This window comes from Lontra canadensis, unplaced genomic scaffold, assembly GCF_010015895.1.
Source record: "Lontra canadensis isolate GAN:19392208 unplaced genomic scaffold, GSC_riverotter_1.0 scaffold108, whole genome shotgun sequence".
Classification (NCBI taxonomy): domain Eukaryota; kingdom Metazoa; phylum Chordata; class Mammalia; order Carnivora; family Mustelidae; genus Lontra; species Lontra canadensis.
This window is the reverse complement of record NW_022631102.1, coordinates 2720588-3007369: the sequence shown is the minus strand read 5'-3', so window position 1 is coordinate 3007369 and position 286782 is coordinate 2720588. Positions and strand designations below refer to the sequence as shown.

Sequence of the window (286782 nt, the reverse complement as noted above, 5' to 3'; positions counted from 1 at the left end):
AATACGAAAGGATTCTCCCCCTGGAGCTTCCAGAAGAAGCACAGGAACTGGATACGCTTCGCTAGCAATCAGGGGAAGGCGAACTCCAACAGCCGGGCCACTCTGCCTCACACTGGGGGAGGCGCAGACACAGGGGACTGGGGGGACCGGGAGTGGATGCCCTGCCCTGTGGGGAGGGCCGGCTGGATCAGAGAGGAGTTTTGGAGCCCCAGAAGCAGCACGGGAAGCTGCACGGGCTCACGCCTGTGGCTCCGGGAAGCCCCCTTGAGCCCCGTAGCCCGCAGTGGGGCTGGTCCTCAGAGACGGCCCCCGCCCTGAACCGCTCCTGCAGTGGACCCTCCCACTCTGGGTCTGGGCCTGCCTGTCGCTGCCGGCGACCACCAGAAAGGCCAGCGTGGGCATCTGCGTCTGGGCCTGAGGAAGGCCTGACAGCTTCTACTTTCACACTTGGGGGTCTGGAGATACGTCTGAAAGGGCAGGAGACCCCGCCGGAAAGGGACAGAGGCCTGGCGACCCCTGCGCCTTCTGAACGTCCCACACCAGCCACTATGTGACTGCGGGATGGACGCTACGCAGGACCAGCAGGGAGACCGCCAAGCTCAGCCCAGCTGACCCCCAGAAGCAGAGAGACAATAAAATGGTCATTTCACGCCATGTTCCCGGTGACCCGCTGGGCAGCCTTAGGAAAGGAAAGCGTCTGGATTGGGGGCCCCCAGGGGCCCAGGAAGGTCCCCTCCCCAGTGAAGCCCTGTCATGGCACGTGGGAGGGTTGGAGGCTGGTGAATCACAGAGCCGTGGACCCCTCCCCGCCACCGGAATGAATGGACTAGATCTACAAGGCTCACGAGGGTCACACCCCAGAAACATGGGGCAGATCTTCTGGGTGACCCCATTTGTATGAGACTCCAGACGAGGTCAATCCAGAGACAGGAAGCAGATTGGTGGTTGCCGGAGGGGGACCCGGGAAAGACGGCTCATGGGTATGGGGCCTCCTTCCGGGGGCAATGAAAATGTTACGGGACTAGACGGAGGTGGTGTCTGCCTAGCCCGGTCCTGCATGAGGGTGCACTCTAAAAAGGTTGATTTTAGGACGCCTGGGTGGCTCAGTGGGTTAAGCAGCTGCCCTCAGCTCAGGTCATGATCCCAGGGTCCTGGGATCGAGCCCTGTTGCTGTACCTACTTGTGCTCTCTATCTCCCTGTCAAATAAATAAATAAAATCTTTTTTAGAAAGAAAGAAAGAAAGAAAGGGCAAAGAAGGAAGGAAGGAAGACAAGTTATATGTACTCTTATGTACTCTGTACTCTTTTGGTCTGAAAAATTTCACAATTTCATGTGAAAAACAGAGTGCTGTCTTACCCCACTTCACCTCCATGAAAAAGAGAAAGAAGCCATCCATGTCTGGAAGACCCCTCCTGGCTCTGATGCGGCCACATCAGTCACATGGGAGGGCATCTTCGAGGGGCCCCCAGACCCACGTGGTGGTAGGGCTGGGCTTCGAACAGGCAGGCCCCAGGGAGCTCCCCCTGTAAGAGCTTTCTGCTAAGTACTACTTCCCAGGAGCTCCGCTAGTGAAATGTCACAACACACTCTGAGGAAGACCCCATTATAATTCCCATTTTGTAGATGGGGAAGCTGGAGCCCTGGAGGTGACAGTCCCCGCGAGCAGAAGGCAGAGCCAGGATCCCACCCCCGACAGCCCGGCTGCCAAGGGCAGGCTTAGCTGCCTTCATGTAGCGAGTGGGACGTGGGAGGTCTCAACCACGTCCAAGTGACTGCCTGCTGGGCTGCACCCGCACCCTGAGGGCTGGTACTTCCTTTCCAGAATATGTGTCACTTTCCCCAAACCCAGTGTCCACGAGCCTTGTTTCTACAGCCCCGCCCTCCCATGAGCCAAAGGAAGAGGTGATTAGAGTGGGGTCATCATAATCATTGGGCCCCCCAGAGAGAGTCCTGAAATGGGATCCAGGACCGCCCTCCACACTCAGTCTGGGCCAGTCCACACCACGGCCCCTGGTCGCCCTGCATTCAGCGTAGAGCGCACACACATACGAATAAAGAGGAGTTTCAAACCACTTCTCTGAGCCTGGGTGGAGGGCCCTGAGCCAAGAGGTGTCCTGGGAGCTTCCTCTGCCTCAGCCTCTCCCATGTGCAGTTGAAGCCAACCTAGGATCTCCCCAAAGGGAAAGGCTCCTGGGGCTCCAGAGTCCAGCTGGGTGCCGGGCACTGGGTGTGCGATGGAGATGATCAGCGGGCATAGGACAACGTGAAACAATACGGTCCGCTTTGAAAAGCTGACAGGTCTGGTTCATCTGCGCAAACTCGGACTGGAAAGGGCAAAGCACGAGAAGTTACAATTTCCTGGACCTCAGTTTCCCTCCTCTGAGACAGGGGCGCAGTAGTATCTACCCCACTGGGTGTGTGAGGGTAGAACGCCCATAAAAGCCCAAGAACGTGGGCTCCCAGGTGGCTCAGTTGGTTAAGCATCCTCCTTCAATTCGGATCATGATCCCGAGGTCCTGGGATTGATCCCCATGTCCGGCTCCCTGGTTAGTGGGGGGCCTGCTTCTCCCTCTGCTTCTGCCCCTCCTCTTGCTTGTGCTCTTTCTCTCTCTCTCTCAAATACATAAATAAAATCTTAAAAAAAAAAAAAAAGGAGTCCAAGAACTTGGTGATGGGTGGCTGGTAGAAATACTTCTAGATTTCGCCATTACTAAGGAGGGGCCGTGCTGGTTTCTCAAACTTTTATGGCCATTAATGTCCTTGTGGTGAGCTCCTTCCTTCCCTGACTCAGTGTTTCCATCTGTGCTAGGGGTTTGCAGACAGCCTGTGGCTGACATTCCTACCCAGAGCCTGCCCTGAGGCCACCAGCTCCATCCCCCTTTCTGGACAGGCTGGGGTCTCCAGGAGTCACTGCTCCTAGAGCTCCTGGAGCCTCCGTCCATCTGCTCCAACTCCCACGTAGCACGTCAGCTACAAAAACACTGGCTTGACAGCCCGCTGCCCAGGGTGCTTCTGTGGGACAGCTTCTAGAGAGGTGGGCCTTGGCACTGTTGTCCTTGGTTAGGAGGTAATAAAGACACCACAGGCTTGACAAGAGGGCCACAGATCTTGGAGCTAGGCAGATCTTGAAGCTGCTGTTCCTGCGGTGGGGCGGGTGGGGGGGAGCTTCCAGATGCGAAATCCGGGGCTCCCACTGTCCAGAAACTGCAAAGGCCAGATTTGAGCTCAGGGCCGTTGGACATCCAAGTCCAGTGCTCCCTGCAGAGGGAAGGAACAAGTCACCGAGTGTCTGGGCCACATTGCCCTGATGGAATCCTCGTCCTACATCGATGGACAGTGTCACCAAGGATGAATCACGGCCTCCCTGAGCCTCAGTTTCCTCATTCGTACAGTGAACTTTTCTGTTTGTAAAATAGATAAATACGCCTTATTTGGAAAAACTGATTGTATCTGGGAAAGCGGATGGTAAAAGTAGGACCCGCCTCGTGAGTGATTATGAGGATCGATGGGGTGGACAAAGCTAGGTGTGTGTGACAGTGTGTGGACACCGAGCACTGGACAGACGTCAGCCATCATCGCTGTTTCAGCTCCAGGATGGCCACCCACACGGTCCCCGCCCCCAAATAAAACTCAATCTCCACAGAGAGACCCAACATGAACAATACAGGCCAGGTCTGAAAGCTTCTGGATGGCAGAAGTGTTTGCAATTGCCAGGACACATCTAGAAAATAAATCATTTACAGAAGGGATCTTTTTTTTTTTTTACACCATCTTTCATTCTTTCAGAGATTGAACAGGCCACTTGAGAAGGAAAAGCAGCCGGCGGGGTATCAACAAATAATTCCGAGAGTTATAAATAGCCTTTGGATCCCTGAGCTGAAGAACGCTTGAAGGGAAATTCATCTAAGCCCCCCGTCCTACTGGGGATACCCCTCATCTGGGCTGAGAGACAGGACCACCCAGCTGCCAGCGCCTGGTTCTCTCTCCTTGCCCCTGGAGGGGTAAAGGGGGGTTTCTTTACACTCCAACTGTTTCCATGTCCACAACATGTCTGTCTTCAGAGAGAAACGTACCACCCATCAATAAACAGATAAGCCTGGGAGCTCCCGTACACAGTCAAGGGCCCAAAGCCGTGCCTTCCAGGGTCCAGCTTTTGGCTGTGAAACGTTCTCTGTCTGATTGACTTGTTTCATTTGTAACTGCTCAGGGTCAGCCGGTCCTGCCTGCATTTCCTGGGTGCCCGTGTTCGGACTGGGCGTTAACCCTGCAGTGTCGCTCTGGAGAGCCAGTGTGGAAATCTTCCTCAGCCTTGGTGAGCGTGGTTCTCACCCGGAGCCCAGGGAAGCCAGTGCGGGACAGTTACGGTCCAAGAGACAGTCCGGGGCCACTCCTCATAGTCTTGGAAGGAACAGGGAAGGCAAGAAACAGAGCTGCAGTGTGTGGGAAGGGACACCTTTCTGGTGGGGCGGGAGAGGGGAGGCATATCTGGGCTGTCCAGAGACCAGACCCTGGAAAGCAAGTCTATGCTCCCCTACTGGTGGCTGTGCGGCCTTGGGCAAGTGACTTAAACTCTCTGTGCTTTGATTTCTCTGAAAACCTCAGATGGAAAGCGGCACCTACCTGCTAAGGTGGCACACAGCTCCCACAGCAAGTGCTCACTGAAGCTCGCCCACTCCAACCATGGGGGAGGCCCTGCCTTGGCCTCGGAGCAGGGTGCCCCAGCATCCACATGGGATTGTAGTGGCACTAGAAGGTTCATTCTGGCCACGGTGGGGGGAAGGCAGGGGGCGCGGTTAGAGGGAGTGTGTGGCAGGCATCTCCTACCTGCAGGGAGGTCTGTTTGCCTGGCAGTCTTGGGAGACTGAGTCAGGGAGAGCCGTCACTCCAAGAGAACTGTGGAAAATCAGTGGGATCTTTAGAGTCCCTGAGGACAGAGGTTCCCCAGGACCCCATGGGGTATCAGTCAGAGGCCCTGGGCCCCCCACCCCATTGTGGGGGTACCTGGCCCCTCTCAGAGCTGGAACTGTCAGCAAAGGCTTCCAGGATCAGAGGCTGCCACGCCCCTCCCCAAACTGGGGCTAGTCCGCGGACCCACCCCCATCCTATGTCCCCGACCAGCCATCCTCTGTGGCCTGGGTGGCTTTTGACTGTGTACGATGTGGCTTCTTGTTTCCAAGAAGTTCAGAAACGTGTCCTGGCTGTCCACGGCAAGCTGAGAACTCTGCTCAGTTAGATGTAAGTAGACGTGAGGTAGAGTTCAGAGCCCGGAGGCAGGTTCCGAGCCGTGCAGAGCAGACACTGGAAGAAGGCTTCTGAAGGCACCGTGCTCCCCAGGACTCGTGCGGCTCAGCTAGTGCGCGCAGCTCCCACGCTCACAGGTCTGCTCCCAGGCAAACACAGAGACATGCACATGCTACAGGCAGGTCCACGCAATCACAGACAACATATGCACATGTGCACCCACAAGAGCATCTACACAGAGAGTCTCCCTATGTTTTTCAGGCCTGGACTTCACAAACAATTCCCTGATTCCTGTTCCTGATGCTAGAACTCACTCCTGATAGAACTTATTCCTGGAATTGGAACGGGCAGGGAGTAAATCCGTCCGGGCTCTGCCTCCCTGCTCCCGGCCTCTGTCTTCTTCTCCCGTTCCTCCCCGGCCCTCTGGAACAGAGCCTGGAGAGTGTATGCGGGAGGCTGTCGGGCCCTGAGCTAGCAAACTGAACACTTGCCTGTCCCTCTTCCAGAGCTGCCAGAGCTCAGGGTGTGAGCGAGGGGCCTGCCTTCCTCAAGCAGAGGCAAAAAATATTGGGCTTATTTTGAAGAGCCCCAACCAGGTCTGGAAAACTGCTTCCCAAATCAAACAGCTTGACTCAGGCGGCCCCGCCCATCTGTCCGACCATCCAAAATCCACCACCCACCCGCCGACCATCCATCCACTCACCCGCCTGCCCAGTCGGCCGCCCACCCAATTCAGCAGTCCCCCTGGCTGCAGTGGCGAAGGTGATCAACTCGACAGACCCGTCAGGGACCCTGCGCTCCGGGCTGGGCCCTAGGGCTGAAATCATTAAAAGACCCATGTAGTGACTCCCCTTCACCCAAGCGCTCGGGTGTCACCCAGCCTCTCTGCCTCCCCTGAGCTTAAAGGTCGCAGAGCCCTGGAGAAGGGGGCAGCTCCCTTAGGTCTTCTGATCTGGGCGGCGAAACTCTAGGGAAGTCGAAAGGAAGTGGGATTCCTTCCACATAAACACTCTTTGCACATCCTGGAGACCCCATCTGTGCAGCAAAACACCCTCCAGCCCTTCCTCGCCCAGGTTGCCCGGCGGGGTGCACGTGCAGCCCGCGTTCCCGGAGGAGAAACATTTTTATCACTTCCGGAAATGAGACAGAGCTGTCAAAAGCTCATGAACTCAGCTAGTAAATTGTGAAACATAAGTCTCGGGTCTGTTCGGAGCCACGGAAAACACGACAGCTGGTATCAATTAGAGCGGTTTCTGCCTGGAGTCCCGGCTGACTCTGCCGCAAGCGGGTTTCCTGCCGAGAGTGGGGAGGGGGCGGGGCTCCCACAGGAGCTGGGTCTGGCCCCGCCCCTGCCCTGCCAGCCCCGCCCATCAGACAAGGCGGGGCACCTCCTGTGGGGCCCTCTGGGTGGGGGAGGGAATTTCCCAGAAGCCCAAGCGGGGCGGGATCATGCGACTTTCTGGAGCCAGTCACCTGCTGGCCAGTTGGGATATCGGGATGCTGGGATGTTGGGATGTTGGGTGGAGGCACTTCTTGGAGGGGAGGATTGCTTTGGGGGGATCACCATTAAGGACACCTCAGAAATTTGTTTCTCCCCCATCCCAATGATCTGTGTCCTACACTCCACATTGTAACTGAGCCGTTGGAAGTGAACGTGGTTTTCGTTTGGCCCAGCATCCCTCCCCTCCTTCAGTAATGAACCCCTTTGCCTGTAGGAACAGCATGCAGTTGGAGCTCAAGGGGGTTGACTCCAGCCACGGGACAAAGCCCATGACCCAGGCCTGGCCTTGAAAATTTGCTGGTGGTCTGCTCTGTGAACCCTTGGGAAGTCTGTCAACTTTAGCTGGGATCATAAACTGTGACAAAAATACAGTCCGAAGGCCTTTTTGTCCCCTCTGTGTGGAAAGCCAAGAGAGAAGCAAGCAGGAAAACAGAAGAGAGAGAAACTCAGTCCCAGTGACACTGGTTAAGCTCCTGGATTCATCTGTTCCTGAAGCCAGCGCTGCACAGAGACCTGACGTCCCACTTTAGAAAGACTTCTTTTTTTCTTAAACGAGTATGAGTTGTGTTTCTATTGTTTGCAGTAGGGTCTCTCTGATACATTATGGCGATGCTTTCCCAGTCGGTAGACATTTATTAACTACCGGTTGTATGCCAAGGTCTGTCCTAGGCACTAAGACAAACAATAAATGAGACCCACTTTGCCCATGCAAACAATTGCATCCTTTTCCTCCTTCAAGAGGGGATCTAAGAGCTCTGGCATCCACTCCATGCAGAGTTATTCTAAACACCTTTCATACATTTTCTCTCTTATTTGTTACAGAAGTGGAAGTTAATATCGAAGGAAAAATAAAGTTGCATAAAATGCGTACTCTGGCTACATATGGCCCAGCTCCATGTACACATATGCAGAGGGAAGAGATGGAAAGGAAACACAACATTAACTGTGGCTCTCTCTGGTGAGAGCCACTGCAGATAATCCTTAGTTCTTTTTTATACTGTCTGTATTTTCCAGATCTTCTATGATGGAACAAGTTGGCTTTTGTTTTTTAATAAATAAAGCAGCATGGGGCCCGCAGTAGGGGACCCATCTTGGGCAACATCTGAGAGCCTCTTGGGTCCCCTCTTATTCCAGCCACAGCTGTGGTCACCAGCCCCACACAGCCGTAGCTCACCCGCATTGGGGCCACCCGACATTGCCTCATCTGTGGAGGCCCCCAGTCTCTCTACCTGCTCCCACCCTGGGCTTTCTCTCGGGAAACCCAGTTCTCTATTATGGTGTCAACTCAAAGTCCAGGGCACTTAGCTCCCTATGGGCGACCTCTGACCACTGCAGGACAGAGCCAGGAACTCGCTCTCCCTTGCCGGGGGTGAGGGCAGGGGCAGGGGGCAGGCACATGATCCTAAGACATCATCATAGCTTCCTTGTGCACCTTGTGGGCCTGAGCAACCGAGCAGCCAGTACCTGAGGTGGGGACTCACCTCTCTCCCGTAACAGCCCCCAGCTCCACTCCCACCCCTAGGCCACTTCCCAAATGAAACCCTACACTCAAGCTCTGTTTCAGGCTCTGCCTTGGGGAACTCTGCTCAGTGCAAAGACCCTGCCACCCCACCCTATGTTGGTGTCGCCAAAGCTTCTCTGCTCGCTGTGCCCCAGCCATCCCTGGGCCTGGAAGGACCCTTGCAGAATTCTCTTTAGCTGCAGGCATCCCTGAAACAGTTTCAACAGAGGAAGGACCCCCATCCTGTGGGAAGTCACCATGTGTCCAGGTGGTGGCAGGTCTGCATGCTGTGGGGACAGGTAAATGAGCCCCCTGACCGCACCAGCCCATCCCGCTCAAGGGGCAGTGTCTGCAAGAATCCCTAAAGCAACCCCTAATAGCCAAGCAATAGCCTCAAAGGCTGGGGAGGGCCGGGAAGGCCTGCCTGGGCTCCATTCTAGGAACCATGGGCCTGGCACCTGCTAGGAGGTGGGGAGGCTGGGGGAGAGGAGGTGACAGCCTGGAGACCTGGACCAGTGCGGGGACCCAAGTATCCTGATGACGACCTTGGGCACATTCTCACCAGCCACAGGAGCTCAGAAACAGGCCCAGAGGGGTGCAAGGCAGAAGGCGGGGGCGTCCGTGGGGTTCCAAAGCACCTGTAGGAATTTTCCAGACTGGGGTGCTGGGCTCGGCTATGTGGCTGCTTTAGATAATGGGGACTTGCCCTTTTCCACGAACGCTAACACCATAAATGCTCTTGCTGCTGCAACAGCTCTCTGCCCTCAGCGGGTGCCAGAGACCTTGAAGGCTCGCGCAGCCTTTCGGAGCTGCTGTAAATACCCATTGTCCCTGTACAGTGAGCTGCAGAGAAAAACATGCGTGTGCTGTCGGGCCTTTGTTGGGAGAGCTGGTTGCTTAGAGTCCGATGAATGCCCCCAGCTCCGAGGGGGCGCGGACAGGATTTGGAGGCAGGCCCGGGTTCACTCGAGCCTTGCCAGCTCTGAGGCCGGGGGCAAGCCACGTCATGGGTGAGTCAGCCGCTGGGGCAGGGCACATTCACCCTCCCGCCCCGACTGATGTGGAACCTTGGGTCACCCCGCCCACCCCAGGCCTCAGCTTCCTCTTCTGTAAAATGGGGGAAGCAGTCCCAATAAAAGTCCCTGTCCTGAGGGACAGGGACACGGAGGGACATCGTTGTCATAGAAAGCCAGGTCGATGCCTTCTCCTGGCTGGACACCCCCGGGGCTCTCCAGGGCGCCTTGGCTGCTGCCACACCTCCCACCTGGGCCAAAATCCCTCCCCAGCCCTGACCCCACAAGGTTGACTGGGAGCTCATCTTTCTTCCTCCCTCCCTCCCGTCCTCTCATCTGTTCCTTCTCTGTCTCCCTCACCCCCTTCATGCTCCTATCAGACTCAGCTGCTGGAGGCCGGGCTCGTCGGTGGGCCCGGGTCCCATGGCACACGCTACTTACTGGGCCACGCAGGGCCCCTGGCTTCTCCTCCGGGCCTCTCCTCCCCGCCGCGCACAAAGGGCAGCCCTTCCCCGGGCGCTGGATGAGCCCCGTTCCGATCACATGTGCTCGTGCAGACTGGGTCTCTATGTTTTGTCTGCATGTCATTTCAATTTACATAAACAGCTCACATGCTTCTCTTACTTTTTCCATGCAGCTCGGTGTTTTCAAGATCCATCTGTGTTGCTGTGTCTGCCTGGTTCCAGCCACTGCTTGGTCTCCACAGGGGCGCATCCCCCCCTCTTACCTCCCCACTCCTGCCCCCACCAGCCCCTCTGAGACGGACATCCTGGCACCTGCCCTGCGTGGGGTAGCTCAGAACGCTGTCGGGATGGTTCCAGGAGCAGATCACTGCACACATGGCAGTGGGCGGGCAGGGCACAGGGGTCATTCTCTACAGCACGGCTGCTCCAGTGCGGATGCCCACAACACGTCCCCCCTCCCCGCTGATGCCGGCCTAACTGTTGCAGTGGTGACACGTGCAATGATAAAGAAGTCATGACTACAGCTGCAACACTCCCGGGGGCGGCCCGTGCGCCAGGCACGTGCTCCATCTCGGCTAACGGGCACGACTCCGCAGAAGGCAAGTACCTTCATAGCCCTATTTTACAATCAAGGAAAACGACGTTTGGAAAGGTTAGGGACCTGGTCCAGTGCTTCCCACCCTCTCTCTCATGCCCCCAGGTTCCCAAGTCAGAGAAAACGAGGACTGGGATTCGAGGGCAGTTGCCTGAGGATGCTGGGCCTGGCAGCTAGAACGGCATCCAGGGGCCACCTGCCTGCCTGCCTGCCTGCCAGGGCCATTCACCGCTTTTCTGAGCCCATCACCCTGGCCCCAGGAGGGTGGAGGGTGCATTTTAGAGCCTAGAGAGGACAATGCTTAACCCAGAGCAGTGAGACTCTAAAGTGGGACTTCAGCTGTGTGGCCAGCTCCCATCTGGCCCTGTCCACACCCCCAAAGCTGGGACCCTACACTGTGCACCCTCTTCCAGCTTCAAGGTAAAGAGAAATGTCTCTCACTTCCCATGCAAACCGCTCTCCCATGTAAAGAACTGCATCCTTTTTCTCCTTTGGCGGGGAATCTTACAGCTCTGGCTCCAGCTGTAGGCTGGGAATTACATTGTACTCGTGCATTTTCTCAGCAGGAGGGCCATTATTGGCGCTGGTTTGCAGATGAGACCGCAGAGACCCAAAAGAAGAGAGTCCTGGGCTTGCCCAAGGTTGCACAGAAAAGGGGCCAGGAACCTGGGAGGGTCAGGGGTGGGTCACAGAGACCCTGGAACCAAGCCAGTTTGCCTTCCCTTCCGGACCCCCACAGTAACTAGAGGAGGCACGGCTGCCTAGAGAGAAAGCACCTTGTGCCCAACACCACCTGACTATCGGGGTTCAGGCGGGAGGCAGTGCCTGACCATGGAAAGGGGGTCAGCCCCAGATCAGCTCCATCAAGGGGCTGCCTCAGTAGACACAGAGGCCAGAAGCCACAAACAAACTGTCAGGCCCCCTTCCAATTATCTGCCTTGTGGAAAATCCAGCATACCATCCCAAAGGTACCTGTACCCCAGCATCCAGACCTCAATCCCCAGATCCCACTTTCCATACTCTGCAGGAAGACTGGACACTTGCTCAGGTAGCTTTTCTGGAGCTAGAATACTGAAGACAAAACCAGTTTGGGTTGGGGGAGGGGATGCCTAAGACAGTGTAAAAGCTGAGGTTTGCACAATCTCCTGCTGATGGACACCTGGGCCCAGGGATGTGGTAGTTGTGCCAGTGCTGTCTGCAAGGAGAGGGCCCCAGACACCTGTAGGGACTGGGCAGGTAGAGGCTCTGTCCTGCCTCCCAGCCAACTCCCTCCTCTGTCCAAACCCACTTCTTCCCCCTCCTTTTCATGGGGGTCAACCCTGATAACCATCTCACATCCCAAATACACCTTGGCATCTACCTGCAAATAAGACAGTTGAGACCAGGCAGGCCCATGACCAGCACCAAACTCCTCCCCCACCCCTGCCTGGTGGCAGAGGCACAATAGTCTGGGTGTCAAAGCTACTGCTGGGAAAAATCAGGAGGGCAGGGGTGGGAGGGGAGATCTGATGTGTGTCACGGATCACACATTTGAGACGCGTGGAGGACACAGGCGACATGAGGATATTGGGAATGGTAGCTGTTGCTAAGCACCACGGTGCTCTATGGCAAGGTGACAAGGGCTGTGGGTGAGTAAGAGGAGATGCAAAGCCCGTGTGAAACCCAGGGGCCTCTCTGAGGCTCCAGTCTCCTGCAAGGGCAGGACAGAAAAAGCTGGAGACCAAGCCCAGGACCCAGTAGTCTACGTGGCTGAAGTTCAAGGAGGACTCAGCGCTTGGTCAAGGCCAGGAAAACAGGAACCCTGACTTATGGGACAGAGGCAGATGCCCCTGAAGTTTCCCCTCTCCAGCTCCTCTAACCCCTCAGAGCCTGTGGAACGAACTCACTCACAGGTCCCTAGCAAGAGCTAACAGCGAGACCCTGCAGGGTGCTGTTCCCCTCCCAGCAACTCGGACCCCCTTTGGGATCTGCCCCACCCTCCCCTTGGCCGTGAGGATTAAGGCTAAGGGAGGAAAGAGGCTGTACCCCAAAGGGGCTGTAGGACACCTCCCTGACGGGGCCCAAAGGAGCACAGATGAGACTCCTGTTTGATCAGAGGCTGAAAGGTTGGGCTGTGTGGGAGTTCAGTGATTTGGTGGCACTCTCCTGAGATGTAGGCTCAGCTCCGGTAAGGGCCCAGGAGACAGCGCAGACTTACCATCAGGCGGCTTCTGGGAGCCCAAGCCAGTGGTGGCCACTCGGATTGAAGCTGAGATTCGAGGACGCCATGGCAGACAGTGATGAAGGGACTGCAGGGCTTGGGGAAATGGGCACCTGGAGTGGACACACTGCATCAGGCCAGAGGGTGGCCAGGTGACCACGCTCCAGGGAAAGGCCTAGAAGACATGTCTACGGAGATCTGAGGGGTGCTGCCATCCCTAAAGAGTTTGTGGGGGCTGTCCTCTGGCAGGGAGCCAGGGCTCATGGCAGGAAGAGCTGTCCCCAGACCTGGCCTGCTGATAGCAAGGGGGATGTAGGACCCAAGCAGGAAAGGTGAGGTGGAAGCCCTGATGCCCCAGGAGGCATCTTGATGGCAGGCCAGTTCAGAGAGCAACCACAGGGCCTGCAAAGTGTCCTAACCCAGGGTCCAGAGCAGACAGGACAAAGGCGCTTCTCAGTCTGAGCCGACAGAAGAACTCACGTACAGAGGGACCAAAGCCTGGGGAGGTCCTAGCAAGAAAAGCTCACGATCCCTTGCCCAATTTCCATTCCGGGTCAATCTGTTGATGCAGAACCCATTGACTAAAGAGTTGGCTGAGCGCCAAGGAAGGGGCCCCACCACGGCAGTAAGTACACATGGTAATATCCCCCCCAGCTTTTCCACCAAAGGGACCTACGGCCACATTCTCAACTAAAAATGCCATGGGAGGAAAGGATACACCCAAACATTTTGAGGACTGCTGGCTGCAGGGCCAGAATGGATTTGATACCAGAGACACGAAGGGTTGTTATGGCCCCTACTGCAGTGGGGCCTGTGCAGGCCAGGGGCTAATAGAGTCCCATCCAAAGTCTACCTTCCCATGAAATCATGGAGTCCACACACCCACCTACGAGTGAGTTCTTTAATGCTCAAATGAGTGGTTGGGGTTGACCTACTTAGCAATGGGTGCATTTCCCACATTGGGTTCTCAGCCTGCAGGTTAAGAACTGTCAGAGGGAAGTCAAATGGAAGTTTGAAACGAACCACTCCTGGGGCGCCTGGCGGGGGCTCAGTCAGTTAAGGGTCTGACTCTTGGTTTCTGCTCGGTCATGTTCTCAGGGTCATAAGATCGAGCCTCGCATCAGTTCCCGTGCTGGGAGTGGAGCCTGCTTTGAATCTCTCTCTCCTTCTCTGCCCCTCCCACACCTCACTCACACTCATGCACGCGTTCTCTCTCTCCCTCTCTCAAAAAAAGGAAAGAAGGAGGAAGGGGGGAGGAGGGGGAAAGGAAGGAGAAGGAGGAGAAGAAGAAGAAAAAAAGAAAGAAATCCCTCCTTGGTCCAGAAAATAAAGCAGAAACAATACCACATGCCAGGAAAGGGGACGAGAGAGATTAGTGTCAAGTTTAAGGAAATAAAAAATGCATGTGCTGGTCCACATCACATCTCTGGTCAAATCACCAATCTGGGCTCTGCAGAGACCTTGAAGATCCTGGAGGATGATGGAAACCAAAGTAGGTTCCACTAAGGAACAGCCCGATCACATAGCCAGGCCAGAGGCAGTGCCTTTGTTAAAGCAAGTTAACATGGCCTCAGGGATGCAATGTATAAATGCGTTCTTTTCTATCCCAGGCAAAATGAGGATCAAAAGTTACATACATTCCAGGGTGCCTGGGTGGCTCAGTGGCTTAAGCCTCTGCCTTCAGCTCAGGTCATGATCCCAGGATCCTGGGATCAAGCCCCGCATCGGGCTCTGCCCAGCAGGGAGCCTGCTTCCCCCTCTCTCTCTGCCTGCCTCTCTGCCTACTTGTGATCTCCTGTCAAATAAATAAATAAAATCTTAAAAAAAAAAAGTTACATACATTCCCATGGAAGGAACCAAAGTTACAGTTACAGTTTCCCCGGGGTTATGTTGACTGTCCTGCCCTCCGTCATTATACAGACTGAAGAGTCTAGACTGTCTTGTCCCATAAAAAACTCATGGTCATCAGTTTCATCAGTGGGACCTAAACAAGAAGGAGCCAGACCACTAGAGGCCTCGTATGACACATGCGCTCATGATAGAAGGAGGAAGCATGAAGACTCAAGGGGTGCCAGAGCCTCCTCCTTTAAAGAGTGTGGTGAGCAGGGACATTCTGGCCATCCTGCCAAGGTAAAGGACAAATTGTTTCAACTTGCACCCCTACTGTGAAGAGGGAAGCGGAGTGCCGGAGTGCCAAATGAGTTCAGGTTCTACAGGCAGCATGCTTGCCCCACATGGAGGGATACTGGCTCTGCCCACAGCCTGCACTCAGCAAAAGGCCGCATGTCCCAGACACATGCAACCAACCATGCATCTTGGGCTATGGGACCCAGCAGATGCTTCAGGGTGGAGATAGCCATGGTAGGGAAAAAATGGCACTGGTGCTGGTGGCAAGCCACAGGGGGACACTCACAGCATGGGCCCCTGGGCTCCCGAAGCAAGGCCAGGCCTTCTACAACAGAGAATTACACTTTAAAAAAAAAATTGTATTTTATTTAAGTTTAATTAATTAACATAGAATGTATTATTAGTTTCAGAGGTAGAATTTAGTGATTCATCAGTTTTATATAATGCCCAATGTTCATCATAACACGTGCCCTCCTTAATGCCATGACCTAGTTACCCCATCCCCTCCCCCACCCCTCCAGCAACCCTCAGTTTGTTTCCTATGATTAAGAGTCTCTTATGGTTTATCTCCCTGTTTTCATCTTTTATTTTTCCTTCCCTTCCCCTATGATCCTCTGTTTTGTTTCTTAAATTCACCTACAAGTGACAACATATAATTATCCTTCTTCGACTGACTTATTTCAATTAACATAATACCTTCTAGTTCCATCCATACCATTGCAAATGGTAAGATACCATTTTTTTTTTTGATGGTTGAGTAAAATTCCATTGTATATCTATCCCACATCTTCTTTATCCATTCATCTGTTGATGGACATCTGGGCTCTTTCCACAGTTTGGCTATTGTGGACACTGCCGCTATGAACACTGGGGTACAGTTGCCCCTTTGGATCACTACGTTTGTATCTTTGGGGTAAATACCCAGTAGTGCAATTCCTGGGTCATAGGGTAGCTCTATTTTCAACTTTTTGAGGAAGCTCCATACTGTTTTCCAGACTGGCTGCACCAGTTTGCATTCCCACCAATGTAAGAGGGTTCCTCTTTCTCCAATACCTATTGTTTTCCTGAGTTGTTAATTTTAGTCATTCTGACTGGTGTGAGGTGGTCTCTCAGTGTGGTTTTGATTTATATTTCCCTGATTCCAAGTGACGTGGAACATTTTTTCATGTGTCTGTTGGCCATTTGGATGTCTTCTTTGGAGAAGTGTCTGTTCATGTCTTCTGCCCATTTCTTGACTGGATTAGTCGTTTTTTGGGTGTTGAGCTTGGTAAGTTCTTTATAGACTTTGGATGCTAGCAAACATTACACTTTTTGCAGAACAACTCCTAGAGTGCTAGTTGGCCTAATAGAGACAGGATGCCTGACCACGTTACACCAAGTGGCCGGCCGCTCTAACCCCCACCATGTGCTCTATCAGACACAACGACATGTCAGACCACATGGGCCAAGCAGCAATCCACCATCACATGGAAATGGTGCATGGGGGGCCAGACACCAGAAGGACCAGAGGGCACACACTGCAGGAGCAGGTAGCCCACACCACCATGGCACCCACTGGCATTTTCCTAGTACCTCTCCCTCCGCTCAGGTCTGTGCCCATGTGAGGCAGGAAATGCTTAAATGCAGTTTACAAATGGGTTGTCAGTTCAGCGTAAGAAGCCAAAGACAACTGCCAGCTGCCCTACCCCTTCACTCAAGGGTGACCTTGAAATTGGCAGAGAACTTCAGGTAGTCATCTACCTTGTGTGGAAAGAAGAGCAGACAGAAGTTATATATGGACTCAGGAGCAGTGACAGGTGGCCTGGTCACTTGGTTAGGATCTTGAATGGAAAAAAGAAAAGGGTGGGGTGGGGAGAGGTAGATGAGGGGAGAGGAATTCTGAGGCAGAGCCGTGACACCCGTAGGGGAGTAGACGTGAAGGGTAGACTAGCAAACCACCAGCATAAGAGAGGCCCAAGTAATGAAGCAGACAAAATAACCCAGCCAGCCTCTGCAATGGGTCCCCCAACCCCCGGGGCTGGCACAATGGGGCATATGAATAGAGCAATCATGGTGGCAGAAATGCAGAGTACACACTGGTCCAATGGCATGGCCTCCCACTTATCAAGCCTGATAGCCAGATCTACTGGCACCACCAGACGTCCAATGTGACAGCCACAGAACCGTTACTGACCCCCAACATGGTGCCATTCTTGTAGGAGACCACTTTGTGGCACCTTGACTTCCCTGGACCATCTCCCTTCTAGCAGCACCAGTGGTTTGTTCTTCCACGAGGAGACGCCTGTCTCCCCATGGGTTTGCCCCTGCTGCCCGCCAGACCTCAGTCCGCATCACTGTCTGAAGGCTTAAGGTTTAACCCGTCAGCATGGGATCTCGTGTGAGTCACATCAGCCCTGGGGAGCTACTTTCTAGCCAAAAACTTGTGGGACGGAGCCCAGGATCAGGGGACCCAGTGTCCTGACAATGTCAGACTGCCTAAGACGTGCCCCTGCAGCCCCAGCTTAGAGGCAGGACCCTGTAAGGATGGGGCGGTCATTCTCCACCTGCAGACATGCTCTGTCCACCTGTTAAGTGCACCTGTGCCCAACAGGTAAAGAAAACCCATGCGTGCCTCAGTCCAGGGACCGAAGTCATGGCCCAGTGACCCACCGGGAACTTTGTGCTTCCTGTTCCTATGCCTCTGGGCTCTCCGGAGCTAGAGGTTCTCATTCCCTAAAGGGACACAGAAAGGGTCCCAGGAGAGCGGGGCCGCGTCATCAAGGGACATCTGGGCCTAGTCAGGGACGCTCCAGTGGGCAGTAGCTGGTCTGACGGAGACTTTTTGGAGCCGGCCCTGTGCCCGGCCTCTCCCTCCGCCCAGTCCTGTTCCCGCCTCCGAAGCTGCCAAGCCCTGTCCATGGGTTGGCCTGCAGACTACCTGGCCCAAGTCGCCGGCCAGGGCTTCAGGCTCTGTCTGATGATTTTACAAGGGGACAGGAGAGGGTGGGGGTGACATGGTCGGGTCTGCCGTTCCGAATATTCACTCCGCCGCAGGGAGAGGGATGGGCAAGAGGCAGCCCAAGGGGCCGCGGGGAAGCCACAGGCCCAGGAAGAGCGGCCACCCGGCCAGGGGGTGGATGGAGGAAGGAGATAGGCACCTCTGAGGCAGAGTGGGGCACCGGTCTTGTTCGAGGTGGTGGACTGTGTGTGGAGGGACATCCTGGGATGTCAGGCTTGTCACAGGCTGTGTCAGTGCCACCGTGGAGGGAGGAGAAGGCCGGGCAGCCTGGGGCAGGGGCTGAGCGCTGTTTGTGAGGGTTCTGTGAGCCGTCCGGGTGACGAGGCCCCGGGGCAGTGGAACCTGCAAGCCCAGAGCCCAGCACTCAGCTGCTCAGTGGGCTTCAGGGGGTGCAAGTGAGGGATGTGACAGCTGCAGCACAGCCGGGTCTCCCAGGCGAGTGCCCCGGGGCATGAGACAGAGCTCCAAGCTGCTCCAGCGTTTGTGGCCTGGGTCTGACTGGGTCTGTCCCCCCTGACTGGGGAATAGAAGTTGCAGTCCCAGCCACACTCAGACTCGCTTTCCCCTGCACGGCTCGGGCAACATGCAATTATAAAGCTCCTACTGTGTGCCAGCACCCCCAGCCTTTACACACTCGGCGCAAGGCTGCCAAAGAGTCAGAGCCAACCAGGCCGAGGCTCACCGTGACCTCACAGCGGGGGGCCCTCATGGCCTCCGAGAGGAAGCAGCAGCTAGCGCCCTTCTCCTGAGGGCATGCCTTCAACATTCGGCCGTGTTGGGACCCAAGAAAAACAAAGTACGGGGAGCCAAGGAGGGAAGAAGCTGGAGAAGCAGCTCCCCCAACCCCAAGATGTCTCTCAGCTGGGGGGATGGTCTCGATCCCCTTCCTGCTCCCAGGCACCTGCCCAGCCTCCCTCCAGAAGCCCGGCTCTTTCATTAAGAACCGAAAGCAGCTCACAGTGGCCCGCTTCCATGAGCTTCAAATCAGACACTAGTGGAGCCCCCGGTTGGCTCAGTCGGGAGACCATAGGGCTCTTGATCTCAGGGCTGTGAGTTTGAGCCCCACGCTGAGCACTGAGACTGCTTAAGTAAATAAACTTGTTAAAAAAAAAAAAAAAAAAAAAAAAAGTAAAGTCAGAGGCCAGAGCTCAGACATGCAGATTTGCAGGTTCTTGAGCTCCCAGATGCAGCCCTTTTTTCCTCTGTGAAAAGACAGCTTTGCGGTTTCCTATGTCCGTGGACATGTGAGATCTTTCAGAAGCGGAAGAGGAAAAGCGCTCACCCTGAGCCCCATCTCTGGGTGGGGAAATTTACAAATACAAGGACATCACAGCCTTTCCAGAAAGTGTGGTTGCCCCCATTTCTGGAGTTCTAGAGGCCCAGGGAGTGGGGCATCCTGCCCACTAGCTGGTACTCAGCCACAGGGAGAAGGCCAACAGCATCTTCTGGGGGAGGGTTGTCTTGAGGCCTGGATGGGGGAGCCCATCAACCCCTCAGTGCCCCCATTGAGAGGAGGGATATGGAGTGAGGAGCAGGGAACGAGAACACTCATTGCTGGTTCCCACTGCTGTATCTGGACTCAGGGCAGCCCTCACAGAGCCCAATCTCGGATCTATAGAGAGAATCAAGATTCTGGAAGCCCCCGGAACAGGAGCCTCTCTGGGTGGAATCCCCCGTGCCAGCTACAGGTAACCCACTGCAGAGATGGCTCAGCCCGAGGACACAGCCTGAGTCTGGATTCACCGAATCCACACTTGCTTCTCCCAATATCCCAACATCGCGCAACACCCACTGGCCAACCTCTTCTGCATGGCCCCTTGCTTGCAGAAGAACTGAAGAGGAAGATGAACTTTTCCCACCTTAGCAATAAGAAGGTGAGGTTCTCCTACTGCCTTCCCAAGCAGATGTGAGGTCACATGAAATGGCAGAATAAGAAGAGTACAAATGTAGACAAAGGAGTAAGGGCAAAAAAAAAAAAAAAAAAGCCCAACTGGACTCCAGTTTTGGCACCGAGCTCCCTAGCAGCCAAAGCAAAAACAGATCCACAGTCTGTTTTGACATTTACGCTGCCCACAGGATGGAGCCATGTCAGGGTCTCAGGAGAAGCCAGGGATCGTAACTTCCCCTTGGTCCCCCAGCCCAGGAGTTGAAAGGGTGGACATAGATCCCCATCTCAAAAGCCCCAGGCTCTTGCCGGCTGCTTTGTGGAGCCCCTACACCATGTCAGGCTCTGCACCACTACAGGTGAGTCAAGCAAAAACCTCCCTCTCCTGCAGGTCCCCAGGCCACCCTCCATCCCATCCCCTGAAAAACAGCCTTTCGGCTCTTGGCTGCAGACCAGACGTGTGGACATTTCCCTTGGGACAGAAAAAGGAAACACTGTGCTCAGGATTCTGTTTCAAGACCTCTGGAGCTGATGAGGTGAGCAGAGGTCCCTGGACAGCCACTGGGCTTGTGGGGGCAACCAAGATACCAGGCTGGGGATGGAAGCTCAACCCTGTCACTGCCCTGCTTTGGGGACTCTGATCCTGGAAGTTACCCCAAAAAGGAAGAAAAAACTGTTGGCCACAAGATGGGACGGCAGCACAGCCCATCATGGAGAAACTAGGAATTATCATAGCCCGGCCCTGGGGGCACCAAGTGAGCCCTAGATTCCCACCCGGGGAGTGGCTCACACGTGCTGTGTGCTGCAAGGTGCTGTGTGTGCCAGAAGGTCAAGGGGAAAGGGCAACACAGGGGGAGGGGCGCCATGGCACAGCCCCAGAGACTTGGAAGTAAATCATCTCCTCAAACGGATGCCGGCCCCGGATGAATCTATCGCCTCCACCCTCCCCGCCCCAATCTGCTGCTCTTCCCATATTCCCTGTCTCTGGCAGAGACTTTCAGTTCTCTTTTTCCCTAGAGAGTAGAACCCCTAATTCTGGTGGGGCACTCGGCCACCCAAAATAAAGACTACATTTCCCAATCTTCCTTGCAGCCAAGTGTGGCCACGTGACGAGTTCTGGCCAATGGGATGTGAGCAGGAGGGCGCTCCAAGTTCCACTTCTGGGTCATGCTCTTAAAGGGGCAGCATGACTCTGCGCCTTTCCTCTCCTCCTGCCTCCGCCCACCAGAAAGCAGCCCTGGTGGGAGCCATCGCGGACCGAGCCGTTGAGGGTAGGACGCCAGGGTTGGTAGGCGCCATGACAGCTTCACAGAGCACAGCTGGACCCGCAGCCGGGACCTCTTTGGGTGAGAAGGAAGTGCCTGCCTTATTTAGGGCACAGTTACTCTGAGTCCGCCGCAAGCAGTCCAACCTATAAGTCATGTCCACCGACGCTCGCTCTGTCCCCGCGTCTCCCAGGTCGCAAGCCTGTGTGGTCTCCGGAGTGAAGCCACGCCCCTTCAAAGTAATCGCCGCTGCCCACTCCTGCGTGTTTGTTGCCCACCCTGAGGTCCGCATCTGTTTCCGCAGGGACCTCCAACGCCAGCCCAAGAAGAAGGCGTCATGACTCAGATTTACAGCTGAGCAAAGCTGAGGGGCGCTGGGGGCACCGCCGGTTCAGTGTCCGACTCTTGATCTCAGCTCAGGCCTTGAGCTCAGGGTCATGAGTTCAAGCCCCACACTGGGCTCTACACTAGGCGTGGAGCCTACTGAAAAGAAAAAGGAGAAAGAAAAAAAAAAAAGAAAACGCTGAGGCCCAGAGAGGCCAGGCAACTTGCCACGGTCACACAGCGAATGACCAACGAGGCCACTAGACTGGCAAATCCAATCTGCTGGTCTGCGCTTCTACATCTCCCTCAAAGCCACTTGCTCCTCTCCAGTCCCCCAGCTGCTGCCCTGGGCCTGGCCACCACGGTCCCCTCCCACCTCATGGCCTTCTCTCTTATCCCAGCAATGCAGCCTCCACACCTCAGGCGATGGCCTTTCAAAGATAATCGGAGGGCGTCACCACCCTGCTTGAGCCTGCCATGGCTCCCCATTGCCTCAGGGTGAAGGCAGCTGCCTCACCACAAACCTCAAGGTCCTTGGTGGCCTAGTCCAGACCCGCACGCCCCAGGGCCACCCTGAACCACACTGCCTACCCCACCCCCACCCCGCCACTTCCCCCATGGGCTTAGCCCTGTGCTGGGCCCCATGCCAGACATCAGGAGCCATACCCACTTTACAGGTGAGGACACTGAGGCACCAGTGGTTGTTTGGCTCACCAGGGACCCATAGTTGTGGATCCCAGGAACTGGGACTCGAGCCCGGGTGGTCGATCCCGTGAGTCTACTCGCTTTCCGTCTCACCTGATCCAGGCCTGGATGAGGCCCTGAGCCTGCACAGGACGTCTGCCGGCAGGGCTTGGGGCCGCCCCGTGTGGTGGGAGCACTTCGGTCCCATAACAACAGGATAGGAGGCTCAGGGAGGTGAGGGGCCTTAGCAAGGGCACACAGCAGGGAACACGCAAGAGGGCTGATGCCGGGAGCCCAGACACCCCCACCTGGTGAGCCTCGCTTCACCCCATGTTTCTTGATTCACTCAACAGTGGTCTGGCCCCAGGGAATTATGGGTCTATGCAGGGAAAACCTGGGCATTCTCCTTCCTTCCACACAAAACCTGGCTAAGTCCCATGAGTTCTCTGAGCTGCAGGTTCCCCACATGTCACAGGGGTGGCAGCCATGCACACGATCGATCCGAATATAGGTCAGCCTGGATGAAAGGGACCGGGGCAGGAGCCAGCGGCAACAGTGGCTGGGAGCTCCTGGGCTTCCCCAGGCCTCCCAAAGGAGGAAGTGTTCCAGGCAGGGCCTTGTGTGTGCAAAGGCCCTGTAGGGCATGGCCTGGGAGGGTGGTGCACAAGGAACACGGCCTTGGCAGATGCCCCGCTCAGCATTAAGCTCTCCCCACGGGAGCCTCCAACCCCAGAGCACCCACTTGCTGAGCTGAGGGCTCCTGCTCCAACTTGCAGTCTGCCCCGCGAGTCATGCTCAAACAATAGATGTGCACGCCCTCCAAGCCTTCCTGGCCAGGTGTTCTGGGCACCCCCACCCTCATCAGAGAGTACCGGGGACGAGGGGTGCGCAGGAGGTAGCAGGAAGGCCCAGAGACAGGAGGGCCTCTGGGAGTCAGGCCAGGCACAGACCTCCCCCCTCTGTCCCCAGTGTCTGCCTAGGGAGAGGGCTGTCGGAGGAGGCACAGACCCACCTACACCCCCCAGCAGCTTCCCATAGCTCAGAGGCCTCGAGAGCACCTTGCCCCTCTGGGCCTCAGCTTCCCTAACTGTGACACAGGAACAGTACATCCTGCCCTACCCAAGGACAGCCCAGGTTTGGAAGTTCCCAGTGACCCGGGCAGGCCACAACACAGCCCCTCCTTCCAAGGGCGGCACCCACTGCTGCTCTAACCGCCCCCCCACCCCTCCCCACAGCTCACCCTTGCAAAGGCTCTAAGAGGGAGGACTGAGAGCAAGAACAGAACCAAGGGTGGCATCCTGGCTCCCAGGACCTGGGGAGATGGATGGGGAAGAGGTCGGGGTGCAGGAATGGCATCAGGCAGCCTAAGACAGCACAGCTAAGAGGGGACAGCGGTGGGAGGCTCTGGAAAATGCTCCTCAAAGCTGCGCTGCTTCCTTGGGGGCAAGGGTGGTGGTGACCCAGTGAGTCCTGACAGGCAGGCGCCCGTGGAATCCTGGCACGGTGGCTGACATACCTGACTCTCTCTGTACCAGGGGCCGCCACCGTCTGTACAGTCTCTACCGTCTAGGAACAGAGTACACTCTGCAGGCCCCGGTGGGGCTGCCCTGGGAGCTCAATCCCGGGGCCCACTGTGCACTTGGCCCTGAGCCCCACAAGCTGAGCTGGAAACCTAGAACCAGAGCCTGGGAAGGAGGCTGGAAGGGGAAGAGGGAGAGATGGACGGAGCAAGTGACTTTGTGCCCATTTTACAGATGGGGACACCCAGACCCTGAAAGCAGTGACCCGGCAGAGATGCCCAAGGACCAAGGTTACCAGGACCTTTAAGCACTGCATGCATATCAACTTGCAGCTTTCTTGCTAAATTGAATTGACTGTGAGCCCTGGAAGGGAACAGAGGGCATTCGAGGACAGCCCAGGCCTCTGAGGCCCACCCCACGCAGGGCCCTCCCCTACTTATGTCCTGATGGTAAGGCTGATCCTCCCCACAGGAGTTCTTCAGCCTTGTCTGCAGGCAGAGCCTGAACCCTGGGTGTCTGACCTCACGGCTGGGACCACCAGCAAAGAGAAGACGAAGGAGAAAGGAGGAGAAGGGGGAGGGCAGAAGGGGGAGTGAGGGGGAAGAGAGGAGGCTGGAGGAAGGAGAGGAGAGGGAGGAGAGAGGGAGAAGGAAGATAAAGGCGAGGGAGATAGGGCAGGGTCAGTGCTCTGCTTCTCAAGGAGAGTCCCAACCCCTGCCCCTGAGGCTCTGAGATCCAAGTCCCTAGAGAAGCCACAAATCACAAATTCCAGGTGTTGGGGCCCTGCCGGCCACCTCACCAGACCTAAGGCTGTGAGGCCTTCCTGTCTCCTGGACCCTTCCTCTGCAATCTCCTCTCCATTCACTCCTCCCTTGGTAAAAATTTCATACTTTCAGGGGCCTGAAGGCACATGGCCTTTTGACTCATTCTTCACAGAGAGATAGTTTTTCCTTTGGCTAAAATTGATCTTCCCCATAACTCTCCACCCTCACCCCAGCCCTGGTTCTGTCCACGGAGGACACAGAGAACGAGTCAGATCAATTTTTCCCTGAAAGTTTAAACACTTCCAGCTTTTCCAGCCTCCCTAAGGAACTTCTATCAGAAACTCTCCCAATGGCATGTTTGAAGTATCTCTCCAACATCATGTTTAAAATCATTCACAGTGAAGTTCTCTCTGTGGCTCTTAGTTTAATCAGCAAACATGAACCAAGTTTCTCAGTCCTAATATACATTTAGTGGAGAAGGCGTGAGACCACATAGCTTTATGGTTTTAGTGCTTAAACTCACTGCGTGATTTGGGTCACAAAATCCAAGACCACCCCTCCCATGGTCTTTCGAAGTTAAAATTTTAATTTGCTCTATCCCACAAACAGAATGGCAGCAAGAGCTGAAGGTCCAGCCACACACCAACACTCGTCCGACAGGCAAACAAGAGAACAGGTGCAGAGATACAAAGCTAAAAGGGGAAAGAGAGGGTATGGGTAATGGTGACAATCTAAACTAGCCTGGGTAAGCCCTGGGCGGTGGCGAAAGGGCACTCCTGGCAGCGGGAACAGCAAGAGCGAAGGTTCAGAGTCAGAGCGGCCTCAGCACGTTCCAGCAAGGAGGGAAGTGGAAGCAGGAGAGGTGGGAGGGCAGGTTGAGCAGGAGAAAAAGTGGGTCTACATGGGAAGTCAACTGTGCAAATCATAAGAGCAGGCTTTCTTATCCTTGGAGCAGAGGAAATGGACGAGGAGAGGTTTCGGGTGGGAGGGTGGGAGCATTGAAGTTTGCAGAAGGGATGGGCCCGGGTAGGGAGGACAGAGCCGAGGCATAAATCAAGACCTGCACAGAGCTCTGGCTCACACAGATGCGCTTGGGGGCCACCCCCAGACATTACCCTGGGAAGGTGCAGGGGACACACAGGGTACCTAGAGCTGAGCCCAGACCCCTCTGCTCAGCAGAATGAGAAACAGTTATGAAGACCCTGGGGTGGGGCCCTTACTCTTCTCTCTCTCCAGAGGGGGTGGTCCTGGGGCATCTTCTCTATCTAAACCTTATGCTGCTCCATGTGCCAGATTTCTGGCTCAGGCAGGACTTCCCCACTCTGGCTTGGCCTCTCAGGCCCAGAAAATAGAAGACAACTGTTCTGGCCTCAGATCTGGTCACCACAAAGAGACCAGAGCCTGAGTCGTGCAGCTGAGATGGCCAAGGTGCCTGAGGATGCAGCCCTACACCTCCAGCCACACCTGCTTCTTTTCTTCCCACCTCCTTAGGCTCCAACACTGTCTATAGGATCATACCCTAACTCCTAACTCTGCCTTTTTGGCTCTATCTCTTACGGCTGTCTCCCTTGTATTTCTGGAAAACCTGACTTGCACGTCCCTCTCTCCACACATCTCCTTGCCTCTTCCTGCAGTCTAGAATACCTGTACCACAGCTTCTTCCCCAGGAAATTCTCATTTATTCCTCAGAGGCCAACACATACAGATATCCTTTCCCAATCCCTACCATAACCACCCAAAAATAAGTATGGTGCTTCCCTCCCTAAGATCCTCACAGGTCCTACTGGGCTCTGTTCTGACATTTGTGTAAGTGCCTAGAAAACACTGATCACCATATAGATGATTATTGATCACTGATTTTTTCCAGTGGGTTTCCAGGATGTTTCCTGTAATTCTTTGTCTATTCTAGATATTAATCCCCAGTCTGTTTGGGGTGTTGCAAGTACATATTTTCATATGACACAGATTTGGAATTATCAGATCAGGAATTTAAAATAACTATGATCGATATGCTAAGAGCTCTAATGGAAAAAGTAGACAACATGCAATAAGTGATAGGTAATATCAGCAGAGAGATGGGAACTCAAAAAAAGATCCAAAGGAAATGCTAAAAATGAAAAACACTATAACAGAAATGAAGACTACCTTTGATGGGTTCATCAGTAGATTGGACACAGTCAAGGAAATAATTAATGAGCTTGAAAATGTGCCCATAGAAACTACCCAGACTGAAATGTAAAGAGGAAAACAATGTAAAGAATGAACAAGAGAGAGCAGAACACCCAAGAACTGTGGCAGTTTCAAAAGGTGTAAAAGACACGTAATTGCAACACTGCAAGAAGAGAGACACATACCTGCAACACCACAAGGAGCAGAGATAATGAAGCAGAAGAAATACTTGAAGTAATAATGGCTGGGAACTTGCCAAAATTAGTGAAAGACAGCTAACCACAAATCCAGGAAACTTGGAAAACACCAAGCAGGAAAAACACCCAAAAATCTATAACTAAACACATTATTTTTAAGCTGGAGAAAAAGAGAAATTTTTGAAAGAAGCAAGAGGAAAAGTGTGCTTTACGTAGAGAGGAAAAAAGGATTAGAATTACATCAGACTTCTCTTCAGAAAGTGAACAAGAAGAAAATGGAGTGAAATATTTAAAGGTTTTTAAAGAAAAACTCACTGACCTCTAATTCTATATCCAGCAAAACTATCCTTCAAAAATGAAGAAGAAATAAAAACTTTTTCAGACAAATAAAAATTGAAGGAATTCATTACCAGCAGATCTGCTTTGCAAGAAATGTTAAAAGAAGTTCTTCAAGGAGAAAGAAAAAAATATATATGTATAGGTCAGAAACTTGAACCTATGTTTGAAAAGGAGGGGGACATCAGAGAAGGACTTTTAAAAGGTAAAATAAAATATTTTCTTTTTCTTATTCTTAATCTAATAAGTGTTTGTTTAAATTAGTAACAGTAACAATGTATCTTGTGCTTATAGTATATGGATAAGTGAAATTAATGACAGTAACTTTAAAAGATATGGGAAGGAGAAATTGGGAACAATCGGTTATAAAGTCCTTGTACCTCATGTGAAATAGTATAGTGTTACTTGGAGGTGGACTTAAATTAGTTATAAAAGTATATTGCAAACTCTAGGGCAATCACTAAAGTTTTTTAAAGAGAAGAGAGGAATAGAATCATAAAAAATTCTCAATCAAAACAAAAGGCAGAAAAAAGAGAAGAAAAAAGAACGAAAGAATGAGTGCAATGAATACAAACCATTACAAGTATGGTAGATATTCATCCAGCTCTACCAATAACCACTTTAAATGTGAATACCCTAGGGGCACCTGGGTGGCTCAGTGCGTTAAAGCCTCTGCCTTCAGCTCAGGTCATGATCTCAGGGTCCTGGGATTGAGCCCCGCATCGGGCTCTCTGCTCAACGAGGAGCCTGCTTCCCTCCCCCACCACCGCCTGCCTCTCTGCCTACTTGTGATCTCTGTCTGTCAAATCAATAAATAAAATCTTTAAAAATAAATAAATAAATAAACAAAGAAATGTGAATGCCCTAAATACACCAATTAAAAGTTGATTGAGAAAGCAAGACCCAACTCCACAGTATCAACAAGAAACCAACCTTAAAGACAATGACACATATAAATTAAAAGAAAAGAGATGGAGAAAGTTATACAGTGCTAACACAAATCAAGAAAGCTGACATAGCTTTATTAATCTCAGGCAAAGCAGTCTTCAGGGAAAGAAAATTATGAGGGATAAGGAAAGATATTACATAATGATAAATCAAGGTGTCAATTCTTCAAGAAGGTGTAACAATCCTTAATGTGTTTGCAACTCATAGCAAAGTATCAAAATACAAGAAGAAGAAACCCATCCAACTACATGGAGAGATGGACAAATCCATTATTATAGTTGGAGATTTCAACACCCCTCTTTCAGTAATTAATACATGAAGTATGCAAAAAATCAGTTAAGGATATACTTGACCTGAACAGTGCTATCAATCAACTCGGCTGAAACTATTCTGTATGATACTGTGTTGGTGGATACATGACAGGATGCATTTGCCAAAACCCACAAATCTATACAGCATAAAAAATGAAACCAAATACATGCCAATTTTTAAAATCATGTAGAGGTTCAGGGGATCCCAGGAAGGAATGGGACTGCAAGAACAGAATCTAGGTGTGTTTGTCAAATGAATAAAAAAAACCTTGGTGAAAAGGATGGAGGGAAAATAGGCTAACTCAGAATAATTTTGGAGTTGAGTAGAGTCTGTAACTCTAAAAGGAACTGCATGTAACATTGTCCTCTTGTTGACCAGTTTCCCATGGTGAGACAGTATTGATTCTGATTCTGCTGTACATGTACAGTAGAACTGCACAGTTAAGTCAATGATGATGGGTGGTAGAATCCAGGTCTCACTCTTGGAGCTGTAATATTGGGAATTTACAGATAAGCAAGAGGAAGAGGCTAGAATGATCCATGGGGTAATGGATTGGATTTGGAGGCATCAGCATGAATGCATGTTGACTTTAGGATAGGTACAGACACTTACATATGGATATGTGTGTATACATGGGTTCCTATACATGTCTGTATCCCTTACTCCATCAACGGAGATGGCCTTGAAGCAACAACCCTGAGTACATCCAAGATCCAGATCTTGGTTTTTGATACCACTTTCCAGTAAAAGGGAACTTGAAGACATGACCAGTTCTGGAGCTGGAGCAGGAAATATATGAAATGAGCCTGGAGCACCTTATAATGCCAGAAAGTAAGAAGTGCTAAAACAAACAAACAAACAAAAACCTACCTGCATTGATGCAGAGATAGCCAAAGGACACAGGAGACAACTGAAAAAGCTCCCAACAGCCAAAGCTGAAACATTTGAAGCAACAAGATTGATTACTACTGGATTATAATCCAAAGTACAAATAAATCTCCATGAGTCCATACTGATATAAATAAAAGATTGAATAAATAAATGTGGGAGAAGAGACAAATCTCCCTTGCAGAAGAATCCCAAATAATTCATATAGTTTACCCTCAGGGAGGGGAAACATAAGTGTCCACTCTTTAAATGTGGGCTGAATGGTGACATCCTTCTCTACAATCACTATGGAAAGGGGGGGGGTGAATTTACAATGGAGGACTCTGATAAATAACTCAACCAGGTGACTAAGATAGACTAGACATCAAGTGATATGTCACATTGATACTATGTACCCTTGATAGAATGTGATGAGAATGGCGCACTCCCTCTGGTCTTTTCCCCCAAACTCCAGTCTTATCTTCAGAAAAACATCAGACATATCTTAACTGAGAAACAGTCTACAAAATATCTGACCAAGACATCTCAAGAGTACCAAAGTCATCAAAAAGAAGGACAGTCTGAGAAACTCTCACTGCCAAAGAGGAGCCTAAGGAGACATGAAAAGTAAATGGGCTGGGACCCTGGGACAGAAGAGGATATTGGGTAAAAACTAATGAAGTCCAAATGAACCACAGTTGTTAGTTAATACTATGTGCCAGGACTGGTTTATTAATTGTAATAGAATAAAAGAGGAAAGAGTCAGTAACCTCAAAAAGTTCAATAGAAATCAGAGAAAAATAGGGTTGTAACGAAATGAGCAGAGCTTCAGGGACCTGTGGGGCAATGTTGAAAGGCCATCCATAAATATAATTGGAGGCACAAAAAGAGAAGACAGAGAAAATGGGGAAGAATAAATATTTAAAGAAATAATGCCCAAGATCTCCCAAATGTAATGAAAGGCAAAAACTTAAGGATTCAAGAAGCTCAGTGGACTCTAAGTGGGATAATAATTTTTTAAAGCGCCTGAGCACACAATAGTTGAACTGCTAAAAACCAAAAATAAAGAGGAAAGTCATAAAAATAACCAGAAGCCACAATTACATACAGTAGAATAAAAATTTTAAAACCACTGATTTCTCATCAGAAACTATGGAGATGAGAAGAGAGAATAATATCTTTAAAATGCTGAAAGAAAAAACTTTCCACTCAGAACTCTATAACCAAAGAAAGTATCCTTCCAGGATGTAGGTGAAATAAGAACATTTTCAGAGGAAGAGAATTTGTATCTGGCACACCTGTTGCACAAGAAATCCCACAGGAAGTTCTCCAGGCTAAAGGGAAATGATACCAGATGGAAACTCAGATCTTTGGGAAGGAATAGAGAGCTCCGAAAATGATGAGAATCTGGTCATTGTTCAACTTCTTATTTCTTTAAAGTAGATAAGGCTTTTTTTTTTTAAAGATTTTATTTATTTGTCAGAGAGAGAGAGTACACACAAGCAGGCAGAGAGGCAGGCAGAGAGAGAGGAGGAAGCAGGCTCCCTGCCGAGCAAGGAGCCCGATGCGGGACTCGATCCCAGGACCCCAGGATCATGACCTGAGCCGAAGGCAGCAGCTTAACCAACTGAGCCACCCAGGCGTCCCTAGATAAGGCTTTTTAAAACAAACCCCATTTTCCTGTTATTACAAGGAATGTTGATAGATTATATATAACAACTATAATGTAAAGGATGGGGGAGTGACAAATGGAGCCATAAGGTTGCAAGATTTCTACATTGTATATGAAGTGGCAAAATATTCATTCTATGTAGACTGGCAATAGGTAAGAATGCCTATTTTCATCCCTGGAACAACTATTAAAGAAATATTTCAGGGGTGCCTGGGTGGCTCAGTCAATTAAGCATCTACGTCGTGATTAAGCATCGTCAGATAGTGATCTCAGGGTTGTAGGATCAAGCCCTGCATTGGGCTCTGCATTGGGCCTGGAGCCTGCTTAGTATTTTCTCTCCCTCTCTCTCTCTGCCCTTCCCACCCTGCTCACATACACACACACACACACACACACACACACACACACACTCTTTCTCTCTCTCTCTAATTAATTAATTTATTAATTTTAATGCAAGAAGGTATAACTAAAAATTCAGTAGGTAAGTTAAAATAAACCCTAAAAGATATTCAAATTATCCCAAAGAAGACAAAAAAGAGAATCACAGGAACAAAAACAAAAGGAACAATTCGAAGACAATAAAATGAGAGACATACCTCAACCAAATACTACAATTAAATGGCAGAGCCTGCAGAAAGGATATAAAAGCAAGAACCAACTATAGGCTCCAAAAGTGATATTCTTGGGGTGCCTGGGTGGCTCAGTCAGTTAATCATCTGCCTTCAGCTCAGGTCATGATCCCAGCGTCCTAGGATCAAGTTCTCATTGGGCATCCTGCTCAGCAGGGTGTCTTCTTCTTCCTCTGCCTCTCCCCATGGGCTTGTGCTCTCTCTCTCTCTTACTCACACACTTTCTCTACCTCTTTCGAATAAATAAATAAAATCTTCTAAAAATAAATAAAAAATAAAAGTGATATTCTCTAAATATAAAGACAGAATGGTGGGAAGTAAGTGGATGTGAAGACAGAGAGAGAGAAAAAAAGAAGTAAATATAAGAACACTGAAATCAGTGACTTCAAGGCCAAGGGTCTTGCTAGAGATAATTAAGATCAGTTCATAAAGATAATAGGCTCACTTCATCAGAAAGATATAACAAGCATAAGGGTATTCATATAATAGTAAAACTTCAAAATACATGAAGCAAAATTTAACATAAATTAAAGGGAAAATAGACTACTCTTCAATAATTACTAGAGATTTTAACTCCACTCTCTCAGACCTAAATGACATTGATGATCTGAACAATACCATCCACCACCTTGACTTAACAGATATTTATGGGACATCACATTTTACAACTACAGAGTCCACATCCTTTTCAAATGCATTCATCAAAATAGCCATATGCTGAGCTATAAAACAAAGTTCAAAAAAATTAAAAGGACTGAAATCAGACAGAATATATCTGACCACAGTGGAATGAAATCCACTAATATAACATCTAGGAAACCCACAGATATTTTGGAATCAAACAACACACTTCTAAATACTCAGTGAATGAAAGTAATCACAAGAACTGAATAATGATGAAAATATGACAGTTCAAAATTTATGGGATATAACTAAATAGCACTTAGAAGCCAACATAAATGCTTATAAAGAAAAAGGAGAAGTATAAAAATCAGTGACCTAAGGCTACAAGAAGCTAAAACAGAAGGGCAAGGAAAGTGAAGAAAGAAAGTGGAAGGAAAGCAATAACACAGAGTAGAAATCAACAAAGTAGGAAACAGTGGAGACAATTAACAAGGGCAAACATTGGCTCTTTGAAAAGATGAACACAACTGATAAACATGTAGTGAGACTTATCAGGGAAAAACAAAACAAAACAAAACCATAACTTACCCATACCAGAAGTTAAACAGAGATTATCACTACAGATCCTGCCTACAACTTTTTCCCAGCAAACCCAACAACTTCATTGAAATGGGGAGATTCCTTTTTAAAAAAAAAAATTGCAACTTGTCAAAACTGACACAGATGAAAGAGAAAATCTAAATAGCCCTATATTTACTCCAGGTCCAGATGTTTTAATTGGTGAATTGTATCAGACACTGAAGGAAGAAATAATACTAAGTTTATAGAAAATCTTTTGGGAAGTAGAGGATAAAGGGAACACTTTTTATTTTGGGCGCTAGCATGACCTTAATCTCAAGCTCTGATAAAGACATTGCCAAAAAAAAAAAATCACAGACCCATATCTCTCATAAAAATACAGAAACAAAAATTCTTAAGATATTAACAAATAGAATCCAACAATATATTAAAAGGCCCAGGGATTTATCCCAGGAGAATAAAGACGTTTTGACTCTTGAAAACCGACATAATTTATGCCATATCAAAAGAAGAAAGGAGAACATTTAAAACATGATCAATTCAATACACAAATCTGATAACAATCTCAAAAAACTAAGAACAAAGGGAATTTTCCTTGGGACATCTGGGTGGCTCAGTCAGTTAAGCAATCAACTCTTGATCTCAGCTCAGGTCTTGATTTCAGGGCTGTGAGTTCAAGCACTGCACTGGGCTTCACATTGGGTGTGGAGCCTATTTTTAAAAAGGGGAGGGGCGGATTTTCCTAGATCCAATCTAAGAAAAACCTAGGCTAACCTCATAGTTAATGTTGAAATATTGACATTTCCTGCCTAAGATTGGGAACAGGGCAAGGATGTCTACTCTCACTACTTCCACTCAACATTACACTGGAGGTCCTGGCATAATAATTAGGAAAGAAAAAGTAAATAAAAGGCATAATGATTGAAGTCAGAACAGCAAAATTGTCTCTCTGTCAGACGCCATGTGTGTTTACGCAACAGGACATTCTCTGTGGCCATACTGAGTGGGAGAGCCTAGAAGACTGAGACCTGACAGTGGGGTTGCCAAAAGGCTGAAGCTCAGTCTAGGAGGGAAACTTTGGGGCAGAAGTCAGACCCCTCCTCATTGTTGTCAGGGTGTCATGGGGGGTCGCCTGGCACTGTCGGCATTAACTAGGTGGTGTTGGGGACACACAGGGCCAGATAGGCTGTCACTTTTCAATGCAGATGGGCTTGGGGAGCCCTAGCCTTGAGTCCTGACAACGTTGCTACCATTTGCTCTAGGCAGGAGATCAGCAGCCCTTACCTGGAACAGCACTGTTGGCCCAGGCTGTGCAGAGACGGGTCATTTGCAGACCTGAGCAGAAAGACACAGGCATGCAGCCCAGAACGTTCCCATGTGTAAAAGGAAGCATCTCCTCTCTACCCAGCACCTAACTGTGGGTGAACCCCAAAACTTTGCAACACATTTTAATCAAGTGCCTAGTATAGACAAAACTACCACACAACAAATTTTTCCTGGGTCCAGCACACAGGTTGTTCCACAATCCTGTTTTCCCAATCAGAGAAGTAGGAAAGCAGCACGGCCTCGCAATGGTGTGAAAATTGCACGAAGGAGAAACGGCAAGGTCCAGCGAAGAGGGCACCCAACAAACATTAACATCCGTGGTAGCTGCTGTTCCTCCAGCCTCCCTACACCAGGAGGCCCTGGGGAGGAGGCAGAACCTCAAGATCCCTCTAGCCCATCAGGAGAACACCCCACTGCCCAACCCACACCATTGCTCCTGCAGATTCTTTTCCTGAAATGCCCTTCCCCCTCCACTGCTTGGCCAAATTCTATTGCTTCCCTGATGCCTGGCTCAGCCATGCTTCCTCGGAGAGCTTTGTGCCACTCAGGCAGGCAGGAAGGGCACTGGCCATCTTGTGCTCCAGAGACCCACCCCCGCTCCACCCCATCCTCTGTGGTCATCTAAGACACTGTCTTGGCCCAAACTGTGAGACCAAACCTGGATTCACAGACCCTGGGCCAGTATATGTTGAGACCATCCCCTACCCCCTTTGGACCCCAGCATTCTCATGGGTACAGAGGAAGAAGACCCCATTCCTGGGGGCTTTGAGAGGATTTGGAGAGGGGGAACAGCCTGTCCACTTCTGAGGACAGGGTACTCAACCCTTTGTATTATTCTTTCTTTCATCCCTGACGTGTGCCAGACGCAGGGCAGGCCTTGGGATGAAAATCAGTCACAGCTCTCAGGTTGCTCCTGGGGTGAACATCAGCCAGACAGTATCGTGAAGTGTGAAAAATTCTGGGGGGTTCCAAGGGGGGCCTGAGGCAGCCAGGGAGGAATTCTAGAAAGAGATGACACCTGAGCTCTGCCACCTTGTAAATTCATATTATTAGGCATTGTGCCAGGTACTGAGCTACTCATGTCAGATGTGTTTTCTCAGTCATGCCTCCCAGTACCTGCAAGACAGGTACAATGATTACTATCCCTATTTTACAGATGGGGAAGCTGAGGTTTAGTGGGGATGTCCCTTGCTTGGATGACACACATGCAGTGTTGGGAGGGGAAAAGACTGGGTGTTGGGAGTAGAGGGGCCACTCCAGAGCAGTTTGGCATGGTCAGAGCATGGGTGGGAAGCCAGAATTTGTGAGACCAGAATTTGTGAGAAGGGGCGGGTTCGGGGGGTGGGGATCAGTTTTTGCACAGGGGCAGCTGGAAGCCATAGATAATAGTTGGCAGGGAGGCATCTGGTCAGGTAGATGGGCAAGAGGGTAACATCTCAGAAGGGGGAGACGTAGATGTGAGGACAAGGGAGAGGACAGTGCAGTCCTGAGCAGTGGTGGTCTGGAGCCTGGAGGTCACTCCTGGCTCTCAGATCAAGGATGGGAAGGTAAGGAGCATCTATTTCTGGTTCTGAGGAAACATTTTCCAACCCTAGAACAACACCACCTCCAGCTCCAGACTCATGTGACCACCTGCCTGCGAATACCCCATGGGATGGTGAGTGGGCAGCTCAGTCCTAAACCTGCACCACCCAGCTCCTCCCACCCCGCTCCATCCCCACCCTCCCCACCTCAACAAATGGCCCCTCCTCCCTTCTGGGCTCAGACTCAAACTCCAGAGTCACCTTTGACTTCTGTCTTTCACCTTCACCTTCAACTCATCCTGTAGTTCTATTGTCTTCTCCATGTCCGAAGTTTACCCCAAATCTAACCAGTACCCACCTCCACAACCACCACCCTGGCCTGAGCCATCACTGCCCCTCAGCCAACCACCTGCCTCTGCCCCCAGGCACCCGGGAGCAGCCTGGAATCCTAAGTTAAATCTCATCATTGGGCACAGTCCTCACCTTATGGCCACAGCAGGGCTGCCCTCGACACCGCCCTGCCTCCTTGACCTCACCATCTATCACTTTCTCTCCCCTCCATCAACCACCTTGGTTCACCTCAAACTCCCTGGGCAAGGTCTGCCTCAGGGTCTTTGCACTTGCTATTCCTTGCCTAAAATGTTCTTTCCTGAGGCAGATACATGATTTGTCTGCTCTATTTATTCTGTTTAAATGTCACCTCTTCAGCTCTTCTGGGACCTCCCTTCTTATTATTCTCCAACCCCCTAACCTGGATTTTCTTCATGGCACTTAGCCTTCACGTTGTGTTAGGTAATTATTTGTTTATTTTTTCCCTGCCTGCCTCTGTCTCTAGATTGTCAGAGTCCTGACTCTATTAATTACTGGAACCCCAGTGTCTAGAAGGGGTCTGGCACACGGTAGGGCAGAATATATAGTCATTGAATGAATGAACAAACGAACAAATGAATGAATGAACAAATGAACAAATGAATGAACGAACACATGAATAACGATTACAATTGATGTTCCTGGAACTCTCCCAATCCATAGATTCTTTCACATCCATGGTTTTCCTAGATCGTGGTCAGGAATAGAGGCTCAGAGAGGGTGAGAGACTTGTGCAAAGTCACCCAGCTCAAACCCTGCCCTTGAGTCTGTTCAGGCACCCCCATTCCTCTTGTGGGGTTCTGGGTGTGTTTGGTGACCCCAGTGGCCTGTGGAGTACGGAGAAAAATCATCTCCTGCTGGAAGAGGCAAGGTGTTCTTCCAGGAACACTGGCAGGTGGGCAGTGGACAAGAGCCAGGCTGGAGGTTCCACAGGCCTGAATTATTGGTCCCTGGGCAGGTCGGGTTCTTGAGTGCCCATTTCCTCATCTGTAAAATGTAAGTCTTTGCAATAAGAAAAACACGATTAAGAAAAGCAGGCATCACCACAGGTTCAAGAGCATGGTTTCTGGTGTCAGGCTGCCCAGATCCCCCACCTACTGGCTACATGACCTTGGCAATCTACATAACCACTCTGCCTCAGTTATCTCATCTGTAGAGTGGGCCTAGTGATTTCTACCTACCTGACAGCACTGATGAAGGATTAAATAAATTGATACATAAAAGTGCTTAGCATAATGCCTGGCCTATGATAAAAACTCAGAAGATATTAGTAATAGTAGTAGTAGTAGTAGTAGTAGTAGTAGTAGTAGTAATAGAGAGACTGCATGTGGTTTTTTGTGCATTGAGCAAGATGGTGCCTGGTACTGACTCCTGGTTAGTTCTCACTAACTCTTCAAGACCCCAGAGAATAACCACCACACAGATGTCAGTACAGTGGGCTGGAGATCCCACTCATTCCCTGACATGGCCCTCCATCTTTATTGCCCTGATCAGCCACGACTCCCAGCCCACAAGTAACTTATGGCTTGTCTCGTCTGTGGTTCAGAGTAGGAAGTAAGGTGGAAGACACAGGGACTCACCCAAGATCACACAGAGAGTGCCAGTGGGGGCCAGGATTCATCCTCCTTAGAAAGGCTCCCCTGACTCCTGCCACAACCAGCTCTGGCTTCTCTGTTGTATGCTCTTCTAACAGCCTAACAACCCTTACCTACCAAATCAGTCATGACACCTATGGCCATGTCTTCACAGCATGACTTCCCTGCAAGAGCCAGAGCTATTCATGCAAAATCCCCTGCACTTAGGTCTGCCCAGAACTGGTTCTTAGTAAATATTTATTGAGTGGATGGGCAGATGGGAAGATGGATGGGTGAGTGGATGGGTGAGTGGTTGGATGGATGGATGGATGGTTGGATGGTTGGATAGATGAATGGATGGATGCACAGATGGCTGGATGACTGGATGGTGGATGGATGGATGGATGGATGGATGGACGGATGGACAAATGGATGGATGGATGGCTAAGTGGATGGGTGGATGGTTGGATGGATGGATGGATGGATGAATGAATGAGTGGTTGTGTGGATGGATATGGATAGATGGGTAGATGGGTGGGTAGATGAGCTCCTGAATGAATGAGTAGATGGGTGGATGGATGGGTGTGTAGATGGACAGAAGGACTCCAGAATCAGTGCTCTCCCAGTGACAACTCACTGAGCCTTTCCCCAATACCTGAAAGACAAAGAGGTTTGGATGTCCCTCAGATCTGAAAGAGACTCTAAAATCTGATGGGTCAAATGCACCTGACAATGGGCCTCAATCTCTCCATACGTGAAGGGACAACCAGCCCGCTTATACTTCCAGATTCCCGAGATGAGCCGGTGCAAGGACGAGTACAGCAGCACCTGGAAAACAGTAAGCGCAGCAAAGAGCTTGTTAGACAATAATGTCGGCTTTGGCAAGGGTGCCAAGGGCATGTCAGTGAGCCGGGCCCTGCCAGGCCTGCCTGGGGAGTGTGCACGGGTGTGCTGTGCTGACAGGCACTCATGCTCTCTGACCCAGTCATTCCACTTCTAGGAATGGACCCTCAGGAGGTAATCCAGGATTCCCACAGAGACCTAAGCACAGGACGGCCACCGTGGTGTGGTCCCTGAAGGCCACAGGTTCAGGCAGTCCCAGCTCAGCCTCCGTAGCAGCAGGCACGGCTCTGCCAGGGACTAGTGTGCAGCTGGGCAAAGCCAAGTGTTTGAAGAATGGCTCACTGACATGCAGAAATGCTTGAAATGGACACTTGTGCAAAGAATCAAGATAGGAAATTGCGTGTGGAGTAAGGAAGGGCTCATGCCTCCTGGGGGAAAAGAGTCTCATTTTGAGTATTTGTGTGGAAAAAGTCCCAGATGGCCATATACCCAAATGCCTGGTTATCTCTAGATCTTGGAGGTGGCGGAGGGTGGGGGGCGGTCCTCGGGGATGGGTTTTCTTGCTGGGAGTTTATCCATATAGGGTGCAGACAAGAGGAGTGCCCCTTGATCTCTGACTTTTTCCCCCAAGGGGCCAAGCAGGGAAGCCCCTGCCCCACCCTCCCAGAAGAGAGGGTCTAAGATCAGGTAGCAGGGCAGAGGGTGGCAGGTGCTCTCTGCCCTTGAACTAGAGACCTCTCCCTCTCTAAGCTCGGTGTGTAAACCTCCAGGCCCCGCCACAGGCCTCAGGGGATGAGGTGATAACATCTTGCTCCCTTGTCTGCTTTGCTGTCTATTCTGTTTTTAACCTTGCACATTTTCTACAATAAGCAAGAACAACTTTGCTGATCGGGAAAGCAGCAAAGCCATGGTGAAGCCAGCCAGGGGCGTTGGCTGGCTCTGGATTTATCCAGACCCCCGCCTCCCTCAAGCCTGCCTGCCTGGGGCCTGCTCCAACCTGCACTGGGGCAGAAGCAAGAACCAGAGCTGGGAGCCAACAGACAGCCTGGAGCCTGGCTCTACCCCTTGCCAGCTGAGGGTCATGGGGCTCCTTCCGCCAAGACTCAGTTTCCCCATGTGTGCAGTGAAGATACTCACACTCCAACATTCAGTGGATGTTCTTGGAAGGAAAGAATGAAGGAAGGAGGGCGTTCCTGACTCTCCCAGGCCTGGGGGCAGAGGCCCATCTCCAAGAGCACCCACCTAGCTAAAAATAGCTTGCCCAGGGTTGGGGTGGAAGAAAGAGGGAGAAGGGGCAGTGAGAGGAGACCCGGAGGGGTGGGGGGACAGGAGAGGTAAGGGAGGAGAGTAGGGAGAAGAGGAGGAAAGAGGGGAAGGAGGGGGACAGGGAGGAGAAGGGACAGAGCGGAGTCAAGCTGGAGCAGTCACTTGACCCACCCGGCTCTGTACGCGCAGGGTGCGGTGGGCTCTAGAAACCCGGGAGCAGCGGGTTCAGGGACGGAGAGGAAGGCCGATGGGACCGATCGGAACGTGGTGGGTGCGTGACTGTAATGAACGCACCGCTGTCTCCATGTATGAGAAATATAAAAGACATGTCATTGCCTTTGTATTTTGGACATTCATTAGGAGAATAATAAATGTTATTATTTATTAATAGGGCAATGAATCATGCGGGTGTTTAAAATTAAACATGGAAGCGCTCACAAATTAAACGTAAAGCGCCCGGCCTCTGCGCCCGGCCGCGCGCCTGGCCCTTTAAGCAGGCGGGGCTGGCGGCGGGGTGACGCGAGGACACGGCCAGCTCGCGGGGACAGCCTGCCTCCTGCCGGCCGCGCGGGGGGCCTGCGGGACGAGCCGCCGTGGCCTCCGGTCCCCGCGCAGGTGTCCTCGCCCCTGGCCCGGCTGCCCACGCCGGGTCACCCAACAGCTACGCGATGGCGGGGAGTGTGGCCCGCAAGCCCCCACGCTGTCCCGGGGACAAACGCGGCTCCCGCTGGCTCCGCGCTGGGCTCCCAGAGCCAATGCCCCGCGGGCAACCCCGCTTGACCCATGGGGCACAGCGCGGCTCAGAGATGCTCCGTTAGTTACTGGCTGAGGTCACACAGCCAGGATCTGTGGGCCTGGAATCCCATCCTGAGTGCCCTGGGTCCCCAAAGGCTGTTGTTCTCTTGTCCTCCTGCTGTGTGGCCTCGACTCCCCGTTAGAAGCACATGAACATGGTGTAGAGTAGGGTTATTATTTCCTGAGGGCTGACTCCATGCCAGGCACCAAGCCAGGCACCGCACGTGGTTACCTCCAGTGGACCAGGCACAAGTGCCTCTGCCCATCTCACAGATGGAAAGACTGAGGCACAGACAGCCTTCACTGACTTGCCCAGCTCACCAGGGAGGAAGCGTGAGAGGAGTTAGAACCGGGTCTTGCCAAGTCAGGAGTCTGAACCCTTGACCCCTCCAAGACCAGACCAGTTCCTTCTGGTTCTCCAAAGGGGGAGGGAATGCACCACGCCTACCCCAAACACAGGGCACATGCTGACCGCCACACCGTTAGTAGCCACTTGAGTTAAAGCAAGAAAATGAATCGTTACTTAACCAGTGCAGGATTTGGGGCACCCGTGTCATTTCCAGCCCCGCCGTGACCTACACTGCAGGGGGCATCTTGGGGGTTAGGATTATTTCCCTGGGGAAGATCCCCACAAGTCAAGCTACTGAAACCAAAGGTTGGGACAGTTATAGGTTTGGGATGCCAGTTGCTAGATTGCCTTCTAGTAAGAGGATGTCAACTTACACTCATTTGGGAAGGTCCTTTGAAGAAGGGGGCCCCCAAGTCCCCAAGCATGGTGAGCAGCCTCTGGGAGATGGCTCCCTTCCACAAAGGGGCTGGGATGCTGGGGAAACCCTGGGTGTCTACGATTCAAATCCCACGTTATTTGTCCCAGGTCTTTGGAGACTGGCAGGAGCCCCCTTGAACATGCCCTGCTCACCCCCACTCCCTTAGAGGGTTGAAGGTGGACTGGTACAACCACAGATGGTCCGAGACGCCCCCCCTTTGCTCCCACCCTTGCTCCCCAAGTAATCCCAACCATCCGTTGGCCCTTGAACATGGCTTCCCAATGTTGACCTTCCCCGTGTCAACTTTCAGGATCCAGTACATTTAGGGAGGGTGCCCTCCCCCTCTGCCTCACACCCAGCACCCTCTGCCTCCCCTTTGGATTACTGTCATTGCCACTGAGCACTCAGTATTTCCCAGGCCTGGGTCTAAGGCTTCCTGTCATTATCATAACGCATTACAGCTTGCCAAATGGCAGAGCTGAGATCCGACCCCAGAGCCCATGTGCAGTCCACTTGGGTCTCCACTGTCTGCCCAGGCCAGGGCAGAGGCCCTCAGACCTGCTCAGGAAGTATTTGTGGATGAAGAAGGGAATGAATGCGCCCAGAATGCATTCCCCGCCCCCTACCCCCGAGGCTGGCAGTCCCTTGGCACGTGGGGCTGGCCTTGCTGTCGGACCACATCACTCCTGCAGGGAGCTGGGCTGGAACCCAGAGCTGCCGGGGTCCTGGGGGGAGTCATGGCTCCTCTCTGGACTCGGACTCCCAACTCAAGCGATGAGGAAAGCAGCAAGCTGTCCCAGCTGGCCGTGCCAACTCATTGCACGAGCATGGAGAAGCTGAGGCTGGCTGTGCCCAGGCCCTGGGGTCCATCCCAGCCTCTTTCCAGGTGTCCTTCTGTCCCCCTGGCCCTGGGATCTGAGGTCCTCAATCTTGTCTCAGGCCCCTCTTGCCTCAATATCTGGTTTGGAAGAATAGGTTTCTCAGCCCGATACGACCGACCGTTCTCTGTCCCCCTGCCCCATGTATCCCAACCCAGGATGGAGGGGACTTCCCTTCTGCCTCCACCCGTCAAGGTCCCCACCCGGGGAGGGGGACAGACAGAGCGGTCAGGGTTATTGCTGTTATCCCTGGGGGCTGTTCAGACGCCAACTCATTTGTTTCCCTCTTGCCCCCTCCCTTATTGATCAATGCTGTAACCTAGCTTTGTGTTAAATGACTTGTTCCCATGGCAACCATCAGATACACGCACGGATCTGATGCGCCTGTTTCCTGAGCCAGATCGCCTCCTAAGAGCTCAGAGGGAACAAATCTCCTTTCATATCCGTCGCTGTTTTCTGAAAGGCACAGGGTATTGCTCAGAACAAGTCATTTTTAAAAAACAATATTAAAAAAAGAACTTAACCGGGTTTCTCAACAGATACAAAGCTGTTTCATAAGGTGTGTCGGTGTGTCACTCTTAAGAAATATGAAATCAGATTTTATAAAACCTTTGACCACGATCGTCTTTCTTCTGAGCCTGTCTCCTTAGGAAGTCAGCTAAAATCGGGGCACAGCTGTCTGCACACAGATATCAGCCACACCATTTACGAAGAGAAAAATTGGGAACCGCCTAAAAGTTCGACAACAGAAGACTCAAATAAGCTGTGGTTCACACACTCGCAGGATATTATAGAGATGTTTAAAATGCTACATAGAAAAGGAAAGCATATGTGTCAGATGATGTGAAATGAAAGAAACAGGATAGAAAACTGTGTCTGCCAGGAGATCATAATGAATGTAAACAAACCTAAACGAGGCAGGGAAAACTACTCAGAGAAAATACACACACCAAAATGTTGACAGAGCTGTTGCTTGTTGGTGGACCCATGCTCGTTTTTCCCCCTCGTTCCCTTATTCCGGAGATACTCCCAGAGCACCTGCTTAGGGCCGGCCCCCGGTCGGAGCTCTAGGAGCCCCGCACTTCTTTCTGCTTCCTGTAGTTTCCCAGATGTGTTTAAGGAGGATGGGTTGCTTTTCAGTGGGGGCATAATACTTTTTTTAAAAACCAGGGTGTGTTTCATCCATCGGGTTGCCAACAAGGTGAAAACGTGTTGGTTGCTGAGGGGAGGAACCAGGGACGCAAGCACCCTGCTGGTGGCAATCGGAATGACAGCCACCTGTGCTGGGAGGGGTAAATCAGCCCCCCAGAAAGGCATCCCCAGGGGACCAGTCCCATTCTCCAGGTCATCTGGGAGTGAGGCACGCCCAAGTAGACACACAAGGGCTGCACTTCAAACAGCTCCCTCTGCAGCAGAGGGGAAGAAAGTGCTGGAAACCAGGCACCACCCAGAGCAGATGGGGCAGATGGAGTTGCAGGGTGGGGAGGCTCCAGGGGGAAATGGGCTTTGGCAGGCTCGCATTCCAGCCTCAGTTACCTCGGTGGTCCGAGGATGCCCCTTCACCTGGCTGGCCTCCCGTTTCCCCATCTGCACATGGAGGCTGCCGCTGGGGATTACACCTGTGACAGGCCATGCACACGGCACCCCCGCCCCCGGCCTGGGCTCTGTTTTTGTGTTGCTTTTTGCTTTCTGAGATGGGAACAGGAACAAAAGTTGCCTCATAGTCACCAACAAGCTGAGAACTACAAACTGGGACCTCCATCCTCTCTGCAGGCAGACCCCTCAGGGTCTATAGAGAGGGTCTAGCAATAGGAGGTCTCTGGGCCCAGATGAAGGGCTTTCCCTTGCCTAGGACAGGGACACTGTTCAGTCAAAAGATGCCCCAGCCTGGCAGTTTCTAGTTTTGACATACAAAGTCCCTGGGGGAGAGAGTTCCTTTTAATCCTAAGCCTGTCCCCCTTCTCCTCCAGTCCCAGATCCGAGGACCACCAGCTGCACTCCCAGCCCCTGTCCCCTCAAACCTGCCAGTGGGGGGGAATCCCCCCACCCAGGGCTCATTTTCACACAAGGTTTATTCAGCTGCTCTAGGTTATTTGAAATCATATAAAACCTTTTCTTTTAAAAAAGCAAAGTCCCATCTTTATTAGGAATCCAGTGTTTTCTGAAGAGTCCCCACACAACATCTGCAGGAATTTTCCAGACTTGAAAAGAGACAAGGGAAGGGGGGAAAAAAAAAAAGAAAAGAAAAGATCACCTCTGGTTTCTGACCGAACATGCGTAATCCTGTCCAGATTCTAGATTTAGAGCAAGGGGGAAGCAGCACAGGGAGAAAGAAAGCAAGCGCCCGCCTGGATTTCTATTTCCCAGGACCACCCTCCTGGGCCTGGCCATGCTGGAGGGCTGCGGTTCAGTGGGTGTGAGTCCCAGAGGGGACTGGCATGGGAGCCGGGGAAGGACAGCAAGTGGACAGCAGGGACAGCACCTTCCTTGAGGGAAGGTGGGGAAGAAGATGGTTCTTTGAGCATTTGCCAAGTCTGTTCCACATAACTGCATGCCAAGGACACGACCCTGTGGAGGGGGGTGCCCGGTGTGCGCCTGACTTGCTCGAGAAGGCACTACAGGTGGCAGGACGTGTGGGTCCCTCTGGCTTTCCTGGCAGGCTCTGGCACCTCTGATCCCAAGCCTTAAAACCTAGAGTGCCCTTGGACCCAGCAATTCCACGTCAAAAACTGGATCACCAGAAATAAATAAAGCGGGCAGAATGAGTTAGCTACTCCCGAGATAATTGCTACAATGTAACAAACAGGTGAAGCCGTTCTCTATGCCCACAAGAACCTGAGCGAAGCAAATGGTAGTTCAGCCATACCCTGGACAGGAGTAAAAATATCGTCGCAGATGATGCCATGAAAAGGCGATCTCCCAAAACCGCCCGTCCAGTGAGAAAGTGGGTTACAAAGCACTGTGGACAGTCTGTCACCAGTCACGTTCAACAGAATGGAAGGGATGTCTAAGTCCCAATCAAACTGATAGGTAGCGTAGGCAAACGTCCACACCAAAATGTAACGCTGGTCATTTCTGAGCACCTTCTCTTTTCCAATCCTCTGCATGTTTGGATGTTTCCCACAATGAATGAATGCATTTTGTTGTTGTTGTTGTTGTTGCTTATTTTGGAGCATGGCCTGGGAGACGGACTGCCTGGGTCTCGCCCTTCCTGTGTATCCTTGGGCAAACTACTTATCAGCTCTGTGCTTCGATCTCTTATGAGGACAGAAGCTTCCTCATGGGGTTGCCGAGGTTAAAGCTAATATATGCAAAATGCTTAGCTCACTGCCTAGAAGATAATAAGTACCCAAATGTTAGCTGTTTTTATTATTCACTTGTTTTTCTACATATAAACATGTCATTTTGCTCGGTGCTAAGAATCCGGCACTGACAGCTAAACTCCAATAGAGACAGACATTAAACCAACACTCATGCACAATTAATTCACTGCAGTTAGGAGTAATGATTAATTCATCACGGTTAGGAGCAGTGCTGTGCAGACACTTTGAGAGTACTTACCCGGGAAACTTACTGAGGATTTTGACCATTTTCTTAAAAGCAGTGGGGACGTTGACATTGGAGAGTTTCAGGCGGTGGGGGGAGGGTGATATCAGAAATGCATGACTTATAGACCCGCTGTGCCCCTGGGGAAGCAACTTCCGAGAAGGTGCTCTATGGTGTGGACCAGGGAGAGGAAGCTTCTGGGACTCCAGTGGGGACAAAGGCAGATGGAGCCAAAGGGACAGACTCCCGCTCCCTGGAGGAGATGGGGTCAGAAGCCTTGAGTGATGTCTTTGGAGGAGCTAGGGAGTAGGGTGCTGGGTGACCCTAGGATTCCAGTCTGAAGAACTGTGTGGACGGTCCCCAGATATAGGGGAGGAGTAGGTTGGGGGGTTGCAGAGCGCTGGGTTCGGGAAATGTTGAGTTTGAGGTGAGGGGTGTCCAAAAGGAGAGGTCTCAGAGACAGTATCCTCTGTGGTTGTTTTAAAGTCAGGACCCCACAAGGGGCCAGGCAGGATCACCACTGCACAGAGGAGAAATCCTGGGGCCTGGTATGGTGACACCAAAGCCAGGAGGACCAAGATCCAAAGCTGGGACTTCACCAGAGCCCATCAGGGAGAGAGCAGAACCCAGACAGGGCAATGGAGGCCTTCAGACATGGAGAGGCCCCCTGGGGCCTGGCAAGGACAGGCTCCAGGTATGCGGGTGAGCTGGGCTCCAAGGGCCTCTCCCCGGGCCCCTAAGCCGTGCAAATACACAGGGCAGCTCCGTCCAAGGAGGCTCCTTCAGACTGGGACTCTCCTGGCTGCCTCGCTCTAAAGCGAGCTTGGGGCCTTCATCCCACCTGGCTTTTTCTGGCAGCTTTTCTTTCCCCCCACCCCAAGCCTCCCATGGATCCTTGCTGCCCCCTTTTGACATGGCCAGAACCTTCCCCCACTGTCCTTACCTGACTGTCGTAGTGGGAGCAGCCTCCCAGCTACCTGTCCCCTGTGCAATAGCCTCCCGTGGTCCTCCTTCTTCCCACTCCCTCTGGGGCAGGAAGCCCGGGAAGGCAGGGACTCTAACTGTCCCAGGTGGTATTTGGGGGCGGGGGTGACAGTGCCAGGGACATGGTAGGTGCTCAGGAAACATTTGTGGAATAAATGCCTGGAGATACATGAGGAAAACAGACATTTCCAGAGAGAGGGAAGCTAGAAAGAAGCAGCCCACATTGTTTTCAGCACTTCTCTCAGGGGGATTATGAGTAATTTTCTGTTCTAACTTATACACACCAGCACTTTCCAAATTTTCCACAGTGAACTGGCATTTCTGATCGAGTCAGAAAACATCGTTGTTCAATCAGTGTTTCTGAATGTGCAGCAAACACCTGGGTGCTCTGGGGAGGGAACGGGAGCCCAGCTCCCACCGTGGGAGGTGAGAAGAGGATGCTCAGGGGGAGTGGGGGCGGGGGGCGGGCAGCCTGCTTCTCCCTTTCCTACAGGGGGGGTCTGCCTTCTGGAGGGTGGGGGGAGTTGTCTCCAGGCTCCTGGGGGGAATGAGGGGCCCTCCCCGGAGGCTCATTCTGTTGAGGGAGGCACGGACACTTCCTAAGTCCCCCAGAGCTGAACTGCGCCCAGAAATGGGAGCACCTCCTCCCCTTTCCTGGCAACTTGTTGATGTGGTTTTGATGTTGCTGTGTGTCACATACGAAGACCCCCGAGGACAGCTGCAGCACCTTCCCTCCTGGTTGCGCAAGACTCAACATGATGTCCACCAGGGGAAGCCTCAGGGATGGGAGTGGTTAAGGGCAGTTAAGGGCATGGACCCAGGACCATCCTGTCAGTTGTGCCGTCCAGTTCTGCCGCAGGGACATCCAAGGGCATCCCCCAACCCACCTTCCAGACCTCCTTTTCTTTAATGGGACTCCCCACCTGCGCCTCAGAGCGGCTGGAAGGACTGCCACCAGCTCGTGGGGGGCAGTGAACTCTCCCTACAGCAAACGTCGCTGTTCTCCATGAGGTTCAATGAAGTGGGTGGACTGGCCTCAGCTTCCCCCAAACTCCCCCTTCTGGGGACTCGCGTGGCTTCCCAGTCTGGCCGTTGAGAAAACATGTGTCCCGTGGAAGGACATCTGACAGGCTCTGAGACAGCCGTGACAAGTTAATGAGTTCTGCCACGGTCACCCAAGGCACACGTCTGGGCCACGCAGCCCGCCTGTCTGTGTACTGACCTTTAAAGGTGAGCATTTAATACCCACCGATCGCTCATGGTCTGATCGAATGTTCGGAAGATGAAACCTGTCTGAAAGAAGACTGATCACTCATCCCCCTTCCCGCCCCCACACAGAAACACTGTCATTCCTCTCTGAATCATAATAAAACTTTGCAGAACTGTTTGGTTCCCTCCCAACACTTGCCGGGAAAACGGAGGTCATTTCCGACCCATCTGCCCGGCACGACTCCTTCACCCAGCGGGACCCACACCAGCCACCTTATGGGAGATGGGGGGAGGCGGGGGGGTAACCTCCGGCCACTCCACACAGAGCTTTTACTTCAACCCCTCCTCACCTTCTCGCCCAACTTCCCAGCTATCTGTCGAACATTCACTGATCAGTTCAGGAGTCTCTGGCTACGGGAACAGAAAACACCCAACTCCAGCTGAAAGGATGAGAATGAGCATTATTTCATACAACAGAGATACCAAAGTCAAGTGGATTTCAGGGTGGGCAGATTCAGCTACTCTTCATTGTGCCCAGAGAACTGGTTTCTTCCCACCTTTCCACCCTGTGTTCCCATTTCTCTTTCTACTTGGGCTTTAGTGTCGTCTTCCAACTGGAACCAAGATGGCAGCTGCCATGTGGATCTTCACAGCTGGCCTGGCCACCTCTCTCAGCAATTCCTTTTCTTTGGGAGGACCCCAGACTAGACAGCCTTCCATGAGCTCCCTGCGCCAGTCATCACTTGCCCGCCTGAGAAGGTAGGTGCAGCCCCCTCCTCCAGCCCCTAGAGGCTACACCCAATGGCATGACCCTGGCCATCACACCAGTCAGCCAGTCAGATGATGAGTTTATTCCCCCACTGTTCATCAGTGAAGTTCTCTGTTTTCTAAACATATGAAAATATTTACTTTTTCACTCACTTTTATTTTTATATTTTTTCATTCTATCATCAATGGTCAAATGATTTTCTTTCTTTATCCTGATGATGGTGAGGAATGTCGGTACTACATGTTTCTAGACCAAGCATAATTGATTTTGTTGATGTTCCTGACCAAGCCTTCATTTTTAATTTATTTTTGAAAGCTGATATTTACAATTGGCCAAAGTCTGATTCTTAATAAAATTTGGTTTTAGCAAATACTATTTGGTTTTAGCAATTAGGAAACAATGTTTAAAAACAACTTGTTTAAAAACAATAATTTAACAGGCTTTAAGTAAATCAATCCATTAGAGGGGACTAAAGGTGTTTACGGCACCAGGAAAATCTATCTTTTCAAAATGCATTTCATTATACATATGTGTAGGTAATGCTCATATTTTGTGAGTTTTTCAGAAATTTAATTCCAAATTAAATACAAATCAATATTTATACATCCTATTTTGTTGACTCCTCCTTGAGTTTATTTTAATTTCCATTTATATTTTTTTAGATGCAATCCAGACTTTAAAAAAAAAAAAAAACCTTGAAAAATTGATTTTCAGAAGCTGCAAAGGCCTCAGATCTCCTTAAGTATTTCATATCTAAATGGAGGTATTTTATATCTAAATGGATATCTATTTAATATATAAATAGATATTTATACTATATTATCCCTCCATAATGGACAACTTTTTAATTAAAGCTGGAAAGTTAGCATCATCACAAGACAAGCAGCAATTCTGCCCAAAAGTCTAAGTCATTAATTAGGCAACATAATGAGAATCGTCACATGTTGGGATAGTGTGCCCTGACAATTACCACCCCCTCGGCCTAAATGTCTTATTTGGCTAGGAGAATTAACCAGCAAGGAAGGGAGCCAAGCAGACCTCGCCTCACACCGTGCGTGTTGTGCAGAAAAAAAGCCTTGACCTTTTATCAGCACCCACAAGCAGGAATTAAAAAACAAAGTTCTTTGCTGAGATCGATTGCTCCAGTAGCCGATGGAGCCCAAGGAGCTGGTTACGAGGTCGAGCAATTAAGAGCTACAGCCGAAATGACTCACGTAATTGCAGAGTCGCTCATTTTAACAGCCTGATTGGAAATTGTCAACACCGTGTCTGAGTTTAATGAAGCAAAGGGAATGGAAAAGGTGACATTTTCAGATAATATTATTAGTAAACGAATTGACAATATGTCAGATGACAAAGACAACTCAGATTCAGGGGCTTATTAAGTCCAAAAAAGTTTTCGTCGCAGATTGATGAATCTGTATATTAATGCATCACTAATTGGGCTCAGTTAATAGCGCCAATTAGAATCCCTGAAGGAGAGAAACTGGGGAGACGCTGTTTGCTCTTTAAAGTGGTCCCCAAACAAATTACTGGGAACGAAACGCTCAAACTGGTAAATTAATACTTAGAGAGGCAGACCTCATTGCGGAGGCCGCGCCGCGTCGTGTCCAGATGGGCTGTGATGTTGGAAGCTATCACAGCGGCGCATCTGGAGTTTGTTCTAGAAAGCCCTGTGGTTCAAGTAATGCATGGCATTCTTCGCAGCCTCTTGTACAAAAAGTTTGCATGCAGATCTGACTTTCCCATTCAATGACATATCAAACGGGTGATTCTAATACAATCCAAGCTGTCACAGTACCGTGGGTTTCAACATCACCTGGGGGAAAAGAGAGTGGCATCTGAATACAGGGCTCAGTCATTCGGCACCAGCACGGTTGCGCAAAGAATGGGAGAATGTCAAGAATTTAGGGACGACGAGAAGAAATGCATGTGGAAAAGCAACAATGACTCACTTCGCACGTCTCCCTGTTCTGACAGTCCGTGTACTTAACCTGGCCTCGTGGGGCACCTGGATGAACGTGACTGGAATTGCCAGGATTTTCGGGCCGAACTGTCCTTCGACCATCAAGGCTGTGAAAAGCAGTCTCCAATGTGCAGGCAAAAGCGTTGGCACCAGCCCTTCCAGAGGAATCATCTGGAAGGCTGGTTGCGAGCACCGGATGTGTTTAATTGTGGGTCTGGAGGAATAACACCTAACTCTTGTGTGTTCTGACAAAATAGAGCGCAACTTCAAAGGGGCAGAGGAGGGGGGAATGGGACAAATCCAGGGGCTATCACAGAAGTGGTAGGTGGGAGATGCAGGATGACACCAATGCTGACAAACCAAATGTTAGTCTGTATCCTCTGAAATTGCCAGCGTCTGACCATTCTTGACCTACAAAAATGCCCTTTCCATGTGTTTCAAGCTAATAGACCGCTAAAAAAGATAGTAGAATAAAGCCCCCCGACCAAAGAAAAATCACAGACTTCCCTAACTTGCAACAAAGCTGCAAAAACAAAGCCACACTGCGCTATGGCTACAGCTTAAGAACATCATGCTAGGGAAATCAGTCAGAGCCAGAAGGACAAACACTGCAGGGTTCCACTTGGATGTGGTTCCTAGTGTAGTCAGATTGGTGGACAGGAAGCCGTCTAGAGACCACCAGGAGCCAGGGGAGGGGCAGCGGGAGGCGAGGAACGGGACGGGAGGATGGTGTTCTTTACTGAGCACTGGTTTCTGTCTGGAGTGAGGAAAAGGCTCAAGGCTCGGCACTTGGCTGATGATGATGGTTGCAAACTCCAAAAATGTCCTTCATGCCCCTGAATTGTACACTTTAAAATGGTTAAAATGATAAATTTTGTATTTTATATGTTTTACCACAGGTTTAAAAAAAATCAATGCCACATGCCAAAAACCATTGATTTGCACTCCTTACGGAGTGAGTTATATGGTATGTGAAACAGATCTGAATGAAGATGTTTACCATGCCCCTCTCCCACCAAAAAAAAAAAAGAAGAAGAAGAAGAAGAAGAAGAAGAAGAAGAAGAAGAAGAAGAAGAAGAAGAAGAAGAAGAAGGAAACAGTAAGGATAAAAGAAGATGTGCTTTTAAAAAAAAGAAAGGAAACAACACCTGGAGAAAGGAATAGAATAAAGTGCCAGAGACACAGTAAATACAACGGACCACAATGGGGCAGAGTAGACACCAGCCCATCAGGCACAGGGAACATGAACTGGATTCATCGCCTCTTAACAGAAAAAGATTTTCAAGTCAGCTTATAGAGCAAGGCATGCCCCTTGACAGAGTGATTTCGGAAGACTGAAATTCCTGGGCCAGGCCAAAGTATATTGGGCCCATGGAAATCACAAAAAAGCCAGGGTCTGACTCTGACGTCAGACAAGGTAGAACTGGGGCCAAAAAGCAATAAATGCAACAAAGATGTCGTGTCATTAGGGCCAAAGAAGATCTCACAGGAATCCCTGTGCTTACAAAGAGCTCACGACCACCTTGACGAAGCAAACCCCACCAGAGATGTAGGAAGAAACCAGCAGAAAAGCTCTGCTGCTCTTACACTTCTCTTAGACAAGTGAACAATAACAACAACAACAAACAGAAAAGTTATTTAAAAACCTAAATGATATAACCAGTAAGGAAGATTTTACGGTTTTGTATGAAGTTTACATCATAATAAAAAAGAACATCCTGGGGCACCTGGGGGCTCAGTCAGTTAAGCGTCCAGCTCTCGATTTTGGCTCAGGTCATGATCTCAGGGTTGTGAGATCGCACCCCGTGTCAGACTCCACTATCAGTGGGGAGTCTGCTTGAGATTCTCTCTCTCTCCTTCTCCCTCTGCTCTTCCCCCCAACTCACGATCTCTCTGAATAAATAAATAAAATCTTAAAAATAAAAGAATAGCCCTTCTTTTCAAACAGAGGTGGAACCTTCACCAAGATGGAAATTTACACACACACACACACACACAATGTCACAATGCCTTTCGCAAAATGGAGATGATACGAACTTTGTTGATTAAAATGCATTAAAAGTGAGAATTAAAAACAAATTAAAAAAACAACAAAATTTTCTCCCTGGAAATTTAAATTCTCTCTTAAACAACTCTCAGGCGAAAAGCAAAATGCTAACTGAAATTGCAGTTTCTTTCAGAATAATGACAACACTACATATTAGCATCTTTGGGATACTTTTAAGACAGTCATCAGAGAAAAAAATTCATGACTTCAAATACTTTTTTCAGTAAAAACAAAATAATGAAAACAAGCAAACTAAACACCCAACTCTCAAGAACCAGAAGGTGAACAGCATAGGAAACCAAAACAATGTACAATGAGATAATGCAGTACCAGAAATTAACGAGGCAGATTAGAAAAGCAGCAGCCACTTTGGGAAAAGTCAGGCAGTTTGCCAAAAAGATAAATACAGTGTTACCATATGACTGAGCAATTCCAGCCCTAGGTATCTACCCAAGAGAAATGAAAACACGCGTCCACATAGAAACACACAAAAGTCAATAGCAGCATCATTCCTAACGGCCCCCAAACGAAAGCAAACTAAATGTCTGTGCACTGATGACTAGAGAAACAAGTGTGGTCTCCCCACACAACGGAATAGCATTCAGCCGTAAAAAGGAACAGAGTACTCATGCATGCCACAACTTGGATGAATGTCAAAAACATTCTGCAGCAGGAAACAAGGCAGACAGAAAAGATCGCAGATTGTATGACTTCCTTTATGTGATAGATCTGAAACAGGCAAATCCATAGAGACAGAAAGTAGATTGCCAGGGGCTTGTGGGAGAGGAGAATAGGAAGTAATTACTTAATGAGTAAGGGTGTTTTTATGGGATGATGAAAAATGTTGAAACTCAAGAAAGAGGGGTGGTTGCACCACATCAGGATCATGAAATACCACTGAATTGTTCATTTGAAAATGGTTAATTGTCTGTTATGTGAATTCCACCTCAATTTTTAAAAGGGAAAAAAAGAAAGAAATTAGTGAGGTAGAAGAGAAAAGCCATAGACCTAATTAATCAATCAAAATTCTGACCCTTGGACAACAAATTAGGGAAGCCTTCATTAGGCTTCTCTAATGAAGAAGGGACAAAGCATGGGGACACCGAATAAATGATAAGAAGCCAATTCACACTGCAAGAGAAGGGTTTTAAAGATCATGATACAGTTTGACGCTTGAACAACACAGGTTTGAACTGCGTGGGTCCATTTTACACATGGATTTCTTTTTATAGATACTGTACTGTAATGTATTTTTTTCTTACAATTTTCTTATGAACATTTGCTTTTCTCCAGCCTACTTTATTGTAAGAATACAGTACAAAATGCATATAACATACAAAATATGTGTGAATCAATTGTTTGTGTTCTCAGGAAAGCTTCTGGGCAACGGTAGGCGATGGGTAGTTAAGTGGTATGTGGATTTTTGACAGTGCAGGGGGTTGGGACTCCTAACCCCCGTGTTGTTTAAGAGTCAACTGTGGGCTACTTCACAGAGCTTTATGAAACTTAATGTGAAAACCTTAGATGAAACGGACAGTTTGCTAAGAAAGTACAATTTACTGAAATTGATCTCGGCAAAGACAAGAAGTTTAAAGAGCCTAATATCACAGAAGAAATAGAGAAAATCATGAGGGTCTGCAAAAGGAAATAGGAAGAATAAAACAAAAACCAGGTGCCCGGGTGGCTCAGTGTGTTAAGCCTCTGCCTTTGGCTCAGGTCATGATCCCAGTGTGCTGGGATCGAGCCCCGCATCGGGATCTCTGCTCAGCGGGGAGCCTGCTTCCTCCTCTCTCTCTGCCTGCCTCTCTGCCTACTTGTGATCTCTTTCTGTCAAATAAATAAATAAAATCTTAAAAAAAAAAACAATGAAATTGGGTAGCTCTAAGAGTAGAAACCTTAAATATATTTTTAAATGCTAAGATCCACTCATAGTACAGGAAAGTGAGTGAAAATGAGACTTCTCCAAATATACCTTTTTAAATGATTTTGACTTCTGGACTGTGTTACTATATTACATATTCATAAAATTAAATCACCAAGATTTGGGGGTGGAACCCAGAAATTGAATATAAACAGAAACAAATGACTATAAATGCATATCAGTTTGATAACATAACCACAAAGAATAAAAAAGAATTAATCCAAGTACTTTGTTAACACATGACTCTGTTTGTGTGAAGATAGGAAGAACTAAAAAAAATTCTGAACTTTAACGAGAAGCTTGTTCTTGGTAGTGGGTTCAAGGCTACAATTCTTAAATGATTTTCTGTGTATTGTAGGGTTGAGTGAAAAGTAAACTTGGATGTTATTAAAAACCAGGTTCTTTGAGAGGGAAGGGAAATGCAAAAATGCAGTGGGGAGGATTGGAAGAAACCCAAGATGTTGGAATGAAATTAGAACAATCGATGTGAACTAATTTTTAGATATTTGCTGGTTAGCTCTCTCCACTGAGTTGACCTAGAAGTTGGTAATAGGCCTGGGGCAAGAAGAGTCAAAATTATTTGTGCCAGAAAGTAAGGAAGCATTCAGAACTCATGGAGATATGTCAAATTTTTTTTAAGAATTGGCCTGCGAAAGTTCCCATGAAACAAATGGGGGGGGGGATTTTATCATCAATGAGCATAAAGCATTGAATTTAAAAAATAAATTTAAAAAAATAAAAATAAAAAATAAATTCATAAAAGGAGGAGGATTCCAGCTCCAGCCGTAATAGAACACCTTGTAGAACTAATCCTCTTATAGACGACAACTAGGAAACGTGGATAAAAAAGATGAAACGACCATGGGAAGGCATTGGAGAACTGCCAAGGCAGACAGAAGTTGATATGCCCCCATGAGAGGAAGAAATATGTGATAGGACTTCCACAACGATCCCCACCGATTCCATAGGGACATTTTCCACTTCCTAATGAGGCAATACTAAGTCCAGTCCGAAAGCAGGAGACCTAGTGGGATGGGGGGACAGAGGTTGAATTTAGAGCTGCCAAGTCAGCTGAGACTAGAGGGGTAAAATTTTGAGAAGGAGAACCATCCCCAGCATAAAATTCTCTGCATAAATTCCTCTCAAGTCACTGTATCCAGTAGTGATTGCTCAGGGTGAGACCCTAAGACACCATGCAGAAAACATTTGGTAGTCTAAGGAGCTAAAGAGGGATGCACCAGCTGTAAAACACTGTAGAGGCACATGTTGGAGTTCACACCCTGCACAACCGAGGGTCTTTGGAAGACCTTCTGGACTTTCAGATGAGACTATGGAAGATCCACATCTTAGAAGCAAGGGCAGTGCTACATACAGGACTAAGGACCCCATCAAGGAGTACAGATTATCCTAAAAGTGAGGAGGAATTAGAACAGGCCAACCCGAACAGAGCTTAAGACCAATGCTCAACCAAGTCAAGGAGATCTGGTATCTTGCACGTCAGAAGAAAAAGCCTCTTCAGATAAAAATAACATTTTGCAGTCTCTTCACCTTTATATCTATAATGTCAGTCATCCAAACAAAAATTGTGAAGCATGTTTAAAAAAAAAGAAAAGGACCAAATGACTGAAAACCGAAAGCTTCATTTTGGTGAAGAGACAAAATGACAAAAGAGATAAAAACAAACAATAGGTTTTGAACCAGAAATGATTTTTGTGAATTTTTGAATCATAGATGATTCAGACATTTGAGCTAGCAATGAAGGAATTTTAAAATAACTCTGATTCATATGTACAAGAAAAGAGAAGAAAAGATAGGAAAATTCACTGTGGGCCTGAAATTTATACTTTTAAAAGATTCTAATGGAAGTTCTAAAAATGAAAAATATTAAAATTAAAAATTCAATAGGTGCTGTTAAGAGCAAAAGAGAAAGTCAGAGAAAATCCAGAGTGAATCACAGAGATTAAAAAAAAAAAATCTTGGGGCACCTGGGTGGCTCAGTGGGTTAAACCTCTGCCTTCAGCTCAGGTCATGATCTCGGAGTCCTGGGATTGAGCCCCACATCGGGCTCTCTGCTCAGTAGGGAACCTCCTTCCCCCTCTCTCTCTGCCTGCTGCTCTGCCTACTTGTGATCTCTCTCTCTGTCAAATAAATTAAAAAAAAAATCTTGTGATGTTTACATACCAATGTCCTGATGGAGAAAGAAGTCTCTCCTGCAAACAGAATAGATCACACTCTGAAGATATTCAGAACCAGAAGTGAATTCAAAGTAACTAAACTGGCAATCCAGAACTAACCAAGCTCCTAACTCTGCCTGCCTAAAAGGGAAAAGTGTACAATTTTTCTGAGAGAAAATCAGTATTTATTTCAGTGTTTATACTTTGTTTGAAACAAAATGTCCAACATTAAGGTCAGTATTTGCAAGATATGCAAAGAACCAGGAAAATGTGACCCCTGAATCAGGAAAAAGAAAACTGTCAGAGGAAACAGACCAATAGATGACTGCTGGATTTAGCAGTCAAAAACTTTTAAATAACTGTTATAAATATTTAAAAATCAGATTAGAGGATAAGATGGCCAACAAATATTAAGATGGGGAATTTCAAGAGATAATGAAATCTCTAGAAAAGAAAGAGATGGACAATTAAGATTTAAAATTTCATTACCTGACACAGTAAAAAAAAGGGGGGGGGATTAATGAACTTAAAGACAAATCAATAGGAATTAACCAAAATGAAGCCTGAAAAGTTGGGGGGAAATGAGAATATAACAATGGGACATATGAGACAATATCCATTCCCACACATAATACCCAAGATATCCAGGATATAGTGGAAAATCCAGCATTATATGAGAACCAGGAACACCTCAAGTGAAGAAGATAATCAGTCGATGCTAAGAAAGAGATGATATCAACGTGGGCATTATCCAGCAAGGGTTTTAAGACAGTTCATCATAATGAGCAATCACAAACATACTTGAGCAAATAAAAGCATGGAAAATCTCAGCAAAGAGAGAAAATATAAAGAAGATTCAAATGGAAATTTGGGAACTAAAGAAGGCAATAACCAAAATTAAAAACTCATTGTATAGAATCAACAGAAAAATGGAGATGACAGAGGAAAGAATCAGTGAACATGAAGGTAGAATAAGAGAAAAAATGAATCTGAGCAGAGGAAAAATAGAATGCAAAAGAATAAACAGACCCTCAAGGACCTGTGGGAAGATAACAAAAGATCTAACATTCATGTCATTGGAGTCCCATAAGGAACGAATAAAGAGCACAAAGCTGGAAAAGCATTCAAAGAAATACAGCAGAAGTCTTCTCAAATTTGGCAAAAAGACACAAACCTACCCATTCAAGAAGCTGAACAAACTCCCACCATGATAAATCCAAAGAACACAACACATCATGATCAAATTTCAAGAAACTAAAGACCAAGGAAAAATCTTGAAGCAGTAAGAAATGATGTGAAACCTATGGTGGGAAACAACTTGAGTGACAGTGGATTTCTCATCAAAAACCCAGGAGGCTTAGAAGGAAGCAACCCATGTTTCAAGTGCTGAAAGTAAGGAACTGTCAACTCCAAATTCTATATCAAGCAAAATTCCTTCAGCAACAAATGAGAAATAAAACATTCTAAGGTGAAAGAAATTAAGAGAATTTTACACCAGCAAATCTACCTTAAAATATTGGCCAAAGGAAGTTCTTCAAACAGAAGAGAAATGAAAAAAAAGAAGGAATCTTGAAACATCAGGAAGGAAAAAGTAACAACATAAAGAACAAATAATGAACATATATATTAGAGTCTTCTCTCTTGAGTTTTCTAAATTATGTTTGATAGCCAAACCAAAAAGTGTAACACTGCCTGATTTAGATTTTGATGTATGTAGAGGAAAATTTTAAGACAATTTTATTATAAACGGGGGAGACAAGGGAGTGAAAAGAAGGAAGTTTTCTATATTTCCCTCAAGGTGGTAAAATATGGACACCGACAGATCTTTGTGTTGATGGAATGGTTCTGTGCCTGGATTTCAGTAATGATTACATTAATCTACCTATGTGATAAAATGGCACAGAACTATACAGACACATTGTACCAGTATCAATTCCCTGCTTGTGATATTGCTCCATAATTACACAAGATGTAACTAGAGGGACACCTGGGTGGCTCAGTCTGTAATCTTTTTAATTAATGAATTAATTGATTAATTTAAAAAAGAAAAGATGAAGGTGAAAAAAAGAAATTTGCAGACAAACAAAATCTAAGTGGTTTCATTACCAGCATACCAACAATACAAGAAATAATAAGCAGGTTTTTTCAGGCGAAATGGAAATAGCCCCAGAGGGAGGCACAGAATTGTGGGAAAGAATAAAGAATATGGGAAAGAGCAAATAAGTGGTTAAATGCATAATTATATTATTTTTATGAACGCAGGTTAGATTTTTTTTTAAGATTTTATTTATTTATTTGACAGAGAAAGAGAGATAGCGAGAGCAAGAACACAAGCAGGGGGAGTGGGAGAGGGAGAAGCAGGCTTCCTGTGGAGTAGGGAACCTGATGCAGGGCTCCATCCTAGGAGCCTGGGGTAATGACCCAAGCCGAAGGCAGACGCTCAACAACTGAGCCACCCAGGTGCCCCCGGTTAGCTGTTTAAAACAAATAATAACGTACCATGGGGTTATAAAAGAGAAGTAAAAACATGTGAACACATTACTGTACAGGACAGACAGGGGGAAATGTAGCTAAACTTTTCTAACGTTCTTGCACTTTCTGAGCAGGGTGATCAAAGTGCTAACTTAAGGGAGACTATAGTAAATCAGGAATGCATATTGCAATCTCTAGCCCATTAAAATGGATATAAAATTATATAAAACCACTAAAATGATATAAAGATGTCTAACTGAAGATCTAATGGATTAAACTTACTAATACTTGATTATTCTTAAATAAATAGGAAAGGTCAATTAAGGAAGAAGAAACAGATGGAACATATAGAAAACGTGGTACGATGGTAGACGTACAGCTAACAAGTTAATTTTATTAAACGTAATGGAATAAATACTCCAATTAAAAAACAAAAATGTCAGGGCGCCTGGGTGGCTCAGTGGGTTAAAGCCTCTGCCTTCGGCTCAGGTCATGATCCCAGGGTCCTGGGATGGAGCCCCGCGTCGGGCTCTCCGCTCAGCAGGAAGCCTGCTTCCCTTCCTCTCTCTCTGCCTGCTTCTCTGCCTACTTGTGATCTCTCTCTCTCTCTCTCTGTCAAGTACATTTTAAAAATCTTTTTTTAAAAATGGACAGAGACATGAACAGATACTTCTCCAAAGAAGACATACAGACGGCCGACCTGCACAAGGAAAGATGCGCCGCATCACTCAGCATCAGGGAAATGCAAACCAAAACCACAATGAGATCCCACCTCACACCTGTCGGAATGGCTAAAATCAACAACGCAAGAAATGACAGGTGTCGGCGAGGATGTGGAGAAAGGGAAACCCTTGTGCACTGTTGGTGGGAGAGCAAGCTGGTGCAGCCACTGTGGAAAACAGTAGGAAGACTCCCCAAAAAAGTTAAAAATAGAGCTACCTTATGATCCCGTGATCTCATTACTGGGTGTTTACTAAAATAATACAAAAACGCTAAATCAAAAACATATGTGTATCCCTATATTTATGGCAGCATCATTTACAATAGCCAAGATATGGAAGCAGCCCAACTGCCCATCGATGAATGAATGGATAAGGAAGTGTATGTACATACAATGGGATACTACCCAACCAGAAAAGAGAACAGAATCTTGCTATTTGCAACAGCATAGATGGAGTCAAAGAGTTTGATACTGTGGCCTCTGAGGAACGAACTGAGGGTTTTGGAGGGAAGGGGGGTGGGGCTTGGTGAGCCTGGTGGTGGGTATTGTGGAGGACACGTATTGCATGGAGCACTGGGTGTGGTGCATAAACAATGAATCTTGGAACACTGAAAAGAAATTTTTTTTAAAAATAAAATTTTTTAAAATTTTAAATAAATAAATGAATAAAAAGAGTCTAATGCTAAGTGAAATAAGTCAGTTGGAGAAAGAGAAATACCATATGATTTCACTCACATGTGAGTGAGTAAAGGCAAAGGGAAAAAAGGGAGAGAGAAACAAACCAAGATTCTGATTCTTAGCTCTGGAGAACAAATTAACGGTTACCAGAGGGGAAGGGGGATGTAGGTGAGGGAGATGAAGAGAGTACATTCATTGTGACGAGCACTGGGTGACGTACAGAAGTGTTGGCTCACTATATTGTGTACCTGACACTAACATAGCTCTGTATGTTCACTATACCGGAATTAAAATTAAAAACTTGATCAAAACATATCAATAAAGTCCATGTCTGCTTACCCTAGCACCCTGGTCAACTCTGATTCTCTTTCTGCCCAGGTTCTGTCTTGGATACCAGTTTAGAGCTAGTGTAAATGACGTTTTCGTCGATATATGTAAACATGGGTTTAATACGCTCGCATGTTTCTAGTTTGAGGTAGAAGCAGAGGTTGTTGATCTGAGACCTTTCTTCTTTTCTAATTTATATGTTTCCTGCCATCAATCTCCCCCAAAGCAGGGCTTTTATAGAGCCCCACCAATCCAATGTGTTGTGTTTTCATTTGCATCCAGTTCTAATTTCTGTTTTGATTTCTTCTTTGATCCATGGATTATTTTTACAAGTGTGTTATTTAGTTTCCAATTATATGGGGATTTTCTAGAGATTCTTCTGTTGCGGATTTCTAATTTAATTCCATTGTTGTCAAAGAGCATATTTGATACGACTTGAATCCTATTAAATGTATTGAGCGTGGTGGGATGGCTCCCAGCAGAATCAGTCTTGGTAAACACTGCGTGCATGTGAAAAAATATGTGTATTCTGCTGTCCTCGGGTGGAGAGCTCTGTAAATGTCCATTAGGTCAATGTAGTTGATAGTGGTGTTCGAGTTTTCCACGTGCACACTGGTTTTCTGTCTAATCACTCTCATAGGCGGTTGAAAAGAGGTATGAAATCTCTGAGTCTGGTTGCGTCCCTCTCTCTCCTTGAAGTTCTCTCAGATTTTGCTCCATGGGTTTCAGAGCCGCTATTAGCTATATACAGGTCTCAGATGTCACCTCTTCTTGATGAAACATGTCTCATTATAAAATGAGCTTCCTCATCCTCGGTAACATTCTTCACTCTTAAGACCACTTTGTTCTACATTAATGTGCTGACATCAGCTTCTATTTGATTAGTATTATGTCCCTCCTTTCTCTTTTAATCTATTAATCCATCCATATCTGTAAAGTGAATTTCCAGCGGATGGAAGATAGTCGGCTCTTACGTTCTTATCCAGTTGGACGATCTCTGCCTTTCAGTTGGGTGTTTAGATCATTTGCATTTGGTTGCAGTTTTGATCAGGTTTAAGCTTATCTTGCTGTTGGTTTCTGCTTGTTCTCTCTGGTCTCTGAGCTCTTTCTCCCCCTTTCCTGCCTTCTTTTAGATTACTTACTTTACACAATTCCATTTTATCTCTTTTGGCTTATTAGGTTCCTCTGTTATTTGGGGGGATGTCTTATAGATTGTAGTAAACATCTTTACCTTATCACAATCTACATTTAGCAATCTACCGTTTCACGTATAAGAAACTTACACTGATACCCTTCCATTTCTCTGCTCATGACCTTTGCGTTACTATTGCCACACATTTCTCTTTTACAAGGGTATAAAACAAACAATATGCTCTTATTATGTTACTTCCCAGAAGGTTTAAATAATTATTTCAACCTTACATGTGCCCTGCTGTTAGCTACCATCTCTAGCGCTCTTCCTTCCTTTGGTGGATCTGCCATTTTCCCCCTGCATGATGCTCTCCGTAACATTTTGGGCAGTACAGCTGGGCTGCTCATCAACTTTCTCAGCTTCTATATTTCTGAAAAAAGTCTTTCTCTCACCCTCATTGTCAAAAGATATTTTACTAGATATAAGATTGTAGGGCTTTTTCTTTTAGCATTTTGAAGATGTTGCCTCACTGGCTCCTTGCTTTGATGGTTTTTGATGAGAAATCTGCTGTCATCTTTAGCTTTGTTCCTTAGTACATAACAAGTCTTTTTTCCTCTGGCTGCTTTTAAGGTTTTCTCTTTATCACTACTTTAGAGCAATTTGATTTATGTTGTGTTTAAGGTAGTTTTACTCAGGTTTCTTAGGTTTGAAATTCACTGGGCTCTGGAGAGTGTGAGTTTCTAGTTTTCATCAACTTTGGAAATACTTTTAGCTCTTATTTCTTCAAATATCTTTATGCTCCCCTCCTCTTTCTCCTCTCCTTCCAGGACTCCAACTACCTACCTATAGCTCACTGATTCTCTTTTTGTTTTTTAATTGTCTTTTCTCTCTGTGTTTCATTTTCGATTGTTTTTTATTGCCATGTCTCCAGGGCTCCTAATCTTTGCTTCCACAATGTCCAGAAGTCCGCCAACGTGTTCAACTCATAAAGGTTGTTTCATCTACAGAAGCCTGACTTGGGCTGTTCATATTGTCTCTGTCTTTACTTGACTTTTGAGCATATGAAATACAGTGATAAAAAGAACTGCTTTAATATCTTTGCCTGCTAATTCAAACATCCGTGTCAGTTCTGGGTTGATTTCAATTGATTGGCTTCTGTCTTTGTTATGGGCTATATTCTTCAGCTTCTTTGTCTGCCTGGTAACTTTTGCTTGGGTGAAAGGTGTTGTGAATGTTACCAAGTTGAGTGTTTGCTATTTTTGTATTCCTGTAAATATTCCTGAGCTTTGTTCTGGGGTGCTGTTAAAGGTCCTCAGAAATGCTATGACTGTTTGGGGTCTTCCTGTTAAGGTTTGTTAGGCTGACCAGAGCAGTGCTTGCTCTGGGACTGATTCTTTCTCTCTGCTGAGGGAAAAGCCTTCTGTATATTCTACCTAATGCACCATGCACCTCTGAGGTTTTCCAGCATGGGTATGGGGAGTTGGAACAGGCTCCATTCACAGTACTGTGTGACCACTGAGGACTAGTACCTCTAACCTTTAGGTGTTCCTTTCCCCAGATCAGATCATTGCTTCCCAGGTTTGCACGGATCACTACTAGGCTGGATACGGCGGGAGAAGGGGGGAAAGGGGAGTGTCTAGGCAAATCTCTGAGGTTCGGTCCCTGTGCAACTCTCTCCTGTCAGGCCCTCTGTACTACCAACACCCAGTGTCCCATCCCCCTCAGACTCTCAGGTCCATCCCCTTAACCCCAAGAGTCCACCCAGCTCTACCTCAGAAGCTATCAAGGCAGCACGCTGGGGCAATACCCTGTTTATTGCTCATCTCTCAGGGTCACTACTTTCTGTTGCCTAGTGCTCTGTGTTTTGGAGTCATTGCTTCACATATTTTGTCCATTCTTTGTTTGATTCGGGTGGACAAAACTGATCCCTGTTATTCCATGTTGGTTACAAGCAGAACTCTCTAGCCATTCATATACAATCATTAATATATTTGGGCTCAAATATACTAGTAATTACTGGCATATTTGGGTTTAATAAGTGCTTTACACTCTCCCACTTGATTTCTATCCCCTTTGTTCTCTGTGACTATCTACTTTTGAGTGAATTGTTTTTTATTATTCCATTACTCCACTCTATGAGCTTGGAAGTTATGCAGTCTTTTACTTTTCTTTCAGAAGCTACTCTAGAGATTACAGCTTGCTTCCTGAACTTCTCAACGTCTCGCATTAAATGAAACCTTTAGGAAGAATGCAGAAATCTCAGAACGTTGTAACCCTACCTACCCTCTCACAAACTGCAGACCTAGGTCACCATGAATCCCCATCCTGTCCATACGCCACCCACCACCATGTTATTACTGTTACGTACTATCCACATCCACTAAGATTCATTTATACATTCATTGTTTTGTTGTTTTTTATACCTTCCTGCCTCTCTGTTCTTCCTGAGATCATCCTTTTCCTCAAAGAATCTGTCTTAGTATTTTCTTTAGTGTGGTTCTTCTTATGCCAAACTCTGTTTTTCTGTCTGAAAATGTCTTTATTTTACCTTCTGTCTCGAAGGATATTTTCTTTGCATACAAAATCCTAGCTCAACAGCTGCTTGTCTTGTAACACTTTAAAGAGATCATTCTGATGCCCAGTTCCTTTACTTAGGTTGAAAATTAGCTGTCATCCTAAGAGAAAGAGTTGGGGTCCCCTTTGCTTTGGGTGCAGACCACTAGCTTGGTGTACGGGGGAGGCAGAATCATTCCAGGCTTTGGGGGGCAGGGAAGTAAAATTCACCCTTGAATCATCTTTCTGCTCTAAAACTGGATTAAGGCGACCATAGAGTTTTGGCGCCCCCTGGTGCCTGGCAGAAGCAGACCTCAATCCCACGGAGGAAGACTGCATCTTGAAGGGTTTCTATAATGCGGCAAATACAAGGTCCGTCCCACACCAAGCCTACAAGGGGACAGACAGAACGTATAGAAAGACAAGCAAAAATATTAAAAAGCCAGATATTGAAATTATCGCAAACTATCATGCACGTCTCAAAATAAATATGTATTCATTGTTTAGGTAGATAAAAGGCAATATTGAGAATTTTGTCAGAGATCCAAAAACCATAAAAAGAAAGAAATAGAATTGTATCATATGCCTCTTAAGCTGTGCACAGGCTCTCTTGGCTGTGCCTGTCCCAGAGCGTCGGGCCACGCGTCCTGCTTCCGCTGTCCCAGTGGTAACTGCTTCTGGGCGGCCCCACTTGACTCTACGCAGGTGCAACTCAGCAGCATCGCACATCAAGCCCACCCTGGGCGCCACTTAGTTCCAGCCCCAGGTCCTCCCAGTTTCCACTGCAGCATGAAAAGCCCCAGGACTCACTCAGCACTCACGTTCGTGCGATACAAACGTCGGCAAGTTAATACTCCATGGGGTGAGCCATTGGTGAATGGGACTTGGGCACTGGCTTGTAAGTAAACCATCCCTGTTCCTCCTCCTGAACGGAATGTACTGATACTCTGCTTCTTGCAGGATGCTGCTATGAAATGGAATAACCAGCTGGCTAATCTCCAGACCTGTCTCCGCCATGCCCTTTGTCGCTGCTGACTGCCTGATGGCCCTCTCTAATACAATAGGAGCCCTGAGCCTCTGCCTCACATTCTCCTTCCTTGGTGTATGAATGTCCTGTGGCTTCCACAATGGAGGACCACAAACCGGGTGACTTAAAACAAACAGAAACGTCTTGTCTCACAGTTCTGGAGCCAGAAGCCCAAAGTCAAGGAGTCAGTCAGGCTATGCTCTCTCCAAAGGCTCTAGGGGAGAATTTTTCCTTGCTTACTCCAGGTCCTGGTGGCCCCAGGCATTCCAGGCTTGGGACAGCAATGCTCCAACCTCTGCCTCCCTCTCCACATGGCAGCACCCCCTGTGCCTGTCATATCTGGGTCCAAATCTCCCTTTGATAAGGGTACCAGTCATATTGGATTAGGCTTCACCCTGACAACCTCATTTTAACTTGATTACCTCTATAAAGACCTTATTTCCAAATAGGGTCACATTCTGAGGTACTGGGGGGAAGGACTTCAACATCATATTCAGGGGGACACAATTCTGCTCATATCACCAGGGAACCCTGGCTAGGACCCAAATAAATAAATGAATATCTCATTAACTAAAAAAAGAATAAAATAATTCAGATTACAAATTCGTTTTGTGGGCTTACTAGCAAATTTTAGGAGCTGGAAGAGAATATACATAATAAAGCACAAGGAAGGAAAAGAAAGAAGAAAAAAAAAGAGGTGCCAAGATCTTACCACTCCTACTCAACTTGGTTGTGGCAGTCCTAGCCAGTGCAATTGGGCAAGAAAAAGAAATAAAAGGTACCCAAATCAGAAAGGAAAAAGCAAAATGATCTGTTTGCAGTTGACAAGATCTTACATGCAGAAAATACTAAAGACAACACCCCCACACACACACACACACACAACGACTATTGGGAGAATGAATCTATAAATTCAGTAAAGTTGCAGAATACAAAAAATAACATATAGAAATCAGGTGTGTTTCTATAGATTGACAGTGAACCATCCAAAAAGGAAATTAAGGAAACATTCCCATTTAAAACAGCACCAAAAGAAATAAAATATTTGGGGGGGGCAAGGAGGCAAGAGACTTATGTACTGAAAACTTTAAGACACTAGTGAAAGAAATTAAAGAAAACACAAACAATGTTTATTATCTATCCCATTGATAGAATGTTCACATTACACAAAGCAGATCTGATGCAATCTTTATCAAAATCCCAAAGGAAATTTTTCCTAAAGTTGAAAATAACAATCATAAAATTCAGTAATTTAGAAAAAGTAATCTTCAGGAAGAACAAAGCTGAGGGGCACCTGGGTGGCTCAGTGGGTTAAAGCCTCTCCCTTGTGCTCAGGTCATGATCTCAGGGCCCTGGGATCGAGCCCCACGTCTGGGCTCTCTGCTCAGCAGGGAGCCTGCTCCTCCTCTCCCTTCTGCCTGCCTCTCTGCCTACTTGTGATCTGTCAAATAAATAAAATCTTAAAAAAAAATAAAAGAACAAAGCTGAAGGCTTCACACATCCTGATTTCAAAAGATACTACAAATACACAGTCATTAAAACAGCATGGCACTGGCATAAAAACAGACATTATAGGGCACCTGGGTGGCTCAGTCAGTTAATCCTCCAACGGTTGCAGCTCAGGTCATGATCTCAGAGTTGTGAAATCAAATCCTATGTCAGGCTCCCTGTTCACTGGGGAGTCTGCTTGAGATTCTCTCTCCCTGTCACTCTGCCCTTCCCCTTCCCCACATGCATGCATTCTCACTCTTTCTCTAAAATAAATAAATTAATAATAGTAATAAAATAATAATAATAATGGACATGCAGACCAATGGATCAGAACAGAGAGATGAGAAGTAAACCCACATATGTACAGTCAACTGATCTTCAACAAGGGTGTCAACAATACACAATGGGGAAAAGACAGACTCTTTAGAAATAGTGCTGGGAAGATGGATATCCACATGCAAAAGAGTGAAATTGGACCCTTATCTGGCACCATACCCAAAAATCAACTCAAAATAAATTAAAGGTTTACATGTAAGATATGAAACCCTAAAACTCTGAGAAGAAAATACAGGGGAAACCTTCATGACATCATCAGTCTTGGTGATGATTTCTTGGATAGGACACCAAAAACATAGGCAACAAAATCAAAAGTCAACAAGTGGCACTACAGCAAACTAAAAAGCTTCTGGCCATAAAAGGGAACAATCAACAGAGTGAAAAGGCAACCCATGGAATGGGAGAAGATATGGCAAACTATGTCTCTGATAAGGGGCTAACATTAAAAATATATGAGAATCTCTTATAACTCAATAGCAAAAAATTTTTAAAAACCTGATTAAAAGTGGACAAAGAACTTGAATAGACATTTTTCCAAAGAAAATATACAAATGGCCAACAAGTACATGAAAAGATGCTCTACATCCTTAATCATCAAGGGAAATGCAATTCAAAATTATAGGAGACATTACTTCACACCCTTTAGGGTGGATATTATTTCTTTTTTAAAGATAAGTATTGGCAAGGATGTGAAAAAATCAAAACCCCTGTACACTGTTAAGAATGTAAAATGGGGTAGCTGCTATGGAAAATGTATAGGGAGTCCTCAAAAAATTAAAAATTGAACCACCATATGACCCAGCAATCCCATTTCTGGGCATCTAACTAAAAGAATTGAAATCAGGCTCTCAAAGAGATATCTGCATTCCCCTGTTAATTGCAATATTATCCACAATAGCCAAGAAATGGTCAAACTTCAATGTTCATGGACAAATGAATGGACCAAAAAAATGTGTTATATACCTACTTTGGAATATTATTCAGCTTTCAAAAAGAAGAACGTCCTGTCATTTGAGGCAACATGGATGAACCTGGAGGACATTACGCTAAGTGAAATAAGCCAGACACAGAAAAACAAATGCTCCATGATTCCACTACTAAAGTAGTCAAACTCCTAGAAACAGAGCTTAGAGTGGTGACTGCCAGGTACTGGTCAGGGGAGGGGGCACAGAACAAGGGAGTGGCTGCTCAGTAATTATAGTTTCAGTTATACAAGATGGAGATGTCCAAGAGGTCTGCTGGGCAAAATGGTTTCTGTAGCTAACAATACTCTTCTGTGCATTTAAAAATTTGTTGCAAGCCCCAGTGTTTATAGCAGCAAAATCCACAATAGTCAAACTATGGAAAGAACCCAATGTGGAAAGAGCAAGATGGTGGAGGAGTAGGAAACCAAAATATCATCAGGTCCCATGAGTTTGGCTAGATAGTTATCAAACCATTCTGAAGAGCTACAAACTCAACAGGAGAGAGAAGAGAAGAAGAGCAGCAATTCTAGGAACAGAAAATCGACCACTTTCTGCAAGGTAGGACGTGCAGAGAAGTGAATCCAAAGTGATGGGAAGATAGGCCACGGGGGGAGGGGCCAGATCCTGGCAAGTGGTGGAGCAGCGAGCACAAAATCAGAACTTCTAGAAGTCTGCTCCACTAAAGGATGGCACTCCAGAGGCTAAGCAGGGGTGGAGCCTTCATGGGGACAGTGTGGTCTCAGGACCTGCAGGGTCTCAGAAAGACTGGGGATGCCTGAGTGTGACAGATCCCCCAGGTACTGGAGCAGGGATGCCAGCAGCATAGACAGAGTCAAGAAGTGAGCTCTCAGCTCAGGGTTACCTTAAACCATGATCCAAGGCACAGTTGGACCACTGTCCTCTGAGCAGGGACCCCACAAGTGGCAGATCCGGAGACACTCACCTTCCATCTCTGGGAGAAGCACACGGCAAGAATCTGCTGGGTTTGGAGACTCCAAACGGGGCCATGTGCCAGAAATAGAAATGCTCCGTCACAGGCTGGGTGAGCACAGAGCGCAACCAAAGACCAGGGAGACGGGAGTGATTGACCCCTTTCCTCTGAGGGCGCACTGAGGAGTGAGGCCCCAAGCTCTTGGTTCCTCTGGCCAGAGATTGGGAGGCCGCCATCTTCATTCCCGTCCTCCAAACCAGTAGGGAAAGTGATCAGGAAACAAAAGCTCTGAGAGTGAACCTGAGCAGATTACTTAGCCTGGCCCCTGGCAAAGTGGTGCAATTCCACCTCCGTCAAGGACATTTGAGAATCACTGCAACAGGCCCCTCCCACAGAAGATCAGCAAGAACATCCAGCCAAGATCAAGCTCACTAATCAATGAGAACTGCAGAACTCCCCAGCTAGGGGAAAGCAACACATGGAATTCATGGCTTTTTTCCATCATCCTTTAGTCTTTCAAAGTTAATTTTTTTTTCTTATTCTATTTTTTAAATTTTTCCTCTTTCATATTTTAACATTTTTTTAACATATTGCCATATTTTATTTGGTCCTTCGTATGTTCAGAGATAAAATAATATCAAAGCAGTAAATACTACACAGAAGAAATTGATGAAAACAGTAGTATAGAAAAAATATATAGCTTACTTTTTCTATTTATATGGGAATATTGGAAAACAAAGTGAAGGGGGGTTGTGTGAGAAGGGATAACCTTTTTTTTATTTTTTTTAATCTTTTTTTTTTTAATTTATTTTCAGCATAACAGTATTCATTGTTTTTGTACCACACCCAGTGCTCCATGCAATCCGTGCCCTCTCTAATACCCACCACCTTGTTCCCCCAACCTCCCACCCCTCCACCTCTTCAAACCTTTCAGATTGTTTTTTAGAGTCCATAGTCTCTCATGGTTCACCTCCCTTTCCAATTTCCCCCTTCTCCTAACTCCCCTTGTGCTCCATGCTATTTGTTATGCTCCACAAATAAGTGAAACCATATGATAATTTACTCTCTCTGCTTGACTTATTTCACTCAGCATCATCTCTTCCAGTCCCGTCCATGTTGCTACAAAAGTTGGGTATTCATCCTTTCTGATAGAGGCATAATACTCCATAGTGTATATGGACCACATCTTCCTTATCCATTCATCCGTTGAAGGGCATCTTGGTTCTTTCCACAGTTTAGCAACCGTGGCCATTGCTGCTATAAACATTGGGGTACAGATGGCCCTTCTTTTCACTCCATCTGTATCTTTGGGGTAAATACCCAGTAGTGCAATTGCAGGGTCATAGGGAAGTTCTATTTTTAATTTCTTGAGGAATCTCCACACTGTTCTCCAAAGTGGCTGCACCAACTTGCATTCCCACCAACAGTGTAAGAGCGTTCCCCTTTCTCCACATCCCCTCCAACACATGTTGTTTCCTGTCTTGCTAATTTTGGCCATTCTAACTGGTGTAAGGTGATATCTCAATGTGGTTTTAATTTGAATCTCCCTGATGGCTAGTGATGATGAACATTTTTTCATGTGTCTGATAGCCATTTGATGTCTTCATTGGAGAAGTGTCTGTTCATATCTTCTGCCCATTTTTTGATATGATTATCTGTTGTGTGTGTGTTGAGTTTGAGGAGTTCTTTATAGATCCTGGATATCAATCTTTTGTCTGTACTGTCTATTTGCAAATATCTTCTCCCATTCTGTGGGTTGCCTCTGTTTTCTTGACTGTTTCCTTTGCTGTGCAGAAGCCTTTGATTTTGATGAAGTCCCAAAAGTTTATTTTGGCTTTTGTTTCCTTTGCCTTTGGAGACATATCTTGAAAGAAGTTGCTATGGCTGATACCGAAGAGATTACTCCCTATGTTCTCCTCTAGGATTCTGATGGATTCCTGTCTCACATTGAGGTCTTTTATCCATTTTGAGTTTATCTTTGTGTACGGTGTAAGAGAATGGTCGAGTTTCATTCTTCTACATATAGCTGCCCAGTTTTCCCAGCACCATTTATTGAAGAGACTGTCTTTTTTCCACATTATATTTTTTCCTGTTTTGTTGAAGATTAACTGACCATAGAGTTGAGGGTCCATATCTGGGCTCTCTACTCTGTTCCACTGGTCTATGTGTCTGTTTTTATGCCAGTACCATGCTGTCTTGGTGATCACAGCTTTGTAGTAAAGCTTGAAATCAGGTAATGTGATGCCCCCAGTTTTATTTTTGTTTTTCAACATTTCCTTAGCGATTCAGGGTCTCTTCTGGTTCCATACAAATTTTTGGATTATTTGCTCCAGCTCTTTGAAGAATACCAGTGGAATTTTGATTGGAATGGCATTAAAAGTATAGATCGCTCTAGGCAGTATAGACATTTTAACAATGTTTATTCTTCCGATCCAAGAGCATGGAATGGTCTTCCATCTTTTTGTGTCTTCTTCAATTTCTTTCATGTGTGTTCTGTAGTTCCTCGAGTACAGATTCTTTACCTCTTTGGTTAGGTTTATTTCCAGGTATCTTATGGTTCTTAGTGCTATAGTAAATGGAATCGATTCTCTAATTTCCCTTTCTGTATTTTCACTGTTAGTGTATAAGAAAGCCACTGATTTCTGTACATTGACTTTGTATCCTGCCACGTTACTGAATTGCTGTATGAGTCCTAGCGGTTTGCGGGTGGAGCCTTTTGGGTTTTCCATATAAAGAATCATGTCATCAGCGAAGAGAGAGAGTTTGACTTCTTCATTGCCAAGTTAGATACCTTTTATTTCTCTTTGTTGTCTGATTGCTGTTGCTAGGACTTCTAATACTATGTTGAACAAGAGTGGTGAGAGTGGGCATCCTTGTCATGTTCCTGATCTCAACGGGAAGGCTGCAAGCTTTTTCCCATTGAGGATGATATTTGCTGTGGGTTTTTCATAGATAGATTTGATGAAGTTCAGGAATGTTCCCTCTATCCCTATACTTTGAAGCATTTTAATCAGGAACGGATGCTGGATTTTGTCAAATGCTTTTTCTGCATCAATTGAGAGGACCATGTGGTTCTTCTCTCTTCTTTTATTGATTTGTTCTATCACATTGATTGATTTGTGAATGTTGAACCATCCTTGTAGCCCAGGAATGAATCCCACCTGGTCATGGTGGATAATCTTTTTAATGTGCTGCTGGATCCTGTTTGCTAGGATCTTGTTGAAAATCTTAGCATCCATATTCATCAGTGATATTGGTCTGAAATTCTCCTTTTTGGTAGGGTCTTTGCCTGGTTTTGGGATCAGGGTAATGCTGGCTTCATAGAAAGAGTCTGGAAGTTTTCCTTCTGCTTCAATTTTTTGAAACATCTTCAGGAGAATAGGTGTTATTTCTTCTTTGAAAGTTTTGTAGAATTCCCCAGGGAATCCATCAGGTCCTGGGCTCTTGTTTTTTGGGAGTTTTTTGATCTCTGCTTCAATCTCGTTACTAGATATCGGTCTATTTAGGTTGTCGATTTCTTCCTGGTTCAATTTTGGGAGTTTATAGTTTTCCAGGAATGCATCCATTTCATCTAGGTTGCTTAGCTTATTGGCATATAACTGTTGAAAATAACTTCTGATGATTGTTTCTACTTCCTTGGTGTTAGTTGTGATCTCTCCCTTTTCATTCATAATTTTATTAATTTGGGCTTTCTCTCTTTTCTTTTGGGTTAGTGTGGCCAATGGTTTATCGATCTTATTGATTCTTTCAAAAAACCAGCTTCTAGTTTCATTGATACGTTCTACTGTATCTCTGGTTTCTATCTCATTGATCTCAGCTCTAATCTTGATTATTTCCCTTCTTATGTGTGGAGTTGGTTTGATTTGTTGTTGATTCTCCAGTTCTTTAAGGTGTAGAGACAGCTGCTGTGTTCTGGATTTTTCAATTTTTTTGATGGAGGCGTGGATGGCTATGTATTTCCCCCTTAGGACTGCCTTTGCTCTATCCCATAGGTTTTGGACCAAAGTGTCTTCATTCTCATTGGTTTCCATGAATTGTTTCAGTTCTTCTTTGATCTCCTGGTTGATCCAAGCATTCTTAAGCAAGGTGGTCTTTAGCTTCCAGGTGTTTGAGTTCCTTCTGAACTTTTCCTTATGATTGAGCTCCAGTTTCAAAGCATTGTGATCTGAGAATATGCAGGGAATAATCTCAGTCTTTTGGTATCGGTTGAGTCCTGATTTGTGACCCAGTATGTGATCTATTCTTGAGAAGGTTCCATGTGCACTTGAGAAGAATGAGTATTCTGTTGTTTTAGGGTGGAATGTTTTGTATATATCTATGAGGTCCATCTGGTCCAATGTGTCATTCAATGCTCTTGTTTCTTTATTGATTTTCTGCTTCGATGATCTGTCTATTTCTGAGAGAGGCATGTTAAGATCTCCTACTATTAATGTATTCATATCAATATGACTCTTTATCTTGATTAACAGTTGTCTTATGTAATTGGCTGCTCCCATATTGGGGGCATAGATATTTACAATTGTTAGATCATCTTGGTGGATAGTCCCTTTAAGAATTATGTAGTGTCCTTCTGTATCTCTGACTACAGTCTTTAGTTTAAAATCTAATTTATCTGATTTGAGAATCACTACCCCAGCCTTCTTTTGAGGCCCATTGGCATGAAAGATGCTTCTCCATCCCTTCACTTTCAGTCTGGGTGTATCTTTAGGTTCAAAATGGGTCTCTTGTAGACAACATATGGATTGGTCCTGTTGTTTTATCCAATCTGCAACCCTGTGCCATTTTATGGGCGCATTTAGGCCATTCACATTGAGAGTGATTATTGATAGATATGTTTTTATTGACATCGTGTTACCTTTGAAGTCTTTGTTTCTGTAGATTGTCTCTATATTTCTGTTCAATGCTATTCTTAGGAATTTTCCTCTTTTATAGAACCCCCCCTTAATATTTCCTGCAGTGTTGGCTTGGTGGTTGCATAGTCTTTTAAGCCTTGCCGGTCTTGGAAACTCTTTATCTCTCCATCCATTTTGAATGTCAGTCTTGCTGGATAAAGTATTCTTGGCTGCATGTTCTTCTCATTTAGTGCCCTGAATATATCTTGCCAGCCCTTTCTGGCTTGCCAGGTCTCTGTGAACAGGTCTGACGTTATTCTGATGGACTTTCCTCTGTAAGTAAGGAGCCTCTTTGTCCTAGCGGCTTTCAAGAGATTATACCTACAATTATGATTCCTCAATTTGACTATCAGGTGCCTTGATGTTTTTCTGGAATCTATAATCTTGGGTGGAGACCGTTCGGCCTCTAGTACATGAACGCTGGTTCCATTCGCGAGATTGGGAAAATTTTCATGAAGAACTTGTTCCACCTTATCTTCTAGACTTCTTTCTTTCTCCTCCCCTTCAGGGATTCCAATGATTCTGACGTTGGAACGTTTCATGGCGTCATTTATTTCCCTGATTCTGTTTTCATGGTTTCTAAGCTGTTTGTTCCAGGCTTCCTCTTGATCCTTTCTCTCTATCTGTTTGTCCTCCAGATCACTAATTCTATCTTCTGTCTCAGTTACCCTAGCTTTGAGAGAATTTAGATTAGATTGGAACTCATTGAAAGCATTGTGAACCTCAGCCCTGGTAGCTTTTAGCTCTGCCCTAACATTGTGAACATCCTGTCTGGTCGCTTTCAGCTCAGCCCTAATCAATTCTGTTTGGTCATCCATGGCTTTCTCCAACCTAGCTATTGCCTGGATAATTGTTAGCCTGAATTCTCTTTCCGACATATTGGCTATGTTGATAGCCGTTAGCTCTGTTGCAGAAGGTCCATCCTCTGTATTTTTCTTCTGTTGGGCATTCCTCCTCCTAGTCATTTTGGTAAGAGATGGCTGAATGTATGTAGCTGGATGTATCAACAGTGGTGTAGTCAAGGTTCACCCTGGAACGCTTCTGAGCAATCAGGATTCCCCACCCAAATGAGAGAAAAAAGAAAAGAAAAAGAAAAAAGAGAGAGAGAGAGAGAGACAGGAAAGAAAGGGAAGATGAAAGAGAAGGTTCAGCCCAAATGGGCCCCAAGGTAAGATTTATGAGGTATACAAACAAAGACAGACAAACAAAAAGACTGATAAAAGTATATAACAAGAGAAAAAAATATATATATATGCAAATAAAGGAAGAACCTTGTCGAAAAGAACCCCAAGTGTAAGATTTATATACTATCAGGACAAACACAAAAACACAGAAACACTGGTGGAAGAAAAAGATGGGAGAGTGGTTATAAATTCTCAGTGTGGGCGAGGAAGGTTGTTTTCATTCTTCCTGGATGTATCTTGATATCTTTGTCAAAGGACTCAACTTTCCTAGGCTAAAGGGGGATTAAAAATTGGTTTACCTATAGGGGTAGTATTGATTGGGGAAAGGGGATTACTTTGAATTTCTATATGAATATTAGAAAATAAAAATTAAAAAGGAATAAATTAGACTAAACTAAACTAAAATTTTAAAAATTTTTCAAAAAATAGAAATGCAAAAGAAAATCACAGGTGTATGTATCAAAGAGTTCAGGTTAGAAGGTTATTACGGAATTTGATGTACTGGACAGCTCGCTGTGATGGTAAATAGGTTAAAAAATTATCTATATTTAAAAAAAATGAGCCAGAATAGTGGGAACAAATTAAAAATAAAAGTTGTCCTATGAAGTAGTGGTGGTGGTTCTCTTGTAGTCTTTTTTTTTTTTTTTCTTTCCTGGTTGGTTTTCTGGGGGAGGGGCCTGCCACGTGGGTTTTCAGTCCATGATGTTCCCTGAGTTAAGTCCTCCTGTCCCCCTCAAGGGGGTGGGCTCTGAGGAAACCGGTTTTTTCAGGCTTTTGTTCTCTGGAGGTTTTTATGTTTGTTCACCTTTTTTTTTTTTTTCCTCTCGCCTTGACCGCTTTTGATGGTTTTTGAAGGTTTAGAGGAACGCAAACTGCGCCCCGACCTCCCTCTCAGAGAGAAGCCTCAGTCTGCTCCTCTGTGGGTGCCGCAGAGCCCAGATAAATCCCGCCTTGGCCGCAGGCAGAGCAGGTTCCGAGTCGCGGTCCCTGGGGACGCAGGACCTTCTGCTTGTACCCAAAACCACGGCGGCGGCGGCTGTCTGGGCAGCTCCAGACCGCCCGAGAGGTTCCCGGCAGCGATCGCACGCTGACATTTTCCCGCCCGCCCGGGCTGGGGGTGCCTGGCCTTTCCGGGTCCAAGAGCGCCCGGCTCGCGCGCACCTCTCTCAGGGGAGGCTGTGGGTCGCGCGCGTCTCAGGCTCTGAGAACGGGGCGCAGGTCGGAAAGCACCAGCTGGGCCTTCGCGCGCCTCTCTCAGGGGAGAGTCCGGGGCGTGCGTCTCAGGCTCCGAGACGATGGCGCGTGTCAAGAGCGCCGGCGGGGCCTTCGTACCTCTCTCGGGGGAGGGGGAGGGGCGCGCGCACCTCAGGCTCTGTAGCAGGGCTCGCGCCCTCTGCCGGCCGGCGTGGCTCGCATCCGCTCACAGGGGCCAGAACCCACGCGCTCTCGGGCGCGCCGGCGGCTCAGGGACCAAGACCTGGTGTCTCCCCCGCACTCTCTCCGGCTCCGCACCAGGAGAGGCTGTCCTGGGACCGGGGACTTCAGCCCCTGTCCCTAGCCGCCCCGATTCCCACCATGTCCCCCCGCGATCTTGTGCTCTTTCGGGGCGCTTTCAACCAGTCTCCAAGTTCATGCTGGTCCCCAGACGCGGGGCACTGTCGCTCATATTGGGGCTGTTGCTTTCCAACCGGTCCCCTCTGGTGGCTCCTCCCCCTCTTGTTTATCTTCCGAAGTCAGTCCGACGTTCCCGCCCCGCATTACCTGCCCACTGGCGTGGTCTGCGTCTGTGGAGATCCAGACGCGTGTAATTCTGATCTCAGGCGGATTTCCTGGGTGATCGGAGATCTTTGGTAGGTAATCCGCTCACTTTAGGGCACAGGTTGAAAAGGCGCCTCCTCCTACTTCCCCGCCATCTTGTCCCCCCCCCCAGCCCTATTTTAACATTTTTTAACTATTTTATCTTATCAAAACCTTTTTAAAAATCTTTTTTTTAATTTTCATTGTTACAGTCATACTTTATGCCTTCATTGTATTTAACCTTATTCTTTGTATACATATAGGGTTTTTTTCTTTAAAATTATGGGATACAATTTCTTCTAATAGATCAAAGTATACCTTAAATCTAGTGCATGGCTTTGTTCTAGTCTCCAGCCTGATCACTTTCTTTCCTCTTTTTTTTCTTTTTTCAATCAACTTCTTATCTTATCAATTCCTTTTTTAGAATGTTTTTAAATTTTCATCTTTACAGTCATATTCCATCCCTTCATCATGTTTACCCTTACTTTTGTATAGAAATAAATAAAGAAATAAATAAAAACATATATATAAATATATACATATTTATATAGAGAGAAATAAATAAAAAGAAAGAAAGAAAAAATATACATATATGTATATATGTATGTATAAGAAAAACATATACATGTATATGTATGCTTTTCTTTCTTTCTTTATATATATATGTGTGTGTATATATATATACACATATATATGTGTGTGTCTGTATATATATATATATACACACATATATATATATGTGTGTGTGTGTATATATATATATATATATGTTTTTCTTTCGTTGAAATTTTGGGAAGTAGTTTTTCTAACAGATCAAAATACACCCAAAGTCAAGTGTGTGGCTCTATTCTATTCACCAATCTAATATATATTTTTTTTCTTTTTCTTTTTTAAGATTTTATTTATTTATTTGACACAGGGAGACAGCAAGAGAGGGAACACAAGCAGGGGGAATGGGAGAGGAAGAAGCAGGCTCCCTGCAGAGCCGGAACCTGATGTGAGGCTCGATCCCAGGACCCTAGGATCATGACCTGAGCCAAAGGCAGATGCTTAATGACTGAGTCACCCAGGTGCCCCTATTTTTCCTAACCCCCACCTTTCTTCTCCCCCTGGTTTCAGGTCTCTTCTGATTTGGTTAGTGCATATTTTTCTGGGGTCGTTGCTACCCTTTTGGTATTTTGTTCTCACATTCATCTATTCTTATCTGGATAAAATGACAAGGTAGAAAAGCTCACCTCAAAAAAAAAAAAAAAAGGAATAAGAGGCAGTACCAACAGCTAGGGACCTAATCAATACAGACATTAGCAAGATGTCAGAACTAAAGTTCAGAATGACAAATATCAAGGTGCTAGCTGACTTGAATAAAGCACAGAAGATATTAGAGAATCCCTTTCTGTAGAAATAAAATCCCCTTCTGGAGAAATAAAAGAACTAAAATCTAACCAAGCTGAAATTTTAAAAACCCCATTAATGAGGTGCAATAAAAAATGGAGGCTCTTACTGCTAGGATAAATGAGGCAGAAGAGAGAATTAGTGATATAGAAGACCAAATGATGGAAAATAAAGAAGCTGACAAAAGAGAGACAAACAACTACTGGACCACAAGGGGAGAGTTCAAGAGATAAGTGATACTATAAGACAAAACAGTATTAGAATAATTGGGATCCGAGAAGAAGAATAAAGAAAGAGGGGGCAGAAGGTACATTAGACAAATTATAGTAGAGAATTTCCCTAATTCAGTGAAGGGAACAATCATCAAAATCCAGGAGGCACAGAGACCTTCCTCAAAATCAATAAAAATAAGTCCACACCCTATCATCTAATAGTAAAATTTACAAGTCTTAGTGACAAAAAGAAAATCCTGAAAGCAGCTTGGGACAAGAGGTCTGTAACATAAAAGGGATGTTAGAAATATTAGATTAGCAGCAGACCTATCCAAAGAGACCTGGCAAGCCAGAAAGGATTGGCATGATATATTCAAAGCACTAAATGACAAAAATACGCAGCCAAGAATGCTATATCCAGCTAGGCTGTCATTGAAAATACAAGGAGAGATAAAAAGCTCCCAGGACAAACAAAAATAAAAAGAATTTGCAAACACCAAAACAGCTCTACAGGAAATATTGAAAGGAGTCCTCTAAGCAAAGAGAGCCTAAAAGTAACAGACCAGAAAGGAACAGAGACAATATACAGTAACAGTCACCTTACAGGCAATACAATGGCACTAAATTCCTATCTTTCAATAGTTACCCTGAACGTAAATAGGCTAAATGCCCCCAATCAAATGACAGATGGTATAAAAATGGATAAAAAATGAGACCCATCGATATGCTGTCTACCAGAAACTCATTTTAGACCCAAAGACACCTCCAGTTTTAAAGTGAGGGAGTGTAAAACAATTTACCATGCTAATGGACATCAAAAGAAAGTTGGGGTGGCAATCCTTATATCAGATAAATTAGATTTTAAGCCAAAGACTATAATAAGAGATGAGGAAGGACCCTATATCATACTTAAAGGGTCTGTCCAACAAGAAAATCTAACAATTTTAATTATCTATGCCCCTAACATGGGAGCAGCCAATTATGTAAACCAATTAATAACAAAATCAAAGAAACATATCAACAATAATACAATAATAATAGGGGACTTTAACACCCCCATACTGAAATGGACAGATCATCTAAGATCATCTAAGCAAAAGCAACAAGGAAATAAAGGCTTTAAATGACACACTGGACCTGATGGACATCACAGATATATTTAGAACATTCCATCGCAAAACAGCAGAATACACATTCTTCTCTAGTGTACATGGAACATTCTCCAGAACAGGTCATGTCCTGGGTCACAAATCAGGCCTCAACAAGTACCAAAAGATTGGGATCATTCCCTGCATATTTTCAGATCACAATGCTCTGAAACTAGAACTCAATCACAAGAGGAAAGTTGGAAAGAACTCAAATACATGAAGACTAAAGAGCATCCTACTAAACAATGAATGGGTCAACCAGGAAATTAAAGAAGAACTGAAAAAATTCATGGAAACAAATGAAAATGAAAACACAACCATTCAAAATCTTTGGGACACAGCAAAGGCGGTCCTAAGAGGAACGTATATAGCAATACAAGCCTTTCTCAAGAAACAAGAAAGGTCTCAAGTACACAACCTAACCCTCCACCTAAAGGAGCTGAGGAAAGAACAGCAAAGAAAGCCTAAAAAGAGCAGAAGAGAAATAATAAAGATCAGAGGAGAAATCAATGAAATAGAAACCAAAAGAACAGTAGAACAAATCAAGGAAAGTAGAAGCTGATTCTTTGAAAGAATTAATAAGATTGATTAACCTCTGGCCAAACTTATCAAAAAGAAAAGAGAAAGGACCCAAATTAATAAAACCATTAATGAAAGAGAACAGATCACAACCAACACCAAAGAAATACAAACAATTATAGGAATATATTACGAGCAACTATACACCAGCAAATTTGACAATCTGGAAGAACTGGATGCATTCCTAGAGACATATAAACTACCAAAACTGAACCAGGAAGAAATAGAAAACCTGAACAGACCCGTAACCAGTAAGGAGATTGAAGCAGTCATCAAAAATCTCCTAACGAACAAGAGCCCAGGGCCAGACAGCTTCCCAGGGGAATATTACCAAACACTTAAAAAAGAATTAATACCTATTTTCCTGAAACTGTTCCAAAAAATAGAAATGGAAGGAAAACTTCCAAACTCATTTTATGAAGCCAGCATTATCTTGATCCCAAAACCAGACAAAGACTTCATCAAAAAGGAGAATTACTGACCAATGCCCTTGATGAACATGGATCCAAAAAATTTTCACCAAAATATTAGCCAATAGGATCTAACAGTGCATTAAAAGGATTATTCACCACAACCAACTGGGATTTATTTCTGGGATGCAAGGCTGGTTCAACATCTGCAAGTCAATCAATGTGATAAAATACATTAACAAAAGAAAGAACAAGAACCATATGATACTCTCAATAGATGCTGAAAAAGCATTTGACAAAGTACAGCTTCCTTTCTTGATCAAAACTCTTCACAGTGTAGGGATAGAGAGTACATACCTCAATATCATCAAAGCCATCTATGAAAAAACCCCAGTGAATATCATTCTCAATGGGGAAAAACTGAGAGCTTTCCCCCTAAGATCAGGAAGACAGCAGAGCTGTCCACCATCACCACTGCTATTCAACATAGTACTAGACATCCTAGCCTCAGCAATCAGACAACAAAAAGAAATAAAAGACATCCAAATTGGCAAAGAAGAAGCCAAACTCTCACTCTTTGCAGATGACATGATACTTTATGTGGAAAACCCAAAAGACTCCACTCCAAAACTGCTAGAAGTCATACAGGCATTGAGTAGAGTGTCAGGATATAAAATCAATGCACAGAAGTAAGTTGCATTTCTATACACCAACAGCAAGACAGAAGAAAGAGAAAGTAAGGAGTCGATCTTATTTACAGTTGCACCCAAAACCATAAGATACCTAGGAATAAACCTAACCATAGAGGTAAAGAATCCGTACTCAGAAAACTATAAAGTACTCATGAAAGAAACTGAGGAAGACACAAAGGAATGGAAAAACATTCCATGCTCATGGACTGGAAGAACAAATATTGTGAAAATGTCTGTGCTACCTAAAGCAATCTACACATTTAACCCAATACCTATCAAAATACCATCGATTTTTTTAAAGAAATGGAACAAATTATCCTAAAATTTATATGGAAACAGAAAAGATCCCTAGTAGCCAGAGGAATATTGAAAAAAAAAAAAAACCAAAGTTGGTGACATCACAATTCCAGACTTCAAACTCTATCACAAAGCTGTAACCATCAAGACAGTATGGTACTGGCACAAAACCAGACACATAGATCAGTGGAACAGAATAGAGAGCCCAGAAATGGACCCTCAACTCTATGGTCAACCAATCTTCAACAAAGCAGGAAAGAATGTCCAATGGAAAAAAGAGAGTCTCTTCAACAAATGGTGTTGGGAAAACTGGACAGCCACATGCAGAAGAACGAAACTGGTCCATTTCCTTACATCACAAAAATAAGACTCAAAATGGATGAAAGACCTCAGTGTGAGGCAAGAATCCATCAAAATCCTTGAGGAGAACACAGGCAGCAACCTCTTCGAGCTCAGCCGCAGCAACTTCTTCCTAGAAACATTGCCAAAGGCAAGGAAATCAAGGGCAAAAATGAACTATTGGGACTTCATCAAGATCAAAACTTTTGCACAGCAAAGGAAACAGTTAACAAAACCAAAAGAAAACTGACAGAATGGGAGAAGATATTTGCAAACGACATATCAGATAAAGGACTAGTATCCAAAATCTATAAAGAACTTATCAAATTCAATACCCAAAGAACAAACAATCCAATCAAAGAATGGGCAAAGGACATGAACAGGCATTTCTGCAAAGAAGACATCCAGATGGCCAAGACACATGAAAAAGTGCTCAACATCACTCGGCATCGGGGTAATACAAATCAAAACCACAGTGAGATACCACCTCATGCCAGTCAGAATGGTTAAAATTAACAAGTCAGAAAACAACAGATGTTGGCAAGGATGTGGAGAAAGGGGAACCCTCCTACACTGCTTGTTGGTGGGAATGCAAACTGGTGGGAATGCAAGCAGCCGCTCTGGAAAACAGCATGGAGTTTCCTCACAAAGTTGAAAATGGAGCTACCCTACGACCCAGCAATCGCACTACTGAGTATTTACACTAAAGATACAAATGTAGTGCTCCGAAGGGGCATGCACAACGTTTACAGCAGCAACGTCCATAATAGCCAAACTATGGAAAGAGCCTAGATGTCCATCAACAGATGAATGGATAAAGAAGATGTGGTCCATATATACAATGGAATACTATGCAGCCATCAAAAGAAATGAAATCTTGCCATTTGCAATGACATGGATGGAACTAGAGGGTATTATGCTAAGTGAAATAAGTCAATCAGAGAAAGGCAGTTATCATATGATCTCCCTGATATGAGGATGTTGAGAGTCCTGGGGGGGAGGGAGGGAAAAAATGAAACAAGATGGGATCAGGAGAGATACAAACGATAAGAGACTCTTAATCTCACAAAACAAACTGAGGGTTGCTGGGGGATGGAGGGGCATATGGAGAGGGTGTCTGGGTTATGGACACTGGGGAGGATATGTGCTATGGTGAGCGCTGTGAAATGTGTAAGCCTGATGATTCACAGACCTGTACCCCTGGGGCAAATAATACATTATATGTTAATAAAAAATAAAATAAAAAAAGAAAGAACCCAGATGTCCATCTACAGATGAATGGATAAAGAAGATGTACACATGCGCACACACACACACACACACACACACACACACTGGAATATTACTCAGCCATCAAAAAATTGAAATCTTGCCATTTGCAATGATGTGAGTGGAACTAGAGGGTATCACGCTAAGCGAAATAAGTCAATCAGAGAAAGACAATTATCATATGATCTCACTCATATGTGGAATTTAGGAAACAAAACAGAGGATGATAGGGGAATGGAGGGAAAAATAAAACAAGACATAACCAGAGAGGGAGACAAACCATAAGAGACTCTTAATCATAGGAAACGAACTGAGGGTTGCTGGAAAGGAGGGTGGTGGAGGGATGGGGTAACTTGGTGATGGGCATTAAGGAGGGCACGTGATGTATTGAGAACTGGGTGCTCATGTAAGACTGATGAGTCACAGATCTGTACTTCTGAAATCAATAATATATTATGTATTAATTTAATTTAAATTTTTAAAAATTAATTAATTTTTTAAAATAAAATAAAAATGAAAAATAGTTGCAAGGGTAGATAGAGTGAGCTCATGTTAAGTGTTCTCACTGTATTTTTTTTATTAAAAAAAAAAAGAGCTCCTGCCACCCAGCTGTTGGTGAGCCTTGAACCAAGAAGGCGAGAAGGATAGAGCCCACATATAGAGGTGGTAAGGGCTGTGACCAGGGAAATGGGGGGCCAGGAGCCCCATCTAGTGTCACCTCTCCACCTACACCTAACCCCACACAACGCCAGCCTTCTCTCCCAGAAACAGCCTCTCCCCCTCAGCCTTTTGTCCCCCATTCAAACCCACCATCCACAACCACATCAGCCACCAGAGTTGACTCCATGTTTGAAAATGTTGTGGCTCTTGTCCTCTTGCTACCTAGTCTTCCCTGTGGCCTGGAAAAATAAAGTCTCAACTCCTTCCAAGGGTGGAGCCCACTGTGAGTGAGGAGAGAGTTGCAAGCAGTCCTTCTGCTAGAAGCTGCCTGCCAGGAGAGCCAGCAGGAGAGAAAGAAACCAGGATCCAGCAGCACGGATGCTGGATCGAGCCACATCTGAAATCAGCACCTGAGCCAGCGGATGCTGGATCAAACCACACCTGAAATCGGTGCCTGAGCCAGTAGAGCCCTTGCATTGTTTAAGTCAGTTTGATTGGTTTTCTGTCACAACAGAAATGATTGTAGTCCCCATGAAAACACCACCAACTCCAGGGCAGGACTTTGTCAGTCTTGGTTGCCCTGTAATCCCAGCACCAAAAACACTGTAGGTGCTAAATAAAAGTTGGTGACATGGGAGGTGCCTGGAAGGAGGCCAAGGAAAGAAAGCCCCAAAGCCGAGGGACAGGGGATGTGGGAGAGAGCCTGAGGCTTATGCTGTCAGGCATGACCCCACATAGGCCACCAGGGGCCCCTCGCCTGCTTCCTGGCCGCCGTAGCCCAGACAGTTCTGACGCAGCCAGAGGCCCGGCCCCAGCTCCAGCCTCCTGGAAATACGTCCCAGTTCCCAGATGCCTGGCTGGTGTGAGAAGCTCTACCACAGTTGTACAGCGGACAGTGTTCTTCGCCTGAGCAGGCCAGTGGGGGAGCGGCCGAGCCCCACTCCCACCCTGCTCAGCTCCTCAGCCTCTGCTGGGGTGCTGGGAGCCACCCTCGTCTGGCCTGGGGGCTGTGCCCTTGGCCCCAGTGTATCTGGCAGGGGTGGGGAGTTGGACTGGGGTGACCTCAGGAAGCTCGTTTCTCTGAGCTGCTGCCCTCTGAACTGTGGGGGCCCCAGCACATCAGGCTGACATGGCTAGAGGCCCGTCCCTGCTCTGCCTCCCAGGGAGGGGACACAGGGGCTGGGGGCCCACTGTGGTCAAGAGCTGTGCCTGGCCTGGCTCTGCCTGGCCCCTTCTCCAGAAGCACAGCTGCCCCTGTCCAGTTGAGGCCCCAAGAGTCCTCCTGGTGAGTCCCTGGCCTCTACCTTCTGCCTACTCCAGGCTATCCTGCTCTGGGCTGCAAAACGAAATGTCCCCCTGACCCCCTCTCCTCTCCTCTGAAATTGTCAGTGGCTCCCATTGCCCCGGGATAGGGACACCAGCTTCTCAGCCTGCAGTCTGCAGCCCAGAGCCCTGCCCTCGGCCACAGCCCATCCCCACCTCCTGTCTGGTCTCTCTGGGAAGCAGCATTGGCCCCCGTGGGCTGGTGATGAGCTCACACCTTCCCTGCGCCAGGGAAGAACTCGTAGGGCTTTCTGCAGAACCCAGGTGCCCGCCTCCAGGGTTCAGGGGAACCGTGCGGTTGGGGTACAGTCAGCGGCTATAGCTGACTCCTGAGAGCTCAGCCCTGCTAGGACGCCCCCCACAGACACAGACTGAGCATTGCCACGGCAATTTCTCCCCTAGACAGTCGCTCCTTTGTTTTCCACCGTCAGACCCTTTTAAGGGCAGCTCTCCTTGGGAGTGGCCCCACATTCGGGTTACCATTCACAAAGCTGAGTGGGGAGGAGACAGAGCAGAACATGCCCACCAAAGGGACTCAGGGAGGTCGGGCATCTCTGGGGAGGGTCTCCAGGTGGTCACTGGTCCCTGGGGACAAGAAGGCCAGTGGGACTTGGGGCCCATGGTCACTTCCCAGGTACTGGAATTTGGGTCCTTACGACCAGAGGGTGGCTTGGGCAGGGTCGGGGATGACCACAGGAAGATGGTCCCATCCTCACATGAGGGGAGAGATCTGGCCGTTAGGAGCATACCTCGGAGACTCTAGGGGTTCGCTTCTCCACCACATTCGCAATAAAGCGAATATCGCAATGCAGGAAGTCACACGGACTGGGGGTCCCGGCGCCTGCGGAAGTTCGCACTCTGCTGTGGTCTGTTACACGCGCGGTAGCGTCACGTCTGGGAGGTCAGTGTGCGCGCCTCGGTTAAAACTCCTCCTTGCTAACCACGCTCACCGCCCTCTGGGCTCCCAGCCCGGCCCCGTCTTCGCTGGAGCAGGTCCGGCCCCCACGGCGCCGGCTGCTGACCGGTGGCGGGTGCTGGGGGCTGGGGTGCCCACGGCAATTTCTTAAAAGAAGACAGGAAGGACGCTGGTGGCACCGACGGGCTCTTCCTTTCACGAACGATTTCTCAGTAGCAGGCGACGCTGCTGGACAGCATCTGACCCACGGGAGAACTTCTTCCCAAACGGGCGTCGGTCCTCCCCAACCTGCCGCTGCGTTGTGACCCAGTGTGCGGGACAGTCTAGGTCCCTTGTCGTCTCAGCCGCCCGCACGGCCTCTCCCCCGGGAGCAGTCCCCGTGTCAGGACCGCACCTTCCCCGCTCGCCCACAAGACGCCCGCCGCCGCCTTTCAAGATTGATCGGGAGACTGTGGCCGTTCAGTCCCGTCTTCTGGCCCCGCTTCTGGCTCTGGTTCTCTCGCTGTTTCCACCACATCGGCAGGGACTCCCCCCACTCGAGACTCGGACCCTCACCGTCACCCACGACGGCTGGAATCCACTTCCTCCGAACCCCTGTGGATCTCTGACTCTTCCCACACGTCGTGGCTCTTCTCGACGGCATCTGGAACGGAGAATCCTTTTCGGGATGTTTCCATCGACTTTGCCCCGATCCATCAGAGGAATCACTATTAGGGCAGCTACAGCCTTAGGATAGGCATTTCTTGATAATAAGACTTAAAAATCAAAGTGATTCCTTGATCCGTAGGCTGGCTGTCGTGGCAGCAGGCGTGAGCACAACATTAATCTCATCATCCATCTCCGTCCAGGCTCTTGGGCGCCCAGGTGCCCTGCCAGTGAGCAGTAAGGTTTGCTGGACTTTTTTTTTTTAAGATTTTATTTATTTATTTATTTGAGAGAAAAAGCATACGCAGGGGGAGCAGAAGAGGGAGAGGGAGAAGCAGATCCTGCTGAGCAGGCAGTGGGGCTCGATCCCAGGACCCTGGGGTCATGACCTGAGCCAAAGGCAGAGGCTTAACCGACTGAGGCACCCAGGCGCCCCCGAGCAGTAGTTCTGGCAGGAGATCTCTTGTTCTCTGAGCAGCGGGTCTCAGCAGCGGGCTGGAAATACTCAGTAAACCGTGTCATCGGGGCTGTGGTTCCGCTCGTGGAGCGCAGGCAGATAGAGGCAGGAGGACTGCAGGGGCCCCGATGTTCAGGAGGGTGAGTGAGCGCGGCTTCCACTCCGAGTCACCGGCTGCGTCGCCACTCACAGGAGCCTCAGCCCGGCCTCCGGAGCTTAGACGACAGGCACTGGGCTCGCCTCTCCGGCTGCGGAGTCCTAGATGGCCCCTGCACGGCTCGCTCTTCGGGAGAACGTGCTTGGCCTCTCCACGGGCATGGCGGGCTCCCCTCGCACGGGTGGTGACGGAGCCGGCTGCTGCCTTAAGCCCGAGCCCGCCTGTGCCGCCTCCAGTCTTTCCTGGTGCAGGCGCGTCCCCTCGCCGCCTCCAGGGGACGGAAGAGTCGGGGCCTGGCTCCGGACCAGGCTTTCGCGGGAGGGAATGTCGTGGCGGCCGGTTTGATCTCTCCGGACCACTCAGCCTTTCTCCGATCGGCGCGAAGGCCGTCTCGCCTTCTTATCCCTGTGCTCGCTGGAGTGGCACTTTTAATTTCCTTCGAGAACTTTTCCTTTGCATCCACGGCCAGGCTCACTGTCTGATGTCAGAGGCCAAGCTGTCGGCCTCTCTCGCCTTCCACGTGCCTTCCTCTCCGCACTCACTTCCAGCTTTGATGTAAAGCGAGAGACGGCGGCTCTTCCTTACACCGGACACCACTTGGCGACCACTGCAGGCTTGTCTAACCGGCCGAATTCCAACATTGTTGTGTCTCAGGGACCAGGGAGGCCCGAGGAGAGGGGGAGGAAGGGAGAATGCCTGGTGGGGGGAGCCGTCAGGACACACGCCACATTGATGAGGTTCATGGTCTTCCGTGGGTGTGGTTCGCCACGGCCAGAAGCCATTGCAACAGGAACACCGAAGATCACGGCTCACAGACGACCGTAATGGCCCAAACAATGAGTAAAGTTTTGAAATGTTGGGAGAACTACCAAAGTGTGACCCAGAGACACATACTGAGCAAGTATGGTTGGACGGCATCCGCAAACCATGGTAGAGCAAAAAGCAGACAGACAGACAAGGTTCGCTGTGTTACCCATGACCTTGAGGTTGTCCGCCAGCACCAGGCACAGGGCTTCCTCACTGCTGCTGTCGACAGCCCTCTGATGACACTTTGGGGACAGTGTCACTGCCCTGATCTGCCAAGGAGGACAACGTGGAGTGTGGAGAGAGGTGAGCAACGGCGCAAGAGGGAGCCTCTGGCCTGAAACGGTTCTAGAACAATCCACCTGTAGATGAATTTGCAACAGTAACAAAACTGACCGCAAGTCCTTCCACACTGTAAACATCAGTGATAAAATACTCTGGCCGCCAGCCATGGCCACGGGGTACAGAAGCGTCAGATTAGAAAGGAAAGACAAGGTCTGTCTCTGTCCTCAGTTACCTGTGACTTCACGGATTCTCCGTTTGGTCATGATATAAACTGCCCCTCACGCCGGTGCTAAGCCCCCCAGACACGGGAATGGGTGTCACACAAACGTCAGAGCTTCACAGCACGGGAGGCAGCCGTGGCCGAAGACGAGGATCTGCCGGCCCCATGGTCAAAGCCTGACCCCTGGCCCATGCACTTGACCTCTCTGGCAAACCCCTCGTCCATGGAATGGAAGGTGAGCCACGTCGGCCTCCCAGGGCCCCTTCAGGGAACGCCTGTCACACAGAACACCAGGCCGACACGGCACACACAGCCGTGGGGACTGTGGCAAAGATATCACTGGCCTCTTCACAAGCCTGGTGGGCATGGGAACGCTGGCAGGAGGGAGTGAGACCTCTGCACCCCCCCATCTGGGACGCCCAAAAAGGGTTTCACGGAAGGCCCTGTGCCCAGCAGAGATCCGGGGATGTCCCTGGATCAGGGCTCCAGCAGGCCCATGACCAAAGCACTGTCCATCCCCTGCTTCAGGACCTCAGCCCCTGCTGTCTCCCCGGGAGCCAGAACAGAGCCTGGCTCACAGTGGGACCACTGCCCAGGGCAGGGACAGGGCGTAGGGGACCCACAGGAATACAGTAACAGCTGGCTGTTCACCCAGAGATGTGAGGCCTGTGCTTGCCTGCACCGAGCCCCCCCCAAAACACACACGGGGGGACAGGACCCTTACAGCAGGACCCTTAGCTACCTGCCGTCCCAGCCCCGCTGCCCCAAGGACCAGCTTTGTTAACTGGCCCTATGATCCCAGGGAATCAGGGCAGGACTTAGTAATGAGACGTCCGGGACAGGGTGGGAAAGAAGAAACTTCCCAGCCAAACCATCCTTTTCCTGAGGAAGCTGCCCCTTGCCCGGGGCCAAGGTGCTGAAATGGGGGGAGGACGGCACCCAAGGCTTCAGATGGAAAATTAACCAGCTGTGCGCAATCTTGGGTGTAATGCCAGGTCCTCGCCACCAGATGGCGGGCAACGATCATCTCGGCTTTTGGCTCGCGCACCCGTCAGTATTCACGCTGTCCCCAGAGGGGACAGAAGGACTTCTGCTTCCTGATTGTTCCGCACATGCCAGACACTAGTGCGAGCGTGTTTCTTTATTCACTCAGGCCTCACAAACACCCTATGAGCTGTTAGTTGTGGCCATTTGAAAGATAAAGAATCCCAGGCTCAGACACCTGCCTGAGGTCACACAGCAGTGACCCAGGACGCAGGATCCAACTCAGACCTGAGTCTGCAGGCTGCACCCTCTACCCTCCTTCCCATTTACCCTCTGATTTCTCAAGCGTTCAAGTTCATGTTCTAGCATATTCTCTCCCTAAAACGCCAAACTGCCATTGCAAATCCTAGGGGACAATCTCCGTGCACCTGAGGGGGGGGGGCCTGTCTCCTCCTGCCAGTGCTTAGAGGGGCAGGGGGGTGACCTGAGCTGGGAGTTGGGGACAGGCAGCCTCAGACACAGGGCGGCAGCACCAAGGACAGCAAGGTCCATTTGGAGACCTGTGCCTGGTTCCAGGGAGCTGGCATGGGGGCGGCCAGCACCCAGGAGGGTGCGTCTGCGGCAGCAAAGGGGCCCCCAGGAAGCCACAGGGAGGAGTCTGGGGGTGCCCTGAAGCAGTGGTGTGCTGCCCTGGCTCACAGAGCTGACTCTTATTTCCAGGAATTTCACAGACCAGGTTGTCAGCACAGCCATTATTAAAAAATTCAACTATGCAAACTTATAATTCAATTATATTAAAAAGAGAGGCAATACATACTCAAAATGTATCACTGCCTGGTTGTTTTACTACACTTCGCTGTGGTCTCTGCCCTTGAGGTCTTTTCCAGCAGCTCCTCTTAGAGTGGAAATACTAAGAAACAACATCCAGCTCGGTACCCTCCCCACCTCACCCTCGGGGACCTCACATCTGACCTCTACACCACGGAGATTGGCAAATGCGGCAAATCGGAGCCTTTTATCCAGAGTGAATCATTTACCCATAGGAACAGCACTACCTGTGTGCAGAGTACGATATGGTGACGTTTGCCCTTTAAAGAGGTCTTGAGAACAGAAGGGTCAGGAGGAAACCGTCGGGTGAGGGAGGGGGGGCACACAGGATGCATTTAGCTGGAGGGAGAAGGGTGCGCTCTGGCACCCAGAACCGGGAGACAAACCCACCTCCAGTCGGGTCCTCTCTTGGCCACCAAGATGTTCTGACAGCTGGTTCGACTTTCAGACACGTGCCAGCTGGGATCCCAGCCCGCCCTGGGCCACCGCCCCTCACCTCGGGGCATCAGCACCCACGTCTGGGGGAAAAGCCCCTGAGAGGTCAGTGAATACTTCCTTTCGCTGCCCAGATGGAGACGGCTGTGCTGATGGGCAGCTCAAAGTGGGAGGCAAGGCCCTCGCCCCCCCGGGTCACCTCTCAGGTGACCCGCCTGCAGGCAGAGTACCCCCCCAGGCAGAGTACCCACCCCGGCCATGTGTCATGGGGCTCCGCATTCCACATCCCCCACTTGACCACAGTGGGACTCCTCGCTCAGCCTGCTTCCTCGTATAAAATGAGAAGACTGTAGTTTTTAGTTTTTTTTTTAAGATTTTATTTATTTATTTGACAGACAGAGATCACAAGTAGGCAGAGAGGCAGGCAGAGAGAGAGGAGGAAACAGGCTCCCTGCTGAGCAGGGAACCCGATGTGGGGCTCGATCCCAGGACCCTGAGATCATGACCTGAGCCGAAGGCAGAGGCTTTAACCCGCTGAGCCACCCAGGCGCCCCTAGTTTTTAGATTATTATTTACTAATTTTTTTTGGTGCCAGGCAATGTTATCAGTTTTGAGACACGTGTGTCTGGGGGACCCCACAGTGCTTGAGTCCTGCTATCTCAACCACCCTGGGCCTTCCCAGGCAGATGTCCTTGGGAACAGGAGCAAGCAGGACCCAGGAGCTATTGGTCCCTGGTGGCCAGTGTCCGGCAGGGCCTTTTGGGGACACTGAGCAGGAGTGCACTTCTTCGGCCAAGCACGAGCTGGCCTACAATCTGGGGGTGGCCCCCAAGTGGAACTGAGGGGACAGCAAGGACACTCAGAGGCATTCCCTGGGTTCCCTTATCTACCTGCCTTGTGGGGGTGGGTGGCCACAGTGTAAGAACCTAGAGGTGAGAACTCACAAAAGTGGGAGAGCCCTCTGTGCCGCATCCCCCCAGAGCTTTGACTCAGGTCGTCCACACTGAGCCTCAAGCGATTCTAAAGTTCAGGCTTTCCTGCCTCAACACGCTCCCACAGAAGTTTCTGCTCGTGGGCTCCCGTCCAGGAAGTTGTGATTCTCTGCACACACCTGTCAGTCTCCCCAACACTGGGGGCAGCCGCTGGACCTGCGACATCCCTTCTCAGAGATCTAAGTGTTGTTGCTTTTGTGATTGGTTCAACTATTTACTTACCAGGACACAGTGGCATCGTCAATTTCCTTACACCCTGGAAGAGAAACCGGAACCATGTACCCACTTTTAAGGCATTCCGGCTTTCAAAAAAAATATTTTCTGGGTATTTGAACACAAATAAGCAAGGAGTCAACTAGACGTGTCTTCGATCCTCTCCTGAAAGAACCATTCCCGCCTTCTTATCCACATGCCCCAGCCATATGTATCCAGATTCCTTGGTGTTCTTCCAGAACCAAGGAGATGTCCCATCCTGATGTCCCCAAAAAAACTCTGAAATGGATCAAAATAGGACATCCATTGTCTTTTTTTTTTTTTTTTAAGATTTTATCCATTTATTTTACAGACAGAGATCACAAGGAGGCAGAGAGGCAGGTAGAGAGAGAGGAAGGGAAGCAGGCTCCCTGCCAAGCAAAGAGCCCGACCCTGGGATCATGACCTGAGCCGAAGGCAGAGGCTTTAACCCACTGAACCACCCAGGCGCCCCAGGACATCCATTGTCTTAACTCCAAACCACACCAAAGCAAAAACAAAAACAAAAACAAAAAAACAGTCTTCCCTCTGGCTTTTCTATCACCCATTTGAAAGATGCTTAATGTTGGGGCCACACAAGCTCACAGGGTGGGGGCGGGGGTCAGGGGACAGCCCAGCTCAAACTGTCCCAATTCCAAAGCAACACAAGACGAACCCATGTGAAGCCCCTCCACACTAGTCTTTATCATAAAGGAGTTAAAATTCAAAAATTCCCCCACCAAAACCAAAGTTCCGATGGAATGAAGGCCTCCCGCACCATCTGGCACAGAGACTCGTCTGTCAGGACCGGCGCATGGGGTGAAGCCCAGTGGGGCCCGGGGCCACGTCATCTCTCACTCACCAGGAGCTTTCAGGAGCGATTCTGCAGGAGGAATTCACTGACCTCAGCTCCTCAAAGTGGCCAAGACCATAAGGACCGGCCTCCTGGCCCCAGATTCCACCCAAGGGAGGCCAGGGTCTCCCCTCTGCCCTGCACAGAACAGGGGAGGGGCCACAAGCCGCCTGGGTGGAAAGAGGAAGCCAGAAGAAGGGAACCCCGAGCTCGGCCTCCCCAAGTGGCCAGTTGTTCTTCGTTCACACCTCGTGAGCTTAAAACTCAGGGAAAAATCTCCCACCAGGAAGGAAGCTGTGACGCACCTTCATGTGGCTGCTTCTCTCAGAAAACAGGGTCCCAAACACCCCTCCTTCTTTTAAACCTGGGGAATTCTGCCATGGCTGGGGGTACCTCACTCCCGAATTCGCCTCAAGTCCTCTGAGCTGGGGGTGTTGGCTGCTTTTATGCCTCGGTGCCTGTCCTCACAGCAACTGGACCCCACTTTCCCTTAAGGAACCCTGATCTCTCTCTCAGCTATGCCAGTGGTGAAGCCACTGGACTAAAAGGAGTGATGACACAAGGGCAACAATCTAGAACATTCCATCTGGTCAGGAAGGGATAAGGGATCCTGGTTTCAGTTTATAAGAGTCTGATACTACAGGGCCACCCTCACGTGACCTAAGGAAGCCCAGCTGAGATCCCTGCTGACCTCCCTGGAGCCCCAGTCAAGCTGCACCTGAAGCCCCATCTAGAATATTCCAGCTTCTATGAATGAATAGATTCACTTTTCACTTTAGCAAGGCTGAGCCAGATCTTCCATGGCTCATGCAGCGAAAGAAGCCTTTCTCCCCTTAGAGTCCTGAGTGTTAAAATTTTTAAACATTTATCTCACGGGGTGTCTGGGTGGCTCAGTGGGTTAAAGCCTCTGCCTTCGGCTCAGGTCATGATCTCAGGGTCCTGGGATCGAGCCCCGCATCGGGCTCTCTGCTCGGCGGGGAGCCTGCTTCCCCCTCTCTCTCTGCCTGCCTCTCTGCCTAATTGTGATCTCTCTCTCTGTCAAATAAATAAATAAAATCTTTAAAAACAAAATTTTTATCTCCCCTTCGACACTCCCCACCCCCACACAACAAGCCACATACACAGAGACCCACAACAAGGAAAGTTTCAGACCTCATATATCCCGAGTCGATGGCCTGTTACGCCTCTGTTCTTCCCTGGGCCTAGAGTTGCTGCCCCCTTCTCTTCTAGAATATTCCTTCACAGAGGAGGCTGCCCCAGCACAGGGTTCTCTCGCAGCCCAAACTCATCCTTACTGCAAGTGACCCTCACACAGTATTGGCTACTCCCCCAAGCTAGCTGACCCTCAGCTCCTGAACTTTCCTTGAATTCCCCTGGCGCAGCTAAAGTCTCCTCCTGCTCCTCCTTCTTCCCACGGACCTGGGCTTCCCTGCTCCTCTTCCCCTTCTCACACCCCTCAGGACATCTCCTTCTGCTCCTGTGCCTGCCACGTGGACAAACAGGTTAGAGGGAACAGTCGTGCCCGTCCACCTTCCTCATCTCTGTTTTGCCTGTGGGACCCATTCCCACTTTTAACTTAGACCAGGTGCCCCGCCCAGAGGCTGGGACCCTCTCCCTGTGGCCGGAGGTGCTCTGTGCGTGAACCGCATTCTGAGGCCTTCCCAACTGTAGCCTGACCTTCCCCCGGCCTCCCTTGGCACACCCGAGCTGGAGCTGAAGTTTCCACTCTTAGGCCTTCTAAGTTCCCCTCTCACGTTTTGGGTTTGTTAACGTTCCCTGACGTGTTCCCCTGCCTCAACCCCACAAGCCCACGAAGGTTCAGTCGTGTCTTTTCCCCTCACCTGGTCGTGAGTTAAACGCCCAGCAGCCACTGGGGCCCCGCACCCCTGAAATGTACCCAAGACGATTGACAGAGACTTGCAGGGGGTCTCAAGGATTTTGGCTTTTACTTTGAGTGCAAAGGGGAGCCGTTGAACGGTTTTGAGTACAAAGGCATGTGATCTGACCTGCAGTTTAACGGGAACACTCCCACCATTAAGAAATGCAGAGGGAGGGGCCCGTGATGCCAGGATCCAGACCCGAGACCACAGCGTCCAGACCACACGGCAGCCGGCAGCCGCAGTGGAGGGGAGAAGTGGTCAGACACGGTATATTTTGAAAGACGACCCAGCGGGTTCCTGGTGCCTTCCACGAGGGGCGGGAGCGAGGAGAGGATGACCCTGGGGTTTGGGCCTGAGTGCTGGAAGGGTGCAGGTGCTCTCCGTTACCCTTGGTTGTCAGAGAGGCGAGGCTACAGGAGAGAAGGGATCGCAGGGGCAGAAGACAGGGCTGGGTCTGGGCTGTGAAGTTGGGGACGTCATCAGCCGCAAGGAATAAACAGCTGGAAGTGGAGGGCGAGGCGAATGTGGGTGCGCTGCCACGCCCATGAGACCCGCAAGGGGCAAGGGACGGAGGATCGAGGATGGAGAGGCGCTGACAGGTGTGCGGGGCATCGGTGGGAACAGAAGACCCCCTCAAAGCAGCTCCCCCAAAGGCTGGAGACGGGCACCGAACAGAACGGGGGGGTCAAGTGGCAGAGGTCTGTCCTCTACGTTCATGGGTGCCATCGACCGCAGTCCCAGGTGACACTGGGGCGTGGGGATAGAAAGACGAGCCTCTGCGACAGGAGCACACACCTGAGCTCCACCTTAATTGAAATGAGGCCTCCCTGACCCCGCAGTCCAACATAGGCTGACTGGCCAGCACCTGCCACCACGACCCACTGTCCCCACTGTCCCCGCTATCCCCGCTGTCTTGGCTGAGCAGCGAGGCTGCCGCAGCAGGGTAACAGAAGGGAAAGGATGACCCCCTATGCCCAGGCACCCGAGGCCTGCCTGTAGCCCTGGGAGGGACAGCAGCCCGGGCGAGGCGGACAGGTGCGAGCGGCCAGGCCAGTTCCCCACGCTTGTTGCCCTTCCCACCCGCCCACTCCGCCCGCCAGCAGCTCAGGGCTCCCTGGGGTGTCCTAGAGTGGGGGATTTTTCGGCCGAGACCCTCCCCCAACACCTGCCAGAGCCACAGGCCACACCCACCAGAGGGTGCCTCTGCGACCCCTGCCACCAATCCAATCAGCATTGGTCCCCCCAGTGGAGGCGCGGTGAGGGCGGCGGTGTGGGCTCAGGGTGGGCAGGCATCCAGAGGACCTCTGCCTGGACAAACAGCACAGGCGGGACCCCGCACAGAGCAGTGACAGGCCGCTGGGGCTGAAAGGCTGAGAGGTGCTGAGTCTGCTCTCTGGGGACATCAAGGGTGCTCGGCCTGGCAGAACACTGGAGCCCCAGTCCTTAATCACACCAGGAGGCCATACTATCTCCGCACAGAGGAGGAGACCAAGGTTCAGAGAGGACCACGCATGAACCCGGGGGCACAGGGCCCTGGAGAAGCAGACTTCGCATCGCCAATGTCAGGGTCGTCTTTTACATGGTTTCCCTGAATGCTCCTAGCCAGGCACAGGCTCTCAGTCCAGGACTCATGCTTGGTTTCATCTAATTACTTGTTATTTTATTCTATTCTATTCTATTCTATTCTATTCTATTCTATTCTATTCTATGTTTTGTTGTTTCTGTTGTATTATCTTTAGCCCCTAGAACCTGAGCCACTTCCCTGCCTTCCAGCAATTACTGCCCTGCTGGGGGCCAGGGGTGAGCCTGGGACAGGACCCCCAGGGGGTCAACTCTGCCTGCTTCTCAAGAGCTCATCCAGTCGTCAGATTTCTATCATCAGGACCTGTCCTTAAGCTCCCACACTGAGCATAAAATAAAACAAGTAAAACGTGTATGTCCCCAACCACAAAGACGCCAGCAGCTCAAAGGAAACCGGGCTCTCACACCTCCCAGGAAGCCGGGTAGAAGCCAGCCAGCCCGGTGCTGTGGATTCCCACGGACGAGGGGAGGAAGAGCAGACTCCAGGCCCCCAGGAAATGCTCTGCTAGCTCTTGCTGACGTCTCCGTTAGCGGCCTCAAAGGGGGATCCAGAGGCTCTAACCTCCCCAGCATCCCTTCTCCTGACTGATGGGCCTGGAACCCCAAAGACCATGTCCACCTAGGGCTGCAGTCCTTCCCGCCCTGTCCCCTTACTCCAGCCCTGCCTGCCTCAGAGCCCAGTCTGGTCACCTGGGGACAGCTCACCCGGGAGGCAGCCGGAGTGGGGGAAGAGTCTTTGATGGCAAAGTTCCTACCCGTGAGGCTCCCCTGGTCTTGCCCTTGAGAACTCCCCAGTCCCCCCGCCAGGCCTCACCCGGCCGCCCCTTACTGCCCTCAGATACATGAAACCGCCTTTCTCTTCTCGTGGCCTCCCCCCGACTCCAGGCAATTCTGAGCCCTCCTGAGCACCTTCTACACTCCTCCGCCGCCTTGTCACTGGGCCCTCACTTAATATTTCCAGAATAGAGAGAAAGGAAAGGAGGACGGGAGAGGGAGGGGCAGATGGAGGAAGGAACCAAGGAGAAGGAAAGCCAGTCTGAGCATGTTGTTGAGGGGGGGTCAGAGGTGGGAGACATTCCACTGTTCGAGGAGCCGTGGAAGCCAGGGGCTCTCACAGGGGAGCAGAAGCTGGCACTCAGCAGACGTTTGCCAGAAGCTTCCCTTGTGTCTGGGGCGGCCCCTCCTGCCCTGGCCCCCAGAGGTGCAGGGCGGGGGGGGGGGCCAAGGGTGCAAGTCTGCTCAGCCAGGTGGCCCCACGGGAGTCTCACACGCCACCGCATTTCCTTCCCACCTCTTTGAACAAGTCCGTGAGAAGATGCCGGGGCTGCCCGGACGCCACTTCTGGGGCTGAGAAGGTGGGTTGTGGTTTCAGGTTAGCCACCCACTGCCTCCTGGGTGATGTTAGTAACCCCCTTCCTCTCCCAGGGCGCCCCGAGCTGCACTGTCCTCATGCTGCTGCTGAGCTGAGCTAAGCGGCGTCGTAAACGCAAGATATACCCCGGAATGTACAGACTTAGCAGGAAAAAATGAATGCAGAATATCTCAGTACATTTTAATCGACTGCATGTATAGATGACGTTTGGGGGGACCCTGGGGGGCTCAGTCAGTTAAGCGTCTGCCTTCGGCTCAGGTCAGGATCTCAAGGTCCTTGGATCAAGCCCCGCATCAGGCTCTCGGCTCAGGCAGCAGTGAGTCTGCTTCTACCTCTCCCTCTGTGATCTCTCTCACTTTCTCTCCCTCAAAGAAATAAATAAAATCTTTAAAAAAATAAAAATAAAACAAAATGATGTTTGGGATGTATTGGGTTCAATCAAAGATATATTAAAATTAATGTCACCTGTTTCTTCTTACTTGTTCAGTGTGGCTACATTTTAAGTTACAGATGTGTCTCTGATTCTGTTTCTGTTCGATGGTGCCGGTCTAGAGAGTTCTAAGTCCTTTTTTTTTTTTTTTTTAAGATTTTATTTATTTGACAGAGAGCACAAGTAGGCAGAGCAGCAGGCAGAGGGAGAAGCAGACTCTCCACGGAGCAGGGAGCCTGATGCGGGGCTCGATCCCAGAACCCCCGGATCATGACCTGAGCCAAAGGCAGCCGCTTAACTGACTGAGCCACCCAGGCGCCCTCTAAGGCCTTTTGATGTAAGTGCTGTATAAGCCATGACACTGCCCACACACGCACACGCATGCGCACACACACACACATGCACATGCGCGCTCCCACAGACACGCGCACGCACGCACACACATGCACATGCGTGCTCCCGCAGACACGCGTGTGCATGCACACACACTTGCACATGCACGCTCACACACAGGTGTGCGCACACACACACGGCAGCGAGGAGAACCTTGGTGTCGTTTGCTGGTTGTCTGGGAGTTAAGTAAGTGCAGTATCATGAGATGGGCCCGGCAGCCCAGGGGGCAGCAGGACAGTGAACAAAGCTTCAGGGGCATCTTGCCCAGAGGGGTTGCCTTTTTCCTCTTGGGGGGTCTTCCAGAGCTCTCTGGGAAAGCAAAGGAAGGAGCCGGGGATACCCCTAAGGGCTGGAGCAGAGAGAAGCATCCGGTTCTGGGGAGTCTGTGGTCCCCACCACCCCCAACTCTTCTCACAGCTGGGGCGGGGGTTGTCCAATGGTTTAACCTTCCAGAGAGGTTTTCCTAAGGAAGTCACTTCCTTCCCTACATTCTAGACCAGTGTCCTGTTTAGCTTCACGGGGGCTAACGGTCATGGCCTCTCAGCCCCAAGGTTCATTCATCCCAAAGGAGGCTGATGGCTCAGCTTAACGGACACGTGGACTCAGGTCACAGTAACCCGAGAGTGATTTTGAGAAGTGCAGCTGCCCCGCGCAGGGTGCCAGGGGACCAGGGTGCTTGGGGGTACCTCAGCAAAACAAGGCTAGCTGGAGACAGGGTCCAGGGAGACAGTGTGGGCAGAGGGCTTCCCCTGGCAGGAAGTTAATCAAGCTGTCTCCAAGGTCAAATCCATCCCCTCTGGCTAAGTCACCCCTACAACCAAGGGCTCCACACCTTCACACACACGCTGACTATAATTTGTCATTTCCGTGCAAATTTACTGTAAGATTTTGGTCCTCCCTATCTTTCGTCCACTCCTGGGGAGCCTCTCTCAGCTTCCAGAATGCCCGCCGCTGACCCCTCCTTGGCTGGCCTACGAGGAGTCCCTGTGTCAATTAAGAAGAGGCCCCCTGGATGATTGCAGGGCTTGGATGCAGAGGAAGCATGTCTAGGGTCAGCCCCACGCGGCACCCACTGGCACACAACCCACCGCACTGTTTGTGATCTGTTCTTCACGTGCTGCCTCCCCTTTCAGACCGTGGGCTCTGCCATGGCAGAAAGAGCCCGCTGTGCTCACCACTGGCTCCGCAGGGACTCAGCGATGCCCCTTTCACGAGAGGGCCCAGGGGATGACGCAGGAGCCCCTGGATGGGCCAGCCTGGGAGATGCTGCTGTGTGTCGGGGTGCAGAGAGGAGCTGGGACAGAAGGAAGGGAGTCCAGCAGTGGGGGGAGAGGCTCTGAGTAGAAGGCAAGACCTGGGCAACTTTGCCAGAGCAGGGCGGAGCTGAGACAAGAGGCCATTTAGGGAGAAGTGAGAGACTACATTAATTTCCCAGCACTGCTGTGGCAAACATCCCAAATGGACTGCTGTTGTGGACTGAACAGTGCCCCCCAGGGCCTCAGATGGTGACTGTTTTTGGAGATAGAGCCTACAAAGAGGGCAAGGCTGAATGAGGTCATGTGGCTGAGCCCTAATCCCGTGGGAATGGTATCCTTTCAGGAAGAGGAGATCAGACACACAGACACAGCCAGTCTGGAAGCCAAGGAGAGAGGCCTTGGGGGAACCAACCCAGCCAGCACCTCGATCTCGGACCGTGAGCCTCCAGAATTGTAGGAAGATAAATGCTGTTTAAGCCACTGGTATTTTGTGATGGCGGCACCAGCAACGTAGCACAGTGGCTTCGAATAAACATGTTATTGCCTCGCAGATCTGCAGGTGGGAGCTCCTAAATCCAGGGGCTGGTGGGGCCATGTTCTGAACCTTCTCCAAGCTTCTGGTGCTTGGTGTATGGCAGCTCACCTGTAATCCACATATGGCAATGTCCCCGAGTGCATGTCTGTGTTCAGACGCTCCCTTCTTATAAAGACACCAGTCCTACTGGAGTGGGGACCGCCATCACGACCTCATCGCAACTTAATTATATCAGTAAAGACCTTATTTCCAAAGCGATCACATCCTGAGGTGCTGGACTTTAGGATTTTAGCACATGAATCCCAACAACTCAGTCTGTTATGGATTAACTGGTGTCCCCCAAAATTTCTATGTTAGATCCCAAACCCCCAACATGACTATATTTGGAGGTAGGGCCTTTAGGGAAGTAATAAGGGATAAATGAGGTCAGAAGGGTGGGGCCCTAATCCTGTAGGACTGGTGTCCTTTTAAAGAAAAAGGAAGAGACACCAGAGATCTCTTTCTTCCTCTTTCAGAGGAAGGTGAGGACACAGCAAGAGGAGAGTGTCTAGGGCCAGGGAAGAGCCTTCTCTCCGGAAACCCTCCCTGACAGCACCTCAGTCTCACACTTCGGCCTCCAGACGACAAGAAAATCCAACTCTGTCGTTGAAGTTGGCTGGTCTGGAGTATTTCATTATGGCCACCTGAGCAGATCAAAACTTAAACCATAAGGGAGACTAACCAGCAACTCATTTGTTGTGAGTGACAGAAGCTCAAGTTAAGTCACCTCGAACAAAAAGAACACATCTTAGGTCAATGACTGATTTTGATGATTGAATAAATAAATGTGGGGAAAGACACCAATATTCCATGCAGAAAAATTCCAAATAATTTAGGCAGAGACCATCCCCCCCAGGAGATGGAGCACAAGTCCCCAATCAAGTGACTTCCTTCCAGAGATGATAGTGTGGAGGCGGGGAGGTAATGTTGTTCCTGTCAGAGAAACCTGATGCATGTTATCTCAGACAAGTGCTCAAGGTCAGCCTCGACAGGGAGGCATCCTGTTGATAAGACGTGTCCCTCAAAATGATGTGATGGAAATAAAACCTGATTTCTGTGCTCTCCTCCCCAAATCCCATAACCCCAGCGTAATCACGAGAAATACATCAGACAAAACCCCGCTGAGGGACGGCTTACAAAACCTCCAACCAGTCCTTCTCAAAATGTCAAGGTCAGAAAAACAAGGACAGTCGAAGAAACTGTCCCAGCCAAGAAGAGCCTGAGGAGACGTCAGGACTACATGTAATGGGACTCCTGGAGCAGGAAAAGGGTCATAGGGGACAACTAAGGGAATCTGAGTCAAGTACAGAATCTGGTTATGATAATAGAGCAATCGAGGTTCAATGAATGAGACAAATGTACCATGTTAGTAAGAGTCCGGGACACCGCGCGGAGTATGGAGAAGCCCCTGTGCTCTCTTCATGATTCTGTAGCCGTCAACGTGTCCTCAAATAAAAGGTTTATGCAGAACTAAATTAAAATAGGGACCAGGTCCTGGGATGGTTCCTTTCATGTCAGCTTGACTGGCCGTCATTTCTGGGTGGGTCCATGAGGGTGTTTGGTGAGATCAGCACTTGAATCAGCGGACTCAGTACAGCAGGTCGGTCTCCCCAGTGTGGATGGGCATGGGCGGAGCCAGGCACGTTGAGCCCCTGAATTCGGGTGAGTTTTCTTTACCAGGGGAAAGGGTCTCCCCACCCATCAGCGTGTCACCTCTCCATCCGAAGACGTATCAGACTCGACATCTGTCTGAGGGGTTTAACCCTGCACTGTGAGAATACGGAAACCATCGCCCCAAGGCAGGTGTCCGGCAGGACGATGCTGATTCTCCTTGGGAGCCGCCCCCCGCCCCAATGCCAGTCTTGGCTTCTTGACCTTCAACTAAGCTCTGGTCCCAGCAGTTCCCTCAGATGAGATCTCAGGTGTGATTCATAAGGAGGTATGTTACATTCCGAGAGAACCGCCTGAGTTTTCTAATTTGTACAGACGGAAATCCGGGGAACACATGTGGGAATGGACCCTAAGGGGGTGGGAAATGGTGAAAGGAATAAAAAGCTGGTCAAGGTTGCCTGGGTGGCTAAGTGGGTTAGGCCTCTGCCTTCGGCTCAAGTCATGATCTCAGGGTCCTGGGATCGAACCCCACATCCGGCTCTCTGCTCAGCGGGGAGCCGCTTTCTCCTCTCTCTCTCTGCCTGCCTCTCTGCCTACTTGTGATCTCTCTGTCAAATAAATAAATAAAATCTTAAAAAAAAAAAAAAAGCCGGTCAAGCCAAATGTTTTGACATGTGCTCACAAAGCAGAGTTTCTGCATTTCTTGTGACAGCCGGGGACGCAGGAAAGGGCTTCCACGGTTTGGTGGGTTCATTGGCTGATACACATGCTGAAAGGTGACCCAGTGAGGGCAAACTAGACTTTGCTTTGCTGTAATGCGCTGAAAGGGTTCAAAGGCCTGGGGAGGTTGGACAGTTGGAATGGATTCATCACCGAAGACCTACTCGCCCACACCGGGAGGGTCCAGAAGTCATGCCTTTTCCCGAATACTGTGAAGAATCCCCTTGTCCGGGGAGCCCCAGCCTCCTTACAGAGCTCTGTGATTGTCCTTCCCTGTGGGCCAGACCTCCCAGTGGGAACTCAGTCACTGATTGAGGAAACGTAACTACAGGGGGAGTGAGCCATGCGAACCCGGGTTGGAGGGGACCACGTGGCAGAGTCCACAGCCGGAGACAAGGTGAGCGGGCCTACCAGAACGGACATGGCCACAGAGCAGCAGTGAGAAAGTCTGAGTCTCGCAGGCCTGTGGTATTGGCTACAAGATCAGGGCGTTCCTAGGAGTGATATAGGGAGCCCCTAGATTCTCACTGGGTCCACATTAGCAGAAAATCTCTGGGTGAACAAATGTCTGACCTGCGTCACAGAAACAGACAGTCACGGCCCCTCCAACAAGCCCCAGACTTGAGCCAGTTTACAGACACAGGACACCGAAGGAAGCGGGGGGCCAGGTCCCCTTTAGGAAAGCCCAGCACCCTGCTGAAAAGGTGTAGTGTCATTCTTTCTCCAAGCCTTCCCCAAAGGGACCAAAGGAGGGCCCCAAAGGAGCCTTTCTCAGTGTAACTCTACCCTGGGGAAGCAGAGGGTGGGGGTGCTGGGGGAGAATCAGATCTTTGACTGCTGGGCAGAGACTCGGGACTGACACTGATTCTGGGACAACCTAAAACATCACCGTGGCCGCCAATCAGAGTAGGTCGGGCGGTCCACGCACTTTTAGCTCACATGTGTCCCACAATGGGTCCACAGGGGCCCCGGGCCCACCTTGTGTTTCTTTTCCCATTTCCAGGAGGCACCATCGGAACTGATATACTTGGCAGCCGGTGGGACCGCCCCATTGACCCCTCATCTGTCCATGAGGGTGATCTTGGTGGGAAAGGCCACGTAGAAACCACCAGAACTGCACCAAGAGCAGCATCCCATCTACGGAGAGATGTAGAGACTAGTGCCACCAACAAAGACTTCAAAGTTGCAGGGTGGTGACTCCCACCACATCCCCATTCAGCTCACCTATTTGGCCCGTTGTGAAGACTTCCAAGACTCATTTACTTATTTGAGAGAGAGAGGGAGAGGGAGGGAGAGTGGGGGAGAATGGCAGCAGGAGAGGGAGAGAGAGAGACTCTCAGGCAGATGCCCCACTAAGTGCGAGAGCCAACACGGGGCTTGATCCCTGGACACTGAGATCATGACCTGAGCCGCAATCAAGAGTCAGACACTTAGCCGACTGAGCCACCCAGGTGCCCCAAGACAGATGGGTCTTGAGAATGTCCATGAATTATCATTTGCTTAACCAGTTCATGACTCCCGTTGTGGCCGCTGTACCCGGTGCCATTTATCGGCTCAAGCAGATGAACACATCCGCTGGTACCTGGCGTACAGCTAGTGGTCTGGCAAAGGTATTTTCCCCATCCCTGGCCATAAGATCCAGCCGAATACTGTTGCTTTGGGCTAGCAAAGCCAACAATGTCCCTTGACCGCATCCCCCTCACAGATGTGTTGACACCCCTGCTCTATGTCCTAAAATCTGTCACAAGGATCGCAGATACTTTTCCCTTCCGTGGGATATCACACTATTCCATTACACTAATGACATTTACTGATTGGAGCTATTGAGCAAAAAAGCAGCAAGTCCTCTAGAGTTATGGGTAAGATATTTGCATGTCAGGGAGTGGGCAATTCCACTAAGCTGCAGGGGCTTCTACCTGAAATTTGAGGGGCCCAGCACTGTAGAACGTGTTGGGATGTCCCTTCTCAGGTGAAGGGCAAGTTGTCGCATCTTATCCCTCCTAGAACCAAGAAAGAGGCGCAATGCCCAGTGGGTGCTTTGAATTTGGGAGGCAGCAGAGTCCTCACGTGGGTGTGATACTCTGGCCCATTCAGAGTCGCCCAAAAAGCAGCTAGTTTTGAGGGGTGCCAGAGCAAGAGAAGGATCTGCAAGGGGCCCATTTAGACCACGTGATCCAGCAAATCCAACGGCGCCTGATGCATCAGTGACAGAGGGACGGTCTCTGGAGCCCTCGGCGGGCCCCGATAGAAGATTCGAAGCACAGGTCTTTAGGACTTTGGGGCAAGGCTCAGGATCACCCACAGGTAACTACCGTCCTTCTGAGCAACAGTTCTGGGCCAGCCATTGGGTCTTAGTTGAGACCGAACGCTTGGCCATGGGCCTCCAAGTTGCCATGGACCCTGAGTCGTCCCCTGGGAGCGGGCTGGGATCTGACGCATCGAGTCATGAACTGGGCACGCACTGCAGCTCTCCCTCCTCGGATGGGAACAATACGCCTGTGGGCGGGTCAGAGCAGAGCCTGAAGCCACAAGTAAGTTCTGTGAGAGAATGGCCAAATGCCCAAGGTCCCTACCCTGCCACATGGTCATCTCTCTCACAACGTGCACCCCTGACCTCACCCGGAGTCCCAGACAATCAGTTCTCAGGGAAGAGAGGTTCACAGACATGTCTGCAAGGCACGCAGACACCCCTAGGAAGTGATCAGCTACAGAATTACAGCCTCTCTCTGGGACATCCCTGAAGCACTGTGGAGAAGGGAGATTCTCTGGGGGCCAGAACCTAGAACAGTACAGCTGACCGTTCACTTTGCCTGGACGTAGAAACGTCCAGACATACGATTATATACCAGTACATGGGCTGTGGCCAATGGGTTAGCTGAAGGGTTAGGGACTTGGATATTTGGGTCTCCTTTAAAGGTTCATTGAAGGATGGCCTCAGCAAAGGAGAATATTAATAATCAAGAGACAGATTTTATGGGGCACCTGGGTGGCTCAGTCATTGGGCGTCTGCCTTCGGCTCAGGTCCTGATGTCAGGGTCTTGGGATCGAGCCCCGCATAGGGCTCCCTGCTCAGCAGGAAGCCTGCTCTCTCTCTCTGCCTCTCCCTCCTGCTTGTGTTCTCTCTCTTGCTATTTCTTTCTGTCAAATAAATAAATAAAATCTTTTAAAAAAAATAATCAAGAGACAGATTTTAGTCATGAAGTAGGGGCCACGTTCCCCGACCACCCCTGTCATCACCCAACAGACTCATGACCAAAGTGGCCCCAGTGACAGGGACAGAGTTTATGTATGGGGTTAGCAGCACAGACTTCCCTTCACCAAAGCTGATCTGGCTACAGTCTGGCAGAGTGCCCAGTCTGCCAGCAACAGAGACCAACACCGAACCCCTGATATGGCACCATTTTCTGGGATGACCAGCCAGCTGCTTCCTGAGTGCAGGTTGATCCCATTGGACCATTTTCACCATGGAAGAAGCAGAGTTTTATTCCTACTGGAAAAGACATTTACTCTGGGTATGGATTCTCCTTCTTCGCACACACTGCTTCTGCCAAAACTAAAACTACCATCTGCGGACCTACAAAATGCCTTATCCATGATCATGGTAATCCACACATCATTGCTTCTGGTTAAGGAACTCACTTCATAGCAAAAGAAGTGCGGATGTGTTCATGGAATTGCACCATGGAATCCCATGTTCCCCACTGTCCTCAAGCAGCTGGCCTGAGGATGGGGTCAAGGAGCCCTCTGAAGCCTTAGTCACAGCACAGCTGTGGCAGTAACTTGCGGGGCTGGAGCAAGGTTCTCCAGAAAGTTTTATGCTCTGGACAACATCCAGCATATGGTGCTATTTCTCTGATAGCCAGGATTCGAAGGTCCAGGTACAGTAGTATGCAAATGGGAGTGACACCACTCACTATCATCCCCAGTGACCCATGAGCCAAATGTCTGCTTCCAGTTCCCTCAACTTTACTTCCTGCTGGCCCCGAGGTCTTACTTCCAGAGGGAGGAAAGTTTCCACCAGGAGTCACAGCGATGACTCCCTTGAACTGGAACCTTGGAGCTCCTCAGACCCCTGAAACAACAGGCAAAGAAGGGAGTTATGGTGTTGGCTGGGGTGACTGACCCTGACCTCAAGGGGAAATTTGGCTACTCCTCCAGAATGTAGGTAAGGAAGCGTAGTCTTACCATGTCCAGCAACCAGTGTTCAAAGAAAACTGCAACAACCCAATCCAGGTAAGACAAATAGTAGCCCAGACCATTGAGGAATGAAGGTTTAGGTCACCCCACCATATAAAGAAACACGACCAGCCAAGATGCTTACTTAAGGCAAAGGGAATAAGAATGGGTGGTAGAAGCAAGGAGTTATAAATGCCAGCCATGACCACATGACCACTTACAGAGAAAAAGACTGTAATCATCATGAGTATTTCCTCCTTATTCTGCTGTGAGTGTGTGTGTATGTGTTTTCTTTCCTCTCTTATTCCTTTATCATGTAACATAAGAAGTATTGACTCTATATCATATTTTTTCAGTATTGTTAATTTTACATCATGGCATTTATGTTACAGAAAATCAAGGGGAAGCGCAAACATCACTCAAGGACACTACCTCCTCGTCTGGGGAAGGAGTGGGCGTGTTTTCTGTTGTACACAGGCTAGCTGTGTTGTGTCGACAGAAGTATGACCTTGTTTGTGTTTGTTCAGAGATAAGTATGGTTTAGGAGACTCTGATGGGTGCCAAGGGTAGACCGGTGAGGGTTATTCTTATGTGTCACCTTGACTGGCCATGAGGCACCCCAATTAGACATTATCTCTGAGTGTGTCTGACAGAGTGTGTCTGGGTGACATGAGTATTGAATCGGTGGACTCAATAGAGGAAACTGCTCTCTGTTGTGGGTGCCCACCAGCCAGTCTGTTGAGGGCCTGAATAGAATGAAAGGTGGAAGAAAGAGGAATTTCTCCCCTTTCTCCTGCCTCTTTGAGTTGGGACGACTCACCTCATCTTCACCTGCCCTCAGACTGGGATTCACACCACTGGGTTCTCAGACCTTCAGAACTGCTCCATCCCCTCCTGTGGGTCTCCAGCTTGCAGACAGAAGACCATGGGATTCTCAGCCTCCAAAATCGTGTGAACCAATTCTTCATAATAAATCTCCCTTTATGTACATAAGTATCCATTTGGTTCAACTCCATTGGAGAACGCTGACTGATACAGTTCCTTAAAGTGATGCTGGGCAGGGGCGCCTGGCTGGCTCAGTTGTTAAGTTTCTGCCTGCCGCTCAGGTCACATGATTCCAGGGTCCTGGGATTGAGCCCGGTGTCAGACTCCCTGCTCAGCAGGAAGCCTGCTTCTCCATCTCCCACTCTCCCTGTTTGTGTTCCCTCTGTCACGGTGTCTCTCTCTGTCAAATAAATAGATAAAATCTTAAAAAAAAAAAAAAAAGTAATGTTGGGCATTCAAGAAAGGTGTAAATCTCACATCAAAATAAATTCTGGATTCTAGATAGATGTAGGATTCAAATATATATTTTAATGAAACCATGAAAGTACTAAATGAAAATGGTGGTATGTATTTACATAATCTTAAAGAAGTTTTTCCTGAATATCACTCCAAAGGCAAAACCCACGAAAGCTGGCTTTGAGTACCTAAAATGTAATCTCTGCATTGCCAAGGAGAAAAAATAATACAGATACTCATTTTTTAAATGTAGATAATTATCTTATATTCACTGTACTCCAAGCACTGTGGTAAGCACGTTATTAAATCATCCAATCCCCATAAAAAGCCTACAAAGTGTGAACACGACCTTCAATTACAGATGAAAAACAAAGCTCTTGGAGGTGAAGGGATGTGCCCAAAGTCACAGAGTTAGGAAGTGACGGGGCAGTGTGACTGTGTAAGCCCTCAACCACAGAAGAAACACATACCACAGACTGGAAAACCTGAGAACGTTTCTTGAACCCTACACCCAAAGCAAAGATTAATATCTTCATGACGGTAATACATATACGCACTCTTACCAATAAGAAAGAGACAAACACTTCAATAGAAAAACAGGCAAAGGAAGTAATATAAGCAGGCAATCCACACAGGAAGTAATTCAGTCAATATCTGTTTAAAAAAAATAATAAAATAAAATTCAACACCCCAGTTATCAAACAGAGGCAAATTTAAGCAAGGAAACTTCCTACTCTATCAAACTGGATGAGATTCTAAAGAATTTGTCTCTGTGGCAGACATCGTTGCACATTGGATTCTTTCAGAAACAGTCTGGAATGGGGTTAGTGGTAATGGGGTATTGATTAAGGACTGGCCTTTGGATCAATACCTGTGGAAGGGAAGGAAGGGAAGGGCGGGTCAGAGGCAGAAGGAAGACTTTGACACTCCCTGAGCTGGAATGACCCCATGAGAGCTGTCCTCACTTGGGTGGAGCTGGCTGATCTTTATACCCCCATGCTGATGTGTCACCCAGGAGGTTGCCCCAGGAGCAGTCATGACTTTGGGCGAGGTGGCTCTTTGCAGCTGAGCGATCCCTGAAGGGGCTGACCGCGGAAGGCACTCCCAGCAGCTGGGGTGACAGGTCTTTCTTTCCTGGAAGAGGAATCCGGGTGACTCATCACAAAGATACAGAAAAATGCATATTAGAAGTCCTTTAAATATGCAACCCACTTCTCTGTGCTCCATGACAGAGTTAAAAGGGGGCTAGACTCCTCATTCCTATAAGACCTGCATGCCTCTCTCCCTCACCTCCACCCCCTGCTCCCATTTGCCACCTTATCTTCTCTGGGGACCACTGGAGTCTCTCCCATGATGCCCTGTACCCATTGCTCTGCCTTGGGAACAGCATGTGCTGTTGCAACAGCTGATTGTTCCATTTCCAGGCATTCTACAAGCTGCTTGTTAATCCATTGGTAGCTTAAAATGAACCATCATAGGAGTATTTATACCATGGAAATGGGCAAATGCTATGGGTAGGACCAAAACAGAGTCATTAATTCTGTAGCCATGTTCTCATCAATTGAAGATGCCAAGGTTCCTGGGCTATCCCTTGGGACCTGAATCCAGCCCCATCCTCCATCCCTCCTCCACTCCCAAAGGCCTTCACTGTGCACTCTAGAACTTAAGACTTAAGATGCACATGAGCAAGAGCATCTCTCTCCTGCGAGTCCTCTCCACCATCTTGCTCTGGCTGGAACCTAGCCCTCCATGGCAACCCCCACCCACCACCACTTGCTCCTTAGGTTTATTTCCAGACTACCATCCCTCCCCCCTTCCCCAAACCCTCCAGCTCCTGGTTGCCACTGTCTTCTAATCCCTCTTACTTGTTCCTAGAAGATTTCCACTCCTGGCTCATTGCCATTCACCCTAAACCACTCCTGTCCTGAATTTTGGTGATTTGACTATCCACAGAGATGACCTCTTCATTCTTCAACCTCTGCACCTCCAAAGGTCTTGTCCTCCATGCCTTCTCAGCCACACTCCCCATGATCAGTCTCCAGCTGTGTGCTGTCCAGTACAGTGGCCACAGCCGACTGACGTTGGTCCAAAATGAGATGTGCTGTCAGTATAAAATACAGATTTCAAAGACTTGTCATAGAAAAAAATTTTTAAATACCTCATTAATCATTTTTTGAGGTCTCCATTACTCTTAGGATGTTTTAAACTTTTTTCCAACTTTATTGAGGTATAATTGACAAGTAATATTGTATATATTCACAGTGTGTACATTTAATTTACACATATTTAATAATGTGTACATTGCAAAGGAATTACTACAATCAAGCTAATTAACATATCCATCACCTCACAATGTGTGTGCATATGTGTATGTGTATGTGTGTGTGTGTGATGAATGAGAACACTTAAGATCTACTCTTTAAGGGGCCTCTGGGTGGCTCAGTTGGTTAAGTGTCTAACTACTGGTTGCAGCTCAGGTCATGATCTCAGGATCCTGGGATTGAGCCCCAGATCTGTCCACAAACAGAGGGGAGCCTGCTTAAGACTCTCTTTCCCTCTCTCTCTGCCCCTCCCCCACTCAAAAAAAAAAAGAAAGATCAACTCTTTTAGCAAATTTCAAGGAAACAATACAGGAGTCTTAACTATAGTCAAGTCACCCTGTTGTACATCAGGGCTCCGGGACGTAGTCATTCTGCATAACCAAAACTTGTACCCTTTGACAAATATCCTTCTTTTTATGGCTGAATAATATTCCATTGTGTGTATATATCCCCTTTTCTTTATCCATTAATCCTTTTGTCCACATCCTTGCCAACCCTGGTAATCTTTTGTCTTTTTGGTAATTCTAACTAGGTGAGGTGGGATCTCATTATGGTTTTTATTTGTGGTTCCCTGATGATGAGCGATGTTGAGCATTTTCCTGAACACCCGTTGGCCATTCTCATGTCTTCCTTTGAGAACTATCTATTCAGGTCCTTTGCCCATTTTTTCATTGGGTTATTTGTTTTCTTTGGGAGATATATAGATATATAGATATATATATTCCAGTAGGGGTTCATACCCAAACCCATAAGGAGCTTAGATTACAAATATTATAGAGATACAGAGATAGATTATAGAGATAGATTATAGATATTTATAGATATTATAGATATATATAAACAGATTATATATACATATATATAATCTGCTTAAGTTCCTTATACATTTTGGGTATGAACCCTTACTGGATGTATGGCTTGCAAATATTTCTTCCCATACTGTAGGTTATCTCTGCATTCTGTTGATGGCTTCCTTTGCTGGGCAGAAGCTTTTTAGTTTGATGCAATCCCATTTCTCTGTTTTTGCTTTTGTTGTTTGTGCTTTTAAGGCCAGAAGAACCATTGTCCAAACCAATGTCAAGAAGCTTTTCCCCTATGTCTTCTTCACTAATAATTCCTAAAATTTAAATGAATGTTGAAATGATTATCTCTGAGGTGTATGCAGTCAAATAAAATGTGTTTTTAAATTATTTGTGCCCATTTCTTTTTACTTTTCTAGTGTGGCTACTAGAGAACTGGCTCACCTCTGCTCCTCCCACACAGTATCTCTGCCAGACCACACTGCTCTGGACCTTGCCATTTACCCAAACTGTTGCTCCTTCCATAACCTCAGTTTCAAGCATGCCACCTCTGGACCACCACCCTTCATCTGCCCAACTCACGCCACTAGTGCCATCTCTCTCTCACTACACTGCATACACCTGGGAAAACCTCTAACCTGGTTAACTACAACACCATGCCAGCACGTGTTAAGTTGAAGGACACTGCAAGGAAACTTGCAAACATTGTGACTGGTCTCTTTTTAAATCTCCTATGCTGAACTCAAGTACTTCCATAGTGCAGACTGGCCATCCTATTATATTTCCAGATCTTTCTCCTCAAAATCACAGCATTTCCTTCCCTGTTTCAAGACATCATACCAGCGGATAACTTATTTCTGATTTCACTGAGAAAGGGAAGTGAGCTAAGGAGAACAATGACAGGTTCCCCACCACATCTGCCCAGCCACCCTGACCCATCTTACCCTGGTTGTGTGTTAAACACCGACCCCCATTTATGAACTAGCTCCCCCCCTCTTCAGCAACTTTCTGTCACCCCTCATCTTCCCTCTCTATTGGATGAATCCCATTGTTTACCATTAAAAAAAAAAAAACTCTGGATTTTTCATTCCATTTCCCTCCTCTTTTCAGGAAGGGTTTTTGAAAGTGTCAGTTCTCACCCTCTCCAATTCCTCTCTTCCCATTTTCTCTGGAACACATTTCAGTCAGGTTTCTGCCTCTTACCAGTGCAATGAAACTCTCCATTGCTTCTCTGTGTCACATGGGACAAAAGCTAAAGCCCTTACAATGGCCCACAAGCCCTATATGACACCTACATGATTTGGTCTCCCATTATTATCATCCCTCAGCAGCCACCATTCTATATGGAGGACCTAAGCCAACTATTCCGCAGCCAATTTCTGAGAGAGAACCTGGAAAACATGTGTGGGCCCAAGAACCCCTTCTTTCTGGCTACCAAGAGGACTCAGAAATCCTACAGCCCACCCCATACATCCCCACTATCTCCAGCAGAGGAACAGAGGTTGGTGGGGGGGGGGCTGTAAAAAATCTGACTGACCATGCATTTTGATCTAAGAACTAGGAGTTTCTCAAAGGACTGTTTGGATTATTGTATTAGCCTAAGGTCACTACACTGGACTCTCTTTTTCTCCCCTCCTTATTACTCAGCAGATGGTACCTCTCAAGAAAGATCAGATGAAGTAGGAAAATAAAAAAGCTCTGTTTTCTTTGCACATCTGATGTATTGTGAGTGACTTTGTGACCCTGCAAATGCACACATATGCACAGAAAAAAAAGGTGACAAAAATTAGACCCAAACGGATAAGTGGATTTTATGTTCTTCTTTATATTTTTGTTATTTTCTGACTTTTTTTTACAGTGAGTATGAGCTAATTTTATCATTAGAAGAGTATTTTCAATTTTAAAAGAAGGTAGAAACTTTCACTCACAAATGAGATGAATAGAGACTAGATTTACTCTCCTTCCTGAAACAACCGAAATAAACTGGACCAAATATGTGAAATCAAAGTTCTCAATTCATTGGGTATCAGACAACAAAACATAATAATCTTTGAGAATGTGGGAATAAACTACATGAACCCCACAATTACCTAATCTTACTTTCATGAGAGGACTTCCAAGCCACAGCAAGGAAGGGGGTACCCAGCAGAATTTGGCAGACTTCTCGAGTTGAGAAGACAGAGCAGAGAGTCTAAGGAGAAGAATATAGCCATAACTCTCAGCATGGAATATCCAAAAAGAGAGAGCTGCAGAGAGACAGAACCCAGAGATCAGCCGAGTCCCCCTCAAGCATTCAGCAGCAAACTGATTAGCACATGCTCCTGAGAAAACAATCCAAAGAGTGGGTGGAGGGAACCATCAGAAAGGACTAAGGGTGAAAATGCCTGGTATTCACATTGAGCTGGGAATAGTATCTTGGAAAACTCATAACTCATAAGGCATTGGGTAAAATATTCAAGAAGGCCTTGCCTTGATAGTGGGAAATAATTAGTCCTAGAACAGAAGCTATTATGTGTCCACCTAACATATCATAAAGCAAGCCCAGAGAGGATCAAACTGTGTCTAAGAAACTTAACTGTGTTCCAAAACAAAGTTCAAGAACATTTATAACTACAAAATATCTAGCACGCAACAAATGAAAAGGATAATATCAAGCATCCAATCAAAAATTTCCAGACATGCGGGCACCTGGGTGACTCAGTGGGTTAAGCCGCTGCCTTCGGCTCAGGTCATGATCTCAGGGTCCTGGGATCGAGTCCCACATCGGGCTCTCTGCTCAGCAGGGAGCCTGCTTCTCTCTCTCTCTCTCTCTCTCTCTCTCTCTCTGCCTGCCTCTCTGTCTACTTGTGATCTCTGTCAGATAAATAAATAAAATCTTTAAAAAAAAAAATTTCCAGACATGCAAAAAAAGCCAGAAAACAGAAGAAGGAGAATACTTGGGGCACCTGGGTGGCTCAGTCTCTGAAGCACCCAACTCCTGATTTCAGAGCAGGTTCTGATCTCAGGGTTGTTAGATCAAGCCTCATTCAGTCTCTGCATGGAGCCTGCTGGAGATTCTCTCTCTCCCTTTCCCTCTGCACACACTCACCTCTCTCCTTCTCTTAAAAAACAAAAAAGAAAAGAAGGAGACCACTCAGTCCATCAAAATCAACTCAGAACTGAGATCGACAAGAGAATTAGTACACAAAGATATTAAAACTGTTATTAAAACTGTATTCCATATGTTCTAATGTTACAAAGAGACACAGACATAAAAAAGACTCAAATCAATTTGTTAGAGATAAAAACTAAAATGTTTGAGGGGTGCCTGGGTGGCTCAGTGGGTTAAAGCCTCTGCCTTCTGCTCAGGTCATGATCCCAGGGTCCTGGGATCCAGCCCCGCATCAGGCTCTCTGCTCAGGGAGAGCCTGCTTCCCCTCTCTCTCCGCCTACCTCTCTGCCTACTTGTGATCTCTGTCTGTCAAATAAATAAATAAAAATCTTAAAAAAAAAAAAAACTAAACTAAAATGTATGAAATGAAAAGAACACTGGATGAAATTAATGGCAAATTGACATTAAAGAAAAAAGATTAGTTAACTCAAAGATAGCAACAGAAACTGCCCAAAATAAAACACAAAGAAAAAAATATATTAATGAAAAAACATCAGTAAGCTGTGGGACAACTTTGAGTGGCCTAACATACATATAATTAGAATCCCCAAATGAGAAGAGAGAAGGGTTCAGAAAAATTTAAAGAAATAATTCCCCTAAATCTGCCAATTTGATGATAACTATAAACCCAAAGATCTAGGTCCAAAGTCCAAACCCAAAGTCCAAAGAACAGGATAAAAACTCCATCAAGGTATATTGTAAGCTAATAGCACAAAACCTTTAATAAAGAAAAAATCTTAAAAGCAACTGGAGGAAAACAAACACGTCATGCACAGAGGGACAAAGATAAAATGGTAGCAGATTTCTCACCAGAACAAATGTGTGCAAGAAGGCAATAGAGCAACATCTTTAAATTACTGAAAGAAAAAACCTGCCAACCTAGAAGTCTATGCCCAGCAAAAATAATTTTTAATGAAAGTAAAATATAATTTCAGACATACACAAGTTTAAGGAATTTACTAACAGATCCTCACTACGAAACATGTTAAAGACTGTTATTTATATAGAAGGAAAATGATTTCAGGTAAAAACATGATCTACACAAAGGAAGGAAGAGCACTGGAAAGGTTAACTAAGTGAATTAATAGCTAAGATTTTTGTCTTACTGTTTACAATTCTTTAAAATAATTTATTATCTAAACAAAACAAAAAATGATGTGTTGTGGGATTTATAACACATCTATGAATACATGTATGACAACAACATAAAGTCCACAAGGAGGGCTATGACAGTATATTATTATAAGGTTCTTATCCTATATGTGAATATACATGACATAACTTCACATGGAGGTAAAGTGTGATGTTAAATATGTATACTGTAAACCCTAAAGCAACCACTAGAATAACAAAGGCTTACAGCTAAATATCCAACAAAGGAGGCGCGCCTGGGGGCTCAGTCTGTGAAACGTCTGACCTCGTAGGCAGAGGTCATGATCTTGCACTCAGCAGCGAGTCTGCTTGTTCCTCTGCCCCTCCCCCCACTCATACTCTCTCTCAGATAAATGACATCTTGAAAAATAAATAAATAAACAAATAAATAAAAATTCATTGAAGGAGTTAAAATGGAAACATAAAAGTTACTCAGTTAATACAATAGAAGGCAGAAAAAGAGGAGGAAAAAAACCCAAAGAATAGGTAGACAAATAGAAAAACATAGCAAGAGCACTGGGTGTTATACACAACTGATAGTGTTAAACACTACATCTGAAACTCATGATGTACTATGTGTTGGCTAATTGAATTTAAATTAAAAAAAAAGAAAAACATAGCAAGATTATAGACTTAAACCAAACCATACCAATAATCACACTATATGTAAGTGGTCTAAACACCCAAATTTAAAGGCAGAGATGGTCAGATTGGATTAAAATGCAATATCCAGGGGTGCCTGGGTGGCTCAATGGGTTAAAGCCTCTGCCTTCGGCTTGGGTCATGATCCTGGGGTCCCGGGATCGAGCCCTGCATCAGGCTCTCTGCTCAGCAGGGAGCCTGCTTCCCCATATCTCTCTGCCTGCCTCTCTGCCTACTTGTGATCTCTGCCTGTCAAATAAATAAAAAAAAAAACTTAAAAAAAAAAAAGCAAAACCCAACTACTTGTTGCCTACAAGAAATGCAGTTTAAATACAGAGAAATTCAGAGACTAAAGGTAACAGGAAGGAAAAGTACATTTCCATACCAACACTGGTCAAAAAATAGCTCAAGTGACTATATTAATATCAAACTAAATTTCAGAGAAAAAAATATTTCCAGTGATGAAGTAAATCATTTTGTAATGATAAAGGTGCTAATTCATTAAAAGGACGTAAGAATCCTAAGCACTGTTGACCTTAATAATGAGTAAGGGCTAGGTAGGGAGAGATAGGTAGGGGGCTTTGTGATCCAGCTCACGGAAATCCCCAAAATGTGGAGGTGTGGGAGAACCAGAGATAAGGGGACAAATTGGACGACCATACCTTAGGCATGTGAGGTGCGTTGTGTGTGTTGGGGGGTGTCTTTATGGTAATAGCCTGTGACCAACAAAGAATAACCAGATCCCAAGAAGGCAGTAAGCTTGTGGCAGCTGTTATCAATAGAGATGTTGAAAGGATTTAAGTTCCCTGCTTAGCTTTCTACAAAAGACCAACCCTAAAGATCCTCATAGGCAACCCTCTCAGGACCCCTTTCACTCTTGAGAGCTTTTTCTGTATCTTCACTTAATAAATTTTTATTACTTTACTCACTCTCCATTGTTCTCAAGATTCATTCTTTGACTCCATTAGACGAGAACCCAGCTCTCCCACTTCAGTAACGGAACCTGAAAATACGAGAAGCAAAAACTGTTAGAATGGCAAGGAGAAACAGAGAAATCCATAATTAGAGTTGGAGATTTCAAAGACTTTTTTTCAATAATTGATAGACTCAGTGGACAGAACATCAACAAGAATACATCAGACTTGAGCAACATTATCAACCAACTCGACCTGACTGGCACTTACTGCACAGTTCACCCAACAGCCAGAAAAGCACACATTCTTTGCAAGTGTGCATGGAACATTCATCAAGATAAATCATATGCTTGGACAGAAAACAAGTTATCAGTAAGTTTTTTTTTAAGTTATTTCGATTTTTGAAAATATTTATTACAAGATTCCCTTTCCCATATTAAAAGGAAAACATATGACTGGAGATATTCCGAGGAAACTAGGTTAAACCAATTCCCAAATCCTCATCAAATAAGGTATTAATAAAGGACAGGTTATTTTGGAACTTAAAATTAGGGAAGCCTATACACAATTTAGATGGGGAAAGAGAAAAACATTAAAAAAAAGTGAGAATGATTGTTTACATCTTACAGTCTTTAACTAAGCACATAAAACTGTACTATTTAATATATTTCTCCATGAACTTTTTGTGAAATTCAGATAGCTGTGTATCATTTACAAATCTTCTGTCTTTCTTCTGATCATCTACACCTTTTGCACAGTTCTTGAAAACAACATCATCATCCCACCTTCTTTTAACTTCGAAGTTGGCCAGAGGCTGGGATGGGCCAGTGAGATTAAGGAGAGGGTTTCCACTCAAAACGTTTTCCATACGTATTCTTTCTTCTTCAGCTTTCTGTTCTTGTTCCTTCCTGGCCAGCTTTTCAGCTCTTTCTTTTTTATTTTTTTCTATTTCTGCAAGAAGAGCTGCAGTATCATCATCATCACTCTGCTCTTCAAAATCTTCATCTTCATCTTCCTCATCCATTAGAGGATCATCTGCATCAAGGTTGACAACAGGAATCTGGTGTAACTGAGGTTTCTTTGATACTGAAGAGGAGGTTGTATGTTCTCGTGTTGGACGATCTCTATTTTTTTCTCTTGCAGCAGCTCGCTCTCTCTCTTCCAGCTCTCTCCTGAAGTCACGGTTGTGAACCTCTTCAGGGGCATCCTGAGTAGTTTGTCTATATTTTATCTTTGTATGTAGGTATCTACTCAAATATTGCTTTGAGAGTTGGCTCAAATCACCTTCTCCTTTTCCTCTCCCACCTCTCGCAGGTTCAAAAGTTGGCCTAGCTGCTGTTGTCATCTTTTATGCTCCCAGAAGCCTCTGCCAAGTTATTAATAAGTTTTAAAGGATTCATGTAACTCAGAGCCTGCTCTCTGGCTACAGTGGAATTAAATCACAAGTCAATAACAGAAAGACAATCTGGAAAATGTCCTGTTATTTGGAGATTGGAAACTAAGTATCCTTCTCGTGGATCAAAGAAGATGTCAAAGAGGAAAGTACAAAGTTTTCTGAAGGAAAATTAATACATTCTGTTTAGGAATTGGGCGGGGGGAGTTGCCCTTCGTTACACGCTGAATTGGGTTCCTCCAAAATTCATTGGTTGAAGCCTTGACCCCCAAAGTGACTATATTTGGAGATGGGGCCTTTAGGGAGGGGATCAAGGTTAAACAAGGTCATAAGTATGGAGCCCTAACCTGACAGGGTGGTGTCCTTCTGAGAGGAGAGAGAAATGCCACAGGTCTGTCTCTCCACACACGTGGAGGAACGGTCGTGGGAGGACCCAGCAGGTCACTGGTCGCCTGCAAGCCAGGAAGAGAGCTCTCCTCAGAAATCAGCCCTAAATCACCTCAATCTCCGTTGTCTAGCCTGCAGAACTGTGAGAAAATTAATTCTGTTTTTAAGCCACCCAGTCTGTGGTATCTTGTTATGACAGTGAGCTGACAAATATACCATTAAAACTACCTGCGGGAAACTTATAACATTAAACGCCTGTACTAGAAAAAAATAGAACAATCTCAAATTGATGACCTAAGCATCCACTTTAAGAAACCAAAGAAAGAGGAGCAAATTAAACCCAGAAGAAAGGAAATAATCATGATTTAAGTGGAAATCATCAAAATAGAAACATAAAAAACAGTAGATTAAAATCATTAAAACCAAAAGCTGATTCTTTGAGAAGATCGGGGAAATGAATAAACCTCTCACTGGACTGACCCGGAGGGGGAAAAAAAAGACACAAATTACCAAACTCAAGAACAAGAGTGTGCAATATTAAAAAGATAGTAAGGCAATATTATGAACAACTTTATGCCCGCAAATTAGACAATTCAGATGAAATGCACAAACACCTCGGTTGACACGAACCATCCAAGTTCTCTAAAAAAGAAATCAAGAGCCTGAATAGCTTCCTCTATCCTCTGTTTATCTACCTACTCTCCATTCGCCGTCTTTATCAATCAAGGAAATAGCATTGACAGTGAAAGATCTTCCCTCAGAGAAAACCAGTGAGTTCTACAAAGGAGGAGATAATATTTATTCTACAAAAAATCCTCCAGAAAACTGAAAAAGAGTTTTTCCCGACTTGTATGAAACCAGTATGATGTTGGAACTAAAACCGAAGGGATTAACCCCCCAAAAAAAGAAAGAAAGAAAAGTAGAGAGACCAATATTCCTCCTGCACATGGACACAAACACACAACCACAATTGTAGCAGATCGAGTCCAACCACCTGCGGAAGAAGACGGCCCGTCATGGCCAGGTGGGCTCATCCCAGGACACGGGTTACGTTATTGATACATGAGGCCATGGAAATGAGTCTCAAAATCCTGACGCTGCGGGAGAGGGAGCAGACATAAAATAAGTACACATTTCATGCATGTAGAATTGTAGGAAATTCTGCAGAAGGTAGAGAACAGAGAGAAGATCAATGGTTGCCTGGGGTAGGGGTACCAGGAGGACAGGGGAAGACCCCCTGGGTAGCCACATAGGGTTGTTATCTTGATAATGGCGAAGGCTTTCTAGGCACGTGTGATGTCAAAACGCAGTGAATCCGGGGCACCTGGCTGGCTCGGTCAGCAGAGCCTGCGACGTTCGATCTCAGGGTCATGAGTTCGAGCCCCACTCTGGGTGTAGAGATTACTTAAAAAAAAAAAAAAAAAAAAAAAAAAACCTCAGTAAATTGTGCACTTTAAATACGTGTAGCTTCTTGTGTATCAATGGATTCAAACTCCATAAAGCTATTTATAACCATAAAAGGAAGAATCCCATGTGAGAACACTTTCTCCCATCCAAAACCTGCCTCCCCCGCTATCTGCTCTGGAATCTTGAATCACTGGGCAGGCGGATGCTCTCTGCCCCCCCACCCCAGGATGCCGCCCTCCACAAGTTCTCAGGGGGTTGGGATGCGGTAGGGGGCGCTCGGGGCCCAGGTGCAATTTGGCTTAAAAAAACACAGTTAAATAATAATAATAATAAAATTTTCAAAAGAGAGGCACCTGGGTGGTCAGTTGAGCGTCGACCTTCGGCTCAGCTCATGACCTTGGGGTTCTGGGATCAAGTCCCATGTTGGGCTCCCTGCTCAACGGGGATTCTGCTTCTCCCTCTTCCCCTCCCCCCACCATGCCCTCTCTCTTTCTCTCTCACTCAAAATAAATGAAATTTTTTTAAAAGATAAAAATAAATAAAAAGCCAGAGTTACTTATTTCCAAGAGACCCTAAGTCTGGGGCTGCCCATGGTTAGGGCCAAGCTCTTTTCTCCTTACACTTCATACATTTTCCTTCTAGAACTGCTGGCGGTTTTGCACCTCCTCCCAGAGACACTGATTTTGGTGTGTCTCCAAAAGAACCCACGCCTGGTTTTCAATGTTCTTAGCAATGACTGGGACCAGGGCTCGTCAACCTCAGGTGCCCATCGGCATCGGCGGGGGGCCAGGGGGACAGGTGAGGAATAAAAGCTCTCAAGTGGACTCAGGAATTTGTGTTTGAACAAGCCCCCCCACCACAGCCCCCACCCAAGAGATTCTGTTTGCAAACCCCTCGCTTGGGACCTGGTCGACCAAAATAACAATCACAGCCTTGTCCCTCAGTACAGTGTGGAAACAGGTTATGTTTCCCTGAATTTTCCCCTGCGTGAGGGCCCAGAGGAGGAGCGAGAGGAGACCAATGTCCAACAATAAAAGGAAGAATTGCTTCAATGGAAGCATTTGAGGCATGAGTCACAGGCCAAGGGCGCAGAGGGCATGGGAGGGAGACAGGCTTCCAGGCACCTCGGTGCCCCGCAGGGACCCGACAGCCTCGGCCTGGCCAGACGGAGCCCGCTCTTACCTTTCAGATGGAGGAGAAGGCTACCTGTTGCAAGCAGAACCTCATTCTCCTTGCCTTCCTCCTTTAAATGCTCTTAGAGGTGGCGGGAGGGAGCTACGGGCTGGACCATACGCTTTGCCCATCTGTGAAACCTGGGAGAGACAAGAAGGCAGGAGGATGGAGCCATCCCCGAGTGGCTGCAGACCACCTGTGGGTTCTCACCACAGGGCAGGCTCCCCAGAGATGCTGCAGGACCCACAGCAGCCGGGACCCCCTGCAGCGCCCATCCCACACACCCGCCTCCTCGGAAAGTGATGCTTCAACCATTTGGACCCAACACTGTTGCCCATCATACAGGAAGACCTTTGCGTCGCAGGAAGACCTTGGACTTTGCCTCTGATGGTCTCAGGCTCAGAATACAGGTTGTCATTCACAGGCTCAAAAGTGCCTGTACCCGGAAGCTAAACAAGCCAACCGTGGAGCCTCTGCCCTACACCGACCTGCCCAAGGCCTTCACCTTGCCATATGCATTCTCTCCCTTCCAGGACCCTCCCGAACTAAAAAGTTTTAGCACCCACAAATCTGGGCCCACCCCTCAGGGGTGCCCAGGTCCACAGCATGGGGCTAATAGTGACCATCTTGGAGGGTTGTCCCAGGGAGTCATCAGACGCTGGTGCCAGCGCCATCACCGGAGAGCCCTGCGCTGCCCTTGACCATGATGAGTACCCGGGCCATTTGGATTTCTCTCTAGAACTTGGGGCTCCAGGGAGAAAATCATGTCACGGGGCTACCTTTGCCGGTGTGTCTCCCTGTCTCAGCAGCTCCAGGAGGCAAAGCATTTCAATATTGAGATGCTGCGGTCTTCTGACTGGTGCTGGGCTCAGTTTGCAAAGGGAGAAGAATAGAAACCAGCAGATTTATTGTTTCACAGATGGTTCCTCTCAGGTAAACATGCCTCGTTATACCTGTCCAGCTAATGAACGCTGCGTCCACCTTGTCTCTGGGGCCCTGGCTCCACCATGTGCTGCGTCCCCGTGGCACCCCACGCCCACCCATCACAGAGCCCCGTGATAATGGCCTGGGGTGGGGGCAATCACGCATCTAACGTGCAGCATCATGTGTGACAAGCACCTGGACAGAAGCAGCCGCACTCGTGTGGCCGGCCTGCATTCTGTTAGCCTTATTTCCATCGACTCCCGTTACCTACGGCTAACCTCGAAACTTAGCCACTGAAGACAACAATAAGACCTTACAATAAGTATTGTGTTATCAGCTCCCCAGTGGCGGGGGGGGGGGCAGTGAATGGGCTCAGCTGGGCAGTTCTTGCTCCTCTGCAGTGTCTCACGGCAGTTGAGGTCTGGGGCTGGGAGTAAAGCCTCCAGAAGCCTCCCTCACTCATGCAGCTGGTCCCATTGGTACCACCTGTCAGCTGGGGTCTGGGGGAGGGGCAGTGGTACTGGTGGGGAAGGCATGGCCTCCTGGCACAGGCAGGAACTTATAGAACCCCATCCAGGGGAAAACCACCTCTGGTTTCATTAAGGCTGGAGTGGAGCATGGGGAAGGGTGGGGGTAAGAGATGAGGTGAAAAAGCCAGCAGAAGCCAGGTGACCAAGGGCCTCAGAAGCCCAGCCCGGGGTTTGACTTCATCCTAAAGGTACCTGGTTTTAGTCGGGAAGTGACACGATCAGATTTGGGTTTTGGGAGCACCTGGGCGGCTCAGTAGGTGAAGCGTCTGCTTTGGCTCAGGTCATGATCTTGGGGTTCTGGGATCGAGTCTCACATTGGGCTCCCTGCTCAACAGGGAGCCTGCTTCTCCCTCTGCCTCTCCCCCTGCTCATGCTCTCTCTAGCTCTCTCTTGCACCCGTGCACTCACTCTCTCTCTCAAATAAACAAATAAGATAAGATCTTAGAAGAAAAAAAAGATTTGGGCTTTTGCTGGGTGGTTCTGACTGCCCCATAAACAGTTCTCCCCTGACCCTCTGTCCTAAGCTTGTGCACCCCACAGTGTGATGACCTTTAGGAGGACCCTGGAAAGAGATGTAGGGTTTGAGGACAAGAAATTGCAGCATCCAGATACCCAAAGTGTGGTCTAGAAGGGCACGGGGCTCCCAGTGGGATTGTGCCCCTGGCCCTCCCAGCCAGCAGCTCTGCTCAAAAGCACAGGGCCCTGAGCGGGGGCCCCCAGATGCCCCCCAGGTTTCAGGGTGGTAGTGTATCCAGGGGAACCCTTACAAAGTGGGACAATCTAACCCAGTAACAATTTTCAACGAAGCTTTATGTTAATCCTCATATAATCCATTCATGAAATTGACATGATATCCACAAAGCCTGTAGGTCCTTATTGGTCCCCGACTTTTGCAGAGGCCCCTGAAACACCTGGTCCCTAACATTGCGATGGCCTGGCTGGGACACCAGCTGGGAGGCTGATGCAGTGATCCCGGGGAGACTGGCAGCAGGATCTGAGCCAGCCACACTAGGGTTTCACCAAATGGTGCTTGGAACACTGTCTGCCTCTACACGCTGGTGGCTTTCCTAATTGGTCACAAGCACTTTGCAGAGAGGATGAAATCTGTCATCTTCTGTTTGCAGTGCCTGCCTGCTGGTGGGCAGAGACGGGGAGATAGGGCTCCTGGGGAGGAGATCTCTCCTGTTCTGGATGCTTGGCCAGATGACACTGGGCATGCCCAGTTCTCTCTTAGCTTTCAATGCCCTTCCTAGAGGGAAGGCCCCTGTTTCCTTCCTCCCCAGGGCCCATGACACAGAGAAAGAAGTCCTTCTGCCTCTTCTTTACCTGCTCCAGAATGCCTCTCTCCACCCTATTTGTGACTTTGAACTCTTGCCCTGCTTGAGGTTCAGGGCATGACCTATCTTCTCATAAACTATACCCCTCCCTTCCACCTTTGGACTCCTCGTCATTCCCTCCCCACCTTTCCCCCACTAACGTGACGTGTCTGGGTCTTCTTCCCCACCCGGAATTTAGAATCGACTGCAGAGGAGTTCACACCTGAAAGAAACCATTCCTGCCATCTCTACTGCAGCATGAGCTCACCTGCAAGCAATGTCGGGGACGTCCTCTGGACCCCACTGCTGGGGCCTCCACTCCGCAGGGCTCGTGATCTCTCAGGCCACAGCATTCTCTCTGCTCTGCATTTCCACAGCATGGACTGTCCCTCAGCCTCATCTGCAGGGAGGAGCCTCATGGACAGTGGGAAAGGGTGGGGTCCCTGATGGGGACTGAGCCTAGTCATGGGACCCAGACAAGCTGTTAACTCTCTCTGACCCCATGGCCACCAAGTCACTTCACCTATGTTACAGATCAAAGTGTGCCCCAGCCAAACAAAAAAAAAAAAAAGACATGCCGGAGTCTTGACACCCAGGACCTCAGAACATGATCTTCTCTGGGGATAAGGTCTTTACGGAGATGATCAAGTTAAAATGAGGGCATTTGGGCGGGTCCTATTCCAATAGGACTGGTGTGCTCGCACTAAGGAGAGGCTGGGACACAGACACCCACAGACAGTGGGAAGACACAGGGAGAAGATGGTCACTTACAAGCCAGCTGAAAAAGCCTGGGACAGATCCTTCCCTCAAGGGCCTTAGAAGGAGGCAAGCCTGCCAACACCTCAATTTCAGACCCCTCGGCTCCAGAACTGTGAGCCAACACATTCCTGTCGTTTAAGGACCACATTTTACGGGACTGTGCAATGGTAGCTCCGGGACAATAATGCACCTGTTGACGTCCCAGAAGGAGATAACTGTGTGGAGGGGCTGTGCAGGGTGAGTACCACCAATCCATTCATGCCAGGAGCAACCATGGAGCACCTGCTGTGTGCAGGCCAGAGTCGGGGTGCCTGGGTCTGAAGGACTGACTTCATGATGTCGTCTGTTTGCTCCCCTGACATGAGTCCCACTCCCAGTGCCCTATGAAGTCAGAGCCCCTCTCAGTCCTCACGGCTCCTGGTTCATCATTAAGCACAGGATGGGTACGGAATCAATTTGAGCCAATAAAATTGTATGGATTTGTCATCACTGCAGGTTATTTAACGGACAAGTCTGCCTGTGGGTGTGCTGAGTGTTCCATAGTCCTCAGCAACGTCCAGAAAAACTAAGCATAGTTTACGTCCAATATAGCCTCACTTACTTTGTGCCATGACAGGCCAGGCTTGTTTTGTGGGGCGTAGGATATTGGGCCCCGAGTGACAGCATCTCGTTTGTTCTCATGGCCTCACCCCACCTTGCAGGGGTGCAGAGCATGGCTTTGGAGAGTGTTTCGAAGCGAGGTCACATTTTCTTGGTGTCGCCGCCTGTAGATAAAAGGCGTTTCATGGGATGCTTTGTGAAAATCTTAATAATTCTAATATCCCAGAAGTCATTTTAAAATGGCCTTTTTGAGAGCTCTGCTTTATTCTTCAGTAAGAGGAGAAAGAAAGAGAGAGAGAAGGAGGGAGGAAGAAAAGAAAGAAAGAAAGAAAGAAAGAAAGAAAGAAAGAAAGAAAGAAAAAGGAAGGGAGGGAGGGAGGAAGGAAGGGAGGAAGAAAGGAAGTGAGGGGGGAGGAAGAGAGGAAGGAAGGAAGGAAAGAAGGAAGAAAGGAGAGAGAGAGGAAGGGAGGAAGAAAAGCAGGAAGGGCAAAACGTGGGGTAAAAGCAGCCCCTGAAGCTCGTGGACACGGAGTGACTCTGGGCAGCAGGGCTTTGGGCACGACAAGAACGAGAATGCCAAGCACACAAATTAGAATGCCATCTTTTCCCTGCAAACAATGAATAATTATAGATGTCGAGTGTCTCAGGGAAGATCTGCTGGGCATATGGCCCCTTTCCCTTCATGCCACTTTTCTTTGCTCCCCCAGGCTGCAAGGAAGCCAGCGTGAGTCAGCAGTTGGCCGCAGCACGGCGACACATGAAAAATAAGTGAGGACATGTCTTCAAGTTCCAGGGCAATGAGCCACCGTGTTTAATCCACAGCGCACTTAACGAGTGGCTACAATATGCCAGGTCCCATGGGTATAGAGGGAGGGTCCGTCATGCAAGGAGCTCGTGGCAGCCCACTTCCAAGACCATTTATTGAGTGACTTCTGCTTACCAAGCAAGGTGCTCGTGCCAGGGTCAGGGGATATACGGAGTGGGGAAGATGAACGTGAGTGTGCTGTGATTCCTGCCCTAGTACAGTTATAGATCCGTGAGGGAGAGAGATTTGTGAAGAGTCACATCCTACCTTTTCATTCTCATAGCGCTGTCTGAGGGAGGCACAAGAATTACACCCGTTTTACAGATGTGGCAACTGTGGCACAGAGGTCCAGCCCGTGGTCAGGGGTGGGAAGTAAGAGAGGTGGCATGTGGACCTCGCCTGGCTCTGTGCCCCAGGCTGAAGGGGCGGCTGCGGCATACGAGAGGTTAGAGAACTCAAGCAAGAGATGAGGGGGGGACAGGCAAGCGGCCCACAGGAAGGCAGGAGAGGGCTGAAACTGCAGGGGAGCAAGTGGCTCCCAGGGGAGAAGGGGAGGGATAGCAGGGACGCAGTGAGCTTCTGGGTTGAGTTATGGAGGATTTTCAACAAGTTCGGAGGCCAGGGGAGCACAGGGCAGGTGGAGGCAGGAGCAGACCATGTGGGGTAGGGATGGGGGCAGGCAAGGGGAGCCGGGAGGGCCATGGATGGAGTGCGGGCAGGGGCAGGGCGCAGCGGGCCCTGCCGGCATGCCGCACGGTTAGATTTGTCTTGCTGGTGCTGTCGGAGACTCTGAAGAGGGACGTGACCAGATCCAGCCCAGGTCAGAGGCAGGTCACTGACAACAGTTGGCGGAATTGATTAGGTGAGAAACTGCTAGACATCTGTGGGCCATCGCAAAGATGCCTGATACTCTCTTTCTCATGCAGAGCAGCTGACTAAACCAGGACGCTGACCAAGGAGACGGGCCGGGCCCCAGGAGCCAGAACAAGGGCAGACGTTCCACTCAAGGTGGCCAGGGGTGGAAAGATCTGGAGGGAGAGTCTGAGGCAAGGTCCCAGTGGCCAACAACTAGTCTAGACACCCACGTCCGCCAGTCCGAAGGTGCAAACAGGAGACCGTGGCAGAGCCAGAAGATGGTAGAGCTGGAGGACAAGCCCGGACAGGAGCCCCACCTGGCACTGGAGGGTCTTTGCCTCGGCAACATGGTGGTGGGTGGGGTGAGCCACATGCACGGTCTCAGGAATGAGCCCTCTTTGGAGCGCAACAGAGCAAGAGAGAATAAGGACATGGACGAGGAAGGGGGATGAAGAAGATGGTTCTGTCTATGATGTGGGGGGGCAGGAGATTAAGCAGAAAAGGCTGTTTCCCGGGTCAGAGGGTCCACAGAGAGAGCCACAGGAGCAGGTCCCGGGTGCCACGACTCACTCACAGAACCACGTTTAGTGAAGTCCAGCTGTGGGGTTACAGCTTTCGAGGGATCGTGTTTGTGCCAGTGGAAAAAAATACACATATACACACCGGGAAAAACCTGGAAACGTATGTCCAAAACATGGACAGAGGTCTTTAGAAGATGGGGTTAAACGTTCATAACATCTCGAACTTTTCTTTCTCTCGTTCACCTGTGCTTGCCGAAATCCGTAATCTGGGCAATTAGTATTTTTCTTCTGGCGTGAGTTAGATTTCGAAAAAAGAAGAGGCGGAGCTGTAACCAGGCCTTCCCCCGTCATGTCAAAGGCAATTCAAGCCGCAGTCAGTAAAACGCTTACAGTGTTACCGTGCTGGTCAGTGTCATCTCAGTAGCAGAAGGAACCCGAAAATACTGAGGACGTGAAATTGTCTAGTCAGTACCAGCAGCAATTAGTGATGGAAAAAATAGCCCAAGTCAACTTTCTGTCCAGCCTGATCACTGTCAATGTTGCCAACTAGCATCCCAGCTTCCCGCACCCACCCTCGCACACATCAGCCCTCGTCCTTCAGCCAGAGCGACCCTTTCATGGTCTAAGTCAGACCGCATTGCTGATGTCAGTTTATGCCTCAGGGCCTTTGCACGGGCTGGTCCCTAGGCGGCAGTGATCTCTCCTGATAGCTGACATAGCTGATACTCTCATCTGATCTTGGTTCAAACTCTACCTTCTCAGAGAAGCCTCCCCCGATCACTGTAGGTAAAATAACCACCATCCCCTGGAGAACCCCCTATGCAGTCTAACCTCTCACTGTCACAGAACTTTCTGTGATGATGGTATGTTCCGTATCTAACTCTGTCCAATGCAGTAGCCCCTAGACAATGGCTCCTGACTACCAGAAGTATGGCTAGCATAACTTTTAAATTTTATTTCACTTTGATGAATTTAAGCTTAACTGTCCACGTGGAGAGTGACAGCCTGCGCTAACCCATTACCCGCCTTGTTTTGCTTTTGCTTTTTGGGTAGCATGTCAGCCTCTGAAATGATCTCACTCGTGTGTTTTTGCTTACAAAGTCATTGTCTGTCTTCCCCACGAGAACGTAGGTTCTGCAAGGGAAAGGGCTTCTCTTCCTCACCGCTATAATCCAACCCCAGGAACACAGAGTAGCGCAGCCAATGATGAGCAAAGAATAAGAGAAAAGGCAGACTTTGTAAGTTATTGCCTTTATTTTGATGGCTTGGCTCCATCTTGTACCATAAAACTATTGCCAAACGTGCTGTAGAGCAAAAACACCCCAAAACTCAGTGACTTGAACACCCTTTCATCTCACAGATCTGTGGGTTACAGAACGGTCAGCGGATCCAGGCTGGGCTCAGCGGAGAGCTCTCGCACATCTGTGGCTTCCCAGGAGTGGGGATGTACACTGAATTGGCGGGGACAGTGCTGCTCCAAGAAGCAAACCTCTCCAAGGCCCAGCGGCTGGTCTGGGCACGTCCTTCCCAGGACCGTGGCAGGCACACGAGGAGCAAAGGGCAGCATGCAAGGCCCGATGAAGCTTGGGCCTGGGACTGAAACCCCTTCTCTTCTCCCGCATCCTACCAGCCAGTGCAAATCCATGCTGGACCCGAAAGGAAGCCCGCTGTGCCCGCAGTGACAGCGCCTTGAAAAAGCACTTGGTGAAGCGTGTGGATCCCATGAGAAGGAAGACCTGGGGCCATTAACATCATTTGCCCGTGTGACTGTCACAGCAGCCGGGGCTGGCATCACACGAGACCAGCCACTGAGGGGCTGAAACAGCAACACGTGTTTTCACAGATCTGGAAGCCGGGAAGCCCACCATCAAGGCTCCGGCAGATCTGGTGTCCGGTCAGAGTCCACTCTGGCTTGCCATGTCCTTGCGGGCAGAGAGGGGAAGAGAGCGTGACAGAGACAGTGGGAGAAGCCAGCCTTCTCTGTCTCTTGTCTTCATGGCCCCACTGACCCCTCAGAGGCCCCACCTCCAGATACCGTTAGGTTGGGGATTAGAGTTTCAGCATAGGAATTCGGGAGGCAACACCCACATTCAGTCCAGACCACTGCCGTGAGGTGTTTTAATCACAAGGACAGACACTCAGACTAGCCCAAGGAATCAGGGGACGCTGTAAGGACATAGAATGGACGGACTCACAGTGACAGCTGGCCGAGTGCCGAGGCTGGGGCAGGCCCGGCCTCTGAGAAACAGGAGCTGGCAGCCAGGGGCATCTCTAAGCCAGCTCCGGGGCCTCGGCAGCCATGACGGTTTCCAACATGTCTGGGGGGTTCCGGTCCCTGCTCCACCTGGCTTCCTGGCCCCCTCATCCCCCTATCTTCCCTCAGGACCCTGCCCACATATCTCCAGTTGTTTGTGTTTTAAGTAGGCTCCACTCCCAGCGTAGAGTCCAACCCAGGGCTTGAACTCACAATCCTGAGATCAAGACCTGAGCCGAGATGGAGTGGGACACTTAGCCGACTGAGCTACCCAGGCGCCCCCCAGTTTTTATTTAAGATGAAGAGAGCTAACCTGTGGAAAGATGGCCTAAACGGTCGTCTTCCTATCTCAGGGTGAATGGTTTACACACTCTTCTTAGAGGTCAGGTTTGCATTAGGGCTATGTAGTCAGGAAAGGAAGGCATGAAGGGACATTCGGGCCACCCAAAGAGAACTTGCTCTTGCTTCAAAATTTTGACTCAGGCCAGCATCTGGAGTCATCATTAAAAGCTGAGGCATCACTAAAAGCTGAGGCATCATTAAAAGCTGTCTCCAGAAGCATGGCCTTGAGAAAGACACAACAACCTCAGACAAATCAAAGGAAACATCAGACAACAAAATAGGAACGCTCAATTTTAAAATGGGTGAAAGAGCTGTACTCTTTTTTTTTTTAAGATATTTATTTATTTATTTGTTTGTTTGTTTGATAGAGAGAGAGAAAGAGTGAGAGAGAGCTTGAGATGGGAGGTCAGAAGGAGAAGCAGACTCCCCATGGAGCTGGGAGCCCGATGCGGGACTTGATCCCAGGACTCCGGGATCATGACCTGAGTGGAAGACAGTCGCTTAACCAATTGATCCACCCAGGAGCCCAGAACTGTACTCTTTGAAGATGTCAATACCAAGGGGCACCTGGGTGGTTCAGTGAGTTAAGTGTCTGACTCTTGATCTTAGCTCAGGTCTTTATCTCTGGGTAGTGAGTTCAAGCCCTGTGTTGGGCTCCATGCTGGGCATGGATCCTACTTTTAAAATCTTAATGAATTTAATTTTTCTTTTATTAAATGAAATTTATTTTTATTTTTAATATATCATGTTTATTTTTAATTATAGTTTATTTTATTAAAGTAAAAAATAAATTAAAATGTCAATATCAATAAAGACAAAGAAAGGCTGTAGGAAAATTCCAGACTGAAGGAAGCTAAAGAGATGCGGCCATTCAGTGCCACACCTGACCCAGGCTTGGATCCTATGCTGGAAGGAAGCAGCATGATGGAAAGTCTACCTCGGTCCACCGACAGAACTAGAGTATCAACACACATTCATGCACTGCCCTTACGGAAGAGAATATCCCTGTTCTTAGGAAATACAAAGGCAAGTATTTGGAGAGAAAGGGCCATTATACAAGTGGTTTGTTCTCAAATGGAGCAGGAAAAAAAAAAAAGTTTGTAGACAGACAGACCAAGCACATGGGGTAAAACGTTAACAATATGGTAAATCTGAGTAAAGGGTATATGAGCCTTCTCTACACCGATTTTGTTTTTGTAGCTTTTTGTAAACTGGAAGGAATTTCCTGACACACATTTAAGAGGAAAAAGCTGATGAGATGGTGGCAGAACAGATGAGTAAGATGTACGTAGCTATTAATGTTTGCATCGTGTTTTCAGTGCAAGTCAAGGAGGGCACACATGCTCACGCGCACACACACGCAGTTGGCTAAATGGCAGCCGATCCTATCAACATGGTCACGGTGTTCTTCAAGCACCTGCCAACCACATACATGCCAGACATAGTCACGTATCACCGGAGCCTGACAACAGCCTGGAGGGGTGCGGCTGCGAGTATTTCCGTTTGCCTGAGAGCAGGAGGCCCCCTTTGGTATAAACCCCTGTCCTAGAACGGTTCAGATGTGTTCCCACAGACATCCCCACGGGCAAAGAAAAGTCACAATCAGAAACTCCTCTTTTAAAATCTTTGTGAGACCCTACGAGCTCTGAGGACAGGGGCAGCCCTGCTCGGAAAGTGGCAGGCAGATCAACGTCAAGAGAGGGTCCTCCCCATGTTGGGGAGGGTGCGGGGCTTCGGGACCCCACGGGAGTCCCATGCCTGGGTGTGGGACTGTGGAGCTGTGACTCAAAGTGGTCCCCTAGGCCACGGCAGTCTGGAAATGCCCTCCCTGTGTGCCTGCAAGGAAGCCTCCCAGCATTCAGAAGGCCCAGAGTGGGGAGAGGGAAAGAACAGGCAGGTACCAGGTGGTACAGAGGTGGTACAGAGAGGACAGGAATGACAGCGTCCCTACCACCATCCCAGCTTCTACTGCATACCAGGCACAGGGCTAGGACATGATTCGGGGAGCCCAGTGCAAAATGGGCATGCGGGGCCCTTGTCCAAAAATATAAATAATTTCCAGATGATAATGTCTGAGCATTAAACAAAGCGTGCAGCTTTCTGCACATGGCCCAGGGTGACCTCACAGGTCACAGACCCATGAAGCCAGCTCTGCCCAGACCCTGTGCTGGGAACTTTATATAAGTTTTTTCTCGTCTCTTACAAAGATCTTCAAGGGGGCATTTTGTAAAATTTTTTATTTAATTCCGGTCAGTTAACATGCAGTGTTATATTAGTTTGAAGTGTACATTATAGGGATTCAGCACTTCCACACACGACCCAGTGCTCATCCAGACAAGTGCGTGCCTTAATCCCTATCACCTGTTTCCGCCATCCCCACCCCCACCCGTCAAGGAGGCATTTGTAATCTCCACTGAGTTGATGAGGAAGCTGAGCCCCACAGTGGTTAAGTGGACAAGACATGGCTAGTAGGGCTCCATAAAGGATGAATAAATGAATGAATGATTGAATGATGAGGCAGACGGCTCTGACTTCAAGGCGGTTTTGGTACACCGCAGGTTCACTGAAGAACACCGTTGAGGACTCTAGGAGCTCCTCTGGCCCAGTTAGTGGAATCCTGGGTCTGACTGCTTTTTCCTGACCTGGCTGTATATGCAGATTATCACCGCTCTAAGAAACCCCAGAAACTCAGCCCTGCAAACTTGCACGAGATGTGCAAACAGCAGGTGGCAGGACTTGGGATCCTCAGTACCAATTCTCTGTCATTCCCACGAATTCACAGCTGCCAGGGCCTGTAGACCTCCCTACCTAGGAACTTCCCATATGAAAGACCCCTGTGTCATTAGTCCCAGTTCCATCTACTCTGAGTCAGAACTCGTGGTTTTATAAGCCTGCTGCCCGTTCTACATCACACTATGCACCTGAAATGGTGGCAATTCTTCTTTATCTTTGGAGTAAATCTGCTATTGGGAAAAGCCAAAAGTCACTGTGTGCCAGGTTAAGTTGAGAATACTGTTGAGGCTTAATTGTTTTTTCCTGCTTAAGAAGAAAACATAGATGGCAATAAAGTAATGACTTCAGAGTTTACTCTTCCAAAAACATGTTCTAACAATCTTCTGAAGAAAGTGCAGGGTTATAAAAGATACATTATCTTTGAAAGCGAAGGACTAGTCCTCTGCAGGGGAAATTTGTTTAGATGCAAAGGTAAAACATTCATTCTAGAACAGCAGTCTCATTGAGTCAATAATCAAAAAAACGTCTCAACAAAGAAAAGCCCAGGACCAGAGGTCTTCACTGGTGAATCCTATCAGAGGTTTGAAGAAGAAGTAACACCACCTCAAACTCTTCCAAAAAAAAAAAAAAAAAAACTGAAGAGGAAGGAACACTTCCAAACTCATCCTATGAAACTGGCATGACACCAAAGCTGACAAATTCGCTATAATAAACAAAATTATAGACCAATATCCCTGATGAATATCAATGCAACAATTTTCACCAAAATACTAGCAAAAAGATTTCAGCAGCACATTAAAGAGACTATACACCACGACCAATGGAAATTTATTTCTGGAATGCAAAGATGTTTCAACGTATGAAAATCAATCAATGGAATATACCACTTAACAGAATATAGAGGGAAAAAAGCACATGATCATCTCAACTGATACAGAAAAATCATTTGACAAAATTTAATACTCCTTGATAAAAACACTCAGAAGGAAACTACTTCAGTATAATAATGGTTGTATGTAAAAAGCCAATATTTCACTTCATACTCGATGGTGAACAACTGTTAGTATTCCCTCTAAGATCAGGAAGAAGACAAGAATGACTGCTTTTGCCACTTCTATTCAACACAGCACTTGTTCCAACCAGAACAACTTGGCAAGAAAAAGAAAACCAGAGCATCCAAATTGGAAAGGAAAAAGTAAAATTATCTCTGCAGACATGATCTTCTATGCAGAAAATGCCAACAATTCCATTTTTTAAAACTGTTAAAATGAATCAATGAATTCAGCAAAGTTGCAGGATATAAAAATCAACATATAAAAATCAGTTGTGTTTACACAGACTAAAATCAAACAATCCAAAAAGGAAATTAAGGAAACAATTTTATTTACAATAGCATCAAGAAGAACAAAATACTTCAGAATAAACTTAACCAAGGAGGTAAAAGATTTGTACATTAGGAACTGCAAAACATTGCTGAAAGAAATTAAAGACAACAAAAATAAATTGAAAGACATCTGGCATTCATGGACTGGGAGGCTTAATGTTCGTAGGCTATCAAATCTACCCAAAGCAATATACAGATTTAATACAATCCTTAGCGGAATCCCAATGGAATTTTTTGAAGAAATAGAAAAATCCATCTTAAAATTCATGTGGAAGCTCAAGAGACCCTAAATAGCCAGTGACCTTGAAAAAGAAGAACAAAGTAGGAAACCTCACACTTCCTGGTTTCAAGACATTAGGCAAAACTGCTGTAATCAAAACAGTAGGCTGGCATAAAAACAGGCAAAGAGGACAGTGGAATAGAAGAAAAAGCCCTAAAATAAACCCTCATAGAGATAGTCAAAATGGTCTTCAACAAGGGTGCCAAGACCATTCATGGGGAAAGAACAGTCTCTTCAAGAAATGGTTTTGGGAAAACTGGATACCCACATGAAAAAGAATGAAATTGGACCCCTATCTTACACCACATATGAGAACTAACTCAAAATGGATCAAAGATCTAAACATTAGAGTTAAAGCTATAAAACTCTCAGAAAAAAAAAAATAGAAGAAAAGTTTCCTGACATTGAAATTGTCAATGATTCCTTGGACATAGCACCAAAAACACAGGCAACGAAAGAAAAAAATGAATGACAGCAAAATACATAACTTCTGTGCATCAAAGGACACAATCAACAGAGTAGAAAGGCAACCTACAGAATGGGAGAAAATATTTGTGAATCATATTGGGGCTCATATCCAGAATATATAAGGAACACCTACAATTCAACAAAATTGAACCAAAAAATATCAAACAACCCAATTTAAAAATGGACAAAGGACATGACTAGATATTTCTCCAGGGAGGGTATAAAAATAGCCGAGAAGCATATAAAAAGATGCTCCATATCACTAATAATTAGTGAAATGCAAATCGAAACCACAATGAGATATCTCCTCCCACCACTTAGGTTGACCACTGACAAGAAAGAAAAAAAAAGTGTTGATGAGGATTTGGAGAAATCGGAAGCCTTGTGCACTGTTGGTGGGAATGTAAACTGAGGCAGCCACTATGGTGAGCAGTATGATGGTTACTCAAAAATTAAAAATAGAATCACCGTCTGATCCAGCAACTCTGCTTTTCACTCTATACCAACAAACTGAAAGCAGGATCTCAAAGACGTATTTGCACACCCATCTTCACCGCAATATTATTCACAATAGCCAAGAAGTAAAAGCAACCCAAGTGTCCATCAAAGGATGAGGGATAAACAAAAATGTGCTCTATCCACACCACGGACTATTATTCAGCCTTAAAAAGGGAGAAATGTTGGCACATGCTACAACATAGATGAACCTTGAGAACATTATGCTGAGGGAAACAAGACAGACTCAGAAGGACAAATACTGTGTGAGTCCACTTATATGAGGGGGTTACTTAGAGTTGTCACATCCATAGAGATGGAAAGTACAAGGGTGGGTTCATCTGCCAGATGAAAAAAAAATTGGATGTGAATATATATAACAGCATTGAACTGTACATTTTAGTGGTTAACACGGTAAATTTTAAATTATGTGCACTTTACCACAATTCAGAATTGTTTTTGGAAAGGTCGTCTTACCACCATTCGGCTCTAACACTGATGGCGGTTCACACTGCTGTCCCAGGATGGGGTCATTACCTGGAAGGGAATTCTGCTCACTACAGCAGACCATAGTGGCTCTCATCTTTCTAAGAACAGCTGAGCTTTTCTCTTTCTCCAGGTTTTTTGTGAAGGGCAGAAAAACGATAGGGTGTGTGTGTGTGTATGTGTGTGTTGCATTCAGCAAACTGTAGAGTTCCAACCAGATGGACAAATTCTTCTTACATGAAGCCTGTAGACACAGCTCTGGCTTTCACACCCATTATCTTCTGCGGCACTCACTAACCACAAAGGGGAAAGGGTGGATTGTATCATATCCATTTTACGTGGGGTTAGACCAGGGTTTCTCCACCTTGGCACTGTTGACATTTGGGGCAGGAGGATTCTTTGTTGTGAGGGCTGCCCTGTGCACTCTAACATGTCTAGCATTATCCCTGGCTTCTAACCACATGATGCTCGTAGCATCCCCCACCCAGTTGTGACAACCAAAAATATGTATAGACATTGCCGGGTGTCCCCCAGGGAACAAAGTCACCCCTGTTTAAGAACCATCAGTTTAGGGCACCTGGGTGGCTCAGCAGGTTAAAGCCTCTGCCTTTGGCTTGGGTCATGATCTCAGGGTCCTAGGATCGAGCCCCATGTCGGGCTCTCTGCTCCGTGGGGAGCCTGCTTCCTCCTCTCTCTCCGCCTGCCTCTCTGCCTGCTTGTGATCTCTGTCAAATAAACAAATAAAATCTTAAAAAAAAAAAAAAAAGAACCATCAGTTTAGAGGGTTTGAGTGAGATGTGGGAATGGGGACAGCTCCCAGAATGCTTTGCTGTCTCCCACTTGCTTGAGTCCTACCTGCCTCTATACAGAGATCTCTCCTTAATTTATTTCCACTTAGACCTTCTTGACTGAGCCATCTGTTTCCTGCCTGTTTAAGCCAATAACCCAAAACTTGGGACAAGAACTCAAACTGGACACTGGAGCACGTTGTGGTACTTAGCAACAACGTCCTTCTAGCAGGCTTCCTCCTGCCTGTCGGCCTCTGCACGTGCCCTCCTCTCTCTAGAACCCCCTGATTCTGCGTCTCTAACGTTTTAAGGATATTCTCTCCCCACCTTGGGTTATTTCCATCCTGTCTTGCTTCCACTGTACTTGGGGGTTGGGGAGGGAAAAAGAAAGTGACTGGATTTCACCCCATTTACACGAAAATGAAATTATATTTTGGATTGTTTCCTTTTTTTTTTTAAAGATTTAATTTATTTATTTGACAGACAGATCACAAGTAGGCAGAGAGAGAGGAGGAAGCAGGCTTCCCGCTGAGCAGAGAGCCTGATGCGGGGCTCGATCCCAGGACCCTGGGATCATGACCTGAGCCAAAGGCAGAGGCTTAACCCACTGAGCCACCCAGGCACCCCTGGATTGTTTCCCTTTTAATGCTTGGATATGAAATGTATTGAAATATTATTTAAAGCATTTTTTAGGGCTTCCATAGATTTTTTTAATTTTAAATATTTTATTTATTGGTCAGAGAGAGAGCACAAGCAGGGAGAGTCGCAGGCAGAAGGAGAAGCAGGTTCCCCACTGAGCAAGGAGCCCGATGTGGGGCTTGATCTCAGGACCCTGAAATCACAATCTGAGCCAAAGGCAGACGCTTAACCGACTGAGTCACCCAGGCTCCCCGCATAGACTGTTTTAGAACAACCTGTGAAACTTTAAGTTTTCAAAACTTTCCAGATTGCTCACCTTTTAGTTTCTTAGGGGAGGGACTCCAGGCATGGTGCCCCAGAATGGGGTGACATTGAGTCCCAGCTCGTGGGCTCGACTAGCTCAGGGCATTTGCCAAAGTTCTTCAAGAGCCAAGCAAGAGGTTTTTCTTCATCTAACAGAGTTCTCTGGGTGCCCTTGGGCCTTGAAGTGGTGATTTCGGTGGTGTCCTGGGGTCTTTGGAACTCGATAGCACATCGAGTTCTCATGAAATCAGTGTCCACTTGGTGGGAGATAAACTTGTTGAGGGCCTGTCATGTACCAGGCACTGTGGTCGGCACCCTACATGGCTATTTCATTTCAATGCAAGCTGGCTTAAATTTACTCTCGACACCTCCATGCCAGATCTGCAGGCAAACATGTAGCCCAAGAATAAACAGATTCAACTTCAATAAGAAATGAGCTGTTTAATGACATTTCAGTGGAAATGAGGCGAGGAAAAGAGGGAGAGGGTAGGTGAGTTGAACTTCTACAGTGGAGAAGGTATCAGCAATGGCCTTGAAGATGTTATGTCCAGTCCTGGCTATGGGCAGCCCCCCACCAGCACGAGTAAGGAGCAGGGGCTGGGAGCCTGCTGGGGCTGGTGACATGGAACCAGCCAGCATGCCAGCACATCCCAAGCTCAGTGGGGAGTCAATTGCCAAAAAGAGGCAGCAGGAGGGCAGAGAACAACAGTCTGAGAGGTTGGGCCAAACCACAGAAGCTGTGGAAGCTGCCAACATTCTGGGGAAGGCAGAATGCTGAAGATGGGAAACAGCCGACAATCCAAGTATGCAAGATCACCTTAACGCCCGAACAGCCCGGCGGGGCAGGAAGAACGTGAAGAAGCCTAAGCTCCTGGGAATGGTGTCCAGCAAGCCAAGAGAAGGGGATTTCTAGGCAGACGGGGCCAGGTTGGGATGGGCCTCAAAGAAGAATAGGAGGGCAGGCCACTGTGACATACGCATCCCTGAAGATAAGCCAGTGGAAAGAGCTTCTAAGGGCAGATGCAGGAAGGGGCAGCTCAGTTAATTCTGGACCAAGGGACTTCCTCTCTCTGCCCTGCTTTTATGCACCTCTTCTGCTCCCCAGGGTGAAGCAGCAAGTCTCTGCAGGTCTGTGGCTGGTGGCTGCAGTGCAGGCAGAAGCCTAGATCCTCTGGGGACCTTTCTGCTCCTCCAGAGAGAGCTCAGAGGCATAATTTAAGCAATTCACCATACAGAGAAGCCAGACATGGAAAAAGCATTTCACTGGGGCGCCTGGGTGGCTCAGATGGTTAAGCGTCTGCCTTCAGCTCAGGTCATGATCCCTGGGATGGAGCCCCACATTGGGCTCCCTGCTTGGTGGGAAGCCTGCTTCTCCCTCTCCCACTCCCCGTGCTTGTGTTCCCTCTCCCACTCTCTCTCTCTCTCTCTGTGTCAAATAAATATACAAAATCTTAAAAAAAAAATACAAAGGAAGGAAGGAAGAAAGAGCATTTCACCATCTCAGAAAAGTGTCCCAGAAAGGTGGGGGTCTGAAGGAAAAAGGTTTCTCTGTGATATGGGTAGTGCCTTTATGAACACAGAAGATGGGGTATCTCAGAAGAGGTAACCCCAGGCACGCGCACACACACACACCCCGATACATGCACACACACAAGTGTGAACACATAAAAAAAACTCTATATCTCACTAATAGCTTATTCTGAATCTCTTTTTTTGAAAGAAGGAGCTCCATCCATCAGCCAGGACACTGCACCATACCTAGGGCCCTCCGTGAATCTTCCGTAACTCACTCCTGGCTAATATTGGCTATGGGATGGCCCTCTCTAACGTGGGCAAATGAAAGCCAGCTCAATGGCCAGGGCAGAACACACATGTCAGGCAATGGTGCTGACCCCAGTGCCGCTGGTTACCATGACTTCAAGGTCACTAGGCAGCTTTCCTGGGTATCTTACCCCTATCCTTTCCATCAAACTCAAACTGACCTGAAAAACACCTAATCTGACCTACATTGACACTCTATCCTGAAGGTCAGATTTGTATTTCCATTTGCCAACTACCAACCTGTTGCAGACACAGCTGAAACTCAAGGTGCCCCAAAACTGAAATCGTGTTCCCTGGAAAATTTGCTCTTTGCTGTGTCCCTTTTCTGTCACTGTATTCCGTGAGCTACCCACATTGGCCTTAGCCTTTACTGTGGCTCTCTCCTACCTGAGCAAGTCTAGCTCCCGGGTATGTGTGACCCTTTCCCTGTCGCTGCCACAGAGACGACTCCCTGGCACACACTTGGATCGTAACTCCATCCCAGTTGCTCTCCTGACTTCCTACCCTTAACCCACCCCCAACACTCATGCCACAGACGTCTCCCACATGCACACGTGAGTATATCATCCCCGCTTAATATTCTTCGGTGACCCCAAATCACATTCACAAAGAAGTCCAATTCCTTGGCAAGGCCAGTCAGAGTATGAATTGGCTCTCATCTCCAGCCACAACAAAACCTCCCGTGCAGGGCTCTTGTGCGCTGCTGAACCAGACCCTCTCACCCCAGCCCCGATGCTGAGTGTCACATCCCTCTGATCGCTGGCTTTCTTGTTTCCACCCCAAGGATGTGGAATGCTGGCAGACCAGGGCAGTGCCTTGTCCACCGTGGAATCCCCTCCCTGCGCCTGGCACACAGAGGACATCAGACGAACGTCCGGGGAGTGCATGGTCTGCGCTGGGGCTGTGTACGAGTCTATCAGCGGCACAGACTTGTCTGGGAAAAGTCCCTCAGTCCCTTTAGAGCTTCACGGTCATACACTCATAGTTCCAGAACGACTCCTGAGAGCGTGTATTTTATTTCACAAATGAAACGTAATTAATGGGGGGGGGGCACTGCCCTACCCCCCTCCCATGTTTCTTAACTACGTGTTTTGGATAAACCATTAACCCCCTTAAAACCGAGTCCTCTGCACCGACAGCGGCCGGCCCGCGGGCACACCCGTCGAGGCGTCACATGCGCGGGCAGGGCTCACTTCCAGGACCTCCCACGGCCGCCCTCACGCTAGCGCCGCGGCCGCCGGCGCTCCCCGCGCTCCCGGCGCTCCCGGCGCAGAGCAGAGCGGCCGACAACGCTCTGCCTGGCGACTTCCACCAGCGAAGCCGGGCGCCCGAGAAGACGCGGCCACTTCGGAGCGCCCGCTTCGGATCCGGCCCCGCCCGCGCCCAACGCGGTCACACGCGAGGCCCGTCCCCAACGCCGCTGCAGTCTCCACGCCCGTCGTGAGCGGCCTCTGCCGTCCGACAGACTGCGGAAGGAGCGGATCAAACTTCCCCTCTTCTTGAGAACTCCTCTCCCCCGCGCTCCGAGCGAGCGGAAGGAATCACGTGACCCCCCTGGTCACAATGCAGAGGTTTCCTCACGTGGTCTACAAGCCAAATTGAAGAATGTAATAAAATCCCATTGGCGCCGCCGGAGCCCGACCCGCGGGGCGGGGCCTCCGGCAGAGGCGGAGCCGCGGGGCGGGGCCTCGGGGCGGGGCCTCGGGGCGGGGCAGAGCGGACCGGCGCTCCGGGGGCGGGGCCCACTAGGGCCCGGGGAAACCGCCGCTCGCGAGGCCCCGGGCCTCCTCAGCCCGTCCCGTGCGCCAGCGCGCGGCCGCCTTTCACCCTGGCGAGCGCGGCGGCGGCGAGGCGGCGACGCCGGGAGGCTGCGGGTCGCGCTGGGCCACGTCCCGCCTGCTGCCGCAGTTGTTGCCATCCGTTTCAGACCTGCCTTTTCCACGCCTGATTTGTCCCCTGCTCTCTCCGTCCCGCACCTGCGCCGCGTGTGCCGGCCAGCAGCCGTCACTGCAGCCCCACGCCCCCTTCCGAGACTGGGCGCGTCTCTCCCGGCCAACCCTCGCTGCCGCCGGCGCACCGGCGCCGCTCAGGAAGCCCCGCTGAGGAGGCCCTGGGAGCCGGAGCCCTGCTTGGGGGCGGGGGTTGGGGGAAAAGGGAGAACCGGAACCGCGCGCGGGGGCGGGGCCGCGGCGGAGAGCGTTAGGGCACGTGAGGGCGCCTCGGCCAATGGCAGGGCGCCTGGAGGCCAGCGGGGCGGGGCCGGCGCGGGGGCGGGGCGGAGGCGGCGGGGCGGGCCGGGGGCCGGGGGCCTGGGGGAGGGGCGGGGAGGGGCGGGCCGGGGGAGGGGCGGAGAGACGCCGCCGCCGCCGCCGCCGCCGCGGCTGCCGCAGCCTGTGGGAGCCTGGAAAAGGGGAAGTGCGAGCGAGCGAGCGACTCAGTCCCCGGGCAGCGGCGGCGGCGGCTGCGGCGGCCAGGGGTCGCGACGGCCGGGGCGGGGCCCTGCTGCTGCTGCGGGGGGCAGGCGGTGGCTGTCCGCACCAGCCATGCCGAATAAAAACAAGAAGGAGAAAGTGAGTCCGGGTCCGGGCCGCCCGACGGGCCGGGGCGGGGAAGGGAAGGGGCCGCGAGGAGGGCGGGCGGGGAACTGCTCGGGAGCGGGGAGCGGCGGGCTCCAGGATCCCGAGGGCGCAGCAGCGCCGGGCGGGGGCAGGGGGCGCGGGGGTCCAGGCCGGGCTGGGGTCCAGACTGCCCGGGCCGGCGTGCGGGGGCGCGGCAGCGGTGGGGGCGGCGTGGGCGCCCGCCCCCGGGTGGTGCGCGCGGTGGGCGTGAGGGAGCAGGTGCGGTGGCGGAGGTGGTTGACCCGGCCTCGCAGACGCCTGGGCAGGGGCTGGAGGGGTGGGGGGCTGCAACCGCCTGGAGGGACCCCCGTCACGCTGGAGAAGGATTGTCTGCTCTCCTGGGTACGCTCTGGGGCTCTGAAATACTATTCTTATCCCAGGTGGCGGCGGTGTTGGCTCTGAGTGTGCTGCGTTGCATTTTAGGGGTGGTGGGGGGTACGTTTTTGCTCCAGGTGGAGCTCCGTAGCGTCTCCAAGCCGCCCCAGAAATCCCGGCTCGCGGGGTTTACGGTGGGAGGCCAGAAAGGGATGTGATGTGGACCCATCAGAATGCCCGGAGCACCGTAAATGTGGTTTCATCTGCTTCTCGAAGTTTTCAACGCCAAACACAGATCCAGAAAACAAGGAGGATCTGGATTTGGGGGCGGGGGTGTCGCAGCTCAGTGTTGGGTCTCTATATAACGGGAAGCAGAATTTCTTGATGGTATTGCTTAAGATTATCCGAAGTTCCGGGTAAACTGTGTAAATCCGTTTTAAAACTGCATTTTGGTTTATCTGATGTTTAGCCGTCTAAAAACTGAGAAGCCTAATTGATTTGCTTGATGTTTCCCAGGAATCACCAAAAGCAGGGAAAAGTGGAAAAAGTTCAAAAGAAGGACAAGACATAATAGACTCAGAGGTAATGCTCTCAAATATTCCCTTTCCGTTTTTTTATGAACTCCTTTTAACCACGTGCAGCACAGCGTGGTGAAAACCAGGCTCTTCTAGAATGTTTCCCTGCACGAGATTGTCTGCAAGTCTCCTTTATAAACTAAAATTTTAGTTCTTTCGGTTTTCATTATTTTAGTCTAGGAAAATACAGATGGGTTTATGGAAGTTGTGTCTGTGCAACTGGTATTTTTAAGTTTATGACCCCCCACCTCAGATGCAGCCGCCCTCCTGCAAAGACTGGTTTCCCCACCATCTTTCATGCTTGTAGCTTTCAGATCCTCCTCCCCTTCCTTCCTTTGCAAGTCAACCGCCAGGTCAGGTCTGTCCCTCCCAGTGGCTCCTCCTCCTCTCACCTTTGATTCCCTGGTGCGGTCTTTGTGCTCTGCTGATTTCTGATGCCCAGAGCCTCTTTCCGTAGTGGCATGGGTTGGTACCTCTCAGTTGAGTTAGTTTGGGTACTTGAATACGATCATCGTCATCTGTCACTTGTTCTCTCTCTCTGCATTGGCCAGTCCTCACTTTTGCTTCTCCGCTGTGGACTCACCGAAGAGCAGCGGGAATGCTCAGTGAGGACGGTGTCTCCCTGGTGGGGTTCATTGCGTTCCTGGGCACACAGGTGCTAGCACTTGGCCTGTTCTTCATTGGGAGCAGTTGTTGAACTAGAGCCCCTCAGGGATCCAGGAGCTGTCTGGACCCAGGCTGAGCTAGGAAGCCCTTTCAGATCACTGGCAGCCAAGAAGCGGCTTGCTTGTAGTTTCACGTTCTCCAGAGCTAGATCACCCAGGTCCCTGGGCTTATCACAGATGACATTAATTTCAAGTGTCAGACCCCCTTCCTGTAAGTCGAATTAGAATGAGTTCCATGTCATCTGGGGAAACACAGTTAACTGGTGATTATAGGCAGTAGCCTTTTTTTTTTTTTTTTAAAGCCCTGGGGAGTGTTATCTTTTCCTTATCATTTGGTGCATTCTAAGCCTCCATTCTCTTTAGCAGGTGGTTCGTTCTAGCAAATCTGTCACCCTCCCCGAAGCAAAAAGAGATCCAAAGGTTCCTTAAATATCAGTAGTTGGGAATTATTGGTGCCAGTCCTTCTCTGCCCTGTCTTTATACCGGATAATCACGTTTTACGGTGACATTCTTGTTTTTGACTTGCTTCCTTCCGAGTCCGTTTTTTGACTAAATCGATTTAAGTGAAATTTAGTCCCTTTGCGAAGGTAGTATGCGTTTTCTTTCCTTTTGTTTACAGATGTTTCATTAAAGCTGCTAAGGCTTCCAGTACTCCCCCGAACCTTCCTCAGTCACACACCTGTCTCCACTCACCGTTAGTGTGACAAAGAATATCAGTGGTCTGGTTCATTTATTCCCATTTTAGCAGAAAGAACCTTACTTGAAGGATGGATAACATTAAGTTTGAACCTGGAAAGTCCATCTGTTCACTTAAAGATCACAAACCTACTAGTACGTACAGTGAGTGTCTTTAAGGTGGTTTGGGTTCCTAGACTGTCAGCTGCTTAAGACTCTTGAGGTGTGCCCCCCCCCCCAGTGCCTGAGTGTGATGCCCCACTTGTCTTTTTGTATTTTTTCTAGAGCTACTGTCTAAGAGCTGGAGCTACAGAGCTTGAAATTACCACCGAAAAATACTGAAATGGTGGGCCCTTCACTGCTTCCTCATAAGGATACCAGAGGCAACAAGGCCCATTAAGCAGGACAGTGGGCACATGACTGTGTACGTTGTTTTTGTAGGAGTACAAATTGAGGCACTTCAGTTCATTTGAACTTTGGGTTGAGCCTGAATTTGTTCGATGTCGGTTCCCTTCTCAGTCTTCATCTTGCTTCTTCACCTCTGGTTCCACCCACTTGCAAATAAGGTTGACCCACTCAGGGGCACAAGACCCTCATTGCGCACTTTTTCCCTCTCCTGTCAATGTTCCTCTGAACTTGAATGTTTTTGACCTGAACCGTTCAAAAAGGACTGCTTTTCTCGTGCTGCTTTTCAGACCTGTTCAGTGTCCCATCACCTTCACAGCCGGCTCTCGCTCGGGTCAGCCTGTGAACTCACCAGGGGGCGGGGGGGGGGGGGGGAGGTGTTTCCCCCATCCGGGACCGTCCCAGCCCGAGGGGTGTGCAGAACAGGGGTCCTCCCAGGGCAGAGTAGCCAGGCTTGGGAAATCATCTCAACAGAGAACACATTAAAAAGAACTTGGCCCGTGGTTGGTTGACTTAACATACCACTTCAACACTGGAAAAGGTCCTTACACTCAAATCCTGGCAGGCTGTAACCCAGCCTCACGGAAAACAGAGGCACCAAGTGGCTTATGCTGCAGAACACTTTTCCGTTAGAACAAAGGAACATTTCATGGTACGGGGGTGTTTAGGAAGACAAAGTTCTGTGGTAAAGGATAGAGTGGTGTAGGGGAACATATTTTAACCTGGGGAGTAAAAATGCTGACTCCTGAGTGCCCTAAGTGATGTCCCCTAGCTTCCGTGGCCCTGTTTCCTCACCTCTAAAAACAATGGGGAGTTTCAGATTTGGCCATTTTTAACTCGATAGGACAGATTAGACATGACCCCTCTTGAAAAAAGTTTTCCTGCAAGATGTATGGCAGAATACATCTTCCAAGTAACAAAATAGCAGTAAAGGTCATAACTCCTGCTGGGCACATTTTTCTAGAAATTTCTTCTCGAATGTATTGGTACATTTTTGTGTGTTTTATTCTCTTTCAAATAGGATGTTTTAATTTATACACTCAAAACTAAAGTTTCTGCCCAGTACTTACAGGTTTATTTCGTGGCACACTTAAGGAGTGAGGCCACAGGTGGGCTCCTGGGTGCTCAGGAGACTGACAGAGGGAACTCCGCTCTGAGCATCTGTCCTTGGTGTCACATTCAAAGCTGTGCAAACATATCTAGGCCCCCTTGAAGAATATTTAGAATCTTCATCGATCGCTCAGAGATTTCTAAAGTCTGTTCTGGAAGATGAGACCATGCCGTGGTGTTTTTTATAGTAGCTGTTTTAATTTGTATATTGCATCCAAAGTTATGTTTTTAAAAGTGTTAATGTTCTCTGTAAAGTGATTTGTTTCAAGCACATTAAAGGTTGTTTTGAGCGCTGTTCTCTGGTCACGTATGTTACCTGTCCTGCTTCAGCGTAGTTTGGTCTGGAAGTGTCTACGGCAACTCTGACGTAATACCTCTTCCTGGAAAGAAAGCTGAAGGGTCCTCTCCAGCTCGTTAGCTCGTTTGACATCTTCTGCCCTTACCCATAACGTTTTTGTCTCTATAATCTGTCCCTTTACATCCCAGGCAACCCACCTCAGCGTTGCAGAGATGGGGAGCCGGGCTTGCTGAGGTCCCACAGGTATGGCTGGCGGAGTCCTGTTTGAGAAAGTAAACCAGAAATTTCAAAAACATGATTTCATCTTATAATAACCCCCATTACCTGGTAACAGAAAAAACATTTTGGTGGAAAGTATCTTAAGAAAATCTGACTTTCTAGTCACTCGGCTGTGTAGCAGGAATTTTAACCTGAGTGTTGGAGGACAGTGGAAGTGGTCTGTTGGCAAGTGTGTTTCCTAGGGAGACGGCTGTGACTATCACCTCCTAAGGGGAGAGTCCCTGACTCCCCTCCCCCCAAAACACCAAAGCCACTGTCTGCAGGCTGAATTCTGAGCTCATGCTGTCACTAGGGGCCGCCTCTGCCACACTGCTCATCATTCTCTCCCCACTTTTTTCCCCCCACTCAACCCTAAACGGGACCCCAGCGACACTCAGAGAGGACCCAGAGGACTGTTACACAGAAGTGGAATTCCCTGCTTTTGATCACCATGTCTTGGCCCACTTCCCCAGCCACTATGCATCATCTTTGCTTAGAACCCTGGCGTTCCAGAAGGATGGGGGCTCTGCAGAGGGGCTAGTCAGCTTTGGGTGGGAGGGCATGAGTTAGGAGCAGGTTCTGTGAGCTTCCTGTCTCTCCCCAGGGCTCACTGCTCCTGCATGTGACCCTGTGCTTGGCAGCTCCCCAGTGCCTCCTCCCAGGTGAGACCCACTGCCCTGAGCAGGTGCCCCACCTTCCGTGCCATTGATGGGTAGACCAGGTGCTTCCCCGCAGTGCTGCCCTGTGTGCTGGGGGATGCTTGCCGGCACCCAGCCCTCCCCACTAGACAGCAGTGGCTGCACACCTCTCCGGTTCTGACAGCCAGCAGGGTCTCCAGACATTGCCAGATGTCTCCTACAGGGCAAAACGGCCCCCGGTAAGACCCCTGCTTTAGACTCTTCCACGAAGTATGTACATCCACTTGCAAATCATGCCTAATACATACTTCTCCCCTAGCAGGGTTCAGCCCAAAGGAGCCTCAGCACCCCTTCATGCTCTTAAAAATCAGGGTCCCAAAGAGCTTTTATTTAGGTCGGCTTTAGCTGATAATTTTCCTGCTAGAAATTAAAACAAATTTTTTAAACATTCCTTAATTCATCTTATAGTAACACACGCAATGCATGTTAACGTAAGTAGGATTTTTTACCAGAAATAACTATTCACAGAAATGCACTGAGAAAAATGGCATTGCACCATGTTTTTGCAAATTAATGTCTGGATTAGTAGAAGCTCGCTGGCTCCCTGAGTCTGCCCCCACGTTCAGTCTGTTTTGATACCCTGTGCCTTGTAGCCTGCGAAAAATTGACCTGATGATGATTATAAAGGTGAATCATGGTTTCGTGTTATCGTAAAAGCAGGGACCCCCCTCTTGGGGTCCCCAGACCTCGCTTTGCGACGTGCCCTCCCCCATGCTCTTCACCGCCCATCTTCGTCCTGTCTCCTTAGCTCGAAGTCAGGGTCACTTACTCTGAAATTTTAGGGAAGATTTTCTCACCGTTTTGGCCCCTATTTTTTCCGTCTTTTAAATTTGAAAGCCGTTATTGGCTCAGTCGGTTATTTACCATTTATACTGCCTTGGACGACTTTTATTTACCTTGATTCGCCTCCCTAACTAGATAAGTACTTGAGGACAACAATTTAACTTGATTCTTCTTGGCGCTTGCCATGTATGTGAGGACCTGGAGGCCAGAAGTGTGTGTTGGCAGATTTTAAAAGTGCTCAGGAGGAAGGGGAGTTTCAAATCAATTGCTGGGGGTTCTGATATGCTAAATTGGAAGGGGGGGAAATCTTGTTTATCTTTTGATCCTCTAAGGAAATTCTGATGCAGAGGTTTTTTCAAATAAATAGCAGTGGACTAAAATGGAAGATTATGGTACTTGGGTCTTTTTCTAATGTCCTATGAAAGTTGTTTTTGTTGTTTTTTTTTAATTTTATTTATTTGAGAGCCAGCGAGCACATGAGAGGGGAGAAGTCAGGGAGAAGCAGACTCTCTGCTAAGCAGGACTTAGTCCTGGGACTCTAGGATCATGACCTAAGCCGAAGGCAGTTGCTTAACCAAACTGAGCCACCCAAGCGCCCATCCTGTGAAAGTTTTAGAAGAGGGTTTTAGTTTTGCTTTTGCTTTGCACCGGAGGTCAGTGGTAAGATGTACAGTGTCGTAAGATCTTATTTGAATGAAAGCAGTTCGAAACAGGATTTCCCTTTAAATATAAGGCTTCCAATATGATCTTCAGTGCTTTATATTTTTCATTTTGAGTTTATTTTGGGAGTTTTTCTTGGTAGAACATACACATACAGTTGGCCCTTGGACAACATGGGGATTGGGGGTGCCAGTCCCTCCCAACACACACACACAGAGCGAAGAATCTGTTGTATAACTATTGACTCCCCCAGAACGTAACTCCTAGTAGCCCTCTGTTGGCGGGTAGCCTTACTGATCGTAAAAACAGCCGGTTAACGCATACTCGGTATGGTACCATTACCGTACATTGTCTTCTTACGATAAGGCAAGCCAGGGAAAAGAAAATGCTAAGAAAATCAGAACACAAAATACATTTTAGTGTAGTGTATTTATTGAAAAAGAATTGGGCCCACGCAGTTCAAACCCGTGTTGTTTAAGGGTGATGTATATTTTTTTAAATATTTTATAAATTTTATATATATATTAGAAAGTTTTGTTTTGACCATCTTGTTCTGTACAAGCGCTGGGGAAGATAAAAAGAATGTGGTCCTCACGTCTTAGGAAATTGTCGACCGTTTCTGTTATTCACAAAGTGTCCCACCTGTTGTTCATGGGCGTTTGGTAGACTTGGGAGTAGCTTGGCCTCCCCATCCATCACACCGTGCAGCTGCTGAAGACAAGTGTCGAGAAGGAGCACATTTCTCGTGAAGACCCCAACCAGAGGAAATAGGGCTTTAAAGCACCTAAGCAAACACAGGGTCACCATGAAATTGGAGCCCCAGAAAGACCTAGGGTGTGTGTCACAGACGGGAGCAGTCAGCACTCCGTCCCTCTTTAGGAAAAGCTCCGTTACACGATCCATAATTCTAGAAAGAGCTCAGAGAATTACATGAAATAATTTATCTAGTGTTCTTGTTCACGGAAGAAGCCCAGAGCTTCCCCCGCCCCCCGCCGTTAGAGCAATTGCGCTGTGAGTGCAAACAAGCCTTCAGCCCTCCCGTGTCAGGGTGGGGAGCTTTCCACCTGCTTCTGCCGCGTGAGTCAGTCTGCCACCGGCATGAATCACAGTGATATTTCCCCAAGTCACAGGGAAGATTCATGTGAAAGATTTCAGCTATAAAAAAGCTCCAGCTTTGCCTTAAAACATCGGGTGCCTGCCAGGGTCAGGGCTCGTTGGCGTCTGGTTTGGCACGACGTTATAGGTCATGATCTCACACCTTCCCGTCCGTATGTTGTGCTCAGCCAAGACTTGGCGGGGCCCTGCTTCTGCTCTGGTTTGGGAAGGACCACTGCAGGGAAGCCTGCTGCCCAGATCCAAATCCGAGCCGCGCTCTCATCTGCATTTTCTCCACCTGGGGGAGTGAGAGGACAAGGCTAGAACCAAATGGGGGGTGGGGGTGCAGGGGCGAGGGCGGGTAGGGGGGTAATTAGTTTGAGGACACCGGATTTCCTTCATCTTAAATATTTTATTAAGACGAGATTTAGCATGGCTCTGAAGGGGTAGTAGGTCTGAGCTCATGCTGTTCTTGCCCAGTGGGAATGCCGGAATGCCGGCAGGATGCTAGCCATGAGCCACCTGTGGCCCTTGAAATGCGTGGAAATCAAATTTAAGAATTCAGCTCCTCAGTTATACAAGCCACATTTCAAGGGCTCGGGAGCCACATGTGGCTGGTGGCTAGCCCCCTGCCAGACAGCAGCTGAAGACCACCTCCCACTTCACAGACAGCTCTGAGGGGCAGAGGGGCCTATGACCCGGGCAGTATCTTCCAAAGTAATGCCCGTTCAGGTGTGTGTCCCTTCCTTTAACTCCATCATCTATCACTCTTAATACAAAATACCAAATTTAGAAGGGTATTTTGATGAATGAGCAATTAGGGGAAAAGGAGACAGTGGAGGAGAAGGGAAGTGGGCTAAAAGGAGGAGGCCCTGCTCGCCCCAGGCCAGGACTGGCCTCTGTTGTGAGGAGCAGCCGCCGGTGTGCGGACGAGGCCATGGGGTCTCCCGAGGGAGTGGGCCCAGGGAGACCCAGGGACACAACGCCCCTCCTGTCTTCCTTTTCAGACGTTTTCTCTTTATCCGTTCTGGCGGTCGAAACACACATGGTTAAAAAACAAAACAGTACAAAAATCCCTGTTCTCACTGCCCCTGACCCACACTCTAGGGAGCGAAGCTGTCGTCTCCCCGGCTCTGCCGCCTAGCTCCGTGGCCCAGGTCTTACAGGAAGAAGTCTGGCGTGGCAGAGGTCAGGCCCTGGAGGGCGGTGCCCTGTCCATCACAGGGGTGACCCTTCTCTCTCCCCAAGTCATTTTCTTCCCTGTAAGCCATGCTTTCCCCGTCATGGGCTTTCCCCAAGTGACTCATTCACAGTCACCCCCACAGGCACACTCTGAGACCGTCCAAAGCACTGAGGACCCTCGTGGGTGCTGGGGCGGCAGCGCGGGACACACAGCAGGGCCCCGTTGGCTTTCAGACAGTGCCAGGGGTGCAGGGGTGCTGGTGGGTACAAGGGCCGCTGGTGGTGTGTGAAGTTTGGTTTCTCACCCTGCAGAGCCGTGGCCCTGGGGCTGTCCACACCGGGAGCGCCCTCTGGTCACTGCGATGTCGAAGCTGTTCACATGTTTCCAGAGCCTGCTTCAGGTGGCCCAGGTTGGTCTCACCAAGGAGACGATGTTGAAATTGCCACCCGAATGGGAAGTGGGAGGCTGTGGTGCCGAGATCTGGGGGAGGAGGGCATTCCAGCCAGAGGAAGCAGACGGTGCAGAGGCCCGAAGGCGGGAGTGAGCTTGGGTGTGCGCTGGAGGGAAGGCCAGTCCGGCTGCAGACAGACGAGGGTGGCTTGAGGGGAAGGGATAAAGTCAGAGAGGTGGGATGCAGGCAGGGAAGGTCCAGTAGGATCTTGTCAGCGGCCCTTGGCAGGATTTGGGGTTTTCATTCTTAAGGTGGTGGGAAACCATTGAGCTGGTTTGAGTAGGGAGAGGGGGTGATCTGACCACGTACTACAAAAGATCCCTGCGGTGCTGTGCAGGAAGTAGAGGGGCGAGAATCGGAACCGGGGGCCCTGGCGCAAGCCCGTCAGCTGCCCAGCTCCTGCATACCCCGAGCTCATGCAGCCTCGCGCCCAGAAGGGCCACAGTGCAGAGAGCTTTGCTCGGAGGGGCCGCCCCAACATAGCAGCCTTAGTGTCTCCTAGACAGCCTGGTTTCTCGGGAGACCACCTTTTTCGCCCTCATCAGCACTCGGCCTGACTGTCCCCAGCTGTAGGCTTGTCCCGACACCACCTGCTGAAGAGTGTTCCCCATGGAGTAGTCTTGGCTCGTAACTCCGGGGCTGTCTTTATTCCAGTATCGTGTTCTTCAGATGGACTTTCTTTCAAAAGCTCTCTCAAGGCATGCGCGTCAGCTTCTCAGGCTCTGGGTCTCGTGGTCTCTGGCCCGTGGCGGTGCTCGTTCATCATACGACTGCAGACGGGGAGAATTTTCGAAGATGTTGGGAGGGTATAGCTGCTTGGATGGCAGACACAAGGGAGGTGGTGTCCAAAATCCAGGGACTGAGCGAGGTCCCCGGTCTGGCTCCACGGCTCCCTGCACAATCCCGGGAGATGGCCCTGCCCAGCGTGACAGCTGCTCCGGGCGCCCGCCCTGGTTAGGGCTCAGGACAGCGGCTGGCCATGCTTGGGCTGGGGGGTCGCAGAGACTGTCGGGGAACATGGGCAGTTCTGTGTGGGCAGTGCCCCTTCGGGGCGCCGACCCCTTCATGTCCCGTTGGCTGCTGGTACTTGGCCCTGAGGAGAAGGAGGTGTTCAGAGCGTCTCCATTTCTCCAGGCCCCTGCCCTGCTCTGCTGCTCCAGAACCCCTTCGGGCCTCTTCATCTCCTTGGGCCTCGCCTCCCTTCCGAGTGCTTCTTGTGGGTGACCACGTATGTCTGCACACCTCAGGGAGGGCGTCAGACGGACAGCCATTCTGTCCTGTCCCGTCTGTCCTCTATTCTGTTGTCACTGCACACCGGGGCCCAGATCGGCTCCTGGTGCATCTGTCCCTCAGCCACGCCTCCCCTCGGTGCCCTCCCCGTAGGCACGTGGCACGATCAAGCTCCTCGCTTTCCAGACAGTCCCAAGGTCCCTGCTATGGCACTGCCGTTTGCCCTGACACTGCTCTTCCTGCCACCTTCCCAAAGCTGTTATGGACACCCCAGGCCTCCCCAGATTGGCCTCAGCCCAGTGGCCTCTGCTGCTGCCTCGCTGCCCTCAGCAGCCTCCGCCGGCCCCAGGATGACGAGTCCAAGTCCACAGATTTTGGCTTTCAGGGCCGTCGGGTGGGTTGACCTGCTTCCTGAAACACTCTTCCCTCAGCCTCGTCCTTCTCCTTGGCGCCCTCCTCCTCCACCTCTGCCACGCTGCTCCCTGCAGGGCGGTCTTCCTCATCAGTGACTTCAGTGACTGTGTAGATGGGTAACTTCCAAGTTCACGTCCGGCTTACACGGGGTGTCTGAGAGCCAGTCACACAGCCACACCACCAGGCCCTGCGCAGGCAGAGAAGGCAGCTGAGGACGGCCAGGCGGCGGCCGGGACAGCACTGCGGCCCTGATCCACAGGAAGAAGAGAGCGTCGTGGAGGAGTGAGGAAGGGCGTCCCCATGTCTTCCGCTCGGACCCAGGGTGCTCATGACCCGGCTTCCCAGCCCCTTTCTCCTTCCCACCACAGTGACTGGGGCCGCCAGCTACCGCCTGCTGGTTCTCCGTGCCCCCCACCAGCGCTCCTTGTCACCCATGCACCTGCCGTCCACTGGTGCGGTGTGCGGTCGGACTGGCAGCGGAGACCGTCCCCTCCCCTGCCATCCGCAGTCCGCACTGCAGCCTGAGGCACCTTTTGAACAGGAGGATGGATTCACACCCTCACCCTGCTCAGGGCCCCCTGCACGGCTTCCAGGTGCTGGCCAGGTCAAGGTCAGACTCTGACCCGGCTGTGGGCTCTGCCAGCACCTGTGGCCCCCAGGCTCCCCTGGAGCCTGCCTGTCTGCGGCAAGGGTGGTCACGCCGAGCCCCCACTCTTGGTGGCCCTGCCCAAATGCTATTCCCCCAACACACACGTGTGCCCTCAGAGGGGCCTCCCTGACCCGCCCAGTGCAGGGCAGTCCCCCACTCTCACAGGACATGCCAGCAGGGTGTCCAAGCCCTCCTGGAGCTGACATCCCTTCGGGGGAAGGATGAGACAGCCATCTCGTAGCCAAGCCCATCTGTCAGGCAGCGGCCCACAGAGCGGAGTGCGCCACATGGAGGCCTCAGGAAGCCACACTCGGGGTGGGCAGGGGGGAAGCGGGGCCAAGGCACAGGCCCGGCTGGAGCAGGGGCTGGTGACCGGAGCAGGGCTGGTGACCCGAGCATGGGTCTCTATAGACCACCGTTAAGCCAGCGGGCTGAGAGCCCTGAGAAGAGGCTACAGTGGGTTAGCCTGGGTCATGGGACCAGGTCTTCCTTCTAGAAGCTCATTCCGCCTGCCCCAAGGACAGTGCTCTCAGGGAGGGAGGCCAGCAGGCCCCACACAGAGGGGCCAGGGGCTCCAAGTCAGCAGGTCTTGGGGATGACTTTCTGCTCTGTTCGAAGACGTTCGAAGGCTCGTCTCAGCGTGTGTCCTACACGGGCTGTGGATACGCGTGGAGTTAACTCTATTTCATGAGTTAGCCAGTCGCCCGGTGCTGGTGTTCCAAGCTTTGCTGCAGGAGCTGTGGTTCCGCTCCTGTCTGGGAGGGAGCCGCATGTGCCCCATTGTCCTCGGGGTCAGCATGTGTGGTGCACGGGGTTTGGCGTCGTAGAAAGTGGAAGGGAGATGTCAACTTTAGTAGATGTGTGCATGTAACAACATTTAAAACAGGGACTTGGCCTAGGAGGCACTATCTGTGACTGGGGAGTGAAAACTAGGGGTTTTAGGGAATTCTGGGAGGAGGAGAGGAATGGACAGCGTTTTTAAGGAAGAAGACCCAGCTTTCCCAATCGGGTGGAGGAGAGACAGGTGTCAAGGGCCACATCCGGGAAAGCCCTTTCAAGGAAGAGGCTGCTGACTGTGGGAGGGGAGGGAGCCCAGGCCCTCGCTCCTGATTCAGAGTCCTGTCTGCATGTAGGCGTCTGGCATCTTGGAAAACTCTTCCCAAGTGGTCCTAAGCACCTTATTTAAAAATAAGGCTTTTCTGCCTTCTTAGTAAAAATTCCACTCCCAGAGGAGAGCACATAGCTGGGGGCTTTAGCTGGCGTGTCTACTCTCCTAGCTCAGTGTGACTGGAAGGAGCTTGGCGGGTTTGTATTTCTAGGATGAACTTGGTAGGCTTTTCAGAAGTGCACATGTGCATGTACAGACTCCGTTCTTTTGGGGACTGGAAGTGTGGGAGGAGTGAGCAGTTTGCACAGAGAATCTTGACGGTCAGCGCTCAATTGACTCTCACTAGGGGCCAGGCCCATCTGAGCTCCCTGGGTGCCCTCGCCCCGTGGGCCTGTGCGGGTGTCTGTTGCACATGCCCCCCTGCCCCCTGCCACCTCTGCTTGGGTGTTTGCAGGCTCCCCTCCCCTCCTGAGGCAGACATGTGTCCTCAGACACGTGTCTCCGTGAGATCCCCAGGCTGCTGTGCAAAGGACCACAAACTGATGATCTCACAGTCCCAGGGGTCAGACGTCTAAAATGGGGCCAAAATCAGGATGGCAGCATGGCTAGTTCTTCCTTGAAGCCCTGGAGGAGAATCCATTTCTGGTCCTCTTCCAGCTTCCATAGGCCTCTTGTGCGTCTTGGCTCATGACCCCTTCCTCTGCCTTCCAAACCAGTGCCCTGGCTTCTAGCAGTCTCTCTGAGGCTCTCTCCTCTGCTTTGTCATCTGCTTGTGTTGCCTTGTCTTGTCTTGTCTTGTCTTGTCGAGACCTGTGTGATGACGCGGGGCCCATGCTGACAGTCCGGGATCCCTACCTCGTCACCGTTCCAGAGTCCCTTTGGCCAAGTAAGGAAGCGTATTCTCAGGTTTCAGGGATTCGGACGTGAACGTCTTTGGAGGGTCACAGTCATCAGCCTCTATATGTCAGCCTATATGGGAAATGTTTAGAGTAAAAAGTTTGAAGGAAGACGTGAGAAATGAGGCGTGTCTGTGAATTCTTGGAAATCCAGCATTACTAGCAGTGGAAGGTCACTCAGACTCCACTCTAAGGACTGGTGTTTACGGCGGAGTGGAAGGGACCGTCCCTGAGCAAGACTCGTATATATATTCCAGATTCTAACTATGCTGTAAAAGACAACGCTTTGAGGTACGCATGTGTTTCTGTTTTTATTTTGGAAACAGATTTCCAGCAGGAAAAACAGCCTTGTGGCCACCCCATCGACAGTGTCTAGTAAAATTAAGGTACCAGTGCCTCAGCCCATAGTGAAGAAAGACAAGCGGCAAAATTCCTCCCGGTTTAACGCCAGCAATAACCGAGAACTTCAGAAACTACCGTCTTTAAAAGGTAATCTCTCTTATTTTTTAAAAGTCCAAGCGTGCCCACGTAGGGAGACGGAGTCATATCTGGGTAGCTCGCCAGCCTCTCCTGCCTCGGCTGTGTTTAGTTTCTGTTCGGGTCACTTTATTGAGGTTTGTGTTGTTCTGTTTTATTTTTTCAATTAAAATGCCACTACCTGATTGACCCAACTGATACTCCAGATTCCGGAGCCGTCGGAGATAAAAACGTAATCGCGACTGTGTTCTATGTGTAACACGCTGGAAAAGGCAGAGGGGAGGCTTTAAATCTATCCGTGTGAACCATCACCAGGCTGGCTGGTGTCCCCTTCAAGTAATTCTCCCCATGGCACTTGTCACATGTGAGCTCCAGTGAGTCAGAAAGGAGCCACTGCCAGGGGACAGGTTTTGAAACTATAGCAATGCCTCTCTGCTTTCCTGGGGTTGGAGAAGTGAGAACTGTAACCATCGTCTTTTGTGGACTTACTCTTTATGACTCATTTGGGGCTTACATTGCCCAAGGGTTTTCTATTTGAGATCAGTCAGGAAAGGGTGACCTTTGCTTTGAGTTTCCCCTGAAATGGAACCGTTGCCTCTTTCCATCCGAGGGCGTTCAATCCCTGTAAGTACGTCCCCAGGAGACGTGGAGGTTGAAGTACGTAAGACCGAGGAACATAGTGTAAGGACCCCAAAGTCGAACACGAACCTCTGAAAACCTTTATGTTGACTAAGATATTAAGACTAGCCTTATAAGTGAAGCCCCAGACATTTTGCATACGTCCGGTTACTAACAATGGGTCTTTTGCAAGATGTATGAGCCCAGAGCAGGAGGTGCGTCTATGCAGGTGTATTCCAGTGCCTTCCAGGGCCAGGTAGCGGGTTCAGTGCAGACGAGCCAGGCAGGGGGAGGGATGAAGGAAAGGACGGAAGGAACGCAGGGGGAGGGACCAGTTGATGGATTCGCAGATGTACTTCCTGCCGCTCACCTGCTGGGAATCCCGCTGTCCCTGCAGCTTGCCGGGCATGAATCGGGCTTATGTTGGATTGAGTGTCGTCGTCGATAAGACGCATACTAACTCATCTCGGGGAGGGGTTAGTAGACGGAGCACAGGAGATTTTCAAGACAGTGGACGCATTCTGTATGCTACCAGGTTAGGGGATACGTGGAATTTTGCATTTGTCAAAACATGTAGAGTACACACGAACACAACCTCTCGGAAACTGCAGTATTTAATGTATAATGATGCGTCGGTATTGGCTGATGAGTTGTAACAAATGCAGAAAGTTGATGACGGGCAGCAGGTGGCCGGTGACCGGGAAGCTCCGCACTGCACGTCCAGCGCTTCTGTAAGCCGTGAAGTCCAGTCATTTACAAACACACACCGTCACCGCGGAACAGGCTGGTACTGCCGTCTTCTGAGACCCTCCGCTGAGTCTTCCCTCCAGCCCCTGACACTCCTGCACTGCAGGCTCACGGTCACGGTCGGTCTCTGATGGGGACTCACCCCTGCTTACCCGTTCATTCATCATTCCCACCTGCATCTCCGGCTCTCCTCCCGGGACCACTTTCCCTCTGTCTGACGACGACGTCATGTAGAATCTCCTTCCATGAGGGTCTAGCGGTGGCGCGTTCTTTATTTCTCTAGAAAATATCTCTCTTCTGCCCTCATTCCTGAGAGATGTTCACGGAGGCCTGAATCGTTATTTTCCTTCAGAACAACGAAGCTGACCGTTTCATCGCCTTTGCCTTCCCTCCACATCAAGAAACCCAAGTCAGTGTTTGAAGGGACTGTGACTCTGGCCGCTGTTTTGATTCTTGTCTGTAACGTTGCTTTTTCGTTGCTCCCCTGCTGGGTGTCCAGACGCAGCTTTGTTTATTGCCCGTCTTTTTCGGGACTCGTCGTGCACCCACAGATAATTCTATTTCCTTGGGTCTGGAAGGCTCCCAGCCCTTATGGCTTCTGCATTCGTCTTGTTTTTCCTTTGGCTTTAAACAAACATGTATTGGGCTTTTTCATTTATTCCTTTTTATTCCTCCCCTGTTTCTCCAGCTTTTTGTGACTTCCCAAGCTATATTTTCGATGAGAGGGTCTTACATTATGGCTGATGAAGGACTGGTTTTCTTTCTCTTAATTTTCAACCCTTCATGGGAGGAATACCTTCATAATATACAGTGAAAATAAATAACTATACCAATGAAATATAAAATTCAGCGCTTTGTGTTATTATAGCCAATAGACATAAAATTACCTTGCTGAGTTGCTCTCGCAATCTCTGAACACCACGCTTAACTTCTGTCACCTTGCTGGGACTCTGCAGGTCTGTCTTGTACGGCCTGAACTCCCCTTGTTGAGCTTTTCATCACAGACACAGAAGTTACATTTTTCACCTGCAGTATGACTTTTTCCTATTTTTCTGTTCTTCCATCTCTGTGGGTGGCGTAAACACCACGGCTTCGCCGTCTACGTCAAATGATGTTATCATCCTTGCCAGACTTTGTTCATGCAGTCTTCCTTCCTCGAGTACCTGTTTTCTGCCATATGCTGGTCACTGTAGTCAACTATTTAAAATAAGTCCAAACCTAAATCAAAAATATCTTCGGGCACCTGGCTGGCTCAGTTGGTTAAGCAACTGCCTTGGGCTCAGATCGTAATCCCGGAGTCCTGGAATCGGGTCCCACATCGGTCTGCTTCTACCTCTGACCCTCTCCTCTCTCATGCTCTCTGTCTCACTCTGTCTCTCAAATAAATAAATAAAATCTTAAAAAAAAAGAAAGAATCTTCTTCTGCAGGGATTTATTTCTGCTGTTTCTGCCAGATGCCATTGGCAGTCTGGGCATGTTATAAATCACAGCACGAGTTTCTTACAACTTGTTAAATTAGTCAAGCCAGTTGTCCCATAAAACGTCCTGCTTAGGGGCGCCTGGGTGGCTCAGTGGGTTAAAGCCTCGACCTTCAGCTCAGGTCATGATCCCCGGGTCCTGGGTTTGAGCCCCGCATCGGTCTCTCTGCTCGGTGGGGAGCCTCCGTCCCCCCCTCTCTCTCTGCCTGCCTCTCTGCCTACTTGTGACCTCTGTCAAATAAATAAATAAAATCTTTTTAAAAAAATGTCCTGCTTATTCCCTGTGGTTCCAGAAAATAGAACCCTTTTCTGGGTGGAGAGCGTCAGACACGTGCTGTAGAACCCAGGAGACATTAGTGTGGGATATTCATGCAGTGGAAGGGACTGTTAGGGTGATGGTGGTGGATTGATCTCCCCGTCAGACCCTGACCCTTCCCTCTGCAGCTGGGCTGGCTAAAAGCACGGGTGGTGATCTAAAAGGTAGGCTGTGGCCTCCTGCTGGCCTGTCCCCACCAGCCCCACGCCAGCACCATGTACCCACAGCGGAGCCTTCACTTGACTCAGCAGCCTTGCCAGAGAGTCATCAGTTAAGCTGGAGTTCTTCTGACAGCAGAGCTGTTTCTCACCAGCTAGAGACACTTGGCTTGACATACAGCTCCTCCTGAACGTCAGGATAGGCTTGACGCTCTGCCTTTTACTTACACTTTCCCTCACATGGTGGAAACTAAAGGTTTTTCTGATTTTCTTTTCTTTCTTTCTTTTTTTTTTTTTTTTTGAATAGCGGTATGGACTTGGGCATTTTTATTTGATTTCAGCGTGCCTCAGCTTGCTAAAATCATTATTCTTATGATGTAGGGATACAAAATTTTAACCACTGGATATTCTTTGGGTTGACACGTGTGTATTTTTTGACAGGGACACATTTATTTTTGATTCCTTGATTTCTGACATAGTAAGATGTTCCCCAGTCTCATTTGGTGCCTTCTTTGCCCCAGACTTAGAATCGGCCACTTTCAGAGAGCCCCAATTCCTTTCAGTGAGGACTGACTTTAGAGACCAAAATCTGGGGAGGGGAGTAGGGGTGCTTGTTGCTATCAGACTGATGATGCTTTTAGGTGTTGTCGACGGAGGGAGGTGGGATATGAATCTATATACGTATGAATGCTACGTTCATATTGACGTTTTCAGTTCAGCCTTAACATCATGGTGTTTTCATGTGTTTCTTGAGTCTTCAGTTTTTTCTCTTTTACACTGAAAATCTTGGTTTTGAAGATCATTGACAGAATCATTGCTATATCCTATTAAAATAATTCACAGCAATAATACTGATACCATCACAAACAGTAGGAACTTTGAAGTGACTCCTTTCATTGCAGAAAAAGTAGTAGTGTTTTTATCAGGATCTGTCACATGTGTTAAATGTCCGGGGGTGGGGGGTGGTTGGCATCTTTAGAATTGTTTGCGTCCTCTGGCCTAAGAGTGGGCTGTGCCAAGTCCACTTTCGTTTCCTTCGGGGTGTTCTTAAAGTATCCATCATGTGGGTTTTTTACAATTCTTACTAAGTTTTATGCCCTGATACTTACTGTGGTTGCTCTTGTGTCTTCTGAGTAGCTGATCATTTATACGGAGGCGGCTGATTTCTGTGTCTCGCTTTCGCATCCTGCTTTCCCACTGAGTTATCTTGCTGTTGACGGTAGTTTTCAGTTGGTTCTTTTGGATGTCCCAGGTGTCTAATGGGATCTGCACGTAACGATAACCTCACGCCCTTGTTCTGAGAATCCTGCCAGTGTCTTCCCCCTGAATTGAGTGAAAATTCCAGTAAGTTGTCGTAGGCAGTGGTACAAGCAGGCGTGTGTGTGTTGTTCCTGACTTGAGTGGAAACAGAAACACGGTTTTTCAAACAACCGTGTCACTCCGTTCTGTGATGGTCCTCGGTTTTCAGCCGTGATAGATCGTGCTGTGATGTAAATATTTTGCCTTTGTTCGTGTCTTTGAACGGTTCCTTAAGCTGGACTCAGAGGAGGGAAGTACTGGGCCAAAGCCTGTGTGTTTTCAAAATCCCTTTGTAGAGACTGCCCAGGCGCTGTCCCGGGAGGTGACACCATACACGCTCCCCCTGACTGGATGAGATGCCTATCCCATCGCACCTTTGCCACACTGGGGTTATTTAAAATCTGAGTCATCTGTTAAGTGCAAAGTAGCATTTCCTATTTTCATCCAGTTAGCAGGGAGGCTGAGTGTAGTCTTTGGGCCCTTTTCACTCAGAGAATTCCCTGAATGAGTCCCTGTGCACACCATGTTTGGTTGATGCCAAACGAAGGGAGACGTCCTGGGTGACATGTGGCCTGCGGCTTGTCTGCGGTTCTTGTGGGAAAGAAGAGCCCGGGAGAAGTCAGGTCATGAAGGAGCAATGAGGACGAACGGCAGTGAACCAGAGACCTTGGGACAGCAGGGGACCTTGGGACAGTTGGAGTTGCTAAGCACTTGGGATTTTGTGAAAGAAGTTGCTACGTTATTGTTGGGAGAATTTACATGGCCCTGGTTTTGTGGTAATACAATACTTCAACCTTTTTCAGAGTAATTCGTTTTCTGATACCGTTGGAAGTTTGGCCACACACACAGGTCATTTCCTGCCTGAAGACAAAACTGTGCATGAGTTTAGAGGAGCTTTGCCTCTTGGTCTTTAGTTGCAGAATTGTAACGGTGCAGTGTGAGAAGTTTCCAGAGCGCCTGTCCTAATTCCGGCAGGCCGAGAGACCGCTCTCAGCAGTCCTGTCTTCTGCCCCGTGCTTGGGTCTCTGTGTCTGCTCCTGGCTGCCCAGGGCAACAGAGGAGATGGCCCCGGGCGTGGTGAGGCAGGTGCCGGGGTACAGCAAGTACTTCCTGACCGTCTGGGTTTTCCGGAGCAGGGGGAGGCGGCCAGGACAATGACAGTGACCAGAGGCGGCCCCAGACCCAGATCTACCACACTCTTCCACCTCAGGCTCCTCTTGGCTCGGTTCTGAGCAGCTGGGCAACAGAGCCGCCGCCAGGGCCCTCCGTGTGCATGAGCGAGAGCCGGTGCTGTGTCAGCCAGCCCAGCCCTTCTGTGACACTATCCTGTCTGCTCTCCTGCAGCCACAGAGGTGGCTTTTACTGCAAGGGACAGTCTGTCTCTGGCCTCTGCCAACCGCCTCAGGGCAGAACTTGGGAGTTTGCCTCCAACTAGCTGTAGTCTCACATTTGATGTTGGGCTCAGGCCCTGTGCACACCTCCCCTTGATTTCTCACCACACCCCACGTCCCACTCGTGACCGCACACAGGCGTTGTGTCTCACATGGTCCCAGCCTCTGTCCAGCCCCTCGTGGCCCTAGACACCCGGCTTTCCTCTCTGCTCTGCTTCATCTTTTTTCCTAATTGTGGTAAAATACACATCGAGCAGTGCTTTTCATTCTAACCACGCATCAGTGTCCGTTTCAGCGGCAGCGAGTACATTCTCGGTGCCCTGCGCCCATCACCACCGTCTGGTCATCGTCCGCAGCTGAACCCTGCCCCTGCTGTACGTGCCTCCCCTCGCCCTCCCCCTCCCCGGCAACTGCCGTTCTCCTTTCTGCCTCTGTGATTTCGACTCCTCCAGGAGGCGGAATCATCCAGAATGTGTCCTGCTGGCTCTGGCTTCTCTCTCTCTTAGCTTTGTGTCCTCAAGGATCACCTGTGTTGTAGCCGGTGACAGGATGTCTTCCTTTTTAAGGCTTAGCACTACTCCAAGGTGTGGCTGGACCACGGTGTGTGCCCATTCGTCCGTCCACGGACACGCAGGTGCAGAGCGCTCCGCACGCCTTACCCTTGCGGGACGTGTTCCCGAGGGCAGAGCTGTCTGCGTGTCTGTCTGGGTGCCCAGTCTAGCATCTGCCAAGGACGCTGGAGACACACTTTATGGGAGGACTGGAAAGCCCTTCGGTCCCTCTGCCTGCTCCTTCCACACTCCCTTCAGCCTCCAGAGAACTGCCCTGGCATCCGCTCGTGTGCGGAACCAGCCCGGGCTCACCGCTCCCTCCATCTCGGGGAGAAGGAGACTCCTTACCGGCAGCTGGCGTGCGAGCCGCTGGTAGGTCGTGTGGACTAGGTATACCTTGTGCGATGCCTTCCCAGAACCAGGAGGGGCCGGGAGCCCTTGCCCTGCTTTCCAGCCCAGCTGTAGGGAGAACGACAGCAAGCCCTTGGGGTAAGTTCTGCCCGGTCTCCTCCACTTACCCCCACTGGTCTTCCCTGGGCGCCAGCCCGGCCACGCTTTCCACTTGCAGGACTCACCCAGATCCACGGGGCAACCAGCACTGTCCCTTTTGTCCTTGCTTTTTGGCAAGCAGACGTTCCCTGGCAACCTGAATGCTAGATATCTTTGATCTACCTCAGGAAAAAGTCTATTTTAAACTCTAAGTGAAGCTAAACGTTTTAGGTGAGCTCTCTCACCCTACCAAAAGGACGTCATCCAGGCTCCTACAGTTTCCAGTTCAGAAAAATAAATTAAAAAATCGTGCCAGCCCACACAATGGCCATGCTTTGCTGTGACAACACCACAATGCGCAGGGCTCACACATGACTTTCTTTTAAAGAAAGGAACTATAAAACTTTTCACTAAGATATGAGCACATTTAATTTGCCAACGAAATTGCCTGGGAGAAGAAAAATAAAACCTTGGGCTAAATTGAAACATGGTAACTGTACAGTTTTATTCTGAAATGCTAAATCAGAAATCAAATCAGTGAGCTGTATTTACAGCCAGTTTCCTTTTAGATAAAGACCAAATCAAAGTGATAGAGGGACCAGGGAATAAAGAGTAATTCCCTTTTTTTTTTTTTGAGATTTTATTTTTTTATTTGTTTGACAGAGAGAGAGATCACAAGTAGGCAGACAGAAGGGGGGAGCAGAGAGCCTGATGCGGGGCTCGATCCCAGGACCCTGAGATCATGACCTGAGCTAAAGGCAGAGGCTTAACCCACTGAGCCATCCATGCACCCTGAGTAATTCCTTGTTAAGCCTGTACTTTGGTACAGCACAAAGATGCCTGCATTTACATTTTTTTTTCTTCTGAAGTTCATTTAGCTACTTTGTGTTCCACCATCAGTTTTTGATGTTATGTTCAGTGATTCCTTAGTTACGGGGATGCCCAGTACTCATCAGCACGTGCATCTTTGATGGGGGCGCACATGGAGCGCAAGGGGCCTGTGTGTCCGCCCTCTGTTCTGGAAGGCAAACCGCCGTGAGCCCACAAGGTGCCTTTCCTCCCTCGGCATTGGCTTAGGCCCTTGGTGGGGCAGCTGCCGTGGCGGGAAGGGCAAGGAGCAGGGCTGCCCCAGGAGGGCTGGAGCCTAGTTGGGTTACACGGAACATTGCGTGTCCTCCAAGCCAGGAGCTGGAAGATGACGTACCTCCCGCTTCTCCGGTGACTAGGACCATCCCGGGTCACTCCAGGTGGCAGGAACTCACAGCCCGGCGACAGGGCCTGGCTGCGGTGGGAGGCTCTTCTGGGAGCATCATGGAGGGCTTGTGCTGTTGGTGAAGACACCGCTTTGGGAGCCAGTGGAACCTGGTGGCTTCAGCGAGGGTCCAGGTTCACAGCGAAGCGGGCAGATACGGTGGTAACGAACTAGTCCGTAACCGATTCTTTGAGGCAGGGAGTCTGCATCCTGTACTGTCTTGGTTCAGTTTGTCTTCCCTGATTTAGGCCCATTTTTGTTTGCGTGTTTTTACCTACATAACCTTGGGGACGCATCCCAGTGAGCACACCTTGGGGGTCAAACTTCCCATCACAGCCCATTCTCAGTCCTTCGCCTGCGCTGAGCAGGCCGCGTTCACTGAGGCTTCCTCCCTGCTCACTTCATCTGTGCTTCTTTTTAAAAACTGTTACTTGTCATTTTTGTCCAAGTATTATAGGCTTATTTTAGCAATACTGAAAAATATACAGAAGTTTCAGGAAGAAAACCCTCCCATTGCCATAACACTCCACAGCTGATATTTGGAAAATGTTTCTTTTTAAGATCATACTATTTCTGAAAATTTACATGCTGCCCCTTCCAGTTATTTTCATTTTAAATACTTATAAAGATTTTTGATGGATGTGTAATATTTCATTGTGTGGGATAATCCCTTTGACATTGAAGTGGTTTCTAGTATTTTACAATCATCAATAAAAATGTGCTGCTCTAGGAAAAAAAATACTTGGAATTAACCAAGGAGGTAGAAGACTTGTACACTGAAAGTGGGAGCACTGCTTCAAGACACTGAAGACCACGCCTGTCAGCGGACAGACACCTGTGTTCGTGGACTGGAAGACAAAACTGCCAGGATGTCAGTACTGCCTAAAGAGATCCACACATTCAGTGTGACTCTTATCAAAATCCTAGCAGTGTTTTTTCCCAGAGACGGAAAAATCCATCCTAAAATTCACACGGAACCTCCAGGGACCCCAGATGACCAAAGCAGTTTTGGAAAAGAACACCGCACTTGGAGGCCTTGTATTTCCTGACATTAAAACTTCCTGCAAAGCCACAGTAATCAAAACTGTGGGAGACCAACATAAAGACAGACATATACACCAGTACAGAGTAGACCAGAGAGCCTGGAAATAAACCCATCACGTGGTTTTCAGCAAGGATGCTGAGTGGGGGAAGGATGGTCTTTTGAGCAAATGGGCCAGGTAGAACCAGATGTCCACATGCAGAAGAATGAAGTTGGACCCCTGCCTCACGCCATACACAGAGACTAATTCAGGGGCGCCTGGGTGGCTCAGCTGGGTGAGTATCGGACTCTTGGTTTCGGCTCAAGTCATGTTCTCGGGGTCATGGGATCGAGCCCCGCATCGGGGTCTGTGCTCAGCACAGTCTGCTTGACATTCTCTCTCCCTCTGCCCCTCCCCCCACTCTCAATCTCTCAAATACATAAAATCTTTTTCTAAAAAAGTTATTCAGTGTAGATCAACGACTTAAATGTAAAAGCTGAGATTACAAGCCATCAGAGGAGAAGCTTCATGGCACTGAATTTGCTACTGATCTCTTCAAAATGACAGCGCCAAAACCACAGGCAACAAAAATAGTTAACTTGGTTGACATGAAAACTTAAAATTCCTGTCCCTGAAAAACACGATCAACAAGGTAAAAAGGCAATCCAGAGAATGGGGGAAATAGGAGTCGTTTATCTGAGAAGGAATTAATATCCAGAATCTGTAAAGAATTCCTACAACTCAATGACAAGAAAACCAGATTCAGAAATGAGCAAAGGACTCAAAGAGACACTTCTCCAAAGAAGACATACACACAGCCAGTAAGCACAGGAAAACATGATCAACATCACTAACTGTTAGGAAAATGCTAAACAAAATCACAGTGAGATACTACTTCACATCCATTAGTGTGGCTACTATCAAAGAAAAAAAAAGAAAGAAAAAAAACAGAAAACAACCAGTGTTGGTAAGGATGTGGAGAAATTGGAGCTCTGTGCACTGTTGGTGGGAGTGAAAATGCTGCTGCTGCTGCTGTGGGGAAAAGCACAGCAGCTCCTCCGAGAGTTAAACATAGAAATGCCATATGTCCCAGCGATTCCGCTTCTGGGGTACACCCCAAGGAGTTGGAAGGAGGGGCTGAAAATAGACACCGGCACACCCCTGTTATTCACAGTAGCCCGGAGGCAGAGGCAGCCTGAACGGCCATCTGTGGATGAATGGGACAGCACGTGGTCTGTTCAGCCTTACGAAGGAAGGAGATGCTGACCCCTGCTAGGACAGGGACAGACCTCGAGGATGTTTCACGGAGGGAAGTAAGCCAGTCCCAGGACAAACACTGCCTGATTCCCCTTGGTGGGGTCCCTGGAGTGGTCAGATCTAGAGAGACAGATGTAGAAAGGGGGTCAGGGGGGAGGGAAGGAGGTGACTGAGGCTGGGGGGCTGGAAGGGGGATGGGGCATTAGTGTTTCATGGGGATGGAGTGTTGGTTTTACAGGATGAAGAGAGTTCTGTGGATGGACAGTGGCAGCAGCTGCACGACATTATAAATGGACTTAATACCACTGAGCTATATGCTTAAAAGTGGTTAAGACAGTGAATTTTATATAGTGTGTATTTTAGCACAATTTTTAAAATATTAAAATGTGACGCACATTCTACTACTACATTTCTAGAATAGAAACATTTCTAGAATAGTTTCCCAGGAGTAAAATTACTTAAAGAATCTTGATCTACTTTGCCAGATAATTTTAATTCCAAAAGGATCCAAACAACGTACAGATTTGTTGGCAGGGTCATAGCACACCTTTACAGTGGGGGTAACTGTCATTTGTTGAAATTATCGCTGATTTGAGAGGCAGAGAAATACTTTTTTATGCAAGTATTGATCAGTTATAGCTCTCTCATGAACTGAATCAACATTGAGGCCCTGTTGTTTGTTTGTTTGTTTTAATAGGTTTTATTTATTTGAGAGAACACAAGTAGGAGGTGCAGCAGAGAGAGAGAGAGAAGCAGGCTCCTGCCAAGCAGGGTGCCCAATATGGGGCTCTATTCCAGGACCCTGGGATCATGACCTGAGCTGAAGCTAGATGCTTACCGACTGAGCCACCCAGGCACTCCTAGGCCCTGTTTTTTATAAGCAACATCTGTCTTTTCTCCGGTCTTGAGGGAAAGAACATCCAGAAATTTGTACATTTCTTCAATGTAAGCAATATCCATTAAGGGTTTGTCTATTGTTTTTAAATGTCCTATTCTCTTGATACTCACTTCCCTTCTCAAAGCTGTAGGGATTTGGGGGGTTGGGGGGGTTGGGTTTGGGTTTTTATTCAACTCATCTCAGATTTTATTTTGGTGCAAAGACTTAAATTGGCTTATCCCCATATCTCCAACCAGTTATCTAACTAATCTTCCCCTTTACACTGATTTGAGAGTCATCCTTTGTGGTAATAATACACTTGGATACATACTTTCCTGCTGGGGCTGTAGCTTCGTCTCACGGATCTGACCTGCTTCCTAGCCTCTCATTACACCGGCCTGAACTCACAAGCTTCCCAGTGGGTAGGACTAGCCTTACTCACAAGTAATCTCATTCTCTTGCTTTTTATTTTTCCAGGGGAACTTTAGAACTGTTTTGTCAAGAAAAAAGAAAAAGAGACCCAACCAAATTTTGACTGGAATTGCTCTAAACCTGGAAATCAGTTTGGGGGAAAATGAACACCAATATACTCATAGTATTTACCCTTCCAGACCAGGAGCCTGCCTTCTGTGTATCTGTTCCAGTGTTTTTTCCTCTCTCCATATTACTCTGTATTACTTCATAGTACTCCGTAGTACTCATTTGTTTCTTTGCTTATTTATGTTCAGGGTGTATTTCATCGTGATACCTAGATCACAGTTCTTAAGTTCTTTTCTTTTTTTTAAAGATTTTATTTCTTTTCTTGACAGACAGAGTAGGCAGAGAGGCAGGCAGAGAGAGAGAGGAAGCAGAACAGGAGGAAGCTCCCCGCTGAGCAGAGAGCCCGATGTGGGGCTCGATCCCGGGACCCTGAGACCATGACCTGAGCTGAAGGCAGAGGCTTAACCCATTGAGCCACCCAGGCACCCCTAGTCCTTAAGTTCTTTCAAGAACTACTTTCTGTGCACAAGGCTTCAAAAGAGCATGGGGGGGAATCACTAATAAAGTTGGGATCCTTTGATCTGAGATCATTAGGAAAAATACATCAAGAAACCTCTTCACTTGTTCATTGACTTCAAATCTGTATATTTTACGTAAAGATCCTAGGAGTCTTTCCCCTTCATCTCTTCATTTTAGCTTATCAGCACTGTCTTGGGACAGGCACAGCCCCCTTCTCATTGCCTGTGAAATACCAGATCATTTGAGGACAGGTCTCTCTGTTTAAAGTACAGATCTGCAGGAAGCACCTGCCCTGGACCCCTTCCTCAGCCCCCTGTGCACCCCTCCTTCCAGTCACACACACGTCTGAGTTCACTGGGCATCGCTCCCTGGTGAAAAGGTGGTGGTGGTCCCTGGAGTGCCGTCCTTCCCGCTGTCGGACAGACCCAGTGGGTCAGCAGCCAGAATTTAAAGTCACATGACCTGCCTGAGAGTGCGGGTAGTTCGTGTTCCGCTTGCAGAGGTGTGAGGCCAAGTATGTGCAGGTGGTGAAGGACTGGTCCCTACTACTTATTAGATAACTGTGTGACCAGCTCTGGAACACAGCGGCACCCTTCTGCCCTGGGACACAGGGAGGCCCGGGTGGGATTTGGTTCGCTCTTACTAATTTGTTTTTGTGGTCAGTATTGAGCACACTGGCTCTGGGGCCTTACTAAACACCCTGGGTCGTTGTAGTGGTTCACACCCTCCTGGAAATGTGGGGCGTGCCAGCCCGCAGGTGTCACCGCCAACCCCCTCGCGTCTCAGGTGTTTCTTACTACAGGGAAGGAGGTCTGGGAAGCAGGGGGCTTTGGACGTGGCGTTCAGGTCGGGGAGCCGTAGGAGAATGCCTGAGCAGAGACGTGGTTTGGACACAGTGTGTGTGTGTGTCAAGAAGTGAGGGATCCGTTTCCCACTGTGCCTGCCAGAGGCTCTCTCTGAAGCTCGCTTTAACTAGCAGGGAGACTTCTTTTCGTCGGGGGTTATCTCTTTGATCCCCTCCTCATCCTCCAAAATGCTATCTCCTTGGCACAGCTTTTTACATTAACTCCTTCTGGAATAAGAAAGATCTAAATAAAGCTTTTAAATTTAGACCCATAGGCTAATTTTAGCCTCCCAGCAACTGGGTGGCTCAGTCATTAAGCCTCTGCCTTCAGCTCAGGTGAAGGGATCGAGCCCCACATCAGGCTTCCTGCTCAGCGGGAAGCCTGCTTCTCCCTCTCCCACTCCCCCTGCTTGTGCTCCCCCTCTCACTGTGTCTGTGTCTAATAAATAAATAAAATCTTAAAAAAAAATAAAGTTATCCCCTTTAATAAAGAAGGGGAAGATCCTGTTTCAGAGACTTTAAACTTAAAGAAATTTCTATCAACTTCAAAGTATCTAATGTGTTGCCATCTTTAAGATAAAAAACAAACACTGCATTTCATTTTATAGCTTGCTTTTAACTGCCTTTAATCTGTAGCACTTTCTAGCTCCTCGATTTAAGGAAGCTTTCATTTCCTGTGTAATTTTTTAACTGAATTTTTCCAATAAAAACACTAGATCCCAAGGGGAGGGGGCAGCGTTTCAGGATCAGCTCATAACTGGGCAATAGGGGAGGCTGAGCCCGAGTCCCCACTAGCGACTTGGGCTTGCCTAAACACCACGAACCTGGGTTGCCCGCGTGCTAACTCCCGGTCAGATCTTGGAGCACCTGGAACCTGGAGCCGCCAGCAGCCAGGCGGGAACGGGGCGCCCCTGAGTTTGGGGGGGCCAGGCGCCGGCGGTGGAGTCCCTGCGGCTGGCACACGCTTGTCCGCGGCCGCTCCCCATCCGGGGTAGGGCTGGCGGGGGGGAGGGGATGTCCCCGGCCTCAGCCCTGCACCACAGGAGAGGGGCTCTCAGGCTGGAAGTTAGCGGGGAGCAAAGCCTGCGGGAGCCGGGAGCCGGCAGCCGGCCGCGCGCACTGACAGCCGAGCAGGGCGCTCTCTCTCCATTTGCAGTTTTTTTAGTGTCATTTTAAGTTGCAGCTTCTGGCCAATCAGCGAGCCCCATGCCTGCTGACATCACGGGGCAGCCAGTTCCCTCCAGCTGCAGAGCTTCAGTTTGTCTTTTTTTTTAAACTAAAATGGAGGCTGGTTTCTTGCCTTAAGGAGTCCATTGCCTTTCCCGCTGGAGTCTAGATGTGGACATGTAATAAGGCGGGCAGCAGGATGGTGGTGGACGCGGCCAACTCCAACGGGCCTTTCCAGCCCGTGGCCCTTCTCCACATTCGAGGTGAGTTCCTGTGGGTTTCGCCGAATCGGAACCTTCTGTGGTTAGTTAATAAATGGCTATTGTGCTTCAGATAAGAGGAGCAGGAAGTCCTGGCCGGCAGGGCCGTGCGGCTGCGTTGCGCACTGAGCCCGCGGAGGTGGGCTGTGTCACCACGGGCTGGCATTTTACGAACGACTCGCCGAATCGGAGTCTGGACAGAGGCCTTGCACGCATAGTTCAAAGCTGGTTTTTCTGCTTTCTGCTCGCTCTCCCATCCCCCTTTCGGAGCCGTGCTGATGTCAAAGGATGTGAAGTCACTGCCCGGGGAAGGTATTGGGTGGAGGTGGGAAGGAGAGGCGGGCAGGCGGGCAGCGCCCGGCCAAGTTGTCCGTCCGCGGAGTTTCTGTTACATCTGGGTCGCTCAGCGCGGCGAACGTCTCACCGGGGTCACAGCTCCGTAAGGAAGAAGGATTGCCTTCAGGAAATGGGCAGAAATGATCGGAAGAGAACTTCCTTTAAAGGGGGTTGTTTTCATGCTGCCTGGGGAGCCTCAAAGAGAAACATGCCTGAGCTTTGAGATTCGGAAATCTATTGTGGGTCGTAATGTCTGCGATGTGAGCGGGTTCTGGAAGACTAGGAAGTATTTGGCATTTAAATAGGTTCTGTATGGACACTGGACTCTGAAATTTAAAATGGCAACAAGTTTTCAATGCGTACGTAGGTCTCGCTTGCTTCTTGTAGTTCATACAAAATTTGGGTTCAGAATTGAGCTGAAGCACACAATGACCGTGGTCTTTAATAATAATTGTATTAAAATATAAGTGTCTAGGTCTACTTAGTTGGCATTTTAAAACACATGTTAATGTGACATACATTTTTTTGTTCATCATTGGGAGAGACAGAAAATGGACGTTAAGCTTTATCAGATCACTTTAAAATGTATAATGTCACAGCTACGCCCTGACAACCTAGTTGTCACTGTCAGAGTCTCCTCTACGGATGGGGTTAAAGAAGGGTGGGGGCGCCGTTTCCAGGTGACTAATAGTCCGTGTGACTAAAATGCCGGACAAGATTTTTCAGGTCCGAGGGTGTATCCAGGGAAGATAAACCGCTCGAATCTCAATCTGTTGGAATAAAATGGGTGTTGCTTTTCTCTCCAAACCCTCTTAAGAAAGCTGGTCAAAATTAATAGTCACCGTGACCAACTTGTAGGTCGGGCTACGCGTTGGCTGTTTTACTGTGTGTGCCCGGGGAAGAGCCAGTGTTGACCACAGACAGCATTTAGGTATTTTAATGTCAGGAACCAAATGAGTAAAAGCAAAATGTAATTGTGCTTAGGTTTAAATTAGTTCTTAAATACCAACCAGTTAGCAATAAGATCATTTTATTACATATAAAATAAATTTTTATAATTTTAAGATACCTTACAAATAGGTATTTATTCTGGTTCAAGAGGTTTTTTTTTCTGATTTTAGTAGACACTTAAGGCACTGGTCATCTTTTGAACTGAGTATCTTCTGAAATGGAATCATTTGGTTTTAGAGACTGTTATAGCACACTTTTTTTTTTATTCCAAGACTTTATTATACACAGGTTGGGTTTTTTGCCTTTGGTTGAGTCAGTGTTTGCTAACTATGGAGGGATTAAGTAGTGGAGTGTATTAACCCGAAAGAGACTTAAGTTTTGTTTTGTTTTAAGATTTTTATTTATTTGAAAGAGAAAACGAGAGAGAGAGATCATGAGAGGGGATAGGGGCAGAAGGAGAAGCAGACCTCCTGCTGAGCAGGGAGCCCCATGCAGGACTGGATCCTGGAACTCCGGGATCATGACCTCAGCTGAAGGCTGTCGCTCAACCAACTGAGCCACCCAGGCGCCCCAGAGACTTGGGTTTTAAGAGCGGGTAACCTGTAGGGACTGAAAACTAACTTTTAATTGAAACGGGAATAATTTCTAATTTCAAAACTTGAAGAATTCTCTGTTTACTCGTAAACAGTTTTTAGAGGAAGCATGTCAGTGTGCAGTTTGGCAAGATTCGTTTTACTTCTTTCGGTTTTTAGATTCTTGACGCGTTGAACACGCGGGCGGCTGCTCTCCTGTGTACATCCAGTGCCAAGGGTCAGTAACCAGGACTGAGGGGTGCAGCGCCACCCCAGAGCCAGTGGTTTTATGGAGAGACCCACGTGGGCGCCCGCCCCCCCCCACCCATGCCCGAGGGACGTGGGGCTGACATGACGATGCTGGGGAGAGGGAGCCCGGAGGGGGCGACGCTGAGTGCTGCCTCCCTCTCCAGGGTGCCAGGGTTCCCATTCAGGGAGGAGAAGGGTCTTCCACACGGAAGGGAAAGTGACCTTCCAAGGTCACACAGCCCGCACGTGGTCAGCCAAAATCCAAACCTAGCCAGTTGTTTTGTTTGCCATGTTTAAAAAAAAAACAAAAACAAAAACAAGACACACACACAAAAAACTTATGTTAAAATAGGAATTTTAGCAGTTTGTAGAACCTTTGCCACTATGCGTGGCCCCTCGTGTGTATGACATTTGTGTGCCCAGGGTGCCACTTATTTTACGTGTATCTGTCAGTTCCCCTTCCACGCAGTGCCAGGCAGGTCCCTAACTCACAATGGGAAGCAAGCCCTGTGGCCCAGTGTTCCGACTTGACAGCCCCCTGCGGCGTGGGTGGCCCACGTAAACAAATCAATCCAATCACTAAACTGGTCAGTTGTCCCAGTGGGCGGGGTGGTTCTCTTCTATTAAATAATCTACAGTTTGCCATCCATATGGTGAATTAGCATATCCTAAAAAAGTTCAGGCATGCGAGGAACACACTGTTGAAATCTACATAAACTTTTCTGTCTGTAGTAGGAGAGAGCGTCACCTGAACTTGGCGGCTGTAAATTTAGCTCCATGACTTAAATCCTGATCTTCCAGCGCCGTCCAAGAGAACTGCCAGTGTTGGTGGCAGCATTCTCTGTGCTGGCCGCGGCGGTGGCCCTGGCGACATCTGACCACAGAGCCCTTAAAATGTGGCCAGTGCAACTCAGAAACTGGATTTTGGATTTTATTTCATGAGAGTTATTTACAATTTCAATAGACAGTTGTGTCTGTGGCCACTGTCGTGACAGCGTGGGTCTAGGCGGGGGTCAACACTTGTTCAGAGAAGGGCTGGCATACCTTGGAGGTGGTATCCGCAGGAAAGCTCATGTCACCATAAATCAAGTCTAGTGAAGGTTTTGGTTTCCCAGTATCTCTAGAAGTCACGTTCACACCCTGCTCCAGCCCATTTAGTGTCAGACAAAAACAGTGCACATACCTTCATTTAAAAATCCTTCTTTGCTGAAAAGTGCTAACCGTGGCCTGAGCCCTCAGCAAGCCGTCATCACTGACGTCACCGTCACAAACGTAATAATGACGAGCAAGTTTGTTACACCGCGAGGATGACCCAGCTGCGACCCAGAGATGCAAAGTGAGCAAAATGTTGTTGGAAAAATGGCGGCCACAGACCTGCCTGACGCAGGGTCACCACAGACCTTCAATTTGTGAAAAACACAGTATTTGTGAGGCAAGTAAAACGAGGGGTGCCTGTAAATCAGTCTTTTTGGCTGTGAAAGCAGGCATGGGCAGTAAGTAAATGAACAGGCCTGCCTGTGTCCCAGTAAAGCATTATTTACAAAAACAAGCGGCACGCCAGATCTGGCCCGTGGGACCCAGCCTGCCGACCATTCTAGACCGTTCTAGACCATTCTGTGAGTTTTTCAGTGGCCTGTTCGTGTGGTAAAATGTGTGTTCCTTCCAGAGCCAGGTTTAAGGCAGGAATAGCCAATCCAAAAAGATGTTCACGGCCAGAGAGGAGCGAGCTCTTGACCCTTTTCCAGCAGCATGATTCCGGCCCCCAGAGATGTTAAGTGCTTGCATCTTGTCCTAGTTGTTGGGAAACTTGCTCCACTGAGGAGTCTGTCTCTGAAGGACTGAGACGTAGCCGTGTCCCCGTGGGGCGCTCAGGAGCAAATGATCCCTTTTGTGGGAACCCATTTGTTCCTGGGATGTTGAGTCCAACTCCGGAAGTTGGTTTCCTGGTGGCCTGCCAGATGTCGCGCCCTCCTGCCTGATGTGATCACGGTGAGGACCGTGCCCAGCGGTATCCACGTTCCCCCAGCGTTTCAGGGGTGACCAGACCCGGGAGCCTCTCGCTGCCTACCACCTCGGATCAGCTCTGGAGTTCTGCTCCACTGGCATCTGGCGTGGTGCACCTGTCCTCCTCGCTGCGGCAACTTTCCAGAAATCCGCCTCTGAAGCTTACCAAGCGCGATGCTGGACGCGATGTCATTTCTTTCGTCTTCCCGAGGGTGTGTGGAGGGTAACGAAGTAACGGAGCTCCCTCGGGGTGGGGCGTGTTCGCGTCAAGTCCGCAGGCTTTTGTTCATCAGTCTCCCTTGAACTTGGGGGTAATGTCTTCCAAGGGCTTTCCCATCAGGTCTCCGGCCTTGCAGCAAAAACTAAACTCCCAGAACTTTTTCACAAAAGTATGAAGAATGGGAGAAAAATAAAGACCCGAGCTTGACAACCAAGAAGAGGGCATGTGGTTTTAAACCTTGGATGAGGACGGACTCCTCGCAGGCCAGGCGGTTGGGGTGCGTCGTCCTTCTCATCTAGCTTCTGGTTCCATACGTCACGAACTGTTGCAAAGTGGCACTCTTGTAAGCAGAAGGCACTCTGCCGCGCGGAAGGAGCGTTCGAGAACACAGACTGGTTCCTGCCAGCATCCGGACACGTGCCAGCATCTCCCCTCCCCGGGGTCACCAAGGCCTCTGCCCCTCGTGCCGCTACATGTCCCCCAGCGGCTGCCTGTGGCCGTTCGGGAGAAGAGGCAGCGCTCATGGAGCGTGAGGTTAGGGCCGTGTCCTCACTGAATCCGTCCAGCATCGTGAAGCATTATCCCTGCCTGCTCTGTTCTAGAACAGGGGAGCCCCTGGCCCAGGGCCACAGAGAACGAAGGAGTCGGAGTCGGAGTCTGAGATCGCGCACTCGCCTCTCCCCCACGTCAGGATAATGGGTGTTTGTAAAGCCTCCACATCCCACGCACCTTCTCTTTCCCCGAGTGTGATGTGTTCGAGGCTGGAGTTCAGAACTCCTCTCACGTCCCCCTGAGAGCTTGCTACACCGCACCTGTCCGTTCTCAGCGCGACCCTCGCCTTCCCCGTGCCCCGTTTCACCCCCTCATCTGCCAGGTGTTGATTATGGCCTCCTTTTCTGGCCGCCTCCACGAATTGCAAGCATCCCGAGGAAGGTCACGGTTGTGACCTCTAGCACCGTCCCTAGAGTATAAGTACTCAGTGTTGGTGGATTGAACAGAAGAAGCCATTTCTCTGAAGGGGCCGTTCAGCTACTGTTGATTTGGTGTATTTTCTAGCTAATTACTTGATCAAACAGTAGTTGGCAGGCTCACGAGAGGCTGTCCAGCAGAACTGGTTAGAAAGGTGAGCCCAGGGGTGCCTGGATGGCTCAGTGGGTTAAAGCCTCTGCCTTCGGCTCAGGTTATGATCCCAGGGCCCTGGGTTCGAGCCTCATATCAGACTCCCTGCTCTGCAGGGAGCCTGCTTCCTCCTCTCTCTCTCTCTGCCTGCCTCTCTGCCTACTTGTGATCTCTGTCTGTCAAATAAATAAATAAAATCTTTAAAAGAAAGAAAGAAAGGTAGGCCCAGGGAACCACTCTGCTGGGCTTGGCTTCAGACGAACCCTCCTCCCAAGCAGACGGAAGCAGGACCACCAAGCAGGTGGAGACATGGAGAGCTCCAGAACCGGGTAATCAGTTTCTCCCATTAACACACTGAGAGGAAGTCATTTCTTCCCAGCTTGGAAGGATACTGGAGTCTGTGAGGATACAGAATTAGAGCACGGTGACATCTGGTTTTGCTTTTGGCCCTTGAATTGTTCATAAACTAAAAGCCCTTCTATTTAAAAAAAATAAATAAAGAGACATAACAAATACAGTAAGTGAATCTGTATCACGTCTTTGTTCTAAAAAAATAAAACAAAAACCTGTGTAAGACATCTTGGGGGCAGTTGGAGAAAGTTGAGTGCAGAAGGACATGGGGTGCTGAGGAATCACCTGTCAGTTTTCTGGGTGCGGGCAAGGTGTGGGGACATTGTCGGCATGGTCCTCCTTCTTAGGGACCAAAGATGGATGACTTAGTGCGGTGTGACGGGCTCTGCCACTTTCTCGAGATAATACAGAGAAAAATTTGCCGTAAAAGCAAATACGCTAAAATAAGAAGCACTGTGGGGCGCCTGGGTGGCTCAGTGGGTTAAAGCCTCTGCCTTCGGCTCAGGTCGTGATCTCAGGGTCCTGGGATCGAGCCCCGCATCGGGCTCCCTGCTCAGTGGGGAGCCTGCTTCCCCCTCTCTCTCTGCCTGCCTCTCTGCCTACTTGTGACCTCTGTCTGTCAAATAAATAAATTAAAAAAAAAAAAAAAGAAGAAGCACTGTTGGATGTAGGGAAGTGGGCGTCCACGGTTCCTTCGACTTCGGCGCCGGCGTCCGCTGCTCCAGACTGTTGGAAGTGCCCTGAGCGCGATCTGTTTCAGAACAAAGTACCAAGGAAATCCGGTTATTCAGAAATTGTTTCCTCAACAGTGAGCAGTGGTCTTCGTGTTCGAGTTCTGGCTTTTCCTCTTTTCGCCTTTCCCACACTGTTGACACATGGGCGGCTGTCGGTGAAATAATCGGTGAGGGTTCGGCCGTCCCGTGTGGGCCAGCGCTGAGGGCGGCAGCGGGCACAGTCCACGTTGCCACATGGACAGCAGTACCGTCTCCCCAAACGGTGTTTTGGGGGTGTACACCTTTTTTGATGTTTATTGGCATTTTTATTGGTCTTTTAAAGCAGAACAGCCTTTCGGGCACACTTGCAGATAAAACCAGGGTTCCTTCTGAACGGGAGAGGTGGGGGTGCTCCGAGCTCCCCAACCCACACCCCTGCACCAGCCAGCGGAGCCATCCTGGGCGAGTTGGCTCAGTCTGTGCCTGGAAATGGGAATCAGGTGCCCTGCCTCTCCGGATTTTATGAGGGTAAAAGGAGCAAACGCATAAGAAGTGCTTAAAACAGGGCCTGAAGCTTTGCGAGCTCCCCACAACTTGTCACCCCTTTGCTACGTGGACTTCAGAGCCCAGCGTCTAACCACACTTTTTTTTCCCCTTCCTCTGTGTTACCTCTGTTGGTTCATCTTGAAGCCCGTTTCTCCCTCCCTCCCCCGCTCAGCAAGCCTTTTCTCCTCCCACAGTTGGCTTTGCCGGTTCAGCACGGTGAAGAGCGTCATCGGGAATTCTGGAGTGTGGACTGTGTCCCACTTAGCCCTGGTGTAGAAGTAAGACGGTGGCAGGCACCACCCCAGTGGCCTCACTGGTCCCTGTGCTCAGTCCCGCAGCCCTCGTGGGTCGGGTCTGCTTGGTGAAACCAGAAACGGGGCATTTGCTTACGTTGCTCCCCTCCCCCTGTTGTTAATGCTTTTGAAGAAGGTCTTTCAAGAATGTTCAGGAAGAATGCTATTTTCAGAGTCAGAGGTACATGATCTGCGATGAGACCCACACAGGGGGACTTCCCTATCGTTCCCTGTAGTTGTGTTTATTTTTTTCCTAAAGATTTTATTTATTTGAGAGAGAGAGTGCGCGCATGCTTGCAAAGCAGGGGAAGCAGGAGAGGTAGAAGGAGAAGCAGGCTCCCCACCGAGCAAAGAGCCCAATACAGGACTCGATCCCAGGACCCTGAGATCATGACCTGAGCTGAAGGGAGAGGCTTAACCCACCGAACCACCTGGGCGCCCCTGCCCCCATCATTGTATTTAAATGCAGGTGTGGCTTCTGATGCTCTGGAAATTTGACTTCCGAAAGTTTACTGTCTGGTTGTCAAATCCCAAATATGTTGAATTCCTTTTTTTTTTTAAAGATTTATTTATTTGAGAGAGAAAGAGGGAGCCAGAGAGAGAAGCCACAAGGAGACCATGCTGAGCAGAGAGCCCGACACCGGGCTCGATCCCAGGACCCTGCAGTCAGGACCAGAGCTGAGCCCTCTGGCATGCTGGAGCCACGGGGCTCGTCTCCAAAACTGAACAGTTGTGTGAGTTACAAGCTGAACTAGCCCCTTTTTTCCGGATCGACGTTCTTACTTGCAAGAACAAAAAGGCAGACACGCTGTCTTGAAAAGTAATGAACCGAGTCTGACAGTTCAAAGGAAACAACAGGGACACTGTTTGTTGCCCACAATAAAATTTAAGCTTGCGGGCAAAAATTTGAATTTTGGAAAACGTGTACCTGCCAGCGTGAGTGCAATGGCTGCTCCTGCTGACAGTCCTGGTAATATTAACAAGTAGAGCTTCTCGATGTGTCCCGTGAAAGGTCTGCATGACCCCACCCGGGTTCCCGGTGCGCAGGAAGGGATGCCAGCAACAGTTGCAGGCGGAAGAGACGTGCAAAGCAGAGGACATAGCACGGGGCCCAGTGTAAGGGACCCGTCAGCATAGCTTCAGCTCCTGTCCTGCAGCTGATTCTCAAGAAATTACCACTTGTTGAATGTAGGCATAGAATCAAAGAGAAGTATCCAGTTTTTTGAAAAAAACACACCAAGATGCCTCCCTTCAAATAAACATGTCTGTGTGGGGATGGGCTTTTTTTTTCTTCGTGAACTTCTACCAAAACAGCATATCAAACAAATGCCGAAATGCACCTCTCCCTGTCCTCTGTTAAGTTGGGTATGAAAGAGATATGCAGGAATGTAAAACTGGGCTGTCTTTTTTTTTTTTTTTAATTTTAATTACTTATTTGGCAGAAAGAGAATCATGAGAGAGGGAACACAAGCAGGGGAAGCGGGAGAGGGAGAAGCGGGAGATGGAGCAGGAAGCCCGATGCGGGGATCGATCCCCAGGACGCTGGAATCATGACCTGAGCTGAAGGCAGACGCTTAACGACTGAGCCACCCAGGCGCCCCTGGGCTATCTTTTTGCTGATTTGGGGGAGGGATTGTTTTCATAATAGTTAGGTTCACACAAAATGAGCCTGTTCGTACTGCTTTACATGAATTAGTGACTATTTTAAACGTTCTGAGGGTCCCTGGGTGGCTCAGTCAGTTAAGCGTCCAACTCTTGATTTCAGCTCAGGTCATGGTCTCAGGGTTGTGAGATCGAGCCCCGCCTCGGACGCCATGGTGAACGCAGAGCCTGCTTGGGATTCGCATCGCCCTCTCCCTCTGCCCCGCCCCCTCCTGTCTCTTTCTCCCTCTTTTCTTAAAAAATATATACTTATATATTTTTATATATTTTTACATTTCATAAGCGTTCTCTCATCTGGTCAGTGTCAGCAGCTGTAGCCCACATAATCCGAGCTCTCTAGGCCCGGTAGACTTCCAAGTGTACGTGGGTCCTGACACCAAAAAACTTAGAAGCCACTGGCTGAGGAAATCTCTCTACCTCGGGTTGGATGTGACCCTGGCCCTATTTTTACCAAGCTTCTGTGTTTTTTTCTTTCCCGCTCACCCCAAGAAAAAGAAAAGTCCAAATTAAAGTCAGCCAGCTGGTAATGTGAGCGTGTCTCTCAGGCCATGGTGACAGGGTGCTGTGTCCCATGCCTGCACCACAGGTGGTAAAGTCACCCCCGGACACGGAGCCTCCCTTCCCACCTTGGTCCACTTTCTTGTATCTTTTTTTAAAAATCTAAAGAAAAACAAAAACAAAAAAATCCATGTGTGAATATAGCCACTTTAAACATTTGTTTTACTTACAAATCTAAAATTCTCCCTGGCCTGAGCCCCCCGAGTCAGCCTCCTGGCTTCCCTGTTGGCTTCACCGTGTACCGTTCCAGACGCACACACACACTCACGTGCATAATGTGTGTTTGTATTCATGGCAAGTGTAAGGCATTTTTATTTACTTAAGAGAAAGAATGACATGAGAGCAGTTTTAGAAACACACACTTTTTACAGGTCTTTAGTATCTGATCGCTCTCTGCGGTGCTCTGATGTCCCGAGCTAACATTGTTATGTTATACCAGATACACGTATGTGCCGTAGACTCCTAAGTGTGGTCTCCCGCACCTCCCTGCTTCCAGGAGCACCTGCCGCATGCCTGGGACCATCCTAGGGGCTGTCAGAGGCCCTTGACGCCCACAGGCTGGCAGGAGAGAAACTCTGCTTGTTTTACGGGCGTCGGAACCCATCTCCCTAGAGCACCTGACTGAGTGCAAGGCCGAAAGAAACCTCGCACGGTCTGCCTAGAACCCAGGCCACTCCTGCCACGCCAGGCTGCCAGAAACGTGGCTTTCTGCTTCTTCACACTTGAGACCTGGTCCCAGGGAAACATTTTACTTTAGAAAGCATCGCTGACCCTCCTGTGCCCGCTCTTGAGATACTTCAGTGGAAGTTGGAAACATGGAGGTTTTGTAATTTTACCGGGCCTCCCGTTCCTACCAGAACCCAGAGCTCTCGGGTCCATGGTCAGGGTATGACAGCCACTTGCTGAGGTCCTCGACCCCTCCGCACCTTCCTGAATCTACAGATTCCTTAGTTTAAAGATGCATTGGGGGCGCCTGGCCGGCTCTCAGGAGAGCATGCGGCTCTTGATCTCGGGACCCTGAGTTCGAGCCCCATGCTGGGTGTAGAGATGACTTAACAGCAGGTACGCGTTTGATTAAATTTCTTATTTTCAAGGGAATTGAAAGGAAGGTGCTTGGATTCCTGTTCGTCTAGGATCCCTGAGGACAAAAGCATGTCACAAGAATGAGCAAGTTCCTTCTTTCACTTTGTTCTTAGGAGAAATGCTTTGCCTTAGAAAACTCACGTGGCTGTCCAGTGAGGAGGGTTCTTTCGAACTCTAATAAATCCAGACACTTTTCCTCTTTGCAGTGAAGTCAGACACAAGTGACATTATACTGAAAAGGGACTAATCTTAAAGGTTACCTGGAGTTTGTATCTTAGGCCATGTCACATTTAGGATGCTCGGAAACCCTTACCTCCTTGTCCCAGTCCCCTGCCTCCTCCCCTAAAGCACTCCTTTCTCCTGTGCGTCCTTTATTTTCCAGATGAGGCCTTCACAGACTGACCTCCTCAGGCCTCACTTCCTTTCTGGTGGACTTTTCTAATTCAGACAACACAATGTCAGTAGCTCGAATCGTGCACTACTTCTGAATGTTGTGTGTTGGTTACATGTAAACATATATCAGAATCTTCATCCTGAACATTTTTTGGCGTTTAATCTTGATCGGAGTTGTAATTCTCTGTATCCAGTTAACTGATCGTCAGTTGTCCTGCCTACATAGGTCAGAGAACTGCTTTCGGTGGGTCACGTGTGTTGGAGTGCCCATGTGCACACACGCATGTTTACTTAGAGCAAATATCAACCTGTAACAACCAGCGCAGTCAGTAGTCTCTATCTTTCTTTAGTACGGGGCTTGATCATTTGCCAGCGTGAGGTTTTCCTCTGTTTGAAAAGAAGGAGAGCCTCCGTTTGAGTGAAGTAGAAGCAAGCCCCAGAAGCCCCCCCCCCCCCGCCCAGATAATTTTTCCCACCAGGCTTCACTTCTGAATATTAGAAACAGTAACGACAAAGGGAAGTTTTAGAAGCATGTTCAGGCATCCTTTGGCAGAAGACGGGGATTCTGCCAGCGGACAGCCTTCACTGTGGCACCCAGGGAAGGCAGGACCTGCTCCCTGGGTCCCTGTTCATGCCAGGAGTGTGCCCCGCCGAGGCGTGGCGGCCCCAGAGCTGGTGCGGGTCAGAGCACGCCCTCTGTGCGGCCTTCCTGGGGTATCGTCCGGGGCCCTGAGCATCGTCATTCATTTCTTCCAGGGGCTTCCAGAATGTGGAGCCGGGAGAGCAAATGGTGGGGGCAGACGAGTTTACTAGGAGCAGTTCCGGACCGCAGGCAGCCGCGCAGTGGGTGGACACGCAGACCGTCACTGTGTGTCATTAGCACCCAGGAAACTGTAATCTTCAAAGCTCCTCGCATGTGTTCATTAACCGTCCTCTTTCCTACGAGGCCACTGAGGGGTGTTATTAGTCCCCTCTTCAGAGCTGCAGAAACCTGCGTAGAAAGGCTCCCCCTTTCTTGCCTGAGGTCCCACGGGGAGCTGGTGACAGACCAGAGGAGCTCTCGGGTCCTCTGACTCACCGACCTGGGCTCTCGCCCCCCTCCGGATGCGCCTCGGGGCTCCCCTCGCAGGTTTCTCTGCCGCCGGGAGCCGTCTACACGGTACTTTCTGCTCCCGGGTTTGGATCGCGGTGGAGCGTGCAGGCCGCAGCAGCCGGCTCGGTTGGTGTTTCTGGGATCGCCTAGAAAAGAGACGCGGATTCTGGGTCCTGAAGGCAAGGCCTTACCTCGGGAGACTGCAGGTGTGCGTGAAACTGAACTCTGGGGGGCTCCAGGGTGCTCACGTCCCCTTGCCCACTCGCCCCTCAACCTGGCCCAGAGCTCCTGGGACCGGGGTGCACTTGGCTTAAGGACCTTGGACCTCCTCAGAGACACGTGTGATGTTGCAAGTTCAGCAGAGCTGACGGGAGGACCTTCAGAGCTGAACGTGAACTCACTGCTGATGAAGATGCCTCCTGAGTAATTCCTTCAGTTTAGTGCGAAATTTGGTACATCCTTCTATGGGTAGCAATACAGCATGGAGGTCTGGATGGGGAGAGGCATCTTTTAGCCAAAAAGTAGCTGAAAACCGAGCATAGGCGTTCATCCCAGGGGAAACAGTAGTGAAGACACTGTTTCTCGATGATGTATACAATTGAGGGGATGTTTACATTGTAGTAGAAAAACAGTCTGTGAACTCGAGTTCCTCATTTTCATCAAGCTCTGCAAATGTTTCCTTCCTCATTCTTGGCTTTCAAGTACTCCATGTGCGTGCCCTTGTTGCCCTAAGTATCGGTAGCGCTCAGCTCTGCGTCCTTTGTTGTACCGAATAAGGTTCAAGTTAAGACTAAAAATGTCTCGTTAATGGAGTTCATTTCAAAAGGGAGGAAACCTTGATGGACTCTATCTAACACTGAAAGAAGAACAAAATGTCATTTTTTGACCTTCTGCCTCATGGCCACCTACAGCTTTGTTTCATTCCTTTGGCAAATGTGTAGCCGTGTCTAACCTGGGTGCTCGGCGGTATGCTGGGCGCCCGAGGTGCGTGTCCAGGCACCCAGGAGGGCGAGCAGGCCCTATGGGCAGGACAGGGCCTCCCCGGAGAAGCAACACTCGGTAAGCCCCTTGGTGGCCCTGTGGATGCTGCTGGGGACCCCGGGTGGGGGGGGATTACTTCGCGTACTAGAGAGAGCGTTGGGATGGGGTGTGGTGCCAGGTGACAGAAACCTAAGGAAGGGGTTTCTCTCCAGTAGCATCTCTTTCTGGACTGGTTGGCAGAAGGCCTCAGGGTGGCTGAGGGGAAAGGCAGGGCGGTGTGGCCCGCCACTCTCACTGGCCCACCATGGAGGGGGCTCAGGTACATCCCTGTGGTTCCACAGCGGAGCTCAAGGGGTAGACAAACTAAGAGTGATACTTTGGTGAGAAAATGAGGGTTTTCACCAGGAGCATTTGTGTGTGTGTATTTGAACCATGCGAAGGTATAACCCATTCAGAAAATTAAGAGAAGGCATAGCCTTCAAAGTGGGAGCCAGATACTAATTACTGATCTCCACAGTCGGAAACTGGGGCTCCTGCTTTCCTGTGCCTTTGAAGTTACTGCCGGGCTCTCAGTGTGTTCACCACAGAGCCGAGATCGTGGATTTGTGTCGAGACTTGACCAGAATCGAGCTCTGCTGGGCCTCCTCCCGCGTGCACACTGTCCGCCCTGGCCCGGCCTGTCTGAGCGGACCCCCTGGACCGTGAGGCGGCAGAGCACGAGGGGGCGGGTGGATGGGGCAGGTCAGCCACCCCTCGACTTCCCTGCCAGGGCCTCACTCACGTCCTGTCAGGCTGGCTGGACCGACCGCTCGTTATCACATCTCGTTAGGTGAGTGAACCGGTTTCGCTGTGTTTCAGACCATGTCAGCGTGCGGTCAGCCCTGTTCCTTCCTTACGTGTGAAATGGCAAAGCTGTCAAAACCAGATGTGCTGAAACCAGACGAGCAGTGTCCTCCTCAGCACACAGGGCTTTCAGAAGTTTCTGGGGAGGGTGGGGAAATTTGAGAGGGAAGCTGGGGAAGATAGGGCCCAATGGCTTTGGTTTTCCTGGTGGCCGCAGAGGGGAGAGGGGAGGCCTTTGCGAAAACTCCAGGGAGGAGTTTTCCCTCCTAGTTTTCCCTCCCAGTGAGGAGGGAAGTGTGAGGAATGAAGGGGGGTGGACCAAACCCTGGGGACATGGGGAGGGGCCTGAAGGGTGCGGGCCAGGGGGACAGTCGAGCAAGTGGGGACAGTCGTGACTTTGCCACCGTAGAGTTTGAGTATCTGGACAGCAGTTGCGCATCACAGATGGGCTTTGCAAGTTTTTTCTCCCAGTCTGTAGGGCGTCTTTTCACTTTCCTAATGATCTCATTTCCAGCTCAGGAGTTTCTAATTCGGGTAAAGTCCCGGTTATCTGATTTGTCTTCTGCTGCTTGTGGTTTTCGTGCTAAGATCTAAGAAACCACTGCCTAATTCCAAGATTTGCTCCTGTGTTTTCTTGTAAGGGTCTTGTGATCTTAGTCGGTCTTTGATCCATTTCAAGTTAATTTTTGTGTGTTGTATTAGGTGAGCAGACGTCCAATTTTCCCAGCGCCCTTTGCTGAAAAGACTGTCCTTTCCCCCACTGAGTGGACTTGGCACGCTTGTTAAAAACCAGTGGGCCATAGCGTGCGGGTTTATTTCGGGACTCTGTTCCCTTCCGTTGGTCTACAGGTCTGTAGCCTTGACTGCAGTAGCATTGTCAGACCTTAAAAAATCAAGAAGTGGGAATCCTCCAGCTTTGTTGTTCTTTTTCAGAATTGTCCTGTAGTCAGGGTCCCCTCTGTTTCCACGTGAATTTTAGAACCAGTCTGTTCGCCTTCCTGGCCTCTCTGTAGCCCTAGAGCTGGCCTAGACCAAGGTCTTGCTGTCCAGACCCTCCCCAGCAGCTCGTCCGACTCTGAGCAGGGAGAGCCCACGCTTGTCGGAGCTGGGGTGTCGTCCTGACTCGTAGTTTGGTCCACCAAGAACACCCCCCCCACAAGGTGCTAACATTCCTCAAGTCTCAGGTTTTGTCCTAAAAAACCACTTGCATTTTATATTTTATTTCATAATTATTATGGTTAATGTAAAAGTGTTGAGCGTGATTTCACCGCGTTGTCAGACCGCTGCTCCGGGAAGTGCGTGTGTATCCTGTGGCTTCATGTGCCCCCAGAATGTCTGCCCCCGTGTAAAAGGCCAGGTTGGGAGTTCCTCCGTGTCAGAGCTCCGTGTTTATTTGTCAAGGTTGTTGCTTCGGCTGCGTGCGGCGTAACCGCCCCAGACCACAGGCTGGCATCCGTCCACACCGGGTGAAGCGGCGTTCCCTGACTTGCAGCGTGTCGGCGTCTCTTTCACTCTAGAGCTTAGATTTGGATCTTGTCATCCCTAACCATCAAAAAGATGTCATTCTTAGGGCGCCTGGGTGGCTCAGTGGGTTAAGCCTCTGCCTTGGGCTCAGGTCATGATCCCAGGGTCCTGGGATCGAGCCCCCCGTAGGGCTCTCCGCTCCGTGGGGAGCCGCTTTCTCCTCTCTCTCTGCCTGCTTCTCTGCCTACTTGTGATCTCTGTCAAATACATAAATAAAATCTTTAAAAACAAAAAAAAGATGTCATTCTCATGGGAGGGACTCCTCTTCGTTCCTAGGCTTTGTGGGGAGCCCCCTTTGGCCAGGGGCACGTGTACTTAGTGAACTGCGTTCAGCTGGACCAAGGGTGCTGGTCCAGGATTGGTTCCTTCCAAAGGCCTGTGCTGCTCTGTGCCAAGGACAGACATCAGAGTGATGTAATGTGTATAAAGCTAAATTTATTCGATTTACAGGACTCTCCTTCATCCTAAGATTGTCCTTTGGGCTATTAAAATATCTTTTCTGGTGTGGACCTTTTTTTAAATGTTCCTATTTGTCGGTTAGGGTGGTAAGCCAACATCCGTGGTCAAGATTCTTCACGAAATTTTACTGGTTTGTGAAATCCTAACTCCAGAACGTCATTTTAAGCCACAAATCTCAGGGTTTTGCCTCGCTTACATTTGGAATTACCCCATAATATTAGGCAGTTCATGTAACTTAAATGCTCGTTGTTTTATTTCTTTTATATGAAATGTCCAGACTGGGCAAATCTACAGAGACAGAGAGGAGGTTAGAGGTTGCCCGGGACTGGGAGGGGCGTGAGGCGTGACTACAGGGAAGGGGTGAAACCGTGTAGAAATGGGGGGGTGCTGCACTCCGTGAGCACACCACATGCCTCCGAGTGCAGTCACACATATTAAAATGGCTCCCTGGACATCATGTGATTGCGCCTCCAATTTTTATTTTATTTTTTTAAGATTTTATTTATTTGACAGAGAGATACAGTGAGAGAGGGAAGTTCAGGTTTTGAAATCACCTTCAGGAGAAATCTAAATCAGGTGTCTCGTGTTGCTCTGTCTAGTGGCCGAGTTCTCCGGATGCACTGGGATGCTGGCCGCCACCCTGAAGGCAGTCCGCTGACTTCTGTCCTATAAACCCTGGAAGAGGGAGCCTGAGATCTGGCCTCCCCTCCCCCGCCCAACTGCGAAAAAGAAAGGACCAGAAAAGGAAAAGTCCTACATTATTTTTAAGTGAGCAAGAATTCTTAGGAATTTTGAGTGCAGTTTTTTTTATTTTTTTAAGACTTTCTCTTCTTCCACTTCCAGAAGGAAACCCACAGCTGGGAGATGCTGGGCCCGGGCCCTGCCTGCCTTTGGGGATCTGGGGCGACCCACTCACTCGCTGCTGTCCAGGTTTCTTAGTTTCCTAAAGGAAAGCTTGTTGCCTTAACCTCTGTTAAAATACAGGTGGTGCCTTACTTGTAACCAGATCTCTTTTATTTTTTTTTTTAAGATTTTATTTATTTATTTGACAGAGAGAGATCACAAGTAGACAGAGAAGCAGGCAGAGAGAGAGAGAGGGAAGCAGACTCCCCGCTGAGCAGAGAGCCCGATGCGGGGCTCAATCCCAGGACCCTGAGATCATGACCCGAGCCGAAGGCAGCGGCTTAACCCACTGAGCCACCCAGGCGCCCTACCAGATCTCTTTTAATATTAATATTTTAATATTCCATGAAGTTGGAGCTTTTTAAGGAAGATGATTTTTCCACTGAACTTTCACCTTATCTGTGCATGTTTGTACTTTGTGGGCGTTTCGATGGGTTTCCATGCATCATCTCTGGTGGCCGAGGGCCAGGCAGGGCCCTTGGGTCCCACCAGGGGAGGAAGGGACCGCAGCCCCGTGTGCTGCTTCCTCACCCCCCCCCCACCCCTGCACCCATTGAGATGCCTTCAAAATGCATTTCTCCACGGGGTCCTTGTTCGCGGTGTTGACACGGTGCTCCTAGAAGCCCACTACTGGCATCGTGCCCATGGTGACCGAAGAGGAAAGTTCTCCGGGGCTGTTGGGGTTTAACCCCCAGCCGGCCCAGCAACTCGGGCACTCCTCCTGGGACACTGGAGCTGAAACAGGGACCCACGTTTGCTGCTGTCGGGACCTCAGAAGCCGTGCATGCCCCGTGTGCCAGGAAGGCACCTGACTTTGGCGTGTCTTCGATGCCGAAGGTCACCTTTCTGGCTTTCTGACTCAGAAAACCGCAGTGTCATCCTTGCGCGTGCCCAGCTGTTCTTCCCCACCTTCTTCAGGCCACGGGAGGAGCTTTCCAAACCCACCCGCTGACATTTTGGGACCCCATCCTGTATAAGTTCCAAGAAACTCCCTGTTATCACTGGCAGAACCTGTGGGACTGAGGAGCCACACGCTGCTCTCTCGACATGAGACCACAGGTGACCCTAACGAGGGACGATCTCTCCAGAACTGTACACAGAGCCTCAACAGTGGCTTTGAAAGCTCTGACCTGATTCGGTCCTGCTCGGTGGCCAGCGATAGCCAAGAGCTGGCCCAGATCAGCATGAACCCAGAGCAGCAGAAAATCTGCCCGTGCTGGGGCTCCCTTGGGGACGCGTCCGGGAGGGACACAGGCAGCAGGCTTTGTCTGTGCGGTGAGCATGCGTCCTGGCCAACACCTAGCTCAGGTATGTAGCTGAAATATGACATCGTCGTGTTCTTCTAGAAACGCGGTTTGGACTAAGCTGGGTCAGGGTGTCAGCAACTGATCAGATGCTTGTGTTTGCAGGTGTAGGTGGAGAATTCAGGTCCATAGAGCAGGGCACACAGATGCAGAAGCCTGCCCTCGGGGAGTGTGCACTGAAGGCACGTGGGACCAGAACGTAAATCTCTGGGATGCAAAGTCACACGGAAGTGGCAGTCAAGCCACAGGCGCTATGGGGCGAGGGGGCAGGCGAGTCATACGGGAGGGCTTGGGGGTGGGGGGGCCTGCAGAGCAGACTGCACAGGGCTGAGGGGCCAACAGGGGCGGCGGTCATGGGGGGGCGGTGGAGTGCACGGCCGTCTTACTCTGATGTGTTCCTCCCGCATGCACTTCTGAGCACTTCCATGCCCACACCTGCTGCATACTGGAAGGGCGTAAAGGCCAGCGATCCATGTGCAAACAACAGTGCTGTGCACACACGCAGGGACTGTGCCCTGCTCAGCTCTGCACAGGAGAGGTGTAGTGTTCATTCGTTTCCCCACTAATGAGATAGGGTCCTTTTGTTGGTATCTGTGATCTCTTAACATGTAAGATGTGCTTGCATATTTTTAGGGTGTTATTTTTACTTGGCTGCTTCCAAAAAAGAATGTGATGTGGCCTAAAGTATTAGAAAATACGCAGCAGCCTATTAAAGGAAACAAAGGGACTAGAAGGCAATGCGGAGGGTCGGGTCCTCTTCTGAGTGGCATTGTGGAGCATGGTTTCCAAAAAATTTTCTGTGACTATATGGGCTTAGCCTCTTTTTTTTTTTTTTTTTTAATTTGACAGACACACAGAGATCATAAGTAGGCAGAGAGGCAGGCAGAGAGAGAAAGGAGGAAGCAGGCTCCCCACTGAGCAGAGAGCCCGATGTGGGACTCGATCCCAGGACCCTGAGATCATGACCTGAGCCGAAGGCAGAGGCTCTAACCCACTGAGCCACCCAGGCACCCCTGGGCTTAGCCTCTTTTTAAGCTTCCTTCTGGTTTGTGCTGCAAAGTCATCGCAGGAGCACCAAGGAAGGTGCTTCCCTGCTTGTCCATTTGTGAGACAGGATAAGCCTCCTGGACTGTGGCACATGAGCTATTTACACTGGCTAAAGTAGAGTTTAATTTGTCCAAAGGCAGTCTTATTTTCACAGCAGTATTATGACGGAAATTTGAAGGTAAATCTCAAAAGAAATAACTACTCGGGGGCACCCAGGGGGCTCAGTCGGTTGAGCGTCCAACTCTTGATTTTGGCTCAGGTCATGATCGCCGGGTTGTGGGATCGAGCCCCACATTGGGCTCCACACTCAGTGGGGAGTCTGCTTCATGATTCTCTCCCCCTCTTCCCTCTTCCCCATACTCCCCCAGCCCTGTGGATACAGTCACGCACATGCAGGCACATGCTTGCTTTCTCTCTCTCTTTAAATAAATCTTTAAAAAGAATTTTTTTTTTTAACTACGTGGGAGCTGGGGTGGATGGAGAGGCCTTCACAGAGGGTGCTAAGTCGTTTCCGGTCCTAGAACCAAAGACCGACAGGGGGTCCGCAGAGGCCAGGGGACATCGGATTGTCTGGTCTGTGATGCAACAACAGGTGGAATGATCCTCTTGCCCCCGACTCCGGACAGAAGGTGGGGGCCTCAAAGCCTGCGCTTAGTCGGGCAGTAAGAGTCAACTTGGAAGTCCATAAATAGGGCGAAATGAGTGAGTTCTCATTCTGTTCTTTCCTTTATGCTGTGGGGCAGCCCCGATCCCCCCAAGTGCGGTAGGTCGTTCCCGCTGGTGGCCCAGGAGAGGATTCCAAGTGATGCAGCATTGGGCATCATTTTGATAATTACATGTTGACAGGCATCAGGATATGTAATTGGCACGTCAGATCCATGATTTCCTGGGTTTTTACTGCTCAGGACAGAGCTTAGTCAAAATTATGTCTGTTGGAAGAAAAACACAGGGTTATAGCCCAACTTTGTGCAGATACGGTGACATCAAGAAGATGTCTGTGAGTGCCCAGAGCCGGGGAGACCCTGCGTGGGCCCCCTCCGAGTTGGTTCCAATGGGACAGTTCCACAGAGCCCACCAGTCTCTTCTGTCTGGTTCCAAGCACAGTGACCATGGAGGAGCTGGACTGTGGGGGCCGAAGGGTGGCCTCCATCCCAACTCGGGCCTCCCTCTTGTCTTCCCCAGCCTCCCAGCCTCCACTGTCACGGCCCCTGGTGCCCTCAGTTGTGGGTAATTGCTCTGCATGTCTCAACTTTGGCTCAGTGGTACAGCTCCAGCAAGTTATGTAACCTGCTGAGTAACTGTGTCTTCAGTTGCAAAATGGGAATAATAAATCTCCCTCACGAAGCCTCGTGGGCACGCAGTGATGGGAGGGATGAGAGTCCTTGGCACGGAGTCTGGAGCAAAGTGACATCAGGCAGTTCCTGAGGATGGCGACTAGACCTGCCCGCTCCTCCCCACGTTTGCAAATCCGGATTCTAGCTGGTGAAAACTGAGTGATGGCGGCTTCACTGTTTAGGAGAAAAGCCCTAACTTGGTCCTGGGGTCAGGAGATTGAAGGGGGGCCAGCAGGCGCCACTAACACTGGCCAGAGTTGGGGTGTTCCTCAGCGTGAGCAAAGAGGTGGGCTCCCGCTCTAGAACAGCTCTCAGCCCTCTGGCGGTACACAGTCCCGGCCAGCTTGTCTGACAGGAGCTGGTGTTGGGAGAAGATGGGGTCACAGCCAGTCAGCTGGGGGATTTCTAGACGGCGTAGGGATGACAGAGTCACCTAAAAGGATTAATTTAATTACATGGTTTGATCATTCTTCAGAAACCGCCTCAGGGTAGCTCGCTCTTCTGAACTTTGCATCCACTCCTGGCTCCAGTTACTGGCCCCAAAGAGCTCCTCCTCGCTTTCCCTTTGCTTTCTCCTGGAGAGCACACGGTGCGAGGAAGAAAGAGGACCTGAGTTCGAGTTCCGTCTCTCTCAAGGAATTGTCAAGTCCGTTAACCGTTCCAAGATGGAATTTTCTCATGGGATTGTTCTAGGATTAAGACAGCGTAATGTGTGTAAATACGCTGTCTTAAAACATCAAAGTACTAAATACGCTTTTGTTTTAACTTTCACTCTAATATGGCTGGAAGTCCTTGGCTTTGACTTCCCGTCTTCGTTGCATCCCAAGTTTAAAGATGGCCCCTTCCTCTGATTGTGCAGTTGTGGTCCAGTCAGGGTGGTTCCAGCGCTCGGGAAGGGTCCCAGTGAGAGTCCGAGCAGGGGGCTGCGTGGGACACCTGGGCTGGGCCTGGCGTGTGCACTCCGGCCGCCGAGGGTGTAGTGAGGGTAGAAGCTGGGACAGCGACACGGAGGCCCGTTCCAGGACAAAGTGGTCTTTGAGACCAAAAGTCTTCCCCAACAGAGGAGGTAAGGAAAGATAACGCCAGTAAGCAGCTTCCGGGTTAGGCCTCTAAGTGTGGCCACTGACACCCCCAGGCCACCCCTCACTGAGTCTGGGGAGGTGTTTTCCTGTCCAGCTCAGGTGGCTCTTCCAGGAGAGAACACTTCCCAGCTGTGAGGGCCCTTCGGCAGTCCTGGCATGCGAGTCTCGTCAGAGTGTGAGGTTCCCTGATGTGTGCTTAGCGCTCGAGGACTGTCAGGGTGCTTGGGGCGTTTGTGCAAGGAGTGTGTGCCTTAAGATAAGACTGTGTTTCTGTCGGGAATCTAGATGGGGCTAGAGAAGTGAATCTGTATCACACGCTGGGAAAACCAGAAATTAGCCCGTAATCGACTACGAGTACCCTTTCCTCTCCCAAGACGGCTGCCAAAAAGCTCAGAGAAAAAGTTCTGAAGTCCTGGACATTCCCTTTCTCCACTTGAACTCGCCTGCGAGCACATGACAGAGAAAGCTTCAGAGAATGGGTAGGTCTGGCAGGATCTTCTGTTTTGCTTTCCCTTCTCGCCAGATTCCTGAACAAGCATTTTACTTTTAGGCGTGTATTCAAAGCACGTGCACAGTAAGGAAAAAACACAGCCCCTGTCTTTTGACTCCAGCCTGGGTGGTGGCCTCGGAAACCGTACCTTATGGTGCAGAGAGCACAGCCCCCAGGCCCAGGCCTTCCAAGGAAGACTATCTGGAGGGTGCAGCAGATGCCCCTGTTCTGTGGCCGGGGAGGCCGGGGGAGAGCCCAAGGTCTGGGCGCAGGCCGAGAGCTAGTAGGTGAATTACACCAAGAACTGAACGTCTGAGCTCCACAGTGACTTCCGGCTTTGGGCACATTTTACAGTCCGCTGAGTATTCAAGAGAAGGAAAAACTGTTGACTCGGATTTTGGTAGGTTGCATGTTACCAAGTCAGACTTGGAGAAGAAGCAAAATCCCAGACTCTGAGTTGGTGTAAAGGGCTCCTTTGTATGCCCAGCCTTCTCATCTGTGCTACAGGCAAATGGGGAGCTTGGCCCACATCCTAGTTCTGTATCTACTCGGCCCTGGTGATTTTAATTCACAGATTTTTCCCCATCGAGGAGCTCTAAGTCCTTGGACTATTCTTGGGAAGGTTTCTGAAGCCTCCTGGGGCACAGACACAATCCTTACCTGGAGCAGGGACCATGAGGCCATGCTGCTCCAGGTACGGAGGAAGGAACGTGCAGGTCCCCACCCCGGGAAGCATGTGTGGGAGGCCACCCAGTGCCATGGGGTAGGCCGGAGCTGTCCCTCACCAGGGTGCTGCTTGTTTCCCAGACACTTCGAGAGGCTCTGAATCCACCCGCCTTGGCTCAGACACCAGCCCCATCCCTCCAACCTCCGTGCAGGTTGTCTCATGTGGTGTTTGTGTGGTGGGGGACAGTGGCCTCTCGGTGTGGTGCCACAGGCCAGTGCCACGGAAGGTTTCCTAGCACATAGTACTGGTGGCGAGTTGTCAGTGTTCCTTGAAACAGCTAAAAGTGAAAATAGTATCGAAAGTAAGATAAAATAGAGTTGGGGAATTAGATTTTCAGAAGTGTTGGAAGGAATTCTTCAATCCCAGAGCAAAAATAAGAAGAGACTTCCAGCAAAAAGCAACTAAAATGCTCTGTGCCTTTTGAGGCCACCAAGCTGGAGAGGGTGTCAGCAGAATGGGGTTGGGGAGAGCGGAGGGTGGGGAGTCCCTAGCCAGTGGGCGGGGCTTCCCTGCCCCCGTCTTCCCCTTGGATCACACACCCTCCTCGTAGCTAGTGTTTGTGACAGTGTTCAGTTGTTATTGCAAATGGGTCATTTTGTTATTTTGGAAATTTTCGTCTCAAGTACCTGAAGACAGTTTTTTTTCCCCAAAATGCTATTTAAACTGGATAAACTTATTGAACTATATCTCAGTGCTAAACATCTGGCCAAAATCTGGTATATATTTTTCTAGGTTGGCAATATTTAAAGATTATTTCCATAATTTTTTGTACTGGCATAAATTTAAAAGTTACTTTTATCTTTATTGCATTACATGCATTAGTACATGTGCCGCATATATTATTATGTTGTTATATATTATGTATACATATTATATATATATATGTTACTGTATATAACAAATTAAACAAATGCAGTTCTTCTAACTTGGCTTTAAATCCTGAAATGAGATGGACAGAATACAACAGGGCGTTAGAAAGGAGCCGAGGGATATGTGAGGCGGATGCAGAAGGAAAGCTGGGAGCGTGTCGTTAAATAGTGGGAAAAGCTCAGTTCAAGGCGAAAAAGCATCACTGAGACAGAATTGCTTCACCACGCCACGCTGGAGCTCGGGTCCCGCGGATGGCAGAACCACCGTGGACGTATGTGGCCTAGATGGCGTCACCTCAGGAGCTGGAGGGACTGTAGGGCGAGGGCTGGTGGGAGATACCCCCGGACCCCGTGGCCCGTCGAGGGTCCGGTGGCTACGCGCTGTAGCGGGGCGAGTTGTAGGTGGACACAAAGTGCTGAGTTGAACATATCGTAGCTCCCAGACAAAACCTCTGCGGTTTCCCTAAAATTGAAATAAATAGAAACCATAGACTGTCATCATAATGCAATAAAAACAGGAATAAATGCAGAGGAAACCCGTCGTCCCTGGGAGGGCCTCGGGGCAGAGGGGGCGTCGTCCCTGGCGGGGGCCCAGCTGGCGCTGTTGCACAGGTCTTGGCGTGCCCGGTTCCTCCTCCTCAGCATTCACGTCTCAGCCCGCAGTTCCCTCCGTAGAACTCCCCTCCCCGGCCCCGTCGAACCCGCCCCTGGGGCTTCATGTTTCCTAAGATTGTCTCGTTCGCTTTCGGAGTTGGGGATTTCCCTGCTGTCTCCCCGCACGAGGGGCAGGAGCACGGCTCGCACGCACACTGTGAGCGGCGTCGTCCAACGAACCGTGCCCGGCGACCACGGTGACCGTGCCGCAAGGGCTGTTCTCGGCACCTTACTCCGTTCACTCCCTTAGCCGTGACGCTCACCCTGAGGAAGGGACTGGTGTGGGCCCCGGCGTGCTGTCGGGCGAGCAACTGTGCGCAGAACTGGCGGAAGGCGAGCCAGGACGGAGTGTGGGTCTGAGCGTCGTGTGCTGAGTCCCGGTGCAGATGTGCTCGTTCCCCAGCATGAGGGGAGACGTGGAAGCCCTGGTGAGCAGAGAAGGGAACCCAGATGAGTGAAAGAAGACCTGTCTTCCCTAGACACCAGCACAGAACTGAATGATCCGAGACCCTGCCCTGGCAGCGGGTTTGGGGGGCGGCCGCCACGTTCAGGGAGAGGAGGGTGCAGGAGGGCTGGGCCGCACCTGGTGAGAAAGAGACCAGAGCCAGAGTCCGCAGCGGGCCCGGCTCCGGGGGAGGACGCGGGCCCGTCGCCGTGCGCTCGAAAGCGGCCTCCGCTGAGACTCCACTTCCATGCTGGTGGCGTGTTCGTTGAAACTTTTGAAATAATCCCTGACGTATAGCAAGTTGAAGGATGGTGTAAAGAATTTCCTCCATCAGGGGCGCCTGAGGACTCAGTCCCTTGACTTCAGCTCAGGTCTTGATCTCAGGGGCATGAATTCAAGCCCCGCATTGGGCTCCATGCTGGGCGTGCCGCATGCACACACTAGCTATGTGCGAGGTTGGGGCTCCTTTCTGCCCCTCCCCCCGGATGCTGGTCCTGCCTTCATGGTGGGGAGACAGACCCCAGGTGCCAGGCCATCCCTTTGGGCCTCTGTCATCTTTTCTTCTTAGTCTTACAACTTCTATTTGCCCTGCTCATGGTCGCCTTTTAAACAGATTCTTTGTGTATATATTTTTCTCTCAAGTTTTTCTTGTCACTGCTGTGGGAGGTTGGCTTGTTACCTGCTGTGCCGTTCCCAGAAGCAAAGTCCCTGATGGGACAGGAGCTGGCGTTGGACTGTCCAGTGGAGAGACCTGGTCGCGGACAAAGGGGTCTGTGGAGGACGGCAGCGTATCTTTCTACGGCCCTCCTGGTTCAGGCCCATTCGCACCCTGGCTTCATGGTGCCCGTGGCCATCCTTACGGAGGCCCCAGGGGCTTTGCCAGTATGTGCCAGCTTGCCCCACGCTGTCCCATGGCCACTCCACTGTCCTGCCATCCCTCTCCTCCCAGGCATCTGGCCAGCTCCCCCCGCTCCAGCTCAGCCAGTCCTGTTGCCTTGAAGGTGTAAGTCCTTCACAGAATCTACCATCTTTTTAGTGAGATCTTAGAAGGGAGCAAAACTAGATCAGGGCGTTCCGTCTTCCATCTGTGATCATAAATCAAAGCGTTATGTGTAATACTTTTTTTAAAAGAAACACATGAGGGGCGCCTGGGTGGCTCAGTGGGTTAAGTGTCTGCCTTCAGCTCAGGTCATGATCCCAGGGTCCTGGGTCGAGCCCTGTGTTGGGCTCCCTGCTCAGCGGAGGGCCTGCTTCTCCCTCTGCCTGCCGCTCCCCCTGCTTCATGCTGTCTCTGTCTCTATCTCTCAAATAAATAAATAAAATCTTTAAAAAAAATTTTTTTTAAAAAAGAAACCCATGAGAAGACTGGCTCTGTTTATGAAATTGTGGCACATATGAGTGAAATTTCCAAACAAGTAAAAACTGATCTTGGTCCATTTGTTGATCTCCATGACGTTCTTGACACAGGCTCGGGCGCAGTGAAAAACCAGGAGCGTGTGAAGCATGGGTCTCGATAGCGCGTGCGCATAGTGCAGCCCATCCTCGCATCTGGGGGACGCACATCAGAACGCCAACAGCGCTGAGCCCTGAATCTTCCCTTCTTGCGTTTGGAGGGTTGATTTGTTTGTTTGTTCAATTTTATGTGAGCATCATTTTTCTGAAAACCAAATCCTTTAAAAATATGTATGACATCAGATGGCAGCAACTGAATACTAAGTTTAAATTTCCTTTAAAGACCAGTGGTCAGCTTTTTGCAGAGAAAACGATGTCACGCATGGGGTCAAGCCCTTGGCTTTTTATATGTTCCTTCTCTTGGTACTTGCTTACAAGTTATCTCCTGGATTTAAAAAAAAAAAAAAAATTGGACCATTCTGTGTAGACCCTGTTTGTGTCAAGAGACCCCATCCTATTTGACCTTTTCCCGTCTCTAGGAGCTGCTGCTGGCCCTCTAGTCTTCGAGAGTCTCGGAGAGCCAGAAAGAACCTTGTTATTCAGATGTGGACTCCGGGCCCAGCAATACCAAGCAGGTGTCCCAGCTGTCTCAGAGCCGTTCCTTCCGACACCCTCGTCTCGCTGCCTCCTGCTTGTATACCTTCTTTCCCATGTGAGCATTCGGCGCCCACTGCCCGAAAGTCTGGTTCCACCAATCCTGGATGAGTCTGTCCGACTCCAGGCACAGTTTTCCATCCACACCGAACTGTGCCGCAGATTGGAGGTACTGGGACGTCCCCGCACTCGCCCGAGGACTTGACTGCTCCGCGACCTGGCAGGCGCAGGGGTCGTAATTGGGTTTGGGGTCCGCTCAGCCTCTTGCAGACAACACTGAGGTAGCCACTCCGGAGCTGCTCTGTGCTCAGAACCAGCACCGCAGAGTACGGCCGCTGGGCTCAGATTTCGCCGGGACGCCCGCGTAACTGAATTACGCACAGCCAGACGCCAGTGCGTTCCGAGTCCGCCTTTTGTTCGGCACAGATGCAGCTCCGAGCGCGGTGCGGTGGTGGCCTGCTCGGAGGTCCGGGGGGGGCGGTGGTGTGTGGAGCGTTGCTTCCCTCGAGGATGTTCTCTAAGGAGAAGAACATAAACACAGTTAAGTGACGGCAGCTAACCGCCTCGATCAGCAAAAACAAAACCCAAGAGCACTGATGGGGACACGCCCTGGCTCCGAGCACATGACGTGGGTTCGTCCTCAGCCGTCCCCTGCATCGTCGGGTACAGTCGAGGAAACCGAGGCCCAAAGGGATGGTGTGTTCGCCCTAGAGTCCCGGACGTAGGAGCGGGTGGAGCTGGGACTCCAGCCTGGCGTCCCCGCTCGCTTTCTGCCAAGTGAAGGACTCAGAGTGAGAAGCGAGGGGCAGCTGTGCCCGGTGACGGCCTCAGAGTGCCGCGAGCCTGCGTTGTCCCCATCTCATGGTAACACGGCGACCATAAAGAACAAGTCCTCCAGAGCACTTTGTCCGGAAACGACAACTTTGAGGGACTAGGTGAGGAGGTCTGCCCAGATGGCTCCCGCTCGGATCACCAAGTCTGCCCACAGCCCCAGCTCACCCAGGGGTCACACCCGATCTGGGTCCGCACGTACTCTGGGTGTCCAGACAAGCGTTTCCAAGGGTGGCCACACCCATGCGGTGGTCTCCTTGTAGTAAAATCTTAGAGTTGCAAACAGCGGTTGAGAGTCACGGTCCCTGGGAGATGGGAGGGAAGGGCCTGCCAATCAGGGCCCCGTGGGGCTGCCTGGGGGCATCACCCCAGCGTCCTGCAGTTCCCACTGCCCAGGCTCGAGTGGAGGAGCCCGCCCCGCCTGTCCCGTCCCATCAAGTCCCGCGCATCCTGCCTCAGAGACCACGAGGTTGGAGCTCCCCTGCTGAACTCCTGTGTGGTTCTCAGCACAGAAGGCTCCTTCCCCCGGGCCCAGGAAGAACCAGGCAGATTTTACCCAGTGCGTTTTGCCCCATGGATGGAAGCCTAAACACATGACCCAAAGCCCCAGCTCAGCTTCACACACAGTGTGGGATCAAATGGGTGGAAAAGGACCCGCTAAATGTCTTCAGCACGTGCCGAATGCTGGAGTGTCTCCTGTCTGAACTAGTAACAAATCATCAGATATTTAGGTGGCCTTTTCTTCTCCGAGGGAGAAACGAGCCTTTTGGTTGACGCTTTGGCTGATATGCTCATTGTGCGCTCATAATGTGTTCAATTGTGTGCGGGATTTAGGGGGCACGATGTAATCGAGCCCTTTGGTGAAGCAGCAGGGCACTGTGTGCGGTCCCCGGCCGCGTCTCGGCACACACGTGCTCCCCTGGAGAGGGAGAGTGGGGGACACCTAGCTGGCTCAGCCCGGAGAGCATGCGACTCTTGATCTCAGGGCCGTGAGCTCGAGCCCCACGTCAGGTGTAGGGCTAAGAAGAGAAGCAAATAAAGAACAAAGGAGAATAGTGAGGGCGTGAAGCCCTCCAGGTGGGTCGCCTTGCCTCACAGTTGTCCTGTGTGGCTGGGGAGCCCCCGCTGGAGCGTCTCCTGGACAAGCGCGGCAGCCGCGGGCCTGGCTTGTGGCCTCAGGCTGTGTGTGCTTTGTCCAAGGACCAAGGTAGACTTGCCGGCCCCGCCGTGGCATCCCTGGTGCCAGGGAGGAGGGGGAGGGTGTGTTGTGGAGCCGTGTGTCGCTGCTAATTACTCCTGCCACCTCGTCATCAGGGGCACCCCCGTCCCAGGAGGCGCAGGCGTGGGAGGACATGTGGCGCTGTGCGTCGGCCACATCGCCCTCCAGGGTCACGGATCTGGGGCCCGTCACGCCCGGCGGGCACAGGGGCAGGGGCCTGCCTTCCCACTCCAGCAGCCGTCCCATTCTTCAGTCCTGTTGTCTCCAGTCTCTGCATGAAAATCCTTCTCTTTAGAATGTGGTTATCACTCAAGACTGTAATGCAACAGGTGTAAGCGATGTAGGTTCCCATTCGGCCTCAGACTCTCTCTGGCCCCCCACACCGGATGCCCCGTCCTGCCCGGCCCCAGCTCCCCCTGCCCAGAAGTGTGCAGATCCCAGGTTAGGAGCGGCTGGGATTTGGTCCCATCAGCGTCAACAGCTTCTGTGGCCTGTTGGTGGTGCGCCCGTTCCTGGGGGTGTGGGGAGGGGGGAGGCTGGGTCTCTCTGTGCCTCTGCGTTCCTCCCCGAACAGCCTTCTGACTCCAGTGAGGAGGCCAAGTTCTGGGTTGGGGCCAGTCAGAAGGGCCCCAGGGAAGGCCTATCTGGTCCCCAAGAGGGTGTCGGCCACTGCCCCGCCATCAGGGTGCCACTGGCCCTTGGGGACAGGAGGAGCTGTCATCCACCTTTGCTGGCAGGTGGCCCTGACACTGTTGGCCTCTTGGCAGGCTTTGGTTGATGGCCTAGGAAGATAAAGACTGGAACCCAGAACAGGAAGGTATGAATGCTAATTAGTATGTACTCCTGGAGGGGTGGGGCGGTGGATGCTGCTGAGAGAGGTCAGCAGCTCCCGGGAGGGGCCCTGGAGGGGTCCAGCACCTCTTTTTATCTGTGTCACCTCCCTGGAGGGCGGGCGTGTGCACACACGCACGCGCACACACATGGTCCCCGACTTCAGGTTTCCCAGGGCTCGCTCTCTGCGGATCCCAGCTCACAGGCCCCCCAGACTTACTGAGTGTGTCCTCCACTGACCGTTCCCGCTGCAGCTCTGGGCCATACATCATGTGCAAAGAGTCCAGGATTCATTGTAAGAGTGCTCATGTCCAGAAAGAACCACTCTCCTCTGAGATACACAGAAAAGTAGAGAGTATAAAAATCAAAGCTGAAAAATAATAGGTACGTGTCTTCAGTATATCCTTCTCCCAGCTCTCCCCGGTTCTGCCAGTAAGCATATTAGAAGTTCTGGAATCTTCCTCTGGCAGTCTCTTATATGTCAGATGTCATAAAAGCAGTGATTTTTCCTGAAAGGCTGCCTTCCCTTGTGCTTTTGATAAATGAGCTGCTGTGTTGCTGGAGGTGTTGGTGGCCAGACGCATCATATTATTCAATATTTCATCAGAAATACTGGTCTCAGTGGAAGATGGAGTGATACAGCCAGAGGTGTTGAATGTTCGGTAATTTGTACTAATGGTAACTGTCTAACTTCATTCCCCACAAGCCACTTTAGAACGGATTTCTTTTTTTTTTTTTTTTCCAAATCAGGAGTAATTTATTTGAAAAACAAGTCCAGTTTTCACAAACTTGGCCTAATTATTTACATAAGCTCAGCTAGAACTGAATTCTTAAGTAGGAAATTTGACCTTGTGTCTGTCAGTCTGTTTGGATTCATATCTTTATCCCTAGAAGTTTGACCTGTCTTCATCCTTCCCAATTAAAATGAACCAAAACATAAGGCCTCAGATTCGGCTGGTATCTCTTGAATTCCTCATATGTATGGAGGTGGGGACACACTCCTAACGACACGGGTGTGTCGACAAGGGGTTTTAATAGCTTCAGGAACCCGAGGCTGAGAATAATGTCATGACTTCTCCACGTTCTTACCGCGGTGAACTCTAGATAAGAAGTCAGTTTGCTTCTCTCATGTGACTTCCTTCACTGGAAGATTCTCTTGCCTTAATGAGCAGCTTTCCTGAGGAAACGAGGCTCTCGTGGCCTGTGTCTTATCTGAGCCTGGCCTACGGCTTTGGGCCGTCCTCACCCCAGCGCCTTCCCCACCCACTCGCTGGAGGAGGCTGCGGGTTCTCGGATCTCAGGGAGGCTTAGAACACGAAGGGACTACACCCAGGCTCCGGCGGCTGCTTTTTGAAATGAAAAGATCTGCCTCATTAAGTTGTGCTGTAATTTCATGAGAAGGAATGGCGGGCTGGGGGCCGGTGGGGGAACCCTTTTCTCTGTCAACAACTGTAGAAAAACCAAAAGGAGAGAGAGGATCTCAAGTGTTGGAGGAGGAGCCCGTCGGGTTTGTGGGGAGACGCTGGGCTGTGGGGTTTCCCCAAGACCTGCCATCCTGAGCAGACGTCCACCCCCAGACGTGGCCCTTGGGTCAGCAGATCTGTTCCTCCGGGAAGGAGGAATATAAACTTGGTGAGTGTGTGTAAGAAAGCTGAAAAAGTTGCAGAACTGGGATTTGAAAGGGAACATTCATGATGGATTTTGAGCCACAGGTTGTCCCTAATAAAACACATTGAAAGCAAAAGTGTAACGGCAGAAGCTGCTGGCCGGCCTTCCATCGCCAGATCTGTCCAAATTAGCTTGGCGGACAGTGCTTTCCTTCTGTCTGAGCCCCGGAATTCTCCCCGGAGGGCCTGGGAAAGGACGGCCTCAGTACGCTCACACCAGGAAAGAATGCTCAGTGCCTCTCGGGGGTTCTCCTGGAACCCCCACTGAGCACAGCACAGGTGCAGGCAGAGAGCACTCGGCACACTCAAGCACACGCGCGCTCTCAGCCTCAAGACGTGGTTCTTCACAGGCCTGTCTGCTTCCCGCATTCAGTGGTGTGGACGGAACCCGGCAAGTGCACCTGGGCTGTATGGAATGTGTGACACCCACCGAGAAGCCTGGCCACACGGGCGGCAGTCTGACACGGCTGATGGACGTGGGCCCAGCATGTCTGAAGGATTACCAAGAAGGAGAAGAAGTGAGGGTGTGATTCGGGGACACTGAGGTTGAAAATGTATACATTGGAATGGATAGACACTGGGACACCCGGGTGACTCCGTCATTAAGCGTCTGCCTTTGGCTCAGGTCATGATCCCAGGGTCCTGGGATCGAGCCCCGCATCGGGCTCCCTGCTCGGTGGGAGCCTGCTTCTCTCTCTCCCTCTGCTGCTCCCCCTGCTTGTGCACGTGCACACTCTCCCTCTCTCTCACTCTCACTCTCTCTGTCAAATAAATAAATAAAATACTATTTAAAAAAAAAAAAAGAATGGATAGACCCGTGAGAATTGCATTTTGACATTGGGAAAGATTTACTCTAATTTTGAAAATAATCAAGTTAGGTGCAGGTGGAGAGGATTGACTCAGTTTGGGGGTCATGCGGGTGCCCAAGAGTCGGGGTTTGAAGTCGGTCTCTGTGGAAGTGGACGTCTCACCCAGCTGTGTTTGGTTATCATGCTTTCAAGTTGTGAAAGTTTGGGCTTCCTGGAGTAAGAGCTCCAACCGCTTCCAAAAAGGGCCCTGCCAGGCCGGCGCGCTGAGGAGGGGTTGGCCCCCTGAGAGACGGATGGGCTCTAGACTGCACTCAGCCCTTGTCTCGTGACGCGGCCTTCCTGCTTCTGGCACCTTCACTGCCGTCCCTCTGTCACTTCTGGAGCGAGTGTTCTCATCCCCAGATCAGGCTGCGTCTCTCCTCTGTGACAGCCCTCTGTGACTGACGCCTGTCTGCTCCCAGTGCCGTCAGGGTCTCCTGTCAGAGTGCCTCAGAGCTGAGTGCCCAGATGCCCGCGCAGGCAGTGCCTCTGAAGACCTGGTTGTTACCTGAAGAGTTTACGCAGACGTTGCCTTCTGTTCCGATGCATAAATAGACTTGAATTACGGCACCTCTTGTTACATTACCCGAGTGTGTTTCCCTGCTTTGTTTGTCCCACAAGTATTTGAGGTCGCCTATGTGCTGGTCCCGTTTTAGATCCTGAGGAGAACAAGGTGACAAGACGAGTCCCTCCTCTATGCAAATTTAGGATTAAGGATCCAGTGTATTACTTCGGGGCCTGTATAGTGTAAACAGTGTTCTGCTCATTTAAGGTTCTTTCAGAGGAAGATTGATTTTCCTGTTGGATTTGTGCTGTGACTTCAGGTCGCTGTGGTGTGAGAAGAGAGCACTGGAGACACACTCTTCTCCACCGAGTGTGGTCCCAGGCCCTCCGCAGCGGAACTCATCGAGCTCTTGCTCTGCTCCTGAGACCGAGCTCAGGTACCGCCCCAGGAAGACCTTTCCCGAAGACCCATCCTGCCATCCATTCCCCTGGGTCCCCTCGCACTTCACACAGCGCTCTCATGGCGCTTCTCACATGTTTTCATCATTTTCCTTTTAGGTCAGTATCATGTTTTAATTCACTTTTGAGTTGTCAAAGCTTAGTACGGTGCCCGGCAGGTATGTGTGGGATAAATTTTTAAAATGAAGTCCTTATGGTACAGGCTGCATAGTGAAGGTTGGGGCCTACCCTAAGACCTTAGTTTCCACATCCGGATGGTTTCATATCAGATGTTTTAGATCAGATAACAAGTCATACTACCATTTTTCTGTTAGGCATTTGGGATTATAATTGCTGATCTTTAAGAGAGAAGGAAAGGAAGGAAACTTTATGTAAATGGAAAAAAATAGAGGTCACTTAGAACTTCATTTTGATTAGGAAATGTTTTCAATTTGAAAAAAGATACCCAGAGCTTAAGGTCTCCAACATAAGCTCTATGTGCAATAGAGAATGTGTTGGGATTTTGTGTGCGTCTCTGTGTGTATTCTGGTCCCAAGTAGGTCAAGGTTAATTTCAAGGTTGTCAGTGTTGGTTCATTGATTCATTGCCATTGTGGGAGGCCCCGTGCAGGGCGGCCCTGCAGGACTCTCACCCTGGGGACAGTGGCTGCCTTTGGGAGGGGTGATAGAGGCAGAGGATCAGTACGGAAGAAGGAGAGTCATCTCTTTGTGTCCTTACGTGCCTTTGAGGGTTGTTCTGTTTTTATGGTTTTGCCATATGCACTTATTCTGTAGCCTTTTTAGTTTGAAATACAGCTCATATACAGAGCACATAAAACAAAGCTTAATGAATAATTATAAGCAAATACTCACATAACCACCACCCAGACCAGGCAGCCCGGAGCTGCCTGTGGGTCCAGAATAGGTTGAGGGACACCTATGTCTGTACCCTCTTTGTAAACATGAAATCATACTGAATAAATCCTTTTTATCTCAGCTTCTTCACTCAACAGTGTTTTGTAAGATTCATTCATATCGTATAGGGCTCATTCATCTGCATAGTTTCAGAATGTTCTAGAACATCCAGTGCTGGTGCACGTTCAGGTTGTTTCCAGTTTGGACTCTTAGTGCTGGTGTGAGCATTCTCTTATCTATGTTGTGCTGCATGTGCGAGAGACTCATAGGTTATGCCCAGGAATGCGGTTCCTGGCTCACAGGACTGGAGTCTTTAGGCTTTATATATTCAGGTAGATCTGTACTCTGTGGCCTGCCTTTGCATTCTTGGTGGCGTACTGATGAAGAAAAATAGTTTAACTTATATAGTCAATTTATCAATCTTTTAATGATTATTATTTTTATATGTTAAGAACTTCTTCTTAGAACCAAATAAGTAAAATCAGAAATGAAGGAGAAGTAGCAACCAGCACCACAGAAATATAAAAGAGACTACTATGAAAAATTTTACGCCAACAAATTAGCCAGCCTAGCAGAAATGAATAAATTCCTAAAAACATGCAGTCTTCCAAAGCTGCATATAGAAGAAATAGAAAATCTGATCAGACCAGTTACTAGTAATAAAAGTGAATCACTAATCAAAAAAACTGCCTCAAAAAAAAAAAAAACCCCTACCGAAATATGAAAGTCCAGAACCAGATTGATTCACAAGTAAATACTTCCAAACATGTAAAGAGTTAATGCCTCAAATTATTCCAAAACACAGAAGGAGGAGGAAAGCTTCCAAATATATTCTACCAGGCCAGCAGTACCCTGATACCAAAACCAGACAAGGACACCACAAAATAAGAAAACTACGGGCCAATATCCCTGATGAACATAGATTTAGAAATCTTTGGCAAAATATTAGCAGACCACATACAACAACACATTAAAATGATCATTACCAAAAGTTGGACAAACACGTGCAGAAGAATGAAAGTGGACCATTTCCTTATACCACACGCAAAAATAGTCTCAAAATAGATAAAAGACCTCAGTGTGAGACAGGAATCCATCAGAATCCTTGAGGAGAACATAGCCGGCAACCTCTTCGACCTCAGCCCCAGCAACTTCTTCCTAGAAACATCGCCAAAGGCCAGGGAAGCAAGGGCAAAAATGAACTATTGGGACTTCATCAAGATCAAAACCTTCTGCACAGCAAAGAAAACCGTTGACAAAACCAAAAGACAACTGACAGAATGGGAGAAGATATTCACAAATGACATACCAGACAAAGGGCTGGTATCCAAAATCTATAAAGAACTTATCAAACTCAACATCCAAAGAACAAATAATCCAGTCAAAAAATGGGCAGAAGACATGAACAGACATTTCTGCAAAGAAGACATCCAAATGGCCAACAGTCTCATGAAAAAGTGCTGAACATCACTCATCATCAGGGAAATATAAATCAAAACCACAGTGAGCTACCACCTCACACCAGTCAGAATGGCTGAAATTCACCAGTCAGGAAATGACATGTTGGCGAGGATGTGGAGAAAGGGGAACCTCCTACACTGTTGGTGGGAATGCAGGCTGGTGCAGCCACTCTGGCAAACAGTATGGAGATTCCTCAAAAAGTTGAAAATAGAGCTACCCTGTGACCCAGCAAGCACACTACTGGGTATTTACCCCAATATACAAATGTAGTGATCCGAAGGGGTACAGGCACCCCAGTGTTCACAGCAGCAATGTCCACAATAGCCAAATTATGGAAAGAGCCCAGATGTCCATCAAGAGATGAATGGATAAAGAAAATGTGGTTCATGTAGACAGTGGAATATTATGCAGCCATCAAAAATGAAATGCTGCCATTTGCAACAACATGGGTGGAACTAGAGGGTATTATGCTAAGTGAAATAAGTCAGTCAGAAAAAGACAATTATCATATGATCTCACTGATATGAGGAATTTGAGAAATAAGACAGAGGTTCATAGGGGAAGAGAGGACAAAATGAAACAAGATGAAACCAGAGAAGGAGACAAACCGTAAGAGACTCTTAATCTCAGGAAACAAACTGAGGGTTGCTGGAGGGGAGGTGGGTGGGAGGAATAAAGAGGCTGGGTGATGGACATTAGGAAGGGTATGTGCTATGGTGAGTGCTATGAATTGTGTAAGACTGATGATTCACAGACCTGTACCCCTGAAACAAATAATATATCGTATGTTAATTTAGAAAGTTAAAAAAAAATTACCGTGATCAAGTGGGATTTATTCCACAGATGCAGTCGTGTCTCAGCATCTCCAAACCAGTGTGATCAACCACATCAACAAAAGGATAAAAATCATAATGATTATCCCAGTAGCTGCAGAAAAGGCCTTTGACAAAATTCAGCCTCTGTTCACAATAAAAACTCAACAAGGTGGGTTTAGAGGGAACATACCTCAACATAATAAAAGCCGTATGTAAAAAAAACCCACAGGTAATATCATACTCGATGGTGAAAAACTGGGAGCTTTTCCTCTAAAAGACATGGATGACCACTCTTGCCACTTTTATTCAACATGGTACTGGAAGTCCTAGCGGCAGCAGACAGACACCTCTAGAAGAAATGAAATGTCATTTGCAGAAGACATGATACTACACGTGGTAAAGACCTTACCAAAAAAACTATTAGAAGTAATCAGTGAATTCAGTAAAGTTGCAGGACACAAAACTAATACCCAGAAATTGGTTATATTTCTATACACTAATAGTGAAGTAGCAGAAAGAGAAATTAAGAAAAATTCTATTCAAAAATGCACCTAAAAGAATAAAGATACCTAGGAATAAACTTAACCAAGGACGTGAAAGATCTGTGTTCTGAAAACTGTAAAACACTGATGAAGGGAATTGAAGATGACCAAATAAATGGAAAGATATACCATACTCATGGATTGGAAGTATTAATATTGTTAAAATGTCTATACTACCCAAAGCAGTCTACAGATTCAGTGCACTATCAAAATATCAATGCATTTTTCACAGAACTAGAACAAGCATTGCAAAAATTTGTAGGGCACCACAAAAAACCCCTGAATACCTAAGGCAGTCTTGAGAAAGAAGAGCAAAGCTGGAGGCATCACAATTCCAGACTTCAAGTTACGATACAAAGGTATAGTAATCAAAACAGTATAGCCAACATAGACCCGTAGATCAGTGGAACAGAGTGGAGCACCCAGAAACAAACCCATGCTTATGTGATCAGTCTATGATGAGGCAGGAATATACCGAGGGGAAAAGACAGTCTGTCCAATACGTGGTGCTGGGAAAGCAGTTCAACTATGTGCAAAAACACAAAGATAAAACTCAAATGGATTAAAGACCTAAATGTGGGATCTGAAACCTTAAAACTGCTAGAAGAGAATAGCCAGTAGTTCTGTTATTGGCTGTAGCAACTTTTTTCTAGATATGTCTCCTAAAGCAAGGGAAACAAAAGCAAAAATAAACTGTAGGGACTTCATAAAATTAAAAAGTTTTGAACAGCAAAGGACAGTCAGCAACCCACTGAATGGAAGAAGATACTTGCAAATTATATATCCTGTAAGGGGTTAATATACGAAATATATAAAGAGCTTTACAACCCAACATCAAAAAAGCCACAAATAATTGGATTACAAAACAGGCAGAAGGCCTGAATGGACATTTTTTCAAAGACATACAGATGGCCGGAAGACACATGGAAAGACGCTCAACATCACTCATCATCAGGGAAATGCAAATGAAAACCACAATAAGATACCACCTTACACCTGTCAGAACAGCTAGAATCAAAAAGACAAGAAATAACAAGTGGTGGCAAATGTGGATAAAAAGGAACCCTCATGCACTGTTGGTGCAAATGTAAATTGGTATAGTCACTGTGAAAAACAGTATGGAGCGTCCTCAAAAAAAAAAAAAAAAGACAAAGAAACACTGTTAAGATTCGGTATCCCACTGGTGAGTATTTATGCCAAAAAATGAAAACAGTAATTCAAAAAGATATAAATGCATTTCTGTGTTTATTGCAGCATTACTTAGAGTAACCAGGATTATCCGTTGATAGATGAGTGGATAAAGGAGATGTGGTGTGTATACATATATGTACAATGGAACGTTACTCAGATGGAAAAAGGCTGTGATCTTGCAATTTGCAGCAGCACGGATGGAGCTAGAGGGTGTAGTGCTAAGTAAAATGAGTCAGTCCGAGAAAGACAAATACTGTGTGATCTCACTCGCGTGTGGAATCTCAAGAACAAAACCAAAAGCAGACTGAGACCTGTAAATAGAGCAAACTGATGGTTTCCAGAGGGGAGAGGGCGGGAAGATGGACAAAGTGGGTGGGAGGGATGGGACGCCTGGTCGGCTCCAACTCTTGGTTTCAGCTCAGATCATGATCTCAGGGTTGTGAGACCGAGCCCCGCGTCAGGCTCCACACTCAGCACGGAGTCTGCTTGGGATTCTCTCCCCTTCTCCTGCCCCCCTCCCCGCTCACGTACACGCTTGCGCGCTCTCTCTCTCTCACTCTCTCTCTGAAATAAAATAAAATCTTTTTTAAAATGGGTGAAGGGGAATGGGAGATACAGGCTCCCAGTCATGGCATGAACATGCCAAGGGAAACAAAGATAGAGCGTAGGGAATATAATCAGTAGTGTCAAGTAGTGTCGTGTGGTGACAGATGGTGACCACACTTGTGATCACAGCATAGAGTATCAAGTTGTTGAACCACTGTACACCTGAAACTAATGCCACATTGTGTAGGCTATACTCAAATTTAAAAAAAAAAAAAAACCTCTACTTTCTTGACATAAGATACTCTTCCGTATTATTTTCTTAACGCGTTAGAGTTTTATCTTTCAAACTTAAGTCATAACCCACCAGGAGCTTCTGTTTTATTTTTCTATATGACGGGATCCAGTTTCTTTCTTCCTCCCTCCCTCCCTCCCACCCTTCCTCCTTCCCTTTCTGTCCCTGGGTACCTGGTTGTCCCAGTGTCTTATATTGGAAAAGCTGACTTTTCTTTGCTGTTCTGGAATACAGTTCTGTCATAAATCAAGGCTCCATATATGTGCATGCCTGTTTCTTGGCCTCTGTTCGCTGTGGCTTGGCTGTTTTTGTTAATAAAGGTTTAAGTAAGTCTACTTATTTCTGGAACAGCACGTTGCCCCTACCCCGTTCTTCTCCAAGAGGGTCTTATATTTCTTGTGCATTTGAGATCCACGCACCCGCGTTCTGTAAAAGTCTCTGATGGGGTATGGATGAGGCAGCACTGAATGTACAAGCCAGGTTCTTCATCAGGTCGATGTTACCCACAGAGTCCCAGCACACCCGGCACTCGTCCAGCCCCATGGGATCCAGCGGGAGCTTCCCTCTGAGCTTGGAGAGGCGAAGGGAGCTGGTCCCGCCACATCCTGCCACTTTGCTCAGGCAAGAGAAAGAACACCGTCAGTCTTTACAAGGGAAAGGATGGTATTCACAGAAAAGATACACAGATAATTATGTCAGGATTCATAAGAGGTAAGCAGGGGTAGCTACATACAGAAGGAGTCCCCAGAATCATTGTATGTGTCGCAGCAGCTGTTAAATCTTTTTAAAGATACCGTTCACGGTGACATCAGAACGTAACAACCACCTAAGAATAAATCTAAAAAATATATGGCACATTTTAAGAGAAAACTATAAAACTTTATTGAAAGACATTTAAGGGGACACCTGAGTGGCTTAGTCGGTGAAGTGTCTTCCTTCAGCTCAGGTCATGATCTCGGGTCCTGGGATCGAGCCCCAAGTTGGGCTCCCTGCTCAGTGGGGAGTCTGCTTCTGCCTCTGCCTCTCCCACTGCTTTCTGCTCTCTCTCTCAAATAAATAAAATCTTTAAAACGAAAGAAAGGAAGGAAAGGAAAGGAAAAATGGGAAAGGGAAGGAAAGGGGAGACAGACATTTAAGGAAAACTTGAGTTTAGGAGAAATATTCCATGTCCATGTATTGTAAGACTCAGTATTGCAATGGCCTCCATTCTTCCCAAATTGATAGAGGGAATTTAAAGGGCCTTTCATAGTCAGGGCATGAACAGAACAAGGTGAAAGAACTTAGTCCAACAGATACGGAGTCCTATGGCTCTAGGAGCTAAGGCTGCTGTAGGTCCTGGAAGGGGCGTTCGCACACCAATACAGCAGTCCCTGCCTGCACGTGCTTGACCTAGGACAGAGGGGACGCAGGCAGCAGTGGGTAAGAAGAGTCAGTTCAGAAATGGTCCATAAAAAATTTCGTCTTTCAAAAACAAAATGATATTGCTAAACTTTTGTTTTCTAAAAGTGGGAGAACCTTGCCATCTGCCTTGCTTTCTCATAAAAGAACTAGAGCTCAGTGGGATTCATGTTACTCATAGAGAATCGCAGATTTACCTGTATTGTTAGCCACTGCCTCCAACTTTATTCCCCCTCACCTGGGACTAAGAACAGGTGTATTGGAAAGACAAGATGACGCCGTCGCTGGAGGTCTGGCTCTTCCTTTGGGAGAGATTGCTTGTTTGTCTCCGTTTTCTAGGAGCTCTCTCCCGTCCGTGGGCCCATGGCCTGCAGGCGTTCGCGGACCGTTGGGTGACCGTCCACTGGGCCTTTCAGAGCGCGGCATGAGCTCCTAGAGCCCCGCCGTGCTCACACGGTGGCCACTGTCCTTGGAAATCAGGCCGTGTCAGCTGCTTAGCAAATATCCCGTGAGTGACCTCGAAGGGGCTCACAGGTCCTCAGTGGGTGCCTTTGGGGGAAGCATCTCTTGTGGTGGTGTCCTCTAGGCTCTCGGTTGGGGGCAGCTCCATCCTTTATTTCACTGGGGTCAGGGTTATGGGGGCAGAGCCATCCCCTCTGTCCCACCAGGGCAGGCGCGGGGGCGGTGCGGTTTGCTGACTCCGCGCAGCTCTCCTACTGAAAGCTGGGTCTCTGCTGTATCTTGTAGTGTTTCTTCTCACCACGAAGACTCGTCAGGTGGAAGTGGGCTTGGTTGGCTTTTTTATTTGAATCCTTTTTCTACCCACAAACAGTTCGCATGGTGCCTCCTCCCGTGGGGCCCCAGTTTAGTAATTCAGCCTTGCAGGATCACAGCCTACAATTCAGTGTCGGGGCCCTGCCCCTCCCGGGACCCAAGCCACACCCCGATGAAGCTGGCTGGGATGAGGTTAGCCATTTAGGGCTCCCTGGGGAAAGCCTGCAGTGGTCTCCAGACTGACAACCCAGAGCAGCCTCAGTGTCCGGTGTATGGCTTGTAGACTGCGTGTGGATTATGTGTGGATTACAAGAAGAAGGTGGAGGTACCTAGGAGTTCTGCCCCCTCTCTGTGGCTACTCTGGTGGGGCAGGTGGAGGCATGCTGCCCTCTGTCACGGTGGGGCCAGGAGTGCGTGTGAAACTAAAATGGGACGCGTTCGCCCTGCGCGGATGGCGACCTTCACGGAGCGGCTCTGTCTGTCACAGATGACTGGCTTCCTTTCACTGAGTATGTTTTTAAAAGAAAGACACGGTCTTCTCCCTGTGCCGTTTGTGCTGTTTCTCATGGGCTGGTGTCCTCCCTGCTCCTCTCTCCCAGTTTGGCATGGGTGTGACCCTATATTTTGCTGCTGGGTATCCTTCAAGATTTACCGTGAAATAATTGAGAAGTGTCCCAAGTGCACAATAACCAGAGTCCTAAGGATGGGGGGCGGGGGTACCTGAAAGGTTTATATAGACCCAAGTGTTTGTGATACTATGTGTGCAAAATGTAACAGCTCTTAACTTAAGAAATAGTAATAAAGAATGTCCTCTCGCCAGAACTGTGATCTTCTCTTTGATTTCCCTCTTGCTCTTAGCAGTTTCAGTGTAGGGCTGGGCTTGTCCCGGGCGGGTGGACTTCTTAATCCCCCTCCCCCGCAGTTGAAGAGCCCATCACTGGGGTTCCTGGCAGCACCCACAGGCTGCCACTGAGTTTTGTCTCCTGGTACAGCTTAGCTGTTAGTCCCTGTTGGGATCAAGGCTTCTTCCACGCGTTCTGAAACGCATCTGTCCGTGTTAGTAGTCTGTCTGCAATTTAAAAGGAAAGTAAGCCACTGTCCCTCATGGGCAAAATTCAGAGCCCATTTTTCTTATTCTGCTTCATGAAAGTAATTGTAAGGTTTGGGTCAAAGGCAGGGCAGTGGCTTACTAAGAGTGCGGTGGTCTTGCGTCTGGAATACGGAAATGTAATGTACCAGCACCTCGGGGTCTGGTTGGTTTTGTAACGTTCGGCTCATGTTACATGGATAATCAGGGGAGGAGAGTCAAGTACGGCCCAGCTGATGCCACTCATACCTCGTTCTTCTTTCAAGATTAGCAGCGCTAATTTAAAAGGTTTTTAAAACTTTCAAACTGTGAAGTTATAAAAATAAACAAATGAGTTTTCCAAAAAAATAGAGTTCATGAGATTATAGTCACAGACTTTTTTGGTAAACTGTAAATGAAAATAGTACCATAACACCTTAGCTGTTTGGTACCCTGGAAGAATTGACACAATTTCCCAAAAGTTGAAATTTTGTTACCTTTATTTACTTAACAGAGATAGAGAGAGCAGGCACCGGGGGAGGTATAGAGGGGGAAGCAGAGTCCCGACTCGGCCGGAAGCCCAGCGCAGGGCTCTCTCCCAGGATCCCGGGATCAAAACCTGAGCCGAAGGCAGAGGCTTAATGACTGAGCCACCCAGGCCCCCTCTGCTCTTCCCTCTTAATTGGAACAGACTTGTTTTAGTGTTTTTGGTGACAACTTTGTCTTTATTCTGAATGTCAGTTCTTACACTGCGTTAAAGAAGTGAGTCACGCTTTTGGGAGCTTTGATGTGTGTGGAACGCAGCAGCACCCCAAGTGACCCCAGCATCCCTTGCTCTAGAGTAGAGCATAGTGTCCTACCTGTGCCCCGCCACTTAATGGCATGGTGGCCTCAGGCAGGGAGTTTGAGCTCCCGGCATCTCTCTCGGTCCTCATCAGGTGTCTCTTGCGGCAAACACAGGCTTCTTTGCTTCCTAGGGTCCAGAACACGAGAATGCCAGGTAGGGTCCAAACATACAAGCCATGACGACAGACTGGCAAACAGGAGGGTGAATGAAGGGTAGCATGGAGAGAGGATGGAAGTCAAGCGAGGAAGTAGTTCAGAAAAGGAAGCCTTGGGGCGCCGGGGTGGCTCAGTGGGTTAAGCCTCTGCCTTCGGCTCAGGTCATGATCTCAGGGTCCTGGGACTGAGTCCCGCATGGGGCTCCTTGCTCAGCGGGGAGTCTGCTTCTCTCTCTACCTGCTGCTCCCCCTGCTTGTGAGCTCTCTCTCTCTGACAAGTAAAATCTTAAAAAAAAAGAGATTCACTTCTAATCGTTTAAAAAAAAAAGAAAAATAAGCCAATGACATGTTCACAGAAATAATGTTTTTTATGAAAAGAGCCATATTTTACGAAACAAAGACAAACTTAGCGGCATTGTTTTATGTTGGTGCAGATCTCTCTCGTGTCTGGGTTCTCCCGCCTGCTGCTGCATTCGCTCTGTTGCCACATGTTTGGGTTCACGTGTACGAAGACGCATGTTTGGGGAAAGGCGAGTGTCTTAACAGCCTTTTCAGATGGTTAGGGACATTTTCTCGATGTGACACCAGAACTTAAATGGCAGCTTCTTGAAGGAACATGCAGTGTGGATTGTGAAACCATGGAACCCGCTGTCCGTACATTTTATTCCATTAAAACCCAGTGGACTGACTTTCACTCCGAGTGGTTCGCTTGCCCTTGAACGATACTGTAACATGATTTATTGATCACTTTGAAAATACTGGTTCACTGGGTTTGCAAATCTTTGGAGACATTTTGCCAGTGTTGGACCTGTTCTAGTGTATGTATCGCTAAATCCTGTGGGTTCGCGTCACCGCCCCGCTCCTCCCCCCCAGAGCAGCTGTCAGACTCACGCTGGCCGGTGGTTTTCCACACTTCCCAGAATACTGGAAGATCGTTCAGGGCTCCTTCCCTGTCCGGCCCCAAGACGACCCTCTAGACTTGTTTCTTATCTCTGTTGTGTCGTGGTAAGGATTACGTGGGAGAAAAATAATGTGTAAATGTGGATAAAGCTTATAGTATGGCCCTGGCCCAGACAAGCACTCACCGAGTCACGTGAGTATTGTTACTTACTATCTGCGCTGTTTTTATACCGCTGTCCTCATGAAGATCACCAGGCATCCTACGTGGTATGTGTTGACCGTGGCCCAGGATGAGGAATGAAACGTGTTTCGTGGCACGCTGGGGTGGTGACTCCATGTGTTTGCAGACTGATGCCGCTAGCTCTGTGTTTGCCAGCAAGCCAGGGGACACCCACGTGCCCTTCCTCTGTCACTCAGCTCACCTTGCCTGTTCCTTCAGGTGTCACTGGTGGGAAGGTCTGCCCCCCCACCCCACCCCAGACTGGGGCCTGTAGTTTGGCCCTCGTTCCCTTGCCCAGCACAGCATTAGCATGTGATAACTGATGCTCAGATGATATTTGTTGAGTGAACGAATGCATTGAGAGGGCTTATTTTGAACCGTCCTCTCAATGTGGTTTAGAGAGTAAATAGTATAAGAATTATATCCTATGACGCATATGAGCTGAGCAGTGACTAGCTGCTAGTTGTTTTTCTGTTTGGGGAATGTTTGACCTCTCTCCGTCCCTACCCTGTTTCTCATCTTGAATCTCTATTAATTCAAAATAAAAATAGTAGAAGGCTTAAAAGTGTTTCACAGTAATTTGGGGTTAAGCATCTTTGCGATCAATATCCTTTGCTTTCTGCTTTTCAGATGTTCCTCCTGCTGATCAAGAGAAGCTTTTTATCCAGAAGTTACGTCAGTGTTGTGTCCTCTTTGACTTTGTTTCCGATCCACTAAGTGACCTAAAGTGGAAGGAAGTAAAACGAGCTGCTTTAAGTGAAATGGTAGAATATATCACCCATAATCGGAATGTGATCACAGAGCCCATTTACCCAGAAGTAGTGCATATGGTAAGTGCTTGTCCCAGCCCTGACTCCCCGACCAGGGCCCCGGTATCCTCAGCGTCTGCTGAGCCGGTGGGGCCTAACACAACTCCCCCCTCAAAACAGTCCTCGTGTGGCGAAGTTCGTACTGGAAGAATGACAATCTTGGGAATGTGTCCGGTGTCCGAGAGGTGACAGTGAGAGAAACCGGTACCTTCAAGGTCCAGTCCGAGTGCCCTGTGTGCGTTAACTTCTTTAACTCCCTGAACACCCAGGGTTGGTTACCTTGGAATTCCCAGTTATTTTCGTACCCTCTTTAATGTAACAGTGCCGATGATAGTTTAAAAGTAAACATATATTGCTTGTATATGTGCAGGAAAATTGTAATGATGGGGCAGAGTTCAAATAGTGATGGGACCAAGCTTGTGTTGGGACAGGCCCCCCTGACTGGCCAGCGGCCTCCAGTCAATGCCAGTGTCGGGACAGGCCGCCCTGATTGGCTGACGGCCGCTGTCATTCTGTGCTTGGTTCCAGGTCGGTTTCATTCAGCTCCGAAGCTCAGTCCTCTGCCGACTCCTACTCCGCAGCCTGTCTCCAGGCCCGCTGCGGGATCCCATTTGGAGCTCATACTGTTTGACCCTGAATTCATTTTCTGTTGAGTGTTTTTGGAATTGTTGGTGTTTTTTCCACCTTTGAAATGAGAACTCCCTGGTTATAAGGGGAGTCCTTGCTACTTAATATAAAATTTTATATCCTGATTTTCGTTGAACTCCTTCTTAAGTTGCAGATTTTTTTCCCCCACAGCTATATGTTTCAGAATTAACTAATCTCATGACCTGAAATACGTTTATTTCTCACTTTCATATGTTGCTTTGGGTAAAGAATTTGAAAGTAATATACCTTTTTGTAGTTTTCACAATCTGTTGTGTCAGAAGTTGAGATCAACTTGATTATTTTAATTTGTTGTTAACTCAGAGTTGAGAATTTACCAATGTGTGGCCAAGGCCAAGGCTGCGAGGGCCACGTGGGTCCCCTCCCCAGACCACGTGATGAGTGTCCTGACGCTCTTCCCATTCAGACTAAGAAAAATGGGAGACTCTCTTTTTTCACTGCTTAATTTCAACTCTCATTTACTTTGGAAGGCCTCCCAAATGCCAGAATCTCAAAGAACAATCTAATACTTCTCCTAACACCTTCATAATTTTGTCGTTCACAATACATTTTATAATCCTCCTGGAATTTTGTTTTCTTTTATGGTGCAGAGGAGGGATGTAACTTTATTTTCTTGTAAAGTGATTGAAAAATCACTGCTCTCTGAGTCATATATTCCCTTTTCCCTTTTTTTTTTTTTTAAGATTTTATTTACTTACTTGAGAGAGAGAGCATGAGGTGCGGGGGCAGAGGGAGGGAGAGGAAAGGGAGCCTGACTGGGGCTCGATCCCAGGACCCTGAGATCATGACTTGAGCCAAAGGCAGACGCTTCACAACTGAGCCACCCAGGCACCCCCCCCCCCTTATTTTAAATGCTTCTTTATTACATATTAAATTTATTTTACCTTTAAATTAAACCCATTTATGAATATGTTTGAATTTATAAGCACATCAGTTTGTTATGTATTAAATCACTTGATTGGAAGGATTTTCCATTGTTAAGGAGGGAAGAGTCTGCAGAGCATGAGGCCGTGGTTGGCCTGGTTTGGGTCAGACGCCAGCCCTGCGCCGGGGCCCGCCCGGCTGCTCGGTTCACCGTCCCTCGAGCTGACACAGCAGGCGCACGTTACATAAACTCCTCAGGATGCAAAAAGCCCTGGAACTTTTTTTTAGGTTAAATAATCGTTAACTTTTCTCCCTGTTACAATTGTGTCCTAACTGGGTTCTCTTCCTGCTGTCTTCACTTTGTCCCCTCCCCCAAAATTCAGGTTGGTCTTTGGAGTGTTGCACTGTGGACCCCCTAAAACACTGTGGACCCTTATTGAGTGAGCATCCACTGTGGGCCAGGAACTTTTTTAGGGGAGGAAATAGAGTAGTGGACGGTACTTCTGCCCTCCCAGAGCTTTCCTTTTCACAGGGACAGGCAAAAAGAAGAGTACGGTAGGGATGATGGCAGTGCTTTCTGGCCCTGGGAGAGGTAGAGTGTAGGTGCAGAACTCGAGCAGCCTGTAGAAGGCCTTCACCCCAAGCAGTGCCTGGACCCAGTGCGGCAGGTTGAAGAGATGGGGAACCCTTTGCGGTTCCCTCCGGATGCCCCCACTTTGCTGACCCTTGAGGCAGCACTTAGCCAGCTCCCGCAAGCATTGCGTGGTCGGTGTGCGTGCTATCAGCGCGTTTTTAAGGACACGCATTTCCACTTACTTGGGAGAATCCGAAGTTCTATAGATGTTATACTCCTGCTGCTACTTCTTTTAAATATGCTGCCTGTCAGACTGGGCTGTTGTATGGTTTTTTTCTTTTTAACAAATGCCCATGGGGTGCCTGGGTGGCTCAGTCATTAAGCGTCTGCCTTCGGCTCACGTCATGATCCCAGGGTCCTGGGATCGAGCCCCACATCAGGCTCCCTACTCAGCAGGAAGCCTGCTTCTCTGTCTCCCACTCCCCCTGCTCTCTCACAAGGTCTCTCTCTGTCAAATAAATGAATAAAATCTTAAAAAATGTCCTGAGAGAGAATTCAGGTACCATGCAAGTCACCCATTTCAAATACACAGTCCCGAAAGCGATGGTGGAGAGGCGGGGCGCCCAGGTGGGATCCAAGGCAGGAGAGAAGCTGGAGTATGTGCAGGACGGGACGTGGGTGCACCCCGATGTATGTAATGGCAGGGGCGCTTAGCAGTTGGAAGTAATGGATGAATTAGATGTAAGAGATGAAAACAGTAATCCATGTACATAGCAAAGTGGGTCTGGGGCCATTGAGAAGAAAGCAGTAGTAACGGGAAGATGGTGTCTTTTTGGTATTTTACAGCTGCTCTGTGACTTCGGGAGGAGTGGTACTTCCTGTTAACTTTGCACTTGTCTTTGTGCCGTCACCCCAGCCCAGCTAATAGCAAAGCTGTTCTTTCTCGCTCTGAGCCCATTTTCACTCTTTCTATCCCACAGAGGTTTTCACTCTTTCGCTCTTCTTAGCTGAGGGCAGGGGAGTTCAACCATAGAACATTATTCTGTAGAATTCAAATCTTAACTGTTGTCTGGGTCCCGCTCACCTAACGATGTTTCACAGAACAGAGTTTGTGGTTGCTTCAGCAGCAGCGTAGTGGTGGATGGTCAGACAGGACAGTGGCTGCATTCCGGGATCCAAGACTCTGGAGGGCCCACATCTGAACACTGTAATATGACAAATACCGGAAGAATGATGGTGGTCAGAACGTGAGGTCCACTTGTAAGTCAGCGGCCAAGTTGACCCAAGTTAAATGAAAAGAGCAGATCCCATTTTTAATCTGAAGAGTGTGCAGAATCAGCTGTTGGGGTACCAGCAAAAATATCGCATGCATTGATTTGCTTGTTTGTTTCTCTGATATTTTTAGTGATGTTAAAGATCTCGTAGAGTCAGTCGCCAGGGGCGGCGCAGTTGGTTAAGCAACTGTCATGATCCCAGAGTCCAGGAATCAAGTCCCGCATGGGGCTCCCAGCTCTGTGGGGAGTCTGCTTCTCCCTCTGACCTTCTCCCCTCTCATCCTCTCTCTCTCTCTCAAATAAATAAATAAAATCTTTAAAAAATAATAATAATAGGGGCACCTGGGTGGCTCAGTGGGTTAAAGCCTCTGCCTTCAGCTCAGGTCATGATCCCAGCATCCTGGGATGAAACCCCGCATCGGGCTATCTGCTCAGCGGGGAGCCTGCTTCCTCCTCTCTCTCTCTCTCTGCCTGCCTCTTTGCCTACTTGAAATCTCTGTCAAATAAATAAATAAAATCTTAAAAATAATAATAATAGGGGTGCCTGGGTGGTTCAGTGGGTTAAAGCCTCTGCCTTCGGCTCCAGTCATGATCCCAGGATTCTGGGATCGAGCCCCCCATCAGGCTCTCTGGTCAGTGAGGAGCCTGCTTCCCCATCTCTCTCTGCCTGCTTCTCTGCCTACATGTGATTTCTGTCTGTCAAATAAATAAATAAAATCTTAAAAAATAATGATAATAATAAAATATACAAGCCCATGATTTTTAGTATATTTACAGAATTGTGCAGCCATCATCATGTCGCATTTTTTTTTAAAGATTTTAAAGATTTTATTTATTTATTTAACAGAGAGAGAGATCACAAGTAGGCCTGATGCGGGGCTCGATATCAGGACCCTGGGATCATGACCTGAGCCGAAAGCAGAGGCCTTAACTCATTGAGCCACCCAGGCGCCTCCACATCTCATTTTTTCAGAACACGTTCACCCCCTAAAAAGAAGCCCCATACCCAAGAATAGTCACTGCCGTTTTCCCTAACCTGTCACCACCAGCCTCTGGCAACCACTCACCTACTGCCTTCCTCTCTATAGATGTGTCTCACCGGACTTACCGTGTAACTAGAATTCTGGGGTATGTGGTCTTCCTGCATTTAGCGTAATGCTTCCAAGGTTCACCCAGATCGTAGCCTGTGTCACTGCTTCTCTCTGTTGCTCCGTAGTATTTCCATGCATGGACACGTACCACGTTTTGATTGACCCGTTCATCTGTGGGTGGGCATCTGGGTCATTTCCGCTCCATGGCAGTTATAAGTAACGCCGCTGTGAGCATTGGTGTCCAAGCTGCCATGGGCACGTCTCTCGAGTATTTACCCGGAGTGGGGCTAGGCCCCACTGCCAGGCCCTGTTTTCACTGTGTGTGTTTATTTATTTGACAGAGAGAGACACAGGAAGAGAGGGAGCACTAGTAGGGGGAGTGGGAGAAGGAGAAGCAGGCTCCCACCCAGCAGGGAGCCGGATACGGGGCTCGATCCCAGGATTCTGAGACATGACCTGAACCAAAGGCAGACGTTTAACCGAGTCACCCAGGCACCACCCCCCCAATTTATTTTCAAGTTAAAAAAAAAAAAAAACTTCCGAGAGACAAGGATGAAAAGGAGCAGTATGCTCCGGGCATGGGGAGTTGCAGGCCTGAATCACATAAACTCCATTATCTCTTCATTTCAGTCATTTTTTAAATATAATCAGCCATCTGTTTGGTTTTTTCAATTCAGTTCTCTAGTTAATCTGTTTTTCAGGCATTGGCATTTTTCTGAGAGTCAGCACGCTGGTAGCAAAACCACTGTTTCCACAGACACCGTGTTGACGTGACGTCACTCGAAGCCAGACCGGTTATTCAGAGGAATGTTAGCGAGCATCTTCTCGAAAATAAAAAGAGAAGGTCACTTAAAGGGAAATAGCCGACAGTGTTTGTTGTCCATGACAGAGTTTGAGTTTTGGGGTGAAAATTTGAATTTTGGAAATTTGAATTTTGGAACTTGTGTCCATCAGCTTCCCAGGGCCACAGGCTCTCCTGCTGAGGTCAATGGTGGTAGGAACCCAACAGGCGAAATGAGGCCCCACCAGGCATCTGCATAATCCAGGGAACCAGTGTTTTCCAAATGCACAATAAATAATGTTCCATAATCATTTGTGGGCCCGAGAGCCATTCAGAATGCAAGACACCCCATTGGATTTTGACACAGAGACCCCTCCTTGAAAGAAAGACCACCGTTGGTCAAGTTTGGATGTAGTATCACAGAAGCCCATGTTATCCAAACGGGCTGTTGATTACTCCTCCCTTTTCCAACTACAAACTCTAAAAGACATTTTTTCTTTTCTTTTCTGTCATCTTTTTTTTTTTAATTATGTTGTGTTAGTCACCATACAGTACGTTGTTTTCCTCCTGTATTTCAACCAAACCAGCACTCAGAATGTAGAAGCAGACATGGGAATCGGCTGTTTTCTATTAAGCCAGATATTAAAGAGATTAGCAAAAATGGAAAAAATGCCACTCTTCTCCCTAAATTTTTGTTTGTTTTAGGAAATGCAGTTGACCTCTCAACCACACAGGTTTGAACCAAGAAGGTCCAGCTATACATGGATTTTTTTCCTTAAGATTTTTTTTAAAAGATTTTATTTATTTATTTGACAGAGATCACAAGTAGGCAGAGAACCAGGCAGGGAGTGGGGAGCAGGCTTCCCACGGAGCAGGGAGCCCGATGCGGGGCTCGATCCCAGGACCCTGAGATCATGACCTGAGCCTAAGGCAGAGGCTTAACTCCCTGAGCCACCTAGGCGCCCCAAGATTTTTTATTTATTTATTTGACAGAGAGAGAGACAGTGAGAGAGGGAACACAAGCAGGGGGAGTGTTAGAGGGAGAAGCAGGCTTCCTGCTGTGCAAGGAGCCTGATTCGGGGCTCAATCCCAGGACCCTGGAGTCATGACCAGAGCCGAAGGCCGACGCTTAACTGACTGAGCCACCCAGGCATCCCAGATTTTATATGTATGTGTATATACACATACACATAATACTGTACCATAAATGTATTTTCTCCTCCACAGGATTTTCTTAGCATTTTCTTTTCTCCAGATTACCTTATTTTAAGAATATAGTATATACTACATATAGCACACAAAGTATGTGTTAAATTTATTTATGTTATCAGTAAGGCTTCCAGTCAACAATTGGCTTAATTAGTAATTAAGTTTAGGGGGAGTCAGAAGACCTGTGCAGGAAGTCAACCCCTCTAACCCATGCGTTCATAAGAGTCACCTGTATCCTATGTGATAGGAGATCTTGCAAAATAACTGACACGGGGTGCCTGGGTGGCTCAGTCAGTCTCCCTTTCCCACTCCTCTCACTGTCTCTGTCAAATAAATAAATAAAATCTTTAAAAAAAAAAAAAAAGAAAATGAAATAACTGTTATGAAAATCATTTTCTATTTATATATAATATATATTATATATTTATATCTATATAAATGTACATTTATATTGAGACAGTGGGCTTGTTATTTTTTAATAGATTCATGGGTTGTTTTTTTTTTCCAGTTTAATTTCTAATACAGTCAACATCAACAGAATGACTCGTAAGCAAAAGCTCTTTGGGATTCTCAGTAATTTTTAGGAGTTTCAAAGGGCCCCAAGACCCAAGTTTGAAAACCACTTCTCCAGAAGAGCACCGCTCAGAGGCTGTGGCATGGGCACCCCCTGGGTGCCTGTTAGAAATGCTGCTTCCCAGCCTTGTACCCACGTGTTCCCCAGCATTCTTCAGCACAGCAGAAGTTTCAGAATAGCTTCCGAGCAGCCTTCCTGCGCTGTCCACTGAACGCACTGGCAGCTCTGACCTCCCCTAGGCTGTAGATCCCAGAAGGGATAGACTGGTTTTGCTTTCCCGTTTCTGAGTTTGGCCGGTGCCTTCCATGAGCTCAGTAGATGCCCATTCAGTGTAGAGCTTCCTGCAGAGACAAAAACATTAAAATGAGGCTTAGTAGTGATGCCCGCTGAAGATCAGAGAAGGAATTGGTTAGATCAGAGGCAGGATGAGCTGGGAGGCTCCGGGCACTTTGCGTCAAATGGATGGCTCTGGAATGGCCCGCATCTGTGGTTTGGGGTGACGACCGAGAATGAGACACAGTATCATCCCTGACCCCGTCACCCACACTCACCCAGGAGACAACATATATTCCAGAGGAATACAGTGTGAGCTGTTAACAGCAGCTGCTTTGGGATGCTGTGGCTTATGCAGATTTTTCCATTTTACCATATTTCTTGTGATTTTTATAACTTTTCATAATGATCATGTACCACATTATCATCAAAAATCAGTAAATAGGTTTTCTTCAAACCGCCCCCCCACGGCGCCTTGTACATAAAGTGAACAGTAATGCTGGTCTACCAGGACGCACGCTGGGATTCCAGGGAAGACAAGTCCGTCCCACCATTTTCACCTGTACTGCTTGTAAGTGACCGGATAGTGCCTTACAAGTTTGTTCTTTTATGCTTAGGGTTCAAGTCAGCATTTTCTGTGAAGGGCAGAGCAGTGATTCTGGGGTCCTTGGGAGACGTGTCCGGCCCACGGCCCCAGAGTGATTGTCTTGTACTCACTTCAGAGTTGACGTTGGATGCTCTCCTTCGTCTATTTTTACATCTGATATTTACAGTGTGTTCTGGGAAGCACTGCTTGCTGTAAGGGTGAAGATATTTTGGAAATGGGAGAGGAAAACATGTTGTGAATAAAGGAGATAGTGTATTAACCAGCAAGGCTTCAAGTGGTGTGCAGATTTCTCTCCACTGAGGATTTAAATCATGCATTCCCCTTGTGTGTTTCGTTGTTTTTGTTTAGCCAAAGTCACAGACACGTGGCTTAGAGACGCACATCAGCAGAGAGCTAGAAAGAGATGAAAACATATGGTGCTTTTTGAAACCCAGAGAATGATTTTTCTACTTTATATATCAGTAAGTCATTTCTTGGAGATTTGTTCCAATTATTTTGGGAGAACTTCCTTTTGTTTTGTTGCATGTTTTTAAATTATAGAAGAAAGGCATGTTTGTTTTCAGTAAGTGAGATAAATACAAAAGTATAGGAAGTGAAAGTTAATTCTTCTCCTTCCTCCACCCCTCCCCAGTTCTGCCTGTACCCATCCCCACTTGCAGCCAACTGATTTATTTGTATTATTTTTTCAAAAGGCTTCTAAGAACTTTGAGGGGGTGGCGATGAATATGTTCATTATCTTGCTTGTGCGATGGTTTCACAGACGTATGCACATCAGACATGTATCAGACCCTACACGAAACACCCACACCCGAAACACAGTCACGGCATGTCAGTTACACCTCAGCAAAACCTGGGAGTTTTTAAAGCTCCCAAGTGGAAGGGTCTGTCTTTCATCTAGGGGCACAGTGGAGAAATTACTGAGACACAAAGGGCATTGTGAACCAAACTTATGGCCAAGAATTACCCTTTCATAGGATGTTTTAAAATTAATTCTTAATTTATGAGACTAGACACCTGGGCGCTCAGGTCATGATCTCAGAGTCCTAGGATTGAGTCCCACATCGGGCTCCTTGTTCAACCAGGAGCCTGCTTCTCCCTCTGGCTGCTGCTTCCCCCTCTTGTGCTCCCTCTCTCTGACAAATAAGTAAATAAATAAAATCTTTTTAAAAAATAAAATTAAATTCTTAGTTTACATACAGCAGAGTTCATTCTTTTTAGTGAACGGTTCTCTGAGATTTGGTAAATATGTGTAATCATATAGTCATCACCATAATCAAAATAGAGAACAGTTCCGTCCCTCTCCAAAAAAGCTACTTTTGCTCCCCCCTTGTAGTCAAGGCTTCTCCTCCTCCCCCGTTGTCCCCGGCCACCACTGATCTGTCCCAGTCTATCATGTTGCCTTCTCCAGAGAGTCATGTAGATGGTCTCACGCGATATGTAGCCTTTGGGGTCCGGCTTCCTTCGTTGTGCATGGTGGGTTTGAGATCCACCAGCAGCCTGTCCCTTGTAACCATCCAGTAGTGCCTCACAACGTTGATGTACCCCAGTTTGCCCATCCCCTGCTGAAGGTGGGCTCCCATCTGGGGCAGTAAAACTGCTGTAAATCTTCGTGTGCAAGTTTTGGACAAAGGTTTTCATTTGCCTGGGGAAGGCAGGACTCCTAGGTCACGTCTTTTATGTTTAACTCTCCAAACTGCTTTCCGAAGCAGCTGTGCGCTGTCTGCACCCCCCAGCAGGCTGTGACGCACCGTTGTCAGCATTTAGGGTTGTCAGCTCCTTTATTCAACTTGGCATTTTTTCTTTTAAGGATTTTGTTTTTGGGGTGCCCGGGTGGCATAGTCGGTTGAGCATCAAACTCTTGGTTTTGGCTCAGATCGTGAGATCAAGCCCAGCTTTGGACTCTGTGCTCAGAATGGAGTGTGCTTCAGACTCTTACCCTCTCCCTCTGCCCCTGCCCCCTCTTCTCTCTCTCTTTCTCTCCCCCACCCAAATAAATAAATCTTTTTTTAAAAAATGATTTTATTTTGGGGGCTCCTGGGTGACTCAGTGGGTTAAGGCCTCTGCCTTCGGCTCAGGTCATGATCTCAGGGTCCTGGGATCGAGCCCCGCACCGGGCTCTCTGCTCAGCAAGGAGCCTGCTTCCTCCTCTCTTTCTGCCTGCCTCTCTGCCTGCTTGTGATCTCTGTCTGTCAAATAAATAAATAAAATCTTTTTTAAAAAATTTTTAAAAAATAATAAATGATTTTATTTTTAACTAATCTCTGTACCCAGCGTAGGGCTCAAACCCACAACCCTGGGATCAAGAGTCTCATGTTCCACTGACTGAGCCAGCCAGGTGCCCCTCTCATTTTGGTTCTGATTTGCATTTCCCTAATGACTAATGATGCTGAGCACTTTTTCCTGTCCTTGTCATTTGTAGGTCTTCCTTGGTGGCGTGTCTATTCAAATCACTTGCCCATGTTTTCATTGGGTTTTTTGTTTTCTTATTATTGAACTTGAGACTTCTTTACATGTTCTAGATACAAACCTTTGCCAGTTAGGTGATTTGTAAATGTTTTCTCCCCATCTGCGGCTTGTCTTTTTATTTTGAGAGGGTCTTTTTTTTTTTTTTTTATTGACATATAATGTATTGTTTGCCCCAGGGGTACAGGTCTGTAAATTATCAGTCTTATTTACACATTTCACAGCACTCACCATAGCACATACTCCCCCCAGTGTCCATCACCCTGCCACCCCATCCCTCCTACCCCCCAGCAACCCTCAGTCTGTTTCCTGGGATTAAGAGTCTCTTATGGTTTGTCTCCCTCCCCAGTCCCATCTTGTTTCATTTTTTCCCTCCCTAACCCCCACAGCCCCCCACTCTCTCACTCAAATTCCTCACATTAGATATCCTATGATAATTGTCTTTCTCTGATTGACTTATTATTCTGAGAATGTCTTTCACAGAGTTTTAGATCAGGTGAAGTCTAACTTATGATTATTTTTAATATTTTTATTTTTATTTATTTGACAGACAGAGATCACAAGTAGGCAGACAAGCAGACAGGCAGGCAGAGAGAGGGGAGGGCGAGAAGCAGGTTCCCTGCTGAGCAGAGAGCCCGATGTGGGGCTCGATCCCAGGACCCTGGGATCATGACCTGAGCCGAAGGCAGAGGCTTTAACCCACTGAGCCACCCAGGTGCCCCTTATGATTTGTTTTTATGGACCCTGCTTTTTTTGGTGTCATATTGAGAAGTCTTTGCCTGACCTGAGCTTAAAAAGATTTTTTTCCTTAAAGTTTTATGGTTTTATAGTTTTACATCTCACATCTAGGTCTGTGATTCATTTTGCTTGAGGTTCATTTTTTTTGGCATATGGATGTCTTCATATGGTCTTCATTACCATCACTTCATAAATTCTGGGGTCAAGTAGTGTGAATGCTTTGATATTGTTTTTACTTTCTTAAAGTTCTTAGACTATCTAGTTTTTGTACCTTTCCATATAAATTTTGGAATCGGTTTGTTACCTACAAAATATCCTTCAGGGGGTTTGATTGGGATTGCATTACTATGTAGATTTGGGGAGAGTGGATACCTTAGCAGTGTTGAACCTTTTAGTCCATGAACATAGTATGTCTTCATTTTGGCATTTGTTTTGTGGCTTTCAGCATTCGGATCCTACATGTATTTTTTCAGGCTCATAAAATATTTCGTCTTTTGGTGCTATTGTAATTAGGGCTCTTTATATTCTGTTTTCTAATTGTTTATTGCCTCTTTTTTCTGGCAGTTCTGTCAAGTTTTACATCATGTTATTCAGAGAGTAGATATTAGTGTTTATTAGTTGACTCCTTTATCATTACAGAGTGGCCCTCTTTATCCCCAGTAATCTTATTTGCTCCAAAACCTACTCTGTCTGATGTTGATATAGACATTTCAGCTCTCTCCTTACTAATGTGAACCTGGTTTGTCTTTTTCCTTCCTTTACTTTTTGACCAATTTGTATCCTTATATTTAAAGAGAGCTTGTTGCAGACAGCATGGAGTTGAGTGTTATTTTTCTATTAAGTCAGACAGTGTCTAGTGGTTGGTTGGTTGGTTGGGTGTGCAAACTACTTACTTTCAATGTGAGTATTGGTGTTGTTGGGTTTAAGTCCGCTGTCCTGCTGTGTGCCTGTGCAGTCCCCGCGGCGACACCTGGACTCTACCATTGAAAGCAGGCTTGAACTAACCTCACAAATGAGGAAAGGCGTAGATTTTCTCTTAAGATTGCCACTAGGGGGGCGCCTGGGTGGCTCAGTCATTAAGCATCTGCCTTCAGCTCAGGTCATGATCCCAGGGTCCTGGGATCGAGCCCTGCATGGGGCTCTCTACTCGGCAGGAGGCCTGCTTCTCCCTTTCCCACTCTCCCTGCTTCTGTTCCCTCTCGCTGTCTCTTTCATTCAGATATTCTAACGTGCCCTTTATTAGGGTTTTTATGCTCTCTCCACTGGGGCCTTGTAACCGGCAGTGAGTTCCCAGGCCCTGGTCACTTCTGGAACTGTGTTCCTGGGCTCTTCCTGTTCATTCTGTTCCCTAATGACGTTGCTGTTAGCGGAGAGGGTGTGCTGTTAGTCTTGTACTTGTATTTTTGGTTTCTGTATCCTAGCGCAGCCGAGATGGTCTGTTATATGGTTTCTCCTGTTTTTTCCAGATACACTGTAACTTTTACAAATACAATTTTCTTTTAAAAAATAATAATAATGTCGATGGGCTCTCTCCCCAATTCCCCCCACCCTACGCACCCCCACGATGCATTTCAGGACTCTCAGAACCTAGTGTTTCTGACTGTAGGAGGATGAGCTCCAGAGGAGCTGAGACCCGGCCTCAGCGGCCTCACCTCTACACATAGTTGTGCGAATACAGTAGAGTACGTTCAGGGGTGGAGGAACCCGTGTGGTTTAGACGAGGAACTGAGTATCCAGCCTCGCTGACCTGTTGTCCGGGAAAGTGGCTTACCGGGGTGGTCCTCGTCTCTGGCTGTCCGTCCCCTCTCCCCCGCGCCCCCGCCGTCCGCGGCGCTGCACTTAGATGGGCGCACGCGCGGCCTGGCACTCACCCGCCGCTGGCCACTGCCCCAGGTACCGAAAGGCTTCATGACGCCGCTGCACCGCGGCGTGTCCCGCAGGGTTGCTCGCACCTGACTGAGTAGGTGCAGCGGTCTGGGCCAGAGCCTCTGCAGCTGGTTTAAGCCAGGAAAGCGGGGCGTCGAGGCCGCTGTGAAAGCGGGTGCTGCCGAATACGCAGAGTCCGTGCGCGCCCCACCGGCCGCCGTGCGCGTCCCCTACGTGCGCGCGTCCCCTACGTGCGCGCGCCCACGAGCACGGCCGCCACACGTGCGCGCCCCCGCCCGCTCCCCGCGGGCCCTGGGCAGTTAGGAGGTTGGTGCCTTGTGTACACGTGAGAAAACCCGAGCGTGGGCAGGATTTTCGGGGCACAGTCCCTGGCTCTGGGTCGAGGACGGCCGGAACCTGCCTCCCCCGCCAGTCCCGGGCCCTGCTGCCCTGTCCGTGTGGCCTGACTCCGGCTGGGACCACAGCCCTGGGGACACTGTCACCTCGTGCGAGCTGAGCGGTTAAAAGGAATCCGTCGGGTCCCCGTCCAGCCCCCAGAACAAACCGGTTTCCTTCCACTTCTGCGCGTGAGGAGGACGGACACCAGCCCCCCCGTGGTGTCCAGCCTGGACTCCGCGTGGCTGGACGGCTTGGCCCGCCCTCCTGCCGGCGCTTGGCTCGCCGGACCCGGCAGCGTTCGTGCTCAGAATCCCTGAGACGCAAGGACCGCTTGAGGCGGCCGTCCCCTGCCTGCAGCCCTTGTCCTCCCCATGTTGGCGGTTGGCGCAGCCTTTTCTGCAGCCGAGCCTCGAACTCCTGCGCCGGCCGTGGTGGGAAGGCTGTGTCTTGGGGAAGAAGCAGTTTCGTGGCAGTTCGAGTCGGCCAGCAGGAAAACTTCCTGGATCTGGGCTGGTCGCCTTCGGGGACACTGAAAAGAGGATTTGGGCTGTAAAAGCCCGGTGGTCTGCCAGCCCCGCAGACTCCCGACCCCGCCTGTGGGGTCCGGGCTGTAGGTGACCGGACACCCCGCACGGGCTTCAACTTGAAACTGGGGTCATGAGCTTCTCCACTGGTAGGCGGTAACCAGCTTCCTAGGAGTCTTCACCAAGCAGATGTGTGGGTCAGAGTCTGACCAGAGAAGCAACCAGTAAGAGACAGAGACAGCCCGGGAGATCCTTTCCCAGGAACGCCTTCGGGCAGGAGCCGAGGCCGCCTCCACAGGGAGGGTTTTGTCTTCCTCTGGGAAAACCATGGTTCTGTTCTTCAGACTTGGCAGCTAAGTGGCTGCGGCCCACCCACGTCCTCAGGGTTCATCTCTCGAGCTGCAGGTCGGCTGACTGAGATGTCGACCCTAGCTACAGATACCTCCACGGGTGCTGCTCCCATTTGTGTCCAATAGTAAGCCATGATCTGTCCCATCTCGCTTTCCTGCCCCCGGTTAGTCTCTCTGGGGACAGCTGCCCCACCTGCTGTCACACTTCAGTCCTCATGGGCAGTCTGGCCAGTGAGGGACCTGTGGGGGCACCTGCTGGCCCCAAGCAGAGCAGGAGGGCGGCTGCCCGCCCCCCCCGCGTGCATGCTCCCTTCCTGAGTGGGACTGAGATGTCACAGGCTGTAGTGAGTATGTCCAGGAGAAGCAGGCCTAGCGTGTGTCTGGAGCACCTCCACCTCCCAGGGACGCCATGTGGGCTCTGTCCTCCTGCGCTGGGCATGTGGCTCTCCTCTGCTACACTCTTTTCCAGGCACCTGCCATCTCTGGGTGACTGTCTTAGAGCCCCCAGCAGTCTGCCCTTGAAGGAGTAGAAGGAAAACCCGGCTCATGAATGCCGCACGCCCATACGGGCCTCGGACTACATCTGACTCCACTGTCCACACTTTCCTAGCCCAGGAAGGAAGGGGCAAAGGCTCGTGGTGGCGCGGCTCATCTGCTGCTCCTCGGCAAGCCCGGGGGGTGGTGCGGAGAGGGGGGCGGGCAAATGTGGCCTTTCCGGGGTGTGGGGGCTCTAGCTGTCTGCTTGTTCTCTTCTGTGGACTTGGGGATCTGAGTGCCAGGAGAGTCCCTCCCCGGGCACCAGTGACAGGATGTGCCCCATGCACCTGCCAGCACCTGTCACAGCCTCCGTCCGTGAGTCACCTGTTACTTGGGGACCTCCTCCAGGACCCTGTTCACAGGTTCCAGACCATTTTTTACTTTCTGCTTAGGTTTTAGGGGTATTTTATTTTTATTAAAGGATTTTTTTTTTTTTTTTTGCTTGTCTGCATTTCCAACCATCTTTTGTTCCTTCCGTTCCTGTGTTATCTCAGCCCCGTTGCTGCGATGCCTTGCCTCCGCTCCTCCTCTCAGACGGCACGGACGACAAATGTTTGGGGCTCAGGGCTTCTGTAGCTGATGGCTTGAAGTGGGGGCATGTTCCTTCACAGAACACGATGGTAGGGCTCGGAGTTCAGTGTCAATAATAGTAAAGATGAGAAAGGAAACACAACTGTTGGCCTCGAGCTTTAGCTCTGTGTCTATGAGACTGGACACCCTTGCATCAGGTCTGCCCAGGACCATCCACAGATCCTCCCCTCACGTTGTCACGGAGCTGAGTCTTACCTTGTGTGGCAAGTGCTTGGATGGTGTGCTGTGGGGAGTGGGGAGACAGAGGCCTTGCTGGGGTCATGTGAGCGCCTGTCGCTCAAGCCCAGTCCTGCAACCCACATACGGTGGTTCAGAGCCTCTGAGAGGGAACTGACGATATTTAAACTTCCTACAAAAAGAAGTAGTTACAAATTGATGATATGGAAAAACTAAACATATCACAAATTTATCAGTACATGTTGTGCGTTACTTACAGATTAATGGGCATTCAAGTGTACCTGTGCTCTAGAGAATTCTAGATTTTATGTAGAAACACCTGTAAAACCCTGACTTTTATGAAGCTGGAAATAGACGGAGCCATAATAATAAACGGGATGGGCATCCGCAGTGAAGGACAATATAAAGAAAAATGGGCAGCACGTCGTATGAGGGGGTCACTCACACTCCAGAGAAATCTCTTCCTAAGTCATTTCTTCCTGAGTCCAGATAGACGAAGACAGCGACCGTCCAGCCCCAGGCACAGTTGGTGGGTCTGGTCTCTCAGTGCCGATCGCAGGCACCTCTGGGGCAGGCGGTCAGTTCTTCAGTCTCTCCTGTTTCCTCCATGATCTCATCCTTTTCTTCCCAGCACTACACCGGCCTCCTTGCTTGGCACTTACACACGAAGAGACTGAGGGTTCCCCACTGCCTGCTGGCACTGGCTGGTGCTAGTTGTCCGTGAATCTGGCAGCTCAGAGTCGAGCAGGAGTCTCGGTAGCCGGCCGTCTATGGGCCACGTTTCCTGCTGCGCTCCTGACCCCAATTCTCACTGGGGATGCTCGCTGCTTCCGTAATCTTAAGAATAAGGATGAGCCAGATAACTGCTAGAAGCAGCTATCATTACAATTAAAATGTTTTCTGTAAATATTTTTTAAGGTTTCCTGTAAATGTTTTTTTAAATGTTTTCTGTAAATATCTTGAATGTCCTGGTTATGACTCAAGAATGTGTGGATTTTAGTTTGCAGTTAACATGTTTCGAACATTACCACCTTCCTCCAATCCTACGGGAGCAGAATTTGACCCCGAGGAAGACGAGCCCACATTAGAAGCAGCCTGGCCTCATCTACAGGTACTGAACTCTGAAAATGCCCCAGAAACAAGGGCACGAATTAAATGTGTGTATTCATGGGTTTTTCTCTAAAGCAAGTGTGCCAGCTTCTAGGGCCTCACTCCAGTTTACTGCAAGCAGACCTCTGACTTTGCAAACCTGTGCATCTAAGAAAGGTATTTTAGCGGATGTTTGTTTGGACCCCTTGATACGAACTACAAAGATACATAATTGCCAGTATGTTGGTAATGAAAGTGACCTCCTCGCCGATAGCCATTAGATCAAGGCCTTTTGCAGCTAGGTGCTCCCCCCACCCCATTTTCAGGATGTAGATATGATGCGCCCCAAAGCTCCCCTGCTAACTTGCGCATTTGTAAGGCAAAAAGTTGATCGTAGATCAGACTGGATGCCTGAGAAGAACCTGAGCCCAGCGCAAGCAGCATGTGTGCAAGCCATGCGCCACACCGGGGCCTGGGTCGTCCACAGGAGGGGAGATAGAGAGGGGAAAGCTGGGAACGAGCAAGATTGGGAACAGATCACAAAGGGGGGCTGTCTCGGGGGCAGCATGCAACCCACTTGTGAAGGGGAGGAGCAGCGTCCCAGCCCTGGGTGACCGCGTCCGTGACCCGCTCACCGAGCCGTCCCAGCTTCCTGTCCACCTGGCTCTGCCAGGACACATGCCCATGGCGGGTGCAGGTCCCAGCCCGCTGTAGCTGCTGCGCACTGTGGTCTCCCGGCAGCCTCAGCTGAGCACCAGTAACCCCCCACTGCGGGTATCATTTTGTTTAAATGCTATTTAAGGCTGTAGTCTGTGGTTCTGAGCTAAATAAAACAATACCATCTTCAGTTGTAATTAAATGAAGCCATAGCATTTGGACTTAATTCTGTAGATATGTGGCTTTTTATTAAGGCTTAATATTTTCAGACAGAGATTCAACTCATGGTGTATCTTTAATCTCCAGCTAATAAAATACCATGTTGTTTGACTCATTGTTGTTTTTTTCCTCCTAGCTTGTTTATGAATTTTTCTTAAGATTTTTAGAGTCTCCAGATTTCCAACCTAATATAGCGAAGAAATATATCGACCAGAAGTTTGTATTGCAGGTAAGGTCGATTAGCGGAAGCTTCAAAAGCCCTAAACTACAGCGCGGGAAGTGCCCATTCACTGAGTGTCTTTTTCTCCTTGAAGCTTTTAGAGCTCTTCGACAGCGAAGATCCTCGAGAGAGAGATTTTCTTAAAACTACCCTTCACAGAATCTATGGAAAATTCTTAGGCTTAAGAGCTTACATCAGAAAACAGATAAATAATATATTTTATAGGTAAGTCGGCGTGTGGGTGATGTGTCCCTGTTTCCATGATGACGGTCGTGTTCACAGTCGGTGCTCCTCCCCACCCCAAGCCCATCATTCCCTTCGGCAAGTGACTGGGGAGTGGGAGCGGCCTGCCCGTGGTGTGCTGGGCGGCAGTGTCCCCCTTCTGCCTCCCCCGCCCCTCCTTCTCTGCCCGCTCCCCTCCCTCACCCACCCCCCCCATCTCACCACACTGCCTTCCTCTGTTTGCGTTTTCACCCAGGTGCCCGGGGGGGTGGGGGGGTCCTAGAACCCATGCAAAGCCAGCTGTCACTCCTTCCCCCTGCACATTACTTCATCCCCCCCTGCCCCCGATGCATCTCAGAGAGCGGGCGGGAGGGAGGAGTAAGCAGGGGTCCTTAGTAGCTCTCCCAAACTAGAGAACTGTACCGGAGGTCTGGAAACCCTGTCTACCTCGGGGCAGAGGAGGGCCTGCTGGAAGCAGCAGATGTAGGTGGCACGGTCATCCCTAGGCCTGTGGGACTGCAGAGACCAGTCAGTCTGGGGAGCTGGGTGCAGAAGTTGCCCTGTCTGGGTTTACATAGAGGAGGGCACAGCCCCATGGCTCATGAAAGAATGTTCCGTGACATTCCAAGTGCGGTTTTCACCTTAACTCCGCCCCATCTTCCTCCTTACCCTGGCCACAGCTTCTCATTGACTCTTAAAGTCTGAACACCCCTCAGTCCGCCTGCCACTGTCCCCACGGTTCTGCCACCACCTGAGTCACGTGGATGACTGTCCACATTTGGTTGGATGAGCCTAAGCCCTGGGCGTGGCCGGCCCCCTCGCTTGTGTCTCTGCTCACCTCCAGGCCCCTTCCACACAAGCGCCTCCCGGAACAGTCTTTCCACCCGCCCTTGGCCGCAGCCTCAGAGGTTTGCAGACGCGGCCCCACGCCAGAAAGCCCCCCTGGCTTGGCAGACCGGTCTCCCCGCGGCGCAGGCATTGTTCTGGCTGCTTTACCACATGAGTCCAGCAACAGCTTCGCGCCTGTGGTGGCACCAGATGAAGGCTGATGCGTGAAAGGCTTAATACGTCTTGGCCGTCCCTGGAGAGCTCACCGTGCGCAGTTTATTCTGAGAATTTGGGCTTCCCGGGTCAGCTTGCCTTGAAGGCCCCTGACCCCAGGCTGGCTCAAGGTAGTGACAGATCCCAGCGGTGACAGCCGTGTGTGTAGGTCCCCCCATGAGATAAAGCGGACAGGTTTCACACTGTCGGGCCATGGGGCCTCAGTGCGGGTGATGTACAGGCCCTCTCCAGGAGCGCCACAGAGGCCAGGCGTGTCCCTTCTTAGGCACAGTGACCCAGCAAGGGAGAGGGGGGCAGAGACAGATGGAAAGCCCACCATGGAGAACAGCAGCCTCGGGGGCTTCTGGAACCTGTCCCTCTGTGATCAGAGAAGGACATCGTGTTTCCTGGGTGTTGTCTTCCTCGCACCTTCTTGGCCTCGTGCTTCCTTCTGAACGGGGTCATTACACAGCAGAGGTACTTCTCTATTGAAACATTTTATACATTGTTTAAACAGCAAAGAACAGGTACAATTTAAATTCTGATCTTTTGGGGCGCCTGGGTGGCTCAGTGGGTTAAGCCGCTGCCTTGGGCTCAGGTCATGATCTCAGGATCCTGGGATCGAGCCCTGCATCGGACTCTCTTCTCAGCAGGGGACCTGCTTCCCTTCCCCTCTCTCTCTCTCTGCCTGCCTCTCTGCCTACTTGTGATCTCTGTCAAATAAATAAATAAAATCTTTTAAAAATAAATAAATAAACAAACAAACAAATAAATAAAATTCTGATCTTTTAGGCCCAAAATTAAAGTGAGGGTTGTTGGTTTTTTTTTTTTTTTTTAATTAAAATGGGGTTTGTTCAGAGAGCAGAATCACAAATCGTGAAGAATCTCAGTACAATAACGAAAACATTTAAATAATTTAGAAGTCACTGTGCTTGATTTCGTTCTCACCGAGTGCCCCAGGCTGGCGTGTGGTGCTCTTGGGTTTCAGCCATCTATTCTGTCACTGTCGTTCCTGACCGATGCCATCAAAAGCGCACATTGTGTGGATTCCCGCCTTCCACACCTCCGATTTCCTGCGGGAAGGAAGGAAGGAGAAGGATCGTGAGAGAAGTCTGTGGCATGACCCAATCTTGGAAGAAAAGATCTCTGTAGCCTGTTTGGTTTATCACTGAAAGTGTTAAAGTCAAGCCCCTGTTTGGATAGTTTCTCCTTCTGATGAGCGCGTGGGAACTGGGAGCTACAGGGATCCACACTGTTGACGGCCCAGCCACGGCGAGCTGGAACCCTGGAGTGAGCAGGGGCAGCCCAGGGCTCTGGGTCTGTTACAGCCCAGCGGCTGGAATCAGCAACGGCCGATGAGTTTCTCGAAGATCCATAATCAGAGCTGGGCTCCGTGGGCAGTTCACTGCCGCCCACGGTCTGTGGGGGCCGACCGTGCAGGATGGCTCCCGGCAGGACCTCAGGTGGCTCCCAGGAAGGAAGAAGCGGGAGCCGCCCGTCCTCCACAAGGCTCGGCCGGTAACTGGAGCAGAGTCCCTTCTCCCTTCTGTGCTGATGCAAGCGACTCAGGACGACAGAGCTGCGGGGAGGGAGACAGATTCCGCCTCTTCATGTGAGGCTCAGGGCACATCCCGCGGGGAGGAAAGATACTGATAGTGTCCGTTCTGGAGACCGCCTCCAGTAAGCAGGTTCTGGCTCAGTTTTTAGAGGGTCCTGACTGTTTTTTGCTGGAAAAGTGAGAAACACGGTCCGACTCCACATGCAGACGTCTTCATTATGGCTTTCTCCCCACTCCGCACCTTCCTCTCTTGTCCCTCTCAGGAAAAGGTAAAAGGAGATCTGGTTTCTCTTTTTTATATCTATTTCAAGTAAGGTCAAATAAATAGAAACAGAATTTTGTTAGCTGATTCAAAGAGTCACATGCACCCCAGTGTTTAGAGCAGCAATGTCCACAGTAGCCAAATTGCCGACAGAGCCCAGATGTCCATGGACAGACGAACGGGTAAAGAAGATACTGTGTATACGTGCAGTGGAGTATCACTCAGCCGTCAAAAAGAAGGAGAGCTTGCTGTTTGCAGTGACATGGATGGAACTGGAGGGTGTTATGCTGAGCAAAATAAGAGAAAGACAGTTGTCACAGGATTTCTCTCGAATGTGGAATTTAAGAAACACATGAACACAGGTGAAGGGAAAATCAAGTAAGATGAAATCAGAGAGGGAGGCAAACCGTAAGAGACTCTTAACAAATGGGGCTGCTGGAGGGGAGGGGGGTGGGGGGATGGGGTAACTGGGTGACGGGCATTAAGGAGGTCACGTGATGGAATGAGCCCTGGGTGTCACATGCGACTGATGAATCACTGAGTTGCCCCTGAAACCAGTGCTAGACTGTATGTTAACTAGCTTGAAGTTAAATTTTTAAAAAAACTATCTCTGATGAAGAAAAGAAACGAAGAACTTATCAAGAAGAATATAGTGATGCTGATTAGGAAAACAAAATGTCCAACAGCAGAAGGCCGTCCTTGTTCACATGTGACAGCTGGAGCGTGTAGAGCCCGAGCCCAGCAGAGGCCCGGAGCCGAGCCCCGGGGTCTGCGGGTGCCTCGTGCTGTCCTGCTGCCTTCCCAGCCCCCCCGGGGTCGTCGAGCGGAGCAGAGAGTCAGCTGGCGTGGCTGCACTTCGTACAAAGCTCCAACTTTGCACGTGGAAACTGAGAAAACAAGCAACATTCAAGTTGAGTTTTATAAATCTGAGCACGTCCGAGCGCAGACACAGCACGAAGGATGGGGCTCCAGGGGGTCACCGCCCAGTCTCCAGGCAGGTGCATCACAGAGCCCGGTGGGGAGTTGAGGGCTGTGTCCCCTGCCGTAGGACCATACCGCCTGCTTCTCACCAGACAGGTGCCCGTGCTGTCTGGGTCACTCCCCACTACCTGTTCATGCCGTGGCCACACTCATTTCTGTGGCACTGTGGTTCTCTGTTCAGTGGCTGTAGCCGACCCATGTGAGGCACTCGGGGGGCCGCCCTGCGTGTATGCCTTGCCCACCTCCTGTCCGCGGCCCACTCCCCGCTCCATTTCATAGACCTTTGCTCCAGCCCTGCCTTCTCCCTCCCGCTCGCCCCGTCCAGACATCTGTCAGCCCTCCTTCATGGCCTGGTTCAAGTACCAGACCTTCCGAGAATTCTGCCCATTCCAGAATGCAGCAGTGTCAAGGCCCACCCTTCAGGAGCATTTCACATGCTGTGGATATTTTACCTGTTCTTTACCTTGAGGTCCCGTGTCCATTCATCGCAAATAAGAACAACGAAATTTCAGAGTCGTATTTTTTTTTTTAATCATCACAAACTCTTACTTTTGGCGTAGTGCTGTCTCTAAACTGTTCTTGTCAACGGAGAGGCAGAATCCTTTTTCAGACCCCACTCCCGGCAGGCAGGCGCCCATGCCTTGGTTGAAGTTGAGATGGACTCCAGGCGAGCACGATGTGGGCAGGAGTGGGCTGCTGGCTTCTGAGGAAATCCTCGGGAGCTGGGGAGATGTTGCCCTGTTCAGTGTCCCTGTTCTTTCTCATAGTTCCCAGCCTGTCAACGTGTTCTAAGCATGGGACAGAAGTTGCAGGGGCCATGGGAGCCCACTGGGCAGGCACAGCGTGAGAGGCTTCTCAGGATGCAGATTGGCTGCTCGTACTGGGGTTCCAGGAGTGGGTGCTTGAATCCGTGAGGGGCCATGCGAGGTGTCTATAAGGAAGCAGGCAAGACAGCCCAAGTGGGCAGGAAGGGACTTCTGCCCTGGCACAGACCCAGCCAATTGTTGGAGGTTTTAAAACTGAGGAAGGTGTGGGTACCTGGGTGGCTCAGTGGGTTAAAGCCTCTGCCCTCGGCTCAGGTCCTGATCCCAGGATCTTGGGATTGATCTCCACGTCGGGCTCTCTGCTCAGCGGGGAGCCTGCTTCCTTCTCTCTCTCTCTCTGCCTGCCTCTCTGCCTACTTGTGATCTCTGTCTGTCAAATAAATAAAATCTTCAAAAAAAAAAAAACTGAGGAAGGTGTCGAGTTAGGTTGGCAGATGGCAAATTGCTCATCACCACCTCTGGGCGGCTAATGTAGGGGAGCTCATAGTACAGACCCTACAGCCTTTCTCCGTCTTTGGAAATCCAACATTTAAGCAGACCCATGCGCTCTGCCCTCCAGGTCTTTGCACACCACCCTCCCCGCAAAGCACCTTGTTTCCTTATTCAGAGGATTTTAGTCTTTACAGTTGTTACTTCAGTGTCGAATTCTAAGTGGCATGTTGCTTCTTCTAGGTTTATTTATGAAACAGAGCATCACAATGGCATAGCAGAGTTACTGGAAATCCTGGGGAGGTGAGTCGTCTCTGTTCCTGGCAGCGAGTGGAATGGATTCCAGAATGATTCAGCCCACTGAGTCCAGCAGCCCTCCCCAGAGCGAGGCGACTGAAACCATTCCCAGAGGAACTAAGACCTCTCTTGATGGAAGGGGTTGGTGAGGTCTGGGGTTAGAAGCCACCGAAGAGAAACCCCACTGGGTGCCTGTCTCGGCACGCAGGTGCTGTTTCACACCCCTCATCAAAGACGGTTACCTTAAGGTTTATCTGTGACACCTGGAAGAATGGATCATTTACTGTACACGGGCGGTGTTGAGTAAATGCTAATATTTCAAATTGCTTTGGTTTTATAACTTTTTTATAAATGTTCTTAAAAGTAATTAACGTTTTAAAAATTTTACCATCTTAAGCCAAGCGGAGTTCTTGCTTGCTAAATCAATGACCTATAGATTTTATATCAGACCTCCAACCCACTGTTTCCCAGAGTTCCTCGGGGTTCCCCAGTTGAATAAGCTTGGAAGTGCTCTCCCCCAGCACATTCCTCAGGGATTCAGCTGCATCAGCAGCTAAAGGTTCCGAGGGACACTGCAGGGAGGGAAGCTGTGTCCATCCCTGGAGCTTTGGGAACACAGGAAGCCTGTCTCCGGGAACACAGGTGTCATCTGATCTATGTGCGCTCCAGCAACACTGAGAAAACCGTCCTTGCTATTTTAGATATAATCTGAAAAAACCCTTAGTCCTCGTGCAGAAGTCTACTTTGACCTGTTTCAGCACAGTCGGCCGGTTACTCTCTCTCAGTAGAGTATGGTGAGCGGTTGAGGGCCCCTTACTAGTTGTATTACCTTCCTTAACTAGTCTTGGCCACTGTTTTCTTAGTAAAGTGGGGAAATCCACTCACCTCCAACATGTTGCAAGGAGGGCATTAAGTGTCTGCACAGCCCGGTGTGTCACAAAGAGGACTCTGCTTCCTGCTGCTGGGATCCAGAAGAGGTGTTTGACCTTGAGGGTCTCCCAGATGCAAATGAGCAGGTCATCCCTAATGTTCATTTCAGACAGCCTGTGGCACACACGTGTGCAGGACCCCTAGAGGGTGCAGAACAGTCTAGAAATTGCTGTCACTGCTCCATAGCTCCAACACATGTCTGGGCTTGCCAAATAATAAAACCAAGTAGAGAAAAAGGAAGCCCCCTCGCCCAGCTGGAAACCAGTGGGTACGCTACTTAATGTTAGAGACAAAGCTTCAGTATGGAGGCAGGAGTGAGTTTTTTGTAGAAGGCAATGACTTCCTAGCTGATTTGCAGCCAACTCCCATCCTGCACACTCAGATTCCGTCCTGCCAGCATTAGAGTAACAAACCCAAATTCCTCTAGAGAGGTGCCAATTCCTAAAAATGGATGAAGGCAAAGGGAAGGTGCCGGGGTTGGGGTGCCAATTCCTAAAAATGGATGAAGGCAAAGGGAAGGTGCCGGGGTTGGGCAGACCCAGAGCAGGGGTCCCGCAGGAGCTGCCCGGCCTCCACGGCCTGTCTAAAGAAGGAGGCTTTGTCCCCAGGGACTCGTGCGTTTTTGGGTAACCCAGAACAAATCCAAAATTTTAGAATTATCTTACACATAACAAAGATAAAAATGACCGTGCTTCTTGGAAGGTAGTTTTCTTTTTCATTTCTGTTAATATCGTCTTTTGTACAGTGTACTTTTTGCTTACCAATTTTTATGCTGAAAACGAGAAAAGAAAAACCAAGATTTTTTTTAATCTGGAAATTATATTCAAACTTCGAATAAATTCTGTTTTCACAGTATAATTAATGGATTTGCCTTACCACTAAAAGAAGAGCACAAGATTTTCTTACTGAAGGTGTTGCTACCTTTGCACAAAGTGAAATCTCTGAGTGTCTACCATCCACAGGTAAGGGGTGCCCAGCGGTGACGCGCAGGTGGGGACACTCGCTAGCACAGGGTCTCCACGTGAGCACTGATGAGTCTGAGACACAGGATCCCAGCCTGTTACTGGGAGTGTCCTCTTTGTTATGTCCCATTGCCAATGTAGGTAATTGAAAGGATACAAGGGTCAAGAGATTCCCTCTTAAGAAAATCAGAAACAGGGGTGCCTGGGTGGCTCAGTGGGTTGAAGCCTCTGCCTTCAGCTCAGGTCATGATCCCAGGGTCCTGGGATCGAGCCCCGAATCGGGCTCTCTGCTCAGCGGGGAGCCTGCTTCCCCCTCTCTCTCTGTCTCTGCCCGCCTCTCTGTCTACTTGTGATCTCTGTCTGTCAAATAAATAAATAAAATCTTAAAAAAAAAATCAGAAACATCTCAGGAATGGAGAATTTCAGAATTCGTTCTAAGCACAGAGAAGGGGGTGACTCACTCAATGACAGGAGTCAAGGGCACTTCTCAGAGGAAGTTTTCTGTCAGATTTTAAATCTGGCTCCTTCAAGAAGAAGCCTCTGTCTGTGGCCAGTGACAAAGCTGTGGGCTTTCTGTAGTTTGCAGAAATCTGATGACAGTTACCCTGAACACCTGGTCCCTAAGTGGTTCCTACCCGGTTAGGCGGCTGCACTTACCCACAAGACGTGGTCCCTCCTTCGATCTCGCCCCCATGAGCCCTGCATGGACAGGTGCGGAGGGTCGGGGACAAGCCTGGCAGCCAGCGGGCTCCCCCGTCCTGCAGGCCCTCACGCTGGATGGCACAGTGTGTTGGCACAGGCTCAGTCACATGAAGTGTATTTTTTTTTTTTTTAAGATTTGATTTATTTATTTGACAGAGAGAGATCACAAGTAGGCAGAGAGGCAGGCAGAGAGAGAAGGGGAAGCAGGCTCCCTGCTGAACAGAGAGCCCGGCACAGTGCTCAATCCCAGGACCCTAGGATCATGACCCAAAGGCAGAGTCCTTAACCCACTGAGCCACCCAGGCGCCCCAGGAAGTGTATTCTTTATGGGAATCTTGGCATGTCAGGTTCCTGGGAAGTATTTTACTTCGTGGTGGTTTTTTTTCCCCCTTCTGCTGTTAATGGGTGATGGTCACTGTACTTCCAGCCAGCTTGTTATCCTGTTGTTCTACAGAAGAGATTAATAGTTCAGTGGTTTAAGGTGCAACCAGATTTTAATTTGTCTTTTTCCAGCTGTTAGGTTACTTGTTAATTAAAATCTCTAAGAAGAGGGTGAGGAAAATCCCCATCAAACCAAGGCTGACTTGTCGATATTTTATATTCGTCTGAAAAACTGTTGGCTGATTTTTTTTAGCTTTCTGCTGTGTCTTGTCCCTGAGAGTCCCCCTCAGAGCACCAGTGTCGGCCCGCCCCGGGGTGGGGGAGGCGTTGCCGTTTTGGAGGGAAATGCTAATGCCCCCTCTCCTGTACTTCGCAGCTGGCGTACTGTGTTGTGCAGTTTTTAGAAAAGGACAGCACCCTCACTGAACCAGTAAGTATGCGCTCTGGCTGGGACCTTGGTCCGGGCGCCGGTGCACCCATGATGTGGCCTGTGGGCGTCCCCAGATGTCCTATCACCGTGGCTCCACTGGCCAAGTAGCTGCTCGGAGCACGTCATCACCTGCGGTCACGCTGACAAACACACTGCTTCCCTTCACGTGTCATGTGTTCAGAGTGTGGCGACTTGGATTACAGGGTCCTTTACCGCGGTGATGATCATACGTGAGCAGATTGCCTCTTCCCTGAGCTGGACCACAGTCCTCCGAACAGGAGGCGCTGGCGTGTGGATCGCGCACCCCTGAGCGGCAGTATTCCTCCCGGGTCCGAGGGTAGCTGCTCCGTGATCACCACATCATAAGTGCCCGGTGGCCGCTGTTGAGCGTGTCGATTCCCAGATTTCTCGGCCTGTTATTGTGTCTAAAAACGAAGGCTGTCATATCCTAGATTAGCCAAGTGGAAGGTGTGGGGGGCCGGTGTAAGCCTTTGAATACGCTTTTTTTGGTCGCTTTATTGAGCTATAATCCATATACCATACGTCTCACCCATTTGAAATGTACAATTCAGTGGCTCTTTGGTATATTACGTTATTAATTTTCTTTATGATAAAGTACGTGTAGCATAAAATGCAGTGTGCCATTTTCACTGTACATGAGTGGGGCATTAATTACATCCCAGTGCTGCCCAGCTGTCAGCACGGTTCCCAGAACTTGGTTATCATCCCAGACAGAAGCTCTGATCCCCCCGAACGCCAACTCCTGCTTTCCCCCTGCGCACCCCTGGTGGCCTCTCACCTGCTTTCCGTGTCCACGAGTTGGCCTCGTCCGGGCGCGGGTGGACTCGTGCAGGATGTCGTCAGGGTTCAGACCCGCCTTGCCTGTGTCCGAACTCGGTCCCCGGGTGCGGCTGGATGGACTCCCTTGAATTCTGTTCATCCGCTCCCCTGCCGGCAGATGCTGGGGTCGCTGTGAGCGTGGGTGCCAGGGGTCTGTGCAGGTCCCCGCTCTCGGCCCTGTCGGTTGTACAGCTCGAGGGGCAGTGCTGGGTCAGCTAGTGTTTCTGTGCTTAGCTCTGGGACGAGCTACCCCACTGCCCGCCCGCCCCATCCCCCCAGCAGATACACGGGCTCTGCGCCCTCCACATCCTCGCCAGCACTCGGGGTCATCCCTTTTTTCATCCTGGCCATCTAGTGAGCATGTGGTGGCGTCTCTCGGGGGCTCTTTGATTGGCATGTCCCTCCCGGCTGAAGAAATTCGGCATCTCTTCATGCACTGGTTGGTCACCTGGTGTGGACCTACCCCTTCAGACCCACTGCCCGTGTTTTATCCGCCAGGCAGTTTCTTACCATTGAGTAACAAAGTGAGAAGTACGGAGTGTCAGCTGCAGCGTTTGAGTACTCTTTCTGAAGCTAACCGTTGGGATAGAAAAGGCAAATGTCATTCCAGCATTCTCCCTCCCCGTGGCCGCCTCCACAGTGGTCCCATGAGGTTGTGAGTGTTACGGTAGAAACACGCAAGAAATGCATAGTTTCTCTGTTTCTGGGCCACACTAGCTCCCGATCTCTGCTTTCTTCTGAACCCCATGCACTGACTCCCGGAGTCACCCGGCAACTCCGGAAGAGCCCTCGACCACAGCCCCAGGGTCCTGCACACCTCTGCCTCCTCCGAGATTCTGGAAGCCCCCACAGAGAAGCACCAAACTTAGCAGACATCAGTGTCAAACCCAGAGTGTTTTCTCCCTTTCAGGGTCAGGTTATTTTTATCCCCCTTGACTAAACGGAAGACGTGTCTCGGTGGGGAAGGACAGCTGAGGTGGCCCCAGTGATCAAGTCTCTTCTCCAGTGGGGCCACGTCCTCAGGGCCTGTGTCTGTGTTGGACAGTGGCTCCCCACCAAGGGGTTGGAACCATTACTGAAGACACGTATGGAAAGAGATTCTGGCACACGCCCTGCCTTTTCTACCTCAGAAATAAGGGAAAGAAAAACACGGAAGGAAAGAAAAAGCGTGCACTTCCTGATTTTTCTCTGTGTGTATTTCTCACACGCTCCAGGGACTGAAGAATTCACCAGACGCTGCGCCACGTTCGCCGCAGGCCAGGCCCCCACCGTAGTGCCCCGGTCCCCGGCCAGGTCTGTCACAGCCCGAGTCCTAATCCTGCCCAGCACGCCCCTGTTCTTCCTTCCCCAGAGATGAGTGCGAGAGCTGACAGCAGTTGGCGGGAGCGGGAGCTCTTGGCCGTAGTTGTCTGACGGAAGGAGAGAGGCAGCCGCTGGCCTCCGCTGGGTCCTTCCGTCCTAGACCGTAAGCTCTGAGTTGGCACGGGCGTGGAGAAGCCCCCGCACAGCCGGTCCCAGGACTGCCACCCGGATTCACTCCGTTCCCGGATCTCCTGCAGCACAGGCTGCATACCAGTGCTCCGTGGACTACAGAAAGCAGACTTTGTTTTCTGCACATCAAAACCATGCAGACCCTCACCTCAGGGAACTCCTATCTTTGAAGTTCCCATGTTCTGAAATACAGAGGCTGCTCGTCTTCCTTCAGCATTGAAAGCTTGTCGACAAGAAGATGAACGGGATAAAGTCTCGTGAAGGTGTGCGTCCACTTGGCAGTGCTGAGGAGGACATGGCACCCACGGGGGGGTCTCAGGGTCCGCACCCAAGGCTCTCCTGAAGCCAGTGTGGCCAAGGTCAAGAATGTTTAAAGTACGATCCATTTAAAAGACCTGCATCACTCCCGTTCAAGGTCTGCAATTAATATTTTCTTTGTGAACTGTGTGTAGCGCTCAGAAACCCTCTTGAGCACATATGCTACTGTTGTACGAACAATACAAGCTCATCCGATCACAGGTGGAAGTAAGATCACGTTACGTTGTCGTCCGCCTGTTTCTTCAGGATAATTGACTTCTGCTACAGGATCTGGTGGGAACCCCCTTTTTCCTGGTGTGTCGGGGAGGGGCTCGCGTGCCCTCCCCAGCCCCGTCCAGAGAGCAGCAACCCCGTCGAGTCTCCAAAGGAGAGCTCAGTGCATGACCTGCGCCCAGCAGCAGACGGACGCTTTTGCCTCGATGAGCTTCACCAGGCAGGCCTCTCTTTTGCAAAGTGCTGCTGCCTTCTGAAACCGTGGTATCGAGCATCGGTCACTCCAGATGGTGTGATAAGTTGGTCCAGCATGGGGCTCCGATTCCAGAAATAAAACCTCTTCTAGAGACATTGAATAGCTAATGCCATTGTGTTCTGCGTCTCACACGCTAATGTGTTTTTCCTAACAAAGTACCATTTGACAAATGACAAGGAAGAGTGGGTTTGGGAACTGACTGACATCTGCCGTAATGTTTTGGGGTTTTTTTAATGATTTTTTAAAGATTTTATTATTTATTAGAAAGATGGAGAGAGACCATAAGTAGGCAAAGCAGCAGGCAGAGGGAGAGGGAGAAGCAGGCTCTCCGCTGAGCAGGGAGCCCGATGCAGGGCTTGATCCCAGGACCCCGGGATCCCAACCTGAGCCGAAGGCAGCCGCTCAACCGACTGAGCCAACCAGGCACCCTGACATCTGCCGTAATCTTAATCATGGTCCCCACAGTGGGGAGTAGTAGCTGGTCACTAAATGTCCAACGGTTTTGAGCAAAAAGTAGGACCAAAATCATTAAACGCTGGATTTTTTAAGGAAATCCCTTCAGAGACAATCATGTTGTAAAGTTTTACATCAGACTCCAAAACGAGGAGCATAGTCTTTTTTATAAATGTTGGAGTTTCATAAAGTGTAACATCATAAAAGACCATCTTGGAGCCTGAAGGCCAAAAGCGTTAAGCGGAGTTGTTCGGAATGGCTGCTGTTGAAAGGCCCATCGTGTTTTAGCCACAGTCAGGATGTCACCGCTGGCCTGCCCAGCCGTCAGGTGCCGTCTGCAGGGTTGCGGAGGATGGGCCGGTGGAGAACACCCACCCGCCAGCCGGAAGGAGCAGGCACTTGCCGTGATTTTCGTGGCGGTCCCGACACTAGTGAGGGGCTGGGACACTGGTTCCTGAAATGGTGGTGATGGGCTGCGGTCGTGTTCTGGGCCCTTGTGCTCTTTCAGAGTGAAGACAGCTGCACTCTAGAAATGTTACTCACCCTCACCGAATTGAATGTGACACTCTGGGTGGACGATCTTTACTGGTATGGTTGTGATGGGAAATTTGGGAACTATAGGAGTGAGATAGAGAAAGGTTGCCCCACAGAAACTCCTTCTCCCTGACGACCCGGGCAGGGAAGGTAAGGTCCGGTTCCCGCAGGTGAGGGAGCTGTCGCCGCCGCCGGCTGAACAGGCCTCTCGGGGGCTGGCGGCTCAGATGCTGTCGGGCGGATCCCGGCTGAGGCCACGCTGCCGTGCTCCCCATGGGCCTTCACGCCTCGGTGCAAGGTCCTCGCAGCCCCGAGGTGGTTACCAGCCCAGGGTCACAGGTCACATGTGCAGAGGGCAGTGGGACCTCAGATCCCCCTGTAGCCCCACGCAGCCTGAGCTACAACAGGATCAGCTTATTCCACATCTCCTGTTCTGACTCCTCTTAGCACAGTCGGAAACACCGTGTGTGCACACAGTGTGCAGAAATACCCAGGAACGGTCAGTTTGAGAAAGAAACAGATTTTGCGTACGTGTGACCAGCAGCCTCCCCGCTGACCGCTCCTGCATGGAAACGGATACACAGATTCCTACTTCATGTCTCCCCTTCGTTCTTTTTCTCTCTAAACCCTCCTGACTGCTCATTTTTTATTTTCTTTTTTTTTCTGAAGGGACTGACTGCAGTGGGGTTAAGCAGAGGGAGCGGGTCACATGTGTTAAAGTGGCGATTCTGAGGTAAATCAGATGAGATCCGGTTCTCTGATCATAAAAAGCCCACGTGCTGAGTTATGGTGCGGCCGTTCCGTCTCCACAGAAGAAAGCGTCGCCTGGTTCTGTGGCTCTGCTGGGGGGTCGCGTCCCCGGAGCGCAGGCGGCGGGTGTCACACCGTGTGTGTTTTCTCCGGCAGGTGGTGATGGCGCTTCTCAAATACTGGCCAAAGACTCACAGTCCAAAAGAAGTCATGTTCTTGAATGAATTAGAGGAGATCTTAGACGTGATCGAGCCGTCGGAGTTTGTGAAGATCATGGAGCCGCTCTTCCGGCAGCTGGCCAAATGCGTGTCCAGCCCCCACTTCCAGGTACGGAGGGCGGGCCGAGCGGCCTCGATGGGAGTCCACATCGGCGGAGGTGACCGGCTTCGGTGCGTCGCGGCCACGCCGTGCGTGTCACGTGGGCGAAGGGAGATGGCCGGTGTAGTCGTACTTCGAGTGGGACGCTAAGACGCTGACTCTGTAAAACACACTGGAGCGTCTCGGCCGCATCACCGACCCCCTGCTTCTCGCTAAGACTAATTAGGAAAGGCTCCTCAGGAAAGCTGTCTTTGTCTTTCTGTTCCGTGTGCCCCAACGGCATCACACCTCACTCCCCACAGCCGAGTGACGGACACTTGGGGACAAAGTGTTTGGCCCTGACACTCCCCGTCTACAAGCACTTGTTTCTGACACGTACACATTCCGACTTTTGTCCCCCCTCACCCCCCAGTTCCTGTTTGAGGGGGCCTCAGTCACCTGCCGCTCTCCCCTCCTGGGTTCCTCACTCAGCCGTTGTGGCCTCATTCTGAGGTCATCCCCAGGACCTTTGTTCAGCCCGTCTGCCTCCCTTGCACGTGCTGGAACGTGTTGTGAGCTCACCCTGAGCAAGGCGGCCCTCCTCCTGACGCCTTCCATGCTGCTGTCTGCCCCAGGGCCTGTCCCCTCTGGGGAATCAATTCTCCCATCCTCTTTCTGCCCTGCGAACGTAAGCTCTGCGAGGGCGGGAGTCCCACTTCACCTTGTCCACTCTGGCGCCTTGGCTCTTCCCGGACCCATGACGGAGGGGAGTGGGCAGAAGGCGGGTGGAAGGGGAGCATTTGGCCCGTGTCCTCCGTGTAGAGCCCGGGGCGCAGCCTAGATGTTCCTTGAAAGAACGGAGAAGTGAGTGAGTGTGTTCTTGGTGGGCAGGAAACCGTCTGCCCTTTGCAGCGGTCTCTTGGATGACGGTCTCGAGTGAGCCAAGTCTGTGGCGCTGACACGGGTGTGATTCATCACCTCCCCACGCAGTCGTGGCGAGGGTCCTGCTGAATGAGTGTTTCTCGTCACGGTCACCACAGTTGTGCCCTGCGTCTTGCAGGTGGCAGAGCGAGCATTGTATTACTGGAACAACGAGTACATCATGAGCCTGATCAGCGACAACGCAGCAAAGATCCTGCCCATCATGTTTCCTTCCTTGTACCGCAACTCCAAGACCCACTGGAACAAGTAAGAAGGGGGCGCGGTGGGGGGCTCCATCCGTGAAGCATCTGCCCTCGGCTCAGGTCATGGCCCCGGGGTCCTGGGATCGAGGTCCGCACAGGGCTCCCTGCTTGGCGGGGAGTCTGCTTCTCTCTCTCCCTCTGCCTGCCGTTCCCCCCGCTTGTGCACTCTCTCTCTCTCTCTGTAATAAATAAATAAAATCTTTTCAAAAATTAAAAGGAAAGACAGGAAAGAGCTGGCTGTCCACTGGGGCATTTAAAGTTCCCCATATGTCGCTGAAACTTCAATTAGGATTGAAATCCAAGCCCGAAATACCGGTTTAAAAAGGAAATACACGTAAGCACTTTGCAGAGACCTTCACCTCGTTGTGAAGGTGAATGCAGGTGAAGTCAATGTACCGAAAGTCCTGGGCCCCTAAGAGGCATCAGCGTGCGGCTCTGGGGGTCGCTGGGGCACTCCTGGCACGGCCCCGCCATTGATACAATGACCTCGTCATTGTATCGACTTTCAGCAGCCTTTTCTCTGCCACATTCATTTTTTATTACGCTCAGCAGGTGGGAGCAAAGGCCTTGGAGCTCAGCCACCATCCCCGTGTGCATTTAGTACAATGCGAGAGGCAGTGGTGGCTGCTGCCTGTTGCATGGAGAGCGGTGTTATTTAAATGTTTCCGGATAAAAGTGGGGTTTTGTTATGAAGTGTGCTACAAAGTCCCCGTGAACCTATAGCAGCAGAAACAGCGGCAGGCCTGGCAGCAAGGAGGGCGGTCACGGGCGGGAGGGGGGTTTTCTGTGGCTGCTCACAAGGCCATGGGCTTCCTGGGCTCCAGCGTGGCCCTGCTGCCCATCTCGCTGCCAGTTTGGCCATCCTCTGAGAGCAGGTGGGACTGGCGTCCTCTCCAGGCTCCACTGGGTCACAAAGCAGCTGTGCCTCCTCCTTCTCCTGGACATCAGAGCCAGGAAGCTGAGCTTTGTGAAGCCATTCTGTGGTCATTTTATTTTGTGTCTTCCAAAGGCCTGTTTTGGCATTATTAAAAAAGTTTTCTACCCTTAAGATGAAAAGGAAACTGACATGTCCTTGATGCTGAAATGTTTCCGTTATTTTCCCCTACACGTTCTGTTTCTTCAAGTGTCAGTGTTTTTTATTCTGTTTCCACGGAAGGTGGCTGCTGTCAGCAGGACAGAAAGCGAGGGGCCCCGGGGCCGGTCCGGAGCGCTCCACGGGCTGCTTGGAAGAGTGACAGGGCTTTGGTTAGAGAGCCCAGGGGCATGTGACAGGGCCGCTGCAGCAGCTGGAGGGTCAGGGGGCAAAGGGCTGTGGCCGAGGAGGGCAGGGAGGTGGGTAGAAAATTGGAGGGTTCAGAGCCTGAACACCAGGGTCTGCTTACAGGACAATACACGGCTTGATCTACAACGCGCTGAAACTCTTCATGGAGATGAACCAGAAACTGTTCGACGACTGTACCCAGCAGTTCAAAGCAGAGAAACTGAAGTAAGTTGCTCCTTTCGAAAGCTACCCTCTCGAGGGTTTTCTCTTCCTCGGGCCTGAATAAAGCTCTTGGGTGGGTGAGTCCTAAAACGCTCCTCGCTTTAAAGCAAAATCGGTCTGTCACCCTCGCAACAGAAATGCAAACACTTGTTACGTTCACTTGTTGGCGGAGAACATCTCTGTGCTCCCCGTTACGGTACCAGTTTAATCACTTCTGAAAAACATGCGTGCAGCCCGGACTTTAGCTTTGCCGAGGAGCGCCGAGGAGCACCGAGGGGCCGGGGGCGTAGGAGCTTTTCAGGTCTATGAGGCCGAGATTTGAGTTCTGTCCCCCGAGGTCTACGTGACTGAGCAAGCATGTTCCTCCCGATGCGGTTTTGCGGGCCCGTGTGGCGCAGGCCTCGTCTGAAGCCTGGCTGGCGTCCTTCACGAAACCCGCGCCCGGCTCTCTCGGAGGAGGACGTCATCGTCAGGTCTGGGCCCTGGGCGGGTTTTCTTGTTTGCTTGTCCCTTGAAGCTAGCTCAGGAGGATACACTTTGCACAAGTATAATTCAGGCTGTGGGATACGCGTAACCAGCGGCCCCGCAAGCACTTCACAGATGGCACGCCCATGCTGTCCAGTCCGTCGGGCCCTGTTGCAGGTTCTGACAGCACAGCAGTGCCTACGACATAAGCGTGGTGTGGAAAGACAGGGACACACACGTGAGGGGGACCCACTGCGCGAGGTGTGGTCTGCAGGGCCGGAGGGAGGCAGGGGCTCGTGCGCATGGAGCCTCCCGGCCTCCAGCTTTGTGGCCCGGACTCCCTCGGAGCCGAGCACGGGGTTCACCCGTGCCTTCCACCTTCCACGCGGTGAGTCTCTCAGCTTTCTGAAAAGGATCTTAAAGATCACGCAGCACATTCTGCAGATTAAAAAGAAGAAGAAGAAATGTTCGGTCGAGGTGAAGGGATTTACAGAAGGTTGTGGGCCTCCGGCGGCGGGAGTGGACGAGAACTGGGTCCGAAGAGGGTTCCTTTTTAAACCCGTCCTTGTCGGGACGTCAACCCTTAGCCTCGGTTCCCGTACACCGTGGAATGGTCTCGCTCTCCACGGCCCCATAAGCTTGTCTTCAGAGTTCTCTAGGTTCCCCCGAGCAAGCAGCGAGAGCAGGACGGTGCAGGCCTGCGGGGCTCGTACGCGTGTCCCGGGGGCCCGCGGTCTCCAGCTGTTCTCCCTGCGGCCTGCTCACTCGCTCAGTCTCTGCCTCTGAGTCTGGCTTGTTTTCCGCATCGCGTGTGCCGTGTCCCATCCCGCGGTGCTCCCCACGGTGAAGCTCGGGGAGTAAGACCAGAAGTGACAGAGGAGAGTAGGTGACCGCTGCTGGTCATGTCAGCGTCGCCTCTCGCCTTCGCTTGCACGTGATCCCTGTCTCTAATACCAATGATATCTTGCTGTTTTTCAGAGAGAAGCTAAAAATGAAGGAACGAGAAGAAGCGTGGGTTAAAATAGAAAATCTAGCCAAAGCAAACCCCCAGGTACTAAAAAGAGTAACGTGAAAACCTCCAGGGTGTTACTGAATGTTTTTATGAGCTGGGAATGTGGGGTCCTCGCGCGAGGGGCGGGGGGCGGTCTCACCAACCTTGTATGTGGGAACGTCTGCGATAAACGTGCTTCTCGACTTCTGTACAAGTAACTGATTGTTGCCCCACAAGGTTTTTACCACAGATTTGATTTTTTTTCCCTCCACTTTTCAACAAGATCTAAATCTTACCAATATACTGTGGTAAAAAGGAAACCAGGGTTCAGCCTCTGTTTGGGGGCCAAGATTGCAATTTGCTTTCTCCCCACAAATGTCATAGACGCTGTCACTCAAGTGGTATGTCCTTTCTTTTTAATATCAAAATCATTTGAAAAAAGTTAGATTTGAAATAGATGAAGTACGAAGTTGGGTGGCCTTTTTCCTAAAACCAGGTTCCTGGAGGCTGAGCCTTTAATTGTTGAAAATTGCCTGACTTCTATCATGTCGGCCACTAACCCTTCCTCCTGACCTAGCTAGAAGCCTCCAGTGCGCTCTGGCAGGTGGGTGCACGTGGTGTGTCCCATGGAGCTGCCAGCAGGTGCAGCGGCGCCCTGCAGAGTGCCCACCGTGGGGCCGGCGTGCGGGATTCTGAGCTGCGTGGTCTTGGGTGTCATGTCCACTGGTCCCGATGGACTGCAGCACTGTCCAGCAAGTGCTCCTTCTGGTTTGGGGCCAGTCTGAAAATCACGGGGGCGCGTCCCCACCGCAGGCACGGTCCCAAGGCTGTCCTCCGCCTCCCAGAAAAGACGAGACGGTACTTTAGGAGAACCATTCAGCTCCCTTTAGAACCATAAAGGGTTCGTGCAGGTGGGCTGAATTCCAAGCAGTCCGCTTTTCCTGGGTGAGAGGTGTGCACAGGTCGTTGGCTAAGTCCGTGCTGCCAGTTTTTCAGTCTGACATCACCTGAAAAGCGGTGCATGAACAGAGGTTTATTAAACATATGTTTGATCTGTGTGACGTCTCGCTTGTACTTCCCTCAAGAAAACCACATTCAGGATATTTAAGCCTTCGGAAACTGGAATGACTTTCTTAAGTGAGGTCCCAGTCCCCGCGTAGAACAACCCAGGAGCGTCCCCTTTACAGCCTCTGTTCTGTGCTCTTCACGGAAACGCTGTTGTGAGGTGACCCGTGCAGGCACACAGCTCTGGGCATCTGCTGTAAGGAACAGGGTGTGTGGCTAAAATACTGACATTTGTTTTTAAGACACAGGAAAAGCGGGAATCTGGGGCAGGTGGAGGCGGGCAGCCCTGCCTGACAGCCGTGTGCAGGGGGCCGGCCGGGACCCCGCCCCCCGCACCCGCCACCTCGACACCCTGAGACGCGTGAAACCATGCACAAGTCAGAGAGCCCACTTCTGTTTATCTTACTGAGATAGAGAAATGATCTCATGGAAACCCGCACGAAGCCTTCCTGCCACAAATGGGAAAGAGCTGGTGGGTTGTGTAACCGGCGTGGCCTGGTTTTCGCTGCTGTGCAGTAACAGGTGTCCCTTCTGAAATAGACACTGCTCTTGTCTCCCTTTTTCTGAGCTGCTCCTGAGTTTCTCTTACACGACGTTTTTACTCCTCTGGGCTGCTCTCTGCGGCGTCCCGGGCAGGCCCTGCCTGTGCTCGCCAGGCGCCGCGGTGACCGTGACGTTCAGGGCGCCAGGCTGACCGTCTCCCTTTTGAACCCGTGTGAGTCACCCCCCGAGTCCCATCTGCACGCGCAGTCCCCGGCGCCACGTCCCCCAAGGAAAATACTTCCTGGGCTAGTAATGTCTCAGAGCTGGAAGCAAGGCCTCAGGACTTGGTCTTCACTTGAGAGAGGAAATCTTTTCCAAGCTCCAGTCACTGTGCCCTTTGTCACAACGACTGCAGGAAGCAGAGAGCTGTGTGGACTACAGCGTGTTTCTTGTTTCCGTCATGGGAACAGTGGGGTCTTCGAGCCTGGCTCCCCATCTCAGGTCTGCCTTCTTGAGGTATGAGTTCATTGCTTCTTCTGCAGGTCTGCCCCCTGAGCGGTGTCTGGAAGTCTCCCCGAGGCTCCCCTGCTCAGATCAGACATGCGCCGTCCGTCCTGCGAGGCTCCGGGAGTCAGCGGAGCCTCCCAAATTTTCGGTTGCGTTTGTTGTGGCCGTTGTGGCAGTTCCGCTGGAGTTGTTGAATACCACGCGTGGTTTAATTTGTTCGAGTCATGGAATACTGAGGCTTTCTCCTGTGAATGTGTTTTCCTAGCCCTCCCAAGAGGCCGGGGAGCAGCTTAGTGCTCGCTTCTCCCTGACTTTGGTCGGAATTGTGTGACGTGAAGACAGGTGCTTCTGTGAACCTTGGGTGCAGCCTTGGGCCCGGGGCATGGGGCCCGGCTGGCCGCTTTCCCTTGAGCGGTGGGCGTCTCTGGGCGACGTGGGTGTTCCTTGACCCTGCCGTGGACTCCAGCCTCGACAGACAGTTTTATCCCTTGTAGGAATCCTCTCCTGCCGGGGCCTGCTCTGTGGCCCTCCCTTGGCTGGGACCATTTTGTAACATTCTCGTTCGTTCTTCTTTTCACTCTGAGCCCCAGTGAGGACTGGCCGCGTGCCGCTCTCAGCACGGGCACGACGAGTCCTGCGCTTAGTTGTGCTTCTGGGAGCCCCTGGGGGCGCGGCACCTAGGAGACAGCCGCTTCCCTCGGCAGATGGGCCCCAGCTGGGTGTCCTGAATTGTGGAACCTTCCCGAGATACAAAGATGAGAGCAGGACACCGCTCCGAGGGGCTCAGGGATCCATGAGGGGAGCCAGATGGAGGCAGAGAGAATGCATTCAGATAGCCAGATCGTAACACACACGGGGACATGCTGGAGAGGAAGGCAGACAGGAGGTCTGCTTCCTGCCTCCACCTGGGACACAGAAAGCCACACTGGGGTGGCCGCAGTCACGGTGTCCCCAGCAAGAGGGCTGAACCCCTCACAGGGGAAGTCTCAGCCACCCAGTCTGGATCTAGGGGAGGTTCCCAAGGCAGAGAGGGCAGAGGATGGGAGCCGGGTTGTTGAGCACAGGTGGACTGTTGGCGAAGAAGGAGGGGAGCTGGGCGTGGTCTGTGCTTGGGAGCAGCTGGAGAGGGGACAAATGTGGGTGTTTAGCCCCGAGAACAGGGGCAGGTCTTAGAGTCCTGAAGAGCAAAGTGGCCTAGTCAGACTTGGATTTCAGAAAGTTCTTTCTGGCAGCAACACGTCTGGTGCCTAGAAGGGGCGGCACCCAGGCGCTCTCGCGTGTGTGGCCGTGGCGGCGTGGATGGGAGTGTCAGGTGCTTGGGCGCCCAGTGGCATGGGAAGGAGGAAGCCGGCCGAGCCGAGGCTCCACGGCCACGGGCTTCCAGTGCGTAGCCCAGCTGTTGGGCAGAAGCGAGTCACGGAGTTTGGCTAGAGGGCTGAGACACGTGGCGTGTAGACGAAGGGGCGGATGGATAACAGCTCCAGGGAGTTAGAGCGTGGGGCAGGAGAGTGAGGTCGCAGGTGCCAGCCTGGGCGGGGAGGGGAGGCTGTGGGCATGAAGTGCAGGCCAGAGGAGTGCGTGCACCCAGGCGCCGAGTGAGGTTGCCCGAAGGGCGCCGTCCCATCGTCCCTCGGGCCCCAGGGACCAGGGGAGCCTTGGAGGGGAGGCCGTAGCCGATGTCCCAGTCCCACCCGGTGCCACTGGGCCTGGAAGAGTAGAAGCGGGCTGGTTTCCGAGGCCCTGCGGGCACAGGCTGGTTTAACGGCCACCCTACGGGCTGCAGGAGAGGGCCCGGGGGGGGGGGGCGGGCGCCGGAGGGAAGACTTGCCCCAGCCAGGACGCCAGCCTTGCAGCCTGGGACCCGCGCCCAGAGAGTGACTGCGCGCTTTGCATTGCAGTACGCAGTGTATAGCCAAGTGAGCGCCGTGACCATTCCGGTTGCAATGGAGACAGACGGGCCTTTATTGGAAGATGTGCAGATGCTGAGAAAGGCCGCCAACGAAGAGGCTCGCCAGGTAACACGCACAGAGCGAAGCCGGGGCGCCCGTGGTGGGCTTGCCCGAGCCCGAGCACTGGAGCCCGGCCGGAGGGATGCGCTCTCCGTCGCTGCTTTCTGGGCAGGCTCCCCGGTCCGGGTCAGCTCACGGGAGGTACCTTGTCTGCACCTCAGGGAGCAAACGACTAGAAATCGTTGAGTCTCGAGGCTGCGCCTGAGATGTGAGTCTTGTCTTCATTCCCACCAGTAACGGTCTCAGCCGCTAACCGTCTCTGGAGCGTGAAGCCGAAGGCTTCGCAGAGCGGGAAGTGGCGTCGTTCCACCGTCTTCCCCGTTAGCCTCCCGCTCACGCTCTGGCCCAGGGACGTCCCCGGTCGGCAGCCCGTGGCAGCCCTGGGGCCGAGCCCCGTCTCCCTCCCCAACAGCAGAATGGCACTGCCTGGTGGGAAGGGGCCGGAGCCGGGGGCCTTGTCGGGGTGACTCCTGTGCTCAGGTGGTTTGTCCCCACGGTGGTGGGGGTACGTGTGCAGACCCCCACCCATCCAGAAACCAACCGCATTACCGAGCTGGGAACACGCAGACAGTGGGGGCTTCAAAGAGGGCAGGTGTCCCGCCTGTGCGTGAGGAGCCTGTCCTGGCCGTGTTTCTCTCGGGGGGCGGGGGCCTTCCTGACTCTGGAACCTTGAGAATCCCTGACGACACCCAGCACTAAGATTCCGAAGGGGCCGAGGTCGGGTGGCTGGACGCAGGCGGAGTACCGATGCTCATGTCGTTCACAACTCACTTGAGCAGAGGTTTTAACTCGGGCAAATTTCACTCCCCACTTGATCAGACGGGACGGGGTGTCAGCAAGAGCACAGGCCCGCCACCGCCCGGACCACGCTGTCCTGACTCGTGGCTGCGAGCCCCGTGGGGCTGCTGAGCCCTCACAGCGTGGCCGTCTGCACCGAGCTGCACTGACAGCCCAGAGCACAGGAACCCCCAGGCTCGACAGGAAGAAGCGAACGCAAAAGCATCTCATTCGTAATTTTTTACTCTTGCTTTATGTTGAAATGACAACATTTTGGATATATTGGGTTAAATTTTGAAACGCTGTTAAAATTCATTTCACCTATTGCTTTTTACTTTTTTAATGTGGCGACTAGGGAATTTGGAGTTCCATACTTGGAACATGTTTTGTTTTGTTTTTTTCCCAACCGGACGGCATTGGTCCAGAGTCATTTTGCACAGGGCTGCCCAGAGAGGCGGCTGCAGTGACCACCACGTGCATGCCCCTTCTTGCCCAGCCAGCTCCCAGCCTTAGCAGAAGATCAACACTTCAGTACCAGAAATACAGTGGGGAAACTCCGTAAACGCCTACTGGATGTCAGTGACTTATTTTGACTTAGTTCAGTTGGAGTCCATAATTGTTAGCAGTGAACAGATATAATAAAAACTCAAAAATCCCCATTTTTCTCTGTCCTCCCTATGGGGACATTGATTTTCCTGCTTCACTTTTTTTTAACTGGAAGAGGAATTTGAGGTCATTTTTTAAATTGCCATTTTGATTTTGTGGCTTGAAATGTACTAAAGACATGAGAGCTCACCCAGTGCTTACAGACACAGATATCAAGCAGCACCCCTCATACCGGGAGCCCTGCCCGGGAATCTGGGACAACATTAGAGGGGTTTTTTGTTGTGTCATGTGTTTTGTTTTGTTTTGTTTAAAGATTTTACTATTTATTTATTAAGATTTTATTTATTTATTTATTATTAAGAGAGAGAGAGGGCATGAGCGGGGAGAAGGTCAGAGAGAGAAGCAGACTCCCCACAGAGCTGGGAACCCGATGCAGGACCCTTGGATCATGACCTGAGCCGAAGGCAGACGCTTAACGACTGAGCCACCCAGGTGCACCACCACCTTAGTTTTTAAGTCGTGTAGACCTTTCAGCAATGGACAGGAAACTGATGGTTCATAAGCCAGTTCTGACACATTAATTATTTGGGGTTTGAAAGTTTGGGGGGGGGGTTTAGTCCATCCTTGGCCCACTGAAGGTCATAATTAATGCTAGGAAAAGAATGGCCTATGTCCAAAACGTAAAGAACACGTAAATTATGGTCTTATTTATGATTCCTCTATGAGGGATCAAGTATTTGATCCAGAAGGCAAATCGAAATAGCATTCTCATCGTGAGTGGGAAGCGGCCCTGGTTGATCCGTCCCGTGCCCTCGGCGGTGTGCATCTTTCCCTGTAACACAAAAGGCTCAGTCTCTACTCATGCACCCACCTGGTTCTGACTGACACAAGGCAGACAGGTGGTTCCTGGAGAACTCCTGTGGCGTGTGTTTCCGTGACTCTTGCGAGGTGATGTAACTAACTTTTCTGCATAATAATTTCTTCGATCTCTACAATCACGCTCCTGAGTTGAAGACTCAATGGCATTAAAACACCCGTTCTCAGGGGCGCCTGGGTGGCTCAGTGGGTTAAGCCTCTGCCTTCGGCTCAGGTCATGATCCCAGAGTTCTAGGATTGAGCCCTGAATCAGGCTCTCTGCTCAGCAGGGAGCCTGCTTCCCCCTCTCTCTCTGCCTGCCTCTCTGCTTACTTGTGATCTCTCTCTCTCTGTCAAATAAATAAATAAAAATCTTAAAAAAAAAAATCCGTTTTCCCCAAATTAATGTGATCCCAATCAGAACCCCAGCATACTTTTTTTTTAATGACATACGGATTCTAACATCCACACGGCAACACAAAGGACCCAGAATAGCCAAACAACTTTGAAAAAGGAAAGAACTGGAAGACTAATACCATCTGATTTTAGGGCTTGTTGCGGATTTTGGTGAGTCCATTGAATCCCGCCCCATTTCAAGCCAACTAGGTGAAGGTATTTCTAGTGCAGTCTCATAGGTATAATATTTGATATAATAGACTCTCCTGAATTTGAAAAATGTTGGAGTCCTATATCCTGAAAATCCCAAAACCATCGTTAAAGCAAAGAGAAAAATACCTCGATGCGGGAGAACTTGATGTGCACAATTTGGAGACCAAATCACATACAAAGTTATAGCTAAAAATTAAAGTCTGAGTATTTTCAGGGCCCTTTTAATTTTATCTCTGGCTAATTTTATTTTCCAAAAATAATTCCACATTTCTTTAAAATGACTTGAATGTTGGCCAGGATGGGAGACATGGGAGAGGTAAATGGCAGAGGAGGGGAGGAAGTGGGGTACGGTTGGTTGGAATTCTGTGGAGAAATTAGGTATTGACCTGTCAGAGCCATAATTTGCATTTTTATTTTGGGGGAGGGGGGTAGGGAGGAGCTTGTCTAACCCTCCATGGAACATCCAAAGAGAAGTAGGAAATTTCATGTGAATGACATTTATACCGGAGACGTTTAAAATGTTAACAATTCTCATTTTTAACAGTCGGTCGGGAGAAAAGCAGTGTCAAGCACGCAGATAAGGAAGGTGTAGAGAGACGGAAAGGTGGGCAGTGAAGGTACTCCTTACTCCATACATAGAGTGTGTTTAAGGCTTGTATGCTTAGGACAAGATTTGACAAATAATGCTATGTACCTGAAGTATTTTCCCTTTTCTCCCTGTCATTCCAGCTGCTGATGGTAAAGACAAATCTGGTCCCTTGAGACATTTTGGGGGTTAGCTGTGTCCTCAGCTGCATAGTAAAAACGGGCAGGATTATGTTTACCCCCTTTGTGTCCTGCTCCCACTTCCTATATGGAAACTCAAGCCTCGTAGATCTGCCCACACGCGGCAGACGGAGGCCGTGCCTCACGCTCCACCTGCTTACCGCGTCGGCCCACGGCCCACACGCCCCCGCCCAGCCTGCCCCTTCGGGGTGACCGTGCGCACGCCCTGTCGTCCTTCCCCGCCTGCTGTCTTTCTGATCTTTCTCCTCTTGTCACGCTCTGCCTGACACCCCAGTCCGAGATGCCCGCGCAGGAAGCCCGGCGCGTCCGGCCCACTGTCCTCGCAGATGTTCCCAGGTCCTGTGTGTTCTCTGCATTTGCACTTCTGGTTCCAGTTCCCCAGTTTCGACCGTGGCCTTTTTCTGCTCACGTGTTTCTTCTCCTCGGAATGCCTGTTCGAGCAGGGGTGAACCATACCGAGTCTGTGAAAGTCTGGGTTTGGCTTGGCTTCGCTTGGCTTTGTTTTCAGAGTAGAATTGTTCCCTCTTGGGTTCCTTGTGGGCCAAAAGCAAACACGCCCGGCGCTGTGCCCCTCACAGCCCCCTGATGGGGGTGCTTCTCCCGAAGCCGCCGGCACTAATCCCCGGGGGCAAAAAGCCAGACTCCCGCCTCTCCCATAAATGAGTGTGAATATTCACGTCACATTTCTAGAAATATTCCCAGAACATCACACAAGGCTCTTTCTAAACCTTGATGTCCCTGCCTTTTCCGCAGATAAATCTGCAAAGAACCCTGAGAAATACTTAGCTCTGCAAAAACGTGAACTTTCCACGTTTGGCTTCTGTGGGTTCTAGAATTGCTTCTAAAAGCCAGGAGAAGTGTACTTTACGCGGAGGTTAGATATCCCCAGACTCTGAGAGGTGGCTGTGGTTTTGTCCCTTTTGTTGTCAGACGATTGACCTGAAATGAATTTCCTCTGATAAGGCTTTTGTTCACTACCACGGAAGTCAGTCCGTTCTCTTTAAAGTCTGTCTCGTCCATGGAGACGCCAAGCAGAAGCGCTTGCTTCTGGCTGAAATGTAGAGCTAATTGGCAGCCCTCTGGTGCCTTCGCTGTGTTCAGATGATTTCCGTGGCTTGTCTTGTTTCAGAAATACTGGTACGGATGCCCTGGCCCTGCCCCGAAACCGACTGACTTGTTCACCTGTTACTTACGGGAACGGGTGCCTTCGGTATAAACACCCTGTATCAGCACCCCCACCCCGCTTCTGTAGCAGACACCGTTCTCTAAATCCTTGTGCAAAACTAGGATTCTTTTTTTTTTTTTTTTTTTTTTTTTTTTAAGTAAAACCACAATGTCCTAAACCTCAGGAAGACAATGTTGTGGGGGAGGGAATCTTTTATTTCTTACTCTTAATACTAGGAAATTTCATGTGCATAATTAAGTACCATTTTTTTGAAGTTCTAGCGGGTTTGTTCCCCGAAGTGACCCACATAATGCCTCTTACTCTAAGGACCTTTTTTTCAAATTGAATAGACGTTTTGGACCTTTTCTTTAAATCCAGTTTCAATGTGGTTTTCATTCATTGTTTTTATTTCCCTCCAGAGGAAATTTCCACTTTCCGAACGGCTTCTGTAATGGCCATGGCCACAAAGATGCCTTCAGTAGCATTCACTGCAATGGGGTTTTGCTATTGAGGACATTTCCTAGAACTGGTGAACTTGCAAAAAACAGAGGTACCGAGTACTGGGTACGGAAATACACTTTTCTAGGAACCCAAACTGCCAGTGTTTTGTGCACACCGTCCTTCCCACTAGCCGCTAGGCCACTGCCGGTGGCCACGCCCGGTTTGGGGCGCTTGTTCCTCCGTCGGCCTCAGAATGTGGGTGCTGGGCACCCGGCTCACGGCTGCCCTTTGACTTAGCACGCAGACATGAGCTCCGTCCTCCGACGGCTTCACTCGTAGCCAACGCCGCTGCCTTTGTAATTCCAGGCCCAGAAGGATCTGAAGAAGGACCGGCCTGCCGTGCGCCGCAAGTCGGAGCTGCCTCAGGACCGCCACACCAGGAACGCCTTGGAGGCTCACTGCAGAGCTGACGAGCTGGTCTCCCAGGACGGGCGCTAGCCCCCCGGAGGACCGCTGCGGCCTGGGGGTGCCTGTTCTCTCCCGGATTCTGTAGAAAGTACATCCTTTTTGTGCCATACAAATCAGTTACACTCAGAGTCAGAGCTTTCTTCGACCCCGTTCTGTAGGCAATAATGCACTTCTGCCTCAGCTCGCGATTAGGAGTTCAAACAATGGTGGCTTCTCGGAGGGGTCAGCAGAGCCGAGGGCTGCCGGCCGCGTCCCCCGCGAGTGGGCCCAGCCCCGGCGCAGCCCCCGTAAGACTGTTTCCCAAAATCAGAGCTAAGGAGAGCACCCTGGTCATCCTCTTCACGTTCTACCCAACCGGAATTCGTGATCATTTATACAAGTGGTTCTATGGTAATATCACTGTTCTGCAAATCAAAGGAACACTTTAAAAAAGTATTACCTATTTCTGAAGACTTTACAAACCTTTTCCGTTGTTTCTCCGTGATTGTTAAGCCAGTAGCTTTCTCTCTCTCTCTTTCTTTCTTTCTCTCCTCCTCTCTTTCTTTTTCTTCCTTTCTTTTTATCTCACTGAGATGGTTATTTGCTGTCCTCGTTCTAACATGACTTACTGAGAAAAGTGACATGACAATCCTCGGCCGCCGTGTTTTCAGATGGTATCTCTTTCCTTTGATGGGTGACATCTGTGCGCTGTCACTTCTTTTGTGTACTGCTAAAGCCATATTTCCAAGCCAGGGGCCCAGCACCAGGTACCCCAGGAGTTAAGCTCACAGGAGAAACTTACCTTAAAAGAGAGCTTTCTCTGCCTACCTTGACTGGAATTGGAATTTTCAAATGATGTGTCCCCCCCCTCTTTTTTTTTTTTTTTGTTTGTTTGCAGACTTTTATTTTCTCTAAACATTGTTGCCCTTTCACAAGGCTCTAGAATTAATAAAGTTATCATCTCTGAGAATCCATTTTCTACATTTTATAAAAGGTCAGAACGAGATCATCTTGAGTCGGGCCAGATCTTGGCCCATCACGAGCTGCAGCCTGCCTCTGGGCGGAAAGTAACAAGAGTGCCCCGGTCCATGCAAGGCGCCGCCCTGGTGTCCCCTGGCTGCCGGGACGTGGTCCCCAGGCGCCAGTGGGCAGTGGTGGCGGCAGTGCGAGGGCTTACTGTGACCCTGTCCAGGTGAACAGAGCACACATTATAAACACCTCATGAGGGAAATACAGCTTCTAAGTCCCCATTGGTCTTCAAATGCTGCTATTAAATTTCACGGACTTCCTTGCATGTGTCTAGCTTTTCGTTTGGAATGGAAATAGCACGAGGAGAAAAACCTCTACCCTTAGTGCTTCGTCTGCTCTGTATCTCTCTCAGGGTGGCCCGTGTTTTGACTTATTTATCCTGCTTGAGAGCTGTTGGAGACGTGTCCCTATTCTGAACAAATGACTCTAGTTTCTCTTGTCTCTGGCATAAGATGAGATTAAGTTCATGTTAAATGTCTTGATGCATAAAAAGATAAAACATGGCTTCTTTTATTTTAATCGAGGTCTCGGGTGTCCACGGAAACGTGGAAAGCAGACACGGTTCCCCGGCCGTGGTGCCTGCTGCCCCTGGTGTCACTTACGTCCACACACGATGTTGATTTCCTTGTGTCCCTGGAGGAAGGTCATGGGGGGTGGGGGGGGGTCTGGGCTAGGAGCCAAGTCAAGTACTAACTAAAAAGATTGCCCCAGCTGAAAGTGGGAAAGGCCACTTTTCGAGAAGAAACACTTCCTGAGAAACTTGACAAGTAATCTATCCATTTTACCATTATGAAATCTATAATTTAAAAAAAGTTTAGATGCCTTTTCCTTTTGAAGGAAAGAGGGTGCTTTTTATTGTATAAAGCAGCGTCTTCTGTATTTTGATATACCATTGTTTGAACTTCTGTCTTTAGCTGATAGATTCTCAAATATCCTTGATTTTGGATGTTTAGTGTGTGTGAGAGAGGGTTCTAGGAAGACTCTCTTCTGCCCTAGGTAAAAAGCAAAATATCCACAATTTGGGTGACTGTATAAAGCTCAGCCTGTAAGAACACCTTTCTGTCTAGGTTTTATTTCTGCTCTTTATTGAAGACAAACATTCACCAAAAAGGGGGGGGGAGTTTTGAGAGAGACTAATTTTCTTTGACAAGACTATTATTTAATATTTTGGCCTATTAAAGTTTTCCTAGTTAGTACTCCGATTCCCTGTGCTAATTGTTCAACTTACATATTATTATATAGATACACTGTTTATTCTGTACCAAACTGATTTCAAACAGTACTACATTGAAAATAAACCGGTGACTGTTTTTCTTCATAAAGTTCTGCGTTCGGCATCTTCACTCTTTCCAAAATGTATCTGTACATCAGAAATGTCACTATTCCGAGTGTCTTTTTAGTGTGGCTTTAGTACGGCTTCCTTTTAATATTGTACATACATTGTATCTTTGTTTTATGGTAACAAGTAATAAAAATGTAGACTTCATATTTTGTACAAAATGTCCTATGTACAGAATAAAAAAGGTTCATAGAAACAGCAAAAATAGGTAAGTGGCACAATTATTTTTCTTTAGAGGATATCTGTAACTTTACGCTCTGGTGAAATGTTAAGTACCTACATATTTTTTAACATTTTGTAATTCAAGACTTTTTGTTCTGACATTGTTTATGAAGAGAAAACTTCATACACGTGCCATTTAATATGCTCTTTTATCCAATTTAAAAAAAAAAAAAACCTCTAAAAATGGTGTATTATATGGACTAAATAAAGAACATGTGAATTTTATTGCTCATCATGAAACTAAATTTAGCCATGGTGTCAGGCCAGCCGGGCCTGGCGGGTTAGCAGGCCTCCCCTCGGGCAAGAGGACATCCTCGCTGGGGCCGACGACCGGGAGACGGGGAGCAGAGGCCCCAGCCCAGCGTCCCCGGCTCACTCTGTGAGTTCGTGGCTCACCTCCCTCGGGGAATAAAGTAGGGGTGCCTTTCTCCGCCCCCACTCATCTTTGAGGAGGCAAACGTGAGTCAGAGCACAATTTATAGAAATGGAATTATCTGAGCCCGAATCATGATGCTTAAAATGATTCTTGAAAAGAAACCAGTGTCTTGCAGACAGAGTAGAATCACAGGGAATCCGAATCCAGGGTCTCAGCTCACCCACCCCCTTCCTGATGGGGAACCTCAGTCTCGCTGAGGCTGAGAGCGAAAAGTCAACAAAGGGGGCCAAGACTCAAGGTGTCTCCTTGAGCCATTGCCACAAGCCACCCATGTCCTTGGCCACCACGCTGGGTCGACATTCCAGCAGGCAAGAGGTGACCTGTGCACCTCCGTACCCGTCTCCATCACATGGCCTCCCAAGGCCCTCTTCCTGGTGGGGAGTACGGGACACGTGGCTCTGGAGCTGGGGCATGTGGCAGGGCTGAGCCCATGGTCACTCTGGGGCAGTTCGGAGAGCCGCACGTACCCCACTTCATGCAGGACACCCTAAATGTGGCGCCACTAGGAGCTGGCCGTGACCTCGGACCAGGCGTCCCTTGCCTCCCATCCTGGAATCGGGGAAGCGCCGTGTCTGGTAGCATCTGTGGGTCGGGGACCCCCGAGGGAACTCAGGAGGTGGACGCACGCCCCAAGCCCAGTGTCGCACGGCTCCTGTGTCAGGCTGGCAGGTGGACCCCGCTCTGTGCAAGCAGCACCTGCCCCGGGGCCGCTGGAGGCGGTGCGGGCCCACTCGGTCCTGGGGCCCACTCGGTCCTGACGCCCACCGGAGCCTCTGCCGCGGGTCCCCTCCTTGACGGGTGAGGACGGGCACGCAGAGGACAAGTCACTTGCCCGAGGTCACAGAAGTACCGAGTGGCGCCAGGTTTCAGCCCACGCAGCGTGGCCGCGGAGTCACCCCCGCGCCCCCCTCCCCTCGTCACACCGGAGGAACACCTGGGTCCCGCGGAGCCGGGGGCGCGGGGGAGGGGGCCGCCAACACGCGGGAGGGCTTCTGACCGTGCCCTTCACTTCTGGAACTGGAGGAACCTGCAGACCAGCCCGTCCCGCGGCCCTCGCACACGCTGCAGAAGCTGCCTCCGTAAGCTTAGGGTTCGCCATGGTTTCACGAGTCAGAAAACCCCGACGCGTTCTCCAGCTTCAGCCCTTTGCACACCACCGGCTCGCGAGTCAGCTTGGGAACCCCGAAACGCGTCAGAACCTCCGCCGCCCTTTGTTAATACACGTGCTTTTACGGAAGAGTTCACTTCGGGGGAAAAGTGGGCTCCACGATCCAAAAGTTTGAAATCCACCAAGACTGACTTTTTTAGAGAAGGAGATGGGAGGAGGAGAGGCAGACGGCACCCCGCTCTGGCCCGCAGGCTCCGGTCTCTGTGCTTTTTACAAAAGCGTGACGAAAATCGCACAGCACTTTGCGGGAGTGGAGGAAAGAATCTCTAATTCATCTTTTTTTTTTTAAGATTTTATTTATTTGAGAGAGAGGACGAGCAGTGAGGACGGACAGAGGGAGAGTGAAAGAGAAGCAGACTCCCCACTGGGCAGGGAACCCGATGTGGGACTCGATCCCAGGACCCGGACATCATGACCTGAGCCACCCAGGTGCCCCCCGAATTGATCTTTCTTCTGATCAGGGGAAACACGGCCTGGTTTCCTCCTGTGGGCCGTTAGAAACAGCTCGCCAAATTTCACCTGGAGCTGAACTCAGCTTCGTGGTTTATTTTATAGGTTGACACAGAACCGATTACTAGTCAGTCACAAGAATTTTCTGACCCATCTTTTTTTTCCCCAGTTTTCCTGAGTTGCACTCGGCACTCAGCTGGGTGTCAGTCCCAGGCGCAGCGGACTCACGCAGTCTTGTGAAATGACCACAGTAAGTCTAGTTAACCTCCGCCTCCTGGCTAAGTGACCCCAAAGAAAGCCACCCAGGTTCCTGTAGTGAGAGCAGCCAGTGAGAGACACTCGGGTGAACACCCCATTGTCTGGGGAGCAACAGCGAGCAGGAAACCCACAGAGCTTCGAGGAACCCCTGGAATCAGGTACGTTCAGGAAATCCCTTTTATGCAGTGGGTCTGGTCCCGGAGGCGTCTCATGGAGGTGCTCGATCTCTCCCTGTCTCTCCCACATGTGCACCCCGACCCGCTCACGCCGGCACCATGCACAGAGTTGGGCTGTGGGTCCCTGGGCGTACTGGGGGGCCTGGGCACTTAAAGTGTCATGCTGAGGGGTCAGCCCTAAGGTTCCCTGTCCGCCTCACTCAGGTGTGGTCACCTCATCAGCGCCTTCGTTACTGTCTCCAAAATGCATCTTGGAGAACTCGGCCTCCAGTGGAATGTGGATGTAAGGGCACCTGGTAACCAGCGAGGGCCCCTTTCCTCCGGGGTTTTCTCCTGGAGCCCCTCGTGCCGCTAACGCACGGCGGAGGAGTGTACCTTCCCCACATGCCGAAGGAGAGGGGTTTCGTCCTCGGTCATGAAGTCAGCCCAGGGTGAGCATGCCACCCGAGGCTCGGCCACCAGAGCAGGGATGCCTCCTGAGCAAGAAGGGATCCTGAGGCTGGGTCTCTCGCAAGCCGGAACGCCAGGCACAAAATTCAGGCCGACTCCCAAGGCCACATTCACTGGCTGCTCTCGAGCTGAAAAGCAAATGGCATCTCTATGAAGTCCTACCATTCCATAGGGCGCCTGGGTGGCTCAGTGGGTTAAAGCCTCTGCCTTCAGCTCAGGTCATGATCTCAGGGTCCTGGGATCGAGCCCCACATGGGGCTCTCTGCTCAGCAGGGAGCCTGCTTCCCCCCAGCCCGCCCGCCTCTCTGCCTACTTGTGATCTCTGTTAAATACTTAAGTAAAATCTTAAAAAAAAAAAAAAATTACTACCATTCCATGAATTGTTTTCTTTTGTTCGACGCTGTCAAAATCCAGACGATTCTGTGGCGTGAGTTTGTGCTGGGAGACCCAGAGGTTGCTTCTTCCTGAATCATGTCCTCACAAGTTTCAAAAAGACCAGGATAAAAAGCCCGCCACGTGGAGTGACCCGTGAGTGAAGCCCCAGCGCGAGAGCAGGTCAGGGTCAACCAGCACGACAGACAGAGGAATGGGCTTACAAGAGCCTGCGGGCGGCCTGGTGGCGCCAACAGGGATGGCCAAAGGGCTGCTTTCACGTGGGGGACGTCCCCAAGACCACCATGGGTGCAGTAACTCCCTGGAAGGACCCAGAAGGAAGCAAAACTGCTGTACCCTTGGTCACCCTTTATGACCACCAGGGACACAGGTTAAGGTCCGCAAGAGGAAAGGCCGCCTTGGGCAGGACCCACTTGCCCTCTCCCTAAGGTCACTCCTCCTGCCAGCAGCTCCACATGCGTGGGGCCAACCAGGGAAAAGCCCAGAGAAGAGTGTGGGTGGCCGGGGTTTCAGGGGGACCAGTCACACTTACAGGGGACTCCAGATGCTGGGCTGACAGTGCAGTCCACAACCACACCCCAGATCCCGATGTTACTGTGGACTGGCCGGCGTGGCCTTAAGGCCCCAGGGAGACAAAAAGCGCCATCTGGCAGGACTTCCCCAGGGCTCGGGACGGCCTGCCAGGAGCTGGGGCAATGGCCAACCCTCTCCTGGGCAAGGGCATCCCTTCATCACACCACAATCCTCGCAGACAGGGAGCTGTAAGTGCGGAGAGGTTCACTCACAGTCAAGGGCACAGCCAGCAAGGGCACAGCCACATGCAACCATGGGCAGCCAGCCAGAGGAGGGGCCCGTTAACCCACTGAGAAGGTAGAGGATTCGGAGACAAGGCTAGCAACCTGCTGGTGGAAAAAGAACAGACCCTAGAACATATGCACGGCTCTCGGCAGCCCTGGGGGGAGCCACTCAGTACCCTGAACTGGCTAGTATTCAGCGTCAAAGGGAGGTAAACACGGGAGCCACACCTCACGTTCAGGCACGTTCACTGCTCCACTGGCCCCGGGTTCCAGCAACGTCAGGGCCCAGGCAAAGTCTCTAGAAGGCAGGAATCTCAATCCCATTCATTCATTCACAACGTAATGGATACCATGGGCCCCCTCCCCAAATTAGAATGGAGTCAATTAACAGTCATTGGTGTCTTCTCCTACTAGCATTTTCTCCAGCCTGGACACTGGCATGACTTCAGGTCCCAGCAGGCACAGCATCGGTGAGGAGACCCAGGGCCCCAGAGGCTCCAGCAGCATAGAGCAGAGCCTGGACGGAACCCGCATCCCCCAGCTCCCGGGGGCCAACGTGGTCCCAAGGTGAGACCCGGTCTCCAGCTAAGTGACGCTGGGCCAGGTGTCAGATCTCTGCTGACCAGACTCGGGCCCCCATCACCAGTCTGCACACTAGTGCTGAGCACGACAGTGCCTCCATGTCCTCATCACAGCATGACAAACGGCCAACGGAGGCCGGTCCCTCAGAAAATGAATGGCGTTAAAGCCTTATCCTTTATCGAACGTACTTTCCCTCCTCTTTGGGTTCTAAACTCTACCTTCCCAAACCGGCAAATGTTCATAGTAGTTTCTTTTATAATTACATACTTGCAAACAGTTGGCAATACAGTGCCCCCCGCAGAAAGTGTTAATAATACAATAGTGATTGGCCTCCTGACCTGTGAAATCCAGAATTCTAGAAACCTTGGTCTACCTCAAAGCCCTTGTTTTACAGAAAATGAAGTCAGCTCAGAGAAAAAAGCCCCTCACTAGGGAGTGCTACAACCCAGCTGGTTGGACATGGATTTTTGGGGGGTTTTTTTTCCCAAGATTTTATTTATTTGAGAGAGTGAGAGCATGAGCAGGGGAGGGGCACAGGGAGAGGGAGGGAGAATCTTAAGCAGACGCCACACTGAACATGGAGCCAGATACCAGGCTCAGTCTCACGCCCCTGAGATCATGACCTGAGGTGAAATCAAGAGTTTGATGCTCAACCCACTGAGCCGCCCGGGAGCCCCGGGTTGGACGTGTTTAATCAGACCTCAGAGCCCTGGACTTGGGGCAGTCCTTTCTGCATTCTTTCTAGGTTGTGGAATTTTTTTAAATGTCTCTAGGAATTGCATATTCAAAAGATTTATTTGAGATAGATAGTGAGCCTCTTATGGGAACATTTTCACTTTACTAAGTAAAAATTCAGATATTTCCCAAAGAGAAAAATTTTCCCATATCAAAACCTGAGTTTCTCAGAACACTTGGAAAAAGCCTTTGGAATCATTTTCAGTCTGTTGTAGAGGATGGACCAGAAATGCTCAGTCATCCGTAGAAACGCGTTTTCTGTCTTAAAAAAAAAAAAAAGTGGGGGCGCCTGGGTGGCTCAGTGGGTTAAGCCTCTGCCTTCGGCTCAAGTCATGATCTCAGGGTCCTGGAATCAAGCCCCGCGTCGGGCTCTCTGCTCAGCAGGGAGTCTGCTCCCCGCCCCCTCTCTCTGTCTGCCTCTCTGCGTACTTGTGATTTCTCTGTCAAATAAATAAACAAAATCTTTAAAAAAAGAAAAGTGCCCATATTTTCCACCAGTTGACCTTATAAAACTTGAGTACAAAAAAATATATATATATCAAAACGAAACCCAGCCTCCCAGAGTGAAGATCTGTCCTAAATGAGGACAGAAGAATTCCAATGAACAGAGGTCTGGACCTGTGGACACTGGGGCATCAGGGTGCCTGGGATGACCTTGACACCCATGGCACTCAGGATCAGGGTGGGCAGGACCGGCCACTCCTGCCTGCCTCGCCAGCCCCGCCCTGCAGCTGTCTCCCATCTGGTGGGGCACAGCCCACCCTCACGGCCACACCAGAAACCCAGCCTGGAGTCTTCCCCACACCAGGACACACCTCTCTACCCGCCCCGCCCCAGCTTTGCTCCCGCACTTCCCTTAATGGCATGAGAGCCCTCTCTCCAGGAGTATCTCAAAACAGTGATCTCATCACCCTCTTGTTTAAACCCCTTGAATGGCTTCCCATGGCTCTCAAATGAAGCCTGATCTCCTTCCCAGAGGCTCCAGGGTCTCTCTGATCTGACTCCTGTCAACATCTGCAGCCACCTCTGGCCCATGTCCCACGTGTTCTGTCATCGGCCTCCCTCTCTCACCTCTTTCCCACCTCAGGGCCTTTGCACCAGCCATCATTGCCCACCCCATCCCCAGAGTAGCATGGCTAACTTTCTTCTCTCCTGCATATGTAAACGTCAGTGTTTTCTCTTCAGAGAGGCCTTCTCTGACCACCCTGTCAAAATTGGGAACTCGTTTCCTTTTGAGGCCTGATACAAGCTGTAATTCGAGTTGCTCCTTAGTTGAGTGCCTCTGCCAGTAGACAGGGACCTCGGCTGCTTTTTCATTGTGTTCCCAGTGCTCAGCTCCATCCCCACACAACAGAGTCCTTTGCTCACTGGTTAGGTGGGTGAGGGTGCACGGGGCTAGGACACACACCAGGGACTGGCCGTGTGCCTACAGCAGAAAGGGCTGTAGGGGAGAGGATACTTGCCCATTGCAACATTTGCGTGCTCAACATGATGGTGCTGAAAAGCAACACAGACATCCTTGCTTCTGTGTAACCAGAACAGCCAACCAAATCAAGCTCAGCTGTGAGTATCACGACAGGGAGTGGGCAGGGTGATGGGGGGCAGGGCTTCCCCTGGGCTCCCCCCATGAAAGTGAGGGCTGTTCCAAGCAAAGGGACGCACACAGAGATCCATGGATGGGGGAGGCATGAAGTTTTGCTGGAGTTAGGCTGTCATCAGAGTGGCCAGGGAGAGTGTCCATGAAATGAGGCTGCAGCCTTCTCTAGGGCTGGGTCACTGAAGCCCACCAATTCTTTTAAGGGATTTGGACTTCAGCCTAGAGGCAGGGAGAAGGTATGAAAGAATTCTGCACGGGGGGTCAATAAGATTAGAGGTGGCAGCTGACACTTAAGCCCCTCAAGTGGAATGTAAGCTGAGGATGGGGGTCACAGGCAAGGGAACGAGGGTGGCTGAGAGGCACAGAACCCCCATGGGTATGAAGTCCCCACTGCTGCTTGGACTGGGGTGTCCAGGCTGGGACCGAGCATTGCCAAGACCAAGTGAGGCAAAAAAAGAAGGAAAGAAGATCTAAATAAAATAATAAGGTGGATAGTGCAGGTGGACATTAAACTCTAGTCTTTATTAACTTTTTTAAAAGATTTTATGTATTTAGGGGCACCTGCGTGGCTCAGTTGGTTTAGTGTCTGCCTCCGGCTCAGATCATGATTCCGGAGTCATCGGATCAAGCCCTGCATCAGGTTCCCTGCTCCATGGGAAGCCTGCTTCTCCCTCTCCCACTGCCTGCAGCTCCCCCTGCTTGTGCTCGCTTGCTCTCTCTGTCAAATAAATAAATAAAATCTGAAGGGGGAAAAAAAAAAAAAAAAAGCTTAGGCACCCCTAAACTCTAGTCTTTAAACCAGAGAGCACTGCTTTTCAAGTTCACCTGCAACATTAATGAAAATTGATCATATACTATGCCACAAAAATCGGAAATTCCAAACAGAATAATGCAACATTACCCTGATCACCATGTGACAAAACTGGAAATTAAGAACAAAATTTCCTCAAAGGTCTTTCCACGTAGAAATTTTTAAGCCACTAAGTAACTCTAAGATCAAGAGAATGTAAATTTGATGCAGCATTTCTAAAAATTATAGTAACAAAACCATGACATCAAAATCTATTGGATGCAGCCAACGTTGTACTCAGAAGTAAATTCATAGCATTCAAAATCCATATCAAAAATATTTAAGTAACTTAAATTTCCAACATAAAAAGCTGCATAACTGAGAACCTGGGTGGCTCATTTGGTTAAGTGTTCAACTTTTGATAACAGCTCAGATCATGATCTCAGGGTCATGAGATCAAGCCCCATGTCGTGCTCTCCATTCATTGGGGAGTTTTCTTCGCTCCCTCTCCCTTGCCCCTCCCCCTGTTCTCTCTGTCTCTCTGTCTCTCTCTCTCTCTCTCAAATAAATCTTTAAAAAAATTTTAAAGTGGGGTGTCTGGGTGGCTCAGTTGGTTAAGCATCTGCCTTCAGCTCGGAGTGGCAAGGGTCATGATCCCATGGTCCTGGGAGTGAGCCTCTCAGAGGGCACCTTTTGGTGGTAGTTAGAACTCAGGTATCCAGGAATACAGAATATGCCCTTCTCATATTCCCTCTGCCTTCAGGTCTGATGTGTACCCAGCCATGACCAGTGCGGAGACAGGAAGACCTGACATCTCCCTCTGACTTGCCATATTGTTCAAAGTTCAAAAAGAACAATAAAAGTTTGCTTCCAATCCTCTGTGCCCTTCCCCCACAACACCAGCCAGCCACCCAGTTCAACTCCCATGAGGCAAACCATGTCTCCAACTTGTGTATCTTTCCAGAAATTATTTTATATGTATATAAGTCAATGAGTATTTTTTGAGTTACAGCATCCTATGGTATCCCCTAAAGCCCAAAGACAGTGTCACCTATTATTAATATTACTAGGATCTCTGTATCAGGCAGAACCTGAGGCCTAGGGAGCTGGGTGAACTGCCCAAGGTCGGCCGGCAGTACAATTCAGGATCTGAATCCAGGGACGGCTCTCTGACCTGGGCAGGCCTCTGGGTCCTGCTCTGCCCTTGAACCTGCTCTTCCAAGTCCCCTTTGTGTATGCTCTCTCTGCCTCCCTCTGTCCCTTTGCCCTCCCTTTCTTCCATCCCTCTCCCTGCTGTAATCACGTACAAATTCTCATCCACCTGGAAGGCGGACCTTGAGTCAGGGATGGAGTCCAAACTCCATACTTCACAGAGGGACCAACCTAGACCCAGAAAGGCTCCGGAAGCGTTCAGGTTTCTGCTCCCGAACTTTGCTCAGCTGTTTCCCGCCTGCCCAACTCCCTGCTGCCCTCCTCCGCCCCACGCGGACGGCCATCGGGCATCGGGCTCTCGCTGCAATCAGAGGCATCTTCCAAAAACGCCCCCCTCGCCAGTCTGCCCTCTGCCCAACAACCCTCCCAGGCTCAAAACGCGGGCTTTGCTACTTCTCTAGTTTCCTCCAGTGACGAGCGGACCTGACCCCGACTCGATCAGCTCCTTATCCTTCAGCGGACCTGCCCCAGCGGTTCACAGGCTCAGTCGGTGCCCCACGGAAAGATGAAAGAACAAACATCCGTGGTCCCAGCGGGGAGGAGTGCCACCAAAACGGTGTGCAGGGGACGCACGCGTTCCTGCGGGACCAGACGGGGCTGTGTGCACAGGGCTGTTGGGAGAAGTGCGGCGGGGACACTCTCGGCCATCTCGGGGCGTCCGCGGCAGACGCCGCTGGGCCGCGCGGTGCCGATCGGCGTCGGAATCTGACGAAAGCCACCTCCCCGCCCCCATCAACAGGGCACCCACAGCCCACCCTGCATGTACTGTTAAGGGGGTCCCAGCCCCCAGAAGCCCAGCCAAGGACCACGGCCTAAGTGTCCCTAGACCGCCTGGAACAATAAAAAACACGTGAGAGCTAGGAGCACAAGCCAGGCCACGACGAACGTGAGGAAGAAGAGCGGCTTCGCGACAGGAGCGGCAAGGACGCGCCTACCGAGGGGACAAGTGTCAGAGGGAGGGGAAGGGGACGGTGGGAGGCCCCTGCGTCCACGCTAAGACATTTGCCCCATTCTCCATAAACAAGACAAAAGGGCGGATGCCAGCAAAGCTTCCAGGGCGAGAGGCGGCCTAACCTCACGGCCCGGCTCGGAAAAATGACGCAAGCGGCGCGCCGGGTTCACCCTCAAACGCAATAGCCCCAGTCCCGCGCCGTGCACCGTGAGACTACAGGCCGCAGCCCGACGCCAAATCTCGCGGGAGAGCGAGATTCACGCGGGTAACAGGTGGGCGGGGAGGGACTAGCAAGACTTCCCCGCCTCCGCGCAAAGTCCCGCCTCCTGGCTGGGATGGGCCAGTCCCAAGTCCCCCTCCCTGCCCGTCTGGCCGCAGGGATTGGTCTCAGAGATCATGTGACCGAGAGGGCTTCGGGAGCACGTGATCGCGCCGCTGCTCGGACACGTGACTTCTGCGGCGTTCTCGGTTTGTCTGTGGCGAGAGAGGCCGGGAGACCTAGACCTGGCACCGGAATTGGGGGTCGCGGAGCTAGAGGGCTTCCCCCCGCAGCCGGCCCCTGCGCCGGGCCCAGGCGAGCCGGTCGGTCACTTGCTAAGTGAAGAGCCCGCCTCCTGGGCTGCGGGAGGCGGCGTGTACCTGCGCCACCGTGTGAAGCAGACCCCTGGCCTGAACGGCGGACGGCGGTCTCGGAAGGCTGACCGTGCTTCGGGGTGTTGCGCAGAGCAGAGCCTCTGCCCGTGGCCCGCTTCGGCCCAGGTCGTGTGGCGGACCGCGTGGCTTTCTTTCTGGGACGGGTAGGACCCATGTGAGTGAGCCTGAAGACGGGGCTGGCTCTGTTCAACAGTTCCTGAGCCCGGCAGCGGCGGGTCGCCTAGGAGGGAGGAGCTCCGGGGGCTGTAGACGGTGCAGGGCCGTGTAGACTGACGTGGGCCAGAAAAGGAAGTTCCTGGCAGAGAGCGGGTTGTTTCACTAAATGCTGACCAGGTCTAGGTGGGTTCAGTCAGGTCACGTTCCTGGAGAGGCTGAGAACAGTTAGGTTAGGGGTCCCTGGGCGGCTCAGTTGTTAAGCCGCTGCCTTCGGCTCAGGTCGTGATTCCAGGGTCTGGGGATCGAGCCCCGCATTGGGCTCCCTGCTCAGCGGAGAGCCTGCTTCCCCCGCGCTTGCTCGCTCGCTCTCTCTCTCTCTCTCTCTCTGTCAAATAAATAAATAAAATCTTTAAAAAATATTTGAAACCAGTTAGGTTAGATGTACGCCTTGGGTCGCTTACTGGGGGCTTAGCACAAGTGACTCTTTGGGGCCTGTTTCTTTTTTAACATTACTAACTCTTTTTTTTTTTTTTTTTTAAGATTTCATTTATTTGACAGCACAAGCAGGGGGAACGGAAGAGGGAGAAGCAGACTCCCCTGCTGAGCAGGGAGCCCCACGCAGGGCTCGATCCCAGGACCCTGGGATCATGACCTGAGCCAAAGGCAGAGGCTTAACCAACTGAGCCACCCAGGCGCCCCTTAACATTACTGAATCTTTACAGCAACAGTGAGTGGTCAGCAGTGCACTGGAGGCGTCTAGACAGGGAGAGACTTTACTGAGGTTTCACAGCCTGGAAGTGGAGGAGTCAGAGTTGAACCCAGGCATCAGCCTAACCAGTCTGCAGACCCTCAACCAGGTGGCTTTTCCACCCTGAGAAGCACGGGTGGGTGAACCAAGAAAAGCACCGCCTCTCCATGCCATTCAGAGTCACCCAAGCCCTAATGACACTCCCTTTCCTCACTGATTTTTGCTCAAGGTATTGGTGGCCATGGAAGATGGAGCCAGTTGCTTTCCAGTCTCCCCTTCTGACTGGTGTCTGGAGCCCTTTACACAAGAGATAGGGTCTCAGGCAGAGCCAGGAATAGGGGAGAAGCAGTGGGAATGAAGAACCTTGAAGCCAGAACTTGAGTGGGGCCGGGGGGGGGGGGGGGAATATGTGAGGCCTGAAGAGAACCCCTGCAGCGTAACCGATTCAATTCAGCAAGTATCTGTCAAACACCTGCTGCTCCCAGGCACTCTAGGCGCTAAAGACCTAGCATTAAGCAAAAGAGGTAGAAATCCTTGCCATCCCAGAACTTGCCTTGTAGTGCAGGAAAGAGACCAGTAAACAAGATAAACAACATTCATACTGTATTAGAAGTGATGAGACCTACTGGCTAAAAGACAAAACCGAGGAAGGGTGTGGGAGGTGAGAACAAATTTACATAAGGGGCAGGGAAGGCCTTACTGAGAAAGGGACTTGGAAGGAAGTGAGGGAGGAGCATCCATGCAGAGGGCACAGCACGTGCAAGGGACCTAAGGTGGGTGGGAGCCTGCAGTGGAGTGAGTGTGGGTTTGAGGATAGGCGATAGTCAGAGAGGTAACAGGTGGCCACAAAAAGGACTTGGAACTTAGGGGCGCCTGGATGGCTCAGTGGGTTAAAGCCTCTGCCTTCGGCTCAGGTCATGATCCCAGGGTCCTGGGATCGAGCCCCACATAGGGCGCTCTGCTCTGCAGGGAGCCAGCTTCCCCACCGCCCCACCGCCCTGCCTGACTGTCTACTTGTGATCTCTGTCAAATAAACTCAAAAAAAATTTAACAGGGACTGGAATTTTAACCGAGTGAGATAAGGCTATTGTGGGGTTTTAAGACAGCCCCCATTGCCCCCCACATGAGCTGTTTTGCTGTTCTTGTCCAAGCTGGACACCCCCGTGCTAGAGGCTGGAAGGCAGTATGCCCGCTGTTCCAAAACCACGCTGGCATGTTGGTCTTTTTTGCCCAAGATAGGGCAGCCCTTTTCCTTCCACTTGATTTCTCTTATCCCTGATTCCCACTCTAGGCTGTGGAATCTTCATGGGGACAACCTGGCCAAGTGGTCCCATCTTCCTCTGCATAGTTCATGGTCCAGGTCTCTGAGTTCCCAGGCTGCCACTCAAGGTGTGCACATGCTTAGATGGCCAGTGGGAGTGAAATCTCCATGCAGTGTGTCCTAACAGTGCCCAGACCTGTGCTCTCAGAGGCTCCCCGGTGACAGTTCAGACCAGAGGTCGCAGGAGGCCTATGCTACACCTCGAGAAGGGCCTCAGGCCTCATCCTGGGCACCTGACATGTCACTCGTGTCCCCAGCCCTGAAATGGAACTGTATTTCCATTATCAACCCCGGTGTCTGGAAAATCTGGCCTTCCAGGTCTCAAAAGTCTGGTCTGGAAGCATGATTAGGGTGCTGGAACCATGCGCCCAGAGGTGGATTTTCACGGCACAGGGAGGGGCCTATGGCTGTACGGACGGAGGATGCCCATCTCACTGCCTTTTCCCCCAGTCCCAAAATCGCCCACCAGCCCCATCAGGACATGTGGTCCTCAAGAGGCAGGGCTCACTGGCAGGGGGGTCATCACGACATCCCTTGCTTCACTTTCTCTGCTTTCATAGACTTTTTTTTTGAGGGGGGACAGTGTTAGATTTACAGAAAAATTGAGAGTACGGAGTACTCACATACCCCCTTTCACGCATACAGGCACACAGTTTGCCTTACTATTCACACCTTAACGTTAGTCTGGTACATTTGCTACAACTGGGGAAACTATTGATACTTTTTTTTAAGTTTTTAAAATTTTTTGGAATTTTTTTTTTAATTCATGATAGAGCACAAGCAGGGAGAGGGGGAAGCAGACTCTCCTGCTGAGTAAGGAGCCCAACGTGGGGCTCACTCCCAGGACCCTGGGATCCTGACCTGAGCTGAAGGCAGATGCTTAACCAACTGAGCCACCAAGGTGCCCCTTGATACATTTTTTAAAAAGATTTATTTATTTAGAGAACCCCAAGCAGACTCCCCACTGAGCACAGAGCCCGACACAGGGCTCAGGCTCACATCCCTGAGAACACGACTTGAGCTGAAGTCAAGAGTCTTGGACGCTCAACCGACTGAGCCACCCAGACGCCCCTTGGTGCGTTATTATTACCTAGAGTCCATAGTTTAGATTTTCTTACTTTTTTCTTAATTTTCCTGGGCCAGGATCCCATCAAGGACATCACATCGCGTGTAGTCATCCACCTCACTTTTTTCCGGAAGGTGCTGTATTGAGAGAGTAGGTTAAAGCAGCACAGAACTGCTTCCCTTTACCTTGGCTTTAAGTCTGAGTGAACGCTGGGGGTGGGGCTGCCACTTGGACCAGCGTTTTGGCTTTTTGCCTGACGGGTGACAGCTGAGTGGGGCGCTGGGTCCTTGCACGAGTCAGGGCACAGATGGGAGCTTCACCCTTCAGAGTGTCCCTTGTCAGAACCACCCCTTGGGTTGGGGATGGCAGGGAGGTTACGGTTTAATGGGTAACGAATTTCTTTCTGGAATGATGACGTCTTGGACACGGATGGTGGTGATGGCTGCATGCACTTGCAGATCTCCCCAGTGCCCCAAGTGCACACTTCAACATGGCAAAAATGATGAGTTTTACGTATTTTTTCACCACAGTTTTCTTAAGTGATTATTTATTTATTTATTTATTTATTGTATTTGACAGATCACAAGCTGGCAGAGAGGCAGGCAGAGAAGGGGAAGCAGGCTCCCTGCTGAGCAGAGAGCCCCATGCGGGGCTCTATCCCAGGACCCTGGGATCATGATCTGAGTCGAAGGCAGAGGCTTAACCCACTGAGCCAGCCAGGCATCCCCACAGTTTTTTTTTAAAGCAAAGAAATAGGGGCGCCTAGGTGACTCAGTCGTTAAGCCGCTGCCTTGGGCTCGGGTCATGATCCCGGGGTCCTGGGATCAAGCCCCGCATCGGGCTCTCTGCTCAGCGGGGAGCCTGCTTCTCCCTCTCCCAATCCCCCTGCTTCTGTTCCCTCTCTTGCTGTGTCTCTTTCTATCAAATAAATAAATAAAATCTTAAAGGGAAGAAATAAAGATGCCATTTAAACAAGACATCTGGTGCTCGCTTCGGCAGCACGTACACTAAACAAGACTTCACTCCTCAGCGAGGGAAACTATTTCAAAACAAAATGAAACTGCCCCCTTGGAGGCCTTATGTTCTCCAAGTCGGTTTCCCCCACAGACCTGGGATCAGCGATCCGTACAGACGGGGCTCCGGCGCCGTCACCGTCACCGTCACTAATAGCGGCATTAGTAGGGCTGCCTGACTGATGACGGTCATGCTGGCGGCTTTAGCACGTGGTCTCACTAACTCCGCACACAGCCCTGGGGGCCGGGAGGCTTGTTAGCTTCATTTTAAGAAGGGTAACTGAGCACAGAGCTCTTAAGGCACTCACCCAAGGTCACACAGCTGGTAGTGGCAGTGCCAGGATCCTATCAGAGCCAGGCCTCTCTCACCCCCCACTGCAGCGCCGGCAAAGCAGCCGGAACTCCTCTAACACCGTCATCTAAACAGGTACGTCCTCCGACAAGCCGGGAGTTGAGGCTGGTGTGTAGACGCCAACTACTCCCAACTGGTCAAAAAAGAGGAGGGGCCAGTTGCTACTTTAAAAACAACAACAAAACCAAAAAGCAAAAAACCCTATAATCATGGCCATGTTTATTAAGCACACAGCTTGGTGTTCTGGGATAGTGTTCTCCAAGTATCACCATAGATCCCTGGCCCCACCGGGGCTGGGCTTTGATGTTCCCCCAGGAAAGAGCCCCATAGCCAGGTGACTTGGGAAATGTACCTTCCCCTGCCTCCAAAGATTTGAAGAACGTTTTAGAGGCTCTGAAAAGTCCTGTCATGAAGAAACTGGTTAAGCTTTGTCTAGCCAAGTGATTCCTGAACTTATTTGACCCCAGCCACCCATTTTCAATACTAGACCCACTGACAAGGGCCCCTGGCCTGTTGAGCCACTAGAGCAGGTGAGTCGATCTTACGGTCATGAGTTCAAGTCCCACGTTGGGCATGGAGCCTAAAAAAACAAAAACAAAACAACAACACAGGGTGCCTGGGTGGATCAGTGGGTTAAAGCCTCTGCTTTCGGCTCGGGTCATGATCCCAGGGTCCTGGGATCAAGCCCCGCATCGGGCTCCCTGCTCAAGCGGGGAGCCTGCTTTCCCCTCTCTCTCTGCCTGCCTCTCTGCCTACTTGTGATCTCTGTCAAATAAATAAATAAAATCTTTAAAACCACAGCAACGCTGACAGCCCCAGGCTGTGCACAGCTGCCTGTGCTATGCTGGGCAACAGGATTCTAAGCACGGGGTCTGGCTTTTTTTTGTCTTCACGTAGGTGGGGAGCGGAAGTGCAGGGAGGTTCAGTGTCTTACTTGCCGGGTCCTCTACTTGCTCAACTTAGAAAATAAATACCAGGGGCCCCTGACTGGCTCAGTCAGTAGAGCGTGTGACTCTTGATGTCAGGATCATGAGTTCAAATGCCACATTGAGTGTAGAGATTACCTAAAAATTAAATCTTAAAAAATAAATATCAGAGTGTTCAAATTAGAGAAACACCAACTAATGTCAAAGTTAAAAAGGGTGGGGGGGCATCTGAGTGGCTCGGTCAAGCGTCTGCCTTTGGCTTGTGTCATGATCCCCCAGTCCTGGGATGGAGGCCCCTGTAGGGCTCCTGCTCAGTAGGGAGCCTGCTTCCCGCTCTCTCTTTCTGCCTGCCTCTCTGCCTACTTGTAATCTCTGTCTGTCAAATAAATAAAATCTCTTAAAAATTAAAAAATAGGGGCGCCTGGGTGGCTCAGTGGGTTAAAGCCTCTGCCTTTGGCTCGGGTCATGATCCCAGGGTCCTGGGATCGAACCCCGCATCGGGCTCTCTGCTCAGCGGGGAGCCTGCTTCCTCCTCTCTCTCTCTGCCTGCCTCTCTGCCTACTTGTGATTTCTATCTGTCAAATAAAGTCTTTAAAAAATTTAAAAAATAAATTAAAATTTAATTAATTAAATAAAAAACTTTAAAAATGCTGACTGGCAGTGCCAGGAGATCCCAGCATCTACCATGATAAAGAAAACTAATTTTTTTTAATTTATTTGACAGAGATCACAAGTAGGCAAAGAGGCAGGCAGAGAGAGAGGAAGGAAAGCAGGCTCCCCGCTGAGCAGAGAGCCCGATGTGGGGCTTGATCCCAGGACCCTGGGATTATGATCCAAGCCGAAAGCAGAGGCTTTAACCCACTGAGCCACCCAGGCGCCCCCAAAACTAACATTTTCTGATAAACCATTTTATTTTATGTCCTACCTCTTTGAGGCTGAAGAAGAGCTTTGTCTTGTCAGTAGAAAATTAGACATGTTCCCCTACCCCCATGGTGAAAATGACCATTGCACTGAAGTCAAACAAGGTCCTAACCTAGGAGGACGCTGTGTCCTGTGCTTTGCACCTCACCAGACCCAGGACATTCTGCTGGAAATTTTGGATTGTCTCTGTAAAATGTTTACATTCTAGGAGGTTCTTTCTTCCAAGTAAACACTTGTATGCTTAAGCTGAGCAGGTTTTTGGATGGACGTGTGGTTGCTTCAGGCCAGCAGTAGGCTTCCCTCCGCAAGAAGGAAGGAGATTCAGCCTCTGTCCATCCTGCAGTCCTGGAATGAACGATCTTACGGGATTTTTTTTTTTTTAAGATTTTATTTATCTGAGAGGAGAGAGAGAGCAGAGAGCCTGATGTGGGGCTCAATCCTAGGACAGCGGGACCATCATCTGAGCCAAAGGCAGACACTTAGACAACTGAGCCCCCCAGGGGCCCCAGGTCTTATGGCATCAGATGAAATTGAATAAACGTCCACCAGGGCCTCTTCAGTTTCTGGCCCGGCACTGCGCTGCCTGGCAGGGAGGGAAGGCCGGCTAGGGCAGCAGGTAGCTGCAGAACCCCGGGTGGAAAGGAGCAGGACCCAGAGCCTTCACGTTCGGGGAGCATCTGGGGCTGGGACCTGCAATTACCTGGACCAGCCACTAGGTGTCAGGACGCCTCTGGCTTGTGTTTTGTTCCAGCAGACTGAGAGCACCCCGTTTCTCCGGGATCTCTGAGCACTCTCTGCCATCACGGTTTGCACCAAGATCACCAGTTACAGGTGGAAAATGGAAGCTCCGAGAGAAGGTGCTGGTCAGCATTTGGAAGAGGGAGGCCTGGTGGCTCCCGCATCCTTGGTGCTACACTGGGGACTGGAAAAACGACAGAACAGGACCCATGCCCTTCTGGTGGGTAAAGGTCTCAAGGCACAGGCAGTATCTGAGTTTGAAGTCTCGCTCCACCTCTTGTTACCTGATACCTTAAGCAAGTATCCCGTTCTGCACCTGCTACCTCTGCGTCCTTGGACAGCAGCGGGAATAGCCACCCTCATTTAATAACGCTGTGAATGTAGCCATTCGGACAGGCCAGCTCCTCGCGGTGGTGCCACCACCCGTCATCCAGGCATGAGTCTCCAGCCACAGACTCAGGGGTGCGGGCAAGCCCACTGACTCCCGTCTTCGGTAACAGCCTCATTTCTGACCCAAGCCCCCATTCCCTGGTTCCGTAAGCACCAGTTCCGCAGTCCTGCCCCCTTCCTAAGTCAGGACTCCTGCAGGGATAGGGCCCTTGGGGGAGCCTCCTGCCACGGGTTATCTGTCCACACTGGTCATGGCAGCCCCCCTGGTCCCAGACCCCCAGACGCCTGAGGGCCTCCTTGCCCCACCTGCCTGGGGTCCTTTCACAGCGCCGCACCTCTCTGGCATGGCTCTGGGGACTGGAGGCAGCAAGCCCAGAACCCCCTCACCTGCCTCTCCGCACCGTGGACCAGAGGAATCTCCCTATGGTCCAAGAGGCTTCGTCGACCCTGCTTCTCCAGGACACCTTGCCTGCAAGGGGTACCTCAGTTCAGCCATCCCCTCTCCATTCCCCTTTGTTCTCCTAAGGGCTTGGGCTTTTGGGGAAAAAGTCCCAAAGACCCACAGGCACCTTCTGCTTCAGTCCCAAAGCAACGCCCAGGGGGCCAGCCCCTCCTTGAATGCAGAGAAGGAAAAGCAAGATGCAGAGGGGAGGGGGGATTTCAACATAGGCAGTCCCCGTTCTGCACGGTTCCAACAGGCACAAATTTTCAATACCACAGTCTAGTAAGGTTAACATCTGTCCCCCAACAGCACAGTTCAAGTGTCCGTCGCCCTGAGTAACTGCACCGGAGCACAGACTGCGGTGAGCTCCCCAGCCTGCAGGTCACAACTTAAATCACCACCGTGCATCGTCATCAGGGCCCATCTGGCGCTTCTTTCAAAGTCCGTGGGTCCCGGTCACCGCGCACGCATTCCTCAGTCCCTGCACAGCCAGCAGCCGTCCATGCTGAATACACTTGCTGTTTTACAAAAGTGCATCCGTGAAGCTGAGACTTGACCAGGAAAGGTGAGAGCAGCAAGGCCGGGAAGTGCTAACCCTGGAGGTCACACTCCGAGGCACCAGCGGAGGCACCAGCTGGCCCTGGAGGAAAGCTCTGCAGTGGGGCATGGACGGGAGCAGCCAGAGGATCCTGGCAAGGCCAAGTCCAGAAGGTGGATGCCCAGAGGCTGCATCCGCCCCTGTAACCACTTCCAAGTGGCTGGTTCCTTGGCATCGAGGGCATTCACACTGTCGAACAAACACGGACTGCTCCACCAGTGTGTGCGTCGGTGTGGTGCAGACACACGCTGCTCTCTGGTCATTCCAATTGTAGCCTCTGCGCCACTTTCCAGCAAAGAAGCACCATCACTCTCAATGTTTTCTCATATTTTAAGATAGAGTGTACAACATAAATATTAGTCTATTTAAAAAATATATCTTATTTACTTATTTGAGAGAGAGCACAAGCCAAGGGAGGTGCAGAGGGAGAGGGAGCATCAGGCTCCCTACTGAACAGGGAGCCCCACATGGGGCTCGATCCAGGAAGCTGGGATCATGACCTGAGCCGAAGGCAGACACTTAATGACTGAGCCACCCAGGTGCCCTAGTTTTACTATTTTTATTTGCCTATGTATGTATAACCAGTAAGGAAATTTTTTTTTTCCAGTAAGGAAATTTTTAACGTCTGGGAGATCATAGGACAATCACACTTGTCTGACGGATCTTTTTTCTCTCTCCACATGTCCATTTAAAAACTAATTTTTTTTGAGATAAAATTCACATAACATAAAATTCACCACTTTAACCTTTTCAAAGTGCATGATTTAGTGGTTTCTAGTGTATTTGCAGTGTCCTGCAACTATCAGGATTGCTTTGCATGGGGGCGCCGGGGTGGCTCAGTTGGTGGAGCTCCCACTCTTGCTTTCAGCTCAGGTCTTGATCTTGCAGTTGTGGGATCGAGCCCCGTGTTGGTTCCCTGCTTCCGATTCTTTCTTCCTCTCCCCTTCCCTCTGCCCTTTCCCATCTCTCCCTGACTCGAGTGCACCCTATCTAAAATAATAAATAAACATTTAAAAAAAAGCTTTGTATTTGTGTCCCCTCTTCTCAAAGTCTCGAGGAAATGAAGGGATGCATTACAGCTGCCGTTGCAATCATGAACGGAGATCAACAGCAAAGGCCTGAGTTAGACCGTGGGTTGACATGTGGGTGTGAGACGCTGGGCAATTAGTGCACGTTGGTAATATTACAGAAATAAGCCGTGACAGTTTCGTTACAATTACACTTTCATGCATCTATAACTTAGTTGCCAAGTAATTTTTTTTTTTTTAGTTCTTTTCTTTTAGAATCACCTTGTAATTTACCTGGAGAGAACAAAAGGATTCTGTTTACTTACTCACGCCCCAAAGATTTATTCTACACACACAGCAAGCAAGATACAGTTCCAAGCACAGACACACTAAGGTTTGCCGTTACCAAGAGAAAGTCCTTGATCTCATGGGCTCACATTCTAGTTGGGGGCACAGACCACGAGTGAGAAACTCCGATATGTATTTTGCAGAGAAGCATGTTCCGAGACAATAAAACGATAGATAAAGGGGAGAATGGTGGCGAAGGTGGTCAAGGTCTCCTCTAGATGGTCACGCTTGAGCAGAGGGCTGATGAAGAGAACTAGTGAGCCCTTTAGGACTCTGGAGGGAAAACATCCCAGAACAAGGGATAAAGGGGTCAATTCATGAAAAGGATACAGTAATGACATATGTTTATCATGTCATCACAGAGCTTCAAATTCATGAAGCAAAAACAGAAGGAAGCGCAAGGACCGAGACAAACGCACACTTAAATCTCACATGCCAACACCTCTCTCAAGAATTCATAAAACAGGGGTGCCTGGGTGGCTCAGTCCTTAAGCATCTGTCTTCCTCTGGGGTCATGATCTCAGGTCCTGGGATCTAGTCCTGCATCGGGCTCCCTGCTCAGTGGGGAGCCTGCTTCTCCCTCTGCCTGCCTCTCCCTCCTACTGTCTCTCTCTCTGTCTCTGCTTGCTGTTCTCCCTGCTTGTGCTGTCTGTCAAATGAATAAATAAAATCTTAAAAAAAGGAAAAAAAGAATGTATAGAACTAGTAGAAAATAGAGAAGACCTGAACCACACTTGCAACCAGCTTGGCCTAATTGGTATTTCCTAGAACACTCCACCCAACAGCAGCAGAATGTGGTCCCTAAGGTTGGGAGATATCAGTGTATATATGTGTGTTGAATGACATGGGGCCGGGGAGGTCACCTGGGGAGCGTGGTTAGAACGCAAAAGCCGCAAAAACTGTCTGAAGACTGTGCATTGAGCCACTCCAACCTTTAGGGTTAGGAAAGGGGAGGATCCAGCAAAGGAAGTGGAGGGGGACGCAGTTTGAGGAGGGCCGGGTGAAGGAAACGTTTAAAGAGATTAGGGCCCTGCTGTGTCAAAGCTGCCCAGCAGTCCAGCAAGATGAGAACTGAGGACTGATCACTGCAGAGGCCCTCAGTGACCCGGACAGGAGCACTTACCTGGGGATGTGGGGGAGTGCCTGAGCATTATGCGTAAGATAGGGGGAATGGCTGTCCCCACGCACACTCATTTTCAAGACATTTTGCTGGAAAAGGCAGCAAAGAGGTGGAGAGGTGCGGATAGGCAACATGGCAGGGTTTCCTTTCCTTTTCAAGAAGGGATGCATTCCAGCATGTTGGGCACAAAAGGGAAGGATCCAGGAGAAAGAGGGAGAATTGGGAGCCAAGGGAGAATTCACAGGTGATGTGCATGAGAAAGGATGGGGTCCAGTGTAC

The 286782-nt window shown here is 49.5% G+C and overlaps 2 protein-coding genes across 7 annotated transcripts; one reads left to right on the top strand and one right to left on the bottom strand.

The window, feature by feature from the left end:
• Window positions 1-117650: 117650 nt before the first annotated feature.
• LOC116856225 (spliceosome-associated protein CWC15 homolog) lies at window positions 117651-118614 on the bottom strand. The gene has a single exon (XM_032839547.1). It carries the CDS (start codon window positions 118604-118606, stop codon window positions 117917-117919), a length of 690 nt encoding a protein of 229 aa, XP_032695438.1. The 5' UTR covers window positions 118607-118614; the 3' UTR covers window positions 117651-117916.
• A 23709-nt stretch (window positions 118615-142323) lies between these two features.
• On the top strand, window positions 142324-262564 carry PPP2R5C (protein phosphatase 2 regulatory subunit B'gamma). Of its 6 annotated transcripts, none has more exons than XM_032839577.1 (16): window positions 142324-142494; window positions 143374-143439; window positions 156337-156499; window positions 216152-216351; window positions 232889-232999; window positions 233990-234082; window positions 234168-234298; window positions 239634-239693; window positions 241471-241579; window positions 243039-243092; window positions 248104-248274; window positions 249305-249432; window positions 250813-250914; window positions 252355-252427; window positions 256321-256437; window positions 262037-262564. In XM_032839577.1, the coding sequence occupies exons 1-16, from the start codon at window positions 142468-142470 to the stop codon at window positions 262166-262168; spliced, it is 1737 nt and encodes a 578-aa protein (XP_032695468.1). In that variant the 5' UTR covers window positions 142324-142467; the 3' UTR covers window positions 262169-262564. The 6 variants fall into 6 exon arrangements, with proteins under 6 accessions (XP_032695468.1, XP_032695469.1, XP_032695470.1 ...); XM_032839578.1 differs by lacking the exon at window positions 262037-262564 and adding an exon at window positions 259823-259895 and having other exon boundaries at window positions 142325-142494; XM_032839579.1 differs by lacking the exon at window positions 262037-262564 and adding an exon at window positions 256593-256622 and having other exon boundaries at window positions 142326-142494.
• The last annotated feature ends 24218 nt before the right edge of the window (window positions 262565-286782 follow it).

What these genes read in the sequence shown, in the direction of transcription:
- LOC116856225 (XM_032839547.1), bottom strand. Translation starts at nt 118,606, where the DNA reads ATGACAACAGCAGCTAGGCCAACTTTTGAACCTGCGAGAGGTGGGAGA.
- PPP2R5C (XM_032839577.1), top strand. Translation starts at nt 142,468, where the DNA reads ATGCCGAATAAAAACAAGAAGGAGAAA. An exon ending in GAAACTACCGTCTTTAAAAG is followed by an intron (nt 156,500 to 216,151) that starts GTAATCTCTCTT and finishes TCTGCTTTTCAG; the next exon opens with ATGTTCCTCCTGCTGATCAA. An exon ending in CCAACGAAGAGGCTCGCCAG is followed by an intron (nt 256,438 to 262,036) that starts GTAACACGCACA and finishes TTGTAATTCCAG; the next exon opens with GCCCAGAAGGATCTGAAGAA.